The following is a 288,358-nucleotide window of genomic DNA, read 5'->3' on the forward strand; positions in this document are numbered from 1 at the left end:
GTCCACGTGATCTATGCCTCTTATCATCGTACACCTCTATCAAGTCACCTCTCTTCCTCCTTCTCTCCCGAAAGCAAAGTCTTAGTTCACTCAACCTATCCTCATAAGACATGCTCTCCAATCTAGGCATCATCCTGGGAAATGTCCTCTGCACCCTCTCTAAGGTTTCTACGTCCTTCCTATAATGAGACTGATTTCTTCCAGCATTCTGCGTTGAGTTCTGGTTGCCTCATCAGTCTTCGTGGTCACTCAAAATCCTCAGCGTGATCACTCAAAAGCCCCAGCATTGTCACACATTCAAATATGCAACAGTTTCAACATTGCTTAATGCCTCATCGACAGTACGGCTCTCCCAACACAAAGTGTTGGTTAAAACGGATGAGCAAAGTAGAAATACTGAGGTGGTTGATGTCATGCCTGTAATTCACATTGAAATGATCCAGGGTTAATGAGTGATAGAAAGAGGGGTTAAGGTAGAATGGGAATTCTGAATGCTAAAAGGTCTGGAGAAAGAGTTCTAGCCAAAGAAGTGTCGAGAATGGAAGAAGAACGTTGTTTTGAATGGGGCTTGAAATTCATTCAGGTTTAGACCTAATGGAGGTGAACATAGAACATAGAAATTTACTGCACATTACAGGCCCTTGGGCCCACAATGTTGTGCCGACCATGTAACCTACTCTAGAGACTGCTTAGAATTTCCCTAGCACATAGCCCTCTATTTTTCTAAGCTCCACGTACCTATCTAAGAGTCTGTTAAAAGACCCTATTGTATCCGTCTCTACCACCTTCGCCGGCAGTGCATTCCACGCACCCACCACTCTCTGTGTGAAAAACTTACCCCTGATATCCCCTTGCTACCTATTTCCAAGCACCTTAAAACTATGCCCCCTCATGTTAGCCATTTCAGCCCTGGGAAAAAGCCTCTGGCTATGCACACAATCAATGCCTCTCAGCATCTTATACACCTCTATAAGGTCAGCTCTCATTCTCCGTCGTTCCAAAGAGAAAAGGCAAATTTATATTATATTCTGTCTTCAAATTGGACCTACCAAAATGAACCACTTCACACTTAACTGAGTTGAAGTCCATCTGTCACTTCTCAGCCCAGTTCTGCATCCTATCGATGTCCCGCTGTAACCTCTGACAGCCCTTCAGACTATCCACAACACCCCCAACCTTTGTGTCATCAGCAAACTTACTAACCCATCCCTCCACTTCCTCATCCAGGTCATTTATAAAAATTACAAAGAGGAGGGGTCCCAGAACAGATCCCTGCGGAACACCACTGGTCACTGACCTCCATTCAGAATATGAACCATCTCCAACCACCCTTTGCCTTCTGTGGGCAAGCCAATTCTGGATCCACAAAGCAAGGTCTCCTTGGATCCCATGCCTCTTTACTTTCTGAAGGAGCCTTGCATGGGGTACCTTATCAAATTATTTACTGAAATCCATATACACTACATCCACTGCACTACCTTCATCAATGTGTTTTGCTACATCCTCAAAGAGTTCAATCAGGCTCATAAGGCATGACCTGCCCTTGACAAAGCCATGCTGGCTATCCCTAATCAGAAGCTTAATACTTTACAGAGGTTAATAGATCAACAAACAACCTGCTGGTGGAACTTAGGGGGTGAAACACAAGGAATTGTCACCATTTCTGGCTGAAACCCTGCATCAGGACCCAATGTGGGGAATGGTTTGAGTCGAGCACAGAATCCAATACAGTCCAGTTAAATTAAATGCCCTGTTTCCTGCTATATTCACTACGTAAATCTCTAAGCAGATGCTCTGCTGAAGGAGTTCAACAAAATCATTAATGAGGGTATTTTAACCTTGTGGTTGGTGTGAAATAGGTTTTAGCTATATCACATAAAGGCATATAGGACGAAGAACAGAGCCCTAAACTACTTGTTTATGTACTAACAGTCCCATCGGCATTTTCCTTCACACTGAATTCAATTCCAAACAACATTTTTCTGTCGTTAATTAATCACTTTTCAGCCAACAGATGTGGTGCTTGATGCTCATTAAGTCACAACAGTTAGGTTGAATAGTGATACTTGCATAAAATATCGGGTCAAATGCGTTTAGGTTGAAATATCTCAAAATTCTTCACACAATGAATTAATCTGAAGAACATTGCTCTCTATTCCCTCAAGTAAGTCAACATCCTGTACTATGTTTATGTTTCCTCAATTTCAAGGATCAACTTTATTTGCCAGAGGCATTTACGTGTTTCGTATTAGGAATTTGTACGTTGGTGCAACATGCAACCAAAAAAACATTCAACAATTATAAAAAATAAAGACTTATAAATAAAAGTTAAAATAGAGTTAGAGATTAACATAGTTACTTAAACTCATCACCCCTACTGGTAACTGACAGCCTGCTAGAATCCTTTGTCCTGGGCCAGTCTTTCAAGTTGGCCCCAGATATAACCCATCTTCGAAGATCCTTCCTCTCCCAGGGAACTTTGGAACTTCTGTTAGTGTTTCTGTAGCTCTGGGCTTTTACGTGATGGGGCTGCTAGCCCCATACCCAACCCTCCTTCTTTCACATTCGGGCTTGGGACCATCCATAGCAGAGTTAGGTTGAAGTATGATAGGGAGTAAAATGCGCAAAAACTACATAAATTTCAGGTGGGAAAAGATTAAGAGCTTAAATCAATCAGGAAGTTGCAGGCAATTGATGTAGAAATTAAATTTCACCTATCAGTTGTCCTACAGTACTTTATACTCCATATCTTATTTAAATTACATAATGTATCTGAGAAAAACGATAAAAGGGAATGCATTCATGAAGTTGGAATGCCTGGATTATCAAGAATCAACTTTATTTGCCGTATACATTTACAGGTATTAGGAATTTGCTGTGGTGTGTTGGTCAGGGCATAACAAGCAACAAAAAACTATGTACAACAATTGTAAAGAATTAAGAATTATATGTATAGTAAAATAATAAGAGGTCAAAATACAGATATGGAATAAAAATGTGTATAAATACATAAATACTGAAAGTAAAAGTTCAAAGTAAATTTATTATCGAAGTATATATACGTCACTATATACTACATTGAGATTCATTTTCTTGCAGGCATTTATAGGAAAATAAAGAAACACAATAGAATTTATGAAAATCTACGCACAAGCAATGAATGGGAAACAACCAATGTGCAAAAGACAATAAATTGTGCAAATAAAAGAATCAAATAAATAATTTGAGAATATGAATTGTCAAGTCTTTGAAAGTCACTGTATGGGTTGTGGAACCAGTTCAATGTTGGGCTGAGTGAAGTTACCCATGTTGGTTTAAGAGCATAATGTTTGAAGGGTAATAACTGTTCCTGAACCTGGTGGTGTGGAACCTGAGGCTCCTGTACTTCCTGCCCGATGGTGGTAGCACGAAGAGAGCAAGGTCTGGATGGTGGGGGTCTTTGATGATGGATGCTGCTTTCTTTTGACACCGCTCCTTGTAAATGGGCTCAATGGTGGAGAGAGCTTTGGCTGTGACGGACTTGGCTGTATCCACCACTTTCTGTAGACTTTTGTGTTCCTGGGCATTGGTGTTTCCATAAAAGCAGATATTTACAATGTAAACTGTATTATAAAAATCTTCTGTTCACTTTCCTTTGCTGTTTCAATCTTACCCTTTTCAATAGTTACGTTCTTCCAGATGAATATGTATGGCACTCCCAAAACTACATGTATTGCCTATCCCTCAATAGTGAAAGGGTGGAAGTGTCTGCACCTGAATCCTAAATTCCATATTACACCACACCCACTCATGATAATGAAGGATTGTCCACTTCTGTAGTGCTTGTACCCAAACTCACAGCATCACAGCGTGATTCATAGGTAATGAACTATAGCCTTGAAGTATGATCTCCCCTGTAATATAGGAAAGGTAGCAGAAAATCTGTGTATAATGAATAATCTGTGTATAACATTGTTCACATTGAACCCACATTCTCATCCTGCTCCCACAAGCAGCAGATTTAACATTGACTTGATGATCTCTATCAGGGCTATAGGTTGAGGGATAAACATCGGCCAGTGTTCCAGAATCCAAATCAGGTCTATTATCACTGACAAATGTCATGAAATTTGTTGTTTTTGGCAGCAGTACAGCGCAATACATTAAAAATGATTATATGTTACAAGAGCAAAGTTATAAAATTAGGAAGTATTGTAAAAACAGAGCAAAATAATGAGGTAACGTACATGGGTTCATGGACCGTTCATAAATCTGATGGTGGAGAGGGAATAGCTTAACCTGAAATGTTTAAGTGTGTGTCTTTAACCTCCTGTACCTTCTCCCTGATGGTAGCAATAAGAAGAGGGCATGTTCTGGGTGCTGGGGGACCTCTGTCATGGATGCTGCTTTATTCAGACATTGCCTTTTGAAGATTTCCTCAAAAACTCTACTCTAGGGATAATTCCCCTCTCATTTTGCAATTAGTGACAGTGACATTTTTAAGTGCATGTATAAGATCAAAAGTGGCTATGGCTTAGTTACTCATGAATAGATAGTGCCTTGACAGAACAGAACTTCTTCAGTACAATTCTGGGATGTTGGCTTCAATTACCATATCTCAGTGCTGGGATGTTGCATTCATTTTTGTGTTCAGGACTCAGGGAAGGATTTAGCCTTCAACCTTCCAACTCAAAAGCAAGTATACTGCCACAGTGCCAAGCTTAACATCAAGGCAAAGCCTTATTGTTGTCATAAAGAGATAGAGCAGAGAAATGGACGCGTTAGACCACTGCTTCTGCACCAATCATTAACAGTACATCGTTTACATTAATATACACATTTTCTCCCACATTCCCATCAACTTTCCTAGGTAGAACTTACATGGTGAATAGCAGGGTGCTGAGGAGTAAGAAAGATCAAAAGAATCTTGGAAAACAGATCCATAATTTCTTGAAAGTGACATCACAGGTCATAAAGGGAGCTTTTGACACATTGGCCTCCATAAATTAGAATACTGAGTACAGGACTTGGGATGTTATATAAGACATTGGTGAGTACTTCAAAATGTCAATAAGTTTGAATTTGCAAGGAGGTTTTGAGAACTTGAGGACCTGAGTTATAGTTAGGACTTTATCGAGGTGAGTAACAGGTGATTTGGTGGAGATATACAAAATTATGAGGGGATATACATTGGATAAATGCAAACAGGCTTTTCCCACCCAGGTCAGGTGAACTAGAGATCATAGGTTAAGGCTGAAAGGGCAAATATTCAAGGCGGATCTGAGGGGGGTCTTCTTCACTCAGAGGGTGGTGAGAGTGTGGAACGAGCTGCCGGCAGAAGTGGTGAATTTTGATTGCAAAATTTAAGAAAAGTTTAGATAAGTACATAGATGAGAGGGGCATGGAGGGCTGTGGTCCAGGTGCAGGTCAATGAGACCAGGCAATATAGCAATTTGGCATGCACTAGATGGTTTGGGAATGGAAGTGGTATTGTATGAGGAATGTTTGATGGCTCTGGGCCTGTACTCACTAGAATTTAGAAGAATTAAGAGGGATCTCATTGAAACCTATCGAACATTGAAAGGCCTAGATAGAGTGGATATGGAGAGGATGTTTCTGATAAGGGGGAAGTCTAGGACCAAAGGGCACAGCCTCAGGATACAGGGACATCCATTTAGAACAGAGATGAGGAGGAATTTCTTCAGTGAGAGGGTAGTGAATCTGTGGAATTCATGTACTTAAGGCAGAGGTTGATAGGTTCTTGATTAATCAGGGCGTGAAAGGTTATGGGGAGAAGGCAGGAGAATGGGGCTGAGAGGAAAAATGGATCAGCCATGATGAAATGATGGAGCAGACTCGATGGGCCAAATGGCCCTAATTCTGCTCCTATATCTTATGGTCTAATGGTTTATTACAGTCACATGTACTGAGATATAGTGAAAAACTTTGTTTTTCTTCTCAACAAAGTAATAGAAATACTACAATCTACTAAAAGCAGCAGTAGTGCATAGCTGTTAACCTTAGCTAATAAGAGTTTTGTGTGGTGGAATAAAATACTAGTCATCAAGTGTTAACAATATGAAAATGGTATCTTTGCCTTCAATACCTTTAACATACAGCAAAAATTACTCAGCCTGTGGGTTCGATAGGGGTGTGGAGCGAGGTGTGGGGTGAGGATTCAGCATTTGATAAGTATAAATGCAAATGTCATGGTTGAACAGAATTATCTGCCATCGAGTCTCTGAATGCCAAACCGCTTCAAAGTCAAGTGAAGATTGAAATCAAACCGAGCCATTGACTTTCTGTTTCAGTATCTTACACATAACCAGTCCTTAGCATCTTCCAGTACTGCTCAAAATTTCTGTACCAGGATCTTTGGACCTTCTCTCATCTTCAACTTTTGTTTCTCTTTCCTTCTTTCTTTCCAATTCAGGAATGCAATTCTAAAATCTTACCACCAATCCTTTTGAAAATTCTTAGTGAAATTATGTTAAGATAGATAAGAAGATTCTCCTCAAACCTTGCCTGTGAATTTTTCAGCAATAGGGTCTGAGGTGGAGTCGTTCACTTAGCCTCTTGAATTGTAGGAGTGGAGGAGTGCAGTAAGATGCAGAGATATGGAGGGAGGGAGAGAGAGAGAGAAAGAAGGAATGAAAGAGAGAGATTTCACAGCAGGTTTCAAATGAGAAAATTATGAAATAGTTATTAAACATAGTAATTTGATGTAAGAGATATTTATATATGTGTACGGAAATGAATAACAGTCCTGCCCCTTCTGTACTAGCTACTGTGTCACCTATCATTTTAAAAAGCACTTCAAATCAACTCTGTCAGTCTGGCGATAACAGCATCACGTTAAGCAGGAACAGAACGGATTAATTTGTTCTGTATGGGAAGCAGCATAGACAGAAGAGCACACTTCACAGTTTTATGCAGCTTAATAAACACCTCAAATGTTTTGGGAACCCACTGTTTCCAATAACTAACACAATTACATATTTTAAATTGACTGCGATAAGATACACTTGAAATTTTTATACAACTGCAGATTCTGGAAATGCTAAAATAAAATGGAAAATGCTTGAAATACTCAGTAGGTCTAAAAGCAGCAAATTGTGATTAAGGAACAATGACCTGATATGTAAACTCTTTCCACAGATGCTGCCTGACCTGCTGAGTATTTGGGATAGGATTCAGTATCTTTGCAGCAGACTACTCACAGAAAAAAGGCACAGTAAATTGATCAGCAACTGAAAGAGGAAGATATATATTTCATTCAGGTCCCTTCAGTTAGGAAGCAGTGTCCTATGAGAGGTAAGGAGTCCCTTTGAGAGATATAACAAAAGTCCATCTATGCGTGAAAAAATTCAACCTGTACAACTTATCTAAAAAGGGTACTTTCAGAATGATGTTTTGATAGTTTTAAATGCATGGTCCAACACAGTGCAAGGAATGGCTTGAAATAAATGGCTGTTTGGGAACATAAAGGCCATACCACTTTTTAGAAAAGTTATAAACACGAGCGATTCTGCAGATGCTAGAAATCCAGCACAACACATACAAAATGCTGGAGGAACTCAGCAGGTCAGGCAGCACCTAAGGAGAGCATAGATGAGTTCCTCCAGCATTTTGTGTTTGTTTTTTTTAGAAAGATCATGTCTGATCTGTGAAGGAACTCCACTTACAGTACCTACATGTTCCTTTTATTATTTAGTAGTTTTGGTTCAAAAGTACTATTTAGTTGAGGTATAAAAGTATGAATTGACTGAGTAGCAATTCATATTGTGAAACAGATTTCCAAATTCCTGCCACCCTTGCAATTTCACTCCTGAATGATGTGGCTCTAATTTTTAGACCGTTTGCCTTGGATCTAGTTCCCCAACCAGTGGAAATATTTTTTTCACTCTATCCAACTGCTGAGTCCCATTCAAAGAGTGAAAATAACAATAATTTCAGTTCTTAATCTTTAAATTCCATTCAATGCAGTTCTGTAATTTCTTCATTGTCTAACACTCCAATTGACAAGAATACACTGCACTAACTCTAAGGCCGATATCCCCTTCTTAAAGTCAAAATTGTTTATTGCCATGTGCACAAGGTGAAATGGAAAAACTTGCAGCAACATCACAGGGGCATGCATCAGATACACAACATTCACAAGGTAACCATGCTATGCAAAATTATACAAGAAAGAACACAAATAGAATGAAAAAATAAAGTAATCAAAGTTTTCAGAATGTTTCTACACTGAGGTAGTGATGAAGGTTGTGTAGGTCAGTTCATATAACAGTTTGAATTGTTCAAAATGTTCTTGGACCTGGTGTTGTGAGTTCAGGCTTCTGCATCTTCTGCCCAGTGGTAGCTGCAGGCAACTGGCATGGCCTGGTTGGTAGGGATCTTTAATGGTAGATGTTAACTCCTTAATGCAGCCCCTCACATAAATATTTCCAATGATGGAGAAGGATGTGCCATGATGTTTCTATTTCTGTAGCCTCCTGTATCTTTTTATGACATCTACAGAGGGCTTTTTGAATGTATGTGTGTGTGTGTGTGTGTGTGTGTGTGTGTGTGTGTGAGAGAGAGAGCGAGAGAAAGAGAGAATGTTAGTGTATGATATTACATTGATAATCATATAATTTTCTTAGAAATAATTAGGTGTATAAAGGAATTCACTAACATTTGGCATTATCGTCATATATCATAGAAAAAATAAGATTAATCAACAAAATGCAGTGTGTATGTGAAATTAACATGAGCCTGGGATACTGAATGGAAAATTCTGCTCATAGATTTACTGCAGATTTAACAGGGTTAATTGATAATAGTAATTGCCTTTAAAATGCAAATTAAATTGCCCTTAATATATGTTTGTCATTGGGGTTACACACACAGGCTACCTTAACCTGTATTTTCAACTTATCCCTTCACAGATACCGCTAGATTTATTGCATATTTTAAGAGTTAGCCCACTTTTTAAAGAAACTGCTATTCATATTATATACCTGTACATGCATTACATAGGACTTTAAAACATCTCCATCAATTCATCCTAAATAGCAAGGAAGATACTGGAGATCTCAAATAAAAACATGAAAGTTGGGAAATTACTCAACAAGTCAGGCAGGATCGCTAAAGGAAAAAAAGTAATTTAACTCTCATAAACGTTATTGAACTAAAATTTTGAGTCTGTTTCTTGCTCCAGAAACACTGTCTGCGCTGCTGTTCAGCAATTACACAAGAAAATCTGCAGCTGCTGGAAATCCAAAGCAACACACACGAAATGCTGGAGGAACTCAGCAGGTCAGGCAGCATCTATGGAAAAGAGTAAACAGTTGACGTTTGAGTAAACAGTCCCTGAGACACTTGGGAATGAAGAGTCTCGGTCCAAAACATCGACTGTTTACTCTTTTCCATAGATCTCCAGCAATTATATTGCTTTTTTTATTTCATTGCATCAATCTTCCTCTCAACAACCCAATTAATGTCCACATCATGTCTACTTTTACAGCACTGTGCTGCATGCTGTTAATTTTTATTCCAGTTAAGCAATGACTGCCGATAACTGTGCCCCATTTTATGCCCATGAGGCAGTTGATTGTGGGTTCAATTACCACTTTAGCAAGTTGAGAGTCAAAATCTCGGCTGACATTAATAAAGTACTTAAGGAACATTGCATTGTCAGAAGCTGTTTCGTGAATGGGGTATGTAACTGACTGCTCTCTCTACTGAACATTGAAAATCCAGTGGTAATTACTTGAAGAAGGGTAGGATTTTTCCCAGTAGTTTGTCCAGCAATTGACCGTGAATCAATCTTATTACCAGTTTTTATAATGCTGTTGACATTGTAAATATATGCTGGTATTTATGTATTCGTGCACATTTTATTCCATATCTGTTACTTAAACTCATCACCCCTACTAGGGCATAGGCCGCCAACAGCAGCTGGCCAGAGTCTTCTGTCCTGGGCCAGTCTTTTAAGTTGTCCCCAGGTGTAGCCCATCTTTGAAGGTCCTTCCTCCCCCAGGGATAATGTTTTTGGAGCTTCTGCTGCCATTTCTGCAGCTCTGGGCTTTTATGTGATGCGGTTGCTAGCCGCATACCCAACCCTCCTCTTCACAGCTGGGCTTGGGACCATCCAGGGTGGAGTTAGGTTAAAGTACGACATGTGCAAAAAATATATCTGCAAAATTAAATGTGCAAAAAAATACACATATCTTAGACAGGTAAAGATTAAATCAACCAGGAAATTGCAGGCAATTGATGTAGGAATTAAATTTCTTCCTTTTGGAGCCGGGTTTGTGACTGTCTATGATGGAATTATTCGATAACTGTATTCGTAACTTTATTTTTACAGAATCCTTTATTTTTTATAATAACCTTGTTTTTTATTGCATGTTGTGCAAACACACCACAGCAATTTCCAACACCTGTAGAAGTATCTGGCGAATAAAGTTGATCCTTGATCCTTATTCCACTACAGATTATGACAGATCGAGACTCACTATTCTACATGTTGGCTCCTGCACCTCTGATAATGTATCCATACAGTTCACAACACAACTGCACTGGTTGTAAAATGCTTCAGAATAACCAATAGGTGTCAGAAAGGCAATATAGGCTATATAATGCAAGTGTGCAAGTGAATGCGTGTGTTTGTTGAGAGAATGTTAGTATGTAAATGTAATTAGTTTCCCGAGTAACAATATTAAGATGCGTAAAGGAATTCGATTTAAACATGCTCTCTGACCAACTGAGCTTCTCTAGAATTTTGTGTGTGTTACTTTGGATTTCCAGCAACCGCAGAATCTCTTGTGTTTTTGATTAATACAGTTTGGTTTACACATGAGATCCCAATCAATTCCTGAATTTACCAATCTGCTGAAACAATCAGTTCTGATGAAAGACTATCATCCTCAAACGTTAATCCTGTTTCTCTCTCCAGAGAGATACTGTCCAGCCTGCTGAGTATTTCCAGAACTTTCTCCTTCTTTTCTGATTTCCAGTATTTCTAGTGTCTTACTTTCGAACTGCTGTCACGGTTGTAAAATCTGGTAATGCCAAGGCGCGCCTGGCAGGATCCTATAGAAAGCAAGGTGAATGAAATCACAAATTGCGGTTGGATGATAAGAATTGTTTAGAATTTCGGAGAGATTCCTTGAAATAACTTGGGATCTACTTTTATCCACCTGCAGTCTCATGGTCCGAACTCCCAACACCGTCCCGATACAATCCTATTAAGTCACTCGAGATATATACTTTTACTTCTCCGGTGTACAACTACCGAGTACCACGGTAATTACTTCAGAATGAATCGCCACAGGGGACATGCCTGCTGGCTCCTCTGTTGGTGAACCTGAGCTGCTTTCAACAACTGCACCAATTTACACCACTTTTATCTGTCAGTCCCTGGCGAGGGAATGTCTATATTTATGGGATAGTGTTCAACGAGTAAACTTCTGTTTAAGGTGGAAAACAGGACAATATAATATGTAATATTTCTTTATTAAGATCAAGTGGCAAGTTTATTTGTAACTGGTGTTCACAGTTAGAAACAGTGAGAGAGAGAGAGAGAGAGAGAGAGGTCAGTGTTAATAACACACTGACCAAATCCAAAACAATGATTGCCCGCCAAATATGAGAATTTCGTTTAGGCGCGTTTTGCGAAGATCGATTTACTTCATAAGGTAACTACTCTGGAATTATACATTTATTTCCAGTAAATTGCAAGTCAATGCCCAGCGAGAAGCGGAAGGTGGTGTGCAGTCATTGAAATCAGGTGTAACAGTCAACAAATTGCATTTTCTGTACTGACTGGTGTCAGACATTTCGGCGCGGCGTTAAAAGATCGATGCTTTTAAGAAGGTAGCGACATTTTAACCCTTGGTAGTTAATAATTCTACGTACTTGTTTACCTACTGCACAACATCAGGTAATAATCTGGATTTAGTGAGATAAAATAAAAATTGCGAGGTAATTTCTCTCCACGCCCTATAACCAGAATCACAAGAACATCGTATTTTACTCTAGTGTCAATTGTCCGTCTTTCCTTACTTTGGAGTTTGAAAAACAACAAAAACCATTGTTACTGTATCGGCCAACTAAATGTAAGAATGAAAATGCAGCCGTTCGTTTGCCTTAAATTTATCGCTCAGCGGTATTAAATTGAGGGGTCGCAGGATGCAGGGTGGGGGTTCACTTTCTAGATAGTGTGGAAGTGGAGTTCGGTTACTTTGTGTGTGTGATTGCGACAGAATCCAAACAGTTGAACCATAAATCGTTGAATGAGTGGTCTGTGTTAAAAAAGTAAGGGGCGTTACGTCTTATATTATCAATAAAAATAATGATTTGATTTTATTACAAGTATTGGACTGCAAAACCTGAAAAGTTAGCAGGGAGTACGGAAGGTCACTTTCCTCGTTAAAGTTGCTTTTTTGAGCATCCATTCTATTTGCACTACTTGTTTAATATATACTTTATATATATAATTGTAATTTATATATTTGTATATATTACACATGTAGGGCTACCACAGAGAGCAGATTTCACGACATATGTCAGTGATATTCAACGTGATTCTGAATCATCCCAAAGATACTCAAATCAACAGATCCCCAACACGAGAAAATCCTGTAGATGCTGGAAATCCAAGCAACACACACAGAATGCTGGAGGGACTAGATTAGATCCCCTACAAACTAAAAAGAAATGCTATCGAGAGGCTAGTGTTTTTAATCATAAAATTATGGATTCAATATGGATAATTCTATTTCCCAGTTTAAATGTAATTTAAACCCTAATCCCCACCCTCGCTAGTAGACCAGTTCATATATAAACCATAGAATATATATTTATATAATTTTCAGCATAAAGTTGACACTTTTAAAAGCCAGCTCAAGACCTATTTAACTTTGCTTTTAACTAACACCTTTTTGCCTTTTATTTTCACGTTTATTTTTATTTTTATTGTTTAATTTTATTTGCACTCTATCCCATTGTAAACCACTTTGAACTACATTATATGCATGAAAAGTGTTCTATAAATAAGTTATTAATATTATTGGGTTACTATAAGTATTCATCCTCAATATATTTCTTGGCATCCTAAGTTAAAAGTAACCAGTCTGTTTTATAAATATGTTACCGTTTTCGTCCACTGTTTATTAAGTCATCTACCTTTATGTATGCTTGCTCTGATCAGTGTGAGTCTATTAAATCGTTGTTGTTTTAAATGTAAGTATTGTTAAATGTTGTAACTGCTATGACGTTCAAGATGGTCTCTGCGATAAGCTAATGTCTTTTGAGTTGCCTGCTTTGTGAAGTGCAACTTGGGAAGGTCTGTCACAATGGAGCAAGTTTCAGGTTGATTCATGAATGTTCACACTTAATCAAGGGGTTAATGATATAAAGCGTGCAGGAGGACATCTGTCCGAGTCCCAGTACACAATCTCAGAAACCGTCTGCAATTCACGGCTGGCTGCGGAACCCAGATATGGCAATGCTTAGTAAGAGACATCGGGAGAGATCTGCATTCACCTTTATTCCAGTTCCACATTCACACAAAATACAACGAAAAAAACGTTTCATCGTAGTCTTCATTTAAATCATTTTTTCTAATGGTTGAGACATAATTTGTTTAGGAAGTCGTATTATATAACTTATATAACCTTATTACTCGTTTTCTCCCCCTATTGATTAATGCGTTTTGAATAATCTACAACTATGATGTTGACGATACCGATTTAAAACCGTAATTTGTAAAGGTGATTCTTGTATGAGTTAACGGGGAAGTGGGTTTAGAAGGGATTTCATTTACCCAGATCTGCAAGTAGACAATCTCAAAATTTGTAAGTAAAATGATAAATTATTTTTTGTCCATCAGCTTTTCAACCTTCAATGCCAACTCTGTTTTTCTTTCCGTAGATGCTACCTGATTTACTGAATGATTCCAGCATTTCCTGTTTTTATTTCAGATTTCCAGCAACTGCATGGTGTTTTTAAAAAATATTTTCGGGCACTTTTTGGTTGTCGATTTGTTTTCCCGCTCCCCTCCCCTGATTTAGATACCGTTTCTTCTCCAGGAAAGGATGATTCCCCGCTTTTGTATGCGAACACTGCCTTGATTTATTTTCACTGATAATGTTATCTCACTCAAAGTGTAAGATGGCATTTTCAACATTCACTCCCGTATTTTTTTTCTGAATTAAAATCCAGAAATTATGAAATTTATTAGGGTAATTCAATTATTCGCCAGTACCCGGTGTACAAAATGGATTTAAATATTTCAGTATATAAAATCAAAAAGGATGCTCTAACGACTGCGGAATATTAGACGGAATAAGCGAAATGACTCATGCCTGTTAAAGTAAAAATTAAATCTCAAAAATTCTGGGCTGGGATTACGTTCAGAAGTTTATCTGACATGCAATCTTTTTAGTAAGAACCAATTTTTAAAAGGTAGTTGACCATTCGGCTCAAGATGTTTGCGCCGACTATTTAAAAGACTTGCCCAATTTTGTCCCGCGATACATAATCCCCATATTTTTACAACTCGGTCCTCTTCAATCACTTGTCCAATTACATACAGTGAGCTAAACCTCACTTCGCTTTTCAATGTGACACTGCAGGCATTTGCGGGGTAATGCTTTATATAAAAATATTCTTAAATTCTTGCCACACATTTTTACAACTCCTGTCTTCGATACAACCGAGATTTCCTTTCGCCCATTCGTCGTGGGCGGGGTTTGGGCAAATCAGCGTCCTCTCTGCGAGTGACGCTAAACCAATGAGACGCATGCTGCTATGACTACCAAGAGCGCAGAACGAATCGTTGTAGAAAGAGCCCGGGGCAGCAGAGTGTAATCTTTAATAGGAGCTGGTACCTGATAGACTTAGACAAGAGTTTAGACACCGTGATGGACATTATCCCACGTTACAGTAGCACCAAGAAACTTTGATCAGTTATTTTTTTTAAAGTTTACATTTTTTCCTTCCCTTTCTCTGTTCAGTCCATGGGAGGATCGACTCCAGACTCCGGCTCCAACTTTCCCATCACCATGTTGAACCAGCCAGAGTCCAGCGAGAACTTCAACAAAGAAGCCGAGAGGAATAAACCGATGCAAGACTACCAAGAGCTGAGATATGGAATGCAGGACAGGTTCTATTTAATGGGAGACCAGTGTCAGAGCACCCCGGACTCTGTCCCTCTCCCGTACCCGAGCCAGCACATTTCGACCACCGGAATCGCTGTAGGTAACTCCAGCAGGTATTTGACACCGGCACTGCCTAACTGTCCTTATACTGCCAATAGATCGCAGGTCCCCGGAGCGCCGAGCTACCCGACACCGGGAACAGAGGTTTACGCGACGAGCACCGATTCCTTCTCTGCTCCCTATGCTCACTCCTTCCAGCGGACTTCCCTCTGCTCTGTGCCGGGGTTGCAGGTATCTGGCAAGGTGCAGATTATGCTGTGCAACTACCAGCTCTGGACTAAATTTCACAAGCATCAGACGGAGATGATCATCACCAAACAAGGCAGGTGGGTAAACTGACGTCGGGCGCCCTCTCACCCTCAGAGCCAGACCGTTGTGGTGTCTAGGGGAAATAATAGATTAAATATCGAATTGACTAGAGAGCGTTTGAATAAAAACTGCAGATGAAGTTGATTAATTAGAAATATAAGCTACTTCCCGTGAGGGAAATGCCATTTGGAGATGGCTGTTTCAAACAGACTAGATTTCAGGAAAAACTTGGAAACTGTTCACGCTGATTCCTGTAGCTTCATTGCCCCCGTACTTATTAGAAACGCTCCATCCAATTACTTTTAAGAATCACCTGAGGTTAAACGAGAACTGATCTAAACCAAAGCTCCAGTTTCAGAATTACACCGTGTGTGTGCGGTTTCCAAACATGAAAATCTCTTTCCGCTTTTACATTATAAGAGTTTTTTCTCTCTCTCTCTCTCTCTCTCTCTCTCTCTCTAAATTACATGTGGATAAGAAAAATCGGGTTTTAAAATAAGTATGTTTTGGTTTAAAGTGTGTTCTGGCACCGCACCCGTCAGAACTTGCTAGTTTCCGGGTTGTATTTTTGGCGAGCGTTATGCACACCCTTCCTTTCAAAACTAATTTCCCTCCCCCCTGCACAAGAGATTTTACACTGAGGTTTCTATTAACGCGGGACTGTATTACTTGCAGGCCACTGCGTTGCAAAGCGGGTTAACCGATGTCAAGATAACCAATAGTCTTCAACCCGTTTTCCAACGCTAGGAAATTTTTGAACCCCGCATGTTGCCCCTTAGGTTAAAGTGTGAATTTCAGGAACAGGGAACGCCATCAGAACAGCTTCACTTTAGTTAGCTGGTAAGAAAATTCAGATCAGATCAAAGTGTCAGGGGTGTGATGCAGTATGTTTGGTGAAAGAGATTGCTTTAGAATCATTCGCTCTTCCGCTTATCCTTAATAGAAAGGTTAGCTGTGAATGAAACAGATCCCTCAATAAAAAACGTTTCAGTGATGCTTGGGATAACGTTGACCAGGACTCGGGGGTAATTGTACCGCTCTTCAAAATAGTGCCAAGGGTTTCCATCCACCGGTGTTGGAAACGGCCCGTTTAGAGAAAACCTGGATTGAAAACTATACCTTTTCAATTCACTGCGCAAATTTAGAATGCTCAGACAGGCAGGGTTAATAACTGCGCGGAGACAGTCCGCGATACGACCACCCTGCTGAAGTGACAAGTATTTTTTTTTAAAAGATTGGTGGTTTGAGTGCTTACAGCGACTCTTCCCGGCAACGTAGATCCCCCAACCTCCAGTCTGCCCTGCCTCCTCCGAGTCTGAAACATATTCAAACTTTTACAAAACCGTTTCTACGGCAGGGTGCAGGTGGCCGTTCATTCTGTTCTGATCGCTGTTTTCTCATGCGATCTGCTCGATATAGGGAGGGGAAAGTGGCCTCTGAATTCACACCTGTCACTTGGGATTACAGCGCCAGCGAATTTCATGCGATCGAGGATAATTTTAAAGTTTAAGGGAAGTTAGTTCCAAAACTACATATTTTTTGGCCATGATACATACGCAGTATGCACGAATCTGAAGATTTAAACAGCAAAAAAAAACTTGCTGGAAGTATGAAATACAAGTAAGAACATACTGAAAATATTCAACGGGTCAGGCAGTATCTGTGGAGAGAGAGAACGTTTCAGGTCGGTGACTTCTTATCTGCAGTAAGAGAACAGTACAAATGTCAGCCGGGGGTTTAAGGCAAATCCGTACTAGCAGTTTTAAATTCCACCGGGTTCCGCCATTGTCAGGTCGGGTGGACGTCTGAATGAACTTGAAGGTTGCAAACGATTATTAGCCTGAGTGTGTGTTCGTACATGTTCAGCGGTCAATCTGCACGTTATGTGGTCTAGCCATGGGTTTGAGATTGACTGCCAAGTGACTATTAGATCAGTACAAGATTCAGGGGGAGCTGTGTACTGAGGAAGAGGTGCTGGAGGATACAGCAGACGCGTTTCAACAAGAGTTAGGAACGTCGGCCTTAACTTGAAGAAAATAACGAGAAAATCCTACCAGCTGCATGCTTTGTCGCGTTGTATCCGGTTCGCCTGCTCCAACGTTGGGGATTGTGTTCGTCAATGGAATTGATGATAGCTAATCATAGCAGTCAGACCTGACAACCCCCAGCGGTGAAGAGTTGGGGACTGGTTCACTAATACTTGTTCAATCATGCTGTAACTGTTTATAGAGTATTGTTCAGCAGAACTATACAATTGTAAATTCACAGTACACTTTTCAAGTCTGCCAGTCTATTCTCCCAGGTATATTCAGCGAACCACGGCAAAATGATACTGTGGGAAAAAAAAACTAGACGCTACAACTCTACAATTAAAACAGTAAGTGCTGGAAACATCCAACAGGTCAGGCAGCTTCTCTGGAGAGAGAGAGAGATATTAACGTTCACAGGTTTGAGTCCAATCTGAAATGTCAACTCTCTTTCCACAGATGCTCTCCACTTGTTAAGTAACCGTGTCTCGCGTGCAGCAGGAATAAGAAGCATCCAGGTCTTCCAAAGCAAAAGGGGAGATGGCCACCTCAACCCAGTTCGGTTCTCTCCTCGTCAAACATCAAATGTATAGCTGGGCAGGTTAATCGGGGCTGGGAGAGAGTCCTGGTGCATTCCCCTCTCTGATAAGAAAGGAAGGAGAGTCCAATTCTTTTTGTAATTGTGTCGGTAGAATGGGTTAACTCAACGAACAAAATTGGCAGGTCATCTTCTTTATAACTAAGCTCCTAAACTGTGGCACTCAATACCTAAAACTAGAAGGGATGCAGACTCAGTCAATTTTAAACTACAGCTCAAAGCCCATTTATTTAACCTGGCATTTAACTACATCATTTTGCCTTTTACTTTCATGTTTGCGCGTTATATATTGTAAGGCACTTTGAACTTCATTGTTTTTATGAAAAGTGCTCCATAAGATATTGCTATTAAATTATTAGGAAACACAGAAGATAAACTCATAGATGGTATTTGCAATCCTAGTTAGTTGTGATTTAGGAAAGGGATTCAATTGCAAGAAAGAACACCCCCTCCCCTCCCCCCCCACCCCCCACCCCCCGTAATACGAAAACTATCTTTTTGGGAGATGTACCTGTTAACGTGCAGAATGCATAAAATAAAAAATATACTTTTCTCCCTAAACTGATAAGGTACAGATTTTCGGGTTCCATTTCAGTGAAATAGTTACTGCTTGGCTACATTCTGAGGGATTTTTAGAGTATTTAATTACAATATTGCGTTGTTACATTCAATCAACCCAAGCAACTCAGTTTAGAGGAAAGTGCAGATGAAGTGCAGCAGAAGAATACGCTGTCTTTGTCTTTATGACAAGTTCCATTTTTAAGTAAGGTTTGATTTTTTGTAAATTTCTCCATGGCAATATTTGCAGTGGAATCAACCCATTGAACAAAAACATACAAGGGCGAAGACGAGGCTGTCAAAAGTGACCACCTCCTCATTTAGAAAATGTGTGAAGTTACCCTTTCAAACACCTTTGGGAGAGAAATTAAACTGCTTGCGATTGCTATTGTCTGCCGCTTCCTTTCTCCCTCTCCTTTAATCCATTTCCTCTAAGAATATATTTTCTCTTCATGCCTATTTTTGCCTTTGTGTGTCGATATTTATATATTCTCCGCACTCATGCTCCCTGACTCAGTTTCCCTCTCCACCTTTGTCTCCTTCCTCTGTTCTCTCACTTGTGTCGGTATCGCCTACATTTCCTTTCTCCCATAAGGGTGGGCTGTTTTTTTCTCTATTTTTACACCTCCCTGTCCGAAGTGCGCTTTTCTTTATTTACGATCTCTCTCTCACTCCATCTCCCTCTGCATATTTCCTGTTTATTGTTTCCTCAGCTTTTCTCTAGCTGATTTTTAATGTATGAGAAATAGGGAGAGAGAGATTTATTTTTATTCTCATTCTGTGAGTTTTCCTCTCCGTACCTCTCTAGGTGCATGTGTGTTAACATACTCTATAGGAATTCCTTGTGCTGTTTTCATTTTGCAGAGGTCTCAGCAAGTTGCATTCGCCATATGTGTGTTTAACCTAACTGTGTTCTTTCATCTTCATTTTTACGGAAATAAATATCAGAAACCACAAGTCGGCAAAGAGACTCCACGTACAGCAGTGTAGTCAAATTGTTTCTGCAGAAAACTGCAATAACCGCCAACTACTGGGCCTCCCACTGAGTAAAAGGGGCGGGGGTAAGTGGGTTGGCGGGGGAGAACTACTTCAATTTCCAAGGGGCATTGAGCATTTGAAATAAAGCAAGGAACAGGATTAAATGGTGTGGAATTGTTTCTAAAAAGCAAATCTCCCTTCTCTCTACCACAACCAGCATCAGATCAGACCCAGTTGAAATGAGTAACCAGGAGATGATTCATTGAACTGAGATCATATTTTCTTAAAAGTGTGGGTGTTTATTTTAATTCTCCACTCTTAAAAGAAATCGCCCAATTTATTCATAGCCACCCAAAAGTGAAAAAAAACTCTGTCCACAACATACTCTTTCAAAAGATAGTGCCCTTTGGTTGTTCAAATATCTCCCTGTTTGAACTGGCATTTTTGTGCATCCCAAGCAAAAATGTTTTAGTTATGTAACTTTTTAGTTCCCAATATTCTAATGTACATTTTGCTCATTTAATAAGCAAACCTGACATTTTTCCCAGAGAATTACATGCAATATTGGTGCCTTCTGGTTTAGTTTTAAACCAATTTTGCATTCGATCAGCCTAAATGATTTACCATTTCATGCTGTAGTGCACTTTTCCTACATTTGCTCCCATTTCACACTCTGTTTTCCGTTATTGGAGTGTTGTGGATGGTGTCTACTGTGTGCCCATCCTTTGCAAGTTCTGTCTGCTTCATCTGCTAAGAACCTTACCCTTAAAAGGCAAAGTGGGCTGATTGAAATCAATCCAGCTTTCTAAGAAAAGATGTGTTGGCATTGGAGAGGGTCTAGAGAATGATTCTGGGAACGAAAGGGTTAATGAATGAGGAGCGTGTGACGGCTCCGGGCCTGAACTCACAGGAGTTTAGAAGAATGAGAGGGGTTCTCATTGAATATTGAAAGGCCTACATAGAGTGGATGTAGAGAGATGGTTTCCTATAGTGGGTGAGTCTAGGACCAGAAGGCACAGTATCAGAATAGAGGGACGTCCATTTAGGTCGGAGGTGAGGAGGAATTTCTTTAGCTAGAGCGTGGTGTATCTGTGGAATTCATTGGCTCAGGTGGCTGTGGACACCAAGCCAATAGGTATATTTAAAGCGGAAGTTGATAGATTCTTGATTAGTCAGCACATCAAAGGTTATGGGGAGTAGGCAGGAGAATGGGGTTGAGGGTTAATAAATCAGCCATGATGGATTGATGGGCTGATTGGCCCAGTTGTGCTCCTACGTCTTATTGTTTTGTAACCAGAATAACGAAACATCTTTTATGGTTAGAGAAAAAGCAAGCAGAAAATATTTCTCTCTGTGTGCTTACATGATGATGATTGAAGCCTAAATGCTTGAGATGCACATGGAGATTCCGACGGCTCAGTCTACAGTTCATTCTCAAGCCAGTTTTCTACCTGTAGCTAACAAGTAGCTATCGCTATGAATAAACTTCATTCCTCCTTGAGGAAAAGAGGCTTCCCTTGTGTATTGCTTGCAGAGTTCATGTCAATTCAATGTATGATAGGAGTATTTTAAGCATTGCAAACTCTATCTTATACAGCAAGTTTACTTCAAACATTTAATTTACTCTAAATAGGCGTACCATGAACTATCTGATCTGCATGGTTTGGTCATGGTTCCTGTGGGTGTTTGGATCCCATGGAAAGTCTAGGAGAGGCAGTTTAGCGTGCCTGATGTTCTGGCCAATAGATAAAAGCAGGTTGTCATTGCAGTGAGTTGCATCTTGCTATGCACAAAATGGTGGCTTAAGGTATCCACAAAAGCAGTGAGTTGATGTGAAATTTCTGCTTGCCATTGAAGAGCATTATTTAATTTGATGTACTTTCCAATTACATTATGATTAACTGCCTCTTTTTCATTGAATTACATAGAATTTATGGCATTGTAACAAGCTATTTGGGCCAGGAGGTCCTGTCCTGAATAAATTATTTGGACTGAGTAGTCCCAGCTCTGGGAAGGAGGTCACAAAGGTGTTTGAATTTTTTTACACAGTGAAAGCATAACTGGCAGCATAAAAGCATGTCTATTCAACATGTGTTTTTAAATCACATCAATTTATTTAGAGTTTAAAGGGGCGCTGCATGATCTATGATGTCTGCACCATTTAGGATCAGGAAAATCCAATATCTAAGTCATTATGAAATCATTATCATTATTAAATTTATTATCAAAGTTTAGTATATGTCACCATGTCCTCATGTAGTACACTGGGAATCAGTTCAGCATTGAGGTGAGTGAAGTTATTCACACTGGTTCAGCAGCCTGATATTTGTAGGGCATTGACTGTTCCTGAACCTGGTGGTGTGGGACCTAAGGCTCCTGTACATTCTGCCTGATGGTAACAGTGAGAGAAGAGAGCATGGCCTGGATGGTGCAGGTCCTCGTTGATGGACGCTGCTTTTTTGTGGCAGCGCTCCTTGTAAATGTGCTCACTGGTGGGGTGGTCTTGACCTGTAATGGAATGCGCTGTGTCCACTTAAGCAATATGTTGTCAAGTATTGCTGTAGGATTTGGCTGGCTAGCAGGCCTTAACAAATGAGCCAACGTTTACACGTAGCCAATTTTTGGCCAGATTCACTGGGTGGGATATTACAGGAAGGAACTGCCCAGTAGCAGCAAAGTAAAGGGTGCTGAGCGCAAATTCGCCAGAGGTTGCTCTGACTGTAATACTGTAGTTGAGCTCTGGTCAGGGATGCAGTCTGCGGCTTCTTCAGGACCGCTTTCAATTATGTAATATTATGAGTGATTATTAATAATGGCATTTCAGAAAATTTATTCCCTCCCGTTTTTACCAGACGGAATGATGGTGCATCTTTTACATAATGTCTGAAGTGATTATTGCAACTTATAAATTTTCAGTGATTTTTAATGAAATTTTCAATGACTTTTGCATCATACTCATGTACAGTGAAATTATATATTGTAAAGTTTTCCCATATACACTCAGTGACCACTTTGGTAGGTACCTCTTGTTCCGAATAAAGTGGCCAGCGAGTGTATGTTCATGGTCTTCTGAGGTTGCAGCCCATCCACTGCAAGGTTCAATGTGTTGTATGTTCAGAGATGCTCATCTGCACCCCACTGTTGTGACACGTGGCTATATGAGATACTGTCACCTTCCTATCAGCTTGAACAAGGCATTTTCACCCTCGGAAATGCTGCTTACTAAATGTTTTTTTTTTGATTTTCACACTATTCTCTGTAAACTCTAGAGACTGTTGTGTGTGAAAATCCCAGGAGATCAGCAGTTTCAGAGACAGTCAAACCAACCCGTCTGGCACCAACAACCATTTCACAGTCAAACGTCACTTAGATTATATTTCTTCCCCATTCTTATGTTTGGTCTGAACATCAGCTGAACCTCTTGACCATGTCTGCATGCTTTTATGCATTGAGTTGCTGCCACATGATATTGACTGTTTAGATATTTGCATTAATGAGCAAGTGTACAGGTGCACCTAATAAATTGGTCACTAAGTGTATATTTGGACCTTTATTTAAAGTAAGCTTTCTTTTGTTTGCTATTGAAAATAGAGTAAATTAGATACCCAACACCGGTAAGGAGAACAAATTGTTTGCAATTGTAAATGCTATCTTTAAACTATTTTCTGACTACATCTGCAAATAGAATAGGTCTACTGTGAATTTCTGCAAGAAAATGAATCTCAGGGTGATATATGGTGACGCATACATAATTTGATAATAAATTTACTTTGGGTTTTTACTTCCATCACTTTCATATCAACACTCATACAAGCAACAAATTGAAATACGCATGCATGTTCAAGAAGCTGGCCCATTGGATTTTTCGTTAACTCAGCACCTGTTAGGCCAGCCTACCCAAATATTAATTAAATGCCATTGAAGGTCTTCATGTACAGGAAGCCTGCAGCCATTTTCTCATTACAACCTATTAGTCTGTGCAATATTGGTGTGTGTGTGGTAGGCAAGGAGCCATTTTAATTATGTGAAAATGATTATTGTAGTATCAGACTCTGAACCACTCCTCCATGTTATATTTATAGCATCTAATGTACAGCAACCATGCTTAACATGTGTCATGTCTTGCTTATTGTATACCATTAGCTCCAGATAAATGCACACCTTAATTTGTTGGGACAATTTACACCCAGAATATACTTCTTAAAGGGGAGTAGATTTGCAATGGGAGATTTTATGCTGAAATGTGATAATTTTCACGTGTCATACCTTAGCAGGAAGTACATAGTTAACATTTTGGATAAGTCCTTTGATTTTTAAATGTTCAAGCTGCCTTTTGAGAAGCTGTCTATTTGCAGCGGTTTCTGCTTATTTCAGGATGTCTCTTCTGCACTGCCAGTTTTGTTCCACTTCTCTTTTTATCTCTTGCTACTCAAACTCTTTTGTGTGTTGTTTATGAATGGAAGTGTGAGTGAGATCATGTCTTGCTGTGTTTTTCTGGAGAAAACTTTATGATTGTTTTTCAGTTTTGAGTGTTAAAGGACATGCCTTCTCTTGGCCTCACTGAGATGTTCGCCAGTTCAGTAGTAGCGCATCTTGGTGTTCTGGGAGTAGCTGAACTCTGTGTTACCCCTGTGCTGTCAGAGGACATGTTTATAAACCTGTTCAATGAGCCACGGTACTCTTGGCCCTGGAGCATGATGAGACCCAGCTTCTTAGCAACATTTCCTCAAGCTGCAATAAATATGAAATAAATTCCACTTTAGAAAGGCAAAATTTCAAATGACAACGTATGACTATGGTGTCTTTCAGTATTTGATAACGTTTGGTTTTAGAAGCCACACATTACACAACAGTTTAGAGGGTAAACTGGAATAGATAAAATAAACTGAGGTGTGCTCTGTGTGCTATTTCTCAAGCAAGAAAATTCCTAAATCTTGGTGAGTTTGTGCAAATTTTTTTCTTGTAATTTTAATTGTCTTTCAATCCTAATTTTATATCCATGTCCTTTAATTGTAATCGATGCTTGATATTTGTTTTCAGTGACCTACTAATGGGTGACAGGGATTATCAGCAGTCTTGTATCAGATCTCTTCAATAAATGGTTCAAAATTTAAAAAAAAATACAGCATTTCATACAGGATGTAAAATTATATGTCAGCTTAGGGATAGATCACTGGGCTCTGGAAATTCCCCAAGAGGGAATAGCTACCCTGCATAGTAATTTCTAAATTCAGGTTCAAATTTATTGTCATTCAATTCATGCATACCACCAAACATTCCTCCAGACCAAGGTGCACCGTACATATAACACAAATAGTAAGATGCATTTACGACTCAAGTTAAAAGTAAACTGTATGATGCCACAGCTGCTAAATATGTGCAGGTCCCTAAAGCTAAGCCTTGGATTTGTTAACACACAGAAAATGCTGCAGGAACTCAGCAGGTCAGGCAGCATCTGTGGAGAGGAACAAACAGCCAAAGTTCAGACCGAGACCCTTGTGACGAGCAAATCGAAGTGCCCACCTGCAACCCTGGGGATAGTTATGACCTCACCAGCCGGAGAAGGAAAATGAGGGATCGCAGCACCCAGTTTCAACATCAGAAAATCACGGTTTAGCACAGAAGTGCTTGATCACTTTTACTTCACTTGTTCAAGCCCTGGTTTTTAGAGTGAAAAAGTCCCTTGGTCATGAAAAGTTTGAAGATATCTATTTCTTTGACAAAACTGCTGAGTACAGCTGCCACAGCGGTCAGACGATGAAACAAAAATCACCAAGCGCACACACGCACACACACACACTATTTTATGGATGTGCATATTTATGAAACTTATTGTTTTGGATAATCATGGTTGAGGTGGTGGGTGGGTTGTTCTGAGGCCCTGATTACTATAGCTTCCTCCCTTCCCCTACCTCCCCTTCGTATTCCATGTACGCTGTGAAACAATCTTGGACAATAATGTCAAGGGAGGCCAAAGGTTCTGTGCATTCATTCCAAGTGAATGGCTTCATGATCCTTGACCTGCTGTGAAAAGTACTGATAGTTTCATAGACACCTGATTTGTCAAGACCATGATGAGCTTTGGTTCATACACATAGAATGACTTCTTTGACAGACACAAGGATTGGAGAGATGCTTATAAATGTCGGCTGTGTTTCTGATAGGAGGCAGTTGGAGGGGTGGGAGGAGAGGGTGGGATGGGAAGTGAAGGGTCAGATCCAGGGAGAAAGTGCTGTACTACATATTATTCAGGTCGCTCAACCTCAACACCTCATATCCACTTACACTGGCACTTACACACTGCAATCTTCAAAACTGCAGCTATCGGCAACGTTACCACATCAGAGAAAGTCCTTAGTGTTGATAAAAGACTAAGCAACAATCTGTTAACTGTGCAAAAATAAGTTAAAAAGAGGAATGAGTTACAAAGCAATAACTTATCATGAAAAGCTGTATTTTATTTGAGAAGATAAAATGTGTGTATGTGTGTGTGTGTATATATAGTACATTTATGGCAGTTACTTGTTCACTGTGCTTTATAGGATCACTTTTATATTTATAGTGTTTTTTAACTGTGTTCTTTATCTTTGTTGTGTTTTTACGCTGCCTTGGATCCTAATTAACAATCACTTTGTTCCCCTTTACACTTGGGTACTGACGAACGACAATAAACAATCTTGAATCTTTTGTAATATATAACATATTTTATGTACTGCACTGTACCACTGCCACTAAGCAACAAATTTCATGGCATGTCAGTGATAATGAACTTGATTCTGATTCTGAGCAGACGGACCTGCTTCCATGCTGAATGACTCTGGCAGACCGACTCCTGTGGGAGGAAGGCAGAGACATCCTCATAGAGAGGCAAGGTGCTTAATTCATTTAGTTACCTGTGTTGTTAAAATAGGATTGTGAAGAATGTCACACGTTGGACAGGTGCTAATGCTTTGGGTGCTGTCTGTAGGTTTTCCATGTGACCACGTGGGTTTCCTCTGGGTGCTCCGGTTTCCTCCCAAAGACATGCAGGTTGGTAGGGCAGCACACGCAAAATGCAAATCAGGCAACAGTTGACATTTCAGACTGAGACCCTTCATCAGCAACTGTTTACTTCCCTCCACAGGTGCTGCCTTACCTGCTGATTTCCTCTCGCATTTTGTGTGTGTTGTTCAAGATTTCCAGCGTCTGCACAATCTCTTGTGTTTATAGTTTGGTGGTTTCATTAGCTTCTATATATTGCTCCGAGTGCTACAATCTAGGGTTGTGGTATTGAGAACGTGGGGGTATTAAATGGGATTAATGTAGAATTAACACAAATTGATGGACGGCACAGAGAACAAATACTTTGCGGTTCCAGTGGGGTGGTGGTCAGCTGCCCATGGAGGCACCCATTGGTTTTGGTGGCATCAGAATGAAGGGCCCAAGGCTCCACAGGTGATGGAAGTGTGAAATAAAAAGTAGAGAATGCGGGAAATACACAGCAAGTCGGGCGGTATCAGTGGAGAAAGAAACAGTCGCTTAATTCAGTTCAATAACATTTAATTTCTGATGTTATTTAGCAATGCTAGGCCTGGCCATTTGAGAGTGCTATCAGCATTTAGCCTGTGGGTCTGGAGGCCAGAGTGTGTTAGTGCACCAACCATCTGCTCCTAACGCCCCAAAATCAGAATCAGATTTATTATCACTGTTTTATGTGACGTGACACTTGTTCTTCGGTAGCGACAATTACATTATTGAAGCTGATAGGTTTTTTTTATGACAATCCAGTAGCTTCATGGTTACCACTGTTAAGGTTAGACTTTAAATTCCAGATCAAATTACCTAGGTATTAGGTGCAGGAAGTACCGAATAAAGTGGCTGCTGAGTATACATTCATAGTCTTCTGCTGCTGTAGATTCAACGTGTTGTGCATTCAGAGGTGCTCCTGCACACCATTGTTGCAACATTTCAACATGATTATTTGAGTTACTGTCACCTCCCTGTCAGCTTGAACCCATCTGGCCATCCTCCTGACCTCTCTCGTTAACAAGGTGTTTTCACCCAGAGAACTGCCGCTCACTGGATTTTTTTTTGTCTGTTTTTTGCAGCATTCTCTGCAAACTCTAGAGACTGTTATGCATGAAAATCCCAGGAGATTAGCAATTTCTGAGATATTCAAACCATTCCATCTGGCACCAACAATCATTCCACGGTCAAAGTCACCTAGATCACATTTCTTCCCCATTCTGACATTTGGTCTGAACAACGACTGAATGTTATGCAGTGAGTTGCCGCCATATGATTGGCTGATTAGATATTTGCAACAAGTAGCTATAGAAGTGTACCTAATAAAGTGGCCACTGTGTAATTTTGTTTCCTTCTGAACCACATGGTTTTTTTCCGCATTGAGTTGCATCCTGCCTCATGTTTATTCAAATCCACCTGTTCCTATCTTGGACTTTTTATACCCTGCCAACTACTTTTCATTTAAATTTGTATCATCTGTAAGTTAAGTCCTTGCACTTGTGCCATCTTACTCCCTGTTAATTTATGAAGATAATAAACAAAATATTTCTCAGGATTCCTCTCCACAGATCAGGAAAATCATTCATAAACACGAGATTCTGCCGATGCAGAAAATCCAGAGCAACACACAAAATGTCACAGAAACTCATCAGGTCAGGCGGCATTTATACAATTGATGATTTGGGCTGAGATCCTTCATCAGGAAAACCCTGTAAGTGGCCTACCAACTTAGAGCTGCCAGCACTGCCCATGGTTTCTGCTCTTCGAGTCCTTGAGTACTTTAATCCCTGTGGAATTAGCAGCTGTGCCTTCTACTGCCAAGGTCCCATGCCTTAGAATTCCCCCCCCCCCACCACCATGGTTTTGTCTCCTTTAAGCACCTTCTTTTAAGCAATCACTTTAGACACACTCCTGTCATTTGCGTTAATATCTCAGGTTTGGTTTGCCGACTGCCAGCGTGGTGTCATGTCATTTGAGAACATTCAAGGTATATGTTAATGGTGACTATTACATTTTCTTGAAAAATACTACCTACCATCTCATACAACAGCTTCAGCTGTGACATTACAATTGATAGATAGTCTGAAAACTCCGTTGTCACAATTCTCTGATGTAATTTAGTGAATGGACTTATGTATGGAATGATCTGTGTGGATGGTAATGCAAATTAAAGCTTTTCATAGTATCCTGATACACATGATATGAATAAACCAACTACCAATTGCCATTAATCCATGCCTTCATGAAGTCACATAAGGCGATAAGACCTATTAGCAGAATTAAGCTATCTGGGCCGTTGACGTTTGATCATAGCTGATTTATTTTCCTTCTCAACCCCATTCTCCTGCCTTCTCCCCATGGCATTTAACAACTTTACTCACTTACTGTTTTGGAGAGCAAGTACATGGAAATACATAGGGAGTAACACCACCGCTGATTGTTGCTTGTCTCAGACCACAGGGTTTACAGTTTTGGGATCTCCTGTGCTTCATGACTGGCCTGGAGCTATAATCCTAAACACCAGGGCTAATTGGTTGGCCTAAACCTAGTCCAGAATAAGATGTAGGAATCTGAATAAAGGTGGGCATCGTGATGAGAGCAGGCAAACGCAGAACTGTGTAGGCATATGTGATGTGTTTGAGAGGCAGCTAAACAAAATGACAGAAATGTACTTAAATGAAGAGACACGTGCAGGGGAGAATCAGCAGGAACACAAACGTGCCCAGTTTTCATTGAAACAAGATGTATGCATTTGTCACATATCATTATAGACAAGTCACCTATCCATCAAAAGATACCAAATTTGGTTTTACCTACAATTTGTATAGAATTCCTTATCTAAACAGAAGTAAAAATAATACATGGAAAATGGACAATTGGGGTTCATGATTGATGATAGATTGAAGCCATTGCTATAATGCTTTCAAGTAGTAAATAGATTCATGTTTTGGAACGTGTCAGAATATCAATATTCATCAATGTAGTGAAGTTATTACAAATTACTCATTGGTGCAACTGAAATTTGTATGTCCTTGTGGGGAACCTCCCTTTACTGAAGCTGAGACTTGTAAACTCGTTGCTAGAGATAGATCTATTAGTTCAATACTCAAAGAGTGTATCTTCTGCTCTGAGGTAGGTGAAAATTAATAGTATGGATTGTGCTATTTTCCCCTCTCTGGAAGTTTGTAGCCTTTGTTTTCTATGGCTAAGATTATGCTACAAGTTACGGAGTGTGGTAACAAGACAGAGGAATGACCCAGCAAGAAATGTTTCATAAAAGATTCAGGCATCACGAAAGAAACTTTGAGGAAACCAAATGTAGAACCACAATCTGGAATTCAAATCAAATGCTATTGCTTTCTCATCTGTGGTATCAGCCTAACTTGAACACTAAGCTTTGAAATATTTTCATATTATCCTCAGTTAATTTTTAAAAATTGCTTCTCAACATTCATAATAGGCGCTATATTTGGGGGTTTGCGGAGTTGTACTGATCCAATTTCCAGTTTTCTTTGTACAGCTTGTAAAAAGTTTATTTCTTAGATTTGTAGACTTTTAGGTTGTTACATAACTTTGATTGGCAAGATTTCAGTGTAAAGAACAGTTAATGCCCACATATAATTTCTAATGAGATAGATATGGCAAATTAGCATCTTCAACAGCTGTAGTTGGCCTGTTGACTTCCACAATATTGTTAACAAGGAGTTCCATGAATTAGATGCAATGATGGTAAAGAAAGTGATATTTGTACATCAGAATGGTACGTGATTAAAAACGGTTACACTTCTACGTGGCCTTGTCCTTCTAGATGGTGGGAACACTGAATTAGGAAGTAATATTACAGAAGTCTTGACAATTTACTGCAATTAATCTTGTAGACTGCAGGCACCGTTTGCCACAACTTGTCAGCATCGAAGGGGAGGGACTCCGATTTTTTCAGGTTAATGGATCTGTATGATGTTGAATGTTATTGATGTTGGTATTAGTATTGGTTTATTACTGTCTCATGTACCAAGATACAATGAAAACTTGTCCTGCATACTGTTCATACAGATTAAATTACACAGTGCATTGAATAAAATACAACAATAACAATTGCAGAGTAAAGTGTAAAAGCTACCAGATGTGCTTATAGATGGAATTTTCACTCATCTAGAAAGGTGGAGGGGATTTCTTCAGACTTGTGTGCTGTAACGTGTAGAGGGCAGAAATGCCTAGCATGTCAAGAGGAGAGTCACTGGCCTGCCCTTGTAGCTAAATTGGACTGATTTAGTTAAATTTTTGGTCAATGATAACTTCAAGAATGTTGTTGTTAGGGGAGTCACTAACCATGGTGCCGGTCAATGCCAAAGAGACACAGCGATGGAATAATAATTTAAATTTCTTATTCATCAGTCCTAATATTTCATTATTTGTCTTGCATCACTTTTTGCCCAGCTGAGCATTGAAATTCATGCTGGACTTCATACATTTTCTTTTAATTTTGATATATTCTAATATTCTAAGATGCTGCTTGGCAAAATCCGCTGAAATTGTGATCGGAGTAAGGTAAAGAGCAGATGTTAATATGCAGTTGGCTTAAGTCAATGATAATTCATTCACACCAGTGTCAGGCAGCCAATTCTAAAACTTACTTATTGACAGACTTTGTGTTCCTTGTGAGCACTATACATGATTAAAGAATTTGCAACCTGACCATTTCAGAGACTCCCTTTTCTTAACTTTCAAAGTTAATTTTCATGAAAACAGGTATATGTTTCAAAATACTCCCCATCTGCACTTCCATTTTATGGGCTGAAACATTTTCTTAGGAGCAGCATAATCGCACTAGTAAAGCTCCTCACAGCTCTAGAGACCTGGGTCCAGAGATGGGCCCCATGGCAGTGTAACAGTTAGCACGACACGATTACAGCTTGGGGCGTCGGAATTTGGATTTCAATTCTGACGCCGCCTGTAAGAAGTTTGTACATTCTCCCCAAGTGTGATTCCTCTGGGAGGTCTGGTTTCCTCCCACATTCCAAAGACATACCAGTTAATAGGTTAATTGGTCAATGTAAATTGTTCTGTGCTTAGGCCAATGGTAAATAGGTGGGTTGCTGGTTGGTGCAGCTCGTTGGGTCGGTAGGGCCTGTTCTGCACTGTTTCTCAAAATAAAATAAATCATGACTTCTGATGATCTCTGTGGAAATTGCAGAGAGCTGTGGACAAAGAGCTCAGCACATGGAAACCAGCCACCCCTCCATGGATCTTCTCCATAAATCTCACTGTCTCGGCAAAACAGCCAACACAATCAACGACCCTACCCATTCCAGACTCGTTCATTCTTCAGGCAGAAGATACAAGTGTTTAAAAAGTGCATGCCACCAGGTTGAAAGACAACTTCTTAATTCGTTCTCTATTATAATAAAATGGACTCTGTTGAATTCACACTCTATCTTGTTACGATCTGGCACCTTATTTACCTGCACTGCACTTTCTCTGCAGCTGTTATTTTATTCTGCATTGTTATGGTTTTAAGTGTACTGCTTCAATGCGCTGTGTAATTAATTGATCTGTAGGAACAGTATGCAAGGTAAGATTTTCACTATATCTCAGAATATGCGGCAATAAACCCAATTCCAATTCCCAGTGACTCGCATGTCTCTGGTTTCACCCCCCCTCCACCCCAATCCTTAAGACATGCAAGTTGATGGGTTAATTGGCCACTCAAAATTAACCCTACTGTGTAAGAGAGTGGAGAAATATTGGAGAAGATGACGAAAGTGTGAGAAGAATAAAGAAAGGCATTAGTGTAACAGCAAGGTAAATGGGTGTTTGGTTGCATGGATTTGAAGGGCCAAAGGACCTGCCTTTGTGCTGTATGACTGTTGTTCTATAATCATTCATATATATTTAACCATCCTAACAGAGGGTGAGAAACACCTTCCAAACTTAGGGTTTAGTTTAATTTTTGTGGACTGCTCAAATATTTGAATGGAATTAATAACTGAGCCATAGCATCGGAATTATTAGCTCATCTAGAGTTGCTTCAGTATTTCACAGCATTGCTGCCCAAAAATGGCAAAAGATCAGATGATCTAATCCTTTAGCGCCCATTATACCGTACAATGGAAACAAGATCATCCTTGTAAGGTTCACAATAAGTAGTTCTGCTACGTATATAGTAAAGATAAAGATGTTTTGGTTTTACTGAATTTCAGGTCCAAAACCAATGCAAAGTATTTTCTGTTGATATCATCCTCTGTAATGGTTTCATGTGCTTTTTATATAGAGAAGTACTTTTGTAGGTGCTAAGTGTACATGTTATCCAAATTTTCATCATCCTTATTTATCATTGTGGTTTGATCTGTGATTTTCAAAAATTGACTTAGAAGTGTTGACAAACTCAAAACAAATTCGGCCTGTTGGAGGTTTTACTTACTGCATTGTTGTGCACACTAATGAGTGTTATTTTGTACGTTCCATTGCTTGAATTGTGTATTCACTGCTGTTATTCCAATCAAGCTGTGAAGACTCTCCAAAGTACCTCAGAACTAAACATTCTCTTTTCACAAAACCAGGATGAACCAAGTCTTGCCTGGCTGATAGAGTATAATAGTATATATCCTTTGTAAAAGGAGAAGTGAGTCCTAAGGTATCAGAGCAGAAGAAACCTTAATTTAGCATTGCATTGTTGTTTATTAAAGAAGCACACACATTGCTTGAGCCTGTTCACATTTCAACATTTTCTCAGGTGTCTTAACAGTCAGTTTAGTGCTTGTGATGTGTAGTCAATGCTTCAGTGCAAGAAACATGGCAAGCGATTTGATCACCATGGATCACAATGTTATAATCAGTCAGCACAATACAGCACAGTAATAGGCCCAAATGACATCTGAGTCAACCATGACGCCAAATCTGCCCACCTATGACCAATATCACTCCATTCTCTCATCTTCCCTTCAGAATATTTTTTCATCTTTGGGATGTATCTATCCTGCGCATTCTGAATTTCCCCCAGAAACTCTAGCCATTGTTGTTCTGCCGTCATCCCTGATAGTGTCCCCTTCCAATCAACTTTGACCAGCTTCTCTCTCATTCCTCTGTAATTCCCTTTACTGCTCTGTAATACTGATATGTCCGATTTTAACTTCTTCTCAAACTGCAGGGTGAATTCTATCATATTATGATCACTGCCTCCTCAGGTCCCTTTACTTTAAGCTCCCTAATTAAATTGTTCCATTACACAACGCCCAATCCAGAATTGCTGTCCCCTTACCCATTAGCATTCTACAAATTCCCCCTCTTGGGATCCAGCACCATCCTGATTTTTCCCAATCTACCCACAAATTGAAATCCCCCATGATTATCACATTACCCTTTTTACATTACTTTTCTATGCCCTGTTGTAATTTGTAGCCCACATCCTGGCTACTGGATGCTTGTGTATAACTCCCATCAGAGTCTTTTTACCCTTGGAGTTTGACTCTACCCACAAGGATTCTATATCTTCTGATCCTATGTCACCTCTTTCTAAGGATTTGATTTTATTTTTTAATAACAGAACCTCCTCAACCCCTCTGCGTACCTGCTTGTCCTTTCGATACAATGGATGTTAAGCTCCCAATTATGATCTTCTGTCAGCCACGACTCAGGGATGGTCCCTTTCGGGTTCAGGTCTAACCCGTCCCTTGTTTTACAGGTCAAACCTTCCCCAGAAGAGATCCCAATGATTCAGAAACCTGAAACACTGTCCCCTGTACCAATTCTTCAGCCGTGCATTCACCTGCCAATTAATCCTAATCATTCCCTCAGTGGCGCGTGGCACAGGCAGCAATCCAGAGATTAATACCCTGAAGGTCCTGCTTTTCAGCTTTCTAACTAACTCCCTATATTCTTTCTTAAGGACCTTCTTGCTTTTCCTACCAAGACCTCTGACTGTTCACTCTCTCCCTTTAGAATGCCGTGGACTCGATCTGAGACGCCACTGACCCTGGCACCTGGGAAGCAACGTACCATCTGGTGTCTCTGCTTTCTGCTCCTCTAATTATGGAATCCCTTATCACTACTGCTCTCCTCTTCTCTCCCCCCCACTTCCCTTCTGAGCCACAGAGCTAGAATCAATGGGTCTTCCCTCTGGTAGGTCATCTTCCACCCCCCCCTGCCCCTTACCCCAACAGTATGTAAAGTGGTTTGATTATTATTGAGGGAAACGGCCACAGGGGTACTCTACAATAGCTGTCTATTCTCTTTCCCTCTCCTGACAGTCATCCAGGTATCTGCCACCTGCATCTTCGGTGTGACTACCTCCCTGTCGCTCTTATCTATCACCTCCTCATTTTCTCGTATGAGCTAAAGGTCATCGAGCTGCAGCTCCCGTTCCTTAACATGGTCTCTACGGAGCTGCTGCTCGATGCACTTCATGCAGGTGTAGTTATCAAAGAGACAGGAGATCTCCTAGAGTTCTCACATCTCACCCAAGGACCATACCACAAAATCAGTACCCATTCTCAGTGCACTACCTACGTACTGACAAAAAAAACTTACTTGAAGCTTACTTATAAGCTCCGCCAGTCCTCACCTAAGCCTGTTGAGCTCAAGTCTGGCTGCTGTAACACCGTCCACTCACACAACATGCGCTCCGCTTACACCTCCCTTCTTATTATTGGCCCCATGCTGATTGCAGCCTGCCGAAAAGAGCCAAAAGCACCAGAGCTCCTGAATTCTCGTGCTGCGTCACCAATGAATGATCTCTCATGCCGATCCCAGCCCGCTGATTGTATCTGCTTCTACAACTCCCAAGTCCCCTCCAACCAGCAGCCCATTCCAGGCACCTAAAACTCTGTAGAAAAACTTACTTTGCACATCACCCTTAAACTTTATCCCTCTTGTGCTTCATACTATTTGACATTTCCAGACTGGCTAAAAGAGGATCTATGCTTCTCATAATATTATACTCCATCACTTTTTCCCTCAGCCCCTGAAACTCCAGAGAAAACTATCCAAGCTTGTTAAACTCCTACTTATAGCTAATATTCTCTAGTCCAGTCAATATTCCAATGGATGTCCTCTGCACGTTCTCCAAAGCCTCCATGTTCTTCCTGTAATGTGACTAGAAATACACACCATACTTCAAATATGGCTTAAACAATGTTTTATGCAATTGCAACATGGCTTCCTGACTTGTCTTGATTAAAGGCAAGCACACCATATTCCTTCTTTACTGATATTCTTCAATGTAGTTTAAGGCCAAGAGATCATTGTCAACCCTCGTGCTTATCTTCCCATAACACAGTGGGTTCATTACATCCACCAGAGAGCCGGCTGGGTCTTCCCTTTCCCTCTGGACAGTGCACCACTTTCTCAGTAATGCACTCCAGAGTTGGTCTAGAGTTTGTGATCAGATCATGGGAACTGGACTCAAACTCAACCTTCTCATGTGGACTCTTGTTGAGCCACAGGAGTCATTGAACCATTGGGGACCATGGCGATTGAGTTAGGTGTTGTTAAGGAGAAACCTGTTGCACTATATCGTTTTCAAACTGAGTTCCCTAAACAAACACTGGCACACATGATCTGACATGAGCACAGAAATGAAAGGGTTATGAAGAGTACTTGACGACTCAGTAGAGAATTGGGGTGGGGGGGTCCTCATTGAAACCAATCAAATATTGGATGGCCGAGGCAGAGTGAATGTGGAGAGGAGATTTCCGATAGTGGAGGAATCTAGGACCAGAGGGCACAGCCTCAGAACAGAAGGACATCACTTTAAAACAAATGAGGAGGGATTTATTTGTGGAATTCAGAGGGCTGGGGTTGCCAAGTCATTGGGTGTATTTAAAGCAGAGGTTGATAGGTTCTTGATTAGTAAAGGCATCAAAGATTACAAGGAGAAGGCGGGAGAATGGGGTTGAGTGGGATAATAAATCAGCCATGATGGAATGGTAGAGAAGACTGGACGAGCTGAATGGTTGAAACCCGCAGGCGTTTTCCGGTAGCTTTACTTTAAATTATGTTTCTTTTTGTTTGTGTATTAAAACACCTACCGCTGAATGAGTAATTACCGGGTTATCAAACTGACTAAGCATTCTTTTCCATTGTTCAGTTTTCCTCTCTCGGAAGAAATGATTTGCTAGAGTGACGTTTTAATAAAAGTGTGTTAAAGCTGATAAAACACTTTCGAAGCAGGTACTGTCAATATTGTGATTATCATGGGCAGCCAATTTGCATTTAACAAGGTCCCTCAAACAACGAAGATAACAGACCTGGCAACTTAGGTGTTAAGGCGACAAATGCTCGTCAGACAGGCATCAGCTGTGGAGAAAGAATCAGAGAGCGAGCGTTTCAAATCAATAACTTTTCATTAAAGCTAATGTAGCAGAACTTGAAACGTTAACCCCAGAGATGTTGCCTGATCTCGGAATGTAAACTGTGCAGTGGGAAATCAAATGTCAAATGGTTCATTTTTCCAGTAATACTGAACACTTGTATTTTTCTTTCCCTCTTCTTCCAGGCGGATGTTTCCTTTCCTGAGCTTTAACATCACGGGGCTGGATCCTTCTGCTCATTATAATATTTATGTGGATGTTGTCCTGGCGGATCAGCATCATTGGAGGTACCAGGGAGGAAAGTGGGTGCAGTGTGGCAAAGCGGAAGGCAATATGCAAGGTTAGTGTGCTACAGACAGAAGGAATGTCTATTCACGGTGATATTTACTGGAAGTACTGCATAATTCGGCTACGTGGAAGGGAAAGTACACACTGATCTTCGGTCCAGGCGTACCATATGCTGCCTTGTTATGAGTTTCTAGAAGGCAGTAGACTTTAATGCATGGAGCTCGATACATTCATAATAACGTAATACAATCAAATATGTCTTGGTATATTTTATGCATTGATGTACATATACAATAGGAAAATTCGGATGTATACTATTTTATATTTATATCTGTGGGTAATGGTTAACTTTCAGTGTTAGAGCATGATGGCATTTGGAAGGTCATAAAAAAATTCTCTGCTGTGCATTTCAAAAGCATTTCTGCTCCAACCATTGTCTCAAAAATCCAAACTAAATCCCATTCGTTGCAGTCTGCCACAGAGATCCAAAGCACCTTTCCTCAGTGGTCTGCTTTTAGGCTTTGAAGCAAAAATCTGGCTTGTGAAGGTCCTGAGGATCGGAAGGTGATACACATTTTAAGGATTTAAGCTCTACTTCAGTACAGTAACCTGTATTTAAATATAGGGTAATATTTGATGGAGGATAAAGTTCTAACAAGGTTGAGGTGTTGGTAAAAGCTTAATTTAAGAGTGCAAACCATTCAGAATGAGAGTGAATTGGAGGAGCCAAAGGACTGATGCTGGTTGGATGAAGACCATACCATTAGTATTGGAGGGATGAGGGACAGGGCCCGAGATCTGTACTGAGTTTCTACTCCAGATCACTCTGCAGCACAGGTTGAATTAGGCCATCAGCACTTCTGGGCTCAAATACCTGGCTGACAGTCGCCTTCAGGGGAATGAATTTTGTTCATGAGAGGAAGGAAACCTCAGATTTTCTGGCATTCAGTATTTTACCGTGTGAGGTTCTCAAGGACTAGCCACGCAGCGTGAATAACCCCACCTTTTAGGTTTTACACAATTTACTATATGCTTGTGATATTGGCTCCACAATTATGCACTGAGGTAATGAATATCTCGATTTTACTTTGGCTCATGTAGTTAATAAACTTTAATCATATCTGGCACATTGATAATTGGTGTAGTTTTATTTAGTGTTGCCAGTTATAAATTGTGTTTATTGTGGGTGCATCAAATAAATTTCCCCTCAGTTGTGCAGACTTGCTTCTGTTTGATATCTGACTCTCGGAATCTTGACATCAGACTGCCTGTCATTAGCTCTTCAACCACAATGTCAGATGCTGCTGATGTTCACACATCAGACGTGACAGGCAAGCTCTTCTCGGTGACCAGAAATCCTGATTCTGGTCGGCGTTTTGTTCTGATTGAGATTAGGTCTAACCCATCACAGACCCAAGACTAAACCCGAGCCCCACAACACCACCACCCCGTCTCCAATCTGTATGAAGATAAAATTTTGTTTTGCAACCTTTCGCGACCCCAAAACTTCTCCGTGCAAAGCTCTTCAGAACCAGTGGAATATTTCTGGAGTCTCGGCAAATATAATGTAGGAAATACAGCAGCTAATTTAATCCAGCATACTCCCATAGACAACAATGTTCATATTATTCATAAGAACATAATATACAGGAATAGGAATCGACCACCCGGCCCATTGAGCCTGTTCCACCATTCAGTGAGCTGTCTGTGGGCTCAGCTCCCCCGACCTGTCTTTTCCCCATAATCCTGAATTCCCCAGCTATGCAAAAATCTATATGTGTCTTAAAATTATTTAGCTAGGTAGCCTCTACAGCTTCCATGAGTATACACTTCCACAGATCACTCCTCTCTGGGAAGCTGAACTAAATCTTATTTCCATGAATCTATATTCAGCACATTAGTAATAAGTACTCTATTTGAGTGAACTCAGTTTAACATCACATTTGAAAAGTGCCTCTGACAATCCCTCGGAGGACTGAGGTATTGAGATATTTTTATGCTTACATCTCTTGCATCGGACATGAAACCACACCCTCCTGAGGTGAGAGCAGAGCACAATGAGCTATGGTTAACACATCTTACTGAGCAAATGTGTACCAAAGAAAACCAAAACTTTGCTGAACAATCAGCAAAAACGTGATCTGAACCAGTGTTTAATGCAGTCATTTGTGGTGAACTTACTTGAAATTACTGAGAATGAATGGTTCACGTAAAAATAATTTTTGCCAGATGACCTCGTTCTGAAGAACCACTAGTAATTTATGATTGTCACAGCACAGAACGTGGCTGTCCAGCCCATCAAATCTATGTAAGCACCTGCTGAAGCAATCCTGCTAGTGCCATTCTCCTGCTCCGAACTCATAAAGCTTTTATTTTTCCTTACATGCCAGTCCAGTTCTCTCCTGAAAGACTTGATTGCTGTTTCTGCCTCCCTTTCCTCTTTGTACACTTTGAATCTGTTCCCTAATCACCAATAGGAACAACTTCTCTCTTTACACCCTCTTTGACCAGCCATGCTCTTTCACACTGATATCAGTTACTGATGTAACCTCATGGCTAAAATTGCTTGATGCTGGACTACACCAGACTATACCAGAAAACCAAGAAACACGAAGCACCTTCTTGCACCTCCTCCTAAGCCTCTCTAAAGTCACCCTCATTTCTGTTAGATTATGGTTTCTCTCTTTTGCACGACCCACCTTGGCTGAACAATCATCACAATGACTTAACACAATCAGAATTAGCTTTTAAATTTCCAAATCGCCACCCTTCTTATTTTTTGGGGGAAGAGAGGCAGAGAAAAATATTTCCCCACGATTGCCACCAAACAACTTGGTTCCAATTTGATTTGAATGTTTATTCACTATGATTCTATTTAGTGTTTAATACTTTGCATGATATAACATTCAACTGAAGTTGGGACTGATTTGTACATCTTTTGCTTCCTGTGACTTTCCTCTCCACTTCTAGCCCTTCATAGTTTGTGCATTCCATGCCTGAAAATTAAAAAGTTCCACTATGGCCATGTTTGTACCTAAGGCAAGCACTGTAAAATCACTTGTAGAAGGGATTACAGGGATATGAAAGGACTCATTGGAAAGGTATATTGGTGTAATTGTAACATGTAATAAGAAAGGATACTGAATATGTCTTGGGATCAGTCACCTGACAGGCAATAGACTAGATTGGAATCCCCAGAATAGAAAATAGCAAATCATCCAAAAATTAATAAATGGACATGGATTTCAAAAGGTAACTGCCAACTTTATTTGGCCATCCTCAGTGAATTTGAAGTAGCGATGTACGTAAATGAAAGTAGATACTATTTTAGATGGATTACCAAAAGTCCTTACATAAGAAGCACATTTTAGTTTGATTCATAAAAGCTTCTGGTGTAGGAGATAGAAGACTGGTTGTCTAACAGGAAACAGCAGAGACATAACAGTTTTTTTTTCTGGTTGGTATTCCACAGGGATTGATGCTAGGCTCTCAATTTTTTAAAAAAATATTTATTTCAATAACTTGGGTGAATGCACCAAAGATATGGTTTTAAACACACGGATGATGCAAAGGTAGATAGGAACATACAATCAGTACCCTCAAGTTCCAAATTCAAGTTTACTTCTCATTCAACCCTACATGAATACCCATGAGCACAGCAAAATGAAACAGTGTTACGTCAGGGCCAAAGTGCAAAACACAGTACCAATAGTCATACACAGCACAAGGCACATATAAGATAGCAATAAACATACAGTCACACAAAAAATATAATATAGCCCAAACGGACACGGGAGGGCATCACCAATGCCACCATGGATATTGTCTGGTGTCACCTCTCCTGAGTGGGTGCAACAGATGACACCGTGGCACAAGGCCCAGTCCACACTACAACCGAGACCATGCAGCTCCCCCGTCATCGGTCCTCCCAATAATGCCGTGCAGCATTCCACATTACCAAGCCCCAACAGGGTCTTGTGATCGCAAGTAAAACAACTAAGACAATTATTTGCTGTTAGACTGCACACTGCCTTCACGTACCAACTCCTCCGACTCTCTAGCGGGCAATAGCACGGTTTACATTAAGTCCAACTCCTCCAGCTTCTCTACCAGAGAGCATCTTGCTAACGGGGTAGACTTGCAGTATTTGAAGTTCTTCATGTCTAGCAGTGTCTTGCAAATGTAAAAAAATTTTTTAAAATGAACACTTTTGGTTAGCCCTATAGAGGCCGCTGGGTCCAAGTACGCCACCATCTTACTGGAAGTCTAGAACCGGTGAGGTTTAAGGTTAACTTTACTTCGAGGTTCGATGTGTTGTGCATTCAGAGGTGCTCTTCTGCACACCACTGTTGTAACACGTGGTTACTTGAGTTACTGTCGCTTTCCTGTCAGCTTGAACCCGTCTGTCCATTCTCCTCTGACCCCCTCATTAACAAGGTATTTTCACCCACAGAACTGCCCCTCACTGGATATTTTTTGATTTTCATAACACTCTCTGTAAACTCTAGAGGCTGCTATGCATGAAAATCCCAGGAGACCAGCAGTTCTATGATACGCATATCACCCCATCTGGCACCAACAATTATTCCATGGTCAAAGATATTTAGATCACATTTCTTCCCTATTCTGATGTTTGGTCTGAAAAACAACTGAATCTCTTGACCATGTCTGCATGCTTTTCTATATTGAGTTGCTGCCACATGATTGGCTGATGAACAAGCAGATGTACACTGAGTAAAATGGTACACAGATACAGGGTGCTGGAGGAACTCGGCAGGTCAGGCAGCATCTATGGAGGGGAATTGTAATTCCTCAACAGATACCGCCTGATCCACTGAGTTCCTCCAGCAGTTTATTTATTACTGAAGTATAACTTCCTAACTTTTGTATTTTAGTTCCCTAATTAATGAACAGTAACTAGCTTTCCTAATTACCTGTTGTACCTACGTAGACAGAGCAGAGTGCAAAGCTTTGATCAGATGTAGCCTGTGGCATTGTTGGTTTATACTAATTTCTCAGAGCTAAGCACTTAGATTGTCCTGGATTGAGCCCTGAGGCGATCAGTAAGTGGCAAAGGGGGTAGGGTTGAGAGGTCTGAAAGCCTCTCAGAATATGGCAGACAGTGGAAAAGAAAGTAGCGGAGGGCTTGACGAAGTCCTGACGAAGGGTTCTGGCGCGAAACGTCGACCTATCTTTTCCACGGATGCTGCCCGACCTGCTGAGTTCCTCCAGCGAGTTGTGAGTGTTGCTCTCAGAATTTGTTGATGCCAGATCAGCTTCTACAGCTACCTGAAGAAGCACCAAAAGGCGTCTCCTAGGAGGACATCATAATCGACTCTTGACACGCACTACTACTAATACTAGTCGGAGGTAGTTCAGAGCAGCAGTGAAAGGGTCAAAAATTGGTTTGATTCCTCTCTGCAAGTTGGAGGGCAATCAAACCAGGTCAGGGTATGATTACGATTCCACTGTGGAAATTCTGGAGCTGCATCTTGCTATAGAGTTGGCAGCATGAGTGTAGGGGAACAGTGCCCTCATCTGAAAGCTATTTTATACACGAGGCAGAATAACCCACCTATTAAATGGTTTAGTATTAAATTGACTCCCACGACACTTACCCCACATACCCACACAACACCAGTGTGCTTTTGGTTTTCAATGTCCCTCATACACTTAAACAGTTTCAATGACTCATGACTTTTCCAGCCATGGTTAGGTCTCTCAGTGGCTAATGCACTGTAATATTTTCCAGCCAGTTCTTTGTAGTTTTAACAACTACTCTGATTGTTTCTCTGTACAGTAGCCACTGGATCCCTCAGCACCCTTGTCAGTAAACATCCTTGTGATTTAACCCCTTCAGGAAGGTATATGTCACAAGGCCAATGGCACCAAATTATCCTTTCCAGAGCTGCCATTTCCCAGCCATTTTAATTCCGCTCTCCATTCCCACACTGACGTATCACCTCAGCCTGCTGCAGGCTAACTGGAAAATACACCTCATATTCTGCCTGGGTAATCCACAACCCGACAGCCTGAACATTGACTTCCCCAATTCCTCTCCTGATCTACCCAGTTCCTTATACGCCCACCCCAGCCCCAATTAGGCTGTTGCTTTCCGTTCCTCCACCCACTCAATCTGCCCATCATCCGCAAATTCCTTCCACTGGGTCCTCTCCCCCCATTGTTCCCACCTCCCTTATTATTTTGCATGCCTCGCCTTCCTTTCCTATAAGATTCCACCCTCAGCAGCCCTGTTTTTGCCTCTGCCTAGCACTTTCCACCCTCTATTGCTATTCCCACTCTTCCCTCCTCCATCTGCCTCACATCCCTCCTCACTTGGACCCACCTATCCTTTTCTCCACGCCTGTCCTTCACATCTTTATATTGGCTAATCCCCTCTATCTTTTTGGACCGTAACATAAACTGTCCATTCCCCTCGACAGGCGCTGCCTGACCTGCTGATATATCCAACAGACTGCCCTGTCTGCGAGAACACTAGAATCAACCCTGTGGAAGATTCTGCTATCCTATTTCTGAATTACGGATCCTTAGATTTTTCTTTACCAAATCTTCATGGCGGAATCAGCATTCCGGGAACCAGGCAGGGACGTTGAGTGAATGTATAGGGTTGTTAGGTTCAGGCATCCGACTAAGTTGTACATAGTGTATAAATAAAAATGGCTCTATTTGAAGAGGCTTTAGGGATTCTCTGTTCTTCAGACCATTGTTTTTTCTTCCAATAACAGATTAGTTAATAATAATAGCCCATTGTTGTGGAAACAATGTGTGTAATGTGGTTGCTGTGTTTCTAACATTACACACACACTTCATTGGCTGAATCTCACTGAATATTGGTAGTCTTTGATGCCTGGAGAAAGCAGTGTTGCTCTCTTGGCGCAAACCTTCACCCCACTGCCAGTGATCCCAAGGGGAATCTGTTGGTGTTGCCCCAGGGTTCAAAGTAGGAAGGCCATCTAGTTTCACTTTAGCTTGCTGGCAACCGCATAGGGCTCCGGTTAGTGTGACCATAGAGTGACTTGGCCTAAAAATCACTCAGCAAAGAACTATATCCTCTCTTGTGTTAACCAGCAGTTCATTACAAAGTGACACTGCAGCTCTATAAAACCTCTGGTTAGACCACATTTGGAGAATTGTGTTTAGTTCTGGTCGCCTCATTATAGAAAGGATGTGGAAACCTTTGAGAGGTGCAGAGCAGGTTTACCAGGATACGGCCTGGATTAGAGCAAGCTAGGGCTTTTCTCTTTGGAGCGAAGGAGGATGAGAGGTGACTCAATAGAGGTGTACAAGATGATAAGAGGCATAGATAGAGTGGACAAGCCGGCACCTTTTTCTCAGAGCAGAAATGGCTAATATGAGACAGCATACTTTTAAGGTGATAAGAAGAAAATATGGGGGGGGGGGAGTGTCAGAGATACATTTTTTAACGGAGTGGTGGGTGTGTGGAAGACACTGTCAGGGGTGGTAGAAGTAGGTACATTAGAGACATTAAAGAGACTCTTGGGTACATGGATGAAAGAAAAATGGAGGCCTACATGGGAGAGAATGGTTCAATTGATCTTGGAGTAGGTTAAAAGGTCAGCACAACATTGTGCTGTGTTTGCTGTACTGTTCTGCGTTTTAAAAACATTTCTACACTAGGATATAGAGATACAATATGGCAACGAGAAAATAGCAGAAAAATTGAAATAACTTTCCAAAAGGAAAGTCACTGCTGTGATAGACTTCATTAGGTGTAGGTGCTTGTTAATTTTCAAACTAGCTAGTAGCTTTCTTGGAAGTACCATTGACTCATTTAAAATTTGGCTAATTCAAGCGTTCAGCTCCTTTCTGAGTCACTCACTTGAGAGAAGGGCGTACTTGCATTTATATAGAATAATGTTTTAAGGATATCCCAAAATACTTTTTGTAGGCAATGTTGTAGTAAAACATGAGTCAATTTGTCACCAGCAAGTTCTTACAAACAGCAATAGGGGAAACACCAGTGCCCAAGAAATGGAAAGCATATCAAAAGTAGTGGATACAGCCCAGTCCATCACAGGAAAAGCCCTCCCCACCACTGAGCACATCTACAAGGAGCTCTGCCACAAGAAAGCAACATCCATCAACAAGGACCCCACCATCCAGGCCATGCTCTCTCTTTTTTGTTGCTTCCATCAGGAAGGAAGTACAGAAGCCTTGGGTCCCACACCACCAGGTTCAGACACAGTTATTATGCTTCAACCATCAGGCTCCTGAAGAAAGATGAGTAACTTTACTCACCCTAACACTGAACTGAATCCACAGCCTATGGACTCTCCAAATTTCAAGGACTCTACAACTTAAGTCCTCAGTATTATTTATTTACTCATTTTTTATTTGCAGTTTGCCTTCTTTTGCACATTGGTTGTTTGTCAGTCTTAATATGCAGTACTTTATTGATTCTATTGTATTTCTTTGCTCTACTGTGAATGCCTGCACGAAAATGAATCTCAGAGTAGTATATGGTGACATACAGTATGTACTTTGATAATAAATTTCCTTTACCCTTTGGGAGCTCAAGTAATTCTTCATGGTCGGGATGGAAGTGCACTATATCTGCCTGATGAATGACTTTGTGTTCTGGGCACATATTCCTCCCAACGCAGGTAATCGGACGTACATGCACCCAGACTCTCCGAACACAGGGGCCCACTGGATGCGCCAGGAAATCTCCTTTGGTAAACTAAAGCTGACCAATAACAAAGGAGCATCCAACAACGTCACTCAGGTGAGCCTGTGATTGCAACAAATTTCTAAGTAATGCAGCTTATTTAAAAACAACAGGACTTGTCGCCCTTCCTCAAACAATTGCTACCCCTCACGGTGAGTGGTGATATCTTTACTAATTAAAAACCTATCAACCTCTGTTTTAAAGCATACATAAGGTATTGCATACAGTTCTGGTTGCCTCATTATAAGAAGGATGTCAAGGCTTTGGCCAGGGTGCAGAAGGGGTTCTTCAGGATGCTGCCTGGATTAGAGGGCACGTGTGGAATAATGAAAGGTTGCAGAAACTTGGGTTGTTTTCTCTGGTGTGCTGGAGGCTGAGGGGAGATCTGAGAGGTTTATAAGATTATGAGAGTCATGGATAGAGTAGTCAGACAGCATTTTTTCCCAGGGTAAATATCGGAAGGCATGCATTTAAGCTGAGGGGGGTAAGTTCAAAGGAGATGATATGGACACGTTGTGGGTGCCTGGAATACCACTGCCTGGGGTGGTGGTGGAGGGAGAAACATTAGGGACTTTTAAGAGACGTTTAGATAATCATGTGAACGTGAGGGTAATGGAAAGATATGGACAGAAGAGATTAACTTAGTTGGCTATTTGATTACAAAGTTAATTGGTTTGGCACAACATTTTGGGCTGATGGGCCTGTTCTTGTGCTGTACTGTTCTCCGTTCTAAATACACCCGATGACTTGGCCTCCACAGCCGTCTGTGGCAATGAAATCCACAGATTAATCGCCCTCTGGCTAAAGAAATTCCTCCTCATCTCTGTTCTAAAGGGACATCCCTGTATTCTGTGCCTGAGCCCTCTGGTCCCTAGACTCCCCCACTATGGGAAACATCCTCTCCACATCCAGTCTATCTAGGCCTTTCAATAATCCATAGGTTCCGATGAAATTCCCCTCATTTTTCTAAACTGCAGCGAGTACAGGCCCAGAGCCATCAAATGCTCCACATGTATTAGCACTTTCATTTCCGGAATCATTTTCATAAACCTCCTTTGGATCCTCTCCACTGTCAGCACATCCTTTCTTAGATAAGGGGACCAAAGCTGCTCGCAATACTCCCAAATGAAGTTTGACCAATGCCTTATAAAGACTCAGCATTTACACCCTTCTATTTATATTCTAGTCCTCTCGAGATGAATGGACGTTGAATTTCCTTCCTTACCACTGACATATTCATCCCCTGCATCACATAAAGTCACAGAGAATAGCACAGGAACAGACTCTTCAGCCTACAATGGCTGTGCCAACCACGGTGCCAAATGAATCTAATCCCATCTGCCTGCACACGATCCATATCCCTCCATTCTTTGCATTCCCATTATCATGAGAGGCATTGATCGTGTGGATAGTCAAGAGGCTTTTTCCCAGGGCTGAAATGGCTAACACGACAGCGCACAGTTTTAAGGTGCTTGGAAGTAGGAACAGAGGAGGTGTCAGGGGTAAGTTCTTTATGCAGAGAGTGGTGAGTGCGTGGAAAGGGCTGCCAGCGGTGGTGGTGGAGGCGGATACGATAGTCTTTTAAGAGATTCCTGGACAGGTAAATGGAGCTCAGAAAAATAGAGAGCTGTGGGTAAACCTAGGTAATTTCTAAGGTAAGGACATGTTTGGCACAGCTTTGTGGGCCGAAGGGCCTGTATTATGCTGTAGGCTTTCTATGTTCTAGCATGTCTGCTTCCACAACCAACCCTGGCAACATGTTCCAGGCACCTACCCCTCGCAGTGTTAAAAAAGAACTTGTCCTGCACATCTCTTTTAAGCTCTCTCCTCTTCTCACCTTACAACTGAAAGCCATGTCATCTAGTAAATGACATTTGAAGCCTGAGAAAAAGTTGGCCCTTTCGATCAACCTACCTTATCTATGCCATCTAACGGGATGGAGTTGCAAATGATGGTTTCCTCTCTTGACTGATGTACGGGATTGTTTTGCAGATGATTGTGCTGCAGTCTCTACACAAGTACCAGCCCCGGCTGCACATTGTCCAAGTGAAAGAGGATGGTGCCGAAGATCCATACCTCACGTCCAAAATGCAGGCATTCACGTTCCCTGAAACACAATTCATCGCAGTGACCGCCTACCAGAACGCAGATGTGAGTTGGCATCCATCAGTATTTCGGCCAATGAGACTTTTCTATCAGTCAGGGTACTTGGAAGGCAATGAATGGAGTGTGGTGTATGTACCTATTGGAAATGGGGGATGTATTGGGTGCTAGTATATGTTTGATAGAGCTATCTACCTCAGAGCCAATGGGAAATTTCCTGGAGCATTTGGAGTTATCAAGCTTCATTAGATAGCACTTTGGTTCAGAAATAGTTCAATCTTTATCCAGAGACTGGAGCAAAAATCAAGGTTGACACATCAGTATATTACAAAGGGGTGAAAATTTCTCCAGGAAGTCAGCCAGTCAGCCAGCATCTGTGGAGGGAAAGGAGTGGCCAATGTTATGGATTGAAACCCTGCACTAGAAGTGAGCATGTAGAGGGGAGATTGCAAGTACAAAGAGATTAGAGGTAGGGGTGAGAGCAAGAGCTGGTGGAACCAGATGAGGTGGAGGGGGGGTATTGGGTAGATGAAGCCAGGTGGAGGAGAGGGAGGGGCCATTCCTGAGACAAGAGGCTGATGGGTGACAGGTGGAAATGGGTCAGGAAGAAAATAGGAGAAGGAGGAGGAGTGGGTGGATAGAGACATAGGGTGGAAAATGATATGAAGGTGGTGGGCACAGACGGGAGATGAGATCAGGAAGGTAGGCCAAGGGAGCGGAAAACCAGGTTGTTAGATGTGTGTGGGTGACAGGCAATCCCTACAGCCCTGTGGATGAGCCTAAAGTGAAGGAGAGTAGAAGAACGAGGGGAGATTTGATAGAGGTGTACAAATTTAGGGCGGCTATAGATAGGGTAAATGCAACTGAGGTTGGGTGAGACTAGAACTAGAAGTCATGGGTTAAGGGCGAAAGGTGAAGCATTTATGGGGAATGGGCGGGGAACTTCTTTGCTCAGAGGGTGGTGAGAGTGTGGAAGCATCCGCCAGTGGAAGTGATTCAATTTCAACGTGTAAGAGAAGTCTGGATAAGAACATGGATGGGGAGGGGGATACGGAGGGCCATGACACTATGGCAGGTTGCTGGGACTATGCAGCCTAATAGGTTGGCATGAATTAGATAGGCTGAAAGGCCTGTTTCTGTGCTGCATTTCTCTATGAAACCTGAAGCAAGATATTAACTTTTAATTTACTTACATTTTAATAAACGTGTTAACTCATTGAGTGAAAATCCCCACAAACTCCGTAAAAGAATTAAAGCTAAACAGCCTTCATTGTAGTGGGTTAGAGTTCTGAAATGTTTTCAGTCTAATGTAATTGCTGCAAGCAGACACTATAGTTGTTTCAGGGGACTTCTACCTCTGCTTAATCATTGTGGAACATTTCCCTTGCAGATCACCCAACTTAAAATAGACCACAACCCTTTTGCAAAAGGCTTCCGAGACAATTTTGACTCGTAAGTATATTTAATCAAACGATATCTACACAGGCTGTAAATTATCCTAACTGAAAGGAATGATCTTTTTTAACCACATCAACCTACTTCCAATGAGCAAGGTACGAGGTGAATCTGTGGAATTCATTGCCACAGATTGCTGGGTGTACTTAAAGCAGAGGTTGATAGATTCTTGATTAATTAGGGCTTCAAAGGTTACATGGAGAAGGCAGGAGAAAGGGGCTGAGTGGGATAATAAATTAGCCATATTGGCAATGGCAAATTAAACTTGGGCCAAATGGCCCAATTCTGCTCCTATGTTTTATGGTCTAAAAGCATGGCTTGGGATTCTAATCATTGGCCTGATTCCTGGGATGGCTAGGCTGTTGTCTGAGAATTTGGGATGGCCTGGTGAGTTTTCCTTAAAGATCAAAAGAATAGGAAGAGTCCATGCAGTTTTTGAGCTGAAAGCTGACTGTGATTCCTGCCAGACTAAATCGAAGATTGGGATCAGGTCACCCCAGAGTAGAAGAGGTAGAGGTGCCCTCACGTTTCCTGAGCCCCATCTTTGCATCTCTCTTTTCACCCAATTTAAGTTGGGCTCCATTCATGTACGTTAACTGCAAGCACTGCACTATGTGACGAAATCCAGGAACTGAGATGGTTTGAGTCTGACTCAGCTCTCCTCTTCCCAGTCTTATCTGTCCTGAATACCTGCTGTGTTAAATTCATGACTAGTCTTTCCATTTGGTTATACAGAATGTGAAACCTTTTCAAATCTTAAGGGATGCAGCAACTCATTTTGATTGGTATAAGCCTAGGGAGAAGGGCTGCCAAGTGTGTATGTCTACTGATGCAGCAGGCTCATGGTCATATCCACCCAAATTACCACTAAAGAACTTGTTGCTGTATGTAGTGCAAGGATCAGTTTGTTCACCAGGATGGTACAGTAGCATAGCTGTTAGTGCAACAACTATAGCGCCAGCAATCATCGATCAGAGTTCAATTCCTGATGCTCTCTTTGTTCCCCCTGCGACCCATGTGAGTTCCTGGAAAGGTGATTGTGGTTGAAACAAAAATTCAATTCAAATGGAGTTCCACACTTTAGTACATGCCACTGTGATGCTGTTGACGTCAATAAGGCCTATAACCTCCCCAAGCACAACATCTAACTATCTGGGAATACTTTAGGCTTGACACAGGGATTTGGGTAATTTATGGGAATTACTGGTTTGGCCATGGGGATGGGCAAGTTCCTGGTTATTGTGGTGTCCTGGATGCACGTGGCAGCTGAACTTTCTACATACTCGTGTCAAGCAATGTTAACTCTAAAAGCTTCTTGGGCATCATTTATGTGTCAGAGTCTGATCCACCCCTCTAACTCTATTTTTCAGAATGTACACCAGCTCGGAAGGAGACCGACTAACTCCTTCTCCGCCAGACCAGCAGAATTGCCAGCAATTGGTTCCCGCCCCACGCTACCAGCCTTTCCTACACGACCAGTACATGAATGCTCTGCCACAGGGTAGATACTACAATGGGGATCGGACTGTGTCCCACACGTCCAAACACCGGGAAGATATTACAAACCCTCATCGCTGGTTCATGTCACCAGTACAGCAGTCTAACACCAACCGGCTGGATTTCAGTACGTATGATCCTGAATACACAGGAAACGCATTTATGACTTACAGCATGAAAAGTTTCCCACTTCAAGCAAGCCCCCATGCCCTTGGTTACTACCAAGATCATCCATTCAGTTCAGGGAATACCTGGGGCACCAGGGGACCTTCTCAGTATCATCACAGCAAGCCTAGTTCTGCACTGACCTGGTACAGGCCTGTAGGTGATACTAGGCCAACGCTGTCCAATGTAGAGGACAAAAGCAAGGAAACAGAGGACTCTTCCTGGCTCGAGCCTCCCTCTGTAAAGTCAGCGGACTCCTCTGATTCAGGACTGTATGAGGTTGATTGTAAACGGAGGAAGGTGTCCCCCTATACCTCAAGCACCGAGAACTCGCCCCCCAATCAGAGCAGCGAGAAGGAAAATGGAAGTGATACCGGTTACTACAGCTTTTATGCCAACTGAATCGCTGCAGACGAGATCAATCCCATTGGTACAACTGTGCTGCAAACCAATTCTGCATCAAACCCTCTCACCTCACCACTCACCACCGGGGTTGGAGTACCCTTTGAAATCTAAAAAGTTTTCTTACAGCAGTCCTGAGAGAGAGAGAGAGAGAGAGAGAGAGAGAAAGAGAGAGAGGGAGGGAGAAAGCTTCATGGAACTGCAGAGTTTAAAACTGCCCTCTGGTACAAAGGGTGCTCTCTGCAGAATTTTGAGGCCATGCTGTATGAAGTGTTTGTATTGATGGACTGTTACTCCAGTTAAAGTGATATAAATGGGTGTTACAGGGAAATAAAAACATTTCATTCAAGCACAATTTTATCATTCATTGGTGGGTTCTCATGTCTGGGTATGTCGTTTTCTTATGTACAATAGGATACCAGGTAGATATCTTATAATTGCAATATAGAGAGTGGAAAAAAGACAATAAAAATTACCAGTTATAGATCGTTTCAAGCATCTGGTTGCAAAACACAGAGGCAAAAGGTACATTTAATATATGCATATATCTATTTACTGTGTTTAAAGAGTTATTGTTTCACTTTAAGAATGTGCTTTTTCTAATTCAGTATTTTTCATCACACTGCCAAGGAACGGCAAGATGATGACAGCTGGCAGCTTCAACACAGCAACATTAAAGAAAATTGACCTTGCCCCTCTTTACAGAACGTATAATATTGGGACTGTGAATGTGTTGTAATTGACCTGGAAGTTGACCAAGCCTTTATTTTTGTTTTTAAAAAAAGTTTGTTTTATAATCAAATAAATTAAACGCTGAGTAAAAAAAAAAAGCTGTGGTGATTATATTTGTCATTATTGGCAGTTTGCATCCCTATCATAAACTGATCTGGCAACACCACCGTAATTTTATTCATCTTGCTCCTACAGTTTCTTGTTCCCAATCACCAGTCCTCAGTCCACATTCTCCCCCTCCCTATTTGGAATGCACTGAATTCCTGGGGCAGGATTACACAGCATTCTTTTTCCAGGGGTAGTTCATTAAAATTGTGATGGGCATTATTGGCAGTCTCAGTCCTTGAGCCAATGCCCATTATGGTGGACTGCATTCCCAATGTCACTCAAGGGTGATGACCTCCTGCCTGATATGTTGTCCTCCACCGCCGCTTACGGGCTAGTATCCAATTCTAAGGCTCTAACCTCTGACCTTCAGTGACTTTGACTACCAGGTTTCAAATGAAGATTATCTGCCACTCAGTTGGCAATTGAGACATGGAGAAGGAGATAGCTGTTCTATAACTGCACAAATATTATGTGGGGGCTGTATGTAAATATTTTGATGTAATTATTTTGGGACCATTTGTAAATGGCTTCAATTCTGGAAAATGTAAAGGCTTTGGAATCAACCAACATCGGTACTGACCACGTGACTTAAAATGTGAAGATGCACAATAAGTTATATTAAAAAAAAATGCTCCTCCTGTATCAGTGTTAAGTGTGAAATCTTTCTTGAGCATGGAGTTTTATTCCTGATTACTTAATTTATTCAAAAATCCTTGGTGTACATTACTGGTTTTGTACAGGTTAATGTAGTATATATTGAATAAATGTACCTCAAATGCCCAATGGCTGTAGCTATTTCATTTTTTAATAAAAATGAAAAAAATAAATATTTTGTTATAAGTTAATTTTGCATGGAAAAGTCTTGCATTTACATATGCACAGATACTGGAGGCAGGTCTGGCAGCATCTATGGAAGGGAATAAACAGTAATTTTGGGCCGAGACTCCTCAATCAGTCCTGAAATGTCAACTGTTTATTCCTTTCTTGCCTGACCTGTTGTGTTCCTCCAGCATTTTGTATGTGATGCTCTAGATTTTCAGCATCTGCAAAATCTCTTGTTTATGCATTTATATACCACTTTTAATATTAGGATATCTCAGAGCCCTTATGAAGGTTGTGTAAAATGTAACCACCATTAGAATTGGAGGTTCTGCACCCAATGTGGTTTCCTAGATTACATTTACAACTTCAAAATGTTGCAAAGCACTTTGCAATTTCTGAAGGATTCTTTGACTTATTATTGTTGGAGTAGGAAATGTATGCCTACATAGCCAGGTTTCACAGACACAAAGAGTGTGACCGAATTTTTGGAATTATTGTAATAACCAGTTGGGACACCAGACAGAATTCCTGAAATAGTCTTTGAGCTTTCTACCTTTAGTGAAGAGAACAGATTGCGCCTGGGTTTAATATCTCATCCTGCATATGGTGTGGCATATTCTCATACAGTCTGAGAATTTGCTACACAGAGGGACATTGCACATGAAACACAGAAAGTTAAGCTTGCAGGTACAAGTAATTGGGAAGGTAAATAGCTTTTAATGGAAAGATGATGAGATACAAAAGTTGGGAAGTCTTGCTACAACCGTTATAGGGCATTGGCAAAAGTCCAGCTGGATTACTGTGTACGGTTTGGATTATTTTATCTATTATTCAAGTTCACTTGGTTGATTCCTGAGTGAAAGGGTAGTTTCATGAGGAAACATTGAGCAGGTTAGGTCTAGAGAAGATACATGACATTGAAGGTAGTTGACAGCGTAAATGCTGTGTTGATGTTTCTCTGGAGCCTTAGAGATAGAGGAGAGGCCAAATTTTCTCTCACGCCTTGGAGACGGAGGGGAAGCCTGATTTCCTTTGGAGTGTCAGAGGCTGAGGGAAAACCTGTTAAACCTGTTAAAAATTTATAAAATTATGAGAGACATTGATAGGTTGTTCAGTCAATATCTTTTTCCCAGGGTAGAAATGCCAAATGCTGTATTGTTTTCTGTTATAAATTTGCAATATAGAATTCCAAAGATTCACAACCCTCTGAGAAAAGGAACGTCCATCCATCTGAAGTAGGTGACCCTTTATCTAAAACCATAATGTCAAGTACTAGATTTCCCCCCTGGGGCAAACGTAGAACAGTGCAGTGTATTCCAAATCTCATTCCCTCAGTTTTGTGTTCGATTTGCTTTTCCGTAGGTTGCACTGCCACCTAGTGTTCGTGTAAGTAAACTGGAAGTTGGACTAATTGTAGGCCATTATCTCATCTGATATTTAATCTCAACGGCATTAACAATCGAAGAGATTGCCAACAGATTACGCTACAGAGGATAGCAGGAGCATTCCTGCATTGACTAATCATAGACTCAGAGTGATACAGCACAGAAACAAACCCTTCAGCCCAACAAGTCCATATCAACCATCCATTTACACGAATTATAACAGTACAGGCCCCTAGGCATACAGTACCGACATACAACACTGTGCGAAAGTCTTAGGCACCCTAGCTACTATATATATCCGCACACAGTGTGTGTCTAAGACTTTTGCACAGTACTGTAACCTACTCTAGGATGATCAATCTACCACTTCCCTCCTACATAGGCCTCCATTTTTCTATCATTTGTATTTAAGAGTTTTCTGACTTCTGGTAAGATACCGGTGCGCACTAATGCAGTGGCCACTCTGGGTCCATTCAAAATGTGTATTTCTTTGTCAGTTAAGTCTTTTATGATCACAAATTGCTGCTGGATAATAAGGACATCAAGTTCTACAGTTCTACCCCCATCAGCAAGTTGCTCAATGGCGATGGAGCGGCATACCATGCTGTCATCTGAACTCGTTGCGTACCCTTATTGTGCTGAGATGGTGCGCAGACCCTGTTGGACTTTGATAATGGAGAATACTGCAAGTCCAGTTCACTGGCTCATTGGTGAGGGAGCTCTGTTGTCTCAGTTGTGCAGGGTCGCCTGTTGCAACCACCCAGGGGAGGAGACAATGGAGGTGGCATGCGAGAGAGCAGAGGCCTCTGCGGGGTGCACTGGAATTCGTACTGTGTTGGGGACTGTCCCTCCGGTTACTGCTGCCCTCTAGTGTTTGCTCAGTGGAAGAACAAGCCGGACAAGGACAATTTAATTTGGCCTAATGTTTAGCACAGATCTTGTGGGCCACAGGGCCTGTACCAGTGCTGTTTTGAGTTGTGTTGAATTAACCCACCACCCAGTGCATCCAGAGGAAAACGATGCAGTCACAGAGAGAATATCCAAATTTCACATGGACAGCATCCACCGTTAGGATCGAACCAGTGCTTCTGATACTATAACATAGCTGCCCTATTAACTGCGTTATTGTGCTGCCCTAAAGGACACAGAATAGAAAGAAGTTACACACACAAAATGCTGGAGGAACTCAACAAGTCAGACAAGCATCTACGGTGAGGACTTTGATGAAGCGTCTTGGCTCGAAACATCAACTGTTTATACCTCTCCACATATGCTACCTGACTTGCTGAGTTCCTCCAGTATCTTGTGTGTGTTGCTCAAGATTTCTAGTATCTGCAGAATCCCTTGTGTTTACAGTAGGAAGTTATTTTGTACCACCTCCCCCCAGCCCACGCGTGGAAAAAGCACACAAATGCACAATGGCACCAGATGGAAGGTCCTGACTTCCTTCCATAGGTTTTGCCTGCTCGGCTGAGCTCCCCCAGATGATAGGGGACCTGACTGGAATGAAGGTAGAACAAAGAGTGAACAACATTTTCCTTTGGTGGCCGTTGTCTCTAACTGGAGGGCACACGTTTAAGGTAAGGGGTAGGAGGCATAGAGTGGATCTGAGGCTATTTCTTTTTCATGCGGGGGCTAGCTGGAATCTCTCATTGGCTTGAGGGATGGCGGAAGCAGAGACTCTCACAACACTTATGAAGTATTTCAAAGAGGAAATGAAGCCCGCCTGCCGCACCCCGCCCCCCCAAATGAAGAGAAACTGCAGGCCAAATGCTGGGAAATGGAATCAGTAAAGATAAAGACAGGTACTTGATGGCTCCAAGAACACAGTGGCTGAAGGGCCCATTTATGTATTGTATGATTATAACAGGGGTTCCTAACCTGGGTTCATGGACCCCTTCGTTAACGGTAGGGGTCCACAGCACAACAAAGGGTGGGAATGCCTGCTCTAAGGTGAGAACAGATTCAGGCAAGCATTGGAAGGGTAGCCTCTAATCTGATAGCATAAACATCGATTTCCCCAACTTCCAGCAATTTCTGTCCCCTCTCTCCACTTTTCCATTCCCCATTCTGGTTAGGCTCTCAGCTGCCCCTCCTCCTTCTCTTCCTTCCATTGACCACGGTCCTCTTCTGTCAGATTCCTCTTCCTGCAGCTCTTTACCTCTTCTGCCTATCCCCTCCCTGCTTCTCACTTTATTCCCCCTCCCCCTTCACCTGGTCTCACATCCCCTGCCAGTTGTACTCCACCCTCCCCAAACCACCTTCTTATTCTGGTTTGTCTCCTTTCTTTCCAGTCCTGACGAAGGGTCTTGGCTCAAGATGTCAACAGCTGATTCCCCTCCATACAAGCTGACAGAGCCGCTGTACATCTCCAGCATTTCGTGTGCTGATCAAGCATTGGAAAGTGGTGGTGGTGGTGGAGGAGGCTGGTTCAGAAAAGAAGCAAAAGGTTCTCAGACCAGGATGGTGGAGGTGAGAGATTGGATGCCCATGTGAACATGATCTATTTGACATCAGAAAACTGAAAAGCACCAAAGCTGCAGAGCACATTAGAAACATCATGGATGTAAGTGGGAAGGGCCCGAACAAGTGGAGGGGTAAATCCTTCTGAATTAAAATTGGCCCATTGTTTACCAATTTGTGGATCTTGGAAAGGTGACAGAAGAGGACTGGTAGCTATGAAAGAAAGATCTGCAGCCGGCCTTATAAATGGTAACGTGGATATAGTCCGGAGGGAGATTTGATATGTCAGTGAGCTGGTAGATTTCCCGAACAACAATAATCAGATTCTATTAAATCTGATTCTGATTATTGTTGTTCAGGAAATCTATATTAAATAGGTAGTGCAAAAGAGGGGGAAAATAGTGAAACATAGAAAATAGGTGCAGGAGTAGGCCATTCGGCCCTTCGAGCCTGCACTGCCATTCAGTATGATCATGGCTGATCATCCAACTCAGAACCCCATACCTGCCTTCCCTCCATACCCCCTGATCCCTTTAGCCACAAGGGCCATATCTAACTCCCTCTTAAATATAGCCAATGAACTGGCCTCAACTGTTTCCTGTGGCAGAGAATTCCACAGATTCACCACTGTGTGTGTGAAGAAGTTTTCCCTCATCTCAGTCCTAAAAGGCTTCCCCTTTATACTTAAACTGTGACCCCTCGTTCTGGACTTCCCCAACATTGGGAACAAACTTCCTGCATCTAGCCTGTCCAATCCCTTTAGAATTTTATACATTTCAATAAGATCCCCCCTCAATCTTCTAAATTCCAGAGAGCTCATGAAGTAGTGCTCATGAGCTCATTGTCCATTCAGAAATCTAATGGCACAGGGGAAGAACACTGAGTGTCTCTCTGCAGGCTCCTGTACCACCTCCTTGATAGCAGTAATGAGAAGAATTGATCTGATTGACTTTGTTTAACCATATAACAATTACAGCACGGAAACAGGCCATCTCAGTCCTTCTAGTCTGTGCCGAACTCTTACTCACCTAGTCCCACCGACCTGCACTCAATCCATAACCCTCCATTCCTTTCCTGTCCATATATCTATCCAATTTAACTTTAAATGACAACATCGAACCTGCCTCAACCACTTCTTACATACATGAGTAAAAATCTTTATGCTATGCCTCCATCTAAGGTACAATCATAGTAATTTATAATAAATAGAACAGTCAATGTAACATAGAAATACACTCAGATCTGCTTGAGTTAATCAGTCTGACGGCCTGGTGGAAGAAACTGTCCCGGCACCTGTTGGTTCTGGCTTTTATGCTGCGGTACCGTTTCCCAGATGGTAGCAGCTGGAATAGATTGTGGTTGGGGTGACTCGAGTCCCCAATGATCCTTCAGGCCCTTTTTACACACCTGTCTTTGTAAATGTCCGGGATCATGGGAAGTTCACAACTACAGATGTGCTGGGCTGTCCACACCACTCTCTGCAGAGTCCTGTGATTAAGGGAGGTACAGTTCCCATACCAGGCAGTGATGTAGCCAGTCAGGATGCTCTCAATTATGCCCCTGTAGAAAGTTCTTAGGATTTGTGGGTCCATACCAAACTGCCTCAACCGTCTGAGGTGAAAGAGACAGTTGTGCCTTTTTCACCACACAGCTGGTGTGCACGACCATGAGGTCCTCAGTGATGTGGATGCAGAGGAACTTGAAGCTGTTAACCCCTCTCATTCCCACATCCATTGATGTCAATAGGGGTCAGTCCATCTCCATTCCTCCTGTAATCCACAACCAGCTCCTTTGTTTTTGCGACATCGAGGGAGAGATTGTTTTCTTAACACCAGAAAGATGACTTCTTCCTGGTAGGCCACCTCGTTATTGAGATTAGGCCAATCCATGTAGTGTTATCAGCAAATTTGATTAGCAGATAGAGCTGTGGGTGGCAATACAGTCATGGGTATACAGAGAGTAAAGGAGGGGCTCCTGCATCACCCTGCTCTTCTTGGGTACTGGTATGATTGTTACCCTTTTGAAGCAGATGGGAGCCTCTGACTGTAGCAGTGAGAGATCAAAGATGTCCCTGAACACTCCCGCCAGTTGGTTGGCACAGGTATTCAGAGCCCTACCAGGTACACCATCAGGGCCTATCACCTTACGCGAGTTTACCCTCTTGAAAGATGTTTTGACATTGGCCTCCGAGACAGAGATCTCAGAGTTACCAGATGCTGCAAGGATATTTTATTCCTTTCAAAGTATCACTGCTATTCATGATGTTAGGCTTTGCTTTGTAGGAAGAACTAGCCTTGTTGACTGGATTGATGTTCAGGTTAGTCATTGTCACTGAAATACCATGATTTTGGAGAGTGTGGGAGGGATGGATTAGAGCACATGATGGCAGTGCTACAAGTGAGAAAGTCAATGGCACAACTACAGGTAGCAATGAATGAACCTGGAGAAGGTAAGAGGTCAGAGGGCAGGATTCAGGTGGTCTTCAGACTAAGTAATAGACATCTGACCAAAGGACAAAGAAGAAGTGGCTAAGGTTCATCTCAGTCATGGAATTTATTGAGATCAGGACACCTTGGGAAGAGGCAGAGTGCTGAGAACTAATTATTCAGGATTAGAGAAGGAAAACCAGAAGCCCCCTTCTTCACCACCACCCCTACCCCTACCTCTCCCCCCCCACCCCAAGTACACTGATGACAGAATTGTCACTATTCCTACTGATACCAAACATTTCATGGCCTTTGTTGTAGGTCTTTTCCCTGCTTTCACTTGGCCCATTCCTGACATTTCCCCTTCCTGACTTCTCCATCTCCACTTTAGGAGACAGGATATTGAACAATATTTAAAGCCACACCCTAACACAGCTATGTCAACTAGGTCTCTTTGAATCCCTTTTCACGAGAACTTCCAATTTTCTCTACTTTCTGCAACTCCATTTCTGTTCTGATAACATTTTCCTCTTGTACCTGAGCTCCTATAATGTCTTATTTGAACTTAATCACGGTTTTGACCCTTTATCAGCGTTGACAGTGCTTCCCGTATTCAAGGTTTGGAGTCCAAGGTCCTATCATTGGCAAGTCCTAGGGGTGACACTGAAGATCAAAGCTCAAAGACCAGAGTTCGTGCTGGAATGTGTGGCACCCCAATTTACACAAACATGTTCCACTATGTTTTGATGTACATGTGATATACAAATCTGAATTTGAATCTAATCTACTTCTGGACTCAGGCCCACATGGAGGAGATATCTCTTGCCCTTACCTGCCCCACCCCCAATCATTTACATTCAACACGTCATCTACAGAGCCCAAATCCTTCAACATGGTGGTTCATCAAGACACCTTTCCCCCTTCTGGTTCTCATTGAGTATTCTAAAGATCCTCCACCTTTTGTGACTCCCCAATTCACTCTTCCATCTTCAATCTCCACACCTCACAGTCCCTTCCCATGCAGCTGCAAAAGATGCCAAACTTATTCTTTTATCTCTTCCCTTATCATCCAGAAACAATTATTTTCCATGTGAAGCAATATCCACATACTTCGTCAATTTGGTGTTCAGTGTATTCTCTTCTGCACTGGAAACCAAACATAAATTTGCTGACCACTTCCCCTTGTTCTACAAGGGTTACCTTGGGTTTCCAGTTGCCTGTCATTTGATTCTTCATCCAAATGTCTTTGGCTCCTTATGCTGTTCCAATAAAGTCCACCAAAGAGTCAGGTAATAGCTTCTTTCATTTAGGTATGTTATAGTCCAGACAAGTTTGAATTCAATGGTTTCAGATTACCTGATGTTGCAATTTGTTTCCAAACTGGTCAGTTCTGATGAATGGTCACCAACCTGTAACATTCATTCTATTGTTTATCACCACAGATGCTTTCTGACCTGCTGACTATTTACTGAATACTCCTTTACTTCAGACTTCCATTAACTTTCACTGTAGTGTAGCAACTAGTGCAATTGCTTCACTGGTGAGGGTTTGAATTCCACATTCCAAAAGATATAGTTAGGGTTAGTGAGTTGCGGGCATGCTATATTTGTGTTGGAAGTGTGGCGACGCTTGCAGACTGCGCCCCAGTACAATCCTTACTGCATTGATCGTTGATGCAAAACAACCTTTCATTGTATGTTTCGAGGTTCATCTGACAAAGTTAATCTAACTTTTTTTCCTTTTCAAACTGCTGTCTGAGTTGGATGATCAGCCATGATCATAATAAATGGCGGTGCAGGCTCGAAGGGCCGAATGGCCTACTCCTGCACCTATTTTCTATGTATTCAATTAGCATAGGCTTTTCTACTCAACCTCTTCCCACAAGACAAAGCCAGCATTCCACGAACTAGCAATAGTCCACTGCATTTCCTCAAAAAGCGAGCAGAAGCTTCTTAGACAGAGTAACATAACAATTAAAGGTGCTGTCTCACTGCCTCCGCAACCTGGGTTCAACATCGACCTCAGATGCTACGTGGTGTGGGCACATTCTTTCTGTGGTCATCTGGGCTTCCACTACATGTTCTGATTTCTTTCCACATCCTGAAGTAGAATGGCAAGTTAATCGTCCAAAGTAAATTGCTCCTAATGTTAGCAGGAGGGAGTTGAACAATTTGTGAGAAAGGGTATGAGGGAATGGGATCAAGGGCTGGCATAGACTCAATGGGTCAAATGGCCTCATGCTATATTATAATAAAGTATAAATATGGAGACACTAAAACTGCAACAAAATAATTTATGAACATACTCATGTAGAGATATTGAAGGAAGGGAGCTGCCAATCCTTGCACACTGAGGGTGAAGAGAACAAAAACAAGTACACCAATGCTTCAGACACAATTATATTTTAATAAACATTTAAACATGCCAAGTACAAGGCATTGAACACCTTATCACTGTGCTCGAATGGAGATTTCATTTGTGTCACTAATACAGAAGTCCTGATGACACGATCTATTTGAATATTGCTTTAATTATGTTTCCTAATCAATAGAAAAAGATTTCTAAAATGTTTAATTTAGACAAGATGACATTTTTTTCCATCATTTTCAGACTCTGTAACTTTTAAAATGACTCCTATAAGTTACCTCCACACCTTGCTCAGTCTAGTTTTGCTCAATCTCGGTGGCCAGAACCAATCCTGTGGCTAATGGACTCGCCACACAAGTCTAAAGTGGGTACTGGATTTTCACTTTGATGCCAGTGCAGACTACTTGTGTTGCTGTGTGAAAAAGAGTGCCTGACTAGCTAATCACAATGACACAGTGGTAGGATAAACACATTGCCATGGAGTGGATGGAGAAATAAATGTACTGACGTTTGGCTGAAATACTCAAATTTCAGCTGAGCTCTAACCCACAAGTGTAGGAACCAGAGGTGCCTCTCATTAACTATTGACAGAAAATGTGCTGTCATCAAGTGCAAAGGAGGCTGGGCATTTTAAGGTGGGAAAAATATTAGGGGTGTTCTACTTGTTCTTCATAGGTCACTGATGAATATTTCATGAATCTGGTTTCACTAGGGGGGAAGTGGTGGCAAAATTGGGAGAAATTGGCATTCAGTCCACAGTAAAATGAGGCTTGGTGGGACCAATAGGATTTTCTCATTTCTTCACTATTTAAATAAAATAACAAACATTTGGGAAAAAATGGAGAGGTGGTCATAGAGCAAAACTAATCAACAGAAAATGAGAACACGAGGAATTCTGCAGATGCTGGAAATTCAAGCAACACACAAAGTTACTGGTGAACGAAGGGTCTCGGCCCAAAACGTCGACTGTACCTCTTCCTAGAGATGCTGCCAGGTCTGCTGCGTTCACCAGCAACTTTGATGTGTGTTAACAGAAAATGAGGAATGCTATAATCAGGGGTATTGCCAGTCTAGTTCCACTTCCCAATTCCATAACCCTACTGGGGAAAATCTGCTGAAATTTACTCTTTGTAACTATGGTGGCAGAATCTAGCAGCAAAGTAACATTGGTTGTTCTCAGTGATATTGGAGGATACAAACAAAATTTTCAGCAATTCTCACTCACAATCAAAAGGTACAATAGCTGGTCTATTACAAGTACTGTATAAAGATCGCACTATATTGGTTCCATCCCTGCCTTACAAAATGCCCTTTTAACAGTGCAACATCACTGAAGGGTATAAACTCCAAGGGACATTCTGGAATTTGACCTCACATTCCTACAGGGATGAGATAGTGTGTGGAAACGAGGGTCAGGAAGGTACTTCAGAGAGGTTTGTATTCAGGCATTTGCTTTTCCAAAGTAACAGCAATTTTGGCATAGAGCAAAACTTTTCCGAAGTTAGTGGTGGGATACCAGCAAATTGGCTTTTACATTCTGCAAAGAACCAACATTTTGCAACAACTTGAGTGAGCAAGGCATGGAAACAATGGTCAATGACCAATTGCCCTTCACAGACATGACCTCTCCACTTCTCTCACAGCATGGAAAAGTGTCCAAAAGTTAAATCTGCTTAATGTGCAACTTTATATTCCCATATGAAAGACAGCTCAATGTCCACCTCCCCATTGACCAACGCACAAGATTTGCTTGGAGATGATTACAGGCACCAATACATTACTAACTGAGTCATCAGATAATATCAACAATGTATAAAAGTGAAATCTCCAATCACAACTGTTGTAGTTGAAAATAAATATTTAATTTTGACTAAGATATTAAGAGAAGCTCAAAGTGCATTTTTTCTCTTATGGTATCATGTCATGCTTCATTTTGAGTTATGTCCTAGTCATGATTTAAAGATGTGAATGGGTCTAAGCTCTAACTGAGCCAATGTTGAGTGGAACTTTCAAAAAGGTCATTGTTTTGCAAGCATCATGGAATAATGCAGAGTGCAGTAAATGTAACATTTCTCCCCCAGAGGTACACAAGGCCAATTGACAGCATTACACAACTGCAGATGTTGTGAAGTGAAATGGTGGGAGAAGGGTTGGGGGAAAAATTAGGCAACTTGGGGATAAAAACATTCTGCCAACTTGACAAGGGCTTTGCATTATTTCCAAACAATCTTCATCCCATGCTAGCTTTCTTTCTTTTTTAAAAAAGTGAAAGCAAACCCAAGTCAGTACCTTAAAATTTCCCACAGCAGCATTTGAACAAGGGATAGAAATACTTCCATGACTGGACAGAGACTGTTGGATGGGGAGAGTCCAGACCCAACTGTGCCATGAAGATGATTAACTTGGTACTCCGAGCAGGATGAAGCCAAGTGGATTTTCTTCATTCAAAGCCATCTGAACAATTTCAATTAGTTCAATCTTGGTAGGCTGCATTAAAAGGTGAATATTTTTGCACTTTACTGCTTTTTCTCAACCTACCTCAACATTGTGGTCCACGGCATTCATTTTGGATATCATGTGTCTTAGGATCCATATTGTACAGATTTGATTTTGACCATTTTAAAACAAATCTTGCTCCAACTCGAATGACCAGAGTCTCAAAATGTTACAGAAGCAAATGAACAGAGATACTATGCTGAGAATGAGTGATCAACTAACACTTTGTTAAAGTACATCGAAGTGAGAGGTCATGAGGTCTGACCCTGTTTGTTGTCTGCCTGCAGACAACTCTTCAGGGAGGTACAAATACCAGCTTTATACAAACTCTGGGTTTGGGTAGGGGTGGAGGAGATCAGGCAGCAATAAAGCCATCAAATGATAATGGTGACCGACATCCACACTTTATTTAAAACGGTTCCAAATGCATTATCCAAGGTTTTCAGGCTGCACACTAACAGTGTACACAAGGAGCCTTCACCAGAACGAGAAGGAAGCTCCAAGCCCTCGGAATGGTTATTACTTTAAAACAATTTTCCTTCTGTACCTTCATACATCTTCGTTCCAAGGCTCTCAATCAGTGCCTCAGTATCTCAGCCGAGGAGGAGTCTTAATTCAGCTCCTGATTAAAAGTGCTGCAAATGTGCAGTAAATTAATTTCCTTTATTCATCTTTACAACCCACTGGTTTGATGGTGAGCACTAACTAACCATATAACAGGTCTCCTTTTAAGTTTAGAGATATTTTGACTTATTCACAGCAATTTAAAACAGTGATTTGCAGATATCTCTCCCGGCCAAACTACTCATAGTTGTGCTTATTCACTAAGGGGCAAGAATCTCAAAGCAATGAAAGGATTTATAATCTATATTCTTCACACAGGAGGCCAAGTCAGTGAATATCAGGAGCCACAGTGGAATCTACAGCCAGTCCTTGCATAACGTTGACCATTATGAAATGCTGAACAAAATTAGTGTGATCCCACCACCAACTATCCCCACTACTTCACCCAAGCCAAGAAATATTTAAAGCAATTGTAGTACCTTGCAATTCCCCCTAGTTGCTCCCATTATAAAACTGTACATCTCAAACTTCCTGCAGCTCTGCGTGATGGTAAACATGAGCAATGGCTTCCAAGAAAAATGATCCATTAGGTTTTAGTATCTGACTGTAAATGGTAACATGAGATGTATAATCAATGGTTCAGTGCAGAGAATTTCAAAGGTATTGCTAATATCCAGCCTCTTGCTAAAACTACCTTGCACCTTGGCCAACATGGACGAGGAAAACTTGTGATGAAGTGGAGCCCTCTTACATCTGATGTGTAAGTAGGCAAGAAAAGGCCAATGGATTGGTTATCCATTCCCTCCATTTACAACTTGTGGAACCAATTCCAAGGTCCAACAACCAACCCTTATCTCACCTCTTCCACAGCAGACGTCAGCTAAGACAGCAAAGACTGGTGATCAAACCCAAGCCCGAACCATTCTGGTTACTGCCTCACTGGATCAAACAGAGCTAAGACTTACAGCTACTCAGCAATGTAGATGGGAATTGTAATCTTGTGGTCAACACTCCATAAGCACGATGAAAAGCATATGCTTGCTCCCAGTGTGATTCCAATGCATTACTAGCACTGTTAAATCAGAGAGAGTTGCAATGCTCAGCAACTTTTTCACAAGCCCAATGTCGTTCAACCAAGAGCAGATGAGTGCTGCCAATGTTACGGTTCTGGGAGCTGAGGACACTCCAGTACTTCTTAAGGCTGATTTATACTTGTGTGTCAACTCAACGCCGTGACCTATGCGCGCTGTGAGCATTTATACTTGTGCGTTGGTGTGTCTGCGTCGCTCTGCAATTCGGGCATGTCGCGCATGTGCACACACCTGCCCGCGCAAGGCTTCATGGTCATAGTAGTCTTTCTCGGGGTAAACAAGTTTAACACAAGTATCTTTTTTCGTAAAAGCGAAATGTGTCCTCCATAATTTCGGAGGTCTGTAAAGCTTTATGGAAAGCATTGCAGCCAGAGTTCCTTCCCTGCCCTTCAGTCGCCCAACGGGAAGCTATTGCAGCGTAGGAGGAAATGTGATGCTACCAAACAGACCAATCACAGTTGTTGCGGTCTGCGTTGCTGTGACACGTAGCTACATTTTGGGAGAGGTGTGCGTCAGGCTATGGCGTAGGGATCCGCGTAGGGTTTGCGGCGACGCCGTACCTACGGCGTCGAGTTGACACCCAAGTATAAATCAACCTTAACAGACTACAGGTCAGCTCTCCCATGGAGTTCAGCATGACCGCTTTTCACGAGTGCAGTCTGCACACCAGGACTAACAACAGCAGAGTTCCAGCTGAGTAATGCCAGAACTCACACTGGAACAAGAAAAAGTGACATCACTGGGTTCACTTTAATCACAGTTCCACTTCCCTCAGCTGCTGTGGTGCAGCACCCACAGACGCATGTATACTATTGCAAAATGCATCTCAGGCTCTGTGATAAACTTGCCAGTTCATCCTACAAACTTTAGCAATGAAAAGTTACAAATGTAAATAACTGTCATTCCACGCTCAGTCAGGGCATCCTGACAGTACTTGACACCTCAAGCTAACACCCAATGGCTCTTGACCATTTATACCCACTGAACACCTGGCTCTATAAACTCCTCTAATGGGCCCCTGTGACTGCTGCTCGATTGCCAATACATGCTGTGTCTTGTTAGCCACAACTTAATAATGAGCTCCAAGACGTCTCACTAGTCAAGGAAAAGAAAATACAACTTGCTAGTGAGATGGCATTTAAGAGACTCCTGTATCTTCCTAGAGCTTTTAAAAAAAAATCTTTCTTGAAGAATTTTCCAGTTGTTTTCTTGAGACTGAAAACAATCTTTGCAAATGGCAAGTGCCATTTTAATCACAGGAATACAAGGGCTCCCCCTCAAAACATGCTGAGAACCTGCAAATACATAGAACCTGGAGGATGAAATGCCACCACTGTTGAAACATCTCTAGTGAGGCATTATCTCAGTCTATACAAACACATAATCTTTGATTGAAAAGTGATTGCATACAGTGCTGTAACATAAAAGATTGAATGCATCTTTTTTAACATCTGCTAGACATTGTTTCAATCCTGCATTGCATCATTGGTCCACTGCAGGGGGCATGTCCAAAATGGAGATTTCCAAACCATTCCAAACGTACAACTGGTTTATCAGTTCCAAGAAATTAGCAGAGAGGGAGGAAATTGCTCGAGGAATTCCTTCTCACTGCAGACCACCATTGCTCATGAGATCTATATCTCAGAGTACCTCTGTATCAAAGGGAATCTTTACCCTGTGTGGATGCCAATTACAAATTATAATCACAAAATCCCACTGTGTTAGCAGTCAGACCATCAGTAGCAGTGAAGTGACTCAAAAGATGAGGAAAAAAATCACCTCCCAATAAATATACACTATTTTCTTTTAAAATAAAGCTTAGACTTTCTTTGAAAACTAAAATTCTTCATAAAACAAACTGATAAAATATTCTTATAATCTATGAAACTTTCAAACAAAGATGTCCATGAACAACAGATGTGGAGACATTACATTTATGTCAGGTGATATGGAAGGTGTAACAACCTTAGTGTATTTCCAAATAATGCACTTTTGAGTTAGCCAGAAACCCACACCCTTACTCCCTTGCGCTAGAGTAGGGAGGAACAATCAGCAGCACATACACTGTGCTTTGGACACAAGTGTGCTCTTCTCGTATAAAATTTAAGGCACCTGCTAGGAGGTAAACCTGAGAAGCAGGGTTGGTGTGGCGAGGGGGAAGGGAACAGGAGGTGGTGGGACCTTAAGTGGGATAAGGGAGGTGTAAAGACTTTCCACATGGCCCAACGCACAACTGGGCCCTCACCACAGCACTGGGTTGTCCACCTTTGAGAATCCAGGGTCTTTCCTCAACTCCCAGTAAGTACCGTTGCTTATCCATGACTCTTTTCCACTGGCATCAATGTTTTTTCTGAAAAAAAAGACAAAGGTGTGGCTCATTAAATACAGAGGGGCAGATGGGCAACAGACTGGAAGCCATTCGTGCTCTTGGCACTGAAGCAGGAGTGACTTCACGTCTCAATGCAGTTTTGGAAGTGCTGCCTTTCAGATCATCCACTATTTGGAACCAGAACTCATATAGAGTGAGGGGCCCATCAAGGAAGCAACTCAGTTATCAGTTCTTTGATTATTTGCAGGTTTGTGCATTCATCATGAGGTCAGCATTTAGTGCCCTTTGGAAGTGACGGTCCTTTTGAACTGTGATAACCCTTGCGGCAAAGTTGCTCTGGGATTTAGAACCAGTGATAAAGGAATGGTGAAATTTCACCAAGTCAGGATTTTGTACATTTTAGAGTGGAACCTGAATAAGAGATTGGAGCAGAATCGGGCCATTCAGCCCATCAAGCCTGCTCTGCCATCTAACCATGGCCAACTTTTCTTAACCCCATTCTCCCCCTAACCCATAACCCTCGTACCAATCAAAAATCCATCAATCTCTGTCTTAAATACGCCCAATGAGTTGGCCTCCATAGCCCTCTGTGGTAATAAATTCCAGATTCATCACCCTCTGGCTTAAGAAACTCCTCCTCATCTCAGGTTTTAAAGCAATGTCCCTTATTCTAAGGCTGTGCCCTCAGTTCCTTGACACACATTCTACTAGAAACACCCTCTTATTTCAGTAGCTGGTAGGTTTCTTCTTGGCGGTCTCGACATGGTAACAGTGGTTTGATTTCACAAGGTCAGTCACTTGCTCTCATGTGATGAATCATGGAAACAAAAGGCCATCAACCAAGATCAAAGTGAACCAAGCAGTCAACCCTTGAGCATGGCTGCGAGACTTTACAGGAAACGCATCAAACAGCAAGTGTTTCCATAAGATTTCTGCCGTCACTCATTGGCATCAAGGTAAAACCTGGAAATGCTGGACAGAACCTATCTGGTCACGATCCTGAGGGCACAGTTACACTGGACAGGTGACATTCCCACACAGAATGCCAGCTCCCTTATAAAGACCTAGCACAGGATGACCGGAGAGTTGCGTTTTTTTGCTTTAATTGTGCACTTGTCTGGATAACTTATTTTTTTTCTTGTGAATGCTTTGTATTGATGCCATGTGCCTGTGATGCTGCTGTAAGTTTTTTAAAAAATTGCACCTATGCGTGTGCTCTTGTGCATTCAATAAACTTGACTTTAAACAGGGATATCCAAGAAAACGATACGAGGATTTTATCAAAGGCAGCCTCACACAGTGGCCTTCCTGCAAGAGAAATGGAGTCTTGTGCCCAGGACAAAACAGGCTGGTGTGTTTTGATCAAACGGGTCTGCGTCAACTTTAAAGAGTCCCAGAGCCGGAGGAGGCAAGATAACCTCAGCATCTGTGCCTGCCATGGCACCTCACCTGTATCCTTCCCCCCACCCCCCACAAACCAGTCTCTGAGCATGCACCCCCAGAGCTGGTCTTGCCAACCACACCTGCACAAAAGACATCATTGAACTCAATGGGCAACCCATGTCAAAGATGTGAACTTATAGAAATGACAACTCACTGAAAACCTGATAGGACGGACGCTGGAAAAGCAAATAAAGAGTTCTGCACTTCGAGAAGGCTGTGAAAACATTGTGAAGAATGAGAAGTGACCTCATTGAAATGTACAATTTTGTTTTGTGTGGCTTAACAGGGTAGGTGCAGATGCTGCCCCCTGGCTGAGGTATCCAGAACCAGAGCTCAAAGTTTCCAATTAGGGGGCTGAGATAATAAGTATTTTAGCATTATTGATTTACTTATTTTTTATGTGCATAGTTTGTCTTCTTTTGCACAGTGATTGTCAGCCTTTGTGTATTGTTTTAAATTAATTCTATTTCTGTTCTACTGTGAATGCCTGCAAGAAAATGAATCTCAAGGTAGTACATGGTGACGCATGTACTTTGAAAATAAATTTACTTTCAACTTTCCTTGCCCGGCAGGCAACAAGCCTTTGATATTCTCCATCCAAATGGCTGCAGTAATTCAGTCACTGGCAGATTGGAGAGGGGGATTGGGCAAATTATTAACTGAATCAGGGAATATGCACGGTATTCCTGCTGGAAATTAGTCCTGAGACAGTGAATGGGGAAAGCAGGTACAAGGGACAGAGATGGCACACTCTTGCTTCCGCTTGTTCTGCCTCATGCCTTGAATAAGGTGGGGTGGCAGGGCCCCCAGAGATCGGGGTTCAATTCCTGCTGCTGTCTGTAAGAGGTTGACCACCGCGTGGGTCTCTTCTAGGGACTCCAGTTTCCTCCCACATTCCAAAAGATATACGAGTTAGGATTAGTAAGTTGTGGGCATGCTGTGTTGGTACTGGAAGTATAGCGACACTTGCAGACTGTGCTGGCCAGTGACACAAATGACACGTTTCACTGTATGTTTCAATGTGCATGTGACAAATGAAGCTCAAAGTCAGATGCTGGTGGCACAAGAGACTCCAGATGCAGCAACAAAATTGCCCTGATGTAGGGACACAAACCAAAACATCGACAATTCTTCCTCCCCCCCATATAATCCCCAGACAGATACTTGAACCACTGAGTTCCTCCAGCAGACCGCTTGCCATAGCAGGCAGGTGGTGATGCTGAAGATCTCACCCTCTCCTTCACTCCCACTTTTGGCATCTGCCTAGCACCAGCGTCACAGCACCGCAGTGCACAGCCTCTGCCATAATGGGAACAGTAGCCCTGACCGCTGTACCTAAATGCTACTTACGTAAAAAAACGAGACTGGTACACCATGTTGTTTTCTTCCATGATCCTCCTCCTCTCCCTCTGCAACTGTTCAATTCTTTGCTTATGAACCTCTGCTGCGTCCACATTACCCTCCTCAAGATATCTGAAGTTAAAGAAAATACATATAAAAAAAAACAAGGGGCTACTGGCAAAGACTTGCAATACGAGGAGTGATTGATAAGTTTGTGGCCTAAGGTAGGAGGAGTCAATTTTAGAAAACCTAGCACATTTATTTTTCCTACATTTACACACTTAGTCCAGCGGTCATGGAGCATACGGATCCCTTCTTTGTAGAAGTTGGCGTCTTGGACCTCCGGAAAGTGGTCCACAGCAGGTGTGATTGATAAGTTCGTGGCCTAAGGTAGAAGGAGATGAGTTATTAACTTCAAACTTTCTGCGTAATCACTCAAAGAGTTGAACTGCACATGCAAGTAACGAGTGCTGTATAACTCATCTCCTTCTACCTTAGGCCACGAACTTATCAATCACCCCTGCTGTGGACCACTTTCCGGAGGTCCAAGACGCCGACTTCTACAAAGAAGGGATCCGTATGCTCCATGACCGCTGGACTAAGTGTGGGAAAATAAATGTGCTGGGTTTTCTAAAATTGACTTCTTCTACCTTAGGCCACGAACTTATCAACCACCCCTTGTATAATGGAGAGGCTTCCATGTTTGACACTGGGAAACTCGGCCCTGAAAGGGGAAGTAAAAAGTTATGGAATCATAATCATTATGTTGCTTGGGTGGCTCAGTAGCATAGCAGTCAGCACAATCGCTTTACAGGGCGACCGATCACAAATCTGGCTTTGACTCCCACTGCAGTGAGTAAGGAGTTTGTACATTTTTCCCTGTGACCACATGGATTTCCTCCCACATTCCAAAGACACAGTGTTATAAAGCAAATTAGTGAATTGTGAGCATGCTATGCTGGTGCCGGAAGCATGGGAACACTTGCACGCTGCCCCCAGCACAACCCTCGCTGATTTGATTTGGGCCACAGGACACATTTGTCAAAGTACATTAGAGAAATAACATTAATATTTAACATTTTTGCTAGAGTTCTGGATCATTGACCAAGGGACAATCCCACCGTGGCAGATACCCGAATTTAAATTCCCTGATTAAATAAAACTGCAATCACAAGTTAAAAGCTAATTTCAATAATGGGAATCATAAACTTGATGGATTATTGAAAACATCCATCCAATTCACTAACGTATTTTAGGGAAGGGAATCTGTTGACCATGCATTGTCTGGTCTCTCTTCAACCCCTGGCCCACCAACACAGTTGATTCTTAACTCAGTCAATTTGGAGATAGACGAGTGTTGTCTCCCCTGTCGCTCTGGAAAGAGCAATACCTGTCGCGCGCGTGTGTGAGTGAGTGAGTGAGCGAGAGAGAGAGCGAGAGAGAGAGAGAGAGTGTGAGCACGCGCACCTGTGGGATGTAGAAAATGTTGGCGTGAACAGTTAGTTTTTGATGGACTGTAGACCATGGACTCTCTCTGGGGGCATGGTGGGTGGTGAGATTGCTGATGCCTTATGCTAGAATAAGTGGGGGAAGGGGAGGGGAGAGCATTGATGCTTCTTGTGTGCAAAGAAGGGAGGGGGCTTTGGGGTTCTTATGTTTTCTTTCCTGTCATTCATTTTATGGGTTTTTTCTTCTGTTGTTTTGAGGATATCTGCGGAGAGCAAGAATTTCAGGTTGTATATTGAATACATTCTGATATTAAATGGAACTAATGAACTATTGAAATGAAATATCTCCATCCTCTGAATCAATTTGATAAGGATTCATAATCCCTTTCAGAAAGATTCTGATGTCTATTTGAAAGGGTTAATTTCCCTGGGCTAGGAGGAGGAGACAGTGGGCAGCCAATCACACGTGCTCTCAAAGCGTAGAATCAGATGCAATGGGCTCAAGCAGTGTTTTATGTTAGGATGGCTCTGGATCTTTGGTCAACCAGCCAGATGTTCTGCCAGCTGCAATTAAGGCCTGTTCCCTAGATGCCAGGAGCTGGTGTCTGATTAGCTCAAATCAGAATATTGGGGGAAAAAAAAACCTGTCCCACTGCCAGCTTTGCACCAACATTTTATTAACTAAGAAATATTCCAAATATATTTTGGTGAGATTCAATAGACCTAGAACTCACAGCCTAACAGATTGCTGAAAGCCAACACCATCATCATATTTCCAAGTGCCTGACTGTGGCCTAATGAATACCCTGCCACCACCAAGATCTTGTCACTAGAACAAGGCTGTTTACTTGTGCTGCACACCAAATGCGCTTTGAATTATAGTTTACTAACCTATTTGTGGTAATATTTTGTTTTATGTGCTGTGTGAGATAGGTTTTGTGGGTGCACTGTGGTCTGGAGGAATGTTGTTCCGCTTGGCTGTAAATACGTACAATCAGATGAAAAACTTGAACTTGAGAAAAAAAACTGATTGCAGGAACAAGTGCCGGAAACAGAATTTCACGTTCACTTTTCGTCTTCACTAAAGGGTCTCCCTCTGTATTGTAATTTTCCAAGTCTATGGTTACATGAGGTCTGGTGAAGACATGCAGTGAAACCTCCTTTGGCCTACGCCCCCACCTCCCAAGCAAGCCCTGAACCAATATGGGGTTACATACTAAATTAAATATTTAGATAGGCAAGGGATGCTTATGAGCCATGCAGTGTTGACACAAAGGCCTTGGAGAGTGTGCAAGGGCAGGCGGTAACATCTTGGTCAGCAGGAATGAGTTGAGTGGAATGGCCTGGTTCCATGCATGAGTCCTCCTTTATGACTGTATCTCCAAGACTAGTTGTTCCTCCTTTTAGAATTGTAGCATGGGAACATTTACTTGATTTTTTTTCCCTCCCCGGTTTAAGATGGTGCTACTGAAGTGGTGTGATAGCTTTCTGGTAGATCGAAATGTAGGAGATTTGACTAAAAACACTACTTATAACATCTTTTCTGAAGGAAATTGTGGTGAACTACCGCCACAAACAGTGAGGAGGTAGGCGGAGGCAAGGCTGGTCGGGGTGGGGGAATGAGCCATGCTGGGGCAGTGCGAGGCACAACTTGTTTGAGCCGGAGTCGGCCACGGAGTTCATATTGCCGCTGGAGATGGAGTGAGCGATTTGGAGAGGAGTCAATGTGGGAGTGTTTCAATGCCCGTCCACCTAATCCGGGCCGATTCGGTGAGATCGAGAACGGCATTGGGCTGGGCAGTCCACGTGTATCGTGGTGCCAGGGTCCAGGTCCTAGAGCAAGGCACTACCCAGTGCTTGGACAATTTAAACACCTCCACAGATAGTCTGGAAGGCTGAGCATCGGGAACGAAGGCGAGGGTCAGGGTGATTTTGCTCGCTCTCCCACGAATGTTCATTCCTTTCTCGGCGGTGCCAAGGCTGTGAACTGATCCAGCCACTCTGTGCCTTTGACCTGCTGGTGTGATGAACTGGGACCGAGGCTTTGGCCTATCCCGGCTGCTCCAGGAGCATATCTGGGACTTAGTCTGGTTCAGAAGGCTGTTGGCTGGTGTCTATCATTTGCATGGTGTGTGTGTTTTTCTCCCCTCCTCTCTTTCTCTGCGCAGTGGTTCCTGGTCTTTTTTGTTTAAATTAGGTTATTTGGGTTTCTGGCTTCGTGGCTGCCTGTAAGCAGACAAATCTCAAGTTGTGTAAATTCTTTGATAATAAGTGTGCTTTGAATCCTTGATGTTTCAGTGTTTCAAGGATGGTGTGCTGCTGTAGTGAAAACCACTACAAGTGCAAAGTCCTTCTATAAATAAATCAACTTTGTTAGTTTAAGTACCCCACTCTCCACTGACAACACAGAATGACCGAGAGAAAGATGGATTTCCTAAAGACTGGATAAACAAGGGATGTTCTCCTTGAAACAGAGAAGGTCAAGAGAACAGAAAACGGTGGGTATGCCCAGCAGGTCAAGCAGCATCCACAGAGAGACAGTAGTTAATACTTCATCAGAACTGAAGGTGGTCATTGACCTGAAACATTCATGTAGCTTCTCTCTACAGATACTGACTGATCTGTTGAGCACTTTTTTTTAAAAAAAGAAACACTGTTCTTATTTCTGATCTTCACCTTCTACTACACATTTTTGTTTTTCTCAAGTTGAGAAGGAATTTGATTTGAGGTGTTCAGGATGGAATAAGGTCCAACACAAGTGAAAAAGGAGAAACAGTTTGGACTGACAGGAGGAGCAAGGACCAGAGGACTCAGACTGAAGATCAACAGAACAGGTGGTGACCCCCGAAAAGACTTTCATGCAGTAAACAGTCACAGTTAGATGTTCACTGTCTGGCTGGCGGGAGCAGAGCCGACTTGGCTTCAAAAGGAGAACTGGATAGATAATGGAGGTTGATATGACACTGTAGGGTTATGAGGAAGGAGCCGCCATCTGGGACTGACTGGGCTGACACAGATAAAAATGGCAAACACTGGAAAATACAGCAAACCAGGCAGCATCTATGGAGAGGTAAACTTCTGACTGACGATCTCAGACTGGAACATCAACTATTAACCCTTCCACAGATGCTGCCTGATCCGCCGACCTTTTCCTTCATTTTCTGTTTTTATTGAACATTTGCAGGGTCTACATTTTTGCTAGGGTTTTGTGTGGACATAATGGGACGAACGGCTTCTTTTTTTTTGCTGTAATTCTGTGATTAGTTTATTCCACAATTCAGGCTTGTAAAAAATACCCCCAGAGAATCAGCTTAAAGCTGCACAAGTATTTTATGAGCATTTGAGAGTGGAGCTGAAGTGTGATAAACGATGCTTTGGGAGGAACCACGGCAGTCTCAATGTTAATAGCATATTGATTAAAGAGCCGGTCTCACTTCGGCCTACCTTTGGTCTGGCCTCAGTCGTGTGTCAGTCAAGGGCAGGACATGTTTAAGGTCAAGGGTCAGCTCGTTGAGTTCCCGAGCGAATGTGGTGAAGCCGTAATAACTTTCATGGTCACTAGGAATGGTTTCTGAAAAGAGAATCGAGAATATTACATTACTGAACCAACGTTACCACAACAAACATCTGCATGCTTGTTGAACTAAAGTGTTTCAGCAAAAACAAGTCTATTGCATTCTAAATATGAAAACACCAACACAAACTGAAGTTTATACAAACTAATGAAGAGATTAGTGAAGCTTAATTGAACTTTTAAAATCACACAGGTGAGCAATATCCAATTCACACACATCAAGGATTCATCAGCAAAATGAAAGGATTCAGAATGCTTAACCAAAGCTGTTTCGTATTGCAAATGGTGCTATTACTATATTGCCAGCCAGAGTGGAGATGACTGCAGAATACTTGGTGAATCAAGATTAGACCTCACCCTCTAATTTATATACATAATTCAGGTACGTCTAGCCTCCAGCGACTGTATTTTGTTTTCTTAGAAAAATTAGCTTATTGCAGTTTATTTGACGTCTTATAATGTACTGCTGCCATAAAACAAACTTCACAACAAATGTCAGTGATAATAAGCCTGATTCTGCTTCATACAGGGAAATGCATCGTTTGCGTTATCAAATAACACAGTCCGAGCATTACGCTGGCCAGCCTGCAAGTGTTGAAATGCTTTCGGCATCAGCGTACCATGCCTACAACTTCATACCACTAACCCGCAAGTTTTGGACCATGGGGGAAAAGTAGACCACCCAGAGGAAACCCACGTGGTCACGGTGAAAATGAACAGACAGCGGCGGGAATCGAACTCTGATCGCTGGTGCTGTCGAGGATTACGCAAACCGCTACGAGTTGAAATGCCACAAAACTGGGAGGTGCATTACGTTCAGTGTAGGTGTTCTGCAAAACGGTCGCCTAGCCTACACTTGATCTCGTACTGATGTAAAGGAGGCCACATCTGGAGATGAAATAAGGAGGTGGGAGGACATGCACTTAGTTTGACTGACCTGGTAAGGCAATTTGGGTCCCTGAATGCTGGCGAGGAAAGAGGTGTCGGGACAGGTGTTATACCTGATATGATGGCAGGGGAAAGGCTTGGATAATCACACTCTGATTGGGACTGATTTAGTGCTTACGATGCAGGAAATGCAAATAATTGCCTTGGAACGCTGACCACGGCAAGTGAACGCAAGCTTCAGCAGGTGGACCCGAAGCTGGCTAACCTCACTGCTAAAGTGTCAACGGCAACACAGCAGCTCTTACTTGGTTTCCAAATGCATTTAGCAGTTTGTGGGCCACCACAGTAAACTCCCTCGTGCCATTTGCCAGACAGCTGATGGACAATCCTCCCATTCTGATCCAGCACCGAGCCTTGCACCTCATTTACATTTGAACTCCAGTACTTGGTCTGGAGATAAAAGAGAGAACACAGCCAGTGAGAGTCAGAGTCATGCAGCGTTGACAGGCCCTTCAACCCGACTGTTCCATGCTGACCAACCTCATCTAAGCTAGTCCCAATCCTTCTCAACTTCTATCCATGTACCCATCTTTAAATGTTGTTGATCTCCTGGCCTTAACTACCTCCTGTCGCTTTGTTCCACTGACAGTGATCACCAAATGTGGGCAATATACACAGGAAAAAAAATTAATCAGGAACTATCTCCTCTCTGGTTCAAAATGGTTTCCTCATCCAATGGGAACCTTAAAGAATTGGGGGTGGGGGGTGTGCAGGAATCTCATTGAATCTTACTGGATACTGAAAGGCCTGACTAGACTGAACATAGAGAGGATGTTTTCTTTATAATGCTAAGGCTTGTTAAGGATTTTGTCAGGCTATATTTGGAGTAGTGAGAGACATTTTGGGCCCTTTCTCAAAGAAAGGATGTGCTGGTATTGGGGAGGGTGCAGAGGTGGTTTACGAAAGTTATCCAGGGAATGAAAGTTAACATACAGGGAGCATTTAGTGGCTCTGGCCTGTACTTGCTGGAGTTTAGAAGAGTGTCTCCGCACATCTGTGTCGAGAAATCTCACTGAAACCTATTACATATTGAAAGGCCTACAGAGAGTGGATGTGGAGACTATGCTTCCTATAGTGGGGAGCTCTAGCACCAGAGGGCACAGCCTTAATCGAGGGACTTCCATTTAGAACAGAGATGAGGAGGAATTTCTTTAGCCAGAGTGGTGCATCTGTGGAATTCATTGCTACAGCCAGCTGTGGAGGCCAAGTCACTGGGTATATTTAAAGTGGAGGTTGATAGGTTCTTCATTAAGGGTGCCAAAGATTACAGGGAGAAGGCAGGAGTATGGAATTGAGAGGAATAATGAATCAGCCATGATGTAATGGTGGGCCAGACTCAATGGGCCGAATGGTCTAATTGTCCTCCCATGTCTTATGGTCATGGATAGAATAGGGTTGAAGAAAATGTCAGCCATGATAGAATGGCGGAGCAGACAATGGGCTGAATAGTCCAATTATGCTCCTATATCTTATGGTCCTCTAAACCTCCCCCTTCACGACACAGTCCTATACTGTTGAGATCTCGACTTCCCCAACCCTGCAAAAAAGACTGCATATTCACCTTATCTAACCCCCCTCATGATTTTATACATCGCCATAAGATCAACCCTCAATCTCCTACGCTCTAAGGAATAAATTCCCAGTCCGTGCAGCTTTCAGCTCGAGAATTGTCGGTGGCTGGTAGGATATTCGCCCGAGTAAGAGCAGTAAAGGACCCAACCCCTTGACCACCTGCCCTCACCCTGCTAAAGAGACATAGCTGAAAAGCAGGCAGACAAGACACTGGCAGGGGAACACACCTTCAAGAAGGTTAGCCTGCAGTGGCAGACACTGCTCTCGGTGTTGGTGATCACCACCTCACCGTAGTGTTCGATCCATCGCTGGCCGCTCAGGATGTTGTGGATACAGGAAGTCACTTTGTTCCACTGGTAGTGATCGCCAAACCTGGACAACACACACAAAAAACAATCAGCAAAAATAATAAACGCAGAAAAGGATTTGGGTCATAGGACCACAAGACACAGTAGTAATAGGCCATTCGGTCTATTGAGTCTGCTCAACCATTCTATCACGGCTGATTTATTATTTCTCTCAACCTTCTCTCTGTAACCTCTAAGAAAGTACACCCAAGCACTTTTGAAGACAGATGAGACTGCAGCTTCTGGAATGAAAAACAAAACTCAGCAGGTCAGGCAGCGTCTGTGGAGAAGTTTCAGGTTGAGTCCCTTTATGAGTCTAGATGAAGAGTCTCGACCAACAACAGTGACCACCCCTTTCCCTCCACCGATGCTGCCTGACCCACCAAGTTCCTCCAGCATCTTGCTGGTGGCAGGTGAGTCCACAGATGTCCTGACCTGCCAGAAGGAACCACTGGCACACATGTGCCTGGGGCAGCTCTCTGCTGGATAGAAAACAACAATGTGGGTCTGCTCGGGAATAACCCCTGAACAGACCAATCACGTGGCAGGTCTGGGCACAAGTCTGGCCCTAAATGGTGCTGGCTGAAGGAGGAACGACTGCCAGCACACAGCGGAGGAAGATATAGTGACAATGTTTCACATGTTTGTATGGGAAAGGCGTGGAGGAATATAGGCCCAATGCAGGCAAATGGGTCCAGGGTCAGGATGGACAGAAAGGGGCAAAACTGACCTCAGGGCAGTTAAAGAGCTGTCCTATAACCGGTTGTATGTAGGTCAGTGCTGTGGGACCATCAAATAATCTGCTAGAGAAATAGTGCAGGTGGGGGCTGAAAGGAACCGTCAATGTCTCAGGTCCAGATCTGAATCAGGACAGGTTGTGGGAGCTTACTGTGTCTATACAGAGTGTGATGGACACAAGGTGTTAGATTGCACAGGTGTGGCACCTGTAAACTGAGTACTTTCTGTATCATATGTACATCGAAACAGTGAAATGCGTTGTTTGCTTCAATGATCACAGTCCGAGGAGCAGCCTGCAAGTGTCCTCGAGCTTCTGGCATTAACATACCATGTCCACAACTTACTTTGGAACGTGTGTGGAAACCGGAGCACCCAGAGGAAACCCACATGGTCACAGGTAAGATGTACAAATTCCTCACAGACAGTAGCAGGTAACGGTGCGTTAACCACTACGCTACCGTCAACGTCTGAGCATCTGGGAGGATGCTCACTCAGTCACAGGGAGAACATGCACACTCCACGCAAACAGCACCAGAGGTCGGCATTAAACTTGGGCCACTGGAGCTGCGCAGTCAGTTGGGACGTGGAATGCGGAGACTGAAATGGGCGGAAGAAGATGAGAGTGTGGTGTCGGAAAAGGATGGCGTGCGGTAGTCGGGAGAAGAGGTGGGCCAATAGAGGGTAGGTGACACCATTGAGTAGGGAGGCAAAAGGCGCTGTGTTTGGGCTCAGTGGGCCTGTTAACGGGGGAAGAGGGCTGGGGGAGTCCACGGGAGCCTGGAGTTGGCTGGATCGTGGAGAGCGCGAGATGGAGGAGGGGATGGGAAGATTGCAGCTCCTCGGGGAGGAGTTGGAGTTGGCAGAGCCTTGGACAGGGCACAGCAGAGCAAGATTATTGAAAGTGCAAGCATGTGGGTGAGCTGTTGAACCTTGACCCTCTGTGCTCCTGCTCTGTGCATTGAAGGTGGGGGCGTGTTCACTGGTGGGTAACTGACCAGACTGAACCTGTGACCTCTGGTCCCACCTCTCTGAATAGTTTCCTTTCATTTGTTCCACAGGAGGGATTTGAAAACTTAGCTACTCACGTTGGTAAACTCACGTTTACCACCCCGACGGGGACTATCTCGAGGGACTTGCCCCAGAACTTGTTCTTCCACCTCACATCTGAAAACAGAAGGGAAAGAGTAACAAGATCAGATTTATTGTCACTGACATTGGTCATGAAATTTGTTGTTTTATGATAGCAGTACAGTGCAGGCATAACAAATTACAAGTTATAATAAAAATAAATAAATAGTGCAAAACGAGACAATAACAGATGGGAGCAGAATTAGGCCATTCAGCCCATTGGGTTTGCTCTGCTATTCCATCATGACTGAGTTATTATCCCTCTCAGACTCATGAGAGTTTGAGGAATAACGAGATAGTGTTCATGAATATTCAGGGATCTCACGGCACAGGTTTGGAAATTTGTTGATAGTACTGACGATTTGATGGTGTTGAACGCTGAGCTGTAATTGATGAACAGCAGCCTGACGTAGAAATTGCTATCATCCAAGTGGTGCAAGGACGAGTGGAAAGCCAGTGAGATTGGATCTGCTGTAGAGCTGTTGTGGTGGCAGGTCCAAGTCCCAATTCTTCACATGTTGGTAACGGCACGGAAGAAGCTTGTCATTGCTTACAAGCTAGCCCTAGTGGAGTCATCCTGTCAGCACCCAATCCAAGGTTGGAGTGGTTAGATGGTGGTTGGAACTGGTAGACATGCTCATCTGGTGGATGTCAGTCAACTCTTCCCCCAACTACTACTCTACTCGTGTGTAAGGAGCAGTGGGTCACTCATTCACAAGACCAGAAGACATAGGAGCAGAATTAGTCCATTCAGCCCATGGAGTCTTCTCTGCCATTCCATCATGGCTGATTTATTATCCCCCTCAACCCCATTCTCCTGCCTTCACCTCATAACCTTTGATATACTAATCAAGAACCCATCAACCTCTGCTTTAAATACCCAATCACTTAACCCCCACAGCCATCTGTGGCAATTAATTCCACAAATTCATCACCCCCTGGCTAAAGAAATTCCTCCTCACCTGTTTTAAGGAGATAGCTTCAGAATAGAAGGACGTGCCCTCTGGTCCTAGACTGTCCCACTTACAAAAACATCCTCTCCATATCCACTATTATTAGGTCTTTCAAAAGTTGGTAGGTTTCAATGAGATCCCCCACTCATTTTTCTAAACTCCAGCAAGTACAGGCCAGGAGCCAAATGCTCCTCATACATTAACCCTTTCATTCTCAGAATAATTCTCATGAACCTCCTCTGGACCTTCTCTCATGCCAGCACCTCCTTTCTTAAAGGGCCACAAGCTGCTTACTATATTCCAAGTGCAGTCTGACCAATGCCTTATAAAGCCTCAGCATCAGATCCTTGTTGTTATATTCTAGCCATCTCTAAATGAATGCTAACATTGCATGTCTTCCTCACGACCACTCCACCTGCAAGTTAACCTTTCAGGAATCCTGCACGAGGACAAGTCCCCTTGCACCTATGATCTCTGAATTTGTTCCCCATTTAGAAAATAATCTGCACCTTTATTTTTTTCTACTAAAAATGCATGACTAATGCTTGCTTCCACCTCTTCACTAGCAGTGTACTCCTAGCATCTATCAATGTGCAAAACAAATAACAACTTACCTCATTAATCTTCTTGAAGACCTCCCACCATCTTAAAACCCTCTAACATCTGATATTTCCAGATTGCATCCTCATTGTCACATGCCCACCTGCATCCCGCATGATTTTGCCTCTTGAACCACTGGGTGTCCTCTGGAGATGTTTGTAGGTACTTGCCTGTGATAGGTCAGCAAACACTTCCCTGGCAAGTTCAGTGAAGGGGTCAAATTCTTCTGAGATGACGACCAGCAATGCCCAGGAGCTGAAAACGGTAGCCTGTGCACTGCCCAGTTAAGCCACAGGAAAAACAAAAGGCTCACTCTTGTGAATTATCGCATCCCCTTGCAAAGGTGCGAATTAAAGATTAGTGGATGATGGAATCATTCAGAGCAGTCTTTAGTCCTGCAGAGCGGGGCAGCAGGGTAGCACAGCTGCTAGTGTAACGCTATCACAGAGCCAGGATCCCTGATTCAGTTCCATCGTGGTCTTTAAGGTGGTTGTATATTTGACCCAAGATCGCAAGGGTTTTCTCCCACATTTCAAAGATGTACATGTTGAGTAGATTAATTGGTTGCATGGGTGTAATTGGGAGGCAAACACTCACTGGGCCAGAGCTGAATCTCCAGCACTAGCCTCACCCACATATGGAGTGCCACCACCATCTAGTGGTTATCCAGGAAAATATCAGCAGGAGAAGGAACTGCAGGAACTGGAAGTGCAGATGTCAAGCGTCCCGAAGACGTCCCTCAAACTTTCTCACCGCAACCATCTTATCACGGGAGTGGAGCTGACCTTCAGAAGTAAACAGGAAACTATTCAACCTACAGTGACTACATCTTGGAGCCAAGTTCACTCAAACCTCAGCAACGCTCACTGATGGTCGCACTTAAGAAACTGATTCATTGTGGGTCCTCTCACTAACTCTTAAGAGAATGGGCTGTACACTCAGCATCTGCAGGACAAAGGTTCCCTCTGACCTCCCCTCTGACAACAAAGGTTCACAACACAATCCAGAAAACCCTAACCAACCTCTTGGCAAAGACATATTAGATTCAGACTTATTTATCACGTGGACATCGAAATACATTTTTCTTTTGAGCTAACAACCAACACACCCAAGGATTTGCTGGGGGCAGCCTGCAAGTGTACACCGCACGTTTCGGTGCCAACACAGCATGCCCAGTGTTCAGCAGAACACCACAAGCAGCAACAGCAAAACAAACCCACCCAGAGGAGGGAGGAGAAGATGGCGACGCAGCCTCTCTGGTGAACAATATCGGTATTTCTAAGTAGGGGCCGTGCACAATTCTGATTTGATGGAGACAGACGTGAGAAGCACAGAGGAACATCTGGAGAAAAAACATCTGGAGACTTTGAGACTTTTTTTACCGTGCCCATGGTCTGTTCTTTATCAAATTACGGTATTGCTTGCACTGTTGTAACTATATGTTATAATTATGTGGTTTTTGTCAGTTTTTCAGTCCTGGTCTGTCTTGTGTTTCTGTGATATTACACTGGAAGAACATTGTATCATTTCTTAATGCATGCATTACTAAATGACAATAAAAGAGGACTGTGTGTCCTCATAATCTAATCTAAAACCCCCTTTCCCACCTACTCACATACCAACCCCATGGGCAGGCCGCCTCCAGTTCTTAGTCCCGGACTCTCAGACATTAGTGGAATTCATGTCTGCCTTCAATAATCAAGTGCAACCTTTGCTCGATTAAGACCTTAGACTTGGCACAAGCTCATGGTTTACAGTGATCCCTACTCTCCCACCAGCTTGACACTTAACCACCAACACCATCTCCACAGCATTCTCCAAATTTACCGGGGGCGGTGGGGGGGGGGGGGAGGAGAAGAGAAGCAAACCAATGCCAGTGCCCTCCCCAAGACCAACATCCTCAGCACTGAGGCCCTAGTTCCACTCAACTGGCTACCTAGTGTAGGCTGTTTCACTCGCATTTCCCTCCACAGACACTGCCTGCCCCACAGAGCTCCATCATCTTTACTGCATGCTTGGTATCAGCCTCCTGAAGCAGACACGCAATTCTGAACCAAAGGACCCACTTGGCGAGATCCCATGAAAAAAAATACAACATCCTCAGTGAAGGAGCAGCATGGGAACTCAAAGGCCATGTACTAGGACTGCAGGAGCCCTGTGCCAATGGTGGAAGGGTTACTCCACCCCACAAACCACCCACCCAGACCGTCAGCATTTCTGCCCCCTCAGTGGAAGAGTTTGCAGATCCCACAATGGCCTCGTCGGTTACCTGAGAACCCGGAGAGCCAGGGACAGAGCAAGTCATCCTCAATCATGAAGAAGAGAGAAATAACCGGGAACTCAGCATGAGGCTGTTAATCCCTTCCCTCTCCAACCCCGATGTTGCTGTTCCCACTCCCCGACGCTGCTAACCTTGCCAGAAGACGAAGTTTTCCGATTCAGCATGGCAGACCGAGACTGGTGGATGATGACTGACCTGCAGAAAGACAAAGCATGTTGGGAGGTGTTACATTGGGAGTGATCCACCTCCCCCTTCCCCCCCCCCCAGAAGGGTCCTCTTCTTCAGACTCAGATGCATTTATCACATGCACATCAAAACATACAGTGAAATGTGTCATTTGTGTTAACAGCTTACACAACCTAGGATCGTGCTACAGGCAACCTGCAAGTGCTACAGACAGAGACCATCCAACAGGCTTGTCTCTACCTTGGGCAGGGGACAGAGCAGCCCAGAGCAACTTCTTCAGCACTCGACTTTGTTCTCATCCAAAATCCATGAAATGTTTGCACTTCCCAAATGTCATATACCAAACAAGTCACTCACTTAAAACCCCGATTTCCTTGGCTGCGCAAGTCTAGGGAAGGCACACTCCGATCCCGCCAAACTCACGAGTGTGAGACGGCTCTCCCACCCCCAAACCCGGGCTTGTGTGGATGCTGTGTCATTTGCTACCCTGTTACAAATTAGTGCCACTAAATGACAGACAGTACACTGCATACGATTGAAGGAATATTTCTGAATCTTAACTTAAGGGTTAGTAAAGGAAAACAGAAAGGGCCTATTTTAATCAAACAGTCAAACGTGCACAAGTTGGAGCTCATCTGAACTTCTCTGTCACTCACGCACTGGGCGCTCAGTCAGTGTCAGAGCACACACCACCTTCCGAATGTCGCTCGCAATTCATCTTGAACAAATGGGTCTCCCGCTGGGTTGTATCCTACAACTGGTTCTCCCCAGCGTCCTCTCTCTTCATCTCCCGCTGAACCAAAAACCCAAGCCCAACCTTAGCGTCCCTCATCAGAAACGCTTACTCTCAGTTCTACCATCCTAATTGGATAGCACATGTCCCTCATCAACAATAACCCAAACAGGCTGAAAGCAGAACAGACCGCTCTTACATAGCTGCTAAATGAATTACAGAGCATAACAGTAAAAATATGAACCAGGGCATTACACTGGGGTGCGTAGAAATTTATTCTTCTAGAGGGGAGCAAATCTCTGAAATTTTCTACCCCTACAGGTGCTGAAGGCCAGATCACTAGATATTTAAGGTGGAAATAAGTATTTAAGAAATTGAGGATTATGGGGAATTTCCCCAAAGAGGAACTGAGGACAGTGTCGATCAGCCTCGATCATATTAAACAATGGGGCAGACTTGAGGGGCTTAATCCTATTTTCTTGTGTTGCAAGTCACAGTAGAGTCGAGTGTACCCCTGTCCAATTTGTAACATGGACTAAGGTGGCAGACTGTGTAGAGCAGAGAGAAAGTAGGCTTGGGTGAAAGGTCTTCACAGTGCCACATTAACCAGGTTTCTCTCCCCCAGACTCTGCTGAGCACATGGGGTCTTTTCAACAGTCTTACTGGGTCTTAGGATGATCGGTAGTATAGCCCCAACTTGTTTCAAATTAACGGACAATACGAAATCCCCGCTGAGAACAGGGTTTACTTTGCAAAAAAATTGAACATGACTAAACTTTGGAGTTAACCACAAAGACTCATTTCTCTTAACTGGAGGTGACTTGGCCGATACGTACACAACTCCCAACAACAACATGGAGGGGAACGTTTCTGATGGTGGGGGAATCTAGGACCAGAAGGCACAACCTCATAGTACAAAGGTGGCCCTTTGGAACAGACGAAGAATTTCTTTAACTAGAGGGGGTTGAATCTGTGGAACTTACTATCACAGACGGCTGTGGAAGTAAAGTCGTTGGGTATACTTAAAGCAAAGGTTGATGGCTTCTTGATTAGTAAGGCTGTCAAAGGTTACAGGGAGAAGGCAGAAGAATGGGATTGAGGGGGATAATAAATCAGCCATGATGGAATGGCAGAGCAGACTGTATGGGTCGAATGGCCTAATTCTGCTCCTATGTCATATGGTCTTGATGACTGACAAGAATAAGTTACGGTATAGCACAGGCTGGATATTTGTTGCCCAGACTGCCAGTAGTCTTGAGTTGACTTCAGGCGAGGCAGCTCTTGGAAGGGTAGGGTAGAGGTATACATGATTCCACCGCAACATAGATTAGAAGAATAGTACTGGGGAAGATCAGTTATAATGCACTTTGCTCCAATGCCCTTGCCAAAAAAATTGGACTGGATCAGATGGTGCCACAGTCTCCAATAGTCAGACCATTTAACTTAATACAGCTCACAGCCCTGACTTACATCCTAAGGGCCTGTGGTCAGGGTACCTTTAGTCACCCATTCAACTGGAACAACCTGTGCCAATAACTACTTAATTAAGACCATAAGACATAGGAACAGAACTAAGCCATTCAGTCCATCAAGCTTGCTCTACCATTCCACCATGGCTGATTTATTATCCCTCACCCCTATTCTCCTGCTTTCTCCCCATAATCTTTGACACTCTTATAAGAGCCCATCAACCTCTACTTTAAATACACCCAACGACTTGGCCTCCACAGCTATCTGTAGCAATGAATTCCACAGAGTCACGACCCTCTGGCTAAATAAATTCCTCATCTGTTCTAAGGGGACGACTTTGTATTCTGAGGCTGTGCCCTCTGGTCCTAGATTCCCCCACTATTGAAAGTATACTCTCCACATCCACTCTATCTAGGCCTTTCAATATTCCAAAGTTTTCAATGAGATCCCCCCGCCCCCATTCTTCTAAACTCCAGCGAGTACAAATCCCAGAGCCATCAAATGCTCCTCATGTTAACCCTTCTATCGCCGGGATCATTCTCGTGAACCTCCTCTGTTGACCTGACTCAAACCCCAAGATCTGAAGAAGTGGGGGAAAAAAAAAGGCAAATGATCTACATATAGGAATACCTGCTCTCCAATAAACCGAAAGCCCTGGTCTTCCCGTATACATTCATATGTCTCGCCAAGAACGGGGTTAAATGGCTTGCACCGTGCTCTGTAATAAGTGGAGGCATAGCCCGACACAGCAAAGGCAGCAATGTAAACCTGTAGGGAGAAAGGATCGAACTGTAAGAGATGCGAGGCTGAGGGAGGGGTTGCAGAATGCCATTACTGTCATCACAAACTTCTTGCCGTCTGAATTATACAAACTTACGGCAATATCCAAAAGTTCCACTTCTAAAGTCCTGTCCCTTCTGCAGAACTTGATTCCCCATTTTCTCCACTCTATAAACTCCCATTTGATGCACAATTTGTCCAAGCAGACCTGTCAACTTTTATCAATAGTTTTTGACAAGTTTCTTGGTCATCTCTAAATTTTGAAGTGTTAATTTTTGTATTCATTTGAAGATTTCACAGAATTTCAATTTATAAAAAAAAATTGCAACAATGTCTCATTTAATATAATCCTTATATCTGCATACTGTCTTCAGTACCCTTCCCCTACCACCACCACCAATACAAATTCTGGCTCATTTGAAACACCTTTTCTGGGACGTGTTCTGAATTGGAGCCCCTCCATTTTCCCTGCAGAATCACCTTCCCATTGAATATTATTCAGGGTCTTCACCAATCCAGGAAGCAACCTCTTTCATTCATATCCAAAACACAAGGACTGCTAGCAAGATCACCCACTTACTGCCCTTACAGTTTAGGGTCAACTGTGTGTCTGAACCACCAAGTCCAGACAGCACAAAGACGACAGATTTCCTACCCTAAAGAGCTTTAGTGAACGTGATGGTTAAGGAAATATGGTCGTCGTTTTAAGATTGACAGTGTTTTAGAGTAATTTTTCTAAGCTTATAAGTTCCCAGCTGTCTTAGTGAGATCTCAAGTCCCAGTGCTGAGAAACTAGCCTTAGAAGATGTGAATTTCTATAGCATCTTTCAGAACATTTCAATTGGCAGTGCAGCCACTGAGGTGTTTTCTAAAACATGATTACTGTTCTAATGCACACAGTGGCCACTTTATAAGATACAGGAGTGGAACGCGGTGTGGTCTCCTGCTGCTGTAGTCCCTCCACTTCAAGGTTCAATGTGTTGTATGTTCAGAGATGCTCTTCTACACACCAATGTTATCAAGTGAGGATGTTTGAATTACTGTCACCTTAAACCAATTTTGACTATTCTCCTCTGACCTGTCTCATTAGCAAAGTGTTTCTACCCACAGAACTGCCGCTCGCTGGATTTATTTTTTGGTACCATTCTCTGTAAACTCTAGAGACAGTGTGTGGAAATCCCAGATCAGCAGGCACTGAGATACTCAAACCACTCCATCTGGCACCAACAATCACTCCACGGTCAGTCACTCAGATCACATTTCTTCCCCATTCTGATGTTTGCTCTGAACAATTGAACCTCTTGACCATGCCTGGATGCATGATTGGCTGATTAGTGGTGTACATTATTGTAACTTCTATGCTCATTAAATACATACAGAGGAAGACATTGGAGCTCTTTGCACCTGAAGGGCAGATAGCACCCACCCAGTTAACTCATCCCACAGAACAGATGGGTGAACTCACCATGCGTTCAAATGGATTGGCAGTCCTGCTCGCCGTGTCTAGCAACTCTGTGAACTCCAACTCCTCGCAGAGTCGCTGCAGCGTGTTTAGTGGCTCGTTCAGCTGGACCGGCATGGAGACCTTCGACAGGTCTTTTCCAATATTGTTCTTCAGGATGTTCCAAAGGCTGACATTGCCCAGATTTGGGCCAGGAGCAGGGAGGGATGTCCTCCTTTGAACAGTGTTAACAGAAGCGCAACTTGGAACCTCCTCAACTTTGGAAAAGAAAAATTATATTTCTTTTAAACACGTATGCTTGCATCTTATTTCTCCCATCCCCCAACACCCCAACTCAAATGACTAAAACAGTGAACTCAGTATTGAGGAATCAGATCTTAGAACATAGGCTCAACATCATGGGCTGAAGGGCCTGTACTGTGCTAACTTTTAGACTATAAGACACAAGGACAGAAGTAGGCCATTTGCCCATTCCATCTTGGGTGATTTATTATCCCCCTCAAACCCATTCTCCTGCCTGTCACCTTTAATGCCCTTACCAATCAAGGACCTATCAACCTCTGCTTTAAATGTACCCAATGACCTGGCCTCCACAGCCATCTGTGGCAATAAATTTTAACCTACTCTAGGATCAAGGTAACCCTTCCTTCGCACATAGCCCTCCGTAAATGAACCAACCCATGAACACCAGCTCACTTTTTTTGCACTCAAGTTTTTTAAAAATATATATTTCTTCCCTGTAAGTTATGGTATTTTTATGTATTGCATTGCACTGCAGTCGCAAAAAAAATTTCATACGTCAGTGATAAACGTCCAGATTTCAACTTCACTCTAACAGAAAAAAACCTCTAGTTTTGATATTCTCCACCTTTAGTTCCTGAAGAAGGAAGTTATGTGGCCTCCACTTTCTGATCTCTCTACATCCTCAAGCTGTGTCTTCAGCTGTCTGGGCCCCAAGGCCAGGAAATTCTCTGCCAATACTTCCTCTCTCTCCTTACAAGCACTCCCCTGACCCAATCTCTCCTTGTGACCTGGTATTAAGCAGAGTTCACTAACCACTCCTAAAAAGCACCTTAGATCTGAATGCAATATTGAATCTTCAACATCCTATTTATCACCTGTGCATCAAACCATACAACGAAATGTACCGCTTGCCTAGGGATGTGCTAGGAGAAAGTGTCACCACATACTTTGTGATGGATATTCACTACTTGGCCTATGGGCCCCTTCGTTGTTTACTAATCTCTGCTTTCTAAATACAGCAGCTGCCACGCGTACAATCAAACAGTGGTAAGTAAATACTTAACTAATACTGCTTTATTTAGTTTCTGGTCATAAACAAGAGTCAGTGTCCAGTTCTTAAAATGTAAGTTGTCAGCAGTAATCGGTATTGTCTACACAGCGACTTAACAGAGTCCGTAAAAGCAGATGCTAGCTCACTACACAAGCTTTATTACCGCTTAAGACCATGAGACAAGGGGTTGTTTAATTTGGCTTGTTTCAAATAGAAAAGCTGACTTTTAAGTTGCTTAGTTCAAGGAATCGTGAAGAACAGATGGATAGTATCATTTAGCACATCAATAAAAGAAGTGTTGTCAGGATCAGGGTAGGAACATCTATAACCATGAAAGAGACATGAAAGAAACATGGAGTGAACTAGAATCCATTTCTCTGGCTTTGGATTCTGTGACAGCCAATTTGTGCAGCTGCATTGTTGGTTTGTCTTTTTAGTTCATAGGAATTGTACCTGTGTTTTGGAAATCTTTTAAACTTTCTTTTATAAATACTTAGATAGAAACACTGCTTTAAACATGTTTTAAGAATGCTGTTTGGATTTAAATGTGTGTCACTGAAAGTAAATGAATTGTGTTTTAAACCACTTTAACAGCTGGTAGTGAGAAGGGACCCACAACTTGAATAGTGGGTATTGGCAGCTAAACACCCCATGGAGAATAAACAGGGAAGTGAACTAGTCTTTGAAAATTGAGTAGTTACAGTATAATCTCCCTTTAGTGAGAGTATTTGTAGCCATTTATATCTGATAGGGCTTAAAGTCTTCATCTGAGTTTAGAACTTCATGGTCAGTAAACCCAATACCATCACAATTCCAGTGACAACATATCATGCTCACAATGCTCGGCAGAACACGGAACACAACAAGCAACAAAACAACAGCTCCTTTCCTCCCTCCCACATGGACAGCTTTCCAACTCCAGGGCAGGACTCTGCCCTCCAGTCTCTAGGCTTCGACCATCAGGCTTCAGTATAATCACTTGTCAGAAGCTCTCCATGACGAGCCGACATCTGTCATTTGCCTGGGCATACAAAGCAACTATAATGAATAGTTGTCCTGTGTGTCACAAGTGCGGTTTTTTCATCTGTCTAACATCCTGTTTTGGTTAACTACTGCTGAATATCTAAGCATCCAAAGCACTGGCAAAACTAAAGATCATTACACAAGAAACAAGAGTAGTTTGCTCAGTCTCTTGGGCCTGTTCCTCCATCCAATATTGCACAAGCCCCATATAATCATCTACCAGAAGGCTTTCTGGATTACAGGGCACACGATGCAAGGTTGGACACCTATTTTCTCTGGAGCAGCAGAGGCTGGGTGGGGGGGGGGGCCCTGATAGACATTGATAAGGTTATGAGAGGCATAGATTGGAAAAGATTGTGACTCTCTACCCAGAGGACAGAAATGTCTAATGGTAGAGAGCATGCATTTAGGATGACAGGGTGAGGAGTTCAAAGGAGATGTACAGAACAAGTTTCTCCCCCCCCCCCCAGACACACACACACACACACACACACGCACACAAATGCAGAGTGGCAGGTGCCTGAAATGTGGGGTGGTGGAGGTAAAAGATGGAGCCATTTAAGAGGCTCTTAGATAGGCACATGAATGGAGGGACATGGAATGTCTACACAGAGAAGCCTTTAGGTGGTATTAGCTTAATTGGTTGGCACATTGTGAGTCAAAGGGCCTCTCTTCCTGTGCTGCACTATCCCTTCATCTATGACTTATTCCCCTCAGTCTGCAAAGGTCTATCCATTTCTGTCCAGAACGCTGAGAGTGCACTTCTCCAGCCCTTTGCACTGAGCGTTCTAAGGATTCTTCACCTTTCTCCTCACTGGTCCCAGATAGGCAACTTCATGACCCCTTACTGGTGTGGACGAGATGGGCCAAAGGTTCCACTGATCCTACTGTCCTCAACAAATTAGTCAGGGGATGGAAACGTCAACCCCCTCAAGCCCTGTAAGGCCTCATCTCTGAACTCATGTACAAGACTACTTAATATTTCCAAAAACTTGGGACAAAAATGTGCATTTCTGAGAACCAAATTTGGCAGGTGTTAGAAATTAATGACCTAAGCATAAAGCATCAGATGATGGTTTTGCAGATCAGTTAATTAGCATTTCAAACATAAAACTTATTGACAAAGTACAGGTTTAGAGAACATACACCCATTGGTGGCAAAAGTAAACTATTTTAAATAATACCTTTAATCTTGTTACAGAAGGTATTTTGGTCAAAAATTTATATTGTGCTAAAAAGGTAACTAAACACTCTACCAATGGAAGCTTTAAAGAACTTTATGATGGTGGGGGCAGAATTAGAGCATGATGATTAAGTCACAGCTGTCAGCCATAGGACAGGGGTGATGAGGGGAAGCGGACTGTGCCCAGCATGCCAGAATTGAAGAATACAGAGTTCTGGAAGGGTCACAGAGAGCATGAACTGTTTTTGCAAAGGAATGGAGATTACAGCAGCACAAGGCAGTGACGTTGGATGGCTGGGATTATCTCAATAAAGGATTATAATTTTTTTTTTGCTTTGAAAAGGAATTAAAGTTTCTTTGCAACCGCACACCAAAATTAAGTTCTATGCAAATATAGCAGCAACTTGCATACGATATGATCAACTCCACCAATCTCCTTCCTTGTGCAAGGTTGTTCAACAGATCAAGAAATCACAACTCCACCACCAGGGGGAGCATTTGAGCCTATCTGGTGAATTTTTCAAGCACTTGCATGATTGCCAGATCTTGCATATGGATTTTCAAATGTCAGCACCTACAATCACCCCTGTACTCCCCACTAGAACAAGAGAAAAGAGGGGAAGCTAAAGTAAAAGGCAAAAAGGGCACTCTCATACAACACTTCAGGCAGCATTGGTGAAAGAAATAATTAGGTCAATGATTAGAACTCTCACTTGACACTAGGTCATCAAGCAGATACGTCAACTCCATTTTCCTCTCAGCAGATACCGCCTGACCTTCTGAGTAGTTCAAGCATTTTGCTTTTATTTCGCATTTCCAGCACCTCCAGTTTAGTGCTCCGTGACCAAGATCTGCTCATACAATACTGCACCAAAGTCTTAGGGACATGTAAAAAAAAATTCTGTAAAGAGCAGATGCTTTCAAAAATAATGTAATGAAAGGCTTCTAAATATCAGAAAATTACTATAAAGAGCAGTAAACAAAAATTAAATCAAATCAATATTTGGTGTGATCACCCTTTGCCTTTAAAACTGCATCAATTCTCTTAGGTACAGTGCCAAGCAGTTTTAAAAGAAAATCAGCTGGTAAGTTGTTCAGAGCATCTTGGAGAACTTGCCACAGTTCTCCTACAGACTTTGGCTGCCTCACTTGCTTCTGTCTCTGCAGGTTATCTCAGTCAGCCTTGATGATGTTGATATCAGGGCTCGGTGAAGGCCACACCATCTGATGCAGAACTCCTTGTTTGTCTTTTCACTGAAGATAGTTCTTTATGAACTTGGCCACGTGTTTGGGGTCATTGCAGTGCTGCAGAATGAAGTTGGGACTGATCAGACATTTCCCTAATGGTATTGCATAGCGGATGAGAATCTGCCTGTACTTTGTACAGCATTGATGATTCCATCAACTCTGACCAGACAACCACCTCCATTTGCAGAAATGCAGCCCCAAACCTGCAGGGAATTTCCGCCGTGCTTCATTGTTGGCTGCAGACATTCACTCATGTAGCACTCTCCAGCTCTTTTACGGAAAAACTGCCTCCTGTTTGAGCCAAAAGTTTCAAATTTTGACTTGTCAGTCCAGAGCACTTGTTCTGCGTCCCAGTCCTTGTATTTTTGTACATAAATACCTTTGTTTAGTGTGGGCATGTGGCCAAGTAGTTAAGGCATTGGACTAATGACCTGAAGGTCGTGAGTTCAAGCCCCGGCCGAGGGAACGTGTTGTGTCCTTGAGCAAGGCACTTAATCACACATTGGTCAGCGACGACACTGGTGCCAAGCTGTATGGGTCCTAATGCCCTTCCCTTGGACAACATTGGTGTTGTGGAGAGGGGAGACTTGCAGCATGGGCAACTGCTGGTCTTCCATACAACCTTGCCCAGGCCTGCGCCCTGGAGAGTGAAGACTTTCCAGGCGCAGATCCATGGTCTCGCAAGACTAACGGATGCCTTTAATTTACCTTTGTTTACAATTTGAAGGAATGGCTTTTTGGCAGCAACTCTTCCATGAAGCCTACTTTTAAGTAAGACTGCAGAGGGGTCTACTTGGATTCCAGTAGTTTCTGAGAGTTCAGAGCTGATAGCAGTGTGTGAGTTTGATGTATCTCTCGTCTGCTGCATTCAGTTTCCATGGCTGACCACTTCCACTCTGGTCTTCAACCTTCCCTGTTTCTTTGTGTTTCTTCAGAAGAGCTTAGATAGCACATCATGAAATTCCTGCCTGCTGCAAAATTTCTGCTTGGGAGAGATCTTGCTGATTGAGGATGACCACCTTGTGTCTTGTTGCTGTGCTCACTCTTGAATTGATGATTTGAAGGTTAAACTGTCCTGTCTGCCACACCCTCACCTTTTAGTCTGGTTGTCCTTCGCCCAGTTTCATTCTTTTTAGACCCGTTTCTGTTTCAGTCAATCTGTTCAGTTCATTCAACTCATTATGTCATTGAACTGTTTATCTTTGTTTAATCATGCACTGGGCTATATAACTACAACAATCAAATTTTTATCTGATAAGTGGTCTATTACTTAATATGTTACTTTCTTTAACAAAATACAAAACTTTTTCTAACATTTAACTTTTTGTAAAATGAATGTTTGGAAATCTAAAATTTGCTGTTTTCTATTGACACACTAATGCAGAAGACAAAAAATGTTAAACAAAATTTCTATAAAAACTCTAGGGAGCCCAAGACTTTCACACAGTACTGTACACTCAATGGCCAATTTATTAGGTACCTAATAAAGTGGCCAGTGAGTGCATGTTTGTGGCAGTATGGGCTATCTTTAGCCCATCCAGTTCAAGATTCAAGGTGTGGTGCATTCAGAGATGCTCTTCTGCACATCTCTATTGTAACACATGGTTATTTGAGTTACTGTCACGTTCCTGTCAGCTTGAACCAGTCTGGCCATTCTCCTCTGACCTCTCTCATTAACAAGGTGTTTCCACCCACAGAACTGCTGCTCACTGGATATGCTGGTGAACGCAGCAGGCCAGGCAGTATCTATAGGAAGAAGCAGTCAACGTCTCTGGCCGAGACCCTTCATCAGGACTAACTGAAAGAAGAGATAGTAAGAGATTTGAAAGTGGGAGGGGGAGGGGGAGGGGGAGATCCGAAATGATAGGAGAAGACAGGAAGGGGAGGGATGGAGCCAAGAGCTGGACAGTTGATTGGCAAAAGGCATACGAGGCTGGAGAAGGGAGAGGATCATGGGACGGGAGGCCTCGGGAGAAAGAAAGAGGGAGGGGAGCGCCAGAGGAAGATGGAGAGCAGGTAAGGAGTTATTGTGAGAAGGACAGAGAGAGAAAAAAAGATTAAAAAAGGGGGGAAAATGGGAATGAGACATGGAATTAAAATGTGTGGTCACTGGGAGATCCTGCTTTCTCTGGCGGACAGAGCGTAGATGTTTAGCGAAACAGTCTCCCAGTCTGTGTTGGGTCTCGCCACTATATAGAAGGCCACATCGGGAGCACCGGACGCAGTATATCACCCCAGCCGACTCACAGGTGAAGTGTCGCCTCACCTGGAAGGACTGTCTGGGGCCTTGAATGGTGGCAAGGGAGGAAGTGTAAGGGCATGTGTAGCACTTGTTCCGCTTACAAGGATAAGTGCCGGGAGGGAGATCGGTGGGAAGGGATGGGGGGGAACGAATGGACGAGGGAGCCGCGTAGGGAGCGATCCCTGCGGAAAGCAGAAGGGGGGGTGGAGGGAAAGATGTGCTTAGTGGTGGGATCCCGTTGGAGGTGGCGGAAGTTACAGAGAATTATATGTTGGACCCAGAGGCTGGTGAGGTGGTAGGTGAGGACAAGAGAATGAGGGATTCTCAGATCCCTGTAAACAGGGGAACCCTATCCCTAGTGGGGTGGCAGGAGGATGGGGTGAGAGCAGGTGTGTGTGAAATGGGAGAGATGCGTTTGAGAGCAGAATTGATTATGGAGGAAGGGAAGCCCCTTTCTTTTAAAAAAGAAAGACATCTCCTTCGTCCTGGAATGAAAGGCCTCATCCTGAGAGCAGATGCGGCGGAGACGGAAGAGTTGTGAGAAAGGAATGGCATTTTTGCAAGAGCCACATTTTAATTCCACGTCCTATTCCCATTCTGATATGTCTATCCATGGCTTGCTCTACTGTCAAGATGAAGCCACACTCTGGTTGGAAGAACAACACCTCATATTCCATCTGGGTAGCCTCCAACCTGATGGCATGAACATTGACTTCTCTAACTTCCGTTAATGCCCCTCCTCCCGTTCTTACCCCATCTCTTATTTTTTATTTTTTCCTTTTTTCTCCCCCCTCTTTTTTCTCTCTCTGTCCCTCTCACAATAACTCTTTGCCTGCTCTCCATCTTCCTCTGATGCTCCCCTCCCCCTTTCTTTCTCCCTAGGCCTCCCGTCTCATAATCCTCTCCCTTCTCCAGCCTCGTATCCCTTTTGCCAATCAACTTTCCAGCTCTTAGCTCCATCCCTTCCCCTCCTGTCTTCTCCTATCATTTCGGATCTCCCCCTCCCCCTCTCAAATCTCTTACTATCTCTTCTTTCAGTTAGTTCTGACGAAGGGTCTCGGCCCGACACTTCGACTGTGCTTCTTCCTGTGGATGCTGTCTGGCCTGTTGCGTTCCACCAGCATTTTGTGAGTTGCTTGAATTTCCAGCATCTGCAGATTTCCTCGTGCTCACTGGGTATTTTGTGTTTTTTGTACCATTCTCTGTAAACTCTAGAGACTTGTGCACTAGCAATCATTCCGCTGTCAAAGTCACTCAGCTCACATTTCTTCCCCATTCTGATGTCTGGTCTGAACAACAACTGAACCTCTTGACCATGTCTGCATGCTTTTCTGCATTGAGCTGCTGCCACATGATTGGCTGATTAGATATTTGCGTTAACAAAGTGTACCCAATAAAGTGGCCTGAGTATAGAATAAAGGGATTCTTTTGTCACAACACTAAGCTCAAATCAATCACTGTCTTTTTCCTCCTTGTCAGGGGAAAAACACAGGGCTGCTAAAGGCTGTGATACAGAAGTAAAGTGCTGCAGATGCTGAAAATCAAAAATAAATCCAGAAAACACTGAGCAACACCCAAAATGCTGGAGGAACTCAGCAAGTCAGGCAGCATCTACGCAGGGGAAGAAACAGTCGACGTTCCTGATCCAGACCCTTCATCAGGACTGAAAATGTAGGGCCAGAAGCCAGAATAAGGTGGTGGGTGAGAGGGGGAGAGGGAATGGGTAAGTAATTCAAAGGTTTCAAAGGTACATTTAATGTCAGAATAATGTATACAATATACATCCTGAAATGCTTTTTCTTCACAACCATCCACGAAAACAGAGGAGTGCCCCAAAGAATAACAGTTAAATTTTAGAACCCCAAAGTGTACCCCCCCCATGCGTAAGCAGCAGCAACAATCCCCCCTCCACCCCCACCAGCAAAAAAAAAGTATCGGCACCCAGCACCGAGCACTCAAGCATGAGCAAAACAACAGCTACCAGTGAGGGTGGAAGAGGAAAAGACCTGAAGGAAGGAGACTAATAGGAGAGGACAGCAGACAATGGAAGAAAGGGCAGGCGAAGAGGTGCTAAGCACTTCCAGCACTTGCTAGTTTTGTCATTAAAGACAGTACTTCTGAAAGGTGAGGGATGTTCATTTTATAAGTTTATAGAGTAACCTCAGAGTCACTTCAGGATCCCTCCAGCAGATGTGCCCGGGCAACTTTGAACACACTTTCCCAGGGTGGAAATAAATGAAGTACAGATGTGTAAGTGCTACAGACAGCAGGCTGTTAAACCTTTCTTTCTGCTTTCCACATGTTCACAGAAATCTCACTCTGTGAATGAAACCACTTCACCTTACTCAAGCTCCACCTTTCCGAGAACCATAAAACAGTGTGGCCTCCAGTTCCCCACACACTCACTTTTCAAATCCCAAAGCATCCTGGAGCACCAACTTTCTTTCCTCTTTCTTGATGTTCTTTGTTCTTTCTCAGTTTCAAAGCCTTGTCAGAGAGCAAGAATTGCATATTAACACACTACTTCACTCAGCCCCAAGCTTGTGGCTTACACCAGCCAAGCTCCTGTGGCAAAGCCTGCAAGCCCTTTGTTCTCCCTTCAGCTGAGGTCACAAAGGAGAAACAGCAGGGGTAACTTACACTGACAGGAAGACTCATAACCAGACAGACACAGACTGGAGGTGGCTGGCAAAGACTGTACAAAGCTGAAAAATGAAGTTTATTCAGCAAGTTTATATTGCCTGCATTACATTATCTAAATCTCCACATTCCGAGATCTGTCACAAGGAGAGATCCTGTGGTGAAAAGCACCTCCTAGCTCCCCAAAGCCTACCCACTCTCTTCGGTTTTGGTCGATCAAGTACATCCTTCCCATGAGCGCATGGGTCTCCTCCCATATTCCAAAATGTACTGGTTAGGAGGCTCATTGTAAATTGTCCTGTAACCTGTGATTAGGCTAGGCGAGTGCAGTATTTGGTTGATTGGTAGGTACACAAGTCAGGAATGTAGCACTCCCAAGGTGAAGCATTAGACAGCCCACTTTATTGTGTCTACACTGGACACTTCCAAATCAAGAGCTTACTGAAACAGAAGTCACTGGGATGAGAGGACAAGTTGTCTGAATGACCATGAGGATGGAGGGAATGAATGCCTAGCAGACTAGTGCGGACTGCAGTGCTGGGCTGGAGGGGGCTGCACGCACAGCAGCTGAAACTGGATGAGGGAGATTCCAAATTGGTGGGGGGGGGGGGAGCATCTGAAGTGTTGCACACTGTCCACAGCAGAAAGGAATAGATGAATTAGATGAATACAGGCCAACAAGATGTTGGGAGCAGAAGAGGAGGGAGAGATTACAGGACAACAAATGTGGAAATCTCTACCACAGAGGACTCAGACATTCAATGTGTCAAAGATTGGGACCAAAAGATGTTTTGTCCCCCTTCTCTCTATATATATCTTCCTCTCTATACACCCCCCCCCAACCACGCATCACTCCCCCCACCCTGCGCCTCAAGGGATACAAGGAGTGCGAATTTTGTTCTGAAAGAGGATCAGTTACGATGGAGGTCCAGCTCCTGCCCTTTTCTCTACACTTATGTTTCTATGTTTATTCAATCAGCTACGATCTTATTGAATGAGAGAACAGATTTGAGCTGCAGCGTCACTGAGACCTGCTTCACTAATAACTATATTAGCAGGAAAAGAAAGAAGAGGAATAGAATGGGGATGGCAGGTGACAAGGACAGGAGTGGGGACATCAATGAGATACAATGGTAAGATATTTTTTGGTGGGGAGCAGTTGGGTGTGTTGGGTGGGGCCTAGTGAAATAAGCAAAATGGCCAAGACAGAGCAAGTGTTCTGAGGAGCTGCAATGGAGCCAGTAACCACTCCAGCAGTGGTCAAATGTAATGAACTGCACTCAAAGATGTCAGGGGATTATTGTTGCACTGAGTGACACAAAAGGAAAGACAGGTTGAAGATGACTATTCATATTACTGATGTTAACACAAAGGTGGCAGTTGGTTGTACATGAACAAACATTTGAATCACTAAGGCATAGAAGACTACAGACCAAGTGCTGGTAAATGGGATTACTATAAATGTGTACTTGGTCAATATGGATTTATTGTCAAGATAAACATTAGCTATATTTGTCAGACGTAGAAAGAAACATACAATAAATACACAGTTTTGCACCAATGACCACAGTCTAAGGACTGTGCTTGTGGGGGGGGGGGGTGGGAGGGAGAGGAGAAAAGCCCAAAATTGTTGTCAACATAGGTCCCAGCACCAACATAGCATGCCCACAATTTAATAACCCTTATGAACCTGTACACCATTGGAATGCAGGAGGAAACCAGAGCACCCGGAGAAGACAGTCACAGAAAGAACATACAAACTCATTATAAACAGTAGCGGGAATTGAATCCTGACCGGTGATTGCTGATGCTGTAGAGTAATGTTGGACTGAAGTACCTGTTTCTGTGACACTTAGCTCTCTGAGTATACCTGTCAGCTCCTGCATTGCTGTATCCACATGGTCCAGATTCTCCTCAGAGTTGCTGTTGGTGATTTCACTGGTTGTGGAGTCATCGTCGTCTGACATCTACAACAGAGAAAGCTGCCTTAATATTTAATTGGAAAATATTCTGGTCCTGCTGAGATGTGTGTGTTTTATTGGTGCCCGAGCTTTAACTGTGACAAAACACAAACCTTCATACAACAATCAGGACAGGCAGTATCTGTGGGGAGAGAGAAAAAGTCAAGGTTCAAGGTCAAGGGCCCTTCATCACCTTCCTCCAACATCAGGATGATGGACTGAGTGATCTCCATCTGTGATGGGGTTCTGTGACACAGTGAATGAACTTGCATGCTGCCTGAACCCAAGGACCAAGCAGGACAATATTGCTTGCTTTATTTTGATATTTGCTATTAACTTTTGCAACTAGATTCCTTCTCAACTGTGGGGTCAGGTACAGATCTGTATGTTATACCACAAAACCCACAGTCAAACTCCAATTCAGTGTTGGCCAGTCATAGCCAGGCTTTACTTGGAGTTTCAATAGACTATGGATAACTGTGAGGCAAGACAGACCAGAACAATTTTGAGTTTCATTGCCAGCAGTAAGATTTCAGAATTATTTAGCTACTTGAGATCTGCTAATGTTTGAACTTGTCCCTCCAGTGCTGGACCAGTAACTAAAGCTTTATCCAGCTGTATGTTTTGTTCTACCGTGGTACTTATCATTGTTCACAACCCTGTCCAATAATTGCCTTTCAGAAGGAAATCTTCAATCTTTCACCAGTGTTTCTTACATGTAACTGCAAACCTACTGATGAATTTTAAATGCCTCTTCAGTTAGGAATGGGCAACTAATTCCAGCATTACTGGCAACTTCCAAAGCCCACTCAAAAGCAACATCTCATTAAAAAAAAATCAGGTAACAACAGCTACTCAGAACCAACCTTCTCACCAAGTGCACATAACGACAGTTCCCATCTTCTCAAACAGTAGATGCTGGTTATGAGACACCCCTCATCAGTACATTAAGAACCTTTGTTTTTTTGCTTTACTGCCACGCTACCTCCATTCCTTGGTTGTAACCTCAAAAACAGATTAATTCATTGACTTGGGAAGTTAGTCCTGCTTCTTTCTTGGAAATATTGCCTGGTTGGCTAAAGGCATCATGGACAGGGATCAAACCCAAGTCATTCTTGGCTCAGTACACAACCACAACTGTGGGGGGGAAATGATCACTCAGAGAGAAAGAACGAACCAGAAAGTCGTCTTTTTTATTCTTCAGGCTCCTGACCAATACCCAAACAAGATTCTAGTATTTACCTCATTGTAGGAAGAGCAGGCAGACAACAACACATCTTCAGCATCGAAGTACTCAACGTGTGACTCTGACAGTGAGATGTTGCTCTCCAAGGATAACTGGTTGGTCAGTGATACGTTGTGTGTTGTCTGAAGATGCTTGATAAAGAAAAGAAACATTAGCTAAACACGCTGTGAGCAGCTTCCCCACCTACCAGCTCCTCTTAGCCAACCATTACGAGGTTGCATTTCGAGCGCCACTGAGTTGGAGAAAGCCAGTGTCGACCATACATCCACATCTCATGCTGACACTGTGGCTGAAAAGTCCCATCACTCAGATTCTCATCCACTTTATCAAGCAGACCACCCAAAACCAAGCCTCAGACATGTCCTTTCCATAAACTGGCATCTCCATTTTTTTTTTGCAACACAAAATGCTGGAGGAACTCAGCAAGTCAAGCAGTGTGCTACCTGACACAGAGTTCCTCCAGCAAGTGTTGCTCTAGATTCCCAGCATCTGTTATTTATTTTATTATTTATTTAGCGATAAAGCTCTTCTGGCCCAATAAGCCCATGCTGCCAAGTTACACCCATGTGACGAATTAACTGGCCAACCCATACACCTTTAGAACATGGGATGAAACCACAACGCCTAGAGGAAACACTGAGTCACAGGGAGAAAGTACAAACTCCTTACAGACAGCACCTCTTTTGTTTTGCTTGTATAAAAATACACCAGTTAAACTTTCTGTACTTGTGGACTCACACAATGTACCAGGAGCTCCACACACCTGCAGCAACCTAATGGAGTTACTCATCCTGGTCTTTCCTAGCAGGAGTTTCAGCTCCATTTTGAAAGTTACGGAGAGAGGGGCAGGGTCATTGGTGTATGATGCGGTGGATGAAGAGAATCGTTATTTTGCTGCAATTGTAAAGAATCTGGAATTCACTAATTGAATTTGGTTTCAGAAGGGAACTCTGCATGCTCGTAAAATGAGAATTTTGCAGTAACAAGAGGTAGCCATTTTGGACAGCTGCTACCACACCACTGAACAATGGCCTCCTCGTACTCTGAACACCTAATTCCACCTCAGCAACAGTGGCTCATCCGCTTTTATCATACCTACCGCTAGAACCTTCACCTCTTAACTACTAGCACGCCTAATGCAATGACAGCCTGCCACCCTTCTACCTACCACCAGCCCAAGGTCATCAAATCTCTGCCCTACCTTTCAGCAAGTCCCACTCAACCAACATCCTAGAATTCCATAAATCCTGCTGGTTTATGGTCACAGATCATAGAAGAATAATGTGCAGGAACAGGCCCTTTGGTCCAAAACATTATCCCAAACCAAGTGCTTAACTAAACTATATCCCCCCATTCTCTGCATATTCAGGCATCTAACCTCTGAAATACCTCAATCATATCTGCATCCAATATTATTCCACTGACTGGTTAAAAAAAGTTTACCGCACACATCACCTCTCAACTTGCCCTCTCTCATTTTAAATGCAAGTCCTCTAGAATTAGATACTTCTACTCTGAGTAAAGATATCTACACCTCTCCATCTTAAAGTTTCACAAGGATGATTCTGGGAATGAAGGGGTTAACATACGAGGAGCATTTGGCAGCTTTGGGCCTATGCTCACTGGGATTTAGAAGAATGTGTGGAGATCTCATTGAAACCTACTGGATGTTGAAAGGACTAGATAGGGTGGATGTGGAAAGGATGTTTCCTATGGTGGGCGTATCCAGAACCAGAGGGCATTGTCTCAGAACTGAGGGGCGACCTTTTAGAACAGAGACAAGGAGGAATTTTTTAAATCAGAGAGTAGAGAATCTGTGGAATGCCCTGCCACAGACTGTGGTGGAGGCCAAGTCTGTGGGCATATTTAAGGCAGAAGTTGATAGTTTTCTGATTGATCAGGGCATCAAAGGATATGGCAAGAAGACAGGTGTTTGGGGTTGAGTGGGATCCGGGATCAGCCATGATGGAATGGTAGAGCAGATCTGATGGGCTGGATGGCCTAATTCTGCTCTGACGTCTATGGTCTTAAAGCTTCTATCAGGTCTACCCTCTGTCTCAGCTGCTATAGGGAGAATTGGAGGTCTGATTTTAAAATGTGGCTAACTTTAAAATTCTCATCTTGCTTTAACTCCTTTAGGGTGGCACAATAGCAGTGTGTCAGCAATCATCGATCAGGGCTCAATTCCCACTGCTCTCTGCAAGGCGATTGTACGTTCTTCCTGCAACCACACGAGTTCCCTCCGGGTGCTCCGGTTTCTTCCCACTTTCCAAAGACGTACAGTTAGGCAAGTTGTGGGGATGCCATGTTGGCACCGGCAGTGGGGCAACACTTGCCGGTTGCCCAGAACAAATTTCACAACGTATGCCGGTGATAGTAGACCTGATTTTGAACAAACCTCAGTGATTTGATACAAATGACGCAATTCTTCGTACATGTGACAAGTAAAGCTAATCTCTCAATTCCTGTCCACGGCTTCGTTCCTCTCGATTTGCACTACCCTTCCATCATGGCCATCTAAATTCCTCCAACTGTAGTCACAATTAGTTACACACACAAAATGCTGGAGTAACTCAGCAGGCTAGGCAGCATCTGTGGAGAAGAGTATAATCGATGTTTCGGGCCGAGACCCTTCAGCAGGACTAGAGAGAAAAAAAAGTTGAGGGTTAGAGTTAAAAAGTGGGGGGAGGGGAGTGAGAAACACAAGGTGATAAGTGAAACTGGAAGGGGGAGGGGGAGGTAAAGATTTGGGAAGTTGATTGGTGAAAGAGATACAGGGCTGGAGAAGGGGGCGTTTGATAGGAGGGTCCAGAAGGCCATGGAAGAAAGGAGGGGCGAGCACCAGAGAAAGGTGATGGGCGGGCAAGGAGATAAGGTGAGAGGGGGGAATGGGAATGGGGAATGGGGAATGGTGAAGGGGGGCATTACTGAAAGTTTGAGAAGTCGATGTTCATGCCATTAGGTTGGAGGCTACCCAGATGGAATACAAGATGTTGTTCCTCCAACCAGAGTGTGGCTTCATCGCAACAGTAGAGGAGGCCATGGATACACATATCAAAAGTTGTTGCACCAGTGACAGCCATAATTACAGCTGCCAAACTGCTCATTGGCTTGGTCCGTCTCACTTCAAGAACTTTCTCTTTGAGCATTTATAGGATCTGTACTGACATATTATTCTGGCAACATGCTGACAACAATTAATTCAAACACACCGAGGCAGAAAGGATTTTTATTTCTGCTTAGAGATACAGCTTGGTAACAGGCCCATCTGACCCAAGGAGTCTGCGCCGCCCAATTACACCCAACGGACCAAGCTGTACACCTTTGGAACGTGGGAAGAAACTGGAGCACCCGAGGGAAACCCAGGCAGTCATGGGGAGAACGTACAACCTTACGACCGGAAATGAACCTGGGTCACTGGCGCTGTAAAGCGTTAGGCTAACCACTATGCTACCGTGCCGCCTGCTTGATTGAGCAAGCTTTTCAAAACAACGGAGAACCCGATCAAAAAATGTCTTTGACTTTTGAATGCATCAGTGCTCAAACCTTCTATTTAACTGATTTGAGGTCAGAGCAGGTAATAACATTCATTGAAAGGTCTATATACTGCCACGTAGTATCCCAAGTTTCATTTTCTTGCAGTCATTCACCGTAGAGCAAAGAAATACAATAGAATCAATGACAATCAAAAAAATCCAAACTTAATAATAAATAGGTAAATAAATACTGAGAACATGAGTCATAGAGTCCATGGGTTGTGTTCAGTGATCAGTTCAGTGTTTAAGTGAGTGAAGTTGTACACGCTGGTTCAGGAGACTGATGGTTGAAGGGTAATTACTGTTCCTGAACCAGTGAGCTTCTCCCGGATGCTCTCATTCACATCCCAAAGATGTGCTGGTTGGTAGGTTTATTGTTGACTACAAATAACCCAAGTGGGGATGGGTGTCCAGATAATCAGGGTAGACACAACTGGGGAGAAGTTTAAGGGGAAATAAGTGGAGAGATGTGATTGCTCCGAGTGTGGGCCTGGATTTGATGGACCAAATGGACTCTATATTAAAAGGAAATACAGGCAAGTAGATGACAGAAATTTATGATATAGAGAGCAATTCAGCCCATTGTACTTGTACCATCCAACTATAAGCACTCCAACCTAATACGACGTCCTAGCTCTCAGTCTGCAGCCTGGCATGTCACAGCTCTTCACTGCTCACTTATGTACCACTTAACCATGATGGGAGTACCTCTCCACCATCTTTCCTGACTGTGACTTCAGAAGCTTGGTGGAGACTCAGGGATACCGTCACACACAGATGTAGAAGGATTCTTCCTTGCGGTTTCTGTGGGTTTTGTTTGACCAGCCAGGGTTGTTAGCCCGGAGCTGAACTCTCGAACCTGGAGGACCACTTTTAGTCTGGCCTCTACTCTTTGACCTGTCTGACATGGGTGACCCTACCAAGAGCCAAAGTACAAGGCCCTGACTCCAGCCAGCATAGCTCCCCAAGTAATTGAGGCACGCAAGCCTCCAAACTCTACGACAAGGTGGTGGTCTTCTTAGAGGACTATGACAAGAGGGGACAGAATTAAAAAGTCAGAAATTGTTATTAAATGAAAACAGAGGGAAAGGAATCCATAGAACCTAGTGTCCTTGTACACAAATGACTAAAAGCTAACAGGAAAGCAAACAGGAAGACAAATAATATGGTGGATTTTATTACAAAATGAGATTACAGGAGTGGTGACATCCTACTCCAATTGTAGAGAACCCTCGTCAAATCTGGAATATTGGGTAAAGTGTCAAAGAATGATTTTATATACAAAATATCTACAAACTTCTATGTAATGCTCTACCTGTAACTTTATGCTCTACTGAATCAAGAGCTTTCACAAAATCAAAAAAGACAGTCATAAATTCCACAACATTTATTTGGCACCACTCAATATTTAAAACTACAAAGGTTTGATTACATCCTGGGTAGCTATAATCAAACCCTCCTGCCAATCATCAATGCAAATAGCTTCCACTAATCTCTTCACCATAATCCTTCTGAGTATCCTTAAAACAGAAAATAGTGACTGGCCACCAATTACCAATTCTAAATACAATTTATCATCTGATAAGGGATTAGGACTGTACAACTACCAAAAGACCCTGAGGTATCCTCCAATGTTTGACCCAGAGTGAATAGATTTTTACTGTCAACTCCTGATCCATTCCTTTAAGGTTGCTAAGAGACAGACCATCTGCTGTATCCTTTTTAAAGCTCTTACAAGCCTCGCTTGCTTAATTATTACCCAAGGAAGTACAAGTGCTGTAATAAACTGAATGCAAAGGTTCACCCGATCAATTCCTAGCATATGGCCGAAGAGAAACGTGATGGAAAATTTTTTTTAAAACATGAGACTACGCTCTTTAGATTTCAGAAGAATAGGCCATTGTGTCATTGAAATATGTACTCTCCATGGCTACTTAATTAGGTACCTCCTGTACATTCGCAGTCTACTGCTACTGTAGCCCATCTGCTTCAAGGTTCGAAGTGTTGTGTGTTCACAGATGCTCTTCTGCACATCACTGTCGTAACATGTGGTTATTTAGTTACTGTTGCCTGTCAGTTTGAAGCATTCTGGCCATTCTCCTATGTCTTCTCTCAGTAACAAGGTGTTTTCACCCACAGAACTGCCACTCACTGGATATTTTTGTTTTACACACCATTCTCTGTAAACTCTAGAGACTGTTGTGCGTGAAAATCCCAGGAGGACAGCAACTTCAGAAATACTCAAAACACCCTCTCTGGCACCAACAATCGTTCCACGGTCAAGGTCACTTAGATCACATTTCTTCCCCATTTCGATGCTTGGTCTGAACAAATGAACCTCGACTATGTCCGCATGCTTTTTCTGCATTGAGTTGCTGCCGCACAACTGGCTGATTAGATATTTGCATTAACAAGCACTTCTATAGGTATACCTAATACAGTGGCCACTGAGTGTACTGTACTTCTTATAGGACACAAGAGACGTACACACTTCACCCATCTGCCTTCTATAATCGAGGGTCACAACCTCAAAATAAGCATTGGCTAATCTGGACAGAGATGCAGTTACATTTCTTCACCTAAAGGGTAGAAAAATCTTTGAAATTCTGTATCAAGCAAATTTAAAATAGATCAGTGCAAGTTTAGATATTAAGGGAATCAAGAGCCTTGTGGAAGAAAGTGGCACTGTGGCAAAAATAGTTCAGCTATGATATCGCCAAATAGCACAACGGACATGAAGTGACGAATGGTCCATTTCTGCTTCTATTTCTTCCCCATCCACTAAAGGGACAAAGGGTACCTCAGCCAAAAAAAAACCACAGTGTAGCATTCAATCTCCCCTGCTTGGGAGGTCAGCCTGGCTTTGGATGCTCAGAGCTCCAGATCCTGACTCAGAGGCCAACCACTGAGTCAGAGCTGATCCCAAACTCTCAATGAAGGGCAGATTCTCATGTCACTGGTCAATACTCATGGCTCATATTCTCCATCAGCCATTCCTGTCCAGCCCATCCAATCCAACCCATCTTTTCTCCCCCCAACCCCCCTTTCCGATTTCTCTAATGCCTCCTCAAATCATCCATACAGTTGCCAGGGAGGGGGGAAAAGGTGGTAGAGGATAGTAACATTACCAGAAGCCCCCCCCTTCACCAATTTGAAGTTGTTTTCAATTGCACATCCCACGGTACACCCCTCCATCGGATTTCTGAATGGTTCGCAAAATCTATGTAATTCGTCTTTTTGGTTTGTCTGCACCATCCTGAAGTCCACAATGATTTCCTTTCGCTTCTCCACATTCAGACTTTTGTTCTTCTCACATCAATTCACCAGTCCCTCCACTTCCTCTCCATACTCTGTCTTGTCATCGTTTTTGATGAGGCTAACCACTGTTGTGTCATCCGCAAACTTGATGGCACGGTTTGAGCTGGATCCTGCGACACAGCCATGCGTCAGCAGTGTGAACAGCAGCAGGCTGAGTACACAGCCTTGGGGAATGCCAGTGCTTAGTGTAATGGGACTAGAGATGTTGTTGCCTACACAGACTGACTGTAGCCTTACTGTTAAGAACTTCAGTATTCAATTGCAGAGGGAGGTATTGAGGTCCAGTGAGGACAGTTGCCCCACCAGTTTCTGAGGTATGATGGTGTCAAACGCTGAAATGAAGTTTATAAACAGCAGTCTGGCATATGAACCAGACAGAGTGGAGAGCAGAGGATATTGCACCACCAGTGGATCAATTTGAGTGATAAGCGAATAGGAAAGGGTCCCGTGTAGCTGGGAGAAAAGCTTTAATGTGCTCCATGACCAGCTGCTCAAAGCATTTCATAATGGGTGATATTAATGCCACCGGACAATAGCTATTTAAGCAGATTACTGTTGCCTTCTTTGATACTGGAATGAATGTTGCCACCTTGAAAACTGAGGGGACAGTGGATTGTTCCAGAGAGATGTTGAACATATCCGTCAGCACCTCTGTCAGCTGGGCTGCGCAGTCTTTCAGAACCCAACCTGGTATATTATCGGGCCCCACATCTTTGTGTGAGTTAACTCTGGCCAGGGTCTTGCTCACCTCAGCTTCAGCTAGACAGAGTGTCTGCTCCCCTGGGGAGCAGGGGTGCCTTCCTTACTAGGTCTTTCAGCCCATGCCGAACCGTTATTCTGCTTAGTCCCAACCTGTACTTAGACCATAGCTCTCCATACCCTTCCATGTACTTATCCAAACTTCTCAAAAGTTGCAATCCATCACTTCCACTGGCAGCTTGCTCCACACTTGCACCATTTTCTTAGTGAAGTAGATCCCCCCTCACCCCCTCAGGTTTTCCTTAAATATTTCACCTTTCACTCTTAACCCATGACCTCTATTTCTAGTCTCACCCAACTTTAGTGCAAAAAGACTGTTTGCATTTACCCTATCTACATCCCTCAATTTTGTAAACCTCTATCACATCTCCCCTCATTCTCCTATGCCAGCGGTCCCCAACCACCGGGCCGCGGACCGGTACCGGGCCGTGAGGAAACAATACAAGTCAGCTGCACCTTTCCTCATTCCCTGTCAAGCACTGTTGAACTTGAACATAGGGTTGCCAGCTGTCCCGTATTTGTCGGGACATCCCGTATATTGAGTTAAATTGGTTTGTCTCATACGGGACCATCCTTGTCCCGTATTTCCCCTGCTAAGGCAGAGCGTTCCTATGAAACCTTTCGTGCCGAAGTGTCGTAAAGCAAAGAAGCAATTACCATTAATTTATATGGGAAAAATTTTTGAGCGTTCCCAGACCCAAAAAATAACCTACCAAATCATACCAAATAAACATAAAACTGAAATAACACTAACATATAGTAAAAGCAGGAATGATATGATAAATACACAGCCTACATAAAGTAGAAATAATGTATGTGCAGTATAGTCGGGAAGATGAAGGCAAAACGGATTTGTGGGGGGGGGGGGAGGGAGAGAGAAAAAAAAAAATCGGCACGTACTCACATGCGTACATCACATGCACACACAGGTGCCTGCGCAAGACTTCATGGTCATGGTAGTCTTTCCTGGGGTAAAGTGTCCCGGGATTTGACTGTTACTTTTGTCCTTTATTTGGGAGTGAGAAAGTTGGCAACCCTAACTGTAAAAGACACGTTGAGGTGAGTTTATCCCTATTTGAACACCACCCGCCCCCGCCCCCGGCTGGTCCGCAAGAATATTGTTAATATTAAACCGGTCCGCAGTGCAAAAAAGATTGGGGACACCTGTCCTATGCTCTAAGCAATAAAGTGCTAACCTGTTCAATCTTTCCCTATAACTCAGGTCCTAGCAACATCCTTGTTTTTAGTAACTCAATGATTTTGTGTATTGCACTGCTCTGACAAAGCAACAAATTTCACAATGATCACTGATAATAAACCACATTCAGCCAACGAGGAATCTGCTGAAGCATAAACACAAGAGATACTGCTTAAATGGAAATCCAGAGCAACACACATACACACAAAAATGTTGGAGGAACTCAACAGGTCAGGCTACATCTATAGAAGTGAATAAACGATGTTTTGGGCAGGGACCTTCATGAAGGGTCTCAGCTCGAAACGTTGACTGTTTACTCACTTCCATAGATGCTGCCTGACCTGTTGAGTTCCTCCAACATTTTGTGTGCTGAAGCAAATTACAAAAGGGAAACAAAAGCAATTTCAGATTCTTTATGGTCAGTACAAGAATTCCAACTCACCTCCTCGACTTTGACAGGAGTCGATGGATTAGTCACAATATCGGCAAAGCTGGCGAGACACTGGATTCGGTGCAGACGGTTCCGGAGATCAGCATTCTGGGACATTACCTGGGGAGAGCCATTAGGTTCATTGCTTAAGTTTAGCCGGAAGGCAGAGTTTGATGCAGGATTAGCATTCTCAACTCTAGAATGGGGCTGGGGCTAACTCAGGGATTCCAATCTGATCTGTCTCACAGTACAAACGCATGAAGATATCAGAACACAAAAATGAGCAACTTGCATACAATTTCTAAACTCTCCTCTTCAGGGAAAGTAGTAATCCCTTTCACAAGAACCCACTGCCCTTTTACCACAGAACAAAGGGTCAGTGACTAGTGGTGTTTAACACACATCGGTTCTGGGACCCTTTTTTTCATGATTTTCATGACTTGGATGAGGAACTGGAAGGGTGGGCTCGCAAGTTTGTCAATGCCATGAAGGTTGGTGCCATGGAGAGTGTAGAAGTAGCTTAAAATGGGGTCATTGATAGGATGTGGAGCTGGGCTGAGAGGTGGCAGCTGCAGTTCAATCTGGAGAAGACTGAAGTGATCCTCCTTGGAAGGTCCAAGTTAAAAGCAGATTATTAGTAAGATTCTTAACAGTGTGGAAGAACAGAGCAATCTTGACGTCCACAACCATAGATCCCTCACAGTTGCCGTGCAGGTTGATAGGGTGGTTAAAGGGCAAATAGTGTGTTGGCCTTGTTTAGTCAGAGACTTGAGTTCAAGAGCTGCAATATTGCAGCTCTATAAAACCTTAGTTAGACCACTCTTGGACTATTGTATTCAGTTTTGGTTGCCTCATTAAAGGATGGATGTGGAAGCTTTAGAGAGGGTGCGGAGAAGATTTACCAGGATGTTGACTTGTTTAGAGAGCAGATAATATGCTGTACTATTCTATTTGACCACAGCTTGGGCAGGAGAGGAATGCCACCATTCAGCACAGCAGATTTCTACATGTGTGGTTTTCAAGACATCTTATTGGAGAACAGGAAACATTTCCCCCTCATTCACTAAAGGTGCTGATGAAATGCCAGTGCGCCTGACTTCACCCTGACTGCTATCAGTTATCTCAGCACACAAGTTGGGATATTCATCACAAGTAAATGTCAACCGTCCCTTCAGTGCCTATACCCAAGTCTGTTGTGTGAGATGTTAGTGGCAAATGGAGCATTTTCACTGATGGGAAGGACTGATAAATGTCACCTTAAAACAGGCAACATTACTCTCAATGCCAACACTCTCACAGAACAGGAACTTTCTCTCTACCCTAGAAAGGCTGCTGAGGTTTTGTGTCAATTGTAAATTTCAATTTTAAAGAAAATTGAAGCACATCAGTCAGCAGTTAGAGAAAAACAAGTCACTGAAAAGCAACTTTTGTCACAAGTTAGAAAATAGATGTGACTATTGCTGAAACATGGCAGAGGACCAGAGAGAAAAAAGGCAGACTGCGTGACTAGTGACAGAGAAACTGAATAATACAGTTTTGGCACAGGCAGTGGTGAAAACTCTTTAATCAGCAGATTTGCCTGCAAAACAAATTTCACAATGTATATCAGTAATGGAAAAAAAAACATGATTCTGATTCCAGAGGCTTCCTCACCTCAGACAAGGCATTCTTCAGATTTGCAGTCTGGACCGTTGGTGCACTGGAATCCTGTTCTTTCTCAACCCACATCTGTTTGAGCCTTTCCTTCTCTATTGCCAGCGTGTTGAAGAGAGACTTCAAATTCAAGAAGACTATAACAAGAGGAAGGAAGGAAATTAATGAAGGGGGGGGTCACCTTTATAAACCAAAATTCCACATTAATTTCATATTTTTTCCTTTACATGAGGCTCCTGAACCCATGTGGATAACTTCACTCACCTCAACATCAAAATAATCACTTCACCGAACACAACTTACTTTCAAGAACTCCACACTCTCGTTCTTAGTGTTATTTGCTTGCTTCTTTATTTATTTATTGACTTATTTATATTTGCACAGTTTGTCTTCTTTTGTACATTGGTTGCTTATCAGTTTTGGTTTGTGTGTAGTTTTTCACTGATTCTATTGTACTTCTTTGTGAATGCTTGCAAGAAAATAAATCTCAGGGTAGTATATATGCCCATTGATAATAAATTCCAGTTTGCTACCAAGTTGACTGGACAGTTAATAAACTGTAGAAGGATTGCAAGGAAAGCAAAAGGAGTCCAAAAATCAGCTGAACAGAACACAGCCAGCACAGGATGACAATATGAGTGAATGGGAAATGTTGACAAAGAAGCATTGATACAAAGTCTCGGTTAATATTATGACATAAAAATGGGACTAGGGTGCTCTCTGAGATTGGTCTCTCGATTAGTGATCGAAACCAGTCACCGTTCAATTAGACAATTAGCCTCAGACTGGCATGGAGAAAACTAGACTTGTATCATTCCATTCCCAATTCATGAGTGCTTGTATCTAGGATCAGTTAAGGAATCTCCTTCTAAACAAAGGGGATTGACCTAATCAGACCCTCATTCCTACTGCAGAGTCTAAGCTTGAATCATCAACTCTTTTTTTTCCCTGACCTGCTGAGTTCCTCCAGCATTTTGTGTGTGTTAACTGCTTCCCATTTCATATCTGATCACATGCCCTCTTTTCACCCCACCTCCGTTGTCTCACATCCTTATCCAAAGGTACAGTATATTAATGTCCTGCTGAAACAATAGAGATGGAGGAATTATTGACTTTCATTACAATTGTGTAGTAGTATTTCTTCACATCTTGCTTAAAAAAATCCAGGCATACGTTTGAGTGCACCATCCTCTTGGTCTGTGCGTGTCCAATAGGTTTTCTGTATCTACCTTACTGAAACCCTTGAAAGTGGCTCCTCCATCAGCTTGAAGCCTTTCAACTCAAGTTAAAGCAAGGCAAGTTTATCAAAAGTAACACACACAAAACCCAGGAGGAACTCAGCAGGTTAGACAGCATCAATGTAGAGGAATAAAGAGTTGAGGTCTTGGACTGAGACCCTTCATCAGGACTGGAAAGGGGAAGAAGCCAGAACAAGGTGGGGGAAGGGGGAATGGGGGAGGGAAATGAAGCAAGAAGCTGGGAAGTGATAGGTGGAAAAGGGAAAGGGCTGAAGGAACCTGGCAGGAGTGGAGAGTAAACTGCAGGAGAAAGAGTCATCAGAGGGAGGTGATTGGTAGGGGAGGTAGTGAGCAAGTTTATCCAACCTGCGCTTAACCCTCTAAGTTTTTCCAATCACTGAGGAACACCAGTGCTGTGCCCCTCCCATCATTACCTTTCTGTGATATGGAACAGAAATCCTGCTGTAGCTGCAAATACTCCTCCTTTATAGTGAGGGGTGCAGAAGCACTCTTCATGTCCAGGCAGTCCGGCAGGCTGGGAGTGGAAACGTGTAGCTTTGCAGAACGCATGCCATCACAGGAGGCCTGGAGCAAGGAGATTAAAATGGCTCCCAGTCAAGAGTTTGGGTGACAGTCGAACATGCATTCACAACCTGCTCAGACTATCATCTGTAAAACATGGGTCATCGATGGTGGACTTTCTGATTACACAGTGCGAAACTCTTGAAAACAGATCCTGTGTTTGTGGCTTTTATCTTTCCTTTCACTGTGCTAATGGATTAAGTCTACAGCTACTCTCATTGGGTAAAAGTTCTCCGTATGACTTTGAGACTTGTTAATAGAGCTTTACAGTTCTCCCATTTGCTCAGTCACAAACTTTCATCGCATCGTGAAAATTATTGGAAAGTGATACAAAAGCAGCCAACAACAGCGTGCAAGTTAAAACCTCGGAATTCATGGGAGGTTTTAAAAACGTAATGCGATTTTCACACAAAAAGCACTGGGGAGAAAACACGCTCTGTCCCATCTAAACTCAGAGCAGCCACACCACATTACACACTGCTTCTGAAGCTCCCACTAAAAGAGGTTGCTGAATTTCAGAAACAAGAGTGCAACAGATGAATCAAAGGTTCCGCAGATGCCAGAAATCCAGAGGAACACAAAAACACTGGAGGAACTCAGGTCAGACAGCTCCTACACAAAACTCAATGAAAGGTCTTGGCCTAAAACATTAACTGTTAATTCCCATCCATAGAAGCTGCTGAGCTCCCCCAGCATTTTCTGTGCATTGCTCTGTAACAGACAACAGCTGTTGTATTCCATATCTAGCACATGCAACTGAGGATGACCCTACAGCCCAGGTTCCTTGGTTTAGCATCCATCAAAAACCTGTTTTGCTTCATACAAACAGCAGTAATTATACGTTTGCGCACAGGAAACTCCTCGCACCTTGCTGTTTCCAGTCTATTTCCTCTTCAAAAGGTATTAGCATACTTTCCCATTTGCAGTGTTTTCCTCTCCCTGCACCCTGCTGACAAGAGTGCCTGTTTCTCACATCTTCCAGTGCAATGCAGACTTTCCTTCTCGTAGCAGCTAGTTGATGTGACTGGGCAACAAGCATCAGTCAGGGAAAAAAAAAGCTCTCTGCTTCTTTTCAGAACATGCTTCGCTTTTTACAAACTGAATTGACCGAGCTTCTTTGTTACTGAACACAGCACTTGCTCAGTAACGCAAGCTAACATTAGCCTACATTACACACACCTCTGGAGCGAGGTAAACTATTGAATCTTGCCTCCAAGGCAAGAGCACTCCCCTTAACAGGCAGCACAATAGCATAGCGACTAATGTAATGCTTTACAGCGCCAGCGACCTGGGTTCGATTCCCAGGAGTTTGTACATTCTCCATGTGACCAAGTGGGTTTCCTCCAGGTGCTCCTGTTTCCTCCCACAATCCAAATGAGTTAGTAAGTTGCGGGCATACTATGTTGGCGCCGGAAGCATGGCAAAATTTGCGGGCTGCCCTCGGCACAATGCTCTGCTGCATTCATCATCAACACAATAGCCCATGACTACAATTTAATTTTTTGTGGGGTGGCACGGCAGCATAGCAGTTTGCGCATTTGCTTTACAGTGCCGGCAATCACCATTTGGGGGTTTGATTCCCGCTGCTGTCTGCAAGAAGCCTGTCTGTTCTCTGTGTGACCGCAAGGGTTTCCTCCCACATTCCAAAGGCGTAGGGTTAGGGTTAAGTTGTGGCCAGGCTACGTTAGTGCCAGAGGCACAGCAACACTTGCGGGCTGCTCAGCACAATCTTCTGACTTAATTTGACATGAACACATTTCGCTGTATGTTTTGATGTACATGTGACAAATAAAGCTAATATTAGCTTATCCAACTCCATACCTATTTATTGTTATGATTAACATTACTATTGAATTCCTCAATTAAAAATAAACAATAGTGATAAGGGGAAACCCCTCTGGGGTATTGAGATTGGAGAGATCAGGTAGGTTAGAGTATAGTTATGATGTATCTATATCACTCATCATGTCATAAAGCTCCCAAGTATCCTTTCCCTGGAGCCAAGGATGCTGATTTGTGACCGGAGGGTTATGAAATGATGAGAGGCCCTCCTTTATGCTGTATAACCATAAATCTGATCTATATAAATGCTCAAGGGCAGATGCAGACTCAATGGGCTGAATGGCCTAATTCTGCTCCCATGTCTTATGGTCTAATAAAACACTGATAGTCAGATCAGTTCCTTGGGCCAAAACAGTGAAACATAGCAAGCACAGAGTTTGCCGGAACATTATTTGCAATTTTAAAAGAATGTGAAAAATGCACAGATGTGAATCTCCATAAAAATACCCAAGCATGCCTGAACAGTGAGCTTGAATTCAATTCTGCAATACCTTGAATACAAAGCAACACTGAAACTTACTTACCTAAAAATGCAGTGGAACATGGTTCAAAATATCCTGGACAAGGAATCAAACCAAACTTACAACGCAAGCTCAAAACACAACCAGCTCAGTCTGGTAGGGGCAATGGTGAGAGCTGCTGGCCGATAACTAGGGCACCGCCACCTCAGTGTTCGGGCAACAGTGGTGCAGCAGGTAATATGACAGTCTCACAGCTCTAGTAGCGCAGGTTCAAGTTCTCAGCTCGGTGTGGGGCTTGCACATTCTCTGACTGTGTGGGCTTCCAGTGGATGCTCTCGGCTCCTTGCACAAATTTGGCATAAAGGATATCATGACACTATCTATTCAAGGATACAGAGTTATCCCTACTCAATATTTAATCTTCAGCCAATATCACTAAAAAGGCAGCTCATCTGGTGACACAACACAATGGGGACAGCAGATACTGGCAATCTGGAGCAGCACAAAATGCTGGAGGAACTTAGTGGATCAGGCAGCGTCCGTGGAGTGAAATACAAGTCAACATCTTGGGTCAAGACTGGGTTCCATTTGTGACATTGAGAGTTGAAACTTGGTCAAGGCCCAAAATATTAACTATCCATTTCCCTCCATAGACACTGCCCGAGTCAGTGTTCCTCCAGCATTTTGGGAATTACTCTGGGTTATGTAGCTATTTTTACATTGCTATTTTATTTATTTATTACTTGGAGATTCAGTGTGAACCAGGCCCTTCCAGCCCAACGAGCTGTATCACCCAGCAACCCACCCATTTAATACCAGCCTAGTTACAGGACAATTTACAATGATCAATTAATCTACTAATCAGTACATCTGACCTGTGGGAGGAAATCTGAGCACTCGGAGGAAACCCACACGGTCCACAAGGAGAATGCACAAATGCCTTACAGGTGGTGCTAGAATTGAACTCTGAACTCCAGAATACTTCAAGCTGTAAAAACATTGTAGTTTTTTTTTCAGGAGCTCCTGTACACAATGTTACATTTCTTACTTTGCAATAATCTTCAAAAAAATACCAGTTTGGCTAGAAAGACCCTCGAAATATCCTAAGCATCATGAAAGGAAATTTAGAATTACAAATCTTTGTTTCACTTTCTATACTGACCTGGAATAACAACCATTCTCCAGTTTGCATTTTTGCTATTCAGTGTCATTACAGTCTCTGCTTCAATGGCCATTTTTGGTGAAGAATTCCACATTTACCAACTTCTTGTAAAAATAACTTTTACAAACATTGCACACACAACATTGGAGGATCTCAGCTCAGGCAGCATCTATGGAAACATCACCCAGTATCCTGATGAAGGGTCTCAGCCCAGAACATCAATTGTTTATTTCCTTCCATGGATGCTGCCTGACCTGCTGAGTTCCTCCAGCATGTGTGTTGCTCAACATTTCCAGCATCTGCAGAATCCCTTGGAGCCCTGTGTTCTTCTTTTGTTTGTGTCAGCATCCTGTTGGCATTATGGTTAATACCATCAGGCTATTCAACTGTCTTATCCTCAACTTTTAATGACTGAACTTGAATGGGAGATCAGCAGTGAATAAACACAAATTACTGGAGGAACTCAGCAGTTCAGGCTGCATCTATGGAGAGGAACAAGCAATCAACGTTTCAGGCCAAGACCCTTCATCACAACCACATTCTCACTCTCAGGCTCCCCTCCACCCTTTGCCTCCCCCCTTCATTAAGCCCCCAACTCTCTTCCATTCCACTTTCCCACTTCAATTAGTAGTGAACAATCTTTCCTTTTCAATCCAAGTGGCCCAAACCAAAATTAGATTGTTTTTAAAAAAATCAGCTTAGCACAAAACTGAGACGTTCCTAAATTTCATGGTAGGCAGGGCGTTAACACCTAAAACAGCCAAGTAGAAGACTCTAGGAAACACTGATACCCCAGTTTATTGTCAACACAACACAAGATGGTGAAACATTGACTGTTTATTCATTTTGATGAATTTTGTCTTCATCTTCCCAGTGTGGGAGAAGACTGGAGTCATGAGACATGATGGACAGCTTTCAAGGTTCTTTCAATCAGGACAGATTTCACGTGATCATGCAGACATCCACCATTTACCTTAGTCTCATCCTTGGCCAAGCTTTGGGTACACCATATTTTGGAGGAACGTTTTTCCTTCTTTGATTTGTCTGCAAGGAAACCCTGGAATAATCGAAAATTTAAACACATGGTAAATGCAGAAACACTTGTGAAAGTGTTCACCATTAAGTTGGAAATGTTTTCACACCTGCAGAAGCTCTCTACATTAGAAGTATCACAAATTACAAGATGTCATTGAGCCACTTAAAAGGATTATAGAGCAACGTCAGGGTTACTTTTATGAAACACATGACTGCTTAAATGCTACTCATCTCAAATAGTATTCGGAACATATACTCCACTTATTTTTAAGATTATGGTGACTTGCTTTTATTCCCCACCCACTCATTTCCATAAGTCTTGTTACACATGCACAATCCTGGAGGCACTCAGCAGGTCAGGTAGCATCTAAGAATAAACAATTCACATTTCAGGCTGAGGCCCTCCATCGTGACAAATGAAAGATCTTGGCCCAAGAAGTTTCGAGAATCTGCAAAATCCCGTGTGTTCATTATCTTGTTCCAGAGTCTGGCATCTTGTGGCTATTAAATGCACAAGAACACAGTTGCTCCGCAGAATATCAGTAGCCACAAGATGGACCAATTGCCCTTCTCCGCAATTCAGGAACTCTGCAACCAACAGTATCTGTCACCTCAACACACTGATAGATTCAGCTAGGGACCACCCATGTCTGTACAGCTTAGACCTTACTACACAGCACTGAACTTAAACAAGAGTTGTAAAGAAATGTGGAAAGGGTGGTCTAAAGTGGAGTGGACCCTGAGATCAGCAGGCAAGACCACAGCCAGTGGTGGTGGATGTTTAAAGGTATAATTTGTGCCTTCCCCACAACAAAGTACAACAATGAGAATGAAAGACCGGAGGAGGGGGCGGGAGAAGGAGGCCTTGCTGTTGCTGCCGTTCTGCTGAACATGGTGGGCATTTTATGTTGGTGGTGGAATGTGTTGGTTAACACGAGCTGCCCCACTACATCCTTCAGTTGTGTTGATGGTTAATGAAAAGTGTCACTTGCAATGTTGCACGATGATAAGCAAATCTGAATACAAATCTGTTTAGAAAGCTGTCAATGCAATACCTTATTCAGAAAGGGTGGGAGGTTTAAAAAAAAAACGGGCCTGCAACCCTGTGCTGATCTGTACAACATTACTGAAAAATATTACAATAAGTTACCAAGATGATAATAGCAAAATATATAGAATCTATACCTTTATTGCACATAGTCAGCGTGGCTTCATAAAAGGGACATCTGTCAAATACATGTTTTTTTAAATTTCCAATGAAGTGATAAAAGGAATTTGCTAGATGTAATACTTAGATTTCCCAAAGTCATTCAATAAAAATGCCATACAAAGGGTTACTTCAAAGAGTACACAAGAGACTGCTCATGCTGGAATCTGGAGCAACAAACAATCTGCTGGAGGAACTCAGCAGGTCAAGCAGCTTCAGAGGGGTGGGGTGTGAAAAGAAACTTTGAGTGTTTTAGATCAGCACCCTGCATCAGGACTGAGAATGGTCTCAGTTCATTTTCAGTCCTGATGCAGGGCTTTGAACTGAGATGATGACAATTCTTTTCCCTCCCAGCAGAATGGTTCATGGTTCATGGATAAAGGATTAGCCAACTATGGGAAACAGCGAGCAGGAATAAGGAAGGGCAAGTCCTGATGCAAGGTCTCGGCCTGAAACGTTGACTGGTTACTCTTTTCCGTAGATGCTGCCTGGTCTGCTGAGTTCCTCCAGCACTTTGTGTGTTGCAGGAATAAGGGCTCATTTTCAGGTTGACAACCATCAACCAGATCTGTGCCACAGAGACCAGTGCTGGAACCACAGCAGTTTGCAATTAATGTTGTTACAGGAAAGAACTGAATGTACAGAAGTTAAATTCAAGGATAGTATTGCTGTGGAATGAAGGCAAACTATGAGGATATAAACAGTTCTGAGGGATATGATAGGTTAATTGAATGACCAAAAACTTGCAAATGGAGGGTACTGTGAGAAACACTGGAAGACAGAGTGATAACATTATGATTGTACTCACTGGAGTTCAGATTATTGAAACATACCAAACATGGAGAGGCCTGGAAAAAGCAGCTGTGGAGAGGATGTCTCCATTAGTAGCAGCAGAGGGCACAGCCTCAGAATAGGACGTCCATTTAGAACAGATGAGGAGGAATTTCTATAGCCAGAGGGTGGTGAATCTGTGGAATTCATTGCCACAAATAGCTGTGGAGGCCAAGTCATTGGGTATATTTAAAGTGGAGGTTGATAGGTTCTTGATTAGTAAGGGTGTCAAAGGTTACATTGAGAAAGCAAGAGAATGGGGTTGATAGGGACAATAAAGCAACCATGATGGAATAAGCAGAGCAGACTCGATGGGTCTAACGGCCCAATTCTGCTCATACGTATTTAAACAGTTAAAGACTGCACCCCAGGGAAGCTGGGGCACTTGTACATGAAACAAACATACAGGTGCAGCAGGTAACCAGGAAGATCAACCAAATGCCGGTTTACACAAGTAGGGAAGTCTTACTCCAACTGAACAAGACACCTGCGAGACCATACTCTGAGTATTGTGCATAGCTTCCACTCAATTATTTAAAAGGAAATACATAAAGTTAGAGGAAGTGCAAAAAAAATTCTCACTAGGATAATCCCCAGAATGGAGAGATTGTCTTGTGAGAAAAGTGTCCACAGCCTCATATGTGAACATTGGATATTCAAATTTTCTCTCTCTCTTTCCCCCCCAATCTATTTTCAGACCCCCTTCCCCTCCCAGTCCATCCACCCACACACTTCACCCACAGGATCCTACAGGTATGGCTTTCAGAACATCCTTGAATTACCTTCTCTATCCCTTTGGAAACCTTTTCTTGTGATGGAGCTTGGAATTGAATTTGTTACAGGAGTCTGAATACTGAGCATGCAAATGATGTAGCTTGCCCAAGCCGAGCTGAATGCATGCAATCAGGGGCTCAATGCCAAGGATATCGGCTGAGAGAGGATGTGGACATTGGCTTGCTCATTTTGACACTGGGTTTGCAAGAGTGGTATCAAGTGACAACATTTTACAGCATTGCACCAGTACTGCGGGTAGTTCATGCCCCAAAAGTGCAAGAACCATTTGCCCTTAAGACAATAGGTTAATGGTTGGTTCTTCAAACTCTTCTTCCAATGGCCAACATCTTCACCAGTGAGCAGCGCTGCAGAGAAGGCAGGTTGTAAGTGGACCATTTACTCGTTCTTTATTAAGCAAATCACCAATGGATTGTAACTTGATTTCCAAACACGAGCATACACAAACATCAACTGTGTCATACGCATTTGCCTGAATTTGGACCATCTTCTTTCGGAAGCAGAAGTAACACAAGGTGAAAAGTTTCCCCTCTTTGCCCCACTCCAGTGGGAAGCTTGTTGGAGATGACATACAATGAAGTGGCACTTCTCCCGTCTTCCTTCTTCTATTGTGCAGAAGATACAATAGCCTGAAAGCACATACCACCAGGCTCAAGGACAGCTTCTACCCTACAGTTATAAGATTGCTCAATGGTTCTTTATTATAGTCAGTTGACTCTCGACCTTAATCTACCTTATTATAAACTTGCACTCTTTACTTGCCATGTACTTTCTCTGTAACTATTACACATTATTCTGCATTCTGTTATTGTTTTACCTTGTTCGACCGCATTACACTGTTCAAAGTAAATTTATTATCAAAGTATATACGTCACCATATACAACCCAGAGATTCATTTTCTTGCAGGCACTCAGTAAATCCATAGAAACAAAAACTGCACAAACTTGGGACAACTGTGTAAATACAAAAAGAAATAAGCAATAAATCAAGAACACGAGATTAAAAAAAAATCCTTAAAATTGAGTCCATAGACTGGGAACATTTCAGTGATGGGGCAAGTGAAGTTGAGTGTAGTTATCCCCTTTGGTTCAAGAGCCTGATGGCTGAGGGGTAATAACTTTCTGAACCTGGTGGTGAGAGTCCTGAGGCTCATGTACCTTCTTGCTGGCAGCAGTGAGAAGAGAGCATGTCTTAGGTGGTGGGGGTCTCTGATGATGGATGCTGATTTCCTGTGACAATGCTCCTTGTAGACAGGTTCATTGGTGGGGAGGGCTTTACCCGTGATGGACTGGGCCGGATCCACTACTTTTTGTAGAATTTTCCATTCAAGGACATTGGTGCTTCCGTACCAGGCTGTGATGCAGCCAGCCAATATACTCTCCACCACACATCTACAGAAGTTTGTTAAAGTTTTAGATTCTGCATAACAACTTCGCAAACTCCTAAGGGAGTAGAGACGTTGTGCTTTCTTCATAATTGCATTTACATGCTGGGCCCAGGACAGGTCCTGTAAAATGATAACAGAAATTTAAAGTTGCTGACCCTCTCCACCCCTGATCCCTCAATGAGGACTGGCTTATAGGTCCTCCAGCTTCCTCCTCCTGAAGTCAATCAGCTCCTTGGTCTTATTAACATTGAGTGAGAGGTTGTTGTGGCACCACTCAGCCAGATTTTCAGTCTCCCTCCTATATGTTGATTCATCACCACCTTGGATTTGGCCTACGACAGCAAACTTGAATATAACATTGGAGCTGTCCTTAGCCACACAGTGATAAGTGGAAAGCGCATACAGCAGGAAGCTAAACACATAGCATTATGGTGCACCTGTGCTGATGGAGATCGTGAAGATGTTACTGATCCAAACTGACTGGGGCCTTCAAGTGAGGAAACAGAGGATCCAATTGCACAAGAAAGTATTGAGGCCAAGGTCTTGGAGTTCATTAATTAGTTTTGAGGGAAATTATGGCATTGAATACCGAGCTGTTGTTGATAAAGAGCACCCAGATATATCTTTGCTGAAGATGTTCCAGGTGAGTGAAGAGCCAATAAGATTGCATCTGCTGTGAACCTGTTGGGCCGGTAGGCAAATTGGAGTGAATCCAAGCCGCTTCTCAGACATCAGTTGGTATGTTTCATCAAACTCTCAAAACACCTCAGCACTGTGGATACAAGTGCTACCAGATGACAGTCATTGAGGCAGCTCACCCGGTTCTTATACTGAAAACTGCTTGAAGCATGTGGGTATCTCAGACTGCCAAAGCGAGAGGTTAAAGATCTCAGTGAACACACCAGCCAGTGGGTCAGCACAGGTCTTTAGTACTTGGCCAGGTACCCTGTCCAAGCCGGATGCTTTTTTGTGGCTTCACCCTCCTGAACACTGCTTGCACATAGGCCTCAGAGACTGAAGTCACTGGCTCATCGGGGGAGGTGGACTGTGGGAGTTTGTGATGGTTCCTCCATGTCTTGAGGGTCAAAGCGAGCATAGAAGGCATTCAGTTCATCTAGAAGCAATGTCCCATTGTCACCCATGTCACTTGAATTTACTCCGTAATGATTTGATCCGTATAAATAGCACGTAAGACAAGCTTTTCCACTGTATCTCAGCACACGTGGCAATAATTAACCAATGCCAACTTTGGCAAACAGCTACACTTGTGGAATTCAGAAGTCCCTGTCCTTCAACATTCTCAGGCTTTCAAGGCTAATCAAGGCTATGTTGGTCCTGTCCCTGCATTCCTCACGGAGTAGATGTTTGGTGAAGATCATTTCCATTATGTCTCCAGACAGAATTCGTATTGACATTTGGGGAGCAGCTATTCAGCCAATGGGAGGAGGACTTCCCCTGTGGCATACAAGGCATATTTCTCTATAGTTACTCCAATTATATCTTGCTGTTTTGGGTCCTTTCTTGAAACAGTCATGATTATGGTGTCCAAGGTCTCTTGATAGATCTTCCTCCCTCTGGCTGTCACAGACGAGACTGTGAAATTCCTTTCCATCAAGCTTTAGAGCCTCAGCAGGGATACCTGCTGCTTCCAAGACCATTAATGATTAACATACAACTTCTTGTTGGCCTCTGGTGTCATTAGTTTGGATCAGAATATTTATTGTACAGTGCTAATGGCGAGGACAGAATCACAATTAAGGAGGTCCTTAAGGAGCGGCTTCCAATGGGAAATGATTTCCCCTCTTTCCTTGAACTCCCTGTCGCATCGCATTCGAAATGTCACCAGTTAGTTTGTTCTGTACCATACAATATTTAATTTATACACTATGTGCAATTCATTCGTAGATTTAACCCTTACTTTCCTAAGTTATTGTGTGTTGTATGTACTAGTGTGCTTTACACCTCAATCCAGAGGAATACAGTCTCATTTATTGGTATACTTGTATATAGTTAAATGACAGTAAACTTGACAATAGTTACTTTCATGGCAATTACTTTCAAATTCAAAGAAAGATCTATTTAACAACTTGTGCTTCTGGCTGAAATGACTTTTAGCCACAACCTACACTGAACAAACCGATTTTGCACACCCACTTCAGCACCTTGGCTTTTGTTACAACATTTCAAGTGAAACCAATTTCCTTATACTTAATTTATGCTTCCACAAATTTCCCTTCTGAACACCATTTCCCACTGACACACTTTTTTGACCCCTCCACACCGCCCCCGCCATTACTTTATCATTTCCTGCCAGTCATCCCATGTACAGACACTTCTGTGCCTAGCATCACTTTATGGACATACAGATCTATTATACAAGCTACCTTATGAATTTATATATATATTTTTAAAAAGGATAAAGAACACAATAGTTTTAGTGTTTCTTTTAAAACTGCATCAGATCTGAAGTAACAATCGTTTCATTCTCCTTTACACTTGTGCACTGGAAACGACACTAAACAATCTTGAGTGTTTTAATATCAACTATTCTCACTGGTTCTTCTCTCAGAGCTGTGGCCTGTTGCCAAAATGCAAATGAAAGGTCACCAGCAGCTCAGATACAGACCATTGTTTCACAGTAGGGAACTTTGATACAGATGAGCCTGTCAACTATCATAATTTTGATAAACCTGCTCTCAGCCAAAATCATGGGTAACACCTGCCAAAAACATTGGAAAATGACTGCGATGTAACGTCTCTTAGTTGAGAAGCACTGGGCTGGGGGTTGCAGTATAGACAAAAAACTCAAACTGTTAATATTGGCAAACTTGATACAACATTGTTTTCCTTTTGTACTACCTCAGTATACTTTTGTACGGAATGATCTGTCCGCAAACAAAAGCTTTTCACTGTACCTCAGTACATGCGACAATAACTCAACTACTTCCAGGCTTAGATCTTTGACTTTATGTAATACAAAACCGGGGTAAGAGTGCTCAAATTTAAAAGATAAACAAGAGATTATGCAGATGCTGGAAACCTTAAGCTGTGTGAAGTTATTGCCACTCAGGTTCCTTTTAGCTCTTTCCCCGCTCACCTTAAATGTATCCCCTCTAGTTCTCGATTCACCAGGGAGAGGGAAAAGACTGTGCATTCATTGCCTCACTCAATTTTATACACCTCTAAGATCACTTTAGTTTTCCCACACTCGAAGGAATAAAAGCCCTAATGTGCACAAACTCCCCATATAATTCAGGCTACTACTGTTCAACCTATTTAGGGCTTTTATAACTTTAAACATCTTAATCAAATCTTCCCTTAGCCCAGAAGAGAATCCAGGGACAAGGACTGGAGGAGGCCTGACCTGGGGTTCAAGGCCTGCATGTGAGTGAGAGGATAAGTGAAAGGAAAGGAAAGGGGTTTGTTTTGCCTTTGCTGTTGCTTGTGTTGTTCTGTTGTATATCATGCTGGCACTGGAATGTGTAATAACACTTGTGGGCTGCCCCCAGCACATCCCTGGGTGTGCTGACTGTTGACACAAACACATATTTCACTGCATGTTTCAATGTACAGGTGAAAAATGAATCTGAATGTGCACACAGACACACAAATGCGTTTCACTCCACCGCATCATCAGGTTAGACCTATTTACATAAAACTTCTCAAGTTTTAAATCCTGTTACAAACTTCAAATCAATTCTAAATGGCCGTTTTTGGTTCTATTTAAACCCTAACTGGAACGCTTTATATTTAACAGAATTAAAACCTTCTCCCCCCCTTGATTTACAAACAATGACGAGGAAGTAGTGAGCACACAGACTAGGCAACATTCCTCCACTTTACCACCAGGTAAGGCCCATTTAAAACATTCACTCCATACCTGAGCATCACAAATGACCGGTGCCGAGTGAACCCTGTCCACCACCTCCAACTTCTGCAGGAGTTTGTTCAGTTCCGACAGGTTCAACTGACACTGGCTGAGATCTTAAAAAAAAAAACAAGAATTAGAAACTAATAAGATGCACGTGAGCCTTTTCCTCCTGAACTTCCAAAGCCCAGAGACTGTGTTGTTCCTCACTTCTGGTACGACACCAGCCGATTCAGCACAATTTTAAAATTTATATTTAGAGACAAGTGCAGAACAGGTCCTTCCACCCCACTGAGCCATGCCACCCATAAACCCACCGATTTAACCCTAGCCTAATCAGAGGACAATGACCAATTAGCCTACTAACCAGTAGGTCTTTGGAGTGTGGGAGGAAACCAGAGCAGCCCCAGATGCACATGGGAAGAATGTACAAACTTTCTTAGAGAACACCGGAATTGAATTCTGAACTCTGACCCAAGTAGCAATAGCATCGCGCTAAGCGCTGTGCTACCGTGCTGCCTGGGTTTTTGCACCACTTTCATTTCCTCTTTAGGATCCAAACCTGCATGGAACATGACAAAGTTCTCCTCCCACCTCATTCTCAAGGCAGCAAGTGACAGGCAGGACCATCCCTTTACCGTCAATTACGGCAAAAGAAAAATATTGCCAATATTGAAAACATAAAAGACAGAAAATGCTGGAAATACTCAGATGGCATTTGCAGAGGGAGAAACAGAGTTAGTGCTCTAAGTCACATGACCCTTGTAACTCCAGCATCGCACTGCTATGTAATTATCCATCCAAAACATCCCAGCTTTCTTGAACTGAAATACTTCAGTGTGGTTAATGGCTTTTGTCTTTTCACTACCCACATGCACGTTTCCAGAAAGTCTCCTCTCATTTTCCCAACTTTTGAGTATCTGTCAATTTACTTTTATCCAAACTCTCACAAATTTTACAACAGAGGTGAAATTCCAGACCTCATTTAAGCAGCGGCTCGATGGTTTATAGAGAATGCTTGCGATAGGTTAGCTGTATCTACTCACTTGCCTAGCATCTGTCAAAAAGGCCAAATGTTAGGCACCAAAAAATACATCTACAGATTAAATGTGAACAGTCTCCAGGAGGTACCTTCACCACAGTGATCCCATTCGTCAGAGTGCTGCAACCACTCTGCCGTCACAGTCGGTCCACTCGCTGATGCGGAAGGAAGGTGACCATTGCCTTCAAACTCTCTGAGGGAGTCGCTCTTCTGTGCCTAAACAACATGACAATCAAGTGCTTATTTTGTCCACAGAAACAGAGCACATTGAGATTGTATTTAATGGAGAACTTTCTAAACAAACTGGAAAATTTTCAAAGAAGCTTAGCCTATTCGGATCACATAACTAAGTCATCACTCAGGTGGTCTTGAGGGTATAGTTCAAAGTCAATTTTGAAAGTACATACATGTCACCATATACTACCCTGAGATTCACTTGATATTCACAGATTTATTTTATAGCTTTATTTATAGATTCAGAGATTTTAGCGGCAAATCGGAAACCTGCCAGACTGAGTTCATCGATCGAGTAGAAAAGGCAGCGATTCACAACAGTTTGGAGCTTTGAGCAGCGGCAAATCAGAGATCAGAAGCCTGAGAGAACGTAGCTCACTCAGGTTCATCGACTGAGTGGAAAGGCAGCGTCTCGTGGCAGTTTGGAGCTTTGAGCAGTGGAAACTTGGAAATTGGAAGCCCAAGATGTAGCTCACTCAGGTTCACTGGTTGAATAGAAAAGGCAGCAACTTGCGACAGTTTGGAGCTTTCAGCAGCGGCAAATCAGAGAGATCAGAAGTCTGAGAAGATGTAGCTCACTCAGGTTCACCAACTAGGTAGAAAAGGCAGTAACTTGCGGCAGTTTGGAGCTTTCAGCAGCACACAATTGAAGGTTGGTAGCTCATTCAGGTTTGCCTATTGTGCCGTAAAGGCAGTGTCTCACGGCAATTTGTAACTTTGAGCAGCGGCAAATCACAGATCATAAGCCTGAGAAAATGTAGGTCAGTCAGGTTTGGCAATTGAATAGAAAAGGCAGCGACTCGCAGCAGCTTGGAGCTTTGACCAGCGGCAAATTGAAGGTCAGAAGCCCGAGAAGACATAGCTCAGGTTCGCTGAGTAGAAAAGGCAGTGACTTGCGGCAGGTTGTAGCTTTGAGCAGCGGCAAATCGGAGATCATACGCCTAAGATACAGCTCACTCCGGTTCACCAGTTAGGTAGAAAAGACAGCGATTCGCGGCAGTTTGGAGCTTTGAGCAGCAGCCAATCAGCGTTCAGGATTGATTGGCAAGAACAAATTAGAACAAGGCAGTGGCAAGCAGAGTGGCCATTGTCAGAGTGGCAGAGTTAGAGTGGAGATTTTTAGGCTGCAGTGAGAAGAGGATTTAGTGAGAAAAGGCAAAAAAACTGTAGGTAGAGCTCCCCCTCCCTCCCCTACAGTTTATTGTTCTTCCTTCTTTATATTTGCTCAGGTAGAACAGTAGTGAAGCCAGGCAGGAGAGTGGAATACTCCTCTTCCGGGAGGTGGTAAGGCAGGGTCCCTGACAACTACACCTGCAAAAAGTGCATCCAGCTACAAACAACCCACGTTAAGGAGTTGGAATTGGAACTGGATGAACTCCAGATCAATTCAGGAGGGTGAGGGGGTGATAGACAGGACATAAAGATAGGTAGTTACACCCAAGGTGCAGGACGCAGGAAACTGGGTGACAGTCAGGAAGGGGAACGGTGTTAAGGAGCCAGTGCAGAGTATCCCTGTGGCCATCCCATTCAACAACAGGCAAACCAATTTGAATACTGTCTGGGGGGTGGGGGAGGGGGGGGGAAGAGACAATCTTGCAGAGGAAAGTCACAGCGGTCAGGTCTCCGGCACTGAGTCTGATTCTGCGACTCTGAAGGGAAGGGGGAAGAAGAGGTGAGCTGTGATGACAGGGAATTCATTAGGGGAACAGACAGGAGGTTCTGTGGACGAGATTCCTAGATGGTATGTTATCTCCAGGGTGCCATGGTCTGGGACATCTTGAATAGAGTCCTCAGTATTCTTAAATGGAAGGGTTAGCAGCCAGAGGTCATAGTCTATGGAGGTACCAGTGACGTGGGTAGGAAGAGGGACAAGGTTCTGCAAAGGGAGCTCAGGGAGTAAGGTGCTGAGTTAAAGAGCAGGAACTCCAGGGTTGTGATCTCAGGATTGCTACCTGTGCCACGTGCCAGTGAGGCCAGAAATGGAAAGATCATACAGTGTAATACGTGGCGAAGGAGTTGGTGTAGGAGGGAGAGCATCAGATTTTTTTGATTATTGATTGGGCTCTCTTCCAGCGAAGGTGGGACCTGTACAGAAGGGACGGTTTGCACCTGAACTGGAAGGGGACTAATATCCTCGTGGAAAGGTTTGTTAAAGCTGCACGGATGGGTTTAAACTAGAGTTGCAGGGAGATGGGAACCAGAACTGATAGTGGAGAGGTTGTGGAGATAGATGTTAAGACCTCAAACAAAGTCAAGAACCAAAAGGTTGAGTAATGCTGCAAATAATGTCCTGAGCTGCATATATTTCAATGCAAGTAGTATTGTAGGAAAGGCAGATGAGCTCAGGGCATGGATCAACACCTGGAGTTATGATGTTGTCACCATTAGTGAGGCTTGGTTGTAGGAGGGGCAGGACTGGCAGCTCAGTATTCTGGGGTTCAGTTGTTTCGGATGCAACAGAGAGATAGGGATTAAAGGAGGGAGGGGTGGTGTTACTAGGCAGGGAAAATGTCACAGCAGTGCTCAGTCAGGACAGACTGGAGATCTCATCCAGTGAGGCACTATGGGTGGAAATGCGAAATAAGAGAGTTATGACAATATTAATGGGGCCACCCAACAGTTCGCGGGATTTAGAGGAATAAATTTGCAGAGAGATCACTGACTGCTGCAAGAAACAAGGTTGTTATAGTAGGTGACTTTAGCTTTCCACATATTGACTGGGACTCCAATATTGTAAAAGGGCTGGATGGGATAGAGTTTGTCAAATGTGTTCAAAAAAGTCTCCTTAATCAGAACGTGAAATCTCAATGAGAGAATGCACAGTACTTGATCTGATATTAGGGAAAGAGACAGGGCAGGTGACAGAAGGTTGTGTAGGGGAACAATTTGCATGTAGTGATCACAATGCCTTTTGTTTCAAAGTAAATATACAAAAAGATGGGTCTGGTCCACAGGTTGAGATTCTAAACTGGAGAAGGGCTGATTTTGACAGTATCAGAAATGATCTGGGAAGTGTGGATTGGGACAAGCGGTTTTCTAGCAAAGGTGTACTTGGTAAGTGGGGGGCCTTCAAGAGTGAAATTGAGAGTACAAAGCTTAGAGGTACCTGTCAAAATAAATGGTGAAGATAACAGGTGTAGGGAACCTTGATCTTGAGGCCCTGGTTAGGGGGCGGGGGGGGGGGAAGAAAAGGGTGTATAGTAGATATAGGCAGGTAGGAACAAATGAGGTGCTTATGGAGTACAAGAAATGCAAGGGAACACAAAAATATTCAGGAGTGTTAAAATGGGGCACAAGGTTGCCCAAGCAGACAAGGTGAAGGAGAATCCTAAGGGATTCTACAGATATGTTGAGAGCAAAAGGATTGCAAGGGACAAAATTGGTCCTCTGGAAGATCGGAATGGTAATCCATGCATGGAGGTAAATGAGATGGGGCAGATGTTAAATGAAATTTTTGCACCTGTGTTTACTCAGGACACAGCCACAGAGTCTATAGAAGTGAGGCAAAGCGGCATTAACTTCATGGACCCCATACAGATTGCAGAGGAGATGGCGTCTGCTGTCCTAAGGTAAATCAGGGTAGATAAATTCCCAGGGCCTGACAAGGTGTTCCCTCGGAACCAGCAGGAGGCATGTGTAAAAATTGCCATGGCCCTAGAAGTGATTTAAACCCATCCTTAGCAACAGGTGAGATACCAGAGGATTGGAGGATAACCAATATTGTTTTGCTGTTTAAAAAAGGCTCCAAGCATAAACCAGGAAATTATAGGCTGGTGAGTCTGACATCAATTGTGAGAAAGTTATTGGAAGGTATTCTAAGGGAGCAGATATACAAGTATTTGGATAGACAGACATGGACTAATTAAGGATAGTCAGCATGGCTTTGTGTGTGGTAGGTCATGTCTGAGGAAGTTACCAGGAAAGCGGATGAAGGCAAGACAGTGGACGTTGTCTACATGGACTTTAGTAAGGCATTTGACAGGGTCCTGCAAGGGAGGTTGGTCAAGAAGGTTCAGTCACTCGGCAGTCAAGATGAGATGGTAGATTGGACTGGACAATGGCTTTGTGGAAGAAGCCAGAGTGGCAGCAGATGGTTGCCTCTCTGACTGAAGCCTGTGACTAGTGGAGTGGTGCAGGGATTATTACTGGGTCCATTGTTGTTTGTCATCTATATCAACAATCTGATGATGCAGTTAACTGGATTATCACATTTGTGAATGACACCAAGATTGGTGCAGTGAACAATGAGGAAGGGTATCATGGCTTGCAGCGGGACCTGGACCAGCTGGAAAAATGGTAGATGGAATTTAACATAGACAAGCGCGAGGTGTTGCATTTCTGTAGGACCAGCTGGGATAGGTGCTATATGGTGAGGAGTGTGGTAGAATAGAGGGATGTGGGAAATTAAGTCCACAATTAATTGAAAGTGGCGCCAGAGGTAGATAGGGTTGTAAAGAAAGCTTTTGGCACATTGGCCTTCATAAGTAAAAGTGTTGTGTACAGGAGATGGGATGTTGTGTTGAAATTGTACAAGACATTGGTGAGGCCTAATTTGAAGTATTGTGTGCATTTTTGGTCACCAACCTACAGGAAAGATGGAAATAAGATTGAAGGAGTACAGAGAAAATCTACAAGTATATTGCTGGGTCTGGGGGACTTGAGTTATAAGGAAAGATTGAATAAGTTAGGACTTTATTCCTAGGAACATAGAAGACTGAGAGGAGAGTTGATAGAGGTATACAAAATTATGAGGGGTATAGATAGGGCAAATAAAAGCAGGCTTTTTCTACTGAATTGGGTTAGGCTAGAAATAGAGGTCATGGGTGAAGGGTGAAAGGTGAAATATTTAAGGAAAACCTGAGGGGGTACTACTTCACTCAGAAGATGGTGCGAGTGTGGAACAAGTTGCCAGTGGAAGTAGTAGATGTGGGTTTGATTGCAATGTTTAAGGGAAATTTGGTTAAGTAGGTGGATGGCAGGGTATTGGGGGGCGGGGGGACTATGGTCCCAATGCAGGTCGATGGGTGTAGGCAGTTTAAATGGTTCGGTACAGACTAAATGGGCCGTTTCTGTGTTGTACTTTTCTATGACTCCATTATTTTGATTTATCTCATTTTATAAAAGGAGTATAAAAATAAATCGCACATGAGATTCATAGTCAGTGACATCATCATTCTATCAGGGTCTGAGGAAGAGAAGCTGCATGTGATGAGGGACAGGTTGCCCTATCAGGATGCCCCAAAACCCTTTTAGGTGGTTTAGGCTTCCCCGCAAAATTAAATAATTTTAGCATAATAATCTGTTGGAGGTGAGGTTATGGCACCCTGCTGGAAAAGTGAACCACCTCAGCACACTCTGGCCAATGGAAAATAAACCTTACTAGAAAGTAAACAGTGGAGACACCAAGACCAGCTATCTTGTTGTTTAACTGTGACCAGATGCTCTGCAAAAGTACCCAAACAACACTCAGTAATGCCGCATGGGAATAGGCCCTTTGGCCCACATGGTCCATGCCAACCACTGCATCCTCCCTGCTGGTCACAGTTGCCCACAACTCTCCAAGCCCTCCTCTTCCATGTACCTATCCAAATACTGCTTAAACGTGTTGCAACTGTACTCACATCAACCACCTCTTCTGGCAGTTCATTCCTGGCACTCACCGCCCCCTGTGTAAAGAAATTACCTTAGATCTCTTAAATCTCTTCCTTTTCTAGTATCAGTGCCCCTAGTTGTGGGCTTCTCAACTGTAAGGAAAAGACTACCATCCACCTTGTGACTTTATAAACCTCAATGAGGTCATGTCTCATTCTCTTACACTCTTAAGGAATAAAGATATAGCAGAGCCAACCTATCCTTACAACTCGGGCTCTAAGTCTAGGCAACATGCTCAAATCTCTTCTGCAGCCTCTCCAGCTTGAACAATGTCTGTCCTATAAAAGGGTAACCAAAGCAATACACAATACGCCATTAAGCCACTTGTTTACTCCAACTTCATAACATTAAACATCTGGGACATGCCCTCTTCTCATTACTACCAGGTACAGTATTGGGGAGTCCTAAACCAGAGGGAACAGCTCCTTCTCCTCTGCCATCAGATTTCGGATCGGTCCATGAACACCACCTCCCTATTCCTCTTCTGCACGATTTTTTAAAAAATTGTAATTTATAGTAACTTTTTTTAATGTCTGAACTGAACTGCTACGACAAAAGCAACACATTTCACGACATATCAGTGATAATAAACCTGATTTTGACTAGACATCGTTTATGGAACACCACAAGGATAAAGGGGGAAAATACATTTGAGGCCATTAATACACAACAGAGCCCATACCACGTTGGTTGTAGTTGGAGAGATGGGAAGACTGTATCCATTTGCTCCATACGGGACTTTCACGTGGTCTCCTTTCTGAAACAATCGATGATAGCAAAGCTTAGATACCCAAGTGGTGAAGACTTCCTGAGATTTCACCTGCAATAATACAACATAGGATTCAGTGTCATTGGGTGAATCAGTAAAACAAATCTAAAAAGCGCTATGATCTGTAATGAATATGCCCTTTTGAGCAGTTTGATTCTTCTCCATAATTGGATAAATACACTCAGTGGGCACTTTATTAGGTACACCTGCTCCTTAATGCTAATATATAATTAGCCAATCATGTCACAGCAACTCAATGCATAAAAGCATGCAGACATGGTCAAGAGATTCAGTTGTTGTTCAGACCAAACATCAGAATGGGGAAGAAATGTGATCCAAGTGATATTCGACCGTGGGATGATTGTTGGTGACAGACAGATTGGTTTGAGTATCTCTGAAGCTACTGATCTCCTGGGATTTTCACACACAGTCTCTCGAGTTTACAGAGAATGGTGCGAAAAAACAAACAAAAAAAAAAAATTTCAGTGAGTGGCTGCCCTGTTGGCGAAAATGCCTTGTTAATGAGAGAGGTCAGAGGAGGATGGCCAGACCAGTTCAAGGTGACAGGAAGGTGACAGTAATTCAAATAACCACATGTTACAACAGTGGTGTGCAGAACAGCATCTCTGAATGCACAACATGTTCAATCTTAAAGTGGATGGTCTACAAGCAGCAGAAGACCATAAGCAAACACTCAGTGGCCACTTTATTAAGTACAGGAGGTACCTAATAAAAGGGGCCAGAGTGTATATACTTAATTTTTAAAAAAAGACAATCATCCAGCACTGTATGGATACCACCCCAGTGAATCATACTTAAAGTTTACATTGAGTCTTAAATGCATTTAGTAATCAAACTATCCTTAGAGTTGATTCCTGATGACCATTCTGCAGTAAGTAACCCAAACTGAAGTATAATTTGTTTGGAACACTCCAAGTTTTAATGGCAAAATTGCCCTGTTTTTGTCATTTCTTTCCACAAATTCTGTCTCCAATATTCGATATAAAAAAGAAAGCTAATTCACTAAGTTTGTTCTCTAATATCTCAAATTGCAGAATATAATTACCAAGTTGCCAGCAATTGTATGTACATGTTTACATATTTAAAAGCCAGCACACATTACCTTCAGGTGATAAAGGTTCTCTTCTGCATCCAAGTCAATGCGCTTGGATTTCTTGTTAATGGACATTACAGAGAGGCCAATGTTGATGGAACCGTGAAGTTTTCCTCTCAAGATCTGTAAATTTAGAAGAGATCTAGTTACTTGTGAAATAAATTGTTGAGCAAGACAGACAAATGAAGAGGAAAATGCTTACATCTTGTTGAGTTTTGGCATACTTGAGAATTCCCTTTTCCAAGATAAAGTATCGCTGAAGGACAAAAAAAAATGAAAAATTCAGCTTTTTTAAAATCACTTTGAAAATATCATTTTTCCTTAGTATTTTAACTATTGAATTTATACATTGACCACGTGACCTTAAACTTAATCAAGAGGAACTATGTAAAGTTCACACACATCTTTGAATTTCAATATCATCTTTTTTGGTCATTTATTTTCACTTACAAGATCAAGACAGCGTTAGCAAGGACTGCATTTATTGGCCATGGGAAGATAGTTATGAGCTACCTTCCTAATAGTGGCTTGTGAGGTCATTTCACAAGTCAGTTGAAAGTCATCACATTGCTGTGCATCTGAAATCACATATTGGTCAAATTTGGAACAGTAATGCTCTTCATTGAATATATTTAAGCAACAGTTTAATCATCACCATTAGTGATAATAGTTTTCCCCTCACCCTCACTTCCAAATTGAATGAAATTAATCAGTTTACACTTAATGTTGGGATTGGATCTCATACCTGTGCATACTAGCCCTGATGTCAAGATTGGGACGGCACAGTAGTGCAGCAGTAGGCATTAACGCTTTACAGTGCCAGTGATTGAGGTTCAATTCCCGCCGCTGTCTGTAAGGAGTTTATATGCTCTCCCCGTGACCGCATGGGCTTCCTCGCTTTTCCAAAGGCATACGGGTTAGAGTCGGTAAGCTGTGGGCACGCCGTGTTGGCGCTGGAAGCATGGTGACACTTGCAGGCTGCCCCCAGCACATCCTTTGTCCGTGTTGGTGAAATGTGTCATTTGCATCAATTACCGTGCTTCAACTCCCTACTGACGGTGTTTGTTTCTGGAAAAGATGTTTTTATTTAAATCACTAACATCTAGAAGTCAAGTGAATTACATACGGAGGAAACAACTTAAGTAAATCAAAGTCGGCAAGACTGGGAAGACAGATCTTTTGGGCTCGCCTCCCTTTCAGGTCTCATTTCAAATCCATTACAGGCAGTCACCATTTTATGGGCATTGTATCACAGAAATTTGCACATAATTAATTCAACAAACCCAAGAATTTGAGATACTGAATAAAATTTACTCATGGAATTTATGAGAGAAAAGGAAATAAATTAACAATTTTTTTTCAACTTGTGTGTACAGATGATGTGGTGCTGCATTGTGGTAAATTGCAATCTAGACCACTCTCAACACCAGCTCCCCATTTACCTCTCCTCATCTTGCCTATTACCCCCTCTGGTGCCCTTCCTCCTTCCCTTTCTCCCATGATCCACTCTCCTATCAGATTCCTCTTTCTTCAGCCCTTTACCTTTTCCACCAACTACCTTCCAGCTTCATCACCCCTCCCACCTACCTTCCCCCTCACCTGGCTTCACTCATCACCTTGTAGCTTGTACTCCTTCCGTTCCTCACCACCTCATCCTAGCTTCTTCCCCCTTCCTTTCCCATCCTGAAGGGTCTTGGCCCAAAACTATTTTGGCCCAAAACTCCCTCTATTTTGCCATAGACGGAGTACAAAGAAGGTTCACCAGATTGATTCCTGGGATGGTGGGACTTTCATATGAAGAAAGACTGGATGAATTGGGCTTGTACTCATTGGAATTTAGAAGATTGAGGGGGGATCTGATTGAAACATATAAGATCCTAAAGGGATTGGACAGGCTAGATGCAGGAAGATTGTTCCCGATGTTGGGGAAGTCCAGAACGAGGGGTCACAGTTTGAGGATAGAGGGGAAGCCTTTTAGGACTGAGATTAGGAAAAACTTCTTCACACAGGGAGTGGTGAATCTGTGGAATTCTCTGCCACAGGAAACTGTTGAGGCCAGTTCATTGGCTATATTTAAGAGGGAGTTAGATATGGCCCTTGTGGCTACGGGGGTCAGGGGGTATGGAGGGAAGGCTGGGGCGGAGTTCTGAGTTGGATGATCAGCCATGATCATAATAAATGGCGGTGCAGGCTCGAAGGGCCGAATGGCCTACTCCTGCACCTATTTTCTATGTTTCTATGTTAAAACGATGACTGACCTTCTTGAGTTCCTCTGGCATAATGTTGCCTCACCTTCCAGCTCCTCCAGCATTTTGTATGTGATACTCTGGATTTCCAGCATCTGCAGAATCTCTTTTGTTCAAATATGCAGAGGGCTCTTAAAATATATTGGTGCAGTCATCCCTTGTTAAGACACTAACCTTATGCCAGCCTTTCAAAGGCCATTTCCTCTTCTTCAGCAAGTATCCTTCCTGCCTCTCGAGATCCAGAGAAGCATGGCTATCTCCCAGTGGTTCCTCCATTACTTCCCAGTTCTCAGAGTTCTGGAGTAAAGACAGTACTGTGGTTCACTTACACTTTTAAAGAAAAACACACTTATTGAACTTGATAAGCAAAAACAGTTTATTGCCACTTTCAGATAATTTTAACTAGGTAAAATCAGATTGAGAGATGGCAGCTACTACTGGACTACAGCTCAAACCAACCACCCTCAAAAGAAATGTACACTACCATGTTCTTTTCATTGACTGTAGATAATGGACTGCATCCTCCAAATCTTCATTTTCATTATAATATTCAAGATCATTGTTGATACCTTCAAATACTTTGTAGTTCCTAACTTTAGTATGTCTTCAGGTGTTGCTCATCATCTATACCATTGACCTAGATGATAATGTGGTAAACTGGATCAGCAAATTTGAGGACAACACCAAGATTGAGGGCAGCATAGACAGCAAGGAAGACTAACAAAGCTTGCATTGGGATCTGGACCAGCTGGAAAAGCGGCAAATGGAGTTTCATGTCTATCAATGCGAGGTGTTGCACTTTGGGAGGACAAACCAAGGTAGGTCTTACACAGTGAACAGACGGATGTGGGAATACAGATCCATAATTCTGTCACAGATAGATAAGGCCGTAAAGAGTGCTTTAGCATATTAGCATTCATAAATCAGTGTATTGAGTACAGGAGTTAGGATGTTACATTGAAGATGTACTTGGCCTTTTCTCCTTGGAGCAACGGAGGATGAGAGGTGATCTGACAGAGGTGTATACGATGATGAGAGGCATTGATCGTGTGGATAGTCAGAGGTTTTTCCCCAGGGCTGAAATGGCTAGCACAAGAGGGCACAGTTTTAAGGTGCTTGGAAGTAGATGCAGAGGAGACGTCAGGGGTAAGTTTTTCCATGCAGAGTGGTGAGTGCGTGGTATGAGCTGCCAGCGACGGTGGTGGAGACAGATTTGATAGGGTCTTTTAAGAAACTCCTGGACAGGTACATGGAGCTCAGAAAATAGAGGGCTATGGGTAACCTTAGGCAATTTCTAAGGCAAGGACATGTTCAGCACAGCTTTATGGGCCAAAGGGCCTGTATTGTGCTGTAGGTTTTCTAGGTTTCTAAATTAGGCCTCACAAATGTCTTAGAGTATTGTGTACAGTTCTGGTCACCTACCTACAGGAACAATATGGAAAGAGTGCAGAAAAATTTATAAGAATGTTCAGGACTTGAGGACCTGAGTCATAGGGCAAATAGCACTATTTACATCACTGATGCATGGAATCAAACCATTAATCCCATCACAACCACGCTCATCATCAGATGATGTTGTGGACAAACTGACAGATGCATCTCCTATAATACTACAATGGCCACAAAGTGCAAAGAGTTCACTACTTAACTACTGCAAAGCCACACAGGGACACAAAAAAATCCATGACTCTCCATTTTACCTGGTGCACACTAGTAGGTTTGGAAGATGCATTGCTGCTGCTTCTTGTCAGAGGTGACGTTCTTTGGGAGGCAGGAGGAACCTTCTCATCAGCGTTCATGGCTGTCAGGTACCCAGACACCACCAGACTGAGGCAATCAAACAGCTCCTAGAGGCTGATCAGGCACTCTCTCCTCAGCGATTCACACATTTGGACATAATCAAACATTCCTAAAGGACCCAAAAATATTCAGTTACTTTATCCAGCATTAAACAAGGTCTTTTTTTTAAACAAAGGGAAATTGGCAGAATCAATAAAAACAGTAGACCTTACTTGGTCATGATCCCATGGCATATGTGGGAGATTACTGGCCTCAAATATGTTTATGCTCAAAAATTGGGTGGCACGTTAGTATAGTGGTTAGCGCAATCGCTTCACAGCACCAGTGACCATGTGGGTTTCCTCCCATGTTCCAAAGATGAATGGGTTAGGGTGAGTGAGTTATGCCCATGCGATGTTGGCACCAGAAGTGTGACAGCCCTTGCAGGCTGCCCAGCACAATCCTCTCGCTGATTTGATGCAAAACAACGCATTTCACTATGTTTTAATGTACAAGTGACAAATAAAGCAAATTTTCAAAAATCTTTTTAATCTCTAAATTGCATGCTTGTGTGAAGTGCTTTTGCACTAGTGATCTATATTATTCAGTTGAAGCAAGCCGAATCCCACCACTTCCCTTGCGCCATCCCCAATCACTCCACACGTTCATGGCTCTAAACATTCACTTTCTATACCACTCGCTTGCTGTGCACCATCTACATAATGCATACTCACAAAAGTTCTCCACCGTGACGTTGGAAGATCACAAAAAACCCAATACAAGTACCTCTGAGGCAGGAAATCCTGACTTCACGGAAGTGCCAGAGAAGATGTAATTACCGTGGGCCTGTCCTGAACGAGGGATGTGGAAGGGGACAAATTTTCACCTGGTTCTGCACCGAGACGCAGCAAGTTACAAGCCTCCCCTGTGTGCTGCTCTCCTCAATCTGAACAATGCTCTGAATTTACAAATGACTGTTTACGTAGAATGCTGTACTTTTAAAAATCACAGTTGCTTCAGAGTTGGGAAAATCACCACGTGGTTAAATCCTGGTAAGTGCAAAGTGTTACACATTGAGAAGTGAAGTCTAAGGGGAACACAGAGTTAATGGCAGTACAGGGATTTTGGGGTCCAAGCTGATACCTCCTTGAAAGTGTCAGTACAAGTAGATAGTGGTAAAGGTGTAAGGCATGTTTGCCTTCATCTCTAGGGGCATAAAAATCTGGGAGTCATGTCACAGTTGTACAAAACAAAACTTTGGTTAGGCAGCACCTGTAGCTTCCACTGAAGGAAGGATTTGGAAAGGGTTGAGAAGTCTACCAGGAATCCACCTGGATAAGTGTATATGACCTATAACGGAGGAGGTTGGCCAGATTGTTTTCTCTGAAATATTGAAGACCTGATCAAAATTTTATAAAATTGAGACACAGATAGGGTAGACAGCCAGAATTCAGTGGTAGATGCCTGCAACATGCTACTGGGGGTGGAAATGGAAGTAGAAATGGTGGTGTTCAGGATCCTTTTCAACAAGCTCATGAATGTGCAGGGAACAGAGAGAGATGGATTACGTGCAGGCAGTAGGGATTATGTTCATCATGCAGGCATCACGGATAGAAGGATTTGTTCCTGAGCTGTACTATTCCATGTTCTAAGTATGCCAAGATCATTCTTCAGTTAAAGACAGTTAAAAATAATGTCCCCGTTTTAGTATCTTTCCAGAGAGAGGGTGTGGGGAGAGAGGAACAGAGAACTTAGTGATAAATAGTTAGAGGTTCACACATGATGTACACAGCTCCCTAGAGAAGGAAGGCACATTCCACCTCACACCACACAGCAGCTCACATTACAAATAACTGTACTTTTCTCAGTTGCAATTCATCGCTGGGACAGAAATCCTGAGTCAGCATTAACGGTTAATTGATTGGACAGCACTGGAAGTGGCATCACATTGCAAGCTCCAACCCTTGACCGTGGAGGGGGTGGAGGGAGTGCTCTTTTTTTCCCAGAATCAGATTTAATATCACCAGCATGTGTCGTGAAATTTGTCTTTGCGGCAGCAGTACAAAGAAATACATGATACAGTAACAAAAAATGTGAATTACAGCAAGAATATACAGTGCCTATACAATATCCCCCAGGAAGTTTTCATGTTTTGTTTTACAACATTGAATCACAGTGGATTTAATTTGGCTTTTTTTTTTGGGACACTGATCAACCAAAAAAGATTCTTTCATGTCAAAGTGAAAACAGATCTCTACAAATATCTAAATTAATTACAAAATATAAAACACAAAATAATCAATTGCACAAGTATTCACCCCCTTTAGTATGACACACCAAATCATCACTGGTGCAGTCAATTGGTTTTAGAAGTCACATAATTAGTTAAATAGAGATCTGTTTTGGGAGACCTGTGTGCAAAGTGTTTCAATTGATTGTAGTAAAAATACACCTGTACCCGGAAGATCCAACTTTTAGGGTTACGGATAGTGAAGCGGACAGGAAGTGCAACTACAGGACGTAGCTGACTGAGGGAATTTGGAAAGAGCATTCTCTACTGGACGAGCGGAGGGAGTTGGCTCGACTGGAAGCTGGCTGTGTTTTGCTTGATGCATGAATGTGGTTTGGAACCTGTTGAGGGAAAGAGAGTGGGGAAGGAATGGAAATTGCTGGGAGGGGGTCGTGTGGGTCCAGTAATGGCGGACAAGATAAGAGGTGGAGTTGAGGGAAAGAAAGTGGAGAAGGAGAGGGATAGAGACTTGGGACCAGAGGTAGGCAGTTGGGGAGAGGTGGATTATTGTGAAGGGAGAAATAAAGGGAATGAGGAGGTAGTGAGGGGTCGGTTGAATAAAAACCAAGACAAAGGGAATAAAAGAATAAGAAATGATAGTGGAGAAAGCTCTGAAAGTGAGGAAGATGAACAAGCTCAGAGAGGAGGTGTTGTCATAATTAGGTTTAATGAGAAGGCTCAGGGACATATGAAGAAAATTAACCAGTTTGTGCTAACAACAACTCTGGCAAATAAGGTAGGGGAAATAGTATTTGCAAAAGTCCTTAATGATGGCAACTTATTGGTAAGATGTGCGAATGAGGAACAACTTGAGAAAGCACTCAAGCTAAAAGAGATAGGAAAATGCAAGGTGGAATACACTGGGGGGGGGGTGGGAGCACAAAATTGTGGTTGTAAAGGAGTGATCACGGAGGGGTACCAATGAGTATAGATATGGAGGAGTTAAAGAGGAATATCAAAGGAGAGAAAGTAATGAATGTTCAAAGACTGAAAACAGCAAAGGAGGGAGTGAAAAAGGAAAGTGAATCAGTATTGATTGAATTTGAAGAAGAAAGAGTGCCAAGGAAGGTGTTCCTGGGTTTCATGAGTTACCCAGTAAGGGTGTATGCGCCAAAGCCACTGAGGTGCTATAATTGTCAAAGGTTTGGACACGTGGCTAAAAACTGTAAAAGGTAGAGGAGATGTGCTAGATGTGGGGGTGATCATGAATATGGAAAGTGCGGAACAGGAGTTCAACCAAAATGCTGCAATTGTGGAGGAGCTCATAATGTTGCGTATAGTGGGTGTGAGGTTATGAGACGGGAGACTAAAATTCAAGAAATAAGAGTGAAAAGAAAGATCACCTATGCGGAAGCTGTAAAAATGTCAAGAGAACAGAATAATGTTCCTAATGAACAGGGAGCAATAGGGATACGAGAGATGCAACAAAGAACAAATGGCAGGATTTATGTAGACAAAAAGGCTCTAGTAACATTCATTGCAGGAGTGATTAATAGTACGGCTGAGGTAAAGTCAAAAAGTGACAAAATTCAGCTGGAGGTAAAAGCAGCAGTAAACCATTTAGGGTTAGTAGGACTGACATGGGAGGAAGTGAAGGAGAACCTCAGTAATCAGTCAAGCCAGGAAGTGTCATGAGTTGGTTAATACTAATTACGGTGATTCTTTTACAATGGAATGCAAGGAGCTTACTGGCCGATAGCCAGGAATTCAAGCACTTTATTAAAGAAATGGTTGTAAAACCGGATGTAGTGTGTATTCAGGAAACTTGGTAGAAACCAACTTTAGACTTTGTGGTATATGGGTATACAATGATAAGGAAAGTTAGAAATCTAGGGGGAGGAGGGGGTTGTGCCATGTTAATCAAGCAAGGTATACCATATAGGGTACTGGAAAAAGGAGATGATCAGGAATACATAGTGGTGGAAGTGTGGGAGAGAGGGGAGGGAGTGGTTATAATTAACTACTACAATCCATGTAAAAGGTTGGATTTGGACAGCCTATTAAAGATACAAGGACAAAACAGACAAAGTAGTGTGGTGTGCAGATTTCAATGCTCATAGCACAATATGGGGGGATCAGAATACAGATCCAAATGGAAAGGTAATTGAAGATTTGATGGAAGAAAGGGATTTGGTGTGTATGAATGATGGTAGCGGCACAAGGATAGATATAACAACAGGAACTGAGTCAGTGTTAGATATTACATTAGTGTCTAATACCTTGGCTGGCGTTAGTAACTGGGGAGTTTGGACTGCTTCAACAGTAGGCAGTGATCACTACCCAGTTTTGTGTTCAGTGGGTGAAAGAGTTGAAGTAAGACCAGGTGGCGGAACCCCAAAGTGGGTGTTTGAAAAAGCTGATTGGGGTAAGTTCCAGAAGTTGAGTGAAGAAGGGTTGATAAAGATTGATATTTCTGGAAATGTAGATGAATTAAACAGTCAGGTGACTTCAGCAATTATCATGGCAGCAGAAGGATCTATACCTAGGAGTAAAAATAGGATGATTAGAAAACTGGTACCATGGTGGACAGAGGAATGTTGTCAGGCTGTGAAAAACAGAAATAGAGCATTCAGGCTAGTTAAAAGAACCCATAATATGCAGCATTTGGTTCAATATAAGAAAGCACAGGCAGTGGTGAGAAGAACTATACGTCAAGCTAAAAGGGCAAGTTGGAGGAGTTTTTGCGACAAGGTAGGAAGAACAACACCTGTGGGAGAGAGATGGGGAATGATTAAGAGGATGGGAGGAGATAGAAGGGAATGGGAATATCCAGTAATGATATCTGAGGAGGAAACTGCAGTCTCCAGTAGGGATAAGGCTGAGGTCATGGCCAAATCATTTGTACTGATACACAGTTCAGAAAATTTGTCTTAAGAAGGGAGAAGAAGGGGGGAAAGAATAATGAGCCAACACCCAGGTGTGTTAAACAGGAGGGAAGGAACAGATGATATAATTGATGATCCATTTACATTAGCAGAAATGGTGAGAGCAATAAAGAGATCGAGACCAACCTCCCCAGGGAAAGATCTGATATGCTCTGTGATGCTACAAAATCTAGGAGAAGGAGCGCTCTTGAAGTTGCTGCATTTTTATAACAGAGTGTGGGAGGAGGGAAGATTACCAAGTGCATGGAAAGAAGCAGTAGTAATTCCAATAAGGAAGCCTGGCAAGGATCTGTCAAAACCCACTAGCTACAGACCAATTGCATTAACATCAAGTATATGTAAGATAATGGAAAGGATGATAACAGAAAGGTAATCATATGAGCTTGAGAAAAGGGGAATGCTGGCAAGTTATCAGAGTGGTTTTAGAAAGGGAAGGAATTCCATGGACTCAGTGATAATGTTAGAGACTGAAATAAGGAAGGCCCAGGCAAATAGACAGTCAGTAGTGGCAGTGTTCTTTGACATTGAAAAAGCCTATGATATGATGTGGAAGGAAGGATTATTAATTAAACTGCACAAGATGGGGGGTTGGTGGGAGAGTTTTTAATTGGATTAAAGATTTTTTGTTTGGTAGAAAAATTCAAGTTCAGATTGGATCAGAATTATCAAAACAGTACATAGTGGAAAATGGCACACCTCAAGGTAGTGTGATTAGCCCGTTACTTTTCGTCATTATGATCAATGATGTCTTCACAAAGGTACCAGTGGATATAGGTAGGTCACTGTTTGCAGATGATGGGGCCTTGTGGAAAAGAGGCAGGAACATGGACCATATAATCAGGAAACTACAAGAAGCAATTGATGAAGTGGTGCAGTGGGGTTATGATTGGGGATGTAGATTTTCAGTAGATAAAACTCAAACTGTATTTTTTTTTAAACCAGGAAAAGGGTTGAGGTAGGGAAGAAGTTAAGGATGTATGGGGTTGAATTAGAAAGGGTTGGGTCATTTAAATTTCTGGGAGTTATATTTGATTCACGATTAACATGGGCAGACCATATCAGGAAAGTTGAGGAGAAATGTAAAAAAGTAATAAATGTGATGAGATGTTTGACTGGTAGAGAATGGGGAGCAAGTTGTTCAGCTTTGAAGAGAATGTATGTGGCTTTAGTGAGATCTGTATTGGATTATGGAAATATAGTATATGGATCAGCAGCTAGGTCTCTTATAAGGAAACAGGATGTGATTCAGGCTCAGGCCTTGAGAGTGTGCAGTGGGGCTTTTAAAACATCACCAGTGTCAGCCCTACAGGTAGAAATGGGAATAATGCCTTTGGAACTAAGAAAGATGCAACTGATGGCAAACTACTGGGCTAATTTGCAGGGGCACAATGATTCTCACCCTACTAAAGGAGTGTTGCAGGAGTGCTGGGAAAATGGGAGGTTTCAGAGGGATACCTTTAGTCGGGTAGGGAATGATATTGCGAAAGAATGTGGAGTGTTTGATCTGAGGATAAGTCCTTCAGTAGTTTATCCGGTTGTAGCTCCATGGAAGCTTGTATGGCCTGACATAGACTGGCATTTGTTAGAGGTAAAAAGGAAAGAAAGATATAAAACAGATTTGGTAAATGCATTTAACTGTCATGTGATGGAAAAGTATAGTGATCACATTTATACGGATGGTGCGAAGGAACCTGAAACAGGAGTGACAGGGTTTGGGGTGGTTATACTAGCAAAAGAAATTGGATTCAGCAGAAGAACATCTAATAAGTTAGGAGTGTTTACAGTGGAGATGCTGGCAGTGTTGGTTGCGTTGCAATGGGTGCAGAAAGCCAGACAAGCCAAAGCATTGATATGTTCAGATTCATCCTCAGTTCTAGCAAGTTTAAGGTCTTTTCACACAAACAGTCGGCAAGATGTACTTTATGAAGTCCTTCAGTTAGTTACAAGAATTGCAAATCAGGGAGGTCAGGTAAAATTTCTATGAGTTCCAGCACATGTAGGGGTGAAGGGGAATGAGAGGGTGGATGAGTTGGCAAAGAGGGTGTTAAAGAAAGAAAATGTGGAAATGCACATTAGTATCAGTAAAGCAGAGGTTAAGTGTGTAATCTGGGCAAAAGTCAACCGAATGTGGCAAGAAAGATGGGACAGGGAGGGGAAAGAGAGGCATTTATATCAAATACAAAAGAGTGTTGCAGTTACTAGGGTAGGTAATGGAAACAGAAGAGAGGAAATTGTGTGGACTAGGTTAAGGCTGGGGCACTGTGCATTAAACAAAACATTGAAAATGATAGGGAAACACCAGACAGGATTGTGTGAGGAATGTCAGGAAGAGGAGTCAGTAGAACATGTAGTTCTGAGTTGCAGGAAGTATGGGATACAGAGATAGATGATGAGAATTAAACTAAGGGAGTTGGGGATGCAGGAATTCACATTAAAAGGGTTGCTGGGCATGGGTGAGAGAGCACAAGTCCGGGTATTTTTAGCGTTTTTAAGGGGTACAGGGGTTTTTTTTTTATAGGATATGACGAATAAACAGGAATAGGATACTAGGATGGTCAAAGATGGGAGGGTGAAGTGTAGGTTTGTGTGTGTATGTATATATATGCGCGCGCGATTGGGTGAAGGGATTTAGAATACATGTCTAGTGCACATTCCAGAGCAGAGGGTGGCGGTAATGCACCATTAAGCTAGATGCCAACCGCCGTAAAACAAGATACAGACAGACAGAGATCCAACTGCTGGTGAGTCAGTATCCTGGCAAAAACTACACCACGACGACAAAAGAACACTCTGTGAAAAGGTTACTGAAAAGCACAAGTCAGGAGATGGATACAAGAAAATTTCTAAGTATCCAATATCTCTTGGAATACATTTAATTCAATCATCAAGAAATGGAAAGAATATGGCACAGCTGTAAATCTGCTTAGAGCAGGCCATTCTCAGAAACTGAGTGACTGTGCAAGAAGGGGACTAGTGAGGGAGGCCACCAAGAGACCTATGACAGCTCTGGAGGAGTTACAAGCTTCAGTGGATGATATGGGAGAGACTGTACATACAACTGTTGCCCAGGTGCTTCACCAGTCACAGTTTTAAGGGAGAGTGGCAAAGAGAAAGCTACTGTTGGGGGAGAAAAAACCTCACATGAAATCTTGGCTAGAGTTTGCCAGAAACTGAGCTTTATGGTCATCAGACTAAATGCTATGTTTGGCATAAGCCAAACACCGCACATCAAAAACACACCATCCCTACCGTGAAGTATGGTGGTGGCTACCTCATGCTGTGGGGATGCTTTACTGCAACAGGCCCTGGAAGGTTTGTGAAGGTAGAGGGTAACATAAATGCAGCAAAATACAGGGAAATCCTGGAGGAAAACTTGATGCAGTCTGCAAGAGAAATGAGATTCGGGAGATTTGTTTTCCAGCAAGACAATAACTCCCAAGCACAAAGCCAAAGCTACATAGGAATGGCTTAAAAACAAAAAGATTGATGTCCTGGAGTGGCCAAGTCAGAGTCCAGACTTTAACCCAATTGAGAATGCGTGGCTGGACTTGAAAAGGGCTGTTCACTCACGATCCTCGTGCAATCTAACAGAGCTTGAGCAGTTTTGTAAAGAATGGGGAAAAATTGCAGTGTCCAGATGTACAAAGCTGATAGAGACCTATCCACACAGACTCAAGGCTGTAATTGCTGCCAAAGGTACATCTACTAACTTGAAGGGAGTGAATACTTTTGCAATCAATTATTGTTTTATAGTTTTAATTAATTGAGATCACTTTGTAGAGATCCATTTTCACTTTGACACAAAAGAGTCTTTCTGTTGATCAATGTCAAAAAAGCCAAATTAAACCCACATTAGCAAATTTACCGATGACACAAAGCTGGGTGGCAGTGTGAAATGTGAGGAGGATGTTATGAAAATGCAGGGTGAATTGGACAGGCTGGGTGAGTGGGCAGATGCAGTTTAATGTGGATAAATGTGAGGTTATCCACTTTGGTGGTAAGAACAGGAAGGCAGATTATTATCTAAATGGAGTCAAGTTAGGAAAAGGGGAAGCACAATGAGATCTAGGTGTTCTTGTACATCAGTCACTGAAAGCAAGCATGCAAGTACAGCAGGCAGTGATGAAAGCTAATGGCATGCTGGCCTTCATAACAAGGGGAATTGAGTACAAGAGCAGAGGTCTTTCTGCAGCTGTACAGGGCCCTGGTGAGACGACGCCTGGAGTACTGTGTGCAGTTTTGGTCTCCAAATTTGAGGAAGGACATTCTTGCTATTGAGGGAGTGTAGCTCACAAGGTTAATTCTCGGGGTGGCGGGACTGTCATATGACGAAAGATTGGAGCGACTGGGTTTGTATACTCTGGAATTTAGAAGGCTGAGAGGCGATCTTATTGAAACATACAAGATTATTAAGGGATTGGACACGCTGGAGGCAGGAAGCATGTTCCCGCTGATGGGTGAGTCCAGAACCACAGGCCACAGTTTAAGAATAAGGGATAGGCCATTTAGAAAGGAGTTGAGGAAAAACTTTTTCACCCAGAGAGTGGTGGATATGTGGAATGCTCTGCCCCAGAAGGCAGTGGAGGCCAAGTCTCTGGATGCTTTCAAGAAAGAGATGGATAGAGCTCTTAAAGATAGCAGAATCAAAGGTTATGGGGATAAGGCAGGAACTGGATACTGATTGTGGATGATCAGCCATGATCACAGTGAATGGCGGTGCTGGCTCGAAGGGCCGAATGGCCTACTCCTGCACCTATTGTCTATTGTCACTGTGATTCAATGTTGCAAAACAATAAAACATGAAAACTTCCAAGGGGGGCTGAATTTTTTTTTATAGGGGATATATTTTTTATGTTTTTTTTAAATAGATGGATTTTACAAAGACCCTGACATCATATCAGTAAGGGTAAAATTATGCAAATAACTAGAAATCTGACAGGTTTTAACTAAAAGCAGGACTGTGATGCATTAGGGGTAGGGCTTGCATCGATGCTTCCCATGGGAGCATTAAACTCCTCAGTCTGAGGTGCAATCACCAAATTGGGAAACCTGGCCGCTGATTTGCCCTCTAAAAACAAAATAACTAGATCACAGAATTAGACCTACAGTAAGTTCATCTTCTTAGAAGAAAGACATCATTAAAGTGGAAAGAATACACAGAATATTTACATAGAAGAACGTTGACAGCACTGGAGGGCCAGAGTTACACGGAAATGCTTGAGTTGTATTTGTTGGAGTATAGGAGTCTGAGGGGTGACCTTATAAAATCATGAGGGACACAGAATGCAAGCCATCTTTTCCCAGAGAGAGGGAATCAAAAACTGTGGATATAGGTTTAAGGTGAGATAAGAAAGATTTAAAAATGACTCCAGAGACAATTTCTTCATGCAGACAGTCGTGCCTATACAGAACGAGGTGTCAGAGAAAGTGCCTGAGGTAGGTACAATGGCTTTTAAAAGACACTTGGACACATGCATGGATAGGAAATGTTTAAAGTGATACGAGCCAAATATGGGCAAATAAAACCAGCTTAGTGGGCCGCACAGTTGGCATGGACCAGATGGCTGAAGGATGTTTCCATGATGTACGACTAATAATTGTTTAGTTTTTGTAATGTTGGTTGAGGTATTGGTCAGGACAGGTGGATAACTCTGCATCTTTCTTCAAAGCAGTGTCATAGGAGCTTTTATGTCCAACATAGCATCAAGGCTCTGTTGAATATCAGATCAATAAAGAGAGGGGCACCTCCAGTGGTGAGTCAGTCTCTCAGTACTTCATTCGAGTGCCAGCCTGAATTCCTGTGCTGAGAACACCAGGGTGCCCTATAAAACCACAAATTTCTGACTGCCAACAGACAAAAATGCAGTGTTGATGTTTCAAGGTCAATTACTTTTCACTAGAACTGGAAAAAGACATTGCAGGCTTTGAACAGAGAAATAGGGAAACAGGAGGGGAGCAATGGCAAGAGGCAAGGTCTGCGACGCAACTGGACGAGTTATTAAATGGCAACATGGATGCAAATCTCCATCACAGAATGGTCGTGCAGTGGTTAGCACAATACTGTTACAACTCAGGGCGTTGGAATTCAGAGTCCAATATCCTCCCCATGACCTTGTGGATTTCCTCTGACAGTCCAAAGTCATACCATCAGTAGATTAATTGTCAATTGTCCTGTATTTAGACCAGGGTTAAATTGGGGGGGGGGGGGGTTTGCTGGGCTGTGGAGCTCGTTGGGCCGGAAGGGCCTGTTCTGCACTGCATCTCTAAATCAAAATAAAACTTGCTTTGTTCACTCCTTCCTTTCTGTGTCACTGCATCTCAAACTTTTTCAGCTCCTACACAGCTCATCAATTTGCCATATTACCCACCTTCCTCTCACAGCATTTACTGCCAGATTTTTAGTTCAATAACAGAAAATCCTGGAGGAAGTCAGCAGATCAGGCAGCATCTATGGAAAGTTAGGGTTGTAACCCTTCATTTGGATTGAAAGATAGAGGGGATGGATCCAGGATAAAAATGTGGGGAAGGGGTGAAGCAAAAGCTGACATGTGATAGACGGATCCTGGTTTTTTTTGGAGGGGGGGCGGAGGATGATGGGGAGAATGAGAATGGCATCTGAAACTGGGAGGTGATAGGCGGAAGTAACAAAGAAATCACAGAACCAGGCCTCTCGACCCGTCCAACCCATGCCTAACTATTAATCTGCCTACTCCCATCATCCTGCACCCAGACCATAGCCCTCCATTCCCCTCCCATCCAAGTAGCTATCCAAAGTTCTCCTCAATGCTGAAATCAAGCACATATGCACCACTTCCACTGGCAGCTCACTCCAGACTCTCACCACGCTCCGAGTGAAGTTTCCCCTCAAATTTCCCTTAAACATTTCACCTTTCACCCTTAACCATGACCTCTAGTTGTGGTCTCGCCCAACGTCAAAGAAAAAAGTTGCTTGCATTTTGTCTCTCTATACCCCTCAAATTTATATATTTCTATCAAATCTCCCTTCATTCTCCTACACGCTAGGCTTCTTAACATAAAACTACACCAGCTTTATATTTAAGTGTAGTACAACATGTTTAGATATCAATTTGAAAGCAGTAGAGACTGGGATTACCAGAAATTTAAACGGTTGCATGCCAGTCAGAAATTACTGTTCAAAGTCTACAGATTGACTATAGTCTAACCAGGCAACACAACAGTGACCCAACACATAAGTGTAAAATTTAGCACTGAGGTTCAGGGATGCAAGAACAAAAGGTATGTATCAAATGCAAATCCTGCTGCCTCACCACGCTTCCCACCCCCACCCCTGCTTCTCCACCACTTCCCTACCTGTGAGGTCTCTAGCTTTTTCAATATCTGGTGATAAGTCATCAATTTTTAGTTTTCAGAATACAGGGTAGAAACTGAAGGAAAAATACCTCACCCAGGAATCTGTGCAGTGAAGAGGAGTAGTAGTAAACTTCTACAACTGCACTTGCCCCATGACGCCCATCCTATTGAACCACACCCCCTCCAATACCCCCAAAATGAGCCCAGGACAAAAAAAAACAGCTCTGGGGTCCATTTCTGCTGCAGACAGTTCAGCAACAACCAAGAATCAAAGCAGAGAATTTCTCAACAAGTTTGGCTCATTGCATACCAAACAGAGCTTCATTTAACATTGATAATATCAATGGGCCAGTAATTCTCCAAACAGCAGCCCTGTGACCAGGCTGGAAATACTATGCACAATGCTATTATAACTCTACAATTCCTCCTGGTTTGAATTGTGCATCTGAACTCAGGTGGATATTTGAGTCCATTAAAGAATTTTCTCCACTCAGAACTCGAGCCACCACCCATCCATATTACTCGCATTCTATAAATACAAAAGCTTGTGAATAAAGAGGATGTGACACAAGCCAGGCTTGAGATCATAGACCAGAACAAGAGTGCCTGAACTCTAATCACAGTGATACTGCACAAGCTCTACTCCCACTGTCTAGGCCAGGCTCTCTTCTCGCTGCTGCCATCGGGATATACAGGAGCTGCAGATCCCACACCACCCTTCAACCATCAGGCTCCTGAAACAGTGTGGGTAACTTCACTTACCCCTACTCTGAACTGATTCCACAACCCATGGACTCCCTTTCAAGGATTAACTCACGATCTCAATATTATTTATTTGCAGTTTGCCTTCTTTTGCACTTTTGTTTGTCCAGCATGGCGTAGTTTTTCCCCATCGTATTTCTTTGTATCCACTGCGATGAAAATGAATCTCATAATATAATGGTGACACACATGTACACACAGTACTTTGGCAATAAATTTATTTTGAACTTTGTCCTTTAAATTCTTGCTTTAGTGACTATTACTCATTTTGAACCTCAAGTAGTGGAAAATTACTTAACCACAAGCAGCAAGAAAGTCGATCTTGTTGATGTCATATCAGACATCTATATGTGGGCTGCTTTTTCAAGTTCAAATTTTTAGCCAATAAACAATGACAAAGAACTAATGTGGAAAAGATGACATTGTGCCAATACACAGAAACAAATAGCAAATAACACCGAGAACATTTATGCCGCCAAATGAAACAACATTCCTCTAGATCAAAATACACAGTACATACAACTCACACACAAAGAAGTATGACCACAAATTAATAAATAAAATATATTCCAGAAGATTGACATTTAGAACAAGGTGCATTTACAACACAAGTTAAAAAATAAACAGTATAATGCTACTGGCACTTCTTAAGTGATGAGACCTGGGTGGTGACAGGGAGTTCAGTACTCCACAGCCTGGGGGAAGAAGCTGTTTCCCATCCGAATAGTCCTTGCCCTAGTGCTACGGTACCTCCTGCCTGATAGTATGAGGCTAGATTGTGGAACAGATGGGACACAGCGCTCCTGATAAATATCTCGGATGGGTGGAAGAGAGTCCCTGATAATCATCTCAGTAGTCTTCACAATTCTTTGTAGGGTCTTGCGGTCAGATGGGAGTATTCTCTGATGTTTAGAGGGTAAGGGAGCAATATAACTTTACACAATATAAAGAAGAAAATATACTATTGACAGTCTACAAGTTCTGCTGCTTAGCCGGTCTAGCACCAACTTGAAAGCAGAATTTTTATACATTACAACTCGGCCTTTCAGGAGTGAAATGAACAAACATTTCAATTCAAAGTTGCAGAAACTGGGAACTCTCCAGGTCAATTGTTAAGTTTAAATCTATTGTTAAAGTATTGGCATCAAAAATATTAAGATGTCTCAGTTACAAAGTACTATGCAGGCACTTTCAAGATGCAAGATCATTACAGGGTAGACCATCAAGTCAAGGATCCATCTCATTGTATTAGGGAACCATCCAACAGTAGGGTAGGAGTCCTTGAGTCTAGCGGTACATGCTTTCAGGCTTTAATATTTCCTGCCAAACGGAAGGCAGTGAATGAAGAGAATTTAAGGGAGGTTCACCGGAAAATTACAAGACCATATTAAAACAAAAGTGAGTTAAAAGTGGGTTATAGGAATGACATACAATAGTCTGGAACATCTGCCAGTCCAGCATCAAAGTCCCAAGTGAGATTATGAGTCTGCCTGAAAATAGACAGGAGTTCTATCATCACACCAATAACTTCATATGACGAGGAACTTAATTTTAAGTCTATATAGATACACTCATTAGAATAGTCTCCAGTTCGTTAATATATTCTGTCATCTTCCTGCACAAGGGATCTTACTTTAAATGTACATAAAACTATGAAGGAGTTTGATAAGATAAATGGAAAATGATCCCAGAGGGAGAGGGCAGGGAGTGGGAGAATGCAGAATCCCAAAACAAAGACTGAATTCAAGAGAAACTCAAAGAAAACTTCAGCTGGAAATATAGAGCACAAGAAATAGGAGGAGTAAGACAAATCTGCTCTACCATTCCATCTCCGGTGATTTATTATCCCTCTCAAACCCATTCTCCTGCCTTCTCCCTGTCACCTTTAACACCCTTACTAATCAAGATTGTGTTATATACACACACAATTAAACTGTATGTGTCATAAAATGGATTATCGCATTGTAAAATCATTCAAGCACAAACTTGCATCCTAGCAACACTTAACATTTGAATTGTGAAGTTTCCTGAAATGTTAACACCAAAGCATTAAAGAAATATTGGGGCAGATGATCAAAAGCTTGCTCAAAGAGCTAGAACGCTCACATTTGTTGAGCAAGCAGTGAGTTGGATAAACATTTAGTTTGTAGAACAAGGTAGGCCACCTAGCAACTCTGGTCAGACCACAACTGACACCTTGCCTTATCACTCATCCTAATCACTAGAGCTTAGCAACATACTGACCATTCTGCACTATAAACAACATTTTTGTTCTAATTGTGTTCATTCTTGTGAAAATTGTGTTTATTTTTATGAATTCCACTTATCTGATGCGATGTTCCTGTGATATTACTGCAAGTTTTTAAATTGAACCTTGACATACATGTACTTGTGCATATGACAATAAACTCAACTAACTGCATTCACTACTTCCAGAAAGATGGAGGGCCTGATAGACATTTCAGAATCAGAGTTAACATCACCAGCATATGTCATGAAATTTGTTAGTTTAGCAATGCATGATAAATATAGAAAATAAGTATATGTATATTAAATAGTTACATTAAAAGTGCAAAAACAGAAATAATAAACAGGTAGTGAGGTGGTATTCATGGGTTCAATGTCCATTTAGAAATCAGATGGCAGAAGGGATGCATCACGGAATGTGTGCCTTCAAGTTTCTATACCTCCTTCCGAATTTTAACAGTGAGAAGAGGGTAATGGGGGTCCTTAATAATGGACGCTGCCTTTCTGAGACACCACTCCTTGAAGATGTCCTGGGTAGTACCCAAGATGGAGCAGATTAATTTTACAACTTCCTGTAGCTTCTTTTGACTCTGTGCAGTAGCCCACTCCCCCATACCAGACGTGATACAGCCTGTCAGAATGCTCTCCACAGTATATTTGTAGAAGGCTGAGTGTTATGGGTGACAAACTAAATCTCAACTCCTGATGAAATATAGCCATCTTGTCTTCTTTATGGCTACATCAAAATGTTGGGACCAGGTTAGATCCTCAGAGATCTTGACACCCAGGAACTTGAGATTGCTCACTCTCTCCACTTCTGATCCCTCTATGAGGATTGACTCATCTTCCTTTATCTTATCCTTCCTGAAGTCCACAATCAACCCTTTGGACTTACTGATGTTGAGTGCAAGGTTGTTGCTGTGACATCATTCAACTAACTGGTACATTTCGCTGCTGTACACCCTCCCGTCTCCATCTGAGATTCTGCCAACAATCATCAGCAAATTTATCAGAATTTATCGATATTTATCAGAATGGATGCAGGAATTAGGGATTTTACCTACAAGATTCAGATGAATACTTGGTGATAGATCACTATGATGCAAAGGAGACTGAAAAGAGATTCAATGGAGTAGAACACAATTACAACGTTCAGATGTTTAGATTAGGCAGAGGAGGAAGCATTATTCCCAGTACCCAATGATGCAGAGACGAAATGCACACAGGGGATATGGTGTGGGGTGTCAGGCTATGAAGAAAAGTGGCTTAAAGTAATGACCTAGAACTCACTGCATGCAGGAGAGGTGGATATTGAGATGAGCAAAGATTTCAGAAGGAAATTGTATAGGTACTCAAGAGAAGTAAACTTGCAGGGCAAAAGGGGGACAAAAGCCTGATAGAACATACAACAGTACAGGCCCTTCAGCCAGTGATGTTGCCCTGACCTTATAACCTACTCTGGCATCAATCTAACTCTTTCCTCCTACCAGGCTCTCCCTTTTTCTGGATTCTCCACTGACTGGATAGCTTTATGGAGAGCCAATAAGGACTTGATGGGCTGAGCGGTCCATCTTCTATACTATAAAGACTGTGCAAGTAGCATGTAACATCTGGAGGCAACAGACGCAGGGAAAAGCAGCAGCCAGGCTGAGGTGAAGGCCACATCACATATTAGAGTTGGAAATCTATACCAATAGCACAGATCAGGAACAAGGAATCCGGCATCTCTTCCATTTCCTGAGCATCTGTGCTCACCCTATTTCCCGCCACTTTAACAGCAAGAGTTTTTCTTGTCCTTACCTACCACCCCATGAAGCGTCCACATCATCCTCTGCAACATCTCAAAAGGGATCCTACCACCAAACACATCTTTACCTCCCCCCACTCTCCGCTTTCCACAGGGTTCACTCCCTCTGTGATTCCCTTGTCCATTCATCCCTCCCCACTGATCTCCTTCCCGGCACTTATCCCTGCAAGCGGCCACAATGCTACATCTGCCCATTCACCTCCTCCCTCACCTCCATTCAGGGCCCCAAGCAATCCTTCCAGTTGAGACAACACTTCACCTGCAAACCTGCTGGGGTCGTCTATTGTGTCTGGTGCTCCTTATGCAGCCTCCTCTACATTGGCGAGACCTGTCGTAAATTGCGGGACCATTTCATTGAGCGCCTCAGCTCCATCCACCAAAAGCTGAACTCCCCAGTGGCCAAGCATTTTAGTTCCCATTCTGACATGCCAGTCCATAGGCTCCTCTTATGCCAAAATGAGGCCACCCTCAGGGTGGAGGAGCAACACCTTGTATTCCATCTGGGAAGCCTCCAACCTGATATCAGGAGAAATTTATGCTCATGCTTAAAAGAAAAATTCCCACTCCCCTCACCTCTTCTTCTATTCCACACTCTGGCCTCTTACCTCTCCTCACCTGCCTATCACCGCTCCCTGGATCACGTCCTCCTCCTCCTCCCCCTTTCTCCTATGGCCCATTCTCCTCTCCATTATATTCCTTCCTCACCAGCCCTTTACCTTTCCCACCTACCTGGCTTCACCCATCACCTTTTAGCTATACTCCTTCCCCTCTCCAATCTCTAATTGTCTTCCCTCTTCCTTTCCAATCCTGAAGAAGGGCCTCAACCCGAAATGTCAACTGCTTATTCACGTCCATGGATGCTGCCTGACCTGCCAAGTTCCTCCAGCATTTTGTGTATGTTGTTTAAGATGATAAAAGTCTGGGTTATCTCAAATGGGAAGCATTGGAAAGAGCTGGCAAATGCAGTTTGTAGTGGGGCCCAGATCTCAGTCACATTTGTAACTGTTGACATTAAGCAGCAGATCTGTAGTGGGGCCCAGATCTCAGTCACATTTGTAACTGTTGACATTAAGCAGCAGATCAGAGGTAGAGGTCCCAAATTTGCAGTCAGCCACTCATGGAAATTTCACCAGTGTATTCCACCATGAAGAATCCATCAAAGCAGCAGCACTGACCTGCCTAATCAATTTCAATGCAGGGCAGCGTGTGCAAGAATTAATCTTTTTACTTTTATTTTAATACTCAAGTTCACTTCAGAGCACTTTCAAAATCAGTTATTAAAATATTCTTTATCTGATGAGCTTTTAAGAGTTTTAGAAAGTCAATACACTTGACTCGGAGTTGTGTACTGCTTAGCTGGCTGTCAAAACATTTCTTATTGCACTAGTTCTGGACTCTCCTGTTGACACAAAATAATCTGCAGATGCTGGGATCAAAGCAACACTCAACACGCTGGATGAACTCAGCAGGTTGGGCAGCATCAGTGGAAACGATGAGTCGACGTTTCGGGCCGGAACCCTTCGTCAGGACTGAAGAATGAAAGATGGGGAAGGATTTGAAGAATGCTTGTAGCTTCAGTTGAAAGACCAGTAATTTGAAAGACAAAGGGGTGGGGGAGGGGAAGCATTGACGTCATAGCCCTGAAAACAATGGGTGGTAGAAGAAGGAGGTGGAACCATGAGGGAGCTGGGGGAGGGGGTAGAGTGAAATAGGGATAGAGGAAGGGATGGGGAGGGAATTACCAGAAGTTGGAGAATTCTATGTTCATACCAAGGGGCTGGAGACTACCTAGACGGTATATGAGGTGTTGCTCCTCCAACCTGAGTTTAGCCTCATCATGGCAGTAGAGGAGGCCATGTATGGACATATCTGAACGGGAATGGGAAGCAGAGTTGAAGTGGGTGGCTACCGGGAGACCCTGTCTGTTGTGGCAGACGGAGTGGAGGTGCTCGACGAAGCGGTCCCCCAATCTGCGTCGGGTTTCACCGATGTAGAGGAAGCCGCACCGGGAGCACCGGATGCAATAGATGACCCCAACAGACTCACAAGTGAAGTGTTGCCTCACCTGGAAGGACTGTTTAGGGCCCTGAATGGTGGCAAGAGAGGTGGTGTAGGGACAGGTGTAGCACTTGCGCTTACAGGGATAAGTGCCAGGTGGGAGATCCGTGGGGAGGGATGTGTGGACCAGGGAGTCGCAGAGGGACCGATCCCTGCGGAAAGCAGAGAGGGAAAGATGTGCTTAGTGGTGGGGTCCTGTTGAAGGTGGTGGAAGTTGCGGAGGATAATGTGCTGAATCCGGAGGCTGGTGGGGTGGTAGGTGAGGACAAGGGGAACTCTGTCCCTGTTGTGGTTGCAGGAGGATGGGGTGAGGGCCGAAGTGCGGGAAATGGAGGAGATGTGGGTGAGGGCATCATTGATGACGGTAGAAGGGAAACCACGATCCTTAAAGAAAGAAGACATTTGAGATGTCCTGGAACGGAAGGCCTCATCCAGGGAGCAGATGCGGCGGAGATGGAGGAACTGGCAATAGGGAATGGCATGTTTGCATCCGGCAGGGTGGGAAGAGGTATAGTCGAGGTAGTTATGAGAGTCAGTGGGCTTGTAGAAGATGTCAGTGGGCAGTCTGTCTCCAGAGATGGAGACCGAGACATCAAGGGGAGAGAAGTGTCTGAGATAGACCAAGTGAATTTGAGGGCTGGGTGGAAGTTAGAAGTAAAGTCGATGAAATTGATGAGCTCAGCATGGGTGCAGGAAGCAGCACCAATGTAGTCGTCAATGTACCGAAGGAAAAGTTGGGGAGCAGTACCAGAATAGGTTTGGAGCACAGACTGTTCCACATAACCAAAGAGGCAGGCGTAACTGGGTTTCATGCGAGTTCCCATAGCTACACCCTTAGTCTGAAAAAAGTGGGAAGAGCCAAAAGAGAAGTTATTAAGTGTGAGAACCAGTTCCGCCAACCAGAGGAGGGTAGTGGTGGTGGGGAACTGGTGAGGTCTATTATCCAGGAAGTAGCGGAGTGCTTTGAGGCGTTCTTGATGGGGAATGGAGGTGTATAAGATGTATACAAGATGTATAAGGTGTATACAAAACCCACCAAGAACGTCTTCTCTCTGTAGTCACAGACAGAAAAAGCACAGAAGCCTGGACTGAAGCATGGACTCACTGTTTGCGGACTGACAGCCAACAGCTTCGGCCCTCCAAGTTTTTAACTGAAGGAAGCTTCAGTTGAACGGACAACGAACCAACCTATGAACACGGCCTTATTATTTTTGCTCTCTATTTGTCCGTGTATTGCGCTGTACTGCTGCTACAAAACAACAAATTTCATGACATGCTGCACGTCAGAGATATCAAACCCGATTCTGATTCTCTTGCCAATACAGTCCTGGATGTCAGATAGGTAAATGACAGCATGATTTACAGACTTGCAGAGGTTGAGAAACTCAATGCCTGATGGGAATCTCATCAGTTAATAGCTGAGGTGTAAAATTACAGATCAGAAATTGGAATCTGTGGAATAAAATGCTCATCACAGGGGAGTGATAATGACCCCATGTTGAATGACATTTGGAACCCAATCCTGTGCGGGGTTTAAAAATAAGCTTGATGCACATCAAGGACACCGAAACCTTTGTAGAAAGCTCTGGGCAGTGGGTGGGCTCAGTAAAGAGGTGGGTATTGGGTTCAAGGACAGCTAATTCTCATAAATATATTAAATAGTTCTTAAATATCTAAGAGACAATTTGAGATGGCGTCATGATGACCTATGCAGAAATCAATGTCCAAACCATTAGCAGAATGCTATTTCCCCTACAGTACATGAAGCAGCAAGTGCATAGGTGGAGGTTATGGTAAAGAAAAGTGACATCCTTCAAGACCACTTTGGTTCCAATACACCATTTGCTCCCACTCCATTTTGCTTACTGGAATGCCTTTCTTGTAAATGGCTTTGCTGCAAACCATTTGTCTGAAGTGATCAGCTCTCACAGAGCAGAGCTTGGCTGTCAGCTACTCCACAAGATGTCTTCTCTGTGGCACACAGCATCTGCCCCTAGTCATATTCCAGAACACATTGATGTTGGATTAATAAAGAACAACTGGTTCTGCCAACTTACCGAACATTGAAAGGCCTTGATAGAGTGGACATGGAGAGGAGGTTTCCTGAAGTGGGGGAGTCTCAGACCACAGGGCACAAGCTCAGAATAGAAGGACACCCCTTTAGAACAGAGATTGGGGTGGGGGGGGGAGAAGAACTTCTTTACCCAGATGGCGAGTGAATCTGTGGAATTCACCACATGGGCTCTCCCACAAAAATCCAAACGAAAATGATGAACCAGTGGACTGAGAGATACAATAAGGGTGGGACAGACTCAATGAGAAAATAAGACACCAACAAGGCATTACTGACACCAAAAGGTCTCTGCCAAGCAAAACCACACTTTGAATTTAATCATCCATAAAGGAATTTGAAGCATTCCATTAAAAGAAACACAATCCAAGAAACAAAATTTGCTAAGTAGAAAATGCTGGCAAAGGCCAACTTGGTTTCAGCAGCTCCATCCTTTATCCCAGGGTTCTACTTGAAGTAAGGTTTGCCAGTGGTTCCATAAGGTACAGGAGCAGAACTAGGCCATTAGGCCCATCAAGTCTGCTCTGCCATTTAACATTGTCATCTGTGGCAATGAATTCCATGGATTAACCACTTTTTGACCTATCTCTGTTCTAAAGGGGCGCCTTAATATGTTGAGGCTGTGCCCTCTGGCCCTAGGCTCCCCACTATCTTTTCAAAGCTCACTATTGCTAATACTTGTTTAAGATTCAATGAGATACCCCTCATTCTTCTAAACTCCAGCCATCAAACACTCCTCATACATTAACTATTTCATTCCCCAGATAGTTTTCTTGAACCTCCTCTAGACCCTCAGGGACTCAAATTATGGCAGCATAGTATGATGGTTGCACAACAGGAAATAGCAGCGATGGGTGATTGGGACAGCGGCCAAGCCACAAACATGAGGGAAAATTCACTATTGATACATCCACCACACTACCCAAACAGGTTACCAACAAATGGAAATGACTGCAGGTCAATTCACTCCAATAAACCAGGAACTACTAATCAACTCTTTATCCAACTGCTCTTCCTCCCACCTCTGAATTTTAAATATATTCACATTTTAAAATGATGCAAATCAATTTCCACCCTGATATTTATGACCCCCAATTCCCTCCCATTACGGTGACTTCCTGTGATATTATAATGCTCCCTGCATTCCTGTCTCATGACCCAGTATCTGGAGTTCAGTCCACAAAATGAGTCACCTCAAAGCCTCCCTAAAATGTTCTCTTTAACCTGGATTTCTAAAGTCATCTTTTCTAGCCTCTTTCCTCAACATACGTCTGTGAAGTTATCCGCATTGGAGACATAATGGTTACATGTGGGACCCCTACCACTCCCACTGTCACACACACAATCAAGGTTTGACACCATAGATCGTAAGATACTACAGGAGTCATTCAGCCCAATTTGCTCTACCATGCAATCATAGCTTATTTTTATTTCCAACCTTACTCTCACCTTTCCCCCCCCATAACCCTTAACCAATCAAGAACCACAATTTCTTCCTTAAATACACTTTGCCTCCACAACCCTCAGTGGGTATGAATTCCACAGATTCACCACCATGTGGTTGAAGAAAGCCTTCATCTCAGTTAGTCTGAGGCCGTGTCCTCAGATCCTAGACTCTCCTACTAATGGAAACATCCTCACCACATCCACTCTAACTAGGTCTTTTTAGTACTCAGTAGGTTTCAGTGAGATTTCTCCCCACCCCAACCCCCATCCTCCTGAACTCCAGTGAGTACAGGCCTAGAGCCATCAAATGCTCCTCATACATTAATCCTTCCATTCTTAGGAACTCTTTATGAACTCCTCTGCACACTCTCCAGGGCCAGCACCTTTTCTTAAACGGGACCTAAAATTGCTCACAATATTCCAAATGTGGCCTGACCAAGCCTTCTAAAACCTCAACATTAAATCCTTGCTTTTATGTTCTGATCTTTTCAAAGTGACTTAACATTGCAGTTGCCTGCAAGTTAACCTTACAGAAATCCTACAACTAGAACTCCCAAGTCTCTTTGCAGCCCCGATTTCTCACTTAGTCTTGTCTCACTTAGAAAATGGCCTTCACCTTTATTCTTCCTACCAAAGTGCATAACTTTACACTTCCCTGCACTGTACTCTATCTGCTACCTCTTTGCTCATCCTCCCAACTCATACAAGTCCTGCTACAGACCCCCTGCCTCTGCAATACTAACTGTACTTTTACCTATCTTGGTATGTGTGGTAAACCTGGCCTCCATCTCATCAGTTCCTTAATCCAAATTATGTACAAAATGAAGTTTTGTTCCCACACACACACACCCAGGGAATTTCACCAGTCACCAGCAATTATTCAGAAAATATCCTTTATCACCACTCTCTGCCTTCTGCGAGTCAGTGAATTTCCTGCCCATGTTCAGACCCTGCCTCTAACACCTGGGCTCCTGTTTCGCAGCCTCATGTGCAGCACCTTGTTAAAGTGCTGTCCAAGCAGTCCTGTCCAAGTCTATCTCTGCCCCCAGCTGGTACACACACAAGCTTATTGAGACCTCAGCTGCTGATCATACTGAGATTAACCACACTTCTCCCCACCCCAGCGCCTCACACTCCAGAGAATGAGCACCAGCTCATGAATGGTCAATTTAGAATTACCTACTCAAATTCCCAGTAGTGATGGCAACATCCATAAGGATACATCTTGCCTGGGGAAAACAAAACTCCTGCTCATCCAAGTTTCAAAAACAGTGAACTAAGAATTCTCATAGGTAATAACATCTCCCCCTCATTGACAACCAACATAGGTGCACCTCAAGGATGCGTGCTCTATTCTCCCTACTCTTGTGACTGTGACTAGGCACAGCTCAAATGGCACAGCTCAAATGCCACCTATAAATTCGCTGATGATACCACTGTTGCTGGCAGAATCTCAGATGGTGATGAGGCTTACAGGAATGAGATAGATTGGCTGGTTGAGTGATACTACTACAAGTTTGCACTCAATATCAGCAAGACCAAGAAATTAATTGTGGACTTCAGGAAGGGGAAGATGAGAAAACATGCGCCAGTCCTCATTAATTATTATTTGCTGATGTTACAACTATATTTTGTAGAGGGGAACATCTGAAACAACTTTTGGATACAGTGGAGAAAGAACTAAAAATTATAAAGAAATGGTTTCATACTAACAAATTATCATTGAATCTAAGTAAAACTAAATTCATGATATTTGGAAACCGTGTACCAAATCCATATAGTAAACTTAGAATAAATTATGTTGAAATTGATAAAGTATCTGAAACAAATTTTTTTTTTTTTTTGAGTGGTAATAGATAATAAATTAAGCTGGAAACCACATAAATTATGTCAAAGCAAAAATGTCAAAATCTATTGCAATACTGTACAAAGTGCAAAATTTCTTAAATCAGGAATCTTTGTATACATTATACTGTTACTTATAGTCCCACACACGACTTACTGTGTAGAGGTATGGGGAAATACATACAAAACAAATACAAGCTCAATTTTTCTACTCCAAAAGAAAGTCAATAGAATTGTAAATAAGACAAGTTATTATGAGCCAACCAATCCACTATTTATTCAACTAAACACTTTAAAAGTCAGAGATTTCATAGATTTAAAAATAATACAAATTATGTATAAAGTAAAAAATTGACAGCTACCACAAAGTATCCAAAGTTTGTTTAAAATGAAAGAAAGTCAACATGATTTGAGAGGAACATGTATAATTCAAAAACAAAGGATAAGAACAGATGTAAAAAATCATTGTATTTCAGTCAGAGGGGTGAATCTATGGAACAGTTGTAGTGAGAATTTAAAAACATGCACCACACTTAACAAGTTTAAAAAATTATTTAAAAATAATTTAACAAATATAAATTACACGATTTAAAATGAATGGGAGTAATGTAAATAAATGATACTTAGAATTGGATTTTGTGTTAAAAGATTATGAAATTTTTTTGTTTTGATGTGATGATTGACGCTAAATGTGTTGTATAAGAGGGGTAGGCATAACAAGCTGTGGCTTCAGCCTACACCCTTTCAGTCTGTTTTAAAGAATATCTATTTTTTTTTGTTGCAATTTTGTCCTATGAAATAGTCGTTATGAAATAATTGAAAATGATGCTTTTTTATGTTTGTACAGACCGAAATAAATTTCATTCATTCATTCATTAAGGGGTCAGTGGTGGGAAGGGTGGGCAGCTTCCAAGTTTCTTGGTGTCAGCTTCCCAGAGAATCCATCCTGGGCCCAATATATTGACGTAATCACGAAGAAGGCATGCCAGCCGCTATACTTCATTAGGCATTCGAGGAAACTTGGTATGTCACCAAAACCTAACAAATTTCTACAGATGTCATTCTGACTGGATGCATCACCACGTGGTGTGGAGTCTCCAACGCACAGGATCGGGAAAACTGCAGAGGATTGTAAACTCGGCCAGTTCCATCACAATCACAAGCCTTCCCACCGTCAAGGACATCTTCAAAAGGAAGAGCATCAAGGTGTTGGCATCCATTATTAAGGACCCTCACCATCTGAGGCATGCCTGTTTCTCATTACTACCATCAGGGATGAGGTACAAGAGCTAAACACCACAATCAGCATTTCAGGAACAGCTTCTCTGCTCTCAGATTTTTGAACAGTCTATGAACACTACATCACTATTCCTCTTTTGCACCATTTATTTATTGCAATTTTATAGTTACAATATTTTACTCTTTTTTTTAAAAAAGGTCTTGCTGCTACCCGCAAAACAAATTTCACAAAATGTCAGTGATAATAAATCTGATTCTATCAGGAACAGAGACAGGATGCCCAGAGCTTGTGCAGACTACCTATCAGCCAAGCTAAAGGACTCAAAAGGCTGCAAAATGCAAGTCTAGTAGCAACTTTAAGATTAAAATAGTCAAACTGGGAATCAGAATTATCACTGACATACATCAAATTGGTTGTTTTACAGTGAAGGAGGAAGCCTTCTTCATGATTGCATCAATACATTGGGCCCAGGATGGATTGCGAGGGGTTGATGCTCAGAAACTTGGAAGGCGCTCACATTTTCTACTGCTGACCCCTCACTGAGGACTGGTGTATGTTCTCCCAACTTCTCCTTCCTGAAGTCCACAATCAATTCCGTGGTCTTGCTGACGTTGAGAGTAAGGCTGGTACTACAACACCACTCAAGCTCATTCCCATATGCCCCCTTGTCACCATCTGGGAACATGGTATCATTAGCTTATCTGCTATCACCTGCTCCAGCTGCCTAAGATTCTGTGGTGGGACTCTGCCTGGTACGAAAAGTTCAGAGCCAACCACACGCCAGCCAGACAATGGTTTTTGAAACAGCTCAAGTTGCACTTCTAGTGACAAATCAAATTTCATAAAGGGATGGATCTTGCTCAATGGGTACCAAGTCAAGTGTGCCTTACATCTCTCACTTATACACAGATCTTTCAATAAAAAGGTTAAAAATATCATGAAGGATCTCACCCACCCTGCTTATGGAGTGTTTGTTCCACTCTCGTCGTGGAAGAGGCTATATAACATCAATGCCAGGACCACCAGACTCAAAAACAGTTACTTCTCCCAAGCCACCAGGGTGATCAACACCTCTCGCTATTGACCTACATCACCACTACACACACATTGCACATAAAGTGATAAGTAATCAGTCTATGTATACAAGTTATTTGTCATTGCATTTGTAGGTCTTTCATATTTGTGTTTTTTTTTATTGCGCTCTTTACGTTTAGTTGTTTTTTTTAAAAATACTGCATCAGATCCAGAGTAACAATCTTTTTATTTTCCTTTACACTCACATACTCAAGAATGGCAATAAGCAATCTTGACTTCCTAGCTCTGAAGCTGCTGAGTAGTGGACTCATCCCAATACATCCCAGGCACGTCCCTCACCACCATCGACAGTGCTACATGTGACAGAGTTTATGTTGAAGCATTATCAAAGATCCCCACCAACCAGGCCATGCAGTCTTCTTACAGCCACCGTCAAGCAGTAGGTGCAGAAATCTGAACTCCACACCATCAGGTTCAGGATCATTACTGCCAAGTGCCTGAAGAAGGCGACATCCATCATTACAGACCCTCACTGTCTGGAATATGCCCCCTTCTCATTACTACTATCTGGGCTACTTCCCTTCAACCATTCAATACTGCAACCAATTAGCACAATCCTAGTCACTACCCCAGTATGACCACTTGAATCACTTTGTACTACAGCTTTTCCAGTTCTAATTATGTTATTTTGTGTAAAACTTACTGTTAATTTTTCTTTAATTGCTGCTCATCTTATAGCATGTGTCTGTGATGCTTTTTCAAGTTTTTCATACATGTACTTGTGCATACAAACTCTACTGAGTGTCATGCAAAAGTGTAGACAAAGGAATATATTCAAGTTTAATTTTCATTTAACCATACATGATAACCATGAATATGAACAGAATAGCATTACTCCAGGGCCAAGGTCCAAAACAGTATCAACAGTCATACACAGCACAAGGCACACGTAGCACATAGCATAGCAGTAAACATACAGTCACACAAAAAATATATAGTTCAAGACCCAGAGTCTCTGAATGTTGCAGCAGTCTACAGTTGAACACAATACAGCTCGTCGTCTGCCGAGCAAACACTAGAGGCGCCATGCCACCTCCAGCACTCTAGTGGAGTGCACTGATTCCGATGCCTCTCTCCTGGATGGACGCAAGCAGGCTGCAGTGCAGCTTGCAACCTCGTCCTTGTGACAACCAGCTCCCCTGCCGTCCACCAATAAACCAGTGAATCAGACTTGCAGCATTCCACATTAACAATGACCAACAGGGTCTTGCGATCACAAGAAAAGTGATGAAGCTGATCACTTGCTGTTAGACTGCACACCTGCTTCGTGCACCCACTCAAACGCCTCTCTGACACAGGCAGCATCATGGCCTGCACCAAGTCCAGCTCCTTCAGTCTATCCGCCAACGGGCAACTCGCTGATGGGGTAGACCTGTAGTACTTTAAGCTCTTATGCCTAGCAAGATCTTGCAATCGTAAACAAAAAAAGGCAACAACACCTTTGGTTGTTGACCCTGTAGAATCCACTGCTTGAAGGATGTGCTCAAAGCTTCTTTGAAGCTTATATCCCCATAGAAACCTCTGGCCCATCAATGCTCAATGTGGAGCAGCTGCATTCAGCCTGAGCACACACCCCTCAGCATCAGCGGCTCCACAGTGGAGAGAGTGGAAAACATCAAGTTCCTTGGGGTGCAGATCTCGGACAATCTCACCTGGTCCAGGAACACCACTGGGATTGTGAAACAGGCCCAGCAGAGATTGCACTTTCTGAGGAAGCTTAAACAAGCATCACTCCCCACTAACATCTTAACTACATTCTACAGAGGTGTGGTTGAGAGTGTGCTGACCTTTTGCATCACAACCTGGTACTCCAGCTGCAGTGCTGTCGACAAAAAAGCCTTGCAGAGGGTGGTTAGGGGATCAGAGAAGGTTATTGGGGTCTCCCTACCTTCTGTCCAAGACCTCTTTCAGAGTCGATGCCTCCAGAAGACACGGTACATCATTAAAGACCCCTCACACCTTCTCCATGAACTGTTTGTTCTTCTGCCATCAGGCAAATGTTACAGGAGCATCAAAACTAAAACCACAAGGCTACTAAACATCTTCCTCCCACAGGTAGTCAGACTGCTAAATAGCTGCTCCACCTGACTCTGCCTTGGACACTTTTAACTTGCACTGGACACTTACAACTTATTTTAACTGACATGTGGCTGTTGTGTTTTACTATTTATTGTTACGTTTATTATTTAGTGTTGCGTTTGTTATGTTATAATTGCACTGCCCCTGAGAAACGCTGTCTCATTCTGCCCTGCAGAGCTGATGTATGATTAGAATGACAAAGTTTTTTTGAATCTTTGAAAACTATCAAAAAGTTCAAAGCTTTACATTGGGAGCCCTACACAAGGAGGGAATAATGTTTTAAACAAGTAACTGACCCACCCCACCTGTCACCTCCTGCCACACCGGTGATAGAATTTGTAAGAGAGTCATAGAACTCTATAGCACAGAAACAGGCTCTTTTGTCCATTTTGCTCATGCAGTGAACTATTATTCTGTCTAGTCCCATTGACTTACACCCAGACCATAGCCCTCCATACCCCTCTCAACCATGTACCTATCCAAATTTCTCTTGAACGTTGAAATCGGACCCACATCCACCACTTCTGCTGGCAGCTCACTCCACACTCTTATCACCCTCTGAGTGAAGAAGCTCCCCCTCATGCTCCTCTTAAACATTTCACCTTTAACCCATGACCTCTACTTCTATTCTCACCCAACCTCAGTGGAAAAAGCCCACTTGCATTTACCCCATCTATACCCCTCAATTTTGTATACCTCTATCAAATCTCCCCTCATTCTCCTACACTCTAGGGAATAAAGTACTAACTGATTCAATCTTTCCCTATGACTAAGGTCCTCAAATCCTGGCAACATCCTTGTACGTTTTCTCTGCACCCTTTCAATCTTATCGACATCAGTTATTAATCCGCACACTGACCTTATTAGCCACATCAGCACCCAAAGGACCAGAACAAAATTAACTTATCCACACCAAGGGACTTGCCAAGATGAAGATATTTCAAACTACCTCAAGCATCCCGCTCAATAGCTCAGATTGTCATTTTGAAGGCATGGTTACCAAAATCCACTATTCCCAAAGTCTACAGCACAATTTCAGACTTTTTATTGTGAATCAAATTTACAAGAGGCTTTTCTACCTTCCCAAGCTCACAGAACCAAGTCTGGGGAAAGTGAATCCGAATGATCGAAAGGACAGGCTAAGCTGGTATTAGAGGACTGATTTACATTTCCTGTTTGCCCAGACACCTGTGTTCATTGACCTACATGTGCTTCCTTCCTGTCTGCTAGAACCTCGATCATAAAATAGATATCCTGTTTTTTTAATCCCTCTGTGGCAATCTGCCTCCCCATCCCTGCAACACTCATAGTCTCCCCAATTCAAACCATCTCCAAATTTAATAACTCAGTCACAGGCAGTTTGTGGTTTCACCCACCAACTCCCCAAGATCTGGACACTCCTCTCCCAACTTCACCGCCTCCCCTTTCCTCTTTTAGAACATCATTCGAAAACACTAACACTTTAAACAATTTGGCAGCCAACCTGCCAACTCAAAGAGACTCACTGAAAGTAGTGGATACAGCCCAGACCATCACACGTAAAGCAGCATCCATCATCAAGGACCCCCACCAACCAGCCCACGCTCTCCTCTCACTGCTGCCATCAGGAAGGTGATACAGAGGCCTCAGGACCCACACCACCAGGTTCAGGAACAGTTCTCACCCTGCAACCATCAGGCTGCTGAACCAGCATAGATAACTTCACTCACCTCAACACTGAACTGATTCCACAACCTATGAACTTACTTCCAATGCCTCTACAACTCATGCTCTCAGTATTTATGATATATTTTCATATTATTTTGAATTTCCTTTTCTATTTCCAAAATGTATTGTCTTTTGTACACTGATGCATCTGTGTACACCTGCAAGAAAATGAATGGTGGGGTTGTATGGTGACATATATGCACTTTATAACAAATTTATTCTGAGCTTTGAAATATGCTGATTTAAGTTGATGGTGACACTGTGAAGCGTCTCTGGGCATTTTGGAGCACTGTGTGTGCGAGTGCAGGGTACGCTGCTGAGCTTGTGGTTTAGTGCCAAAGACAACTTTCACGGCAAGAAAGTATCTGCATTTATAACGCTGTCCCCATTTCAGCTTATATCTGCATAGCAGATGGTGCAGGAGATGTTACAGCTTCTCCGGGTCTGGGTGTTTAAGAGGGAGCTACCACAACAGATGTGGGCTGTTTGCTAGTGCAAAACAAAATCTATCAACAAACAGGACACAAGGGAGCCTGTTCTTCTCCATTGTTAAATCAGCCTTTGATTAGCACTAACAATAGCCCCTCAACACACACACAGAAACAGCAGCAAATATGACCCTGCCCAATTCTTATGGCTGGTGTGACAGAGACACAGAGACACGCAGGTGCATTAAATCAAATGCAAAATGTGGCAAACCTGCAGGGAAAAGTGTGGGGATGGGAACGATTTGCATTTATATCATCCCGGAGAGAAGAGGACAGTTGACGATTCAGATCAAAACCTTTCATCTGGACTGAAAGACACAGGGAAGACAGAGAGTGTAAAGGGGAGGTGGGGGGGGGGGTAAGAAAGAGTTTCATTCCCATCCCCCACCAACTTCATCGGCCCATCACCCCAGATGGGTCCCCTCCTTCTACTGTTCCCATCTGCCCACACCACTTCACTTTGAGTCCATGCTCCACTTAAATTTCCTATCAATTCCCATCACCTCTAACCCTTTGATGCCGCCAGCTAAGACTTCCCAACTCCTTCTCTGTTTACGCTCCCCTCTCCTCCATCACCCCCTTTCACCTGGATGCACTTATTACTTGCTAGCTCTTGCTCCATTGCCCCCTCCCACATCTCTTTAAGCCTTGAGCAGAAATGGCAACCGTCTATTTTCTCCCACCTCCCCCCCAAACCGATGCTGCCTGTTCTAATAGTTCCTCCAACAGTTTGCTTTTTTGCTTCAGACTCCAACATCTGCAGTCTCATGTCTCTTACATACATATCACGCCTTTCACAACTTCAATATCAAGCATGAAATGTTTCTGTTACAGTGAGAAAATTGGTGACCAGTGTATGCAAAGGACCATCCCATACAATAATTTCCAAAAAAAAGTCTCAGTGGTATTGCTCAAGAGACAAATATGCCAGGATTGAGTACTGAGTATTGAGTACTCCCCAAACTAGATTCCAGATAATGTTTTGCTTTTCAGCACTTGTCTCCAGAGATGGCTCCCACTGTGCTGCCCTCTATGACCAGAGGAATGAAAGGGTTAATGCTTGAGTGATTGATGGCTCTGGGCTTGTACTTGCCAGTGTTTAGAAGAATGAAGGTGGATTTCATTGAAACACTAAGGGGCAGAAGACGCTGGTGGGAGTTGTGTACAGGCCACCTAACAGTAGTAGTGAGGTCGGAGATGGTATTAAACAGGAAATTAGAAATGTGTGCAATAAAGGAACAGCAGTTATAATGGGTGACTTCAATCTACATGTAGACTGGGTGAACCAAATTGGTAAAGGTGCTGAGGAAGAGGATTTCTTGGAATGTATGCGGGATGGTTTTTTTTTTGAACCAACATGTCGAGGAACCGACTAGAGAGCAGGCTATTCTGGACTGGGTTTTGAGCAATGAGGAAGGGTTAATTAGCGATCTTGTCGTGAGAGGCCCCTTGGGTAAGAGTGACCATAATATGGTGGAATTCTTCATTAACATGGAGAGTGACGTAGTTAATTCAGAAACAAAGGTTCTGAACTTAAAGAGGGGTAACTTTGAAGGTATGAGACATGAATTAGCTAAGATAGACTGGCAAATGACACTTCAAGGATTGACGGTGGATATGCAATGGCAGGCATTTAAAGGTTGCATGGATGAACTACAACAATTGTTCATCCCAGTTTGGCAAAAGAATAAATCAAGGAAGGTAGTGCACCCGTGGCTGACAAGAGAAATTAGGGATAGTATCAATTCCAAAGAAGTAGCATACAAATTAGCCAGAGAAAGTGGCTCACCTGAGGACTGGGAGAAATTCAGAGTTCAGCAGAGGAGGACAAAGGGCTTAATTAGGAAGGGGAAAAAAGATTATGAGAGAAAACTGGCAGAGAACATAAAAACGGACTGTAAAAGCTTTTATAGATATGTAAAAAGGAAAAGACTGATAAAGACAAATGTAGGTCCCCTGCAAACAGAAACAGGTGAATTGATTATGGGGAGCAAGGACATGGCAGACCAATTGAATAATTACTTTGGTTCTGTCTTCACTAAGGAGGACATAAATAATCTTCCAGAAATAGTAAGGGACAGAGGGTCCAGTGAGATGGAGGAACTGAGCGAAATACATGTTAGTAGGGAAGTGGTGTTAGGTAAATTGAAGGGATTGAAGGCAGATAAATCCCCAGGGCCAGATGGTCTGCATCCCAGAGTGCTTAAGGAAGTGGCCCAAGAAATAGTGGATGCATTAGTGATAATTTTTCAAAACTCGTTAGATTCTGGACTAGTTCCTGAGGATTGGAGGGTGGCTAATGTAACCCCACTTTTTAAAAAAGGAGGGAGAGAGAAACCGGGGAATTATAGGCCGGTTAGCCTAACGTCGGTGGTGGGGAAACTGCTGGAGTCAGTTATCAAGGATGTGATAACAGCACATTTGGAAAGCGGTGAAATGATCGGACAAAGTCAGCATGGATTTGTGAAAGGAAAATCATGTCTGACGAATCTCATAGAATTTTTTGAGGATGTAACTAGTAGAGTGGATAGGGGAGAACCAGTGGATGTGGTATATTTGGATTTTCAAAAGGCTTTTGACAAGGTCCCACATAGGAGATTAGTGTGCAAACTTAAAGCACACGGTATTGGGGGTAAGGTATTGGTGTGGGTGGAGAATTGGTTAGCAGACAGGAAGCAAAGAGTGGGAATAAACGGGACCTTTTCAGAATGGCAGGCGGTGACTAGTGGGGTACCGCAAGGCTCAGTGCTGGGACCCCAGTTGTTTACAATATATATTAATGACTTGGATGAGGGAATTAAATGCAGCATCTCCAAGTTTGCGGATGACACGAAGCTGGGTGGCAGTGTTAGCAGTGAGGAGGATGCTAAGAGGATGCAGGGTGACTTGGATAGGTTGGGTGAGTGGGCAAACTCATGGCAGATGCAATTTAATGTGGATAAATGTGAAGTTATCCACTTTGGTGGCAAAAATAGGAAAACAGATTATTATCTGAATGGTGGCCGATTAGGAAAAGGGGAGGTGCAACGAGACCTGGGTGTCATTATACACCAGTCATTGAAAGTGGGCATGCAGGTACAGCAGGCGGTGAAAAAGGCGAACGGTATGCTGGCATTTATAGCGAGAGGATTCGAGTACAGGAGCAGGGAGGTACTACTGCAGTTGTACAAGGCCTTGGTGAGACCACACCTGGAGTATTGTGTGCAGTTTTGGTCCCCTAATCTGAGGAAAGACATCTTTGCCATAGAGGGAGTACAAAGAAGGTTCACCAGATTGATTCCTGGGATGGCAGGTCTTTCATATGAAGAAAGACTGGATGAACTGGGCTTGTACTCGTTGGAATTTAGAAGATTGAGGGGGGATCTGATTGAAACGTATAAGATCCTAAAGGGATTGGACAGGCTAGATGCAGGAAGATTGTTCCCGATGTTGGGGAGGTCTAGAACGAGGGGTCACAGTTTGAGGATAGAGGGGAAGCCTTTTAGGACCGAGGTTAGGAAAAACTTCTTCACACAGAGAGTGGTGAATCTGTGGAATTCTCTGCCACAGCAAACTGTTGAGGCCAGTTCATTAGCTATGTTTAAAAGGAAGTTAGATATGGCCCTTGTGGCTACAGGGGTCAGGGGGTATGGAGGGAAGGCTGGGTTCTGAGTTGGATGATCAGCCATGATCATAATAAATGGCGGTGCAGGCTCGAAGGGCCGAATGGCCTACTCCTGCACCTATTTTCTATGTTTCTATGTTTCTATGAAACCTATCAAATATTGAAAGGCCTACATCGAGTGGATGTGGAGAGGATGTTTTCTGTAGTGAGGGAAGTCTAGGACCAAGGGAACAACTTCAGGATAAAGGACGTCCCTTTAGAACAGAGAGGCCGAGAAATTTCTTTGGCCAGAGGATGGTGAATCCGTGGAATTCATTGCTAAGGATGGCCACGAAGGCCAAGTCATTGGGTATATTTAAAGCAGAGGTTGATAGGTTCTTGATTTGTAAAAACGTCAAAGGTTATGGGGAATGGATTTAAGAGGGATAATAAATCAACCATGACAGAATGGCGCAGCCGACTTGATGGGCAGAATGGCCTAATTCCGCTCCTATACCTTATGGTCAGCTAAGCATGTAACATTGTCTGCTTACAAAACTGCAGAAGCACTGGCTCATTGGATCTAATCACCTCCTCCTATTCCCATGAACTAAGAGCCATTCACTTTGAACTCCACGACAGAATGTAGGCTGCAGAGCAAATCCCAGCAGTATAGCCAACCTACATGAACAAGCCTTTTACTGGGATTTAAATATATGCTATCTAGAACTCTCAGACAGGAAAGTCAAAAATGACTTTTTAGAAATAGGAAAAAAAATTCTGAGAGCAGAAGTTAATATCTGGAATCTCTCCAAGAAACGCCTTTAAACAAATGAGTCCATTGTCCAGTTCAACCAAACCAAGCAAAATACTGCACAGCTGCTGAACTCCATTTTGAGAGCAAGCGCAAGCACATCACTGATTCCCATGGACAGTCCAAGATGGTGACCAGAGGTGCGATCGCTTTTTAAAAAATATTTTATTTATGATTTTCTACAAACTACAGCACAGAAAAAAAAATCAATAGTATAAATAGAAGGATCATTGCAATACAGACAAAAATAGTAATAATACATATCTTAACAAATGAGCAAGTCACCCATATTAAACATGAAAAATTAGAAAGGAAAACACCTAACCCATCCACTATCCAACTCCAAGCCAACCATATAAGTATAAATATTTGAAAGGACATTTGAGGTAAACTTTTATCACCCCAGAACTATATATTGTGCAATCGCTTTTAAAACCAAGTCTTAAAGCAACAGATCTACTAACAGCAGCTGAGATACTGCTGCAGAAATGCCACCGGACACAGCAGAATCTGCCCACCCTCATCCAATCACCACACATTATGGAGGTCAAATCTTTGGGTATATTTAAATGGAGATTGATAGGTTCTTGATTAGTAAGGGTATCAAAGGTTACAGGGAGAAGGCAGGAGAAGTGGGTTGAGGGGGATAATAAATCAGCCATGATGGAATGGCAGAACAGACTTGAGGTTGTTTCAAAGTTCAAGTAAATTGATTATCAAAGTACATATAGTAGTAGGCAGCCATCAATCCCAGGGGATCATGGGTTTGCGCCTCTGGTGGACTGTGTCCTCTCCAGGACGCACACCTGGGTGGGAAGATTTGAAGAACCGGCTGTTGCCCATGCAGTGGGTTCCCCCTCTCCACGTCACTGATGTAGTCCAAGGGAAGGGCAAGCGCCAATACAGCCTGGCACCAGTGTCGTCACAAAGGATGCCAAAGTGAAGTTGTAAACAACATCAAACTGCCTTAGGGACCTTGGCTCTGGATTTCTTCCTCAGGGTTTACTCCCGAAGCCTTCCCCATGGGTTTAAAAATCAAAATTCTCTTTCTCCTAGGCAGACTGCCATCCAAGACTGCTGAGCCCCACCTGTCCGACAAGGACCTGGGATGGAAACCCAGGTTGTCAAACGGAATTCCGAGCCGACACTGCGGTCATGTACTGAGGAATTAATCCAGAGAGACGAAACAATGACCCATCTTCAAAAGGATCAGCAGAAACTCAAGACATCGATCCAGAAAAGACTGGAAGACTTACAAGTTGGGGAAAACCAAGGAAGCTGTCTGACTAAGGCCAACAGAAAACCGAGAGCCCAGAGAGGGGAGTTTGACTACACTTCCAAGGAGGTGAAGCAATTGAGGACAGATCTCGGAAAAGGGAAGCGGACACTTGAAAGGAACCTGAAGATGACTATCGACAGTTTAAATGAAGTGGAGGAGTCCAAGAAGAAGCTGACATCTCGACTGCAGGAGGCTGCAGAGGCAGCCCCGGCTAAATGCTACAGATTGGAAAAGCTCAAACAGCAGCTACTGATCGAGGGAATGAAGAAGAATATGGATTCAAAGGATGATGTGCTGGACATGTGGTACATGCTGCCTTTCGCTAGTTTTCCTGTGATTGAGGAAGAGACCTTTGGCCCTTCTCCCACTGAGTCAGGTGTCGTGGGGAGGGCTAGCTGTGGGCAGCCTGGGTTACAGCAGGACCAGGAAGGAAAAGAAGCGGGGCTCCGGACACGAGACAGGGAGCTCAGAGTTGCAGTGGAGGTATGAGTGAGAGATTGACAGAGGAGTTGCCAAGCAGACCCGATGTATCCCCTGTAGTGTCCGAGCCTTAAGGGTTTAGGTGAGGGGGTACGGAGGTCTCAGAGGATTAGGAAACCCCCAGATAGGTTGGCCTATGTAGCGCCCGTGGGACGGGCATAAGGTCCACTGCTTGGGGAGCAATGTCACTGTGTGTACCTGGATTGGGTTTTTGTGTCTGCAGGATTGGTTGGTGAGTTATTTAGAAGTCATTAGGACATGACTTTATTTGGTGGGGGGGGGGAAAAAAGAGTGTAAGGGGTTTCTTCTTTTATGTTACTGCGTAGGCCAATGAAAATGGCTTCTTTGTTATGTTAAATGCTGAGAAAGTTCTGTCGCTAGCAGCTTGTTTGGGTTACATTATTGATAACAGAGTGAATGAATCAATTGGGATAGATGTTATTCTTTCTAGTGTGTCTGCAAGTTATTGTGATGCACGGGTTTGGAGACAGAGACAGAGAGAGACAGAGAGAGACAGAGAGAAGGTGCTGTGAGCCAGCTAACAGGGTCGGACCCCGAGCAGGAGTCTGAGGTCCAGGGTTTTCGGCGAGGAGAGGAGACGGAGACAGACTCATGTGGAGCGTCTGGTTGACCACCGTGGTTGGTCCCAGGCGGCAGGTCGAGGTGGTCAGCGGGGATCGAATGGTGAAGAGAGGATCGTTACTAGAGCTCCAACTGTTTTGTGCACAAAGAGATTGAACTTTGATAAGTGTGGCGCCTTTTATTTTCCTTTTATATTTTATCTATTAATTATATAGTTCCAATAATATCTACGAACTGTAATTCATTTAATCGCATCTGGTGTATTGTCTGTTATTTGGCAGGGTGGGGTACATCACACAGCATCCACACAAACTTAATTACCCAGTTTGGCGAGGCCGAGGGCTGTTTCCCTCGACAACAGCAAGTTGCGCGACCCTGAGGCTTGCCAGGGGGCTACGTACATATATGTCACCATATTCTACACTGAGATTCATTTTCTTGAGGGCATTCACAGTAAATCTAAAGAAACAATTGAATCAATGAAAAAAACCTAAGATGAACAACCAATGTGCAAAAGGTAACAAATTGTGCAAACACAAATAAAGAAAAAATAAATAAATATACAAGTAATAAATATTGAGAATGAGTTGTAGAGTCCTTGAAGTGAATCCATAGGTTATAGAATCAGTTCAGTGTTGGGGCGAGTGAAGTTATCCACACTGTTCAAGAGCCTGATGGTTGAGGGTTATTACTGTTCCTGAACCTGGTGGTGTGAGATCCAAGGCTCCTGAACCTCCTTCCTGATGGCAACACTGAGAAGACAGCATGGCCAGGATGGTGGGGGCAGTAGTGAGGTAGTATAGTTGGGTTGAAGGTTCATTTAACACAAGTAATTTGGTCTAGATAACAAGAGTCAGAATAATCAGAACCTTGCACACTGACAATATTGAACAAATGTAATCTATCGTGCTTTTTCAGCAGACTAAACTGGATAGGTATTGTTTTAATGATGCTGGCGAGGATTAAATATCAGACAGGTCTCCTATTCCTGTATAATAAAGGTAACAGGATCTCATATTACCAAAGTGAACTGACAGAATCTTGATTCAAGTTCTCATCCCGAAGACAGGCCTTCCAACTATGCAGCATTCCCACAATATTACACTTGATATATTATGTGTACATGAAGCTGTTTCATAAGCACAACCTTCTAACTCAAAAGGAGTGCTACTACTGAGGCAGGAACTTATTGGGTTTCATTCCAAAATTATCTCTAGTTGCTTTCCAATTGGAATTACTACAATCCGATGGTTCAGCGCAAGAATGTTCTACACCCCAATTCTGTGGGGCTCAGTGAACAATGAAGACAGGGAAATACTTTTTGATACTAAGAAACCAAGGTATAGGGTTTGTATGGGAAAGACACCACAAAAAGGTCAAGGATCCTTCTTCAGAGCAGGAAAGGAATTAAAGAGCCAGTCCAATTTTAACTTGGAGAGAAGCAGAAGGGAAAAACATGAACTTTACTGATTGGGTGCAGACTAAAGATATTAGGGTAAAAATAGTTTTAAAACTGACAGTTAAAGACAGAAGAGAAAAATCAGAGAGAAATTGAAACTGAAAAGATACAGCCACAACTGCTGAAATACAGAGCAATGAGAAAATGACATCTTACCCAAAATAATTTAATTTGCATTTTATTCAAACGGAGGGCTGAAATGAGCCGAGACAGAAGATATACTATCCCTGAACAGCACAGATGGCTGGAAGACAAAGATCTGGGTGGGAGAGAGAGAATTTAAGAGTCAAAGACTACAAGTATGCCTTGTTTGTTATCTAAGATTCTGCAAACAACAGTGGAGTCATCTGCAAAATTATAGATGGTGGTTGAGCTGTGCCTAGCCACAGAGTCAGGAGTCAAGAACTGAAAACTCATTTGTCTGCAAAGCTGTTGCACCACCCACATTTCAATGCAGCACAGACTATAAAGTAAGCACCGAAATACAGCATCCTCGATTGAGGAAAAAAGTGCAAATGAAACACTGCTTCACTTGAGTGTTTGGGTTCCTGGATGGTGAGGTAAAAATAGGTTTGAAGAAGTGTTTAGTTGCATAGGAAGGTGCTGTGAGAAGGCGAGTGGATGGAGGACATGGAAGAGTGGCCCAAAGAGTTTAAGAGACAACAGTCCCTTCAAAATTCTGAAAAGAGGAAGGGAAGATGGATCAGGTAGTGGAATCCAGTACAGGCAGCATGGTAGTATGGCAGTTAGTGCAACACGTTTACAGTGCCAGTGACCACCGAACAGGGTTCAATTCCCACCGCTGCCTGTAAGGAGTTAGTATGTAGTCCCCAGGACCGCGTGGGTTTCCTCTGGGTGGTCTGGCTTCCCTCCACTTTCCAAAGACAGGATTAGTGAGCTGTGGGCATGCTATGTATGGAAGCATGGGATATTTGTGGGCTGCCCCCCAGCACAAGACTCAGACCGTGTTGGTTGTTGACGTGAAACAGTGCATTTCACTGTATATGTGACAAATGAAGCTAAATTTTCTTTCCTTAATTCCAGCACCTTCAATGAATGCTAGAAGCCACCAATGAATGAGAGTGGGATGCAAGGACAAGGGAAACCCTACCTTGTTCTGCTGGGAGGACAGAGTGAGTGAGAGAGAAGTGTGAGAAATAAAGGAGCACAGTTGGGTGCCTTTCATCTTCTCTATTCCCATCACCCTAGAACACAAACAGTCCTTCGAGGAGATGCAACAATTCACTTGCACTTCCTCCAACCTACCTCAGTGTTCTTGACATCACCGATACATTGCACAAAGCAAATGCCAATTGGGTAGCTGCTTCATTGCACTGCTCTGTTCAGCCTGCAAAGGTAACCCTAAACATCTAATCGACTGTTACTTTAATCTTCCATCCCTTGAAACCTGACCTCTATCTTTAGTGGTACAGGAGCCTGAAGGCCCACACTCAACAATTTAGGAACAGCGTATTCCTGTCATCAGATTTCTGAATGGTCCACAACTACCACCTCACCCTTCTTCCTTTTTTGGTACTTTTGCAATTTGTAGATTTGCTTTGAACTGTCCTGCTGCCACAAAACAACAGACATCACATCTAATTAGTGATTCCTACAATGTTCCAATGATTGCCTGATGGAAAAAAAAATCGAAGAATAGACCACAGCCTGTGTCCGGGCTTGTCTGACCTTTGGGACTAATATTGAATTTCAGGTAACTTCCCTCTCCACAGATGTGGCTAAACTTTCCTGCTTCAATACATTTCACTTCCATCTCCAAAAGCTTGGCTTCTCACTTCCACAGTTCTCACGAAGGGTCTCTGACCTGATGTATTATTTTTCTGGTTGACCTGCTCAGTGCTTTCAGCTTTTTGTTCAGGTTCTCCAGCTCCTTGCCACAAACTGGTGACTGCCCATTCACAAAAAGGCAGAGAAATGTATCGCAGCTGATTGCTACCCAATCAATCCACTCTCAGATCACCTGGAGAGTGATGGAGGGAATCACTGACAGCGATACCAAGCAGCACTTAGGCCTGGCAAACCCAAGTTGTGCATCAGAGACTACGAGGTTCCAGACACCTTAACCTTGGGTCAAAGACCTGAATTCCAACTACCCACCCCATTTATAGCAGCATTTAACCATGTATGCCATTAGAGAGCCCTGGTAAAGCTAAAGTTAGTAGGCAAAGAGAAATCATTCCAATGCAAGGAAGATGGTTGAGGCTGTTAAGATATTAACTTTCCCAATCCCAGGACATTGCTGTTGTTCTGCAGAGCAGTGTCAGCCTCACCCACCACATCAATGATCTTTCTTCCATCATAAGGGGAAGATCACCGATTCCATTCGAAGCATGACTATCTGAATGGGCACACAAGACTTAACACCTCAGAACAAAATGCCAGATTCAGTTTTCAGCAGGCTCAGACACCTCCTCCAATTACTTATGTTATTTAAGCGCCTGGGAACATTGTGCAGCTGAGCATTTAGTGTCACAATCAGCAAATGATCAACCACTTTAGCTGCCTTCCGTGCAGCCTCATGCATAACACTCTGAAAACAGCACCCCCACCAGAGGCTAAATTGCAACACTTAGGACAACAGTGGGCAAATAAATTTCAGACTCCCCAGGATTGCCCGTGTCCACTGACAACATTTAAGTAAAACTGTGGCATTGGTACAATATTACAATTTATAAAGCTGACTGACAGCACTGTAGCATTGTGGTTCGTGCCACACTTGACAGTGCAAGTTTTCCAGGTTCAATTTCACTGCTAACTGTAAGGAGTTTGTACATTTTCCTGTGAAAAGGTTTCCTCCTGGTGCTCCAGGTTCCTCCCATATTCCAAAGATGTACAGGTTAAGGTTAGCACATTGTGGACAAGCTATACTGGCACTAGAAACACTACAACACTAATGGGCTTCCCCCAGCACATCCTCAGACCGTCTGTTTTGATGTACATGTGGCAAATAAAGCTAATCTTTCTCTTTACTCAATTGAGGGCTTACAATCAGAACCATAGAGATCAGCACACACACAGGCCCTTGGGCCCAATAGGTCCATGTCAACCATCAATTCTACATGAATCCCTTTATATTCCTCACATTCCCATCAACTCTCCCCAGATTCCACCACTCAATGACACAGTGGGGGCAATGCTGTTGTTCCTTTGCGCGCCTTGTGGCACATCGGGTGGCATTTTTCCCGTTTCATACCATTTGACTTTTAAAAAAAAACCAAGGCCGAGTTGCTAGCTCGACACGCAACTCAGCATGGATGGAAAGCGTGCAAGGAATCAGCCAGACTCAAACTCAGGGCCATTATCTTGAATTCCGGTGCTGATGCCACTACATCACCGGCCAGTTTGGGGGGGGAGGGGGAGAGAAAGAAAGAGGTCATTGTAACATCCCTTTGAATTCATCTCCAGTTGTGGGTAGAAATAGACCAACCGAGAACTTGCAAACTTGACACAGACAGCGCAAAGTTCATGTTGAATCAGGTACCATAAGGCAGTGCTTCCATTAGTTGAACCGCTGTACCACCAGTTTCTTCTTGACAGAAGGTTAGTATTGCTTTAAAAATAAAAATCTATCTGTACTAAAAAACTTAAGCTATGAATGTAGACACAGCACTGACTGTAATAGTTATCCAGCTATGGTAATTTGCACTTGATTAAACAATCTCATGCATTAATACAGTACCTTGAAAGAGTAGTCATCCCCCAGTCCTTTGTTCACATAACTGAGCATTACAACCAGGGATTTTGATCAAGTTATCTGAGAATTTTTATTTGTGAATCCCATGCTCCTATTTTCACAGTAGACCCAAAGAAAGGGAAAATTGTAAAGCATGAAAAACTAAAAATTCAAAAACTGAAATGTCAGCATTTCAAAAGTATTCACCCCATCTTGCTCAGTACTTAGTTGAACCACTTCTCACAGCTTATTACAGCCATTAATCTGTTTGGATAAGCCTCTATTAGCTTTGCACAATGTGATGGAGCAAAATTTGCTCATTCCTCCTTGCAACATTGCTGAAGCTGTGCCAGGTTAGTTGGGGAGCAGCAGTGGACAGCAATCTTGAGGTCTTGCCAGAGCTGTTCAATTGGGTTAAGGTCAGGACTCTGACTGGGCCACTCAAGGACATCAGTTTTGTTCATCTGAAGTCACTCCATGGTTGCTCTGGCAGTGTGCTTTGGGTTGTTGATCTGCTGAAAGAACCTTCCTCCCCAGCTTAAGCTTTCTGGCAGAAGCCAGCAGGTTTTTATCCAGGATCTCTCTGTATTTAGTGGCATTCATCTTCCCAACAATCTTGACTAGATTTCCAGTCCCTGTTGCTGAAAAACATCTCCACAGCGTGATGCTACCTCCACCATACTTTACAGAAGGGATGGCGTTACCTGGCCGATGCGTAGTATTAGATTTATGCCACACGTACAGCACTGTGCAAAAGGAGGTATAGATAGATATCTAGATATAGATAACACTTTTGCACAGTACTGTATTTGTCAAGGTAGACTGGAGAGCGAGTTTGTAAATCTGGTGGGAGCAGTTTGCTGGGAATGGCGAGGGTGGAACACCATGGGAGGGGTATGGGACAGATGGCAGAAAAGGTGTGTCAGGTGTGGGGGGGGGAGGGGAGGGAAGAGAAGATGGCTAGTGCAGGTGCAGACGCCAAACTTGCCTCCAAACAATTGGTTTATTGATCATTACAAAATGTCTCTCCGCTGCTTCTCACTCTCTCCCCTCTCCCTTTTCCCAACCATGATTCCCCTCTCTCTGTTCCTTCCTACTCCTCGTCCACAATAGAGACCCACATCAGAATCAGGTTTTTCATCACTCACATACAAGGCCAGATTATCAGAACAGAATTAGGCCATCTGGCCCATCAAGTCTGCTCTGACATTTCATCATGGCTGATCCATTTTCCCTCTCAGCCCAATCTCCTGCCTTTTCCCCATAACCCCTCATGCCCAGACTAATCAGAATCTATCAACCTCTGCCTTAAATACACCCAATGACTTGGCCTCCACAGTCGCTTGTGGCAATGAATTCCACAGATTTGCCACTCTCGGGCTAAAGAACACAGCTGAACAGGCCTATCATTTTACTTCTTCTCCCTCTCTCCCTTCTTGAAAATGAAGTGACATTTGCAATTTTCCAGTCCTCCAGAACCATGCCAGAGTTTTTGACTCTTGAAAGATCATTATCAATGCTTCCACATTCTCTTCAGCTACCTCTTTCAGAATCCTGGGGTGTACACCATCTGGTCGAGATGACTTATCCATCTTCAGGCTTTTCCATTTCCCAAGCACCTCCCCAGTAACGGCAATTTCACTCACTTCTCCCCACTGACACTCACATTTCCGGCATACTGCTCATGTCTTCTACAATAAAGATTGATGCAAAATACTTACTCAATTTGCCTGCCATTTCTTTATCCCCCATTACTACCTTTCCAGTATCTTTTTCCACTGGTCTAGTATCTATCTGAAGAAAAGTTTGGGATCCTCTGTAATATTACTGGCTAACTTACGTTCATATTCCATCTTTTCCCTCTGACTTTTTTTTTTAAAAAGTAGCCTTCTGTTGGCTTTTAAAAGCTCCCCAATGCTCTAACTGCCCACTAATTTTTGCTGTATTACATGACCTCTCTTTGGCTTTTATGTTGGCTTTGATTTCCCTTGTCAGCCATGGTTGTGTCATCCTATCCTGCCTCTAGACATCTATCCTGCACCTTCCAAATTTCTCCCAGAAATTCTAGCCATTGCTACTCTGCCATCATCCCTGCTAATGTCTCCCTCCAATCAACTTTGGCCAGCTCCTCTCTCACATCTCTAATTTTCTTTACCTCACTGAAAAACTGATACATCGGACTTTGGCTTCTCTCTTAAATTGCAAGGTGAATTCTATCATATTCTGATCACACCTCCGAAGGGCTCCTTTACCTTAAGCTCTCTAATCAATTCTGGTTCATTGCACAACACCCAATCCAGAATAGCTGATCCCCTAGTGGGCTCAACCATGAACCGCACGAAGAAGCCATCTCTAGGCACTCTACAAATTCCCCCTCTTGGGATCCAGCACCAACCTGACTTTCCCCAATCTACCTGCATATTGAAATCCCCCATGATTATTGTAACATTGCCCTTTTGACATGCCTTTTCTATCTCCTATCGTAATTTGTAGCCCTCTTCTTTGCTACTATTGGAAGGCCTGTATACAACTCCCATCAGGGTCTTTATACTCATAGTTTCTTAGTTCTACTCACAAGCATTCAATCCTTTCTGATCATTTGTCACCTAAGGATTTGGTCATTTTTTTTAAACCAAAAGAGCCACCCCAACCCCTCTGCCTACCCACTTGAGCTTTCAATACAATGTGTATCCTTGGATGTTAAGCTCCCAGCTATAATCTTGTCAAAGCCATGGCTCAGTGATGCCCACAACGTCATACCCACCAGTCTCTAACTGCGCTACAAGTTAATTTACCTTATTCTATATACTGCGTAAATTCAGATATAACACTTTCAGTCCTGTATTCATCACCCTTTTCAATTTTGCTCCCCCCCACACTGAAATTCACTCCGCTGACTGCAATTTTGCTTTATCATGAAATATGTCATGATTTTTAAAATTTGTTTTTTGTGGCAGTACAGTGGAATACATAAAAATACTACAATACTGTGGCCTAATACTTTTCCAGAGTACTGTACCACTCAAAATAAAATGCCTATCCTTGCCTGTAAAGACTAAGTGTTACTTAGAAGATACCGTGTAAATGTGGAAGAAGCTCTTGTGGATGGATGAGCCTAAAGTGGAACTTTTTGACCTCAATATTAAGTGGTATGTGTGTCATATATCTAATACTGCGCACCAGCCAGCTAACCTCATCCTTACCGTAAAATATGGTGGATCATACCATGGGGATACTTTTCAGCTGAAGGGGCTGGAAATCTGTTCAGGAGTGATGGGAAAAAGAATGCTGCTAAATGCAGAGAGATCCTGGATAAAAACCTCCTAGCCTCTGCCAGAAAGCTTAAACTGGAGAGGAAGTTTGTCTTTCAGAAGGATAATGACCCAAAGCACACTTCCAGAACAACCATGGAGAGGCTTCAAATGAAGAAAATTGATGTCCTTGAATGGCCCAGTCAGAGTCCTGACCTTAACCCCATCAAACATCTCTGGCAAGATCTCAAGATTGCTGTCCACCACTGCTCCCAACTAACCTGGCACAGCCTGAGCAACTTTGCAAAAAAGAATTGGCAAATCCTTCTCCATCACATTGTGCAAAACCAAGAGAGACTTATCCAAAATAGCTATGATAGGTGGTTCAATTGAGGACTGAGCAAAGGGGGATGAATACTTTTGAACTGCTAACGTTTCAATTTTTGAATTTTGAATTTTTCACTCTTTACAATTCTCTGGTTAAATGGATGATGGGGTGGAGACGCGTCTCTACCAAAGGAGGTGTAAGGCGCTCCTTCCCTCCACTAGCCTGCAGGTCACTTTTGGGCAAGGCGTAGTACCTGCTTAGCCCCCCAATTAGGGTCACGTGAAGCCATGCGAGCAAGTGGTGGTGGTCATATGAGCAATTGTTGCATATCACAAGTCCTGATTATGCAATTACTGACCACAGACAGAAAATCTCTGAAGAGCATTGATAAAGGGATTGGACAGGCTAGATGCGGGAAGATTGTTCCCGATGTTGGGGAGGTCTAGAACGAGGGGTCACAGTTTGAGGATAGAGGGGAAGCCTTTTAGGACCGAGATTAGGAAAAACTTCTTCACACAGAGAGTGGTGAATCTGTGGAATTCTCTGCCACAGCAAACTGTTGAGGCCAGTTCATTAGCTATGTTTAAAAGGAAGTTAGATATGGCCCTTGTGGCTACAGGGGTCAGGGGGTATGGAGGGAAGGCTGGGTTCTGAGTTGGATGATCAGCTATGATCATAATAAATGGCGGTGCAGGCTCGAAGGGCCGAATGGCCTACTCCTGCACCTATTTTCTATGTTTCTATGTTTCTATAACGGCCGGGGTCACCCATCTAGTAAAGACAATGCCCAGAAAGCAGCAATGGTAAATCACTTCTGTAGAAAATTTGCCAAGTATAATTATGGTCATGAGAACATGATCGCCTACGTCATATAATGTGACACATAATGATGAATACTGTGAAATAAGTAACACGTGATTCACAAATAAAAATTCTCAGTTAAGTTGATCAAAATCCCTGGTTGTAATACTCACTTATGTGAGCAAAGGGCTGGGGGCTGAATATTGTTTCAAGGCACTGTATGCAACAACTCCAGGACAATCTGCTTGTTATAACATTGGTGCCTGCAGAACAGTGTGCATACATTTCCTATGGGAAAAGGGTAGCTGCACATCATAGAATATTACAACACAGTACAAGGCCTTTCACCCACGATGTCGTGTTGACCTCAAGATTAATTTCACACTTTCCACCTTCATACTCTCCATGTTTCGATCTCCCATTTGCCTAAGAGTTTATTAAATGTCTAAAGGATCTGCCTCTACCACCATCATTAGCCAGTGTTCCACACACCCACTATTCTGTGTAAAGAAGTTACCTCTGACAACCACCTCCCCCCATACATTAAAATTATGCCCTTTTTTGTTTTAGCCATTTCCACCCTGGGAAGTACTTCACTGATTGCAAAGTATTTTGGAATACCTTGAGTCTGTGAAATGTCCTACAGAAATGCAAGTCTACATCTCTAACACAGATGCATTCCAGCTTGAGAGGAAACTTCAAACAGATCAGTGTTACAAAAACCCATGTTGCCGATCCCATCCAAAGCAGCTCAGTCTAACGGTTGCCCGTGAAGAGTCTGAAAACCTTTCTCCAAACTGATACCAATTCTTCCACAGGGGAACCATCAAGTCCCTCATTTCATGAGCCAACCCTATTGGAGGCCAGCTTTAGCAACGCTCTGCAAAGCTGCTAACCTCCATATCACACTGAGTTTGACAGCCATGATAAGCCGGACCAGAGCTGGCAGGCTGGTGAAACTAGTAACAACTGAACCAAACCATCCAAATGCAATAAACCAAGTTTTATCCAGCCCTCTCTTGATATTTACAAAACATATCCAGTCAGGGTCACTCAGCCGATCGGGAGTGGGGAACCTGGTCAGGATTTGCTTCCCAATCACAGGATGCTTCAATGTAATGCAGAACCATTATAACTGGGACATTTGAGGAAAAGCACTTGCTGGTTAACTCTGGGCTCAAGTGAGCAGCCCTACCTCCAAGCTACTGACAGAAAACCAAAACAGGTCTAATCAGCAGCGCATGAAAACATACTGTATCTTGGGTGCTCGTCACTTTCTGATACTGTTTCCCTTCGGGGGAAATGGGGGGGGGAGAAGAGAGAGATAGAGATAGAGATAGAATCAAACAGAAACTGTGAACACGAACCAAAACAGTAAACCGATTGCACACGAGGAAATTCCGAATACAAACGCACGCCGCAAGCCCTTGACCCATTTTCCCCGCTTCAAAGCATTGCCAAGAACCTGCCCCAACTCCTGGGCACAGCACTCATCTTTCATTAGAGTTGTTGTAAAGGGACAGAGGCCGTTTGTGAAAAGAACTCCTCCCTACGTTCCCGTAACCAGTGCACCATCTCCCTCCTTGCAGGCAGCCCCCGATCGCCAGCCCTCTAACCTGACTCAGCAGCCAAAATCGGACCCAGACGTGCGGGAGCCCTCTCGAAAGTCACAGCTTCAGACAAATGCAAGCAATTCTTCCCGGTGAAAAATGGGGCGAACAAAAAGAATAAAAATATATCCCAGGAAAGCGTTTTCAGGTGCAACTGGGTCAAATCTCCAACTCCAGCAGGTCACCGGTGGGTGTCCTACAAAGTCCGCCCAAGCCCCTCTCTTATTTCCAAAACTGAGCGCTTACTCAGGAATTTTCGCCGCTCCAGGCACTGAAATACTTTCCTCTCTCCCGCAGCAACAGCTTCCGCGCTCGCTAGCCGGCAAGCTCTTCCGTGTGCGCCGGCCAGGGTCCATTCCACCACCCTTCCCCGTCAATCATCGTCCTAACCACGCCCACGTATCAATCCCGCGCCGTGCCTGTCAATCAGACAACCAAAGCCACACCCTCTGCCTCTGCCTCTGCCAGAACAAGCTCATACAAAAGGTCATGAACCCGAACCGTTAACTCTCTAGCTTTCATTTACAGATGCCGTCTGACCTACCGAGTATTTACGGTTGTGATCTCAAATAAACTTCAATCAGGGTTCAAACGACTCCACGCCCTTGGTGTCAATCATGATTAATCGCGCCACCTGTCAGTCAGTGTCAACGCCGCGCCCACTGTCAATCAGGCCCCTCCTTCCAAGATCAATCAACTAACGGTAAAGTGAAATGCCTGTCACAGCCAATGGGGAAATGGGTTACTTGCAACAGCCAATAGGAAAGAAAACGTTGCAAGAAATGGTAAACATTGTAGCTTACAAAAGTTAACGATAGGAGCCAATGGAAACAGAGGGATACGTTAGCTATCATCAAAGGATGTATGGTGTAACCAATGATAATGTAGAAACGTCTGAACTTAACCAATGGCCATGGCCTGAGAGGTTGGAGCCAATAGGAAAATAGATTAGACTGCTTTATTAAAGCAACGGCAGAGGGATTGAATAATCATATTAAGGGAGTTGGCGATGCAGGAATTCACATTAAAAGGGTTGCTGGGCATGGGTGAGAGAGCACGTCTGGGTATTTTTAGCATTTTTAAGGGGTACAGGGGTTTTTTTATAGAATATGATGAATAAACAGGAATAGGATACTAGGATGGTCAAAGGTGGAAGGGTGAAGTGTAGGTTTGTGTGTGTGTGTGTGTGTATGTATGTATGTATGTATGTGTGTGATTGGGTGAAGGGATTTAGAATGTATGTCTAGTGCACATTCTGGAGCAGAGGGTGGCGGTAATGCACCATTAAGCTGGATGCCAACCGCCGTAAAACAAGATACAGACAGACAGATAGATTGAATAATCATTCGGTTATGCATGTGCGGAAAGTGAAATAATTACAGAATTGGAAATCTGCAGGTAAAACAAGGGATTACTCTCTTAGATCAGTGTCATCCAGATAAAGGTCATCAGAGGTTAATCCCATGAAGTTGGAAACTTTTAAACTGCTTATTGGCAGCGCATTTGGGACATCATAATATAATCAGACAGTTTTCGTGTTTGAGGAAACATGTTTGAAGATGTCTTCACCAGAGTGGCTAGAACTGAACTAGTATTTGTATTTGGACTTCGAGAAAATTTAACAAAGTTCCTCGAAAAGAGTTAATTCAAAAGTGTCCATGGCACACTTTTGAATTAACTCTTTCTGAGGAACTTTGTTAAACTTTGGACTTAATATTCGCACAAGTAGAAGATTAGTCAACAGGCAAGCAGCAGTGAGTGGCATACACGGGTCATTTTCAAGTTAAGAGTCAGTACTGGGACCACAACTGTGTACAATATATACAGTCAGTGACCACTTCATTTGGTATCTTCTGTAACTAATAAAGTGACCACTGAGTATATGTTCATGGTTTTCTGCTACTGTAGCCCATCCACTTCAAGGTTTGCTGTGTTGTGCATTCAGAGATGCTCTACTGCCCACCACTGTTGTAACGCCTGGTTATTTGAATTTCTGTCAATTTAACCCAGTGCAGCAAATTCTTTTCTGCTACTCACTGGAGGTTTATTTTTGTTTTTCACATGTGTCACGTACCCTGTGACGGGTTAAGGAACCTGCAGAAATGGAAAACACCTTGGAGTCCAGTATTACTATTAATTAATGGTATTTATTAGTAACTACGCAATACAGTAATATAAATGTAGATAAATCAAACAGATTAGCAATGATTATATATAAGTATATCAGCAAGTGTGGAAATATATGAAAACCAAGCTTCTTCAAGTCTGGGGGTAAATAAATACAGTTTTACGATGATGAGTAAAGTTCAGTTCAGTTCATGGTATTGAGTTGAGTAGTGATGGAGAGAGAGAGGTGTTTGGTTCTTCAGGTGAGCTGACACCGTCGATCTTCCCGTTGTCCTCCGAATTCCTTTAGAAGTTACCGACCGTGACCACAACAAAGGGGACCGCTCTTCTGTGGTGGAATTATCAACCCAGGCGAGGGTTGGACACACTAATAACTCCCCACCGGTCACGCCCTGTTCACACTGCGAGAGCCACTGATCGATCCGCCAAATCGATCCTCCAAAACCCACTTTTTCTGTGGGCACAACAAAGCTCATTCAGTGTCCAAAACCATGTGTCCCAGGTCTATCATCTGACCTTCTATTTATCTCCCCATGCTGAGTACCAACTGTCTCTCAAATAACTCCTCCCTTCTCTTTCTGTAAGAACGTACAAGCAGGCAATGTCCTTGGGAAAGTATAAACAAACTGTGAGCAGTCTTTGTCCCTCTCTCTCCTTCTTTCTCTCTCTCCTTTTAACAAGGTGTCTGTTGTTGAGCATCTCTCTCTCTCTTTTTAAAAGCACAATTCATAGGGGTAATTCAGGACCCCATCACACATGATTCTCTGTAACCTCTAGAGACCGCTGAGCATGAAAATTCCAGGAAATCAGCAGTTTCTGAGATACTCAAATCACCCTGTCTGGCACCAATAATCATTCCATAGTCAAAGTCATGTAGATCACATTTCTTCCTCATATTGATATTTGGTCTGAACCTCTTGACCATGTCTGCATGCTTCAGAAAAGTCCAATGCATGCTTCTATGCATTGAGTTGTTGCCACATGATTGGCTGATTAGATATTTCCATTAACTAGCAGGTCACTGAGTGCAAATGACGGGGTGGGAGCGGGGAAGAAGTGTACCACAACCAAATTTAAAAATAATGGGAAATAGTTTATAGAGAGAGATGCCCTGATGTAAGGTCTTGACCCAATAGGTTGACAATTCATGTCTCCACAGCTGCTGCTTCATCTGCTGATTCTACCAGCAATTTCTTTCTACTGCAGATTCCAGCATCTGCAGTTTATTTTGTCTACAGGGAGATATTGATAGGCTAGGCGAGCGGGCAGAAAGTTGGCCTTTACTTTAAGAGGGTTACGGTGAGGAAAGAGTGAAGTTGTTTATTTAGGGAACAAAGAACAAAAGAAGAGTGGTATTTAAATTTCCATAAAGTTAAAACAGAAAGGAATTTGCAGATTCTCACACACCAAATACAAATCTGACGCACAAGTGCATCAGGTAATAAGGGAGGCTAATGAAATGTGGTAAACAGGAAAAAGTCTGCAGATGCTGGAATTCCAAAGCAATACACACTAAATGTTGGAGGAACTCAGCAGGTCAGGCAGCATCAATGGGAATGAATAGATAGTTGACATTTCAGACCAAGACCCTTCTTCAGGATTCAATGGAACGTTGGCCCTTCGAGATGATTGAAACATAAAAGTGAAGATGTTTTACTGCAACTCCATGAGTCACCAGTAAGACTCAGTCAACACACCCCCCCAATCCTTCCAAGGAAAAATCTGATTTCTTTGGAGGCTGTTCAGCAGTGGAATATGTAGGTCCGTTAAAGGTTGTTGCATAAACTCATTTGCAGTTAGTTGTTACTGCTCTGGGGCAATCGAACATCTTACAATGAAATGCCGGCCACATTACCTGCTCAGGGAGTTCACTGTTGTGTTCATCATTACTGTCTACATCCCCGTGAGTGCGAGCACCAGAGATTCACTCGGAGAGCTTTACAGTACCACCAGCTCTCTACAAAGCAAGCATCCAGACAGTCTCTTCATAACTGCAGGAGACTTCAATCATATTAACCTGCAGGATAGTTTACCCGAATTTCACCAATGTGTCACCATGGCCACCAGGGGAACAAAGAAATTGGACTGTGTTTATATAAACAGAAGCTGTATTTACAAAAACACGAGGAAGTCTGCAGATGCTGGAAATTCAAGCAACACACACAGATGCCTGGCCTGCTGCGTTCACCAGCACTTTTTGTGTGTGTTGCCTGTATTTACAAATCTGCCCTATGTCCTCATTTTGGCCTTTCTGACCCTATCTCCATAATGTTAATCCAAGCATACTGACCACTGCTGAAAATGAAGAAACCAGTCAAGAGGACCATCACTACATGGCCTAATGAGGCAATCTCTATGCTTCAGGACTTTCTTGTACAGGCTAACTGGCAGACGTTCAAGGAGACCGCCACAAACAGAGAAGACACAAAATCTGATGAATATGTCTCATCTGTCACTGGCTACATCTGTAAGTGTGTAGACGACATTGGTACCTCAAGAACAGTCGTCTCACAGCCCTACCAGAAGCCCTGGCTGAATGCTGAGACACGCTCCCTTCTAAAAGTCCAAGACGCCGCCTTCAAGTCTGGAGACAGAATAGCTCTCAAAGCAGCCAGGAGAAAGCTCATCTTGGGCATCAAGAGATCAAAGACCGCCTGTGTACATAAGATTCAGGAATACCTGTCTGATAACGATCTGCGGCATATGTGGCTGGGCATCAAGGGCATTACTAACTATGCAAGGAAAACAGCTTCGAATGTACCAGTGACATCTCCCTCCCTGACGCTCTAAACAACTTCTATGCTGGTAACACAATGCCAGCCACAAAAGCTCCCTCCCTCCCAGGTGAGCAGCCATTGTCTGTAACGGCAGCAGATGCGAGAAGGACTCTGCAGAGAGTCAACCCCCATAAGGCGGCTGGGCCAGACAACATCCCAGGCCGCGTACTCAGGGAAGGTGCACACCAGCTTATTTTCACGGATATCTTTGACACCTCACTCATCTAGGCTGCTGTCCCCACATGCTTCAAATCAGCCACCGTCAACTCTGTACCAAAGAACTCCACACCTTCAGAACTAAACGATTACCGCCCAGTGGCATTGATGCCAACCATCATGAAGTGCTTTAAGCAGCTGGTAATGGCACACATTCCTGCCACGTTGGACACTCACCAAAGTGCTTACTGACAGAACCACAGATGACACTGCTGCACTGGGTGTTGGACTTGCTATTGAACAGACCTCAGATAGTCAGGATACACAAGCACTCCTTCCTCCCCGTGATCTTCAGCATGGGTGCCTCCCGCCCCAGGACTGTGTGCTGAACCCATTGCTGTACACTCTGCTCACACATGGCAACACGGCCAAACAGCAAAGCGATCATATTGTCAAGTTCGCCGATGACACGACAGTGGTGGGGTTCATCACCAATAACAGAGATGGCCTACAGACAGGAGGTGGAAGAGCTCGAGGTCTGATGCCAGGCAAATAACCTCAATGTCATCAAGACGAAGGAGATGGTTATCGACTTCAGGAGAACTCACACCACTCACACCCCTCTTTACATTGGCGGCATAGTGCTGGAAACTGCGAGTAGTTTCAAATTCCTGGGAGTGCACACCTCATACAAACTCTCATGGCACCAGAAGTCATCCAACACAATCAGAAAAACTCATGAACGCCTCTACTTTCTGAGGAGGCTGAAGAGAGCTGGACTATGCACATCTGCCCTCACGTCCTGCTACAGATGCACAGTAGAGAGCATCCAAATATATTGTATCACTGCACGGTATGGAAACTGCACTGCAGCGGACAGGAAGGCTCCACAACAGGTAGTCAAAACTGCCCAACACATCACCAGCAACAGCCTATTCACCATCAAGAACATATATACAGAAAGGTACCAGTAAAAGTCCAACAACGTCATGAAGGATCCCACCCACCCTGCTCTTGGACTATTTGTCCTTCTCCCATCAGGAAGGAGGCTACGTAGCATCCACACCAGGACCACCAGACTCAAAAACAGTTACTTTCTCCAAGCAATGAGGCTGATCAATACTTCCACCCTCCACACCCCTCACCACCACTACTTTATCATTTCCTGTCAGAATCATCTTATATAGCTTCTCCTTACCAAGCGTCACTTCATGGACATACATACAATCTATTGATGTATATAAGATATGCATTTATATTTATTGTGTTTTTTATATTGTGTTCTTTATCTTGCTGTGTTTTTTTGTGCTGCATCAGATCCAGGGTAACAATTATTTCATTCTCCTTTACACTTGTGTACTGGAAATTACATCAAACAATCTTGAATCTTGAGATGATCCTGGTTATCGGTCCCCTTGATTCAACTGATGCAATACTAATTTATGGAGAAATAATTTGATTTGCCATTTGCAAAATAAAATTGCTGTGACTCGCTGCTATTCCATGAAGCACCTTGTCCATAAATTATGATTTCAGGGGTCTATATGGGGTCATAATTTAGACATTAATACTAAGTATGGAGTAGCGGACCGCACGACCCAATTTACATCGGTGGTGTGCAAGTGGAACAGGTCAAATGCTTTAAGTTCCTCAGGGTCAATATCACAAATGACCTGACTTGGTCCAACCAAGCAGAGTCCACTGCCAAGAAGGCCCACCAGCGCCTTTACTTCCTGAGAAAACTAAAGGAATTTAGCCTGTCCCCTAAAACCCTCACTAATTTTTATAGATGCACTGTAGAAAGCATTCTTCTAGGGTGCACCACAACCTGGTATGGAAGTTGTCCTGTCCAAGACCGGAAGAAGCTGCAGAAGATCGTGAACACGGCGCAGCACATCACACAAACCAATCTTCCATCCGTGGACTCACTTTACATCGCACGCTGTCGGAGCAGTGCTGCCAGGATAATCAAGGACACGACCCACCCAGCCAACACACTTTTCGTCCCTCTTCCCTCCGGGAGAAGGCTCAGGAGCTTGAAGACTCGTACGGCCAGATTTGGGAACAGCTTCTTTCCAACTGTGATAAGACTGCTGAATGGATCCTGACCTGGATCTGGGCCGTACCCTCCAAATATCGGGACCTGCCTCTCGGTTTTTTTGCACTACCTTACTTTCCATTTTTCTATTTTCTATTTATGATTTATAATTTAAATTTTTAATATTTACTATTGATTTACTATTTATTTACTAATTCAGGGAGCGGGAAGTGCAGAATCAAATATCACTGTGATGATTGTATGTTCTAGTATAAATTGTTTGGCGACATTAAAGTATAAAGTATCTTAGACCCTGGTCAGACCCCACTTGGGGTACTGTGCTCAGTTCTGGTCACCTCACTACAGGAAGGACGTGGAAACCATAGAAAGGGTGCAGAGGAGATTTACAAGGATGTTTCCTGGATTGGGGAGCAGGCAGAATGAGAATAGGTTGAGTGAACTCGGCCTTTTCTCCTTGGAGCAACGAAGGATGAGAGGTGACCTGATAGAGTTGTACAAGATGATGAGAGGCATTGAGTGTGTGGATAGCCAGAGGCTTTTTCCCAGGACTGAAATGGCTAGCACGAGAGAGCATAGTTTGAAGGTGCTTGGAAGTAGGTACAGAGGAGATGTCAGGGGTAAGTTTTTTACACAGAGAGTGGTCAATGCGTGGAATGGGCTGCCAGCGGCGGTGATGAAGGCAGAAACGATAGGGTCTTTTAAGAGGCTCCTGGATGGATACATGGAGCTCAGAAAAATAGAGGGCTATGGGTAAGCCTAGGTAGTTCTAAGGTAAGGAAATGCTTGGCACAGCTTTGTGGGCCAAAGGGCCTGTATGTTTATCGCCAGATGTTTAGCCACAATGATTTGATTTTGGCAGGTTACATGTTGGGAAAGGCATGTTTGAGTGATCACACCATGTCTGTGCAGAGCTTCTACTTGGATCGAGAAGCACCTGGCGATGCAGTTCATAAGTTTACCCAAGTGCATACATTAAGGTTTGTTCAATTGGATTAATATTTCCTTTGGCTTTACAAGTGATGAATATAAAGTTCTACAGTTTTTTTAAAGGCATACTTTCATTACAGAGCAGAGACCATAAATAACAGAACATAAAACATTTCAACACAGCAGAGGCCCTTCGGCCCACAATGTTGTGCTGACCTTTTAACCTACTCTAAGATGAATCTGTTACACTTCTGGGAGTGCACATCACACACAACTTCTCATGATCCCAGAACACATCCTACATAGTCAAGAAAGCTCACCAACGCCCCTACTTTTTGAGGAGAGCTGGACTTTGTACATCCATACTCACCTCATTCTACAGATGCACAAGTAGAGAGCATCTTAACAGACTGCATCACTGTTAGGTACAGAAGTTGCACTTCGATGGAGAGGAAGGCTATACAGTGTGTAGTAAGAACTCCCCAATGCATCACGGGCACCTGCCTACCCTCCGTCAAGGACATATTCAAATTTTCAAAGTACATTTAATATCAAAGTACATATATGTCACTGCATTTGTTTTCTTGCAGGTATACTCAATAAATCCATAATAGAACAATAACCATCAATGAAAAACTGAAAAAAGAAAGAAATAATAATAATAAATAAGCAATATCGAGAACATGAAGAGTTCTTGAAAGTGAGTCCATTGGTAGTGAGAACATTTCAATGATGAGTCAAGTGAAGTTGAATGAAGTTATCCCCTTTGGTTCAAGAGCCTGATGGTTGAGGGGGTAATAACTGTTCCCAAACCTGGTAGTGTGAGTCCTGAGGCTCCTGTACCACCTTCCTGATGGCAGCAGCAAGAAGACAGTATGTCCTCGGTGGTGGGAGTCCCTGATGATGGATGCTGCTTTCCCGTGACAATGTTTTGTGTAGATGTGCTCAGTGGTGGGGAGGGCTTTACCCATGACGGACTGGGCCAATATCCACTTCTTTTTGTAGGATGTTCCATTCAAGGGCATTGATGTTTCCATACCAGCCTGTGATGCAGCCAGTCAATTAACTCTCCAAACATCTATAGATGTTTTTCAAAGTTTTAGATGTCATGCAGAATCTTTGCAAGCCTCTAAGGAAGTAGAGGTGCTGCTGTGCTTTCTTCGCAATTGCACTTGCATGCTGGGCCCAGGACTGATCCTCGGAAATAATAACATCGAGGAATTTAAACTTGCTGACCCTCTCCACCTCTGATCCTCCGATGAGGACTGGCTCATGGACCCCTGGTTTCCTCCTCCTGAAGTCTATAATCAGCTCCTTGGTCTTGCTGACATTGAGTGAGATGTTGTCTTTATGACACCACTCAGCCAGATTTTCAATCTCCTTCCTATATGCTGAATCGTCACTACCTTTGATTCGGCCTACAATGGTGGTGTCAGCTGCAAACTTGAATATGGCATTGGAGCCATGGTTAGTCACACAGTCAAAAGCATAAAGCAAGTAGAGCAAAATGTAATTGATGATCCAATTGCACGAGGAGGTATTGAGATCAAGGTCTTGAAGCTTATCAATTACTTTTGAGGGGATGATGGTATTGAATGCTGAGCTGTAGGAGAGGATCCAGGTCACTTCTCAGGCAGGAGTTGATATGTTTCATCAGCAACCTCTTAAAGTACTTCACCACTGTGCTACTGGATGATAGTCAATGAGGCAGGTCACCACCTGCTTCTTAGGCACCAGTATTATTGAAGCCTGCTTGAAGCAGGTGGATAACTGCCGAAGGGAGAGGTTAAAGGTCTCAGTAAACACTCCAGCCAGTTGAGTAGCACAGGTTTTCAGTACTTGGCCAGGTACCCTGTCTGAGCCGTTGATTTACGTTTAGTCCGGAATTGGCATTTTGCCCATGATTGGCACTTCGACTTTCTGGAGATTGTACCTGGACCTCTTGTATCTTCTTATTCACTAGACCTGAATGCCTCTGATCTGGCCATCAGCAGGTTGTGGATATCTTGGTTTTATGGGGATACACTTGTCTACATCTGTTTTAATAAAGTCCGTGACAGTCATGATGTATTCATTCAGATCTACAGACAAGTCTTTGAACACGACTTAATCTATCGGTTCAATGCTCCTCTCCTCCTGTGATCACCTAATCTCTGGAGTTTTGCCCGTTACCCTCTGCCTGTATGCAGGTAGGAGAAGGATAGCCAAGTGTTCTGATTTACCGACATCCAGTCTGGGCATGGAATGCTAGGCATTCCTTATCTTAGTATAACAGTAGTCTAGTGTGTTGGGACCACTGGTGCTAGTAAGCTGATGGTAATTGGGCAGAGGTTTCTTCAAACAAGTCTGGTTGAAGTCTTGACTACGAATTGAAATGCATCAGGGTGGACTGTTTATTGTTTGGTGTCGTATCTCAAGCACCATCAGCATCGGCTGCTGGTAATATGTAAACATACTGTTTTTTCAGAAAGATGCTGGAAAAGGGCCAGAATCATCACAAGGGTTCCAACACAGCCTGCTCATGGACTGTTTATCCCACTCCCATTAGGGAGGAGGCTACTTAGCATCCACACCAGGACCACCAGACCCAAGCAGTAAGGCTGATCAACATCTCCACCCCACCCACTTTATTTTTCCCATCACTCACCTTATGTCACTTTATGGACATACAATCAATTTATGTATACAAGACATCTTATGTATTTATGTTTATTATGTTTTATTATTATATTCTTTATCTTTTGTGTTTTTTTTTGTGTTGCATCAGATCTGGAGTAGCAATTATTTCATTCTCCTTACACTTGTGTACAGAAAATAACATTAAACAATCTTGAATCTGTTGAGACTTTACATTCACTTCCTCCCCGACTGCACTTTTAATCTGTAATAACAGATCTCCAGGAAAATAGTAATCGGAATTTACAAAGCCAAAACGGGTTTACAAAAAAAGTTTTACATGGAATGCAAGACTTCCCTGCTGTAGCCTTCCTCCACCTTCACTGTCATTGTAATGTGTCATCATCTTCTACTAGCTCCACCGTTGAGGTCTTTGTCTGGAACCTCCCCCTTGACCTCACCACTATGGGTGACCCTACCAGGAGCTAAGCACCAGATGGCTAATTAAATTAAAGGCATCCGTTAGTCTTGCGAGACCATGGATCTACGCCTGGAAAGTCTTCACTCTCCAGGGCGCTGGCCTGGGCAAGGGTGTATGGAAGACCAGCAGTTGCCTATGCTGCAAGTCTCCCCTCTCCACGACACCAATGTTGTCCAAGGGAAGGGCATTAGGACCCATACAGCTTGGCACCAGTGTCGTCGCAGAGCAATATGTGATTAAGTGCCTTGCTCAAGGACAGAACACGTTCCCTTGGCTGGGGCTCGAACTCACGACCTTCAGGTTGCTAGTCCAAAGCCTTAACCACTTGGCCACGTGCCCACACTCCAGATGGCTAAACTCCAGATGGAATCGCTCTTGGGATCTCAGGGACTCACTAGCCTCTCCTCTGAAGTAGAATAGATAATGAGGGAAACAAAGGACGTGGTGTATTTTGAATTTTAGATAGCTCTGAATAACATCCCACACAAGGGGATGATCAACATGGTTACAAAGAGGTGGAACTGGGATAAATATACAGATACAGACTGAGAATTGGTATCTGACAGAAAGCATGGAATTAAAATAAATGGATGATTGTCAGGTGTGCAGGCTGTGATGAGTTTGCAAGAATTTGGAACTTGAACCTCAGTTTTTCAGAATCAATGATTTGGCTAGATCACAAGATCACAAGACAAAGGAGCAGAAGTAGGCCATTCGGCCCATCGAGTCTGCTCCGCAGCTCCCCACATGAGCTAAACTATTCACCCATCTAGTTCTAATTTTTGGCTTTTTCCCCATATCCCTTGATACCCTGACTAATCAGATACCTGTCAATCTCCTCCTTAAACACCCTCAATGATCGGGCCTCCACAGCTGTATGTGGCAACGAATTCCACAAATCCACGACCCTCTGGCTAAAAAAATTTCTCCTCATCTCTGTTTTAACTGGGTACCCTCTAATTCTAAGACTATGGCCTCTCGTCCTGGACTCACCCCCCAAGGGAAACAACCTTTCCACATCTACTCTGTCCAACCCTTTTAACATTAAGGCTAAGAGTGAATTATTTCCAAGTTAACCAACGGTACTAAATTAGTGGGAATCCAAATACAATGTCGAGATTTCAAAGGGATATGAACAAGATGAGTAAATGGATGAGAACATAATACAGTATATATTGTGGGAAAATATGGATCCATCCACCTTGCTGCACAGAGCAGAAAGGTGGTGGAAGACTGGGTAGTGTTAATGTTCAAAGGGTCCTAGGTGTATATAATCACATCCTTGTCGCTCTAAACACCCAGCCAACATCCAGCTGCAGCAGAGTTTAGAAAAACTGAGGAGATCTCATCAAAACATTTATATTGTTTGGATTGGCAAGTCAGAAACAGGGAAGATGCTTCCCTGGCTAAAGAGTTTCGTACCAGGGAATGCAGTTGCACAGGAAGGGGAAAGAGGACTATTGTGAGGAGAAATTTCTTCAGAGGATGGTGAACATTTGGAACACTCAACTCCAGAGGGCCTTGGCAGCTCAGTGACTGTGTTCATTCAAAACAGCTCATTGGATATTAACTGAATCAAGAGATGAGAGATAGTACCAGAACTGGGTGTGAGGTAGAAGATCAAGTAGGAATCTAATGAATGGCAGAGCTGACTTGTTCCAATGGTCCTCTCCTGCTTCTATTTCTAATCATGTTATGTTCTAACCACATGAGATACAAATCTTTAGCATAATGAGTAAGGCAATCGGTATCACCACAATACTTCAAGTTATCACAGGAAACATTTATTTTTCCCACCTTAGTCCATGTAAATGCTATGACTTCTGGTGCGGTGCCCTTAAGGAGTGGTAGAGACTTGTCTATTTATTTCCTTCATCTTCCCACTACATTGTCCCCGAGGTCTCAAGGGGAACCTTGTCAAGTGTCTTACTAAAATCCATATACACCACATCCACCAAGACATTGAATAAAAACAAGTGCAAGCCAAGCAAAATGTGGATCATTGTTTTTATTCAATATCCACTTATACTGTCTACTCTTCCATGGGTAATAATAACTAGCAGGAACTGCATACATCACTAACACAGATCAAGGAAAAAAAATCTAACATCCATCCACATTTTGATTGGCAAAAGCAATGACCAAAGGAGCCCATTGACCTATTGTACACAAAATTTACACATACATTTGTAGTCTTTTTGCATAGTGCTTAAACTGCCTGTATATTACTGCACAATTTTTCAAAAAAATTTGAAGTCCATCAATTTGCACCAATTCAATGGTAACAGATAATTTACTAGATTCCACACTTTTTATGGCAGGCTGTTCACGAATACCCATTGATCATACAAAAAAAAACAAACAGAAAATGCTAGATGTGCACACAAATATAAACTCCAAAAATAAAGAATATTCCTTTAAGAATGCTGAAATAATAATATTCTTCCTAGTTCAAATGTTGATGTGCACTTCTGACTTTCACATATCCACCACTGTCTTTTTTTCATTTTTATCCAACATCTGAAACTGGAGTCATTAATCAATCACAAACATGGAACCATATTGCACAATAGCTCTTCAGTTAACTGGAATACACAACCAAACTATTCCTGCAAAGATGAACATTGTGAGCAGTTTTCGGCCCCTTATCGAAGAAAGGATGTGCTGCCATTGGAGAGGATCCAGAGGAGGCTCACGAGAATGATCCTGGGAATTAAAGGATTAATAAATAAGGAGAGTTTGGTGACTCTGGTTTCAATGAGATTGCCGTTCATTCATCTAAACTAGGGATCCCAACCTTTTGTATGCCGTTAAGCAAGAGGTCCGTGGACCCCAGGTTGGGAAACCCTGTTCTAAACTCCGCCTGCACTCACTAGAGTTCAGAAGAATAAGGGGGTGGAATCTCATTGAAACCTATCAAATATTGAAAGGCCTAAAGTGGACGTGGAGAAGATGTTTCCAATAGTGGGAGAGTCTAGGATCAGAGGGCACAGCCTCAGAACACAAGGACATCCTTTTAGAGCAGATATGAGGAGGAATTTCTTTAGCCAACAGGTTGATAGGTTCTTGATTAATAGGGCATCAAAGGTTACGGGGGTGGGGGGGGAAGGAGGCAGGAAAATTAGATTGAGAAGGTTAATAAATCAGCCATGATGGAATAGGGGAGAAGACTCAATCGGTCAAATAGCCTAATTCTACGCCCGTATCTTATGGTCTTATATACAGATGGAAGATAAAACTCACACTTAGTTTTAAATAGTTTTAAATACGTTTTATTTGTAATTTTGCTTAAAATCATGCCGTTTACGGTGAAATAGAAAGTAAAAACTGTATTTTAGGAGAAGAAGATGGGAGCCACAAGACAGTTGCACCTGCCAGTAGTCCTTTACACCTCTGGGCAGAAACAAACATGTATTTATTTCTGCTTCAGTCTATGTTTTAACCATACAAAATGAAATGCAGATCAAAGTTAGTAACTAATAGTTCGTATTCATTTTCAGTATGACAACTTGCAGATCCAAACTTTGATTTTAGTCCATATGTTCAGGGGGAACTAAGATCCTTGGATTCTCTCGGTTTCCTTGGGCTCCTCCTTTACTGAATTTTTCTGTCCAGTAGCAGCTTCATTCTGTTGTTTCAAGTATTGCCCCAGCAAAGTCGTGAGGAGCACGGGACCATTGTTCAGGAGCTGATATGTCTGCGATGTCATCTGAGTCAGCCCACTTACAACCTCCCCACGGATGACCTGCAGTCCTGGGAGCGTGGAATATTTAACAACTCCCTGCTTGCTAAAGAGGGCATCTTCAATACAGGCACCTACGTAGGAAACAAAGAGTACAATCAACAGATATTGCTTTTAATATCTTCTATATCCTGACAAACAAATTTCTGATAGAGAAGAAATGCCAACGACTTCCTCAGTCTACAACAACCTCAGGAAACAAGGAAAAACAAGAACTTTGATGTGATGAAACATCAAGTGCTGAAAAGGGAAGTTATCCTCAAAATGTGACTCCAGGCCACAGAGGGAGAGAGTAAAGCCTGTCCAAAAACTACATAAAAACCTCACAAAACATCCTGGGGGTGGGAGAAGGGGAAAGGGCTCAGCACGATCATCAATGATTTATGATTGTGGAAGGACAAGAGACTAGACTTGAAGAGATTATGGAGATTTCAAAGGATTGTAAGGGGTTACAGAGATGGGAAGGGGCAAGAACATGAAGGGATTCAAAGATTGGGAGAATTTTAAAACTAAGATATTCTAAGATGAGTTCAGAAATCATAAAGCACAGATGTGATGCACAGTTCAGCCTTACAAGGTCACCAATGCTTCATCTTTCAACAATGCTTCATTTATTGTTTGTCTTGTCACAAATTACTTGCACACAGTATTCCAATTTTTGTTTTGTGAGAAGTTTAATTTGCATTTCAATGGAATTACTAATTGCTTCACTTTCTGGGGAGTACTTCTCAAAGAAAAAGACAGACTTCATTCCAGTCACTAAAATTTAGATTCCACAGACTAAATGCAACAGAGATTGATGATCAGGAAACCAAATACAAAACCAAGGTAAATCTTCAAACAGTCTATTCCTTGACACCACTTATTTCTTTATGCAGCAGCCAATGATAAACAAGGGCAGTCAGTAAGAAAGCACAAACAAAATTGGCTGAAATTCTCTACAATTACGTACGACTTCCATCAAAAACAATAGTCCACAAGGTAATTTAGTTTCTGCAACCATCTGCATTTTAACAAGCATGAAAGTTATATGGTGATGTTTGAATACAACATTTTCTGTAGTGGAAAATAAAGCCTTGAAATAAAAAATATGCAAAGTAATGAAACGTGTGAAATTAACTTTATTGATCATTCACAATTTACAAATTGCAAACATTAAAAGCAATTTTCTCTTGCTCTACTATTGTTCTAAAAGAACACTTACCTAGTAAGGTGATCTGAGGTGTGTTGCGCACAATACGGAGTAGCTCTTTTGTTTTGGGCTCCTTACTCACAGCAATGATATTGCGTCCAATAAACAAAGGCAGCAGGTTCTCATACTTGGTCTCTGTTACATATGATTGCAGGACCTGAAATGGAAATAGCTGGAGGTAAAATGTCAGCTTGATCCACATTGTAAAGAAACAATGCACTTGTATTGCAGCTTTTAATATTAAACTAACCAACATTTTGCTCTGATTTTAATAGCTCATTGCACGGGTTCAATCCTGACGGTGTATGGAGTTTGCATGTTCTCTCTATGAATGTGCACGTTTCTCTTCATGCTCTGGTTTCCTTACACATTCTTGCATGGGTTGGCTAATTACTCTGAATGTGTGGATTATAGAATCTGTGAATAGCGATGACGGGTATGTGAAGAGAAAAGGTTGCAGAGAAAATTAATAAGGGAATGCAATTGCTGTGAGCCAGCATATGCCCAGAATCAGATTTATTATCACTGACATAACTGTATGCCATGAAATCTGTTGTTTTGCAGCAACGGTACTATGCAATGCATAAAAAATTACTGTAAGTTACAATAAAAAATATTTTAAAAAGTAGTGGGAAAAAAAGAGGAAAACAGTGAGGTAATGTTCATGGACCTTTAAGAAATATGATGGCAGAGGGGAAGAAGCTGTTCCTAACAGCCCAAACAGCAACCTCCTGCAAGGACGAATGGAATATTGACTATGGAATCTCTATACAAGGTAAAGTGATGCTGCTTTTACCAACAGCCTTTGCTAAGTGCCTCGAAATCAGGAGGTTTATCTGTTCAACTCCCACTCTCCACAAGCACATAATCTTGGCCAACCTTTCAGTGCGGGACCAAAATACAGGACAGGTCTTAAACATACCTTCCTTTAAGCTTTATATCCATTACAAACAGAAAGTGAAATTACCTAAACATATAATCAATGTCTCAAAAAAATCTCACCTGCACGAATGTCTCAGAGCAGGGGACCCCAATCTTTTGCGCACTGCAGACCGGTTTAATATTGACAATATTCTTGCGGACCTTGCGTGCATTCAAGTTCAACAGTGGCGTGACAGGGAATAAGAAAAGGTGCAGCTGACTCATACCGGTTCATATTGCCAAATCATATCGTTTCCTTGCGGCCCGGTAGCACATGCTTGCCGCCCAGTGGTTGGGGACCACTGTCTTAGAGAATTTGTATTGATAAATGTCTATTCTGATCTTTAAAGCAAATCTTTGGAAAAAAAAAAGAGCAGCATGGTAGCCCAGTGTTTAGGGTAAAGTTTACAGCACCAGGGACCTGGGTTCAACTCCTGCTGCTGTTTGTAAGGAGTTTTCTCCAGGTACTCTGGTTTTCTCCCACATTCCAAAGATGAACAGGTTTAGCGTTAGTAAGTTGTGGGCATGCTATGTAAGCGTAGGAACACTTGCGGGCTGCCCCCACCCCACAAACTGATGCTAAACGACACATTTCACTGTGTTTCAATGTACACATAACAAATAAATGCAATCTTTGATTTATAAAATGAATGAAAATCAAACTATTGCGACACCTGTTTAGTGAAAGTACTGCAGTGTCACAGCTGGTAAACTAGTGAGTACGGTCAGGGACAACAAATACAGACAGAGAAGAGCAGAAAGTCACAGAAAAGAGAGGGAGAGGACTGACCAATGCAGGGAAAGAAGAGTTAAATGGCAAGATGACTGTTATTGGGGTATGAGAGGAGGACTTGAAGGAGGAATTAAATATTCCATCCTGCATTCATGCTCAACCATTTAATATGCTCTCTACTGACAACTCACTTCGAGTCCTTTCTTGTTATCTCTTCTTAAGCCCTTCTCTTTATCCCTCAATTCCCTTAACCTCTAAAATCCTATCAATCTTATCTCATATATTCAGTGAGTGAGCTTCCAAATCCTCCTTGGCTGACCCCTTATTTTGAGATGGTGACTCCTGGTTCTTGATACCAAAACTAATGGAAACTTTGAATCTACAGTTATCATATCAAGCCAAAAAATGTTTCTTCTTACACATTTCTGTGAGAATTTCATTCTTCCTAATTCCAGAGTGTATGAGCCTTCTGTGCTAAATATCTCCAGAAACACAAAACCGCTTTCTCAAGAAATATTCTGGTGAACCTCTGTTACATTCCTTGTAATGCAAGCAAAATCTTCCTTAGATCGGAAAATCAGACCTGTACAATGTTCCAGATTTGGTACCCCTCGGGGCTAATATAATTAGAGCCAAACGTTTCTCTCTGTGTACTCAAATGATCTTGCAGAAAGGCCAATATACCATTTATCCTTCTAACTGTTTGCTCCATTTATGTTAACTTTCAGCACTGTATCTACTTTAGATGTTTTTACAGGGTGGATGTATAGAGAATGTTTGCCCTTGTGGGAGTGTCTAGGACCAGAGGGTATAATTTGAGAATGAAGGTCACTTATTTAAGATTGAAATAAGGAGGACTTCTTCCTGCAGAGGTTTTAACTTTTGAATTCTCTACCCTTGACAGCAGTGGAGGTGGAGTGTCACTGAATGTACTCAAGGACAAGATGGACAGACTGTTGAACTATAAGGGGGTTAGGCAGGTAAAGGAGAGAGTGGGAAAGTCAATCAGTCATGATTTTACTAATAGCAGAGCAGGTTTGAGAGGCCAAATGGCCTTCTGCTCTTATGCTTCCATGCAAGTTTTGATCTGAATTAACAGGTCCAAATCAGACAACTCAGTGCAGACTGGCATTAAGCAAGGATTTCTCACCATCCCAACAATTTCCTCAATCTTTATGGCTGCAACACTGCACCTCATCTCTGTGAAGTTTCCTGCTGGAATCGAGATAATTTAAAGGTCAAATGGGGAACCATTCATTTACATTGCTTCTACTCCATGACAAGTTCACCTTGCTACAGAATGCAACTTATACTGCTACAGTATGTGTGGAGGCCAGGAGTTGGAAGTCCAAGTCATTAATGAATAATTCATTGCAGCACAAGAGTGAATGTGCCTTACACTCAATACACATAAAACAAATGTCCCCCACCAAACTGTCCCTATTGCTCAAAACTGCAGCCCACCAATAAAAACCCATGGTGACACCCTAGAAAATATGAACTACTTCCCATATCTTACAATCAACTTTACAATGATGGCAGATGTTGTTGCTAAAATTCAAAGTTTAAAGATTCATCTGTCACCGGTATATCGAAACATACAGTGAAATGCATAGTTTGCGTCAATGACCAACACAGTCCGAGGATTGTGCTGGGGCAGCCCGCAACTGTCACCACGCTTCCAGCGCCGGAACAGTATGCCCACAATTTACTAACGCTAATCCAAACACCTTTCAGAACCAAAGTACCTGAAGGAAGCCCACGCAGTCATGGGGAGAACATACAAGCTCCTTACAGACAGTGTGAGAATGGAATGCTGATCGTGATCACTGGTGCTGGAAAGTGTTACACTACTTGGTACGCTACCGTGCTGCCCACAGCAGTGCTTCAGCAGTCCTTGGTCATCTTAGGAAAAGAATGTTTGAAGATCCAGACTTAAACATGTCACTAATCTCACAGTCCATTGGGCAGGAGTGATCCCTATCCTTGTAAGGTTACCTAAATTAGACATCCCGAGGCATTGGAGAGTGACCAACAATACTGTCCCTACAGAATCCTCCACTCCACTGGCAGAATAAAAAACCATCTTCTCCCAGGCTAACAAAATTACATCTGAAGCTGATTCTGTTGGGCAGGCCACACTGTACACAAGTTGAACAAGCATATTTCCAAAACAGACAGCTTTGACTGAGAAGACAGGGGAACAATTCAAAGATATTCTTGCAGCTTCCTTGAAAAAGTAGGAAGGCATTGTTGGCTAGAAAGAACTACAATCTACAAATCAGCGAACAGAAATGAGGCAAGGGCGGTGGAAACAGACAAAGCAAAAGTGTTCTTGTCATGCAGTTGCAGGAACGCAGGCGGCCATTTTCTGAGACTGTTCTTGTAACCACCATTTTGTGAACTGGTTCTTGCTTTAGGATAGCTTAATCAGAGCAAATGAACATGGACAGAGTTTCTGCTGATGATCTGCTAAACCTGAGACCATTCTCAGATAAGAAGCTCAAAGATAAGAAAATCTGCAGATGCTGGAAATCAAAGCCACACACACAAAGTACTGGGGGAACTCAGCAGGCCAGGCAGCATTTATGGAAAAGAGTAAACAGCTGACATTTCGGTATGAGATATTGACTGTTTACTCTTCCATAGAGGCTGCCTGGCCTGCTGAGTTCCTCCAGCATTTTATGTGCTTTGCTCAGATAAGAAGCTGTTTATTATGTAAAGTGGAAGGCATGCAGAAGGAACAGCCTGCAATCTGGTCTTCTGGGTCCAGTGTTTGGCTGACCTGGTTAGACAGGTTTGAACCAATCTAAGTTGGACAGAACAAAAAACACAAGGCTGAAGGAAACAGCCATAAAGCTTGGGCCACTTCCAATGAGAAGCTGACACAGGTCAGTCAGATGATCTTGAGTCAACAAAATGGAAAGATAATAGATTGACCCGATAAGGAAAAGAATAAGAATGGAGGATTTTGGGAGCACAGACAGCAACAACTCTGCGGAGACCAACCATTGCAGAAGTGGATGACCCCACATCAGAGATGTGGGGACTACAGTACATTAGGATCAAGAAAAATGCCTGGACAGTGATAATCTCCTTTTCCCGGGTATTAATTTTTCTCTTCTTTGACTGTTCGTGGAGGGCCAGGGAAACCTAGAGAGTGTGCACACAGGTATTCAGTTGGGTAAATTCATGTGGTTGTGAACTGAGCCAATAAAGGCACTTGTCAGTAAATACCGATTCTCTCCATGCCTAACTGATCATCATTACTATTGGGGGTTAATATTCTTGTAACAGCACTTGTCGTTATTTTCTCAATGGATACAGTGCTAGAGGCAAGGTCCCATTGCCTCAGTCAAATACTTTTCTCCAGAAGTTGGGGAAGCAACTGTTTCTGGGATTAGAACCAAGCTTTCATACTTCTACCTTCATACCTCTGAAAAGGCTTGCATATGGAGAGTTATGGATCTTCTGAGAGCTGATACTTTCTAGAGGAGTGAGAAAATAAACTCAGAGGCCACTTTATTAGGTACACCTGCTCGTTAATGCAAATCAGCCAATCATGTGACAACAACTCAATGCATAAAAGCATACAGGCATGGTCAAGTGGTTCAGACCGAACATCAGAATGGAAAAGAAATGTGATCTAAGTGACTTTGACCATGGAATGATTGTTGGTGCCAGATCTTGGGGGGGGGGGGGGGGGGTTGGAAATGAGCATCTCAGGAACTGCTGACCTGGAATTTTCAAGCACAACAGTCTCTAGAGTTTATAGAGAATGGTGCAAAAAAACATCCAGTGAACAACAGTTCTGTAGGTGAAAATGCCTTGTTAATGAGAAAGGTCTCAGGAGAATGGCCAGACTAGTTCAAGCTGACAGGAAGGCAATAGCAACTCAAATAACCACATGTTACAACAGTGGTGTGCAGAAGAGCATCTCTGAATGCACAACACGTTAAACCTTGAAGTGGATGGAGTACAGCAGAAGACCACGAACTTACACTCAGTGGCCACTTTATTAGCTACAAGAAGTACCTAATAAAGTGATCACTGAGTGTACATTTAGGAGGAATTCTAACGAATAATCAAAAAGGGTCTGGTGAAACAAGTATTACTACCTAGTCCAAAGCAATTCAATGAATGTGTTCAATAATAGAATGACACAAATAAATACAAACCCTATTAGGGAAAAACTTCATGCGAATATCATGTTTTAGCATTCGATGTCGAAGTAGCTTTAGTTCCTCAGAATTAATGGAGTTGTTCTGAAAAACTGCAATCATTTTATTCTCGCTGAATGCTTTTTCAACATCACGCCGTATCAGTTTCTCTAAGGCAGATGGCTAGAAGAGAAATTGATGAACATTATCCTTTGTGTCTTATTGATTAAAAGCAACCAACAAAATGCTGTTACATGCAGGAAAGAGACAGATCCTATTGTAAGTGTTCAGTCGTTGTTTAACCATTAGCCTTTGTCATCATTACTTTATGAAACTGACAGCACTTTCTGTAACTGCACAGTAAAATGCAGCAATCTGGATGCTATTGTCAGTGTTATGCTTCTCCTCCATTATATCTGCAGCATTTTCTAGATAAACTGAATACAATTTCAGTAGTTTGAAAGGGATTTCACATTCATGTAAATTCCTATAAAGTTCACTGAAAATGAGTGAGGTGTAATTGATAAGAGATAATTACTCAATAACATCACTGGCCTTGAAATTTTACTTTCTTTGTGCACCATCCAATATCTCCAAAGTCACACAACATTTAAACAAAATCTCCTATATTCCAACTTTCTCCTAATCTGCAAGAATGCCCCAACCTTCACTGAGGAAATGTTTGCTTCTTGGTTTGCTGTCTTATAAAATTTTAATTAGCTTGAGCATGATTGCTCTTCCTGGATACCACAGATCTCTCATAGCTGGCATTGACTATAATGGACATCAGTGAAGGTGGATGGGGGTGAACATGGGAAGCACACATCACTGGCTCCATTCAAACACTGAATAGATTCAGGGCTAGGGATTATCACTTCACTTCATGACCTGGATAAAACCAGGATGAATCTGTTTAAACAGTTCTGTAATGTAGCTATGGAATATTATCATAAATGTCTGTGAATAACACACTATTTCATCAGTGCTGTTGTCATGAACACTGATTTATTTTCCCCTCTTTGTTTCACGAGCATGAAGAACAATCAATGTATTTTTACATGTGTGCTAACCAGGCACAGTTAATTCACATCCTTACCCCACTAATAAAGTTCCATTTAAGATTTTAATCAGATTTCTGTAAATCTGCTGTTGTTCCACAGTACTGTAAGACAATGCAGTCTTTGTTATTTTTATTTCCTACATCAATTATGCTCATAAATGGTCTCTGGTGGCATAAATCCAATGAGAGAACTGCACATACATGCACAGATTTCAATGGATTAATGTCTTCTCTCTCCACTCTATTCGAAAGGAATATTTTCCCCAAGAATTTTCTTTAGAAGGAAATATTGCATCTTCAATGTAAAAGATTTATGACAGAGAAATTCACATTGTTCAGGTGTAACATTTAAACAATTCCTTGATTGTACCTGAGACAGCAGATAAAGCCAAGTTTGTATTGCTTTCAAATTTATATAAGTGACATAATCAAAGGACATTAAGTGAACAGCTCTCAATTATATATTAAATTCTATTTTCTCATCAATATGACAATATTCCATATAAAGCACACAAATGGACAAGGCCTCATCTCCACAAAAGCCTCCCCAATATCAATTATGTTTTGCCAGTGATGAAATGCCAAGCGCCTCTTCTTCTACCTCCTCTGGGCAACAGTTTAAGGCATTGAGCAGTATCAGCAACATATCCACAAACTGCAAAGACTGCTGTTTTTCAAGAATTGAGTGGAATGGGAAGCAGACCTGCACAGCTTTTGTTAAAAAGGACTACATGAAATAAAAAATTCTTTGGTCCATGAAAAATATACTTCATTTCAAGATTAAGCGTGACAAAGCTTGGCACACCATGGAGGAAAAGAAAGGTTAATTAAAACAAAATGCATGCCCATTAAATGTCTTCACCTCTTGAACCTCCTGCCGCTTGGGTTTAATGCACCTTTCTGGGATAGCAGGCTTTAGTGGGATATATTCTGTGACAGCCAACAGCTTCTGGCGCAGTATGTGCATGGGCTTGCGGTGTCGTGTAACTGCTTTAGACCCATGGCGCACAATAAGTTGGAAAGGAAGCCACCCTTTAAAACAAAAAGAATTTCAGCTTATTAAACTGCTCAAAAAGATAAATATTTGCACATCAAGTTTTGTTTAAACCTTCAAGTAGTCAGCACAAAGTTAGTGGGGCATTAAATTCAGGCATCTCCAGAAGTAAAGGGATGGCAGGACCAGGAAAAGGAAAAACTATCTTTAAACACTATCAGACTGGATCACCACCAAAAGAGCAGAGACCTAAGGGTGCAGATGCTGAAATCTGGAGCAAACAATATACTCCTGGGAGAATTCAGCGAATCAAACAACATTTGTGAAGGCAAAGCGATCATTAACTTTACCGGAGAGACATGATGCAGCACTCAACCCAGCCACTACAGATGTTGCTCGTCTTACTGAGTTCTTCTTCCTACTGGGGCATAGGCCGCCAACAGCAGCTCACCAGAGTCTTCTGTTTTGGGCCGAAAAGATTGCTAATCGGCCCTGTGGATTCCACTTTCACCACACAACTTCATACATCTGCTACGTGAAGATCCTTCATCTCCCAGGCTCTGGGTTTTAACTAGACAGTGCTGCTAGCCCCACGCCCAACCCTCCTCCTTTCACAGCCGGGCTTGCGACCATCCATGGCGGAGTTTTGTTGAGTTCCGCAAGCAGTTTATATCTTTCATCTCCAGAAAAGTTGTGTCATAAGGGGTTGAGGTGGCCAAGTACTTTCTTTTTTAAAATGTCCAAATTAAGAAAATTTTCAGGATCCTACAATCAGAGAAACCTTTTCTCAAAGTCTCTCCAAATCATGCAGGTGCCAAGAACAATTAACTTCAGCTGGCAATTTGAACACACACATGCCAGGTAAACATAAGCAAATTTTCACACAAGGAAGGCAGTGAACATTGGCTAGATGTGGAAAAAAAAATCTTTTACATCTTTCTCCAAATTCTTACCACTAGCAGAGTTCTGCCAGAGAGTAGCTAATTCAGCAAAGACTCGAGATCAACCTCGTTGTATCATTTGATCTTCTTGTGTAATGTTCATTTTTGTTGATCAATGATAACCCATTCTTGATCAAAAGTGGTATGTATGTGGAACACATCATCAAAATTTTAGGAGAATTTAGATGGATTAAAAGGAGTGCAAGATGCACAAAGGAGAATGATCAGGAGTAGGAACATGCTCTGCAGCCTCTTGAACCTTACTTACCATTAAATATGATTATGATCTTTGCTTCAATCCATTCCACTGCCTGATTCCCATAAACCTCAATTTCCTTAAACTCTTTAAAAACTCATCCTGAATATATACAGGGAATTCCAAAGAGCTTCAACTCTCAGAGAAGAAACTGTTTCCTACCTCAGTCTTAAATCAGCAACTCTTTATCCTGAGACTATGTTCAGGGTTCATCCACCAAAGGAAGTATAAAAACAAAATCTGCCCTGACTGACCCTCAAGATCTTATAATTTTACAGGTTTCCCCCGCCATCTGAAGGTGGAGCACTCTTATGAAACGGTTCATAAACCGGAATGTCGTAAAGCGAAGAAGCAATTACCATTAATTTATATGGGAAAAATTTGTGAGCGTTCACAGACCCAAAAAAAACCTACCAAATCATGCCAAATAACACATAAAACCTAAAATAACAGTAACGTATAGTAAAAGCAGGAATGATATGATTAATACACAGCCTATATAAAGTAGAAATACTTTTCCACAGTCATTGCCGCACTGTCCACCGTAGTGAAAATCTCACGCAAGCGCTCTCCAGTAACCTTTAAGCTATGAAGCTGCCAAATCATACCAAATAACACGTAAAGATACACAGCTGATATAAAGTAGAAATAATGTATGTACAGTGTAGTATCACTTACCGGAATTGGGACAGCGCCAAGCACACTGATGATGGTGTGTTAGGCTGAGTCGTCGGAGATTGGGGTGGTGCAGTGGCCCCCACCCTCCGGGCAGCCAACCGATACCAATCCGCAAAGCATGCAGGGGTAAAGCAGTGGCCGGAACGCACCCAGCACATCTTTAAGAAAAAAGCCAAAACAACCAAGCTAATTAATTAGGTGCCGCCCGGCACGTAAGTGTCGGCCCAGATCAGAGGTGAGGCAATCGGCAATCACCTCTGATCTGGGCCGACATTTACATACCGGGTGGCACCTAATTAATTAACTTGTTTATTTCGGCTTTTTTTCTTAAAGATATGCTGGTGCGTCCCGGCTACCGCTGCATTCTTCGCGGGTCAGTATCTGTCCGCGGCCCAGGGGTTGGGGTGGTGGGACACTGGGGTGTCATTTCATCGTCTGTTTCCATTAGGGCAGGCAGGTCATCTTCTGCTATTCTGCCTGCCTCGATGTCAAAAGTCGAGGTTCGGCGTCTGCTGTGGCTGATGTGGAAGACTTGCTTGACTGCTTAGCCTTGCGCATCTTTAGATCATACAGTTCTTTGTAAGCACTCAAACCATCCTGCAAATATGCCCTAAACCGATATACCCTTTCAAAATTAAAGTCGCACTTTATCATTGCAGGGAAAATCTCATGCAGTTGCTTCACGTTCAGCTCCTGGATGACTGCATTCGGTTTCGATTGTTATCCTTTCCTCTTCCAATTGCATCAGCTCTTCATCTATCAGTTCTTGGTCATGAGATGCCAAAACCTCTTCAACATCATCTTCATCAACTTCCACAAGCCAAACTCACTTTGTCCTTACTTCGTTCACCACAATCGAAATGCTTAATTATGTCTAGTTTTACACTAAGTGTAACACCTTTACAAGCTCTTTTAGGCTTTTCCGACACTTCAGAACTCATCTTGCTAACGGCTGCTCACAGGCACGTGTCTAAGCAATGCCAGCTAGAATGCTGTTCCGAATCCGGGGGAAAGTGGCTGCTCGGGGCGCGCGCTGACTTTTATCTCGTGCTGCTTTTCTTGCACACTGCCTTTTTTCATAACAGTGAAAACACCTTCTGTTAGCGAAAACAGGTAACTAATGTAGGTCTTTTTTTCGTAAAGCGAACGTTCGAAAAGCGGGGGGCACCTGTATGCTGCTTACTTTTCATAATATCATTATAGGCACAAATAGGTGCTCATCGTGTATGAAGTGCCAATAGCATTATATTGTTTACTTTTTAACTTGTGTCATAAATGCATCTTATTATGTTAATTTATTTATGATCACATTACTTTATGCATTGTGTGGGAGAGTTCTATCTACTGTGTTGTTCACCTTGGTCCAGAGGAACATCTTTTCTTTTGACAGTATACATGTGCGTGGTTGAATGACAATAAAGTGAACTTGAAGTTGTCTATCATAACTTCTTGGGAAGGTCCTTTGGTCCACTATTTTGTGCAAAGCTAATTCAGCTAATTAAATCAAATTCCTTTCCGCCTGCACACAGTCCACATTCTTTCTTTGCATGTGTGTGTGCCTACCTAAGAGCCTCTTAAACACCTCTATCATATCTGCCTCCACTAGCAGTCCATTCAAGGCATGTTGTGTAAAAAGAATGCCTGCACATATTTATTGAACTTGCCCCCCCCACCATCTTAAATATATGCCCTTTAGTAGTAGATATATTTCAATCCTATGATACTGACGGTCTACTCAATCATTGCCCCTCAGAATACTATAAACTTGTATTTTGTTATCCTGCACATTAATAGAAAATGGATATTTGTAGATGCTCAGGAGTAGATTTTCTAAAGGAAAAACAAAAGATTAAAACTTTTGATCTAGATAAGAAAAATAGAAATAATTATCAAATCAGTTCTGATACAGGATTTTGACCACTGTATCACACATATGCTCATCCAGCATATCAATTGTTACTACAGATTCCTGCTTCTGCAGTCATTAATTAATTTGTTTCGTTAGATGCTTCTTTACACAATCTCTTCCATATAAGTTTCTTCAAATTCCCTTTTTTAAAATTTATTTTTCTTATCCTTTTGAACTTCACATCACAGACTAAGGCTTAGTGTTACTATTTATATTCTAATTCCTCAGTGATGACACTTGATAACACCTAGGGAGAGCATCAAAGCTGGTGGGTAAAGGGCCTTATAAAGTGGGAGCAAAGGGTTGTGGAAGAATGGACATTATTAAGGGAATCTGGGGCAATGGCAAAAGAATAGGGGCGGGGGCACTAACAAGGGGAGCCCCAGAGGGTGCGAGTGGGGAAAAGGGGGCATAATCAAGGCAAGCCCGGGGTGGGAGCGCGGAGCATCGCGGTGGTGGGGGGGGGGCATCATCAAGAGGAGCCGGGGGAACGGGGAGAGAATATGGGCATCAAGGAGAATGCGACGTGGGGATATCATCAAGGGGAAAGGAGGGCGTCATCAAAGGGAGCCCGGGGGAGGCGGAAGCAACATCAAGGGAAGCCCGGAAAAAAGGGATGTCAGGGCCAAAAGTCGGCAGGGACTGGTTGGGAAGACAAGATGTGAGACAATTATGGTGAACCTCTTGTTTAAAGCCTCCAGATCCTCCGCCCCGACGCACACTGCTGCAACCGGCGCCAGCACTCAGACCTACACTCAAGGACAGACGATTCCACTCACCTCTACTATTCAGCAATCGCCCACCAACTGCTGCCATATTTGCCGGGACGCCGCAACAAACCCGCCCGTGATTCGTCAGATTGCAGTACCAGCGGCTAATTGGAGAGCTTCTCCGAACAGACCAATTAGTAGCAAAGGAGGAGAATAGCCAATCAAAACAACGAAGAAACAGCCAATGCCGATCAAGATGCTTCCACCCGTCTTCGGCGCGACCTCAGCGGCTGCGCCCCCTCTGGACCGGTGAGCAAATTGCAGCCCTGAACGAAGGAGGGTGGGGTAATCCGCGCAAAATGCTGGAGGAACTCAGCAGATCAGGTGGCATGGAGACGCATAAACAGTTGACAGTTCAGGGCCGAGACCCTCCATCGGGACTACCTGCAAATCTCCGGGAATGTGTCTGCAGGATCACCTCTGAGTCTCCAAGGAAGTCATGCAGACGCTGAAATCTGGAGCAACAAACAACCTGCCGAGGGCTCAGCAGATCGGGCAGCATCTGTGGGGGGAGAATGAACTGTCAACGTTTCAGGTCTAAACCACATGGGATCCATAACAACTTGGTAGTTTGAATCATGAATAGGCTTGCCAATAGAAGGATGGGGGGGTGGGGGTGGCTGGTGTAGAGAGGGTGAGAACGTTTTGAATTTATTAAAAAGTACATGTTGTTTCATTCATTTAATGTCTTATTTTATATTAAGACAATGGAACTGGAGGGGATGACTGGGCAATGGAGGTGGGATGTGGCCGTTGGGTGGAGCACAGTGAACTGACCTTCGAGCCTACTTCTTCGGCAAGGACTCTCTCACCCCTACCAATGACCCCTTCTCCCGTCTTCAACCCTCCTCCTCTTCATGGATACCCCGCTCTGGTCTTCTGCCTGCTCTGGATCTCTTTATTGCTAACTGCCGACTGGACATCAATCGTCTCGACTTCAGCACACCTTGTTCCAATTCCAACCTCACTCCTTCCGAACGCTCTGCTCTCCACTCCCTCCGCACTAATCCTAACCTTACTATTAAACCTGCCGATAAGCGGGGGTGCTGTTGTAGTCTGGCGTACTGACCTCTACCTTGCCGAGGCACAGCAACAACTAGCTGATACCTCCTCTTATTTACCCCTCGATCATGACCCCACTAAGGAGCACCAGGCCATTGTCTCCCGCACCACCACCGACTTTATCAGCTCAGGGGATCTCCCATCCACTGCTACCAACCTTATAGTTCCCACGCCCCGCACTTCCCGTTTCTACCTCGTACCCAAGACCCATAAACCTGCCTGTCCAGGTAGACCCATTGTCTCAGCTTGCTCCTGCCCCACTGAGCTCATTTCTGCATATCTCGACACTGTTTTATCCCCCCTTGTTCAATCCTTTCCTACCTATGTTCGTGACACTTCTCACGCTCTGAAACTTTTTGATGATTTTAAGTTCCCTGGCCCCCACCGCTTTATTTTCACCATGGATGTCCAGTCCCTATATACTTCAATCCCCCATCAGGAAGGTCTCAAAGCTCTCTGCTTCTTTTTGGATTCCAGACCTAACCAGTTCCCCTCTACCACCACTCTGCTCCGTCTAGCGGAATTAGTCCTTACTCTTAATAATTTCTCCTTTGGCTCCTCCCACTTCCTCCAAACTAAAGGTGTAGCCATGGGCACCCATATGGGTCTCAGCTATGCCTACCTTTTTGTTGGCTTTGTGGAACAATCTATGTTCCAAACCTATTCTGGTATCTGTCCCCCACTTTTCCTTCGCTACATTGACGACTGCATTGGCGCTGCTTCCTGCACGCATGCTGAGCTCGTTGACTTCATTAACTTTGCCTCCAACTTTCACCCTGCCCTCATGATTACCTGGTCCATTTCTGACACCTCCCTCCCCTTTCTAGATCTTTCTGTCTCTATCTCTGGAGACAGCTTATCTACTGATGTCTATTATAAGCCTACTGACTCTCACAGCTATCTGGACTATTCCTCTTCTCACCCCGTCTCTTGCAAAAATGCCATCCCCTTCTCACAATTCCTCCGTCTCCGCCGCATCTGCTCTCAGGATGAGGCTTTTCATTCCAGGATGAAGGAGATGTCCTCCTTTTTTAAAGAAAGGGGCTTCCCTTCCTCCACCATCAACTCTGCTCTCAAATGCATCTCCCCCACTTCACGCACATCTACACTCACTCCATTCTCCTGCCACCCCACTAGGAATAGGGTTCCCCTTGTCCTCACCTACCACCCCACCAGCCTCTGGGTCCAACATATAATTCTCCGTAATTTCCGCCACCTCCAACGGGATCCCACCACTAAGCACATCTTTCCCTCACCCCCTTCTGCTTTCCACAGGGATCGCTCCCTACGCGACTCCCTTGTCCATTCGTCCCCCCCATCCCTCCCCACTGATCTCCCTCCTGGCACTTATCCTTGTAAGCGGAACAAGTGCTACACATGCCCTTACACATCCTCCCTTACCACCGTTCAGGGCCCCAGACAGTCCTTCCAGGTGAGGCGACACTTCACCTGTGAGTCGGCTGGGGTGATATACTGTGTCCGGTGCTCCCGATGTGGCCTATATATTGGCAAGACCTGATGTAGACTGGGAGACCATTTCGCTGAACACCTACGCTCTGTCTGCCAGAGAAAGCAGGATCTCCCAGTGGCCACACATTTTAATTCCACGTCCCATTCCCATTCCAATATGTCTATCCACGGCCTCCTCTACTGTCAAGATGAAGCCACACTCAGGTTGGAGGAACAACACCTTATATTCCGTCTGGGTAGCCTCCAACCTGATGGCATGAACATCGACTTCTCAGACTTCCACTAATGCCCCACCTCCCCCTCGTACCCCACTCGTTATTTATTTATTTATATACACACTTTCTTTTTCTCTCTCTCCTTTTTCTCCCTCTGTCCCTCTCACTATACCCCTTGCCCATGCTCTGGGCTTCCCCCCTCCCCCTTTTCTTTCTCCCTGGGCCTCCTGTCCCATGATCCTCTCATATCCCTTTTGCCAATCACCTGTCCAGCTCTTGGCTCCATCCCTCCCCCTCCTGTCTTCTCCTATCATTTTGGATCTCCCCCTCCCCCTCCCACTTTCAAATCTCTTACTAGCTCTTCCTTCAGTTAGTCCTGACGAAGGGTCTCGGCCCGAAACGTCGACTGTACCTCTTCCTAGAGATGCTGCATTCACCAGCAAATTTTATATGTGTTGCTTGAAATTCCAGCACCTGCAGATTTCCTCGTGTTAACTGACCAGAGTTGTTAACTTTACAACTGGAGGAATGCTGGAGGAACTCAACAGGCCAGGCAGCATCTATGGAAAAGAGTACAGTCGATGTTTTGGGCTGAGATCCTCCATCAGGACTGGAAAGAAAGATGAGAAGTCGGAGTAAGGAGGTGGGGGAGGGGAGGAAGAAATACAAGGTGGCAGGTGATAGGTGAAACCAGGAGAGGGGGAGGGTGTGAAGTAAAGAACTGGGAAACTTATAGGTGAAAGAGATAAAGGGCTGGAGAAGGAGGAATCTGATAGGAGAGGACAGAAGGCCATGGAGGAAAGGGAAGGGAGGGAGCACCAGAGGGAGGTGATGGACAGGTAAGGAGATAAGATGAGAGAGGGAAACAGGCATGGAGAATAGTGAGGGAGAGGAGAGGGGCAAAGTTAGAGAAGTCAATGTTCATGCCATCAGTTTGGAGGTTCCCCAGACGGAATATAAGGTGTTGCTCCTCCAACGTGAGTGTGGCTTCATCACGGCTGTAGAGGAGGCCATGGACTGACATGTTGGAATAAGAATGGGAAGTAGATTGAAATGGGTGGCTACCAGGAGATCCTGCTTTTTCTGGTGGGTGGAGGGTAGGTGCTCAGCAAAGTCGTCTCCTTACCTACGTTGGGTCTCACCGATACACAGGAGGCCACACCGGAGCACTGGATACAGTTAAGTTAAAGTTAAAGTCTGTCCCGAGCCTTATAGGCTCATCAGGCCGGTGCTTATGCTGGTTTCTGAGGTGTGAAGCAACTGAGAGTACGAGACTCCCACTGGATAGGACGCCAGTCTATCGCGAGGTTAACCCCCAGCATTTGCCGCTACCCATTTTCAGCTGGGTGGACTGGAGCAGTGTGTGGTTAAGTGCCTTGCTCAAAGACACAACACGCTGCCTCGGCCGAGACTCAAACCCACAACCTTCAGATCACTAGTCCAACGCCTTAACCACTTGGCCACGCACCACACTGGATACATTAGATGATTGCAACAGACTCACAGGTGACGTGTCGCCTTGCCTGGGAAGGACTGTTTGGGGCCCTTAATGGTAGTTGGAGATGGTGGAAGTTACAGAGAATTATGTGCTGGACGCGGAGGTAACTGGGGTGTGGATGAGGACAAGAGGAACCCTATCCCTGGTGTGGCAGCGGGAAGATGAGGTGAGGACAGACATGCCCAAAATGGAAGAGATGTGGACGAGGGCAGCATTGTTGGTGGAGGGCATCTCCTTTATTCTGGAATAAAAAGTCTCATCCTGAGAGCAGATGCGGTGGAGACTGAGGAATTGAGAGAATGGGGTGGCATCTTTACAAGTGGCAGGGTAGGAACAGGTATAGTCCAGGTAGTTGTGAGAATCAGTGGATTTGCAAAAGATATCAGTAGATAGATTGTTTCCAGAGATAAAGACAGAGAGATCAAGAAAGTATAACAGGTATCAGATATATAGTCTCTAGAGATGGAGTCAGAGACCATCTGCACCAAGTTCGTAATTTCTGCCATCTCCAACAGGATCCCACCATGAAGCACATCTTTCCCTCTGCTCCCCACTTTCCACTTTCCACAGGGATGACTCCCTTGACCATGACCATTCATCCCACTCCACTGATCTCCCTCCTGGCACTTATCCTTGCAAGCAGAACAAACGCTACACCTGCCCCTACACCCTCCTCCGTCACTACCATTCAGGACCCCGAACAGTCCTTCCAGGTGAGGCGACACTTCAGCTGTGAGTCTGTTGGGGTCATCTACTATGTCCAGTGCTCCCAGTGCAGCCTCCTGTATATCGGTGAGACCCGGTGCAGATTGGGAGACAGTTTCGCTGACCTCCGTCTGCCAGAAAAAGCAAAGGTTCTCCTGGGACCCACCCATTTTAATTTTACTTCCTGTTCCCATTCCAACATGAGGCGATGAGGCCACAATCAGGTTGGAGGAGCAACACCTTATATTCCATCTGCGTAGCCTCCAACCTGATGGCATGAACATTGACTTCTCAAACTTCTAGAAATTGCCCCCCTTCACTATTCCCCATCCCCTTTCCCCTCTCTCACCTTATCTCATTGCCTGCTCATCACCCTCTGGTGCTCCTCCCCCTTCCCTTTCTTCAATGGTCTTCTGCCTTCTCCTACATGATTCCCACCTCTCCAGCCCTTTATCCTTTTTACCAATCAATTTCCCAGCTTTTTACTTTACACCCCGCCCCCCGGTTTCACCTATCACCTACCATGTTTTACTTCTTCCTCCCCTCCCCTCATCTTTCTTCTCAGTCCTGATGAAGGATCTCAGCCCGAAACATTGACTGTTTACTCTTTTCCATAAATGCTGCCTGGCCTGCTGAGTTCCTCCAGTACTTCGTATGTGTTGCTTTGGATTTCCAGTATCTTCAGATTTTCTCGTGTTTGTAGCTTTACAACTTGTGTGGGTGGATGAAGGGAGATGGGGGAGTACAAAAGTCATGGCTTAAGCTTTCGTGTTTCAAGGTTTCGGTGAGAACAAAATTAGCTGGAATATGCTGAATTACATTGCTGAGGTTAGATGGCCTTCAATAACACAACAGCTAAGGTATAGACATCTTTGCAGTCTCTCATTTAGATAAAAAAGTGATCTAATAGGCTTGGTGCTTTGGTCAGGGCCGCTATCTGTGATGGACTGGGCCGTATCCACTACTTTTGTAGGATTTTCCATTCAAGGGCATTCGTGTTTCCATACCAGTCCATGATGCAACCAGTTAATATACTCTCCACCACACATCTATAGAAGTTTGTCAAACTTTTAAATGTCACTGTCAAACCTTTGCAAACTCCCAAGGAAATATAGGCACTGCTGTGCTTTCTTCATAATGGCACTTACAGTTGAAGTCAGAAGTTTACATACACCTTAGCCAAATACATTTAAACTCAGTTTTTCACAATTACTGACATTTAATCCTAGAAAACATTCCCTGTCTTAGGTCAGTTAGGATCACTACTTTATCTCAAGAATCTGAAATGTCAGAATAATAGTAAAGAGAATGGTTTATTTCAGCTTTTATTTCTTTCATCACTTTCCCAGTGGGTCAGAAGTTTACATACATTTTGCTAGTATTTGGTAGCATTGCCCTTAAGTTGTTTAACTTGGGTCAAACATTTTGGATAGCCTTCCACAAGCTTCTCACAGTAAGTTGCCGGAATTTTGTTTCATTCCTCCAGACAGAACTGGTGTAACTGAGTCAGGTTTGTAGGCCTCCTTGCTAGCACACGCTTTTTCAGTTCTGCCCACATATTTTCTATCGGATTGAGGTCAGGGCTTTGAGATGGCCACTCCAATACCTTGACTTTGTTGTCCTTAAGCAATTTTGCCACAACTTTGGAGGTATGCTTGGGGTCATTGTCCATTTGGAAGACCCATTTGCGACCGAGCTTTAACTTCCTGGCTGATGTCTTGAGATGTTGCTTCAATATATCCACATAATTTTCCTTCCTGATGATGCCATCTATTTTGTGAAGTGCACCAGTCCCTCCTGCAGCAAAGCACCCCCACAACATGATGCTGTCACCCCCATGCTTCACGGTTGGGATGGTGTTCTTCGGCTTGCAAACCTCACCCTTTTTCCTCCAAACATAATGATGGTCATTATGGCTAAACAGTTCAATTTTAGTTTCATCAGACCAGAGGACATTTCTCTAAAAAAGTAAGATCTTTGTCCCCATGTGCAGTTGCAAACTGTAGTCTGGCTTTTTTATGGCGGTCTTGGAGCAGTGGCTTCTTCCTTGCTGAGCAGCCTTTCAGGTTATGTCGATATAGGACTCGTTTTACTGTGGGTATAGATACTTGTCTACCTGTTTCCTCCAGCATCTTCACAAGGTCCTTTGCTGTTGTTCTGGGATTGATTTGCACTTTTTACGCCAAAGTACGTTCATCTCTAGGAGACAGAATGTGTCTCCTTCCTGAGCGGTATGAGGGCTGCGTGGTCCCATGGTGTTTATACTTGCGTACTATTGTTTCTACAGATGAACGTGGTACCTTCAGGCGTTTGGAAACTGCTCCCAAGGATGAACCAGACCTGTGGAGGCCCACAATTTTTTTTTCTGAGTTCTTAGCTGATTTCTTTTGATTTTGTTCGTAAACTTCTGACCCACTGGAATTGTGATATAGTCAATTAAAAGTGAAATAACCTGTCTGTAAACAATTGTTGGAAAAATTACTCGTGTCATGCACGAAATAGATGTCCTCAACGTCTTGCCAAAACTATAGTTTGCTAATATGAAATCTGTGGAGTGGTTAAACAATGAGTTTTAATGACTTCAACCTAAGTGTATGTAAATTTCCAACTTCAACTGAACACGCTGGGCCCAGGACAGGTCCTCTGAAATGATAACACTGAGGAACGTAAAGTTGCTGACCCCCTCCACCTCTGATCCCCTGATGAGGACTGGCTCATAGAACTCTAGTTTCTCCTCCTGAAGTCAATAACCAACTCCTTGGTCTTGCTGACATTGAGTGAGAGGTTGTTGTGGCACCACTCAGCCAGATTTTCAATCTCCCTCCTATATGCTGATTTGTCACCCCTTTTGGTTCGGCCAATGTCAGTGGTGTCGTCAGCAAACTTGAATGTGGCATTGGAGCTGTGCTTAACCTCATAGTGATAAGTGTAAAGTGAGTGGAGCAGAGGGCTAAGTATATATTCCTGTGCAGACGGAGATTGTGGAGGCGATGTTGTTGCCAATCTGAACTGACTGGGGTCTGCAAGTGAGGTGATCGAGGATTCAATTGCGCAGGGAGGCATTGAGGCCAAGGTCTTGAAGCTTATTGATTAGTTTAGAGGGGATGATGGTATTGAATGTTGAGCTGCAGTCGATAAAGAGCATCCTGATGTATCTTTGCTGTCCAGATGTTCCATGGTTGTGTGAAGATCCAATGAAACGGCATCTGCTGTGGACCTGTTGTGACGGTGGGAAAATTGGAGCAGATTCGAGTTGCTCTTAGGCAGGAGTTGATATGTTTCATCACCAATCTCTCAAAGCACTTCATCACTGTGGAGGCAAGTGCTGCTGGACTTACATCCAGAAGTAGAATTGAAAATACACGTGGACTAAGATGTTAACTGTCCTGTGCTATCCCCAGTGGGATCATCAGTTGATCTGCCACCTGTCTTCAGGAATTTTGGCCCACTTATGATCGGATTTACGCACATTTAGAGAATCGTGGCCTGATCAGGGGCACTCAATGTGGTTTTGTGCAGGACAGGTCATCTCTTACAAACTTGAGTTTTTTGCAGAATGACAGAGGTTATTGATGAGAATAAGGCAGTGGATGTTGTTTCCATGGATTTTCTTTCTTTCTTTTCAAATCTTTTTATTGTTATATTATACAAAAGAAATAACACAAGTACATCGAAGTAACAACACTTACAATGTCTCAAAAAAGACATTATCTTAAAGATTGAAAAAAAAATTTGTGATAACAAAAAAAACCTACTAAGCAGAAAAAGTGGGGGGAGAAAGCCCATTAGGTGTACAACCCCGGAGCCATGCGTCATACAAAAAGCTTCTAAAGATAAACATCAAACCGCCAGCAAGAAAAGAAAATATACCAAAACATTTACAATTAGATCATGGAAAGAATCTATCAATTAGCTCAAATGATAACAACGAGCAAATGAGCCTCATCTTTTCTCAAAATCAAATAAAGGTTCAAAGGTTCGTCTTGTAATTTTCTCCAAACTAAGACATAGCATCACTTGAGAGAACTATTGTGGCAATGTGGGAGCTGATGTACACTTCCACTTAAACAAAATGGCCCTCCTAGCTATCAATGTAACAAATGCAATAACATGTTGGTCAGACACAGAAATACCATGAATATTTTGAGAAATTATTCCAAAAGGCACAGTTAATTTATTAGGTTGTAGATTAATTTTAAGTGCTTTAGAAATTGTTGAAAAAACTGACTTCCAGAACTATTCCAATATAGAACAAGACCAAAACATATGTGTCAGTGTAGCTATCTCAGTTTTACATCTATCACAATAACTATCAACATCAGAAAATATTTTAGAAAGTCTCTCCTTCGTCAAATGATAACGATGTGCCATTTTAAATTGAACCAGTGAATGGCTAGCACAAATTGAAGAAGAGTAAACCAACTTCAAAATCCGCGTCCAATCCTCCATCATAAAAGTCAAATTGAGTTCCTTTTCCCAATCCTGTTTAATCTTAGATAAAGGACGCTTATCCCATTGCAATAATAAATTATAAATTCTTCCAATAGAACCCTTGATCGAAGGGTTCATGCTCATAATAGTATCTAACAGGTCAACCTCCAATATGTAAGGAAAATTACTTCAATATTTTTGTAAAAAATGTCTAATTTGAAGGTATTGCAGAAAGTGTAAGTATGAAAGATAATATTTATCAATTAATTGTTCAAAAGATATCAATCTATCTTCTTTAAATAAATCCAAAAAAGAATTAATACCTTTATTTTTCCAAAGTAAAAAAATTGGATCACTCAAAGAAGGCTTAAAAAAGTAATTTCGATAAATTAAACTACAAAGTTTAAATTTTTTAAGATTTAAAAAATTGCGGAACTGGAGCCAAATTTGTAAAGAATACTGAATCACAGGATATGGGTTTAAATTAGCAACTTTAGCTAATTGTATAGGTAAAGCAGCTCCCAATAACGAGGTTAAATAAAACTGTTTTACAACTTTCAGTTCCAGGTCTACCCAAACTGGCCGATCACTTTTATCATCTCAATATAACCAAAAGGACATGTATCGCACATTAACAGCCCAATAATACATTCTTAGATTAGGCAAAGCAAGACCTCCATCCTTTTTCAATTTTTGTAAGTGACATTTACTAATTCTTGGTCTTTTATTATTCCAAATAAAAGATAAAATAATAGAATCAATCCGATCAAAAAACTTCCTAGTCAGAAAAACAGGGATATTCTGAAATAAATATAAAAATTTTGGTAAAATCATCATTTTAACTATATGAATACGACCAATAAGTGAAAATGTAAGTGGACTCCATCCACTAAATAAATACTTTATAGAGTCTACTAAAGGAACAAAGTTGGCTTTATAAAGATCCTTATTTTTTTTAGTAATTATAATACCTAAATACCTAAAAGAATCCATGACTTTAAAAGGAGTATTATCATATATAGAGACAGAATCATTTAAAGGAAACAATTCACTTTTACTGAAATTTATTTTATATCCTGAAAAATCTCCAAATTCATTAAACAATTTTAGCAAGGCAGGAATAGATTCATCAGAATTAGATATATAAACCAATAAATCGTCAACGTAAAGAGAGATCTTATCTCATTCGCAAAAATCCCATGGATATTTTTAGTCTCACGAAGAGCAATAGCAAGGGGTTCTAATATTAAATTAAATAACAAAGGACTTAATGGATAGCCTTGCCTTGTCCCCCGTGAAAGCTGAAAAAAAGGAGACCTACAATTGTTAGTGACAACAGTAGCAATAGGAGCTTTATACATCATCTTAATCCAATTATTAAAATTAGCACCAAAGCCAAATTTCTCTAAAACATTAAATAAATATTTCCATTCGACTCGATCGAACGCTTTTTCAGCATCCAAAGATACAACACATTGTGGAGTTTTAAAAGAGGACGAATATATAATGTTAAATAGTCTCCAAACATTTGAAAAAGAATAGCAACCCTTTATAAAGCTTGTTTGATCTTTAAAAATAATTTTACGCAAAATATTCTCCAGCCGATTGGCCGTTATCTTTGACAGAATCTTAGCACTGACATTCAGTAATGAAACATGTCTATATGAAGCACAGTCAGTGGGATCTTTACCTTTTTTAAGAATTAAAGAAATAGAAGCCTCATAAAAAGTAGAGGGTCATGGATTTTAGTTAGGCATTTGACAAGGTCCCTCTTGGTAGGTTGATCCAGAAGACACAGATGCATGTGACTTGTTTCTGAATTGGATTGTCTATAAGAATTAGGGTAGTGGTGGAAGGGCATTATTCTGACTGGAGGTCTGTGACTAGGGGTGTTCCATAGGGATTGGTGCTAAGGTCTCTGTTGTTTGTGATATGTTACTCATATGTTACTCATATGTTATATAGAAATGATTTGTATGAAAATGTAGATGGGTGGGTTAGTAAGTTTGCAACCTTTAACAAGCTTTATAAAGGGTCACTATTCTTTTTCAAATGTTCGGAGACTATTTAACATTATATATTCGTCCTCTTTTAAAACTCCACAATGTGTTGTATCTTTGGATGCAAAAAAAGCGTTCGATCGAGTCGAGTGGAAATATTTATTTAATATTTTAGAGAAACTTGGCTTTGGTGCTAATTTTAATAATTGGATTAAGATGATATATAAAGCTCCTATTGCTACTGTTGTCACTAGGTGGAGCTGTGGACAATGCAGAGGGCCATCAAAGGATATGACAGAATGTAGATCAGTTCTAGATATGGCTAGAGAAGTGATAGATGGAGTTAAATCTGAGCAAGTATGTATATACTTAATAGCAGATGATGGAGAGAACTTAAGTTCCAAGTTCATAGCTCATTGAAAGTGGATAACTTCACTCACTTCAACCATGAATTGATTGCACAACCTATGGACTCACTTTCAAGGACTCTACAACTCACGTTCTCAGTGCTATTTATTTACTATATTTATTATTTGTTTTAATGTATTTACACAGTCCATCATCTTTTGCACATAAGTTGGTTGTCTGTATGTAGTTTTTCATTGGTTCTACTGTGAATGCCCGCAAGAAAATGAATATCAGTGTAGTATATGGTGACGTAAACGTACTTTTAAAAAATATTTTTATTGATTTACATAAAAGAATACAGAGTATAGTAAGATATATAATATATATTGATTACAATATATTGGAATCACAAATATAGTTTCATCACCCTATATCCATATAAATTTAAACATAATATTGAAAAGATATATTTTTGTTATACAAAAAACAATCTAAACCCACTACCAGAAAAAAACCCAGCTGTTTGGTTAAAAAAAAAGAAAAGGAAAAAATCCTTATCATATAATAAAACATATTGTTAGCCAACATCTGTGCTTAATAGCAAATCAAAGTTTTTGAAAATAATTCAAAAAAGGTCCCCAGAATGTTAAAAAATCTTGTCTAGGTTCAGAAATCGAACAGCGAATCTTCTCTAAATTTAAACATGCCATAACACCATGTAACCAATGAGTATGAGTAGGCGGAGAGGCATTCTTCCACTTAAGTAACAATGTCTCCTGGCTATAAGAGAAATAAAGGCCAACACATGCAAATCATGTGACTCCAAAATAAAAATAATATCATTTCTTCCAACAATACCAAATAAGGCAGTCAAAGGATTAGGTTTAAAATTTACTTTAAAAAGCACCGAGAAAGTTTTGAACACTTCCTTCCAATATTTTTCAAGACTCGGACAAGTCCAAAACATACGAATTAGTGAAGCTTCTCCATTGTTACATCTATCACAATAGGGAGATATATCCGAATAAAAACAAGGGAGCTTATCTTTAGTCATGTGGGCCCTATGAACCACTTTAAATTGTAGAAGGGAATGACGGGCACATAGCGATGAGGTATTAACCAACTTAAAAATTTCATTCCAAGATCCTCAGAAATTGGAATCTGTAAATCTTGTTCCCAGAGATTTTTAATTTTGTCTAAAGGAATATTTCTCATTCCCAACAACATACCATAAATATTAGATAGAGATCCATTATGAAAGGGTTTCAAATTAAAAATTATATCAAGTAAATTCTTATTTGTACTTTTAGGAAATGTATGTACTTGAGAACGCAGAAAGTCTCTAATTTGTAAATATCGAAAGAAGTGGGTTTTGGGTAGGTTATACTTAGTTGACAATTGTTCAAATGAAAAGAGACTATCTCCAACAAATGAATCCTGAAAACATTTAATACCCAATCTATTCCACTCTTTAAAAACTACTTCAGTCATAGAAAGTTTAAAAAAATAGAAAAAATGGGATTTGAAAGTGAAAAACTCAATTAACCAAAATATTTTCTAAATTGTACCCAAATCCTTAAGGAATGTTTAATTACAAAATTATCAGTTAAATTACTTAAAGATAAAGGAAATGAGGATCCAAGAAGAGAAATGATAGAAAATTTATTAACAGAATTAGCTTCTAAAGAAACCTAGTCCTCTCGATTAATATAATATAACCAAAACGTAAGATTCCGTATATTGACTGCCCAGTAATAAAACCTAAAATTGGGTAAGGCTAAACCTCCATTTTTTTTAGCTTTCTGAAGATGAACTTTATTTAATTGCGAAATTTTATTTTTCCATATATACGAAGATATAATAGAATCCAGAGAATCAAAAAAGAATTTAGGAATAAAAACAGGTACAGCCTGAAATAAATATAAAAATTTAGGCAAAATATTCATTTTAGTAGAATTAATTCTGCCAATCAATGATAAAGAAAGAGGTGACCAATTTGATAGTGCCTTCTTAACATAATTCAGAAGTGTAAAAAAAACTTTAAAAAGGAATTTATAATTCCTAGTAATTGTTATGCCCAAATAAGTAAATGGATTTCTTACAATTTTAAAAGGAAGGTTAGTGTTAACAAATACCAAATTACTCAAAGGAAAAAGTTCACTCTTATGGAAGTTAAGTTTATATCCTGAAAACTGACTAAAGCAGGAAAGTAAAGAAAGTACGGAAGGTAAAGAAGACTCCACATTAGAAATGTTGAGCAAAAGGTCATCAGCATAAAGTGACACTTTGTGAGTAATACCCCTCCTTAAAATACCAGTGATAACATTAGATTCCCGGAAAGCAATAGCTAAAGGTTCTAAGACCAAATCAAAAAGCAAAGGACTCAAAGGACAATCTTGTCTAGTTCCACGTTGAAGTTTAAATGGTTTAGAATTCTGAGAGTTAGTAAGAACCTGAGCAGAGGGAGACAGATAAAGTAATTTAATCCATTGAACAAAATCGGGCCCAAAGTTAAATTTTTCTAAAGTTTTAAATAAATAATTCCATTCAACCCAATTAAAGGCTTTCTCAGCATCTAAGGATATCACACATTCCGATATCTCTTCAGAGGGAGAATAAATAACATTCAGTAAACGATGAATATTAAAGCGAGAGTATCGACTTTTGATAAATGCAGTCTGATCATCAGAAATAATAGGTGACAAAATATTTTCAATCCTACGAGCCAAAAGTTTAGATAAAATTTTAGTATCAACATTAAGTAAGGAAATTGGTCTATAAGAAGGACATTCAGTTAGACCCTTATTTTTTTTCAGGCTTCATAAAAGGATTGTGGCAACCTACCTAATTTAATAGAGTCTGAAAGGACTGAGTATAAGTGAGGTATAAGCAAAGAGGAAAAAACCTTATAAAACTCTCCAGAAAATCCATCAGGACCTGGAGTCTTCCCCGAGTGCAAAGAGTGAACAACCTCAGCAATTTCCTCATAAGAAATGGGTTGATCCAGCAATTTTCGATTATCATCAGAAAGTGTAGGAATGTTTAATCGATCTAAGAAATTATTCATTACAGTATTATCTTTAGGAGGATCAGAACTATGAAGTTTAGAATAGAATTCTCTAAAAGTATCATTTATTTCTAAATGATCAGATGTTTTAGCACCATTAGCTTTACAAATTTCTTTAATTTGGCATTTAACTATAAAGGTCTTTAATTGGTTAGCCAATAGTTTACTTGTTTTATCTCCATGGACATAAAACTGACTTTTATCTTTTAAAAGTTGAGTTTCAATTGGATAAGTTAAAAGCAGATCATATTTGGTTTTAATTTCAACACGTTTTTTATATAAAGCAGGATCTGGAACCTAAGCATATTTTTAGTCTAATTGTTTCAACTGATTGGCTAATTCAATTCTCTCCTTATTAGCTTTTTTTCTTAACACTTGCGGTAAAAGAAATAATTTGTCGTCTAATATAAGCCTTCAAAGTATCGCATAAAATAAGACTAGAAGTCTCTTCTTGCGTATTCTCTTCAAAAAAAAGAGTAATTTGTCTCTCCAAAAATTTTTAAAAATCCTTATCAGATAACAAAGTTGGATTAAAACGCCAGAATCTGTTTATTCGGGAGCCACCCGGAAGATTTAAAGATAAAAACACAGGAGCATGATCTGAAACAGCAATTTCTTTATATTCACAGGATCGAACTAATGGAATCAATTGGCTATCAACAAAAAAGGAATTAATCCTGGAATAAGAATGATGAACATGAGAAAAAAAATAGTGTACTCTCTATCTGTTGGATGCAAAAAGCGCGAAACATTAACAATATCACATTTCATTAGAAAAGATTGGATAAAGGATCTACTACATGTCAATCGTTTAGAAGAAGAATGATCTAAAACAGGATCTAAACAACAGTTGAAGTCTCCTCCTAAGATCAAAGAATATAAACTTAAATCTGGTAAAAGTGAAAAAAAGCGTTCCAAAAAGCCTGGATCATCTATATTCGGGGCATACAAATTAGCAAAAACCATTAATTTATTATCTAATTTACCTGAGATTATAACAAAACACTCATTGGTATCAGATAACTACATTATGTTGAGCAAAAGAAACTGGATTGTGTATAAGAATCGAAACTCCTCTTGCCTTAGCCTGAAAGGAGGAATGGAAAGACAAATCCTTCCAATGGCTGAAAAGGTGTAAATTATCACATTTACGAACATGTGTTTCTTGTAAAAAACAATTGGGACGTTCAATTTCTTAATATAATTAAATATCTTATTACGCTTCACAGGATGGTTTAATCCTTTCACATTAAAACTAAGTAAATTAAAAATATGGTCCATTTTAAATATTGCTTAAAGGAGATGTTTGAATAAACACCGCTGGAATATATATTAAATCCAAACAATGAGCTTTAAGAAAAAGTAACCAAGCAACAAATGAAGCTCAGAGAATCAAACAGCTGATAGAAAAAAAAACACCCCCCAGCCCCCGCCCAAAGACAGAAAATTGACCAAAGGGCTGTCGACAGCTAAATCTACCATCCCTCCCAAAACAATCTACTGGCTGAGCTCCAAAAAAAAATTTTCAAGGCAAAACTGCATTCCAACAAGACACAACAGAAAAACAGAGCAAAATTAAACATATTTTAAAAAGCCTTGTAAAAAATTATGGTATAAAAATATTAGAAAGAAATATGAAAGTTCAAAACATAATAACTTAGAAAGTATTAACTCAAAGAAAACCTACTAATATTAAATCCTTAGTTGTCTAAACAAGGAAATAAAAGTACAAAAAAATTAGATAGGAAGGTATACCAAAAGTAAAAAAAAATTGTTCATAAAAGAAAGTAATGAACAGTTAGACTGCTGATTCTAAAAAAAGGATCCATCAAGCAGATGCAACATAAATTTGTCTAAAGAGTTATTGAAGAGTTAAACTTCTGAGATTGATTCGGCACTCAAGAAATCCTGCACCTCTTCAGTCGAGCAAAACCATCTCTGAGAACCATTTTTCAAAATGATTCTAAGGCGAGCAGGGTATCGAAGAGAGGGTTTAAAACCTTTATTATACAGATCAGACATAACTTTTTAAAACTTGAAGCATTCATTCAACAGCTCAGGTGAAAAATCTTCCACAATTCTGAACTTCTGGTCTTCATAATCAATCATACCTTTCCGATGAGATTCACAAATTAAAACTTCCTTTGTTTGAAAATCGTGAAGACAAATTATCACTGAGCGGGGTCGTCCTCCCAGAGGAGGACTTGGTACAGGTGATCTGTGAGCTCGGTCTATTTTAGGTGGAGATTTTTAAATATTTGGAAATAAATTAGCCAAAAGGTTTGCAAAAAATTCTGAAGGCTGGTTGCCTTCCAATGACTCTTTAAAACCCAGAATATGTAGGTGATTTCTTCTGTTTCTATTTTCTAAGTCAATAATCTTCTGTCTTAATATTTCATTAACCTTTAACTGGTTATCACAGATCTGTTCCAGGTCGTCAATCTTCGCGTTGAATGTCGTCAAAATATCTTCGTTCTCTTTTATCCGTTTATCGTGTTCACTGAAAGTTTTTTGAATAGAATCCAGTTTTCCATCCATCCTTTTAAATTCAGCACTGAGTTGCTGTAACTCCTCCAAAAATTCATTTTTATGTTGCTGAAGTGTCACCAAAATAGATTCCAAAGGTACCGGAGGGTCCTCTTTTTTAGTAGCTTTAGCACGACTCATTACAAAGCAGTATTACGTTTAAAAGTAAGTTTTCAAAACAAGTTGGAAGCAGTAAATTAAAAAGAGTAGGAGCACCTATAAAAGTGCTGCCACTCCATCAACAAACAGTAGGATCTCGTAAACGTACTTTGATAACATTTATTTTGACTTTGAATTTTAACGTGTAAGTGAGCGGTAGAATCAGGGGGAAGTTAATGAGAAGATGGGGAGAATTAAAATAAATGGGATTAATGTAAAGTTGAGTCATTGCAAGCTGGCGTGGACTTAGTGGGCCGAAGACCCTATTTCCATTCTGTGTGGTCTCTGACTCCAAAATGCTGTGAGCAATGTTCTTGAAACTCTTGAAAATTCACTTGCTTATTTTAGTCATTCTGTAGGTGGTGCTGTTAACTAGAAAATGCTGCAATTGCTCAAGATTTGCTGATGAATGTAGAAGAATCTGAGTAAGCAAGGAGGTTAAAAACACTCATCAGACCTTCTCCTTTTACAAACCACAGTGTTGAGTCATTGTTTAGCTGCCAGTTTGCATAGATACAGTACAATCAGCAAAATGACCTCCTCTGCTAGAAATGAAAAAATTTAAAAAAGCTGCAGATGCTAGAAATCTGAAACAAAACCAGAACATGATAGAAACACTTAGCAGGCCATGCAGCATCTGTGGAGAGTGGAAAAAGTGTCAAGGATTCACTTTTCTGAGATATTACCCTGCTGGCCCTACTCTGTTATCCACGGTGGCTAATACCTCAGTGTTAGCACGGGGAGCGACAACCCTCCATGTACATACCAACCAACATTGCACGCATGGAGACCACAGGGAATGCCTGGTCAGCATAGACTTTTTTTTGTCTGTTCATGGAGGATCAGGGAAACGTAGTAGATGTGCACACAGGTATTCAGATGTATAAATTCACATGCTTGTTAGTTGAGACAATAAAGGCACATGCCAGTAAATACAGATTCTTTCTGTTCCTATCAGATAATTATTATTGAGGGGTAATCCTTGTAACAGAATTGACGTCCCTGGGGAGGCTGGAGATTAAATCTCGCTGTTGAGTCAGTGGAAGACTCAAGTCAGACCACGTTAGTGAGGTACAGAGAGATCTGGGGCTGAGTTAGCCGTTACTAACCCCAGGATGAAAAGTCGGAAAAGTCTGCAAGCCTGGAGGACTTAGATTGTTGTGATTAGAGGGGATTCCTCCAGAAATACATATTGGGGAAATGGCCACAATATGGGCAGAATGCTGGTCACACCGGCGATGAAGGGAAAACCTCTATGGAAAGTCTTTGAAAAATGGCTCAAGGGAAATTGTCAAACAAGGAATTTAAACGATTGCGGAAGCCGGTAGCTGTTGACTGTTTAATTGAGGATTGAATAGAATGTCGACAGAAAGCTAAAACAGAGCAAGAAAGATCAGAACAGGAAAACTTAGAATATTTGCAGAAAATTAAAATACATAGAGTGAAAAAGATCAGAAAAGAAAAACGTAGAGTGTCAGCAGAAAACAGAAGCAAAATAGGAGAGATTAATAAAGGAAAATCTAGAGTGTTGGCAGAAAGCTGAAGCAGAATGGGACTGACGAGAAGAGGAAAAGAAAAGGCTCCATGATGAGGTAAAAAACCTTAAAGAGAAACTTACTGATTTACACGGGCAGAGAAGTGTGGATTTGATACATGTGTGCCCGTTTCAGTTACAGTGTGAAAAACTAGTTAAAGGAAAGAGTAAATAACAAGAAGAACCCCTAGTAGCTAAGACTGAAGTGGAGGGATTGAGGAAACAGTGCAATGATTTAACGGTGGCAATGAATGTGATACAGAAATCAGTACTTGAAAAGAAACGCAACACTGGAAATTATACAAAGGGTTTAAAGCAGATACAAAAGCTGCAGGCCCAACTTGCTGCACAAAGAGGAATTATATGAAGAGGTGAGGAAGGTGAATATGGATATGGATTAGAGTGATTTAGTAGACAAGGCGACCAGATATGGTTATGACGAGGAGCCTCCTCTCGAGGATCCCCTGTTGACATACAACCAAAAGGAGCCAGTGCTACTGATGGCACGATTGGTCCCACCCCCACCCCCCCAGTTACTACCAGAGGGGAGGGGGGATCTGGGCAGTAAATCAAAACCAGAATGTAACATACATTACCCTGTTCAGGGTACAGCAGCTAGAGGATATTGAGACATATACAGTATATGCCCAGGGATGATCCTAGGGAGCTGTCCCAGGCAACTAGTCACTAGAGAGCAATACATGGTCCAGATAATGGCCAGGAAAGGAGATTGATTGTACTGTGCTTGCATCTAAACATACATTCTACTTTGCCAGAAGCACAGCGATACGCTGGGGGAACAAATAAGGAGTTAAAGGATGCAATACTGACTGTTATGGGTAATAACAGCAGGGACCCAATAGACGAGTTACATAAATGTTAACCAGAGGAAAGGAGAACACCCCACTGCACTTGTGTCCTATCTGTGGATGGTGTTCCAAGTGATATATGGATTAGCGTTAGATCGAGATCATTTAGAGCCAGAACCTGCAAATAGATGGTTAAGAACAGTAGTGTCTAATAGCACCAACAAATCTAGAAAGATGTTGGAACTGTTTGATCCCAGTGACCCTACGCATACTGAGGCATGGATACTTGGGAAAATGATTAGCATGAGAGAACGAAGTGCAGGAGTTAGATTTTAACTTTGGGAATACTTCAGAGGCATTTCCCCTTCAAGAAAATACATTGGGTATTCTGTGAGAAATGTAGGTCAGGGTAGAAGTCCGCAGAGAGATCGCAGCAGGGAAGTAACACAGCGCTGGAGTGAACAATAACCCAATCAGGAGAACTGTTGTGTGGGACAAGCATCTCAGTACAGTGCTCAAATCTGCTGTTTCATCTGTGGTAGTATGGATCATTATGTCTGGAACTGTGCCCCAAACAGTTCATTTAACCTGAATCCTAACACAGATCAGAGATTCAAGTTACAGAAAGGTCAGCATATGTTGCAATTTTGGTTGATGTAGGAATGCCATGCTGTAAAATAGTTGAATGTTTACTTGTGCATGATGAATAACTTCCAACATTACTTTGTTTTAAAGTCTTAAATAACATAATCTCCTCAATTTTGTCTGATTGTAATCTAATAGTTCGGAGGAAGGAATTTTCTGAAGTGGTTTAAAGTGTGGTTTGTATGTTTAAAATGTTGTGTAAATGTATTTCCGGCCCCATCCAGCTGTCTTTTCCCTTGTTCATTGAAAAACATGTTGAAATTTTTCACAGTGGGAATTAACTGTTTATTCTAAATTTGCAATTACTTGTGAAGACTCTTCAGGAAGAAAAGTACAAGCATGAATTTTTGTTTGTCTTGTCTGCATTTTTAGTTTATTTCTTTATCTGTTTTCCGTGGAATTGTGTTTCAGAGAGACACTAGCCATGTGGAATCCAAGTTAAAGTGGTGGAAATCGATGCAGAGGGAAATGGTTTTTTTGAAAATTGCTCATTAGTGGACAATTAAATTGGGGATTTGGAATTCATATTTTGGAAGATTGGAATATTTGGGGATCAGTCTTAAAAGTTGTTTTTACTCACAAGACTGTTTTGTTTTTGTCAGGACAAAAAAATGCAGGTGGTAGAAGGAGATCAAATAAAGCAATGCCCAAGAACATAGACACAAGCAAAGGAAAAACTATTTATTGACCTTTTTTAGATCATTCCTCACCTGTACAGGGTGGTGAGAGGAGAAGCAACTGTGAGATATATGTGACAGTAAAAGAACACAGAGTCATAAAGATGAAAGCTCACTCAAAATTATCCTGAGTGGGAATAAGGAGACTGAGAAGTTAGCAGAACAAGTGTTGCAGATTGGAGAAATTGGAAGACAGAAGGAGCAACAGGTTATGGTTATGGGTTTAAGAGGAGCAAACTAAAAAATGGAATTACAATAGCTGATAGAAGGAACAGGGTCAGAAATATACAAAGAACACAAGGGAGTGCTTATATGAAATCTGTGATTCCAGAGGGGGGAATGAAACCAAATCACCCACTGGTACCATGACCTATGAGGGTACTAAGGAGCAGTAAGTGCCCTGGAAAGGCTAAAGGAAAGTATAAACCTTTTAAACCCAAGATGAAGGGAATAATGTATTTTGTTGCAATGGAATTAATCACGACTGGGGCCATGGCCGGTCTTGCTCTAGATCTATTAAACTGGACAAACGTGAACTTGGAAAATACTTGGTGATCATAAACAACTTTTCTCAATGCATTTGGGTAACACGGGGCTAACAAAGGAGGTACAAAGATTTAAATTTGAATTATGCCAGGACAAAATCTTAGGTATCCCAAAGGATACAAATGTACAGTTCTTAAATAAAATTCTAGGGGTGACATTATCAAGTGTCCCAAAGGAATAATAGTCAATTTTTAGGTCCAGTTACTGAGCAGCCTTCAAGTAGTGATGGCCATGGAAAGATTACAGTTCTGTGGGATCACACTCATGTGAATATGAGTGGGGCAATGATTCACACAAGATTTATCTATTGGGGCGGTTACTACCAAGTATTTTCCGAAGGTTGCTTCGATCACTATTAACTGTACACAGGAGGATATTGTACAGAGGGAAGTAGGGTGTAAAGGTTCACAATGTGGGCAAGTATCATGAGAATACTTGTGGCTTCAGTACTGATGACAATTGTTCATTGCCTATTCTGCGTGTGAATAATCAAACTTCCTTGCAATATGTGGTGGTGGGGCAAACATATACAAAGGCAGCCACAAGTTATATCAAGGGATAGAAATAGTGCCCTTTGGAAAGTCACAATGTTGCCAATGGAAATGTGACTTTAGATCTGGCTATTGGAGGATGAACTTTGCCTCAGCTGGCAGTAGACATAGTAACAAAGGAGAACTTCATAATCCAACACACTGATATGGATCAATATTTGTGGGACTATTTTGTTACCAAGTTGCCACTGATTCCTCATTAGTCTGCAAACTGGACTTTGAGTGATTTATATTTTTGAAGTATATTTTGGAATTGGGGGTCAAATGTTCAATTGCATCCACTGGTGAAAATAGTATCATATGCCCGCTGTATTACAAATTTTGTGTACGTTGATAATTGTAATGCTTAATGTATATCAACTTAGAAAGTGGAAGGCTGAAATTATGTGAAAGTTAGAGGATGATGGTCTTATAAAACAGAAGAGATAATTGTTGGTATAAAGAGTATGTGAATTTAGTGCGTAAATGTTACCTTTACCTTTATGTAATGTAAGTGTAGCACACCCGCTGGGGGTCCATGACAGTCCTATGGTCAACAGAATGAGAGGGAGGATAATGATCCTAAGGCTACGTCCACACTAGACCGGATAAATCTGTAACCGAAGCTTTTTCTCTAAGTTTTGACCCTCCGTACACACTGAAACAGCGTTTTCCTCCCCCGAAATCGGAGCTTTTCTAAAACGCTCTCCAGAGTGTTTAAATCTGAAAACGCCGGCTGGGCGTTGTAGTGTCTATGGGGTAACCGGAGGTTTTAAAAAACCTGTCGTCCCTTTCATCGTTGAAGAGTCTATGGCTGAAGGGAATGTTTCCAGGGTGACCCCTCTGTGGGAGTGGTGAAGATGTTGGTGGGGCCACCCGGGGGTCTGTGTGTCCGTATGTGTAGCTATTGTAGTGGCTGTGAGGTTGGTATTGTGGCGGTGAAATGTACTGGGTGGGGGGGGGGAGCCATCATATTCCTCATCATTGCAAATCCCTCTGCAACAGAGTTAGTCAGTTTTTCAATGCTTGTCGTCAGCCGGGTCATACTGTCCGTGAACTCCCTGTTGGTTGCCTCCATAAGCTCCAGTATTTGTTTTTTTAGTTTTAAGTCCTCCTGCACGAGAGCCAACAGCTATCTGTCATTTGGCAATTTCCTTTTAAGTTTTTCTAGTCTGTAACCGGACAAACGTGCACCAAGTATACCGTTTCCTCTTCGCGTGTTTTCTGTAGATGTGTCCTGCGCATGGCCAGTAGGAGGAGATTTGCCCAAATACCCATTTTAATGTGGACGGAGGTATTTTCAAAATTGCCTGGTGTGGACGCCTATCGTTTTTACGCAAAAGTGGCATTTTCAAAATTATCCGGTCTAGTGTGGACATAGCCTAAGATAAATGTCTTTGGATCAAGAGGAGGGAGATGTTGGCCAGAATGAACTGCAATCTACAAATTAGTTGACAGGAAAGAGGTGGGGGCGGGAGTGTGAAACCAGACAAAGCAAAAGTCTTTGTTCTTGGCATGCGATGGCAGGAATGGAGGCGGACATTTTGTGAGACGGTTCTTGCAGCTGCCATTTTGTGAACTAGTGAATTGATTCATGCTCTGGAATAACTAATCAAAGCAATTGAATGTAGATACAAGGAATTTCTGCTAATGATCTGCTAAACCCGAGACCATTCTCATATAAGAAGCTGTTTATTATGTTATATAGCTGGTTTGCAGAAGTAACAGCCTATGATCTGGTGGGTTGGGCCCAGTGTTTGTGTGAGCTGATTAGACTGGTTTGAATCAGTCTGAGTTGGGGAAAAAACAAAGGAAATCACCTAAGGCATGGGATTGGAAGAAAGGGAATAAGGCAATACTGCTTGTAGGCCAGGGCTACATCCAATGAGAACTGAGACACGTTGGTCAGATGACCTTGAGCCAATGAAACTGAAATATCATAGATTGATCTGAAAAGGAAAAGAATAAGTATAAGATTTTGGGAGCACTGGGAGCACAGGGAGCGACAACTCTCCGGAGACCAAACATTGCGGATGTGGAGGGCCCCATGTTGAACATGTGGAGATCACATTGGGACCATGAAGAGCGCCTGGCCAGTGTAGACTTTTTTTTCCTGGGTATTAGTTTTCTCTTCTTTGTTCATGGAGGGTCAGGGAAACTGGAGGGTGTGCACACAGGTATTCAGTTGTGTAAATTCACGTGGTTGTGAACTGAGCCAATAAAGGTTCTTGTCAGTAAATAGTGATTCTCTCCGTGCTTAGCTAATCATTACTATTAAGGGGTAATCCTTGTAACAGGATCATGCTTGGCACAGCTGTCAAAAGCTTATGTTGTATATTTACAGATTTATGAATAAAGTATAATTTTGGAAACCAGTATTGGGGATGAGCAAGAAATGCTTGTCTGATCAGTGCTGCCCATTTAGTACAAACAAATAAAGAAATCACCACTTCATCTTGCCACCTCCTCACCTCCACCCCCTATTTTCCCATCTTTTCATTGGGGTATCCCCTGGGCTATCCATAGTGTCAAGTGCTGGTTTGTTACTTAATCTCCTTCCTCTATATAGTTGGAAGTTTTGCACAAAAGCCACTTCTCTTTTGCAATTTTAGTTTCTCTTGACTAATCCCATTCCCTTTTTAGCTCTTCCATCATACATTTTAACATTCATATTGATCCCACAGTTATACGACAGATATCTGGCCAGACTTTTAATTAAGTGTTTGTGTATCCTATGGAAGAAAGAGATTTATGAACAACATACAATAGGGAAGTTATTGGCCAGTGACAAATCTCACTTGCATTTCCCAATTTCTATAATAGTTTAGCGATATGCTACACACAGAGCTAGAGATAACGACATGCAGTCTATAAGTTGCACTCGAGACTAGTTTATTCCAACTTCGCGGCACTGGCTTTTACACGGTTCCGTTCCCTCCCTCTCTGGGCAGAAATGACGTCAGAGGTGCATTACAAAAGTCTCTTCCCGCGCGCGGGCTTTCTCCCCTTGCTGGTGAGGAAGAAGGCCCAGCGCCATTTTGGGGCTGGCCTCTCTGCCGACGCGAGCGCCATTTTGTGAGCCACCGTACACCAGCTCGGCCGACAAGGTGTGCAGATCCTCTTTGGGCACTGTGTGGATTCCAAGCAGGACCCAGGGAAGCTCGTCCACCCAGTTAGGCCCTTTCAGGCGGGCCATGAGAGCCGACTTCAAGTGACGGTGGAAGCGCTCCACTAGTCCGTTCGACTGTGGGGGGTAGGCAGTTGTGTGGTGTAATTGTGTTCCCAACAGGCTGGCCACAGCCGACCACAGGCTGGAGGTGAACTGGGCGCCTCTATCGGAGGTAATATGGGCCGGTATCCCGAAGCGTGCTACCCAGGTTGCAATCAGCGCTCAGGTGCAGGATTCAGCGGTGGTGTCGGTGGTGGTGGCCTCTGGCCATCTCATGAACCAGTCTACCATAGTTAGGAGGTACCGCGCTCCTCGTGACGCTGGCGGGGACCCCATGATATCCACATGAATATGGTCGAACCTCCGGCGGGTGGGTTTGAACTGCTGCAGTGGGGCTTTGGTGTGCCGCTGCACCTTGGCTGTTTGGCACTGCGTGCACGTTTTGGCCTATCCGCTGACCTATTTGCGAAGTCTGTGCCACACGAACTTGCTGGAGACCATCCGGACGGTTGTCCTGATAGATGGGTGCGCCAAGCCGTGTATGGAGTTGAAAACTCGCCGCCGCCAGGCTGCCGGGACGATGGGTCGAGGTTGGCTGGTAGCCATGTCACACAGGAGGGTCCTCTCACCTGGGCCTACGAGGAAGTCTTGCAGCTGCAAACCCGAGACTGCAGTCCTGTAGCTGGGCATCTCATCGTCTGCCTGCTGCCCCTCTGCCAGTGCTGCATAGTCCACCCCCTGGGACAGGGCCTGGATAGCTGGTCTGGAGAGTGCGTCCGCCACGGCATTGTCCTTTTCCAAGACATGCTGGATGTCCGTCGTGTACTCAGAGATGTAGGACAGAAGTCGCTGCTGGCGGGCCGACCAGGGATCGGACACCTTCGGTCAACGGTTTGTGGTCCGTGAACGCGGTGAACGGCCTGCCTTCTAAGAAGTACCTGAAATGCCGGATTGCCAGATATGGTGCCAACAGCTCCCAGTCGAAGGCACCGTACTTGAGTTCGGGTGGCCGTAGGTGCCTGCTGAAGTATGCCAGGGGTTGCCAGCACCCCTGGATGATTTGCTCCAGCACCCCACCAACCGCTGTGTTGGATGCGTCCACTGTGAGGGCGGTTGGAACGTCCGTTCTGGGGTGCACCAGCATCGCGGCATCTGCCAAGGGTTCCTTGGCTTTAACGAAAGCGGCCGCGTCCTCTTCGTCCCAAGTAATGACCTTGCCTTTACCCGACATCAGGGTGAACAAAGGGCACATGATATGGGCTGCTGAGGGGAGGAAGCGGTGGTAGAAGTTCACCATACCAACGAACTCCAGCAGGCCTTTGACTGTGTTGGGCCGGGCAAAGTGGCGGATCGCATCTACCTTGGTGGGCAGAGGTGTTGCCCCGTCTTTGGTAATCCTGTGGCCCAGGAAGTCGATGGTGTCGAGTCCGAACTGGCATTTGGCCGGGTTGATTGTAAGGCCGAATTCACTCAGGCGGGAGTAGAGCTGGCGGAGGTGGGACAGATGCTCCTGACGACTACTGCTGGCTATGAGGATGTTGTCCAAATAGATGAACGCAAAGTCCGCATCCATTAGCCGCTGGAACGTCTGTGCAGCATTCTTCAGGCCAAATGGCATTCGGAGGAATCCGAACAGGCCGAATGGGGTGATGAGTGCTGTTTTGGGGATGTCTTCAGGGTGTACCGGGATTTGATGGTATCCCCGGACAAGGTCTACTTTGGAAAAGATGCTTGCCCCATGCAGGTTTGCTGCGAAGTCCTGTATGTGCGGCACGGGGTAGCGGTCTGGAGTTGTAGCCTCGTTCAGCCTGCGGTAGTCGCATCATGGTCTCCAGCCCCTGGCTGCTTTGGGCATCATGTGCAAGTGGGAGGCCTGTGGGCTGTCGAACCGCCATACGATCTCCAATTCCTCCATCCTCTTGAACTCCTCCTTCGCCAGTCGGAGTTGTCCGGGGGAAGCCTTCGAGCACGGGCGTGAAGGAGTAGTCCCTGGGTCGGAATGTGGTGCTGTACTCCGTGTCTGGGCATGACTGCCGTGAACTGCGGTGCCAGAACCGATGGAAAGTCCGCCAGGATTCTGGTGAATTCGTTGTCAGACCGCGTGATGGAGTCCAGGTGTGGGGCCGGCAACTTGGCTTCACCCAGGGAGAACGTCTGGAAAGTCTTGGGATGGACCAATCTTTTCCCTTGCAAGTCGACCAGCAGGCTGTGAGCTCACAAGAAGTCTGCCCCCAGGAGTGGTTGGGCCATGGCGGCCAGTGTGAAGTCCCACGTGTACCGGCTGGCGCCGAACTGCAGCTGCACTGTGCGGGTGCTGTAGGTCCGTATTGTGCTGCCATTTGCAGCCCTCAGGGTGGGTCCCGGCTCCCTGTTGCGGGTGTCGTACCCCATCGGGGGTAAGACACTGATTTCCGCTCCGGTGTCGATCAAGAAGTGGCATCCCAACTGTTTGTCCCAGACGTACAGGAGGCTGTCCTGATGGCCAGCCGCCGTAGCCATCAGCGGCGGCTGGCCCTGGCGTTTCCCGGGAATTTGCAGGGCAGGCAACAATGGTGGGCTTTTGTGCCCCACCGCTGGTGGTAGAAACACCACTGTTCATTGGCCTCCTCACTCCTGCCTCTGGGTTGTGTGCGCTCCGTTGCCGGGCCTGGTCTAGCCTTCTGTTGGGCACATGGCTTGGTAATCTGTCCGACGGACGCCCCACTCTCCCTCTTGGCTTTCCACAGCACGTCTGCCCGGGCCGCCACCTTCCAGGGGTCACTGAAATCTGTGTCCGCCAGCAGCAGGTGTATGCCCTCGGGCAGTTGCTCTAGGAAAGCCTGCTCAAACACGAGGCAGGGCTTGTGTCCTTCAGCCAGGGCCAGCATCTCGTTCATTAATGCTGACGGCGGCCTGTCTCCCAAACCGTCCAGGTGCAGCAAGTGGGCACCTCACTCACGCCAGGAGAGGCCAAAGGTCCCTAAGAGCAGCACTTTGAATGCTGCATATTTGCCTTCTTCCGGGGGTGGCTGTATGAAATCCTCAACCCAGGCGGCTGTCTCCTGGTCAAGGGAGCTCACCACATAATAGTAACGCGTGGAATCCGAAGATATCTGCCGAATCTGGAACTGGGCTTCTGCTTGGTCAAACCACACGCGTGGTCGCAGTGTCCAGAAAGTTGGCTGTTTTAGCAAAACTACGTGAACAGATGAAGAGTTGATCATCTTTGGTCCAAATCCCATTTGGACTGTCACGGTCGCCAATGTAGTGATGTGCTACACACACAGCTAGAAATAACGACATGCAGTCTGTAAGTTGCACTCGAGACTAGTTTATTCCAACTTCACGGCACTGGCTTTTATGCAGTTCCATTCCCGCCCTCTCCGGGCGGAAATGATGTCAGAGGTGCATTACAAAAGTCTCTTCCCGCGCGCGGGCTCTCTCCCCTTGCTGGTGAAGAAGGCGGCCCAACGCCATTTTGGGGCTGGCCTCTCTGCCGACACGCGCGTCATTTTGTGAGCCGGTTCACCTGCGTAGAAAGTGGGTCGCCACAATAGTGCTGTTTCTCTTGAACCCTATAATCTGTCAAGGTGTCTTTAAGGTAATAAAAAAGTCAGGTGGAATGGTGCCTGGTCTTTTGGAAATTGTTGGATCAGCCTGGGGCAGAAAAGTTAAGGGAAGGAACAGGGAACTGGGCGTGGTGGGGGTGTGGAGCAGCATCACAGTATAAGGTTAATAATCAAGGAATAAGGGAAAGAAGTGCTGGAGGGTTGCAGGTGGTGGCCTGGACCTTCTGGTGCTGGAACGAGATGACAGGAGGGTGAGTAATGATATCTAGAAAGATCAAAGGATTTACCTTACAAGGGTCCCACTAGTATAGCAATATTAAAACATGGTCATCTTGAGAATGTCCAATTCCTGAAACTACGTCTAAATGTGGCTGCAAGGGTGCAACTGGAGGTCACCATGTTACTGCACTGGTTGGCTCATGCCAGGAAGTACCAGGTCAGACTTCTGACACAAAGCATCTTAGAAACGGTGGCTAGTTGATCTCATCCCAAGTAAAGTCATTTTACAATCGCATAGCACTGAAGAAAACACCAGAGTTACTTGGGTACATTTCTAGGCCTGCACCCTCAAAAGTGCAGCATTCTGTCACTGCATGATCACCCTCGCTATCTATACAGCTTCTGGAGTGAGTCTTGAACCCACAACCTCATGACACAGGCAAATGGTTCAGCCTGGCTGGGGATCTCCCTTACTTGTGACTCTGGTCAGGCAGGCATTATCCCATTTCAGAACTTCAAGTCCACAAACTAATCCGAAGGTTTAGTGCTGAGCTATCTGAGCTTCTGAGTTGGGTGAGGCATTGTACCAGTTGATGTGCAGGTCCTCTGAGACTGTCCCTTTGAACAGTATGGGAGCACGCCACCCCCCTCAGAGTCCTGACTAATGCTTCTCCCTCAGTCCTTGGTTCAGTTGATGTCATCCTTATCTCCGAGTCAGAGAATTAGAATCAATCAGATTTGCTATTGCTGATAAATATCATGAACTGTGTTGTTTTGCAGCAGCAGTGCAGTGTAATACACAAAACTACTATAATTTACAATAAGAAATATATTTTAGAAATCAATCAGTGCAAAAACAGAGCAAAATAGTGAGGTAGTGTTCATGGGTTCATGAACCACTTATAAATCTGATGGCAGATGGGAAAAGCTTTTCCTAAAACACTGAATGCACGTCTTCAGACAGCTGTACCTCCTCCCTAATGATAATAACACTGGACAACAAATTTTTTCAAGCGTTTTGCTTCCTGAAAAAAATTAGAAATTATGATAGACAATGTCAAGCTGAACACAAAAATAATTTCAGATTTGCTGTACCACGTAGGAATTTGGATAAACATTAAAATAACTTTTATTGAATTTAACATGTTTAATCGCATAATGATGCTGACACATTGTGTTAGTTCAACTGAGCTTAAAATGTTTTGCAGCTGATTTTCGTTTGTACTCAGCGTCTGGTGCCTCTCGTGTCAGTGTCCAGCAATAGTCGGCCAGCATTGATGGATTCCCGTTGCCCTGATACCGCTTTTCCATGGTCGCAATGTCTTGGTGAAACCTTTCACCATGTTCGTCACTGACTGCACCAAGATCAGCAGGGAAGAAGTACAAGTGTGAATGCAGAAAATGAATTTTCAATGACATGTTGCACTTCATGGTTTTGTATGCTTTAAGCATGTTGTCAAGCAGCTCAATGTCGTTTGGTGCTACATTTTTGTACCTGGTGACAGCAAATCCCATCCTTGCAATCTTGAACCAAGTAGTTCTGTTTTAGCTTTTGAGAAATCCAAGTCCCTGACCAGATCATTTAATTCTGGCTGTGTTATTACATGAGGATAACCAGGCATAAAGGGTTCAACATCTGGATCAGTGTCGTTTTCCACATCTGGTTCATGTGTTGTGGCATCTTCATCTGCCTCATCTAGGCTCCATGTCTCTGGCGGCTTCGGTACTGTCAAACTGTCATCATGTGGCACTGGTCTCATGGCTGAAGGCAGATTGGGGTATTCAATAGATTTCTTATTTTGGGTAGAGAAGCCAGATACGTTGCTCAGACAGAAATAACAGTCCGTCATGTGATCCTTCTGTTCTCGCCATATCATTGGGACTGCAAATGGCATTGACTTCCGAGTACCTCTGAGCCAGGCTCTCAGGGTGACTGCACATGTTGCACAACAAATGTGAGGAGCCCAGGGTTTGTCTTGGTCACCAATTTTACATCCGAAGTAGAGCTCATAGGCCTTCTTAATAAGTGCAGTCAATGGTGCGTTTTTGAGCCTTAAGCGTATACTCGCTACAGATGTTACAGAATGTATCGCAGCTGTTGCGACATTGACGAGACATTTCTGCCGTATTAAATCTTCCTGAAGACAATATTTCCTATTGTTAGGTACACTCACTATGCTATTGCCTGAAGAACATGTGCATCAACATGCATCCAAACAGTATCTGTGAGCAGCTTTTACAGCCTGTCTGCCAGCATCTAACCTGACTAAGCATGCCCAGGCATGCCTAAGACAACACTTGCATAGCACCTACACTGAGTGCATGCCCAGGCATGCTTGGACTGACCAAAACAGCTTGCTTTGTGGGCAGTATACTAGTAGACTTGAAATATGATGGGAAATCACAAATATACGTTATATCTACAAAACAGTATGCGATAGGAAAATTTTAAGGTGATTTTTGTGATCAGCAGCCCAAAATCCCTAAAATACACTCAAAAGTGTTCAGGAAGCAATATCTTCGTTGTCCAGTGATGAGAAGATGGCATGTTCTGGATGGTGAGGGTCCTTCCAGATTTATCCCACCTTATTGGGACCACCTTTTGAAGGTGTTCTTGATGGTGGGGAAGCTCTTTTTATTTTCAACCTAATCCTCCTGCCTTTTCCCCCAAATCTTAACCCCTCTTCCTTAACTACACCCAGTGACTTTGCTCCACAGCCCTTTGTGGCAATGGAGTTCCACAGATTCAGAACCCTCTGGCTGAAGAAATTTCTCCTCACCTCAGTTTTAAAAGGACATTCCTTTATTCTGATGGATACTAATAGAAGCATTCTGTCCATGTCAACTCTATCCAGGCCTTTCAGTATCTGGTAGGTTTCAAAGAGATTGTCCCTCATCCCTCTGAACTTCATAGAGTGCAGCCCAGAGCCGTTCTCCTAAGTTAAGCCTTTTTGCAGGGTTGGATCCACCTCTGGACCCTTCCTTAGATCCAAAATTGTTCACAATTAAGGCACAATAGTCTCAATTAAAATACATATCCATGCATTTGTGAATGTAACATTCATGGAGAAAGCAGTACAGTGGAAGTGGTATGAGGGCAGCCTTAGAAAGTGAATGGGGGAGCTGTGATGATGTGTTGCACTATGTCATTGTCAGCAGGTTTCATGTGCTGCCAAAATATTGATGTATACTCATTCAAATAGGGTGCCATGTGATCAGCTACGTAAATGCTTGTCAACAACCACCGGCAGTAAGCAAAAAGCAGAGAGAGGATTGGGAAGTTTTTAAAAACCCTACAGAGAGCAACTAAAAAAATCATTAGAAGGGAAAAGATGAAATATGAAAGCAAGCTAGCAAATAATATCAAAGTAGATACTAAAAGCTTTTTCAAGTATGTAAAAAAAAGAGAGATGAGAGTGGATATAGACCACTAGAAAATGAGGCAGGAGAAATAATAACGGGGGACAAGGAGATGGCTGATGAACTAAATGAGTATTTTGCATCAGCCTTCACTGTGGAGGACACTAGCAGTGTGCCAGATGTTGTCGTGTGTGAAGGAAGAGAAGTGGGTGCAGTTACTATTACAAAAGAGAAGGTGCTCAAAAAGCTGAAAGACCTAAAGGTACATAAGTCACCCGGACCAGATGAACTGCACCCTAGGGTTCTGAAAGAGGTAGCGGTAGAGATTGTGGCACAATTAGAAATGGTCTTTCAAAAATCATTGGACTCTGGCACTCCACTCTTTAAGAAAGGAGGAAGGCAGCAGAAAGGAAATTATAGACCAGTTAGCCTGACCTCAGTGGTTGGGAAGATGTTAGAGTCAATTGTTAAGGATGAGGTGATGGAGTACTTGGTGACACAGGACAACATAGGACAAAGTCAGCACGTTTTCCTTCCTGTTGGAATTCTTTGGGGAGATTACATATAGGATAGATAAAGGGGATGCAGTGCTTGTGTTGCCAAGTTTGCAGATGATAGGAAGATTGATGGAGGGGGCAGGTAGTGTTGAGGAAACAGGTAGGATGCAGAAGGACCTAGACAGATGAGGCGAATGGGCAAAAAAGTGGCAAATGAAATAAAATGTTGGGAAATGCATAGTCATGCACTTTGGTAGTAGAAATAAATATGCGGACTATTTTCCAACCAGGGAGAAAATTCAAAAATTTGAGATGCAAAGGGACTTGGGAGTCCTTGTGCAGAACACCCTAAGGGTTAACTTGCAGGTTGAGTCGGTGGTGAGGAAGGCAAATGCCATGTTAACATTCATTTCAAGAGGTCTAGAATACAAGAGCAAGGATGTGATGCTGGGGCTTTATAAGGCACTGGTGAGGCCTCACCTTGAGTATTGTGAACAGTTTTGGGCTCCTCATTTTAAAAAAGATGTGCTGTCATTGGGGAGGGTCCAGAGGAGGTTCACAAGGATGATTCCAGGAATGAAAGGGTTATCACACAAGGAAAGTTTGATGGCTCTAGGTCTGTACTCACTGGAATTTAGAAGGACGGGGGGGGTGGGGGCGGTGCGGGATCTCATTGAAACCTTTTGAATGTTGAAAGGCCGAGACAGAGCAGATGTGGAAAGGATGTTTCCCATGGTGGGAGAATCTAGGACAAGAGGGCATAGCCTCAGGATAGAGGGGCAAGAAATTTCTTTAGCCGGAGGCTTGTGAATTTGTGGAATTTGTTGTCACGTGCAGCTGTAGAGGCCAGGTTGTTGGGTGTATTTAAGGTAGAGATTGATAGGTTCTTGATTGGAAAATGGCATCTAAGATTATGGGGAGAAGACCGGGAATAGGGGTTGAGGAGGAGAAAAAGAAGGATCAGCTATGATTGAATGGCGGAGCAGACTCGATTCGCCAAATGGTCTAATTTTGCTCCCATGTCTTATAGTCTAATTTAGGATCTTGGTTTAACATTCTAGGTTCCTGTTTCTGTCTCAGCTGGTGGCCAGAAAGTCATTGACTTTTAGTTCCCCTCTCACACGATATTTAGACTAATACCCATGATTCAGTACTGTATGATTGACTTTATCAAGGTCTTTGACAAAGTCCCACTTGGGAGGTTGGTCAAGAAGGTTCATTCACTTGGCATTCAGGATGACATAATAAATTGGATTCGTCATTGGCTTTGCAGGGGAAGCCAGAGAGTGGTAGTAGATGGTTGCCTCTCAGAATGGAAGCATGTGACTAGTGGTGTGCCACAGGAATCAATGCAGGGTCCACTGTTATTTGTCATCTATTTCAACAATCTGGATGATAATGTGGTTAACTGGATCAGCAAATTTGCAGATGACATCAAGATTGCGGGTGTAGTAGACAGCAAGGAAGACCATCAAAGCTTGTAACTGGATCTGAACCAGCTGAAAAATGACAGATGGAATTTAATGTAGACAAGTGTGAGGTGTTGAACTTTGGGAGAACAAGCCAGGCTAGGAGTTATATGTTATTCGAAGAAGCAGTGAGGAGTGCAATAGAACAGAGGGATCATCAATAGATAAGGTTGTAATGAGAGCTTTTGGCATATTCGCATAAATCAATGTATTGAGTACGGGAGTTGGAGTGTTACGTTGAAGTTGTATAAGAGGCTGGTGCGAATGTGGAATGAGCTGCCAGCAGAAATGGTGGATGCCGGTTTGGTTGTAACATTTCAGAGAAATTTGGATAAGTACATGGATGGGAGGGATATTGTGGTAAACCATATGTATATGTTGTAACACACATCAAAGTTGCTGGTGAACGCAGCAGGCCAGGCAGCATCTATAGGAAGAGGTGCAGTCGACGTTTCAGGCCGAGACCCTTCGTCAGGACTAACTGAAGGAAGAGTGAGTAAGGGATTTGAAAGTTGGAGGGGGAGGGGGAGATGCAAAATGATAGGAGAAGACAGGAGGGGGAGGGATAGAGCCGAGAGCTGGACAGGTGATAGGCAAAAGGGGATACGAGAGGATCATCGGACAGGAGGTCCGGGAAGAAAGACGGGGGAGGGGGGTGACCCAGAGGATGGGCAAGAGGTATATTCAGAGGGACAGAGGGAGAAAAAGGAGAGTGAGAGAAAGAATGTGTGCATAAAAATGAGTAACAGCTGGGGTACGAGGGGGAGGTGGGGCCTAGCGGAAGTTAGAGAAGTCAATGTTCATGCCATCAGGTTGGAGGCTACCCCTCATACCCCAGCTGTTACTCATTTTTATGCACACATTCTTTCTCTCACTCTCCTTTTTCTCCCTCTGTCCCTCTGAATATACCTCTTGCCCATCCTCTGGGTCACCCCCCCTCCCCCGTCTTTCTTCCCGGACCTCCTGTCCCATGATCCTCTCGTATCCCCTTTTGCCTATCACCTGTCCAGCTCTCGGCTCTATCCCTCCCCCTCCTGTCTTCTCCTATCATTTTGCATCTCCCCCTCCCCCTCCAGCTTTCAAATCCCTTACTCACTCTTCCTTCAGTTAGTCCTGACGAAGGGTCTCGGCCTGAAACGTCGACTGCGCCTCTTCCTATAGATGCTGCCTGGCCTGCTGCGTTCACCAGCAACTTTGATGTGTGTTGCTTGAATTTCCAGCATCTGCAGAATTCCTGTTGTATATGTTGTAACTGGGTTAACTGTCTGGACACGCCCCTCTGCTGACTGCCCCTGTGGCTCCTCCCACAAATCCCTGAATAAAGGTGATTTCGCCCTGCTCCTCCTCCTCCTCCTCCTCAGACCAGGGGCAGACACTCAGCATGCTGGAAGCCATATTTTATTGTGAATAAAAGCCTTTCAGTATTTACCCTACCTCGGTATTTTGGAATTATTGAAGGTGCTTCAGATATGAAGACTTGTGGTCCACATGTATGTCAATTGGACTAAGAGAAAACAAGGCTGGCATGGACTAAATGGGCCAAAGGGCCTGTTTCTGTGCTGTAGTGTTCTATAACTCAATATTAGTAATGAAAGCACCATCCCTCAGGGATGTAAAGCCAAAACTCAGGCAGGACAGGTCTCTGGTGGATTTACTCCTCACCTGGATTACTCTTGCTGTAGAGGATTCCCTGATATATCCTAAGTAGTATTTATCTGTCTGTCATCAGATGATCTAGCCATTATCACGTAATCATTTGCAGGAACTGGTTTGTGTGTAAAATGGCTGCTTTGATTCCAACATTACAGCAATCAATGCACTTTAAAAGCATCTCTAACTGTGAAGTACAATGGAATAACTGAAACACTTTCTCAGCTAATATAGAGGAGGCTGCAGACCCCAGAACTGATGATCCTGAGGATCCCTTTTCCCAGGAGAATGCCTTCTCAGTGCATACTTCAGAACTTCAGGAAGGGGAAGTCAGGAGAACACACAGCAGTTCTCATTGAGGGGTCTGCAGTGGAAAGGATGAGCAGCTCCAAGTTCCTGGGTGGCAACATCTCAGAGGATCAGTGGCAAGCTGGAGTATTGGGAAGGTTTTAAAAAACAACAGAGGGCAATTTTAAAAAAAAGCAATAAGGGGTGAAAAGATGAAATATGAAGGCAAGCTAGTCAATAATATAAAAGAGGTGTTGGATTGGAGTGTAGAGTTGTTATTTTTCCTGTTTTTTTTGTAGTTTAGTTTTCCTATGCTTGCTTATAATTTTTATATAATCACCCGTCATGTGTGTAATTGTTCAGTGAATTTTCAGTAACTGTCATAGAGTTGATTCAAATCTTTTCTAGAAGTTCCTCTCCAGCCTGTGTCATGCCACTGAGCTTGATTATTTCATAGGTTATTTCTTGTCACTGGATTTGCTTTAGCTCTCTAGTCTGAACTAATTTTTACTATAAGATAAACACAATATTTTTGTTTTATTCTTTCCTTATTTCTTCATTTTCTCCCACTTGACAGTACCATGAGTTTTTTTACTATAGTTTTTTATTGTTATGAAAACTTAATAAAACAGCTATAATCACAAGATTTATGCCTCATTCTTGACTTCTGAAGACTCTTTTGGATCAAAACAGATCTAACAGAGGATACCAAAAGTTTTTTTCAAATATATAAAGAATAAAGGAAAGTCGAGAGTAAATAATAGACCACAGGAAAATGATGTTGGAGAAGTAGTAATGGGGAACAAAGAAATGGTGGTTGAACTGAATGAGTATATTGTATCAGTCTTCACTGTTGGAGGCACCACGAACATGCCACAAATTTGGGAGTGTTAGTTGGGGAGAAGTGAGTGCACTAAGAAGAAGGTGCTTGGGAAGCTGAAAGGTCTGAAGGTAGATAAGTCACCTGGACAAAATGGACTACACCTTAGAGTTCTGAAAGAGGTAGCTGAAGGGATTGTGAAGGCATTAGCAATGATCTTTCAAGAATCACTAGATTCTGGAATGACTTGAGAGGACTGGAAAATTGTAACTGTCATTCAAAGTTCAATGTAAAAGTTCAAAGTAAAACTTATTATCAGAGTTCATACATGTCACCACATACAACCCAGAGTTCTTTTTCTGTGGGCATACTTAGCAAACCTATCGAACAGTAACTGTAAACAGAATCTGTAAATTGAAAACATCAGGAACTGTAAACTGTAAACAAACTCTGCAAATGCAGATAATCAATACGTAGCAACAAATAATGAGCGTGAAATTCCAAGGAAAAAAAGTCCTTAAATGAGTGCACAAGAGCCCGATGGCTGAGGGGTTAGTAACTGTACTTGAACCTGGTGGTGCAAGTATGAGGCACTTGTACCCTCTACCTGATGGCAGCAGCGAGAAAAGAGCATGACCTGGGTGGTGAGGATTTCTAATGATGAATGCTGCTCTACATTTCATGTAGATGTGCTCAATGGTTGGGAGGGCTTTACCCGTGATGTACTGGGTCAAATCCACTACCTTGTGTAGGATTTTCTGCTCAAAGGCTTTGGTGTTTCCATACCAGGCCGTAATGCAGCCAGTCAGCACACTTTCCACCACACATCCATAGAAATTTGCCAAGGTTTTTGATGACATGCCGAATCTCCGCTCTACTCCTTAAGAAGGGAGAGAGGCAGAAGAAAGAAAATTATAGGCCAGTTAGCCTGTCTGCAGTGGTTGGGAAGATATTGGAGTCTATTATGAAAGATGAGGTGTTGGGGTACTTGGAGGCACATGATAAAATAGGCTAAAGTCAGCATGGTTTCCTTAAGGGGAAATCTTGCCTGACAAATCTGTTAGAATTCTTTGAGGAAATAACAGGGGAGTTAGTGGATGTAATTCATTTGGATTTTCAGAAGGCCTTTGACAAGATGCCACACATGAGGCTGCTACACAAGATAAGATCCCATGGTATTAGAGGAAAGATACTAGCATGGATAGAATTATTGTCAGGAGGCTAAGAGTGGGAATAAAGGAGGCCTTTTCTGGTGACTAGTGGAGTTTCGCAGGGGTTAATGTTTGAACCGCTTCTTTTCATGTTATATGTCAATGATTTGGATGACAGAATTAGTGACTTTGTGGCCAAGTTTGCAGATGATATGAAGATGGGGAAGTGGCGGGTAGTGTTGAGGAAGCAGGGAGCCTTTGGTAGGACTTGGACGGATGAGGAGAATGGGCAAAAAAGTGGCAGATGAAATAAAGTGTAGGGAAATGTATTGTCACGCACCTTTGTAGAAGGAGTAAAGGCATAGGCTATTTTCTAAATGGGGACAGAATTCAGAAATCAGAGGTGCAAGGGGACTTGAAAGTTATCATGCAGGATTCCCTAAAGGTTAACCTGCAGGTTGAGTTGATAGTAAAGAAGACAAATGAAAATGTTACCATTAATTTTGAGAAGAATATACTGTAAAAATAAGGATGTAGTGCTGAGGTTTTATAAGGCATTAGTCAGGACAACATTTGGTGCATTGTGAGCAGTTTTGGGCTCCTTATCTAAGGAAGGATGTGCTGGGTTTTAAGACGACAAAGAGGACTTTTATGAGAACGATCTGGGGATGAAAGGGTTAATGATAAGGAGCATTTGTTGGCTCTACGCCTGTATGTGCTGGGGTTTAGGAGAATCTCATTGAATATCGAAAAGCTTGGATACAGTACATGTGGAATAGACCTCAGAATAAAAGGACATCTCTTTAGAACAGAGACGAGGAGGAATTTCTTCTGCCAGAGGGTGGGGAATCAGTGGAATTCATTGCCAAGGAGACTAGTGAAAGCCAAAACATTGTGTATATTTAAAGCAGAGTTTGATAGGTTCTTGATTAGGAAGGCTGTCAAAGGTTGCAGGGAGATGACAGGAGAATGAGGATGAGAGGGATAATAAATCAGCCATGATCAAATGGAAGAGCAGATTCAATGGACTGAAAACTAAATCAGACTGAATTGAATGGTTGAGCACAGTTGACGGGTCGAATGGCCTAACTCTGCTCCTCTGCCTTGTGGTTTTATGATTTACCCTGGGCCAACACATTGATGTAATCATAAAGAAGGCAGACAAGTTTCTCTATTTATTTAGGAGTCTGAGGAGATTGAGTATGTCACCAAGGCAAATTTCTATAGGTATACAATGGAAAGTATTTTGACTGCTTTCATCACAGCCTGGTATAGAGGCTCCAATGAAAAGGATCGCAAGAGGGTAGCAGAAGGTTGTAGACTCAGCCAGATCCCCACCATCGTGGACATCTTCAAGAAATGGTGCCTCAAGAAGGCGTCATTCATCGCATAGTACCCTCACTATCTAAAGCATCCATTCTTCTTGTTACTACCATCAGGGAGGAGGTACAGGAGCTGGAAGACCGACACCTAACGAATTAGGAACAGCTTCTTCTGCTCCACCACCAGATTTCTGAGCACAAAAGATTCTGCAGAAATCCAGAGTAACATATACAAAATGATGGAGGAACTCAGCAGGTCAGGCAGCATCAATGAAGAGGAATAAACAGTTGATGTTTTGGGCCAAAACCCTTCATCAGGACTGAAAAGGAAGAGGGAAGAATCTGTTGAGATCCTTTGGCATTTTACTTAATTATTCTTTTATTTTTGCACTACTTATTTACATACGTGGTAATTTTAGTAATTTGTAATAAATTTATTTCTTTGCTGTGTACTGCTGCTGCAAAGCAATGCATTTCATGACATATAAGAGAATGATAAAAACCCGATTCTGATTTTGATTCTGGTCCCATTTCCATTATTTACAAAGTTCTGTCTTCAACCACATCACTGGCAGCTGGATAATTGTAGACATCATCCCAGTGTTAAAAATTCCTCACCATGATCACCAGTCATACTAATAGATCCTGATCCATATTTTGAGCTTGCACTTCTTTTAAAAAGAAAGTACATTCTGATAATAAAAAATTCCAAAATTTCTAAAGAATTTCAAACTTCTTAATGAAAAGGTCAACAGATGTCATCAGAGATTCCCATTTGTCTCAAGATGTTTATTTCTTCCACCCACCAATCCCCTGTTTGAGCCTGCATTTTTTAGTTTCATTTAACCAGTTTGCAAAGGAGAACAAATTAGTTTGATGCTGTAATTCTGAAGATCTGTTGTAAGTCCCCAGAGAGATTATATTTGAATAATTTCCTCCCCATCTGAGTAATGGTAGAATTTGAAATAATCTACCAAATTAAATCTTTGTCTGCAGTTTAAAAAGCTGCAGCTTCAAAATTCTTACAAGAATTCTTTATTTTCTTTCCTTTGTTCATGAGATACAGAATCCCTGGCAATGGTAGCATTTATTAGGCATCCTTTTGTGTCCCTTTATTTTAGAAGGCTCAGAGTTAAGTTTACTGTCATATGCACAAGTACATGTATGAACAGGTGTAATGAAAAACTTACTTGATAAGGAGTCACATATCCACCCAGTGGCCACTTTATTAGATACCTCCTGTACCTTATAAAGTGGCCACTGAGTGTATGTTCATGGTCTTCTGCTGCTGTAGCCCATCCACTTCAAGGTTCGGTGTGCGTTCAGAGATACTCTTCTGCATACCACACTCACAGCACATGGTTATTTGAGTTACTGTCAGCTTGAACCATTCTGGCCATTTTCCTCTGACCTCTCTCAGTATCAAAGCATTTTCACCCACAGAACTGCTGCTCACAGCATTTTTTGTTTTTTTGGTTTTTTTTTTGCACCATTCCCTGTAAATTCTTGAGACTGTTGTGCCTGAAAATCCAAGGAGATCAACAGTTTCTCAGACAGTCAAACCATCCCAATTATTCCACAGTCAAAGTCACTTCAACCACATTTTCTTCCCTGTTCTGACGTTTGGCTTGAATAACAACTGAATTGCTTGACTATGTCTATGTCTTTTTATGCATTGAATGGCTGTCACATGATTGGTTGTTTAGATATTTGCATTAACAAGCAGGTGTACAGGTGTGCCCAATAAAGTGACCACTGAGTGTATGCAACCCAGGTAAGAATAGCAGATTTCTTTTCTTGAAGAGCTTTTATGAGCCAGTTGGATTTTAGAACAACCTACCTCTTTCATAGTCATTGTGACCAGGTTTAGATATATATTTATTTATTCCTTATTTATCCTTGTTATCATATCACTATGCATCTTTCTATGTATTTAGACAAGTCATCTGGTTGATAGAGCATTGTTGGCTGTGGGGGCTTGTGATGTGCAAATTTGCTCCTGTATTACAACAGACAGCATCTCAAAGGTATATCACTGGCCATAGAGTGCATACACCCAGGACATGCCCTCTTCTTATTGCTGCCATCAGAGGGGAGATACAGGAGCCTGAAGGCACACACTCAACATTTTAGAAATGGCTTCTTCCCCTCTGCCATCAGATTTCTGAATGGACAAAGAACCAACCCATGAGTACTACCCCACTATTTTTGCATTATTTATTTAATTTATATTTTTAATATATATTTCTTATTGTAATTTATAGTTTTTTAATGTATTGCACTGTATGGCTGCTGCAAAACAACAGATTTCACATTTATCAGTGATAATAAATCTAATTCTGATTCTGATGTGTCTTGAGAAGGATTTGAGAGGTGAAATTTTACTTAACAGTGAGTTAGAAATACATCCTATTTTGATAAAAATCCAGAGTATATATCCAAGGAGACTAGTGAAGGCCAAATCATTGTGTATATTTTAAGCAGAGTTTGATAGGTTCTTGATTAGGAAGGCTGTCAAGGGTTGTAGGGAGATGACAGGAGAATGAGGATGAGAGGGATAATAAATCACCAAGGCAAATTTCTTTAGGTATACAATGGAAAGCATTTTGACTGCTTTCAATATATTTGATATGTTGAATATTAGATTTCTGAATGGACAATGAACCAACCCATGAGTACTACCTTACTATTTTTGCATTACTTATTTAATTTAAATTTTTAATATATATTTCTTATTGTAATTTATAGTTTTTTAATGTGTTGCACTGTATGGCTGCTGTAAAGCAACAAAAAAACCTAAAAAAAAATCCAGTGAGCAGCAGTTCTCAAAATATCAAATATCAAATACCAGGCTTTGATGAAAGCAGTCAATATCAGTTTGAAATATATATCAAATTTCAAATATCCGGACCTGCCTCTCGGTTTTTTGCACTACCTTACTTTCCCTTTTCTATTTTCTATTTATGATTTATAATTTAAATTTTTACTATTTACTATCAATTTGTACTCCAGGGAGCACGAAGCGCAGAATCAAATATCGCTGTGATGATCGTATGTTCTAGTATCAATTGTTTGGCGACAGTAAAGTAAAGTGAAGTAAAGAGTTACTAATGATCACTGTTTCATATAATTCATTATCTATTTTTATCCCCTTTTACTGTGGATTGTATCCCACAGGACTCAATGCTTTATCCAACACACTAGCCTTTGTGTGTCTTGGTCAATATTCATTCCATGATTGCCATCATTAAGAGCTGTGAGGTAATGTTACAGCTCTATAAAACTCTGGTTGGCACAAATCATAATCAGCTATTCAACCATCAAGAGAGTCAGAGCTGACCCATAACTTACCCTCTAACATCCATGCAGAATCAGAATCAGGTTTATTATCACAATGTGAAAGTCACAAAATTTGTTGTCTTGCAGCAGCATTACAGTGCAATACATTAAAATTACTATAAATTACAATAAGAAATATATATTAAAATTTTTAGTTAAATAAGTAATGCAATAAGAGAGCAAAAATAGTGAGGTAGTATTCAAGGGTTGACACATTTTCCGTTCAGAAATCTGATGGCAGAGGGGAAGGAGCTATTCGTAAAACATTGAGTGTGTGTCTTCAGGCTCCTGTACCACCTCTCTGATGGTAGTAGGAGGAAGAGAGTATGTCCTGGGTGGTGGGGATACTAAATTACAAATGCCGTCTTTTGAGGGATAGCCTTTTGAAGATGCACATGCATTGTGCATCATTTCAGAAGTAGTAAGCCCAAAACGTTTACCCCTCCGTAGCCCAAGGACGACACATCATCCTGTCTATGATCACTCACCACGGAAGTGATGTGATCTTCCTTTATCTGAGTTCCTTGTTATCATAATTTACATTCAAAATTTCCTTGATGTTAATGGCTCCGTACTTGGCGGAAATCACATACAACCCACTTTCTTCCATTTTCTGGCATCATAACTTTTGAAGCAAGCTGGCAATAAAATAGCAAAAACAGATTTTAAAGCAGGTCATTGATATATCAGTTGCGGCTGAGTGGGTAACACTCTAGGAGGTGTTAACTTTTGGTTATGAAATTAAGCAGAGGCCCTGCAAGCTTTCCAGTTCTGGAGCTAGGACTTTGCATGCTGAGGCTAGTGGGTTGTGTGGTACAGCCATTTCACTCTGCCTGGGAGCTCAGTGTATATACACCTGAGCAGTTGCAAGGGGTTTTTTCCCTTTTGTTCCAGCACTGGCTCAGCTTGATCTCATTTTTAAATCTTTTTATATTTTTATTAATTATTATTGAAAATTGACAAAGAAAAATACATTAAAATAATCAAGTCAATATATCAATAAGTATAATAAGAGTCAAACTATTAACCAAACTAAACAGTATATCAATAATAATAATAATTAAAAAAAACAAAATGTTAAAGCTATATTTTTTTTGAAAAAAGAAAGAAGGAAAAAAGAACCCCTACTAACTAAAACAAAAAAAAACCCAATTAACAAACAAAAAAAAACGACGAAAAAAAAACATTTGGAGCACAAACCCGGAGCTATACGCCATACAAGCTTCTATTAAAAAAAAGACATCAATCCACCAACCAAATCCATTTACCCAAGAATCAGAAGGGAACCATCTTAATTAACTCAAATCAAATGATAGTAGCAGGCAAAGGAGCCCCACCTTTTCTCAAAGTCAAATCAACGATTTTTTCAACTTCTGATTTTTTCTAAACTAAGACATAACATCACCTGAGAGAACCATTGCATCAAAGTGGGAGCAGAAGCATCTTTCCATTTTAATAAAATAGGCCTTCTAGCCAATAATGTAACAAATGCAATTACATATTGGTCTGATATCGAAGTACAATGAATATGTTGAGGAATTATACCAAACAAAATTGTCAATTTATTAGGTTGTAAATTAATTTTTAAAGCTTTAGAAATTGTAGAAAAATAGATTTCCAAAACTGTTTCAGTACAGAACACGCCCAAAACATATGTGTCAATGTAGCTATCTCAGTTTTACATCTATCACACTGACTATTAAGATTAGGAAATATTTTAGACAGTCTCTCCTTTGTCAAATAATAACGATGTACAATTTTAAAATGAAACAAAGAATGACTGGCGCAAATCGAAGAAGAGTAAACCAACTCCAAAATTCGCAACCAATCCTCTGTTATCAAGGTCATTCAGTTTGATCTCACAGCTCTACTTCAAAGAGAAGCAGACGCCTTGTCCAATATTCGCTCCACAATCAACGTCATTAAAAACCATGAGATAATGTTGCAGTTCTACGAAACTCTGGTCAGACCACACTTACAATATTGTATTCAGTTCTGGTCATCTCTTTATAGCTAGGATGTGAGAGGGTGCAAAGGAGATTTACCAGGATTCTGCATGGTTTTGAGAGCATGGCTTATGAGGTGAGCTAGGACTTTTCTCTTTGGAGTGAAGGAGGATGAGAATTGTACAAGGTGAGGTGTACAAGTTGATAAGAGGCATAGATAGAATGGTCAGCCAGCATTGTTTTCCCAGGGTGGCAATGGCTAATACAAGAGGGCATAACTCTAAGCTGTTTGGAGGAAAGAATAGGGGGGATGTCTTTTTTTACACAGAGAGTGGTGTGTGCATGGAACATTAGGGACATTTAAGAGACTCTTAGTTAGCCACATGGATGTAAGAAAAATGGCGGGCTATGAGGGAGGGAAGGGTTAGATTGATCTTGGAGTAGGTTAAAGGGTTGGCACAACATCTTGGGGTAAAGGGCCTGTACTGTCCTAAAACTGATTATCAGGTCATTATCACATCCAGAAATACATCTCAAGATAAAGCTCATGAAAGCTACTCCAAGAATGCAGGGTTGTACACATTTTATTTCTGCTGAGACAAAATCAGGTACACACAGAGGAATGGTCACCATTTCCAACATTATATAAGCAAATACATTGGTTCAACAACCACATCTTACTCTTTGAGGCAAAGTCACAAGGAGAAGGACAGTCAAAAAATTGATCAGTAGTTTCTGAAGGTACCTATCAGCTATGGAATTACATCTGGTAGAAGAGTGTCAGAGTTCTGTAACAGCAGGAAGAAAAAGCTGATCACGTAATACCCCCCATCAGCGTAAGTTCTTTTTAAAGGAAAACACTTTACTATTTTCACAATGATCTTGATTAGATCTCCATTCTTCCCATTAATTTCCTCATCAACCCTTCTTCTTACTTTATGAACATGCTTAAAAAGTCAATTGCTGTTGGCAACCTTGATATAGTCATACTTACTTCCATCCAGTGGGTGAAGATGCCATTTGATGACAGTAACCTTCCCAAACTTGTACACTATTGCCTACATCAAAACTGTATAACTTTAGCACAGAGAGAACAAATTCATCAATTTATTGTTGGTATATACCTAAAATATATGCTTTGGAGAATTCTTTGGGGAAAGTGAAAAATATTTTTGCACTTCAACTCTTTGGTAATTTGTGCAATTCGAACAAGAAATCATGTTCTTGTGCAAGTCAGACAAATCAAGAATAAGGTGGAGTGGAAGCAGCTGAGAACAGGGTTATTCAGCTGAGCTCCCAAAAAGCAAATCATCAAACAAACTGCAAAAGAATATTGAAATAAATGATTCTGTCACTGAGTTCAGAACCTTCTATATTCTTTAATGATTTTCTCCAGAAAATGAGGTTATATCCTTTAAGAACTCCACCCATACAAAATAAAACTGTGTTTAATTAAATTCATTATTAGATGTAAATCAGTACAGATCCACATGTCCAAGAGATATATCTGCTGAGCCAGTTGAGCAGAGGTTCATACTGTTTACATTACTGGACTGGCATCTAGAGATGAGGATTAGCAATCTGGTGAAACATGCACAAAATGCTGGAGGAACTCAGCAGGCCAGGCAGCATCTATTGTGATGCTTGGACTTCCAGCATCAGCAGATTTTCTTTTGCTAGCAATCTGGGAATATAAGTTTGATTGCCAGTGAGCTGCCAGTTGAAGTAGTGAATGTAGGTTCAATTGTAACATTTTAGAGAAATTTGAGTAAGAACATGGATGGGAGGGGTATGGGGCGGGGGGAGGCTGTGATCCAATTAGTTTTCACCAGTTATTTAGTACTAAGAAACTAGTTCACTTCCATCCTCTTCCACCCCCACTCCTCCAAAAAGTATTTTACACCTTAAAAAAATAGTTCCTTACTGTATTTCCATAGAAAAACCATCAGAATTCTTTAAGAAACAACTCTTTAATTATTTTCCATCTTCAATCAAAATGCTTTTCTTTATTACTATCAGCTGCAGGGACAGGGCTAATTTTCATACCCAGGTTGTCTCACAGCATTCTCTTTCCATCATCTCAACCAGTATAGTCTTTGCGGGACAGGTTTGAAAAGTGCTCCTATTATGTACAAGACCTGATAGTTATTCTAATCCCTCAAATGGAATGAAACAACAGCTGCTGATTGCTGTGTATAATAGATCCAATGCTGCTCATTTAGCCATCTTTTGTAAGTTCTTAATTTCCACTAATATTCATCAAAGATTTCATCACAGATTTTTAAACTATTCTGTTTACAGGTCTATAAATGATATTCCTTTACATTATCTTTATAATTCCTTGTTTTATTAACCTATTTTGCTTCCTTGCTAATTTTACTACAGTTTCATCTTATTTTGTGTTATTTTCATTGATTTATCAAAAGCTGTTTCATAAAAAACAATCTGGTTTGTACCTACAGGGAATAAAATCTATCAACTTCTGCAGTACAATTCCATGCTTAGAACTGGGCAAGGCCCTCAATGCCAATAGCTTTGTTGTTCCTAGTTGTTGGAAATGTTGGCAAGAGTGTCCAGGTTCCATAGAAGAGATCACTGTGGATCTCTTTTTAGGCTTCTGCATAACACAGAGTTCCATTGTCCACACACCTGTCGCTTTCTATGCTCCTCGTAACAACTTAACTCAATAATAGAACCAATGGATTACACTTGCTCAGTTTTTCATAGAGACATAGTGATATAGAGAACCGTGTAAGGACCATGAGGAGGTATATAAATTGCCTCTATTAAAGATCTTATTTTGGTTTGTAAATGCTCCTGTAATCCACCATGTAACATTTCAGATACATGCGAGTATTTTTTTATATTAATTTATCTATCTCTAATGCTATCTGCCTGTAATGCTGCTGCAGGTAACTTTCATTATTCTTGTATGACTTAATAAAATAATATACGCAATTTTATCTGGAATTTCCCTGACGTTACCATTTCCATGATGGCGTTTCTATAAATGATCACCAATTCTCCATCACATGCACTCGATCATCTCTGTCCATCACAGAGCACATCGGCTCCAAAGAAATCAAATATGAAATTCAGTATGAATGTTATTAGTGGTGAGTATCACGCAAGTTAACTTATTACCAGTTGCCTCTTCATGTGTAACTTTATGTGTAGATTTAGCAGTCGCTTCTCCGTTGAGATCACAGAAGTACAAGAAGATGGAAGTTGTGCCAATGAATGGGGAAATAGAGGATGCAAGCTAAGAGGAAAGCTCTAAACGAAAATACTCGGCAGTCAACTGGATGCTAAAAATCCGTGTCCCTGAAGTTACTCACTGTCTATTGCTCTCCTCTGCAGCTGCCTGGATGTTGCTCTTGACATTGGGAGGCGGTGTCTACTCTGCTCCAGCGTTGCCCTTGGAGATTTCGGGTGATCAGATAGCACCGGAATTTCGGGACGGTCTGGAGAGAAACAAGAACTTTGTAAATCAGATCCGACACAGCGTCCAAAATCTGATGACACTCCACGTAAGTACGAACTGTTTCAAACCGCCGCACACTCAGATAAATAACTAGCTATAAATACGAGAGGAGGATCAAATGTAATGCAGCGGAGTTAAATTATTTATAGGAAAGAAGCTGAGCTGGAATCATCTGTCAGCTAATCCTCGAGGAACAGTTCAGTTTTTGCAGACTGTCGATTTGAAACCCTCTCTCCACATGTTAGCCGACCCGTTGTGTATTTCTAACATGTCTATCTTATTTCAATGAACTTTTTTTTTTCATTTACAATTATTACGGATTTTATCACCAGATCACAGAAACAGAGCATTTGAGAATTAGCGGATGAAGAACCCGCAGAGAGCGAATAGAACGAAATGTTTCGGATTGATGACTATATGTCAATATTACTCCTTTGACTGGAGTTATTCTTACCTCAGTACTTTCTTTTATACAATGTGCCGAATGCCAGGCCAGTTGCCCCCAGTCAGTCTCTCTCGACCGATGTTTCATTTTAGCGCGCTGTCAGTCATGGCCAGATTTCTAGTGAAAGACTTTCGGTTGGCTGAGAGGACCCCGACCGTTTTTTTTCTATACAGTCGCTGACTGTGGTTCAGCGAAATTTTAACGGACGAGTTGCTCTTCCGAAGTTTGCTACCGATGTGCAGTTCTCTCTCCAATCACCTCTGCGTTTGCTAACTAGTAAGCGATCGCTAGATTGCGGCCTGCACAGGAGTTCCGCCCTTCCTATCACTATAATCTCCACCAGACCTACAAGAATTCTGATTCTTCTCCTCAGGCCTTCCCATCACTTTTGAGTTTAATCGCTTCACTGTTTGCAACAGTGCCTTCAGTCGCCGAAACTATAAGCTGTAGTAAACCCTCCCCGAACCCTACATCTGCCCGTACCTGTACCTAGCCTATTCCCTTAAAACTGTATTAGTATTTGTTTATTGTAGTCACATGTACCGAGATACTGTGAAAATACGGTTTTTGCAAGTCATCCATAGAGATTATTGAAGTACTCTGAGGTAATACAAGGAAAAAGCAATAACAGAATGCAAGGAGGTATATCAGGAGGTCACCAGCTCTTTATAGATCTCATTTTGATTTGTAAATGCCCCTATGATTCACTATTTCTAACACATTTTTGTCTTTTTTATATTAAAAAGTCAATTTATATAGCATCTTCTACTAAAGTGCTAATTTTCCTGCAATGCTCTTTAATTCTGTAGCATTGTTACATTGATAAAACTCTAAAAAATGAAATGACAGTAGTCATATTTGTGTGAAATAGTGTTGTTTTGTAGTAGAATCAGTATAGTGCTGGTTATAATGAAGAAGGTTCATCCCCATTTAGCTGATGAATTAAAAGGTGCTCCAGGATTCTTAGGCACTGCTTGACTTCAAAATATACCACCAGACTTTGAACTGATTTTATTACCTAGAGGTACCAGATGGAAAATTGATGTGTGGAGATGCCAACTGATGGCAGCATCAGCTGCAGTTGAACTGTTAGTTATAAAGTCCCAAGAAATAATGAGTCCTCATAGATAGAGGGGAAAATCATCTTAATGTAATGCAAAATAGAATTTCTGCCTATTTGTGTTCAGTGATGTGGAATAAGAGATGGTTTTATGTCATTTTCCTTTGGTTTAGTGAGATTCAGTTTGGCTAAGTTGGCTAACTTTCACTTAAAAATATAGTGCACATTTGGAGTGTAACTTTTTTTCCACTCAGTGAGAGCCTAAATATAATTCACATGCTGTGCTCCCAGAGTAGACAAGTAACAGAGCCCAGTGATCCTGGATGCAGTTAGTGTTCATCCAACTCCTATGGTTGCCCCTTTGCCGCAGATGGCGGTGGAGGCCAAGTCATTGGGTACATTTAAAGCAGAATTTGATAGGTTCTTGATTAGTAAAGGTGTCAAGGTTATGGGGAGAAGGCAGGCGAATGGAGTTGAGAGGAAAAATAAATCAGTCATGATGGAATGGTGGAGCAGACTCAATGGGCTGAATGGCCTAATTCTGCTCCTATATCTTATGGTCTTATGCTCTTGTGGCCCTTAGCAGTCATGAGAAATTAGAAAGATTGTCCACCTACCCACCCTAGACCAGGAATCGGAAGACACTTTGAGCATTGTCTTTCTTCCCTTTGGAGTTCAGTTAATTGCCAGCATTTTAATAAGTTGTGATCCCTATCCAAAGTTCAAAATAAATTTATTATCAAAGTATGTATATGTCACCATATACTACCTTGTGATTCATTTTCCCGCAGGCATTTACATGAAAATAAAGAAATAAAATAGAATTTATGGAAAACTATAAATAACAAATAATAAAAAAAGTAAATAAACAATTCTGAGAACATGGGTTGCAGAGCCATTGAAAGTGAGTGTAAAAGGTGAGGAATCTGGGGTGGGGGGGATCAGGTGAAATAGTCCCAGTGGAATATTTCACCCACAGGATCATTAAAGTTTGTGAAGTTTGTAGATTGGCATTAAGCTGTTGTTCTATCAGCTATATCACAATTGTAGATCAGATCACAACTTGAAGTTTTATAAGGAAAGAAAGCTGTAACTGAGGTTGTTATATTGAATGGCTGATAGGAATATGGTTTGATCAAAGTTTGATAGAAAACGTGCTTTGCTTAAGTGAAATCATCTCCATCTCTGAGTGAGATGGTTTAAGCCTCATTATGTGCATTGCAAGTGAAAGAATGACCGTTCTCATATTGAAATACTGGACAGCCGTAGACATATGTTTTACAGGACTGGTGCAGCAACCCTCCCTTATCATTAGCCTTCCAACAATGAGCACTGAACTGAACTAGCAACCTGCCTATATAAAACATCACTTCAGTATAGAAGGAACTCAGGGATGTACTGATGGCTGAAGTGAAGACTTGGGATTGCACCCACCCATGCTGACTTGTCCTCTCTTTTCGATCCCAGGCAAACGAGCATCCATTCCTGTTTGAAGATCAACTAGCTTTCCTGACAGAATCCTACAACTTTACCTCAGTCCATATCAGGAGCTGTACCCAAAAAAATTTCCAAATGGTGAGTAGTCTTTGGTATTATATTTGTCAAAGTGGCAGGATTGTTAGCAGTAATACATACCAATAAGCAACATGGGTAGACGGTATTTGATTTGGTGACCTGCTAGATCATACACTTTTCATATATTGGTGCATTGTGATATGTGAAGGTTTCACATTGAACATAACAAACATAGAATGCGGAACATAGAACACAATGTTGTGAAAATCTTTGAACCTACTCTCATATCAATCTGACCCTTCCCTCTTACATAGACCTCCATTTTTTTTCTATCAACTGTGTACCTATTTAAGAGTTTCTTAAATGTCTCTAATGTATCTGTGAGGGTCACTAGCAAACTCAAGTGTAGGAATCATAGAGACTTCAGCAAATCAAACAAAACAAAAGATTTATTACAGAAATTAACCAGAAAAACTAACAAGAACTCAGGCAAACTACACAGAATCTTGAAGAACTGAAATCACTCCTGATACACAGAAGAGCTCAGTCTGAGTTTCACCCAACGAGGACCCACAATGACCCAACAAAGAGGGGTTAGCATGCTCCCCCCATCCCGAAATACACTTTGGTGCACAGAGGAACTCGGGGTCAATCAGACAACACAGGTGTCCAGATGAAGCAACAATCCCCAAAGCCAACAACTATAATGCAAGGTTTTGGAAATACCGTGCTAATTAAGTTATCCCAAATTGAATAAAAGTGATTAATACAAAGAGTCAAGCAATCCCCATGATCCCAAATGAGACATCTCCAACACAAGGTGAAAAACCAGAGATAGTTCAAAGTCAAACAATCCAAGAAACTCTGCATACCCACAAGGTGACAATGAGAAAATACAGACCACATACTAACTGGAAAAAAATACCTTTTTTTAAAAAAAAAATGACCCCTGGTTGTGACAGTATCTGCCTCTACCACCACCCCTGCCAGGGTGTTCCATGCACGCACCACTCTCCATGTAAAGAAACTTCTCAATTGTTTTATTCCGTGCTCAAAAACATCTGGGGTTCCAAATCAGTGGCCACTTTATTAGTACACATGTTCACCTGCTTTTTAATGCAATAATCAAAACAGCCAATCATGTGGCAGCAATTTAATGCATAACAATACACAGACATGGTCAAAAGGTTCAGTTGTTGCTCAGACTAAACATCATAATGGGGAAGAAATGTGAACTATGTGGCTTTGACCGTAGAATGATTGTTGGTGCCAGACGGGGTGGTTTGAGTATTTCAGAAAGTGTTGATCTCCTGGGATTTTCATACACAACAGTCTCTAGAGTTTACAGAGAATGGTGTAAAAAACAAAAAAATCATCCAGTGAGCGACAGTTCTGCAGGTGAAAATGCTTTGTTAATGGGCTAGAGCAGAGGAGAATGGCCAGACTGGTTCTAGCTGACAGAAAGGCGGCAGTAACTCAAATAACCACCCATTACAACAATGGTGTGCAGAAGAGCGTCTCTGAAAGCACAATATGTTCAATCTTGAAGTGGATGATCTACAGCAGCAGAAGATCATGAATGTACACTCAGTGGCCACTTTCTTAGGTACAGGAGATAACTCATAAAGTGGCCACTGAGTGTATACTGTCTATAATATACGTAGACATTATAGGGAAACACAGGTAATATATGTAGTGTACACCTGGAGAAAAATGCTTCAATAAAATGCAATTAAACTTCCAAACAGAAGGTTTGGTTGAGCACGATGTTATAGAACAACAACTAGTATTGCTTTCGATCTTAATATAGCAAAAGGGTCTTCAGGGACATCAAGGATCCTGATGAAGGATCTCAGCCCAAAACGTCGACTCTTTATTACTTTACATAGATGCTATCTGACCAGCTGAATTCCTCCAGCACTCTGTGTGTTACCTAGGGTCTGCAGGGAAACCTTATTAAATAAAATACAACAGAGAGTTATTACAGACAGCATTGCAACAGGTAACAGGAAGCTTTACCAAAGATGCAGCTTTTAAGGAGATACTTAGGGGGGATGGTAAAATAGAGAGAGGGTTTAGAGGAGTAGTATTATGTAGCAGACTAGATAAAGCATGCTGTATCACAAGTAGTGAGGTAAAGTGAGAAAAAAATAGATGTCTACAATTACTGACATTAATGCAATTTTTTCTTCCAGGAAACTTGCCTGATGAACACAACAACTGTACTACAACAGTACCAAATGTACCTAACATCACCCATTGTGGAGAAGGTTTTTAAGAAAAAGCACCAGAAACTAGAAGGCACACGTTTGGATCTAAACAACCTTAGAGTGCACATTGAGGACCTTGTAAGTATTCTCTTATACTTGGACCCAGAAGTTCTATCACAGAGAGCAGTGTTTACTTGTGCAAACTCAGAGAAATTCTTCACTAAATGTAATCCAAGTGCTGTGCATTGATCTTGCAGTTTACTATGTTGGCTTTGCATTCTTTGAGTTCACAGAATGCAAATGTTCAGAGTTGGGTCTTCGGGATGCCAGCTCACAAAGTTGATCCACAATTGCAAGGGCTAGCCATGGAAATTTGGCCTTCACAGGATGTGTGAAGGCTGTTCTGGAACTTTTAAAGGAACATGCCTGAGCAAATCCTAGCCCGTGCAGATGGGTGCCCTCACTTGTTCACGCTAGCCTCCCTTAAGCCACTCATACAACCCTCATGCCAATTCTTATCCCCAACACTCACCCTTTCACCTGACCGCCACCCCAATCCTTTCCCCTACATCACAGTTAATTCTGTCACCCTGCCTTAAGGTCCAAACCCTCCTACCACATCAGCAACCCCACCCAAGATTTTCCTTTTCCATGTCCCTTTGACTTCAATTCTGCACACTGCCACAGATCCCCTTCACAAAAGAATTTTGCAATGGCAGGTCTGCATACAATACAGGCTTGTTTGTTGGCCCATAACTCGTGCCACATCTAGCATGCCATTTCCAATGCCAAAGCATGTTTAAGCTGTTGTCATCCTCCTGCTGTTAAATGGGGTGTTTGGTCCAACATAACTCATATCAGCATGATTGTATTTGGTTGTGTGAAGTATCCCTTCAGTATAATGAAACAAATGACTATTGCTCATGTGATTGATCACTGTTATTGAGTCAAGGATGCAATGGCTTTGCAATCATACACTAGCAGACATGATTATTATAATATACTTTTATAAAGTACAGTATAGAGTTTCATAAAGATCAACAGGAAGTTGACCATCACAATTCAAACTTGTGATCTTGAGTTCACAAATGATTTGTGTTGGTCCAGTTGTACCTTGTGACTATTATAATCCATTGGAAATGATAAGAGAAACAAAATAAGTCAAGGAAGCAGGAGAGCAGGATGATGAGCATCTGAAATGCAATCAATGACATGCGTTAACCTTTTCATTTGCTGACATTATCACTTCACTTCAGATTGCCAGCAGTCTTCCATTGATTTCAATGGAAGGAAAATCAGATGATGTCTGTCAGCAGTTTGAATAGTCTCTCAAGAAACTTTCCTTTCTGCTCCATATTCTGGCAGTGGCCCAAATCGAAGAAGCAAACATCAGACATAAGAGCAGAATTAGGCCATTTGGTCCATCAAGTCTGCTCCACCATTCCATCATGGCTGATTTATTATCTCTCTCAACCCCAGTTTCCTGTCTTCTTCCCATAACATTTGACACCCTTACTAATCAAGAATCTATCAACTGCCACTTTAAATATACTCACTGACATGGTCTCCACAGCCGTTTGTGGCGATGAATTCCACAGATTCACCACCCTCTGGCTAAAGAAATCCCCCCTCAAAGAATAGCAGTCTGAATAACAATTAGGTCATCTCTGAGGCTCTCATCCCATTATCTTCTTATGGAGTCCCTTGTGGTTGGATGGGCCAGAATTGCACTGTAGTTATGGGGTGGTTAGTGAATTCTTTGCAGACTCTGCAGAATCTGCCCTGGGAAGCACGTGGAGTTTGGCAGGGCAGGTGGGGTGGGGTTGTTTGGGTTACTGTGTGTTCTTTCCACCATTTTGCCTTTGTCTCCCTACAGAGGAAATTGCTCAAGAAATTCCTCATGTTTGTTATGTGCCTTGCTGGTTGTTCCTCCACCGGTTTAAGCACTTTTACATCAGGGTCTCCCAAGAGTCAGTGATGTGATATTTTCTCAAAAAGGCATTAAGAATGTCCTTGCAGCATTTCTACAGTTCACCTAGAAACTGCTAGTCATTCCAGAGCCCTGGGCAAAGTCCAAGAGCCTAGAGTCAGTCTCAGAAGTGATGTGCTCCACATACTGTAGCTCGTCAATTTACCCAACAATATCTTTTATTTAAGTTGTTTTCTTATGAGATCTAGAAGAATATAGAGGTGATTCACCTGTACATCTTTTGAAACACACAGTGAAACAAAATGTAAGCAGTTTTCATATCCTGCTGGAGACTAGCTTTGAAAAGTTCTTCTTGCTTTATGGTTTTCTCTCATTCACATCCAGCCCCAAAATTTCATGTCAATGAGTCAAAATTACATCCATTCATGCTTGAAACCTGCTAGTAAAATAGCAACGAACATTTATCAACTAGTTCTTGAACACATAAATAATATCTACTCTTGATCTTTTGTTGCTTAGTAAGAAGAGAAACTAGTCCTTCTTTTAAATATTTAAAATATTGTAATTTAACTTTCTGTTCTTATTGGGGTTATTTATTTGCTGGACTAAAATAACATTTTAGTTCGAAAATTGTGGAAATCATTGCCACAGACATTTGTGGAGGCCAAGTCATTCGGTATATTTAAAGCAGAGGTCTTGATTAATAAGGGTGTCAAAGGTTGAAGGGAGAAGGTAGGAGAATGGGATTGAGAAGGAAAATAAATCTGCCATGGTGGAATGGCAGAATAGACTCAATGGGCCAAATGGCCTAATTCTGCTCTTATGTCTTATTGTATATTTAACACTCAAAGCAAATCTGCAGGTTTAATATACAAGTTTATTAATCACGTATATATTGAAACATACAGTGAAATGCATAGTTTACGTTAATAACCAACACACCAGAGAGTGTGCTGGGGGTAGCCTGCAAGTATCGCCACAAATTCCAGTACCAAGTTTTTATCTATTATTGCTATAGGAAATAATGTTTGCAATGCAGTCCTATAAAGAATGTAAATAATTGATCTGAATTCTGTTTTAAAACAGATGCACCATTTGGACATCGTCCCATTGGCATCTAGAATTGAACCAACAACACCGGACTTTCAGAATGATTACATGGAGCAAGTGTTTGTTAATTGTTTGTTGAAAAATCTGAAAAAGCTGATGGAAAATACTTCTCGTGTCTTCAGTTTTCTTTTATCCAGAATGTAAATGTGGCTATGTGCAAATTTACATCTGTTCCTGAGATGATACCTTCCACTCCAGAATATCAGAGATGTTCCCCTTTTTCAGAAAAAAGTGTTCCTTATCTCTCTCAGTTCCATGCCCAACCTTTATATCAGATCCCATTGTCTTCAGCCCTTTGTCACTTCCAGCTTTCACCTCTGTCCCCCATCTGTCTATCACTCCTGCTCACTGGATCCATCTATCACCTACCAGCTCTTGCTCCATACTTTTTCTCCACCATTTTATACTGGCTACCTTCCCTTTGTCTTTCAGACCAGATAAAGGGCCTCATTGCAAAATGTTAACTGTCCACTTCCCTCCATCTCTTCTGCATGACCTGCTGATTTCCTGCAGCTCTTTGCCATAATATAGCTCACTTGTTAAAGGTGAGGATTGATGCATAAGAAAAAAAGCATGTCTGCATATTGTGGAATTGATCGTATATATGGCAAGACTTTAATTATTTAGTATTTTCTATGAAATATTAAGTATGATATTTATTGACAAAGATGGAATTTTTATCTTTGGTTTTAAAGAATATAATTATTTTAGTAAGACACTTCTCAGTGACGTGAAGATATTTTTTTAAAAAATAGGATTGAAACAAATTATAATGTGAAAGGCAAGGAATTTGAAGATACTGCTGAAAACATTCCAAACTACCAATTTGCCAATGAAAGTAAAAGTAACAGCTCAGGGCGAGGGAACCGATTCCAGGTTTTTTCTCTAAATGTCAACTTGGAATTGTGTCCCCACATCCTGGTTTGGGATTAGAACCAAATTTGTTTCTACTCAGATTCAGTTGAATCTGTCATTTAATGCATATTTGATTTATAAAGTTCATTTTCAAGTTGAAATATTCATATAAATATTTCCCCAGGTTTCCTTTACAAAAGAAATTTCCTTGGCTTTTTGAGCTGTGTAAACTGGGCATTTTGTCTGTGATTATTGTTTGTGCTTCTCATCACTGACCGCTGGTTATGCACAGGTTTTTAGTGAAACCACTGTTGTCCAGAACTCATAGATTCATAGTGTCATACAGTAATGGAATCAAGTCATTTGATTCACCATGTCTATCAGACCAATGGGCGCCCATCTGTATTAATCAATTCTTCCAGCACTTAGCTCACAGCCTTCAATGCCTCGGTAATTAACGCGTTCAAATAGACATCTCTTAAATGCTGCCAGTGACTCTGCTTCTACCACTCTCTTGCGCTTGCCATTCAAGGTACTCACCACTCTCTTACTGAAAAAAGTCCCCAGCAGATCCCCTCTAAATCTCCAAGTCTATGTCTACTAGTTTTATTCACCCCGATAAGGGAAAACGATTCCATCTATACCTGATTTTATGAACTTCAATCATGTCCTTCATTAACCTCCACCACTCCAGGGAACACAAACCCAGTCTATCCTCTGACTAAAACATTTCACTCAGGCAACATCCTATTAAATTTCCTCTGCACTCTCTCTAGTGCTATCACATCTTTCCTACAGTGTGGTGTCCAGAACTGCATGTAGCACTCCAGCCAGAGTCTAGCCTACAAAGTTGGAGCATAACCTCTCTGCTCTTATATCAAGTGCCCTGATAAATGAAGGTCAATATCCCGTAGCCTTCTTAACCATGTTATCGACCTGCACTGCCACTTTCAAGGATCACTGGACGTGCACACCAAGGGTCCTTCTGTTCCTTGATATTTCCTAGGTGTTTGTTCTGGCCTCATTAATACTCTCAAAGTAAATCAAGTCATTTATCAGAATTAAGCTCCATCTGCTATTTATTGGTCCATTTCACCAGCACAGAATTATTTAGTATGTTGTCTAATTAGTGCATTGGAAACCTATAATGTTGGAATGTTTAACTGAAATGGACTTGAAGTTTTACTTTATAAGTACTGCACATTTCAATGGTATTTATTTTAATTATAATATTTATGTTATTTTATAAAGTAAAAAATTAAGTTTAACTTTTGCAATTTTCTGAATAAATCCTTTTAAACTAAAAATGGCTGTTGTCTGAAATGCTTTGCCAGAAAAAGTGATGAAAGCAGATATGATAGCAAACTCTAAGAGACATTTAGAAGACACGTGAACAGGCAAGGAATGGAGGGATATAGACTATATGCAGGCAGGGGTATGGGAACCAGATCAGCAGATCAGCAGATCAGCAAGAAAAGTGACTGCTCGGAAAAGAGGATGAACACTGTGGGAATGACGGGCCGAATTGTATTTATTTCAATACAAGGAATATGGGTAAGGCAGATGAACTTAGAGCCTGGATTAGTGCATGGAACTATGATGTTATAGCCATTACAGAGACTCGGTTAAGGGAGGTGCTAACTGACAGCTAAACCTTCCCAAGATTCAAACTTCAAAGTAAATTTATTACCAAAGTGCATATTGTACAATATGTCATCATATGCTACCTTGAGATTCATTTTCTTGCAGGCATTTACAGTAAAACAAAGAAATGCAATAGACTCAATGAAAAAGTGCACACAAACAAACAGTAGCAAACAACCAACCCTTGTGTGTTTCAGGCATGACAGGGAGGGATGCAAAAGAGATGAGGAAGTTGCGTTATTGATCAGCGAAAATGTCACAGATGATGCAAGATGGTGCTGGTGAAAAATGGCAGCATCTTGTGGGCACCTTACAACATTTCTAAGTATACTTCTGAATTACTCCCACTGCAATCTGCAGCCTGTAATTTCCTTATAAATAACGCACATTTGAACCGTCTTAATGAACTGGCAATTTCACGATCTTCTGAAGGGCTGAGCAGACTTAGCTTTCAGGAATGCAGGTACAGCACCTTTATGTGGACAAAGGTACATTACCATGGCCATAAGAGAGGGAGGACTCCAAGCCAGATTAAAATGCCAGAATATGTATCTTCCTCTACCCAGTATCTTGTTAGCAAATGTACAGTCACTGGAGAACAAGATTGAGGACTTAAGGGCAAGATCGTTGTATCAGAGGGAAATGAGAAATTGCTGCATTCTGTATTTCACAGAGATATGGCTAACTCAAGACATGCTGGATACATTGGTAAGACCCAAGTGCTTCTTGATACACGGAATGGACCGGGCTGCTAATTCAGAGAAGGCAAAAGGTGGGGGGGGGGGGTCTGTGTTTCATGATGAACTCTTTGTAGTACTCGGACGCAGTGGCCTCATCACACTCTTGCCCCCCCAACCAGGAACATCTAATGATTAAGTACTGACCTTTCTACTTATCAAGAAAGTTCTCCTCCATGATCCTACCTTTAGTTTACACACAGAAATCTCTGCCCAATTATCATCGACATATCACCCATAGCACCGGGGTCCCAACACATGCGACCACGGCTGTATGACCATAAGGAATGCCCACCATTCTTCCCTAACCTGCATTTTTGGAAACTTGATCATTTGGCTGTCCTCCTCCTACTTACATACAGGCAGAGGTTAAAGAGCAAGGCTGCAGAAGTAAGGACAATGAAGAGGTGGTTGTGGGAGGCAGAGGAGTGGCTACAGGATTATTTTGAGTTAATGGATTTAGCTGTGTTCAAGGGCTCATCAGACGATCTGAACAAATACACCAGAGTTATCATAGACTTTACAAAAACTGTCATTCATAGGTGTGTCCTCACAAAATCACTCAGTCTTCTCCAACCAGAAGCCCTGGATGAATCATGAGATCCACAATTGGCTGTGGGCCAGATCGGTGGTGTTCAGGTCTAGGGACCAAGTACAAGAGACGCAGGTATGATCTCCGGAAAGTCATCCCACGTGCAACGTGGGCAATTCTCGACAGCTCTGGCAGGGCTTGAATGTTATGACCTCCTACAAAGTGAAACCAAGCAAAATAGATATCAGCAAGGTTTTGCTTCCTGATGAGATCAATGCCTTTTCTGCTCGCTTTGACAGTCAAATCATGGAGGTGCCTTCACGAACTCCACAGGCCCTAACGACCCTGAGGGTGACGAGACAGCATCCTTCAGGAGTGTTAACCGACGGAGAGCATCCAGCCCAGACGGGGTACCTGACCGAGTACTGACCAACTGGCTAGAATGTTCAGTGGTATCTTTAACCTCTCGATTTGGCAATCTGAGGTACCCATCTGGTTCAAGCAGGTTTCATTTATACCGGAGCCTAAGAAGAACATGGTAACCTGCATTCAACAGGATGCTTTCCATTGACTACAGCTCAACATTCAATGCTATCTTCCTCTTAAAACTAATCAATAGGCTTCAAGACCTATGCCTCAATGCCTCCTTGAGCAGTTGGGTTCACTATTGCCTCACTTGTAGACTCAGTCAGTTTGCATTGACAATGATATCTCCTCCATAATCTCCATCAGCTCAGGTGAACCACCAGGTTGTGTGCTTCGCCCCTTGCTCTACTGGCTTTACATTTGTGACTGTAAGGCTAAGCACAGCTCCAATGCCATATTCAAATTTGCCGACGACACCACTGTTGTTGGCCAAGTCCAAGGTGGTGATGAATCAGCATATAGGAGGGGGATTGAAAATCTGGCTGAGTGGTGCCACAACAACAACCTCTTACTCAATGTCAGTAAGACCAAGGAGCTGATTATTGACTTCAGGAGGTGAAAACCAGTGGTCTATGAGCCAGTCCTCATCAGGGGATCAGAGGTGAAGAGAGTCAGCAACTTTAAATTCCTCAGTGTTATCATTTCAGAGGATCTGTTTTAGGTTCAGCACATAAGTGCCTTTACAAAGAAAACACGACAGAGCCTCTACATTTTCAGAAGTTTGCAAAGATTCGGCATGTCATCTAAAACTTTGAGAAGCTTCTATATATGTGCAGTGGAGTGTATATTGACTGGTTGCATCACGATCTGGTAAGGAAAAGCCTACAACAGACATCCCACCTCTCCCAGAACTTCCGGGAGTCTCCCGCATATTAATAGTGACTCCTTGATGCCCGCAAATTATATACAATATCACGGAAATCAGTTTTTTTGAGAGCGAGCGAGAGAAAAGCAAGAGAGAGCGCGAGAGCGACCATGAGAGAGAGTGCGCACGCGAGAGAGAGAGAGCGAGAGAGAAAGCAAGCCAGAGCACGCGAGCGAGAGAGAAAGCATGCGAGAGAGTGAGAGAGAGCGAGCAAGAGAGAAAGCAAGCGAGAGTGCTTGAGAACGCGCTAGCGACCGCGAGAGAGAGAGAGAGAGAGAACGAGCGAGAGTGTGTCATGGCAGAGTGTTCCAAAAAAAATATAAAACGTACATCACCCCAGTCTACACTAAAGTGTACCCCGCCTAATAGGGGTCAAAATAATGACAGTGTTGCTCACTGCGCTGTTTGCAACAATGACTTTTCTATTGCCCATGGTGGGTTAAGACGGTAAAAGACATGTTGAGGTGAGTTTAACAGGTGTCATTCATTCATGAGCATAGCTAATGTTATTTAAACTAGCTGGCCAGCTGCTAAGGAGCTACTCTATTGCAGACATCCCACCTCTCCCGGAAGTCTCCCGCAAATTGATGGTGCTACCTCCCTGAAATGAATTTTTGCAGGGTGGGATGTCTGCTACAAAAGGCCTTAAACTAAAGGACTAAGCTACAAAAGTGGTGGATACGGCCCAGTCCATCGCAGGTAAAACCTTCTCCACCATTGAACACATCTACAAAGAGCTTTGACACAGGAAGGCAGCGTACATCATCAAGGACCCCTACCCCTCAGGCCATGTTCTCTTTTTGCTGCTGCCATCAGGTAGAAGGTGCAGAAACCTTAAGGTCCACACCATCATGTTCAGGAACAGTTATTACCCCTCCACCATCAGGCTCTTGAACCAGAGGGGACAACTTCACCGAACTTCACTTACCTACCTCATCACTGAACTGTTCCCACAACCTATGGACTCACTTTTAAGGACTCTTCATCTCATATTTTCAATATTTATTGCTTATTTATTAGTATGATTAGTTTTATTTTTGTTTATGCACAGTTTGTTGTCTTTTGCACACCTATTGTCCACACTGTTGGTTTGGTCTTTCATTGGTTCTATTATAGCTATTGGATTTACTGAGTATGCCCACAAGAAAATGAATCTTAGGGTTGCATGTGGTGACATATATGTACTTTGATACTAAGTTTACCTTGAACTTTGAACTTTGCATTCAGTAAGACACACTAGAGGGTTCAAAGTCAAAATCAAGTTTATTATCATATGCACAAGTACATGTGTGCACAGGTGTAATGAAAATCTTACCTGCAGCAGCATCACAGGCACATGGCATCAGAGAAACATTGCCCAAAACACAAATTAAACATAAATTATACAAGTTTGTACAAGAAACAATGCAAATAGAACAAAAAAATGTCCATTGTAGTGTAAAGTGGTCATAGTGTTGCTATGCTGAGGTAGTGATTAAGTTCTTGCAGGTTGGTTCAAGATCCAGATGGTTAACGGGAAGAAGCTGTTCTTGAATCTAGTGGTGTAGGACTTCAGGTTTCTGTACCTCTTGCCCAATGGTAGCTGCAAGAATGGCTCAGATGGTAGGGATCTTTGATTGTAGAGATTGTAGATATTGCCTTCCTGAGGCAGTGCAAAGAGGGATGCGCTCATTAGGCACTGGGCCAGGCCAGGATGCTGCCAGTGAGGATACTTTCAACAGTTCATCTGCTGATGTTTGCTAGAGTGTCTGGGAACATGCCAAACATTCTTAACCTTCTAAGGTATTAAAGGTACTGGTGTGCCTACGTGGTGATTGCATTTGCTAACACTCAGGAATTTGAAGCTGCTGAGTCTCTCCACCGTAGATCCCCCAATGTAGACTGGTACATAGTCATCCTCCAGCCCCTTCCTGAAGTCAACAATCAGCTCTTTAGTTTTAATGACGTTCAGTGAGAGGTTGTTGTTACGGCACTACTCAAACAGGTGTCCCATCTTGTCCACGTGCACTGTCTCATCGCCACCTATGATTCATTCAACAACAGTAATGTTGTTGGCAAATTTGCTTAAGTTGTTGGAGCTGTGCTTAGCCACACAGTCGTGTGTATAGGGAGTACGGCATGGGACGAAGCACACAGCCTTGAGGAGCACCTGTGTTGATGATCAGCAAGGAGGAGATGTTGTTACCAATTCTCACTGATCAAGGTCTGTCAGGATCCAGTTGCACTGTGAGGTACAGAGGCCAGGGACATGAAATTTGATGATACCTTGGGTTGGGATGATTGTTTTGAACACTGAGCTGTAATCAATGAATAGCAATCTGACATATGTATGTGTTCCTGATGTTATTCATTTAAGTGATATGGATAGAGCTCAGATGATGGGGTTATATTATAGGTCTTCCAATATCCATAAAGAAATTTCCATGCATGCACCTAAAGGATAAGGCCCTAGTTACTCTCAGATGAATTCAGTTCTACCTCTTCCATCATGTCACTTTCTGATGACATTTCAGTGCAGGACTGAGGGAAGAGTTGATGATAAACCAAGACTTTGATAGCTTCCACAAGTGAATATTAAATACTCATTGGTTCTATTCTCAAGGATATCAGGAGAGTTATCCTAAATGGGCGATTAATAGTTTACCCACATGTTTGTGAGCACTGGAGGAGGCCAACATGAACAGCATCTCCATCATGATAGGTCATATCATTGGATGCCTCATTCATGTCTTCCCAAACAGATTCTTTACTCTCAGTTGAAGGAAGGTCAACGAGTCACTGGTGGGCAGGGAAAATGCTTTAAAGATCATCTCAAAATTAGCTGGAAGAAATTCAGCATTACACCTAAATACCGGGCAGACATTGCACTCAATAGATATGCCTGAATGAAATCTGTTCAAGAGGAAGCTGTGTTACGTGACAATGACCTCCGCTGTGCCTCAGAGAACAAGCGGCAGCTACAAAAGGTGAGACTAAACAACCAAAAGACTCAACCATTAACCACAGCCACCACTTACTTGTATCCACACTGCACCAGAATTGTGAATCGCAGATTGGCCTCTACAGCCACCTGAGAACCCACCAACAGACAACTCCTTAGCAGAACATCATACTCGACTCAAGTGATCGCACTACTAGTGTTTGATCCATAGTCAAAATCATCAATCGATTATTCCTTCACAACCCTTGCAGTCAGTGGTTCCAGATCATCACTATTCTCTATGTAAATCTAATACTGCATATCAGCTAGGTAACACCATCCCTACTGTAAAGTATGTGGAGGTAGCATCATTCTATGGGGATGCTTTTCAGCAGCAGGGACTGGAAATCTGGTCAGCATTGATGGGAAGATGAATGCTGCTAAATACAAAGAATTCCTCGATTTAAAAACCTGCTAGCCTCTGCCAGAAAACTTAAACTGGGGAGGAAGTTTGTCCTTCAGCCAGGACAATAACCCAAAGCACACTGCCAGAGCAACCATGGAATGGCTTCATATGAAGAAAATTGACGTCCTTGAGTGGCCCAGTCAGAGTCCTGACTTTAACCCGATTGAACATCTCTGGCAAGACCTCAAGATTGTTGTCCACTGTTGCTCCCCAACTGACCTGGCACAGCTTGAGAAATTTTGCAATGAGGAACGGGAAAATCTTGCTCCATCATATTGTGCAAAGCTATTAGAGACTTGTCTAAAAAGACTACGGGCTGTAATATCTGTGAGAGGTGGTTCAACTAATACTGAGCAAAGGGTGGTGAATACTTTTGAACAGCTGACATTCAAATTTTTTAATCTTTAATTTTTCATGCATTACAATTTTCCCTGTTTTTCTGGAGCTCTGCTGTGAAATAAAAAGCATGTTATTTACGTAAAAATTCTTAGTTAAATTGATCAAGATCCCTGGTTGTTATACTCATTTATGTGAACAAAGGGTTGGGGGCTGAATACTTTTACAAGGCACTGTATGTATGTGTCAGTGTTCATTTATGTATATTTTTTCATAAATTCTATTGTATTTCTTTATTTTCCTGTAAGTGCCTGCAAGAAAATGAATCTTAAAGTTATATATGGTAACATATACGTACTTTGATAATAAATCTACTTTGATTTTGATATATCCATCGAATCTTTTGTGTTCAGTTTTAAATCTGTGTCCCTTGCTCCGTGAAACGATTGCTAATGGTAAAAGCTTCTCTCTTTTCTCCTATTTAAATCAGTGATTTTTTTTCAGCACAATAGAATTTCCTTACAAAATTCTTTACTCCAAGCCAGCAAAGTTCAACAAAATGAATATGAATTAATGTTGTGTACCATGGAGAGCATTCTAACTGGTTGGATCACCACCTGGTATGGAGAGGCCACTGCAAATGATTTGAAAAAGCTGCAGAACGTTGTAAACTCAGCCAGCTCCATCATGGACACTAGGCTCCCCAGCATTGAGGACATCTTCAAAAGGTGACGCCTCAAAAAGGCAGCATCCATCATTAAGGATTCTCATCACCCAGGACACACCCTCTTCTCATTGCTACCATCAGAGAGGAGGTACAGGAGCCTCCGACAATCCGACCAAGACCTCAACGGCGGCACAGGCGGATGAAGTTACTTCGAACTCAGCGGCTGTGAAGGCGGATGAAGGCTGCAACAAATCCATCAGCTCCAATCATCATGGTTTCCATGCCATTGGAATCAGTTGGCGCTGCTTCCTGCACGCATGCAGAACTCGCTGACTTTATTAACTTTGCCTCCAACTTTCACACTGCCCTCAAGTTTACCTGGTCCATTTCCGACACCTCCCTCCTCTTTCTAGATCTTTCTGTCTCTGTCTCTGGAGACAGCTTATCCACTGATGTCTACTATAAGCCTACTGACTCTCACAGCTATCTGGACTATTCCTTTTCTCACCCTGTCTCTTGCAAAAACGCCATCCCCTTCTCGCAATTCCTCCGTCTCCGCCGCATCTGCTCTCAGGATGAGGCTTTTCATTCTAGGACGAGGGAGATGTCTTCCTTTTTTAAAGAAAGGGGCTTCCCTTCCTCCACTATCAACTCTGCCTTTAAACACATCTCCCCCATTTCACGTACATCTGCTCTCACTCCATCCTCCCGCCAACCCACTAGGAATAGGGTTCCCCTGGTCCTCACCTACCACCCCACCAGCCTCCGGGTCCAACATATTATTCTCCGTAACTTCCGCCACCTCCAACGGGATCCCACCACTAAGCACATCTTTCCCTCCCCCCCTCTCTTTGCATTCCGCAGGGATCGCTCCCTACGCAACTCCCTTGTCCATTCGTCCCCCCATCCCTCCCCACTGATCTCCCTCCTGGCACTTATCCGTGTAAGCGGAACAAGTGCTACACATGCCCTTACACTTCCTCCCTTACCACCATTCAGGGCCCCAAACAGTCCTTCCAGGTGAGGCAACACTTCACCTGTGAGTCGACTGGGGTGATATACTGCGTCCAGTGCTCCCGATGTGGCCTTTTATATATTGGTGAGACCCGACGCAGACTGGGAGACCGCTTTGCTGAACATCTACGCTCTGTCTGCCACAGAAAGCAGGATCTCCCAGTGGCCAAACATTTTAATTCCACATCCCATTCCCATTCTGACATGTCTATCCATGGCCTCCTCTACTGTAAAGATGAAGCCACACTCAGGTTGGAGGAACAACACCTTATATTCCATCTGGGTAGCCTCCAACCTGATGGCATGAACATCGACTTCTCTAACTTCCGCTAATGCCCCACTTCCCCCTCGTACCCCATCTGTTACTTATCTTTATACACACATTCTTTCTCTCACTCTCCTTTTTCTCCCTCTGTCCCTCTGAATATACCCCTTGCCCATCCTCTGGGTCCCCCCCCCCACTTGTCTTTCTTCCCGGACCTCCTGTCCCATGATCCTCTCGTATCCCTTTTGCCTATCACCTGTCCAGCTCTTGGCTCCATCCCTCCCCCTCCTGTCTTCTCCTATCGTTTTGGATCTCCCCCTCCCCCTCCAACTTTCAAATCCCTTACTCACTCTTCCTTCAGTTAGTCCTGACGAAGGGTCTCGGCCTGAAACGTCGACTGCACCTCTTCCTATAGATGCTGCCTGGCCTGCTGTGTTCACCGGCAACTTTTATGTGTGTTGCTTGAATTTCCAGCATCTACAGAATTCCTGTTGATTGGAATCAGTTGATTGACTTGTGAAGTATCGTGTGCTTCTTGGAGTGCAGCATCAAGTACACGTTAAACAAATACATGCACGGGCGTCTTCGCTCTGTGGGCCGCTTCTTCAGAATGAAGACCATCATCCTCGACCTCGAGGGATAGCCACGACGACGACAGGAGCCTGAAGACAAACATTCAACATTTTATGAATAGCTTCTTCTCCTCCGCCATCAGATTTCTGAATGGACAATGAACCCATGAACACTACCTCACTACTTCTTGCTCTCTTTTTGCACTACGTATTTAATTTTTATGTATTTCTTATTATAATTTAAAGTATATAGCATAGTTTATGTATTGCACTGTACTGTTGCCACAAAACAATACATTTCATGACATCAGTGATAATAAACCTGATTCTGATTCTGACTCTGACACTGTAACATTGGAATGTGTTGCTTGGTTAGTCAGGGCGTCAAAGGTTGCTGGGAGAAGGCAGAAGAAAGGGTCTCAGATGGGTAATAAATTAGCCAGGTTGAAATGGCAGAGCAGACCCAAAATTTAAAAAGTTCGAAGTTCAAAGTACATTTATTATCAAAGTATGTATACATTATACAACCTTGAAACCTGTCTCCTTATAGGCAGCCATGAAACAAAGAAACCCAAAAGAACCCATGGGCCAAATAGCCTATTTCTGATCCTATGTCTTATGGTCTCATATGCTGTGTTTTCCAATAGCTATGTAAAGTCATGGTGTAGTTGAGCACAAGTTTTATCTCACATTGCTACTGGATATTGTGTTACAGATCTGGGATGTTAGATGACGGCAATCAGTCCATGCTTAAGGTACATTGTTCAGCCTGAACTCCAATTCTGGATCACTATCCCATGGTCCATCTGGAAATTGGAATGTGTCCCAAGGAATGGCTAAGGTTGTGCTGTGTCTGCTGGATGAGGTGCTTCATTTCGACTTAAAATGAAATGGTACTCCATGTAAAGGCAGCGTCATCAAGAGAGGTGGAGGGGGTGTGGTGGGTGAGGAGAGAACTAGAGTGGAAGAAAAAGTAGAAGTAAGACAAGTAAAATTGGTACACAGAATTTTCAAATAAAAAGATTGCTGTGGTTTCCTTAACCTTTAACAAGGTAACACATAGGATGATTCAGTAGAGATTATAATTATCACTAGAGCATGGTTATGTTAACACTCAGGAGTGCTGGTTGTGTAGTAATACCATACCATCCACATCATCATAAATACTGGCCACAGAATTTCTCAGAGACAGACACTGCAATTTCCCACTGAAATTGCAATAATCACTCATAGCTGGCTGAGTTAGCAGAAATTGGTTCACGTATTGGTAGCACCCAATGTACTGGCAGCATCAAACCAGAGGGCAAGAAATAAAATTAAACGGTTGAGTGCTTGAGACCATAAGACCATGAGACACAGCAGAAGAATTAGGTCATTCAGCCCATCGAGTCTCCTCCAGCATTCAGTCATGGCTGATGTATTATCCCTCTCAATACCAGTCTCCTGTCTTCTCCCTGTAACCTTTGACACCCTGACTAATCAAGTGACTGACCGTGGAATGATTGTTGGTCCCTAACAGGGTAGTCTGAGTATCTCAGAAACTGCGGATCTCCTGGGATTTTCGTGCACAACGGTCTCTAGAGTTTACAGAGAATGGTGTGAAAAAAAAACCCCAAAAACGTCCAGTGAGCGGCAGTACTGTGGGCAAAAATACTTTGTTATTGAGAGAGGTCAGAGGAGAATGGCTAGACTGGTTCAAGCTGACAGGAAGGTGACAGTAACTCAAATAACCACACGTTACAGCAGTGGTGTGCAGAAGAGCATCTCTGAACGCACAACACATTAAACCTTGAAGTGGATGGGCTACAGCAGCAGAAGACCATGAACACACACTCAGTGGCCACTTCATAACTTCAGTGATATCATGTTCCAGATATGTCTAAGGTCTGACCAGTATATTACACTATTGCTGGAGACATCTGACGTCAAATTGTAATGAAGAGAACACTTCACATGGTAATCGGCTCAGAGATTCCAATTTCTGGTTTTGAACATGCTTTGATAACACAAACCCCAGGCACAAGACATTGATTATTTCTGGTGATGTAAGAAGATCTCAAAGTCCTAGAAACAATACATTAACTATGCTGATATTTTCTATTTGTATTTGCATCCAAATCACTGACTGGTTGCATCATGGTTTTGTATGGCAATTCAAATGTACAGGATTGTAAGAAGCTGCAGAGAGTAGAAGGCCCTGGCCAGTACATCACGGACACATCC

The 288,358-nt window shown here is 42.5% G+C and overlaps 3 protein-coding genes across 5 annotated transcripts; 1 reads left to right on the forward strand and 2 right to left on the reverse strand.

The window, feature by feature from the left end:
• The first annotated feature begins 14,832 nt into the window (after positions 1–14,832).
• Positions 14,833–53,206, forward strand: tbx21 (T-box transcription factor 21). The gene is made up of 6 exons (XM_063038009.1): positions 14,833–15,514; positions 37,156–37,310; positions 45,904–46,025; positions 47,961–48,119; positions 49,462–49,523; positions 50,897–53,206. Exons 1-6 carry the CDS (start codon positions 14,988–14,990, stop codon positions 51,588–51,590), a joined length of 1,719 nt encoding a protein of 572 aa, XP_062894079.1. The 5' UTR covers positions 14,833–14,987; the 3' UTR covers positions 51,591–53,206.
• An 8,714-nt stretch (positions 53,207–61,920) lies between these two features.
• On the reverse strand, positions 61,921–189,955 carry LOC134340542 (oxysterol-binding protein-related protein 6-like). Of its 3 annotated transcripts, none has more exons than XM_063037905.1 (23): positions 189,830–189,955; positions 140,272–140,480; positions 138,746–138,868; positions 136,528–136,581; positions 136,335–136,448; positions 135,125–135,262; positions 128,646–128,772; positions 127,527–127,630; positions 119,367–119,450; positions 114,781–114,931; positions 113,109–113,245; positions 111,468–111,575; positions 102,211–102,345; positions 100,878–100,974; positions 89,381–89,634; positions 87,766–87,903; positions 84,878–84,941; positions 80,870–80,948; positions 78,927–79,071; positions 77,373–77,517; positions 76,050–76,176; positions 71,167–71,289; positions 61,921–68,394 (listed from the first exon to the last, which is right to left on the reverse strand). In XM_063037905.1, the coding sequence occupies exons 2-23, from the start codon at positions 140,368–140,370 to the stop codon at positions 68,286–68,288; spliced, it is 2,655 nt and encodes an 884-aa protein (XP_062893975.1). In that variant the 5' UTR covers positions 140,371–140,480; positions 189,830–189,955; the 3' UTR covers positions 61,921–68,285. The 3 variants fall into 3 exon arrangements, with proteins under 3 accessions (XP_062893975.1, XP_062893976.1, XP_062893977.1); XM_063037906.1 differs by lacking the exon at positions 189,830–189,955 and adding an exon at positions 189,590–189,801; XM_063037907.1 differs by lacking the exon at positions 119,367–119,450.
• Positions 189,956–203,844: 13,889 nt separating this feature from the next.
• mrpl10 (mitochondrial ribosomal protein L10) lies at positions 203,845–218,203 on the reverse strand. The gene is made up of 5 exons (XM_063037281.1): positions 218,092–218,203; positions 213,397–213,566; positions 211,493–211,657; positions 205,673–205,817; positions 203,845–204,542 (listed from the first exon to the last, which is right to left on the reverse strand). Exons 1-5 carry the CDS (start codon positions 218,126–218,128, stop codon positions 204,280–204,282), a joined length of 780 nt encoding a protein of 259 aa, XP_062893351.1. The 5' UTR covers positions 218,129–218,203; the 3' UTR covers positions 203,845–204,279.
• Positions 218,204–288,358: the final 70,155 nt, after the last annotated feature.

Source organism: Mobula hypostoma, chromosome X1, assembly GCF_963921235.1.
Source record: "Mobula hypostoma chromosome X1, sMobHyp1.1, whole genome shotgun sequence".
NCBI classification, from domain to species: domain Eukaryota; kingdom Metazoa; phylum Chordata; class Chondrichthyes; order Myliobatiformes; family Myliobatidae; genus Mobula; species Mobula hypostoma.

Bases quoted from the DNA above. Each gene is read 5' to 3' on its own strand.
- tbx21 (XM_063038009.1), top strand. From the start codon at position 14,988: ATGGGAGGATCGACTCCAGACTCCGGCTCCAACTTTCCCATCACCATG. The intron at 15,515-37,155 runs GTGGGTAAACTG...CTCTTCTTCCAG, and splicing joins ATCATCACCAAACAAGGCAG to GCGGATGTTTCCTTTCCTGA. The intron at 37,311-45,903 runs GTTAGTGTGCTA...CTCCCAACGCAG, and splicing joins AGCGGAAGGCAATATGCAAG to GTAATCGGACGTACATGCAC.
- LOC134340542 (XM_063037905.1), bottom strand. From the start codon at position 140,370: ATGAACGCTGATGAGAAGGTTCCTCCTGCCTCCCAAAGAACGTCACCT. The intron at 136,449-136,527 runs GTAAGCATTTTC...CTAAATTTACAG, and splicing joins ATGCCAAAACTCAACAAGAT to ATCTTGAGAGGAAAACTTCA. The intron at 76,177-77,372 runs GTAAGAGCTGCT...TTCTCTTTTCAG, and splicing joins TAAATGCATTTGGAAACCAA to AAACCATTCCTAGTGACCAT.
- mrpl10 (XM_063037281.1), bottom strand. From the start codon at position 218,128: ATGGCAGCAGTTGGTGGGCGATTGCTGAATAGTAGAG. The intron at 211,658-213,396 runs GTGAAGACATTT...TTTCTCTTCTAG, and splicing joins AGCGGCAGGAGGTTCAAGAG to CCATCTGCCTTAGAGAAACT. The intron at 205,818-211,492 runs GTTTGTATTTAT...TTTCCATTTCAG, and splicing joins TGAAGTTTTTCCCTAATAGG to GTCCTGCAATCATATGTAAC.